This window comes from Canis aureus, chromosome 14 (assembly GCF_053574225.1).
Source record: "Canis aureus isolate CA01 chromosome 14, VMU_Caureus_v.1.0, whole genome shotgun sequence".
Classification (NCBI taxonomy): Eukaryota; Metazoa; Chordata; class Mammalia; order Carnivora; family Canidae; genus Canis; species Canis aureus.
In genome coordinates, this window is record NC_135624.1 from 5,222,776 (window position 1) to 5,440,582 (window position 217,807).

General features: G+C 41.6%; 2 protein-coding genes, 4 long non-coding RNA genes and 1 pseudogene across 17 annotated transcripts; 3 read left to right on the forward strand and 4 right to left on the reverse strand.

The window, feature by feature from the left end:
- Nucleotides 1–1,942: 1,942 nt before the first annotated feature.
- On the reverse strand, nt 1,943–2,462 carry LOC144283815 (large ribosomal subunit protein eL20 pseudogene; annotated as a pseudogene).
- Nucleotides 2,463–17,609: 15,147 nt separating this feature from the next.
- LOC144283096 (uncharacterized) lies at nt 17,610–83,185 on the reverse strand. Of its 2 annotated transcripts, none has more exons than XR_013351428.1 (5): nt 82,964–83,183; nt 47,077–47,187; nt 46,122–46,200; nt 26,298–26,411; nt 17,610–17,872 (listed from the first exon to the last, which is right to left on the reverse strand). It is a non-coding gene; the product is annotated as an uncharacterized LOC144283096 (long non-coding RNA). The 2 variants fall into 2 exon arrangements; XR_013351429.1 differs by lacking the exon at nt 17,610–17,872 and adding an exon at nt 24,888–25,177 and having other exon boundaries at nt 82,964–83,185.
- Nucleotides 47,518–78,616, forward strand: LOC144283091 (uncharacterized). Of its 2 annotated transcripts, none has more exons than XM_077846788.1 (5): nt 47,518–47,841; nt 53,051–53,187; nt 53,276–53,402; nt 77,316–77,385; nt 78,416–78,616. In XM_077846788.1, the coding sequence occupies exons 1-5, from the start codon at nt 47,779–47,781 to the stop codon at nt 78,499–78,501; spliced, it is 483 nt and encodes a 160-aa protein (XP_077702914.1). In that variant the 5' UTR covers nt 47,518–47,778; the 3' UTR covers nt 78,502–78,616. The 2 variants fall into 2 exon arrangements, 1 of the variants encoding a protein (XP_077702914.1); XR_013351413.1 differs by having other exon boundaries at nt 47,527–47,841; nt 53,051–53,183.
- LOC144283093 (uncharacterized) lies at nt 82,735–148,326 on the forward strand. Of its 8 annotated transcripts, none has more exons than XR_013351421.1 (7): nt 82,735–82,802; nt 83,232–83,401; nt 123,936–124,023; nt 124,131–124,748; nt 125,100–125,221; nt 127,954–128,286; nt 129,543–129,840. It is a non-coding gene; the product is annotated as an uncharacterized LOC144283093 (long non-coding RNA). The 8 variants fall into 8 exon arrangements; XR_013351420.1 differs by having other exon boundaries at nt 82,751–82,877; XR_013351415.1 differs by lacking the exon at nt 82,735–82,802 and having other exon boundaries at nt 82,908–83,401; nt 124,131–124,410; nt 124,639–124,748.
- LOC144283095 (uncharacterized) lies at nt 122,978–134,704 on the reverse strand. The gene is made up of 2 exons (XR_013351427.1): nt 134,081–134,704; nt 122,978–128,016 (listed from the first exon to the last, which is right to left on the reverse strand). It is a non-coding gene; the product is annotated as an uncharacterized LOC144283095 (long non-coding RNA).
- Nucleotides 148,327–178,808: 30,482 nt separating the features above from the next.
- LOC144283099 (uncharacterized) lies at nt 178,809–194,136 on the forward strand. The gene is made up of 2 exons (XR_013351432.1): nt 178,809–179,040; nt 193,000–194,136. It is a non-coding gene; the product is annotated as an uncharacterized LOC144283099 (long non-coding RNA).
- On the reverse strand, nt 180,314–211,757 carry ANKRD46 (ankyrin repeat domain 46). Of its 3 annotated transcripts, XM_077846787.1 has the most exons (6): nt 211,638–211,757; nt 190,305–190,405; nt 188,818–188,911; nt 187,640–187,977; nt 186,326–186,484; nt 180,314–182,347 (listed from the first exon to the last, which is right to left on the reverse strand). In XM_077846787.1, the coding sequence occupies exons 4-6, from the start codon at nt 187,948–187,950 to the stop codon at nt 182,131–182,133; spliced, it is 687 nt and encodes a 228-aa protein (XP_077702913.1). In that variant the 5' UTR covers nt 187,951–187,977; nt 188,818–188,911; nt 190,305–190,405; nt 211,638–211,757; the 3' UTR covers nt 180,314–182,130. The 3 variants fall into 3 exon arrangements, with proteins under 3 accessions (XP_077702913.1, XP_077702911.1, XP_077702912.1); XM_077846785.1 differs by lacking the exon at nt 188,818–188,911; XM_077846786.1 differs by lacking the exons at nt 188,818–188,911; nt 211,638–211,757 and adding an exon at nt 210,983–211,003.
- Nucleotides 211,758–217,807: the final 6,050 nt, after the last annotated feature.

The following is a 217,807-nucleotide window of genomic DNA, read 5'->3' on the forward strand; positions in this document are numbered from 1 at the left end:
ACATGTAGTGCCTTGAATACATCAACTGATATTTGGGGCTGAGGGGAGAATTTGTTACCTTGCTGAAATTCATACTTGGGAGTTGTGTGGTTTTTTTGGCTTTTTTTTTTTTTTAATAAGACAACACACCACAGTTTGAAGCCAAAATGACTGTGCCACGCCAACATTCCTATCAGTGATCAAAAAGAATAAGATTTTTAAACAGTTGAATAACTAAGCAAGGGAGAAAATGTCTGAAGTCTCAGGGCTAGTAATCTTTTTCCAATTTCAAATTGTTTTTAGGGGTTTTATATCCTGTGATAAAATTTAAACCTTTAAACAATATATCTCAAGGACTTAAGGGGAAAACTGAATAATTACTACAATACTGTTATTTTGAGATGGTTTTGTTCAAATAAAGATCCCTACATGCTAAAGTTGTATTATAATTGATTTTTTACCAAGAATACGAGAGTGCCCAATCCAGATTTTGTACAATGCTGGTTTTGTACATCACAGGAACTCTTTTAAATGATCTTTGTATTTCAGTGTTGAATAGAAGAGAAACAATTTGGGAGTAAGTATTTGAGGATTTAGAAACAATACTTGAGACATCATTCTATTTTCAGAAGGACAAATCTGCAGCACAATCAAATTCAAGGACAGATGACTAAAGTAGATGGTCAGTTGCCAAGAAGTATTTCTTTTGTTTCCACCTTACTATTTTACTGATTTATAGACCCAATAGGAAAACAAGTGTAGTTTTTCTTTTTCTTTAAAATGAACAATGGATTCCCTTGAAATATTACATTTAGAAGACTTGCACAGGAAGTCTGGAGGAGAGAGGACATTCCTTTCATTCTCTTGTCCTTCCAGGCCCACTCCCATGTCACTCCTATCTAACCATGAGCACTGTTTTCCTTTAATTAGGCTTCTAATGTACCTTTGCACTGATTTTTCACAAGTGAAGAATTTCCAACCTGAGAAACCTAAATATATGAATATATGTATTTGCATAATGCCATAAAAATTTTTAAACAAATACAATAGAAAGAACCTTGTAAAATGACATTTCAAAGAGGTGATAAGAAAACTAATTCAAAATACTCATATTTTGAATGGAAAATCCTAGAAAAGAAAATATGTTTGCTATCAAAACAGAGAACTTAAAACTAGAGGGTCTTAGCAGTGGGTTTGATTTTCGGGTCTCCCAAAGAAGCAAACACACAATCATTCTGGATTTTGATTTCCTATATGCTATTTGCTTATTTGTCTCTCTGTTTGCTTGACAAGTTCCATGGTTTTGTTTTTTTTTTGTTTTGTTTTGCTTTGTTTTTAAGATTTTATTTATTTATTAGAGAGAGAGAGAGAGACTGAGAGAGAGAGGGGCAGAGACACAGGCAGAGGGAGAAGCAAGCTCCATGCAGGGAACCAGACGTGGGACTCGATCCCGGGTCTCCAGGATCACGCCCTGGGCTGAAGGCAGCGCTAAACCACTAAGCCACCGGGGCTGCCTGTTCCATGGTCTTTGATTCTGGTCAAAATGTGTCATCTCTAGGCCATTTCCTTTCAGTAACCCTCTGGACAAGATGCCTATACCCAGGAATTTGGTTCTACTTTGCTGCCCTCAGCAGCTCCAAATCTCCAGCCTGTCTCCGGGGTCCCCAAGCCCAGTGTTTACCAGATCTTGTCTCCATCCTACAGCACAGAAGATAGAACATAACTAACTGACAGATTTTTCCAATTGTTGTGATCAACCCCAATATCGCAGAAAATATCTGTGGCTGTTTATGATGGTGTATTTGTGAGTATTATATACACATATGCAAGTGTTTATATATATATATATATAATGATACAGAGAGAAAAGTTAGGATAGCTCATAATTAAAAATTTTTTTCTGAGCACCCTGGTTTTCCCAAGGCTTTATTTGGGGTGACCTGGGGACAGGGAGGTTCTGCATCTAATAGAGGGTATTGGACCTTTTGGTGGTGATGTTGGCTTGTACTGGTGATGCAGGACCTGGTGAGGCAGCAGGAACTTGATCTTGGAGTCCTAGAACTGCTTGACTGCTGGTAGGCAGCACTTGCTGATGCAGTCTCTTTCATTTTCATGATCTGGATTGAGTGGGCCTAGTGTGGTGCCAGTGCACACATCTCAGCAGCACTGGGTGACAGCGCCTGCAGTGGTCAGCTCCCAGTCTGTGTTGTACGAGTCCCTGTGGGAGTCATAGCGCAGCGGGATGCTGACCTTCTTAACTCACAAGGGAGATTTCTCCAATCCCTGTCCAAGGTTGACAATTTCCCCCTGAAGACTTCATCAGCTGAGACACAAAGTGCCAGAAGCAGGATGTGATGACAAAATATTAGGTGCAAAGATTTGCATTCGATAGAGGGTCAAAGTGTGGGATTTGGAGTGGGCAGACAGCTCCCCAATGCCTTGTGTGTGCCCGAGGCCTTCAGGGAGCTCTCTCTGCTCTCCATGCCACCCAAGGAAGGACTAGAATAGCTCATAATTTTAATAGACATGACACATGTCAATCATGTCTTTAATTTCCTTTCTTCTTTCCTCCCTTTTTTAGTTCATGTGATTAACATATGGAGTGACAGACATTCATTGCCAGAAGAACAGATAAAGAAAATGTGGCATATATATAAATACAATGGAATATTACTTAGCCATCCAAAAGAATGAAATCTTGCTATTTGCAATGACGTGTGGATGGAACTAGAGGATATTATGCAAAGTGAAATAAGTCAATCAGAAAAAGACAAATATCATATGATTTCACTCATATGTGGAGTTTAAGAAACAAAACTGATGGGCAGCCTGGGTGGCTCAGCGGTTTAGTGCTGCTTTCAGCCCAGGACATGATCCTGGAGACCCAGAATCGAGTCCCATGTCAGCCTCCCTGCATGGAGCCTGCTTCTCCTCCCTCTGCCTGTGTCTCTGCCTCTCTCTTTCTCTGTGTCTCTCATGAATAAATAAATAAAATCTTAAAAAAAAAAGAAACAAAACTGATGAGGATAGGAGAAGAGAAGGAAAGAAAGTAAGACAGAGAGGGAAACAAACCATAAGAAACTCTTAGCTATAGGGAAACAAACTGAGGGCCACTGGAGGAGTGATGGTGAGGAGATTAGCTAAGTAGGTGATGGGCATTAAGGAGGACACTTGATGGATGAGCACTGGGTGTTATATGCAACTGATGAATCTCTAAATTCCACCTCTGAAACTAATAATACACTATATATTAATTAAATTGAATTTATATAAAATTTTTTTAAAAAAAAACACCTTACTGGGTGATGAGGGAAAACAAATCAGACACAGTCCATGTCTAAACACTCACAGAAGTGAGAGTAAAACTTTGAGTTGGATGCTTACTTAGCCTGTGACAATTATATGCTACACTGTTTTTTTTACAAGGGCTCACTGCCTAAAGCCCTCAGAAGTGCTTGTAATCATGTGACCTTGACAGTCTATTGCTGCTTCCAGTAGGTCTTCATCTCTGATCCCATTTCCAACCTGGCTTCCATCACTCTTGCATGCATATTGAACCCTCTCATTCTTTTTCCATCCCACTCTCTTGGTCACACCAATTCCAATCTGTCTGCTTTTCCATTCTTGCTACTGAACTCTGCATACCAGCTAACCTCAAATTTGCAACCCCATTGTTCATTTCTTACTGATTTCTAACATAGCTATTCCCAGAATTTCCTGTCCTTCTAAGTTCTTAAAGTCCTTGCTCTCTCATTCATTTTATTCAAAAAATACAAATTGAGAATCAACAATATGCCACCTGCTGTGCTAGACAATGGGCAGTAAGGTAGAAGACAAAACAGATCCAATCTCTGCCCTGACAGATCCATTTAGTGAGGGAAACAAAGATAGCTTCCCACCCATTCATTCTGCTTTGCTGGAAACATTTCAGTCCTTTGGGGGGCATCAACCTCTTTGTCTTCCCTTTCTCTATATCATCCCTGTCTGCTGCTTCTTTGTTTCTATCTTTCCTCTTATTTCAGAGGAAGAGCCAATCTTATTTACTCATTCCCTTTTCCCCTCTTACAACACCTTACTCCTTATGGTTTTTAATACTTTTTATTCTGAAGTAAATGATATTATATTAAATCCTTTAGACAGTCTGTATTAAATACAAAGCTATATTTTTATTTTCTCTGATGAAAGGAATGCTGAGTACATTTGTTAATATCTTCAAATTCAGAATTGGCAGTTTCTTTGAGTGCTATCTTATGTTTTTTTCTTCTTGAAATCTGTGTTCTGTCCCAAGATAATCAACATAGGAGCCAGTAACATTCTTGGATCTGGTCTAAACATTCTAATGAATAGTTCCTCAGGAGATATGTCAGGATCCCTTCTTTTTAAATGATTTTATTTGGATTGCCTTCCAGGTACTTTCTATTTTGCTACAAAAAAAGCCCCACCCACATAGGCTTGGTTTTTCAGTTTTTAATCTTAGATTGGCTAACAAATACAAGAAAAATTATTTCCCCTTTCTTATCCACTAATTTTGGATTCGTAGGAAAAGTATTTCAGTATTTAGGAATTCATATAAAAATTTCCTGTTAGATTTAGTAATTACTTCTCATACACTGTTTACTACATCAATTCATGAAAACCTCTCTCCCGTAGGTGATGTCACTCACTACTTTACTGTGATCATAACCTGGAAAATCCTGAGTGTACAGTCTTTCAATTCCAATGCCTTATTTTTTCAGAGAGAGGGTGTCAAAGATTTCTCCTTAGGAAAATATCTGGCTTCTCTTTTTAAAATATGACTTTATTTGTGTGGGATTTTAAAAATATTTCATTTATTTATTTGACAGAGAGAGAGAGAGAGAGAACAAGCAGGGGGAATGGCAGGGAGAGGGAGAGATGGAGAAGGTGGCTCCCCATGCAGCAGGGAGCCCAATGTGGGGTCCTGACATCCTGACCTGAGTTGAAGGCAGACACCATACCAACTGAGCCAGCACCCAGGCACCCCTAAAATACTATTTTTAAAAAAGGGCATCCCACAAAACAAGTTTGGAAAGGTGATGAGAACATCATTGATGATTTTATTTCAACATTGCTGTTCAGGCCAGCATTTCTTCTTCAGGGATACAGAATATGTAGAGCAAGAAGCACTAATATATTATCTTTTTATGGCTATTGACACAATCTGACAGTGTGCTATTGTAGAAATTTGTGGGAAAACTGAGAAAAAAATCCTGCCAAAGAGGTAGGCCCTTCAAATATTTGAGGTATGAGTCCTACACTATAGAGAGCATCTCAGATCCCAGTCCTTCTTTAAGAGTGCACGTATTACAAGAGACAGGATGCAAGGGCAGTTGGTATCTACCCTTGGCACAACATACCTTCCTTTTCTGGGTCTGGGAAGAGGCTCCACTTTTGACCACATCCTCCATATCCTAGTTGCACATTTTCTTTAGTGATCATAATTGGCACTTTCCCAGAGCCTCAAGTACCTAGGACATCCTGGTATAGAAGCAGCCTCAAGCTAATAGGAGAGCAGCCTTGGGGGCTGAGAAAGCAGTGGAGATGAATTGAAGCAAAGGAGCTAGTTCCTATCAGGAGAGATCAGTAGTTAAAATCAAGTCAAAGCAACAAAGTAAATTTCAGCTCACTTTGTAGTGTGTCTATATGCAAAGGATTTAGTCCAAGGGGCCCAGGGCTATGTGTAGAAGCTTCTGGGTATGAACATCTTAAGATAGTAAGTGGGTATGCAAATCTTAGATCAGAGAGCCCCTTCCAGATTCTGGAAGCAGATGAATAGCCCCATGAAAAGGGTCTTCTGTGAACCAGATGAGGGAGTCATAAGGGAATCAAGATCCTAGATGGCATGGCTTGAAGTATGGAGGCTTTTTAGTTCCAGTAAGGATGTGGGGTGGGGGTTATCTGGAATCTGGGACTTGGGTCAAAAGCTCATCAGACCATTATCTACATGGTGAGAGTTAGAGCTCTGACAGCCCTGCTGTAAAGCACAGACTAAATTTGACCAATTCCAAATGCCTATGAAGCTGTCCTGGCTGATCTTTCATTGGCCATGGGAGAGGGGTGGAACAGCTTACTGGCACCAGTGTCTGCTCATTTGGAACAGCAGGCATGAGGCTAAAGTAGGGGCAAAGTTTGGCAGTAACTGACCTGAAACCACAGGTCAAAGCTTATCATCTGATACACACGTGCACATACATACACAACAGCCATAGTCTAGAAGGCTGCCTAGTTATTAGTAGTATGACATATGACCAAGACATTAGCAAGGAACAGAAACCGGATTATTCAGAAATAGGCCTGAGCACTGGCCCATGCAAAAGCCAAGAACCAGTTGGGTAAATGGAATACCAGAGGGCTCCCTTCTTTTGCAGCAAGATCTACAGGACTTATACCACCTGGTTATAAAAGGTCACATTTTGGCAGGGCAAGTAAGAGGATGGAGCCTAAAGGAAACAACAAGAAAAAATGTAACAGAAAAAAATTATAAAGTTCTATTTTGTTGGCTCAAAAGAGTACCACTTGCATAATTACAAAAAAACTAACTTCACAGCCATTCACGAGAATAAAGACCTGGGGATTTTGTTGGTAACAAGCTCAACATGAGTGAGTTGTAATATAACGTTGCAAAAACAAAAAACAAAAACAAAAACAAAAAACAATGAAATCTTCAATTGCATCAGCAAAATATAGTGTCCAGCTAAAGGGAAGCAATGGTCCCATTGAACTCAGCAGTGGTAAGGCTTCTTCTGGAGGCTTCTATCTAAGCACCTTCTACAGATAGACACATAGAAAGCAGCATGAATCCAGAGAGAGACAATTAGGCCATAGAAAAATCTAGAAACCATGTCATCTGATATATGATCAAAAGAACTGGTTGTGCTTGGCCAAAAGAGAAAAAACTGAGGCAGGAATGTGTCCTCCAACACGTCAAGGATTGTCTGATGGGAGGAGAAGTTTGAAGGTTTGTTAATCCAGAGGAAAGGCTGAGAATCAGGTTTCAGCTCACTGACAAGCAGACATTTTAGAGAGGTAAGCCTGTATGACAGATGATAAAACTACTTTCCGTAGTCATGAACTATCTGTTACTGAGTATGTTCAAATCGAATCCAAATGGTCCTGTTAAGGGATCCTAATTTTGTGTATGTGGAATGGGCAGAGGAGGCCACATAAGAGGAGTAAGGGGGGCTGTATTAGCCTTAGGAATTCATAATTACTCTCCACCACCAGTCTTTCCATTTGAACACCATTCCTTCCCATTTCTTCCAGAGTTTGCTCCTGTAATCTTCCCCCCTCATCTATATCTTAACATTTTCTCCTTCAAAAAATCCTTTCCAATTTTTATTTTTAAAGAAGGGAACAGTCTTCATTTGATCTTTTGTTTTTGCTTAGAGTGGAGTGCTATTATTGCTTTTACCTGTTCAGCATCTTTTTTTTTTTGAAATAGCATCCCAATTTCTTTGGATGAGCACCCCCTCCCTTCACTCTTGGGTCATAAGATTAGAGTGATGTTAACTACCACCATTCTTAGGGGTGATCATATGACCTTTGTATGGCCTATTAGTGTTTCAGATAGTGATTAATTCAGGGATGGGCATGTGACCTAAGCTGTTCAGTAAGAATCAATTCTAAGGTTTTTACTGGAACTATTAGGAACTGCTGGGACCACTTTTTTGTTCATTGTAAAACTGGAGTTGCCAGAAGCCAGCATGTGGAAAGAGTCTGCAAGAGAATGAAGCCAGCACAGAAGAGTAGATGTGGAGGTGGAAAAAGAGAAATAATATCCTGATGATATTGTCAAATCTCTGGACTTTCCAGTTACTCAAGCCAATAAACTCCCTCTTTGGTTTACATCTCTGTCCCTTGAAGCCAAAATAGTCGGAACAATATGTTTGGGCTCTCCCTTTCCTTCTCTCGTTCTTACATCCTTACGTGGTGTTAGAGGCCCATGGCAACCTGTTCTGCCTGCCTCTCCAGCTGCATCTCTCCCAGCCGGCTTTGACACTGCTGTAGATACTCAGTGCTGGTGCAGGAGGGGCAAGCTGGCTCTGTGCCAGTCTTTCTGAAGGCTGATTCCCTTGCAACATTTTTGCAGGGAATCTTCTTTTCACTCCTAAATGCTTTGAGTGCATTTGTGAAGACTCAAATGTCTCTGAGTCTTCCTTTCACATTAGTCTGCTTCTCTCTATGGCCCTTCCATTTTTCTATTCTTTAGGTTAGAATATGTCAGGTCATCTGAGACATACTTATTAAGCCCCTCCCATCTGGGCTAGAAGCTGGTGATTCAACAGGGAAGTCAATGTACATAGCTCCTGTCATCTTGCACTGACCATCCAGGGGAGAACTCTAACTGATGCAGCTGTATCCAAATCACAACTGGGAGAGAATCCAAGCAGCCGCCCTTTTGAACCCCGATTTCACACAATGTAGAAAAGTCATCATCATACACTTGAGTTAGAGTTTCCCATTGCAGATGTATGATACAGAATTCAAAAGGAACAATGTAACCTGGAGAAATGCAATATGAGTACCTACAAAGATATACTGTTCTTTTCAATAGATGTATAATATTCAACTCTATAGAGACAGCCTACATTACTTAAATGATCCCCTATTGATATGCCTTATGTTGTTTCCAATATTATACTCCTACAAACAAATTTGCAATGAGTTATTTATTATTTTATTCAGATTGTGAATTATCTGTACGATAAATTACTCAAAGTTGAATCGTTGGGTCAAAGGATAGGTCTAATTTTCCATATTTACATCTATTGTTCACTTATCTTTCAAAGTGATCTCATAAATTAAGTCTATCAACAGTGGATGAATGCCCTTTCCCAACATTCTCTTTGACAAAGTCTATTATTAAACATTTTGGTCTTTGCAAATCTGTTAAGTGAAAATGCTATCTCATTTTCATTCTAACTTACATATTTTATTGTGAGGTTGAGTATCTGTGCTAGTATTCACTTGTATTTCCTTTCCTGAAACTATTTGTTCATGTTCTTTGTCTATTTTTCTATTAGATTCTTGACCTATTGATTGGTATATGCACCTTATATTTTATGGAAACTAGCTCTTTTTCTTCCATATTCTTGCAACTTTTTTCTAGATTTAACCTTTCATTTCATTTATATGTTTCTTTTTCTGCTTTGTCATGTTTATTTTTGCGAAGAACATGACAACTTTTAACAACTTTTAATCTTCTCTTTTTCATCCTCTGTATATTGCTAAGTCTTAAAATCTGTTTCTTCTTAACATTCTGTGATGGGGGAAAATGAGCAGACCATTTATTAGTGAGGAAGTACAAGTGGCTAATGATAGCACATAAAAAGTAAATCCTCATAAAAAACAACAAAAAACCAAATTTGTTTTGTTTTTTACTTTAGCAAATTAGCAAACATAATTAGAGTGAAACCAGCATTGCTATACTCAGTTGGCAGGAGTGCAAATTAGTTCAGTACTTTTGGAAAGTAAATTCTCAGTAAGTAGAAAGAGCTTTAAATTTTTGAAAATTCTTTATTCAGAAATGGCTCATCTGGAAATTTACTCGGTAGATGTACCATCAAGATGGACAACGATTAATGCCTGAGATGTACTTCTACCCAGCACTATTTTAACACAAGGAAGAATAGAAAGCAATTCGTAAGTTGTTGTCCTACAAGTAAATCACAGTGTGTACCCATACCAGTGAAGGCCACACAGCTACAAAATTAAAGCTCAAAGCTATTAATGAAGTGGGAAAATTCCCACACTATTACATGCTTAGACATTGCTTAGACAATGAGACAACAACTGCATTAAAATACATGAAAAACTGGGAAGAAATATCAAAGCAGTGGTTACTTGTGTTTAGAGAGATTATGCATGAAATTGTTCTCCTTTTTACTTCTCTGTTCTCAAATTTTATAACATGCACGTATTGTATAGTCTAATAAAAATCAAAGTCAAAATAAGCACACATAAAAGGATGTAAACCTATTTCTAGGATTTATTCGTTTCCTTCATGTTTCCACAGTGACCACAGAGGCCTTTATTTATTTATTTGTCTTTCACATTGGGATTGTTGTAACAATCCGTATTACCCAGCCGTGCTACCTCTGGTCTTCTCCAACACTAGACTAGGTTATTGGCAAGCAATATCACTACTCAAGACCCCCACAGATCTTCCTACTCCCTACTATATGATGTTTACATTACTCAGATGAGTACATTAGCCCTCCATAATTTGGCTCTATTCTAAGTTATCCAAGTGGACTTCCTGCTGCTCCCCAGAGACATCCTGCACCCTAGCATTGTCGTGTCACTCTCCCTCCCATGCCTTTTCCTGGACTCTGCTCCTTCTGGGCACTGTTCTCATAACTGCCTTCCTCACGCTCCTGTTGTGCCCAGGCCTTACATACCCTCAGGAAGTGCCATCTCCTCCATGTCGACCCCTAGCCCACCTTGGGGGACCTCTCAGAGCATGTCCTTTTCATCTCAGCTGCAGCATAACGTTGCACAGTTCTGCTGTCATTCCTCATGGGCTAATATTGACTCCCCAGCTGTTTTGAGAGCGCTGTAAGGGCAGGCAACGCCAATCATAATCCTCTTTTTTCTTCCCACTTGGTTTGTGCAAAGTGCTGAGCAGGGGAAAAGCCCTGGCCAATGCCCAAGGAGGCTGCTATGAGGAGCAGATTCATGGACGATGTCCTCCACTTTCTCCTATTCTTTCCTGGAAGCCTTTCTTCCGAGGAGGCCCGGCCCAGTGGCAGAAGCAAATTAGAGGAAGCCCTGGAATGGGGTTGTCAACCCTAGCTACATATTATAAGCATTTGGGGAGCTTTAAAAAATATAACCGCTTGCTCTCTTCCTGCTCCTGCCCCCTGCTCAGAGGTTTAGAATTTAATTGGTCTAAGGCGGGACAACACTGATGTGTTTTCTAAAGCTCCCTAGCTGACTCTAATGGTTTCACTAACTGAGCCCTACTGCTTTCAGGCCCCAGCCCTTTTGGCATGCACCCGTTCCAGCACTTTCCTGTCTTGTTTCCAGGCAGGAAGTCATCCCAGAACTGGCCAGAGACTCCAAAGAGACTGTCTTTAGATAAATGCTCTGGCATCAGCTATAGCCTTTGTTGTTTTTCAAAGGTGTTTACTTTCAAATTGACAACTGTCTGCATTGGAACCTGCTCTGAAGATTGCCTTGTATCAGTTGCCTTTCAGTCCAGGCACCAAAAGCAGCAAATGGATAGACCAGGGTTAAAATAAACTCAGACCCTCCCTAAACAAAACACTATTGTTAGATGGTACAGCAATCTGATGGAAGCAGTTTGGTTCATATGGAAACGCAGTACATGATTTGTGTGACAGAGCTAGTATATAATATCAAAGAAAAGAGAATATATATGTGCAAAGAGGAAATCTCAATCATTATCAACTATTATAAAAATCTGATTAATGTATTAGTACACAGCCTGCTTATTTATATACTAACAAAAGCAACGATAACATTTTTTAGCACTCTCTATGCACCAACTACATGTTCTAAGGGGTTTTTTTGGGGGGATTATTTCATTAATCTGACAACCCTATGAGGCAGGTATTATTATTCTCATACAGATGAGGAAATTGAGGCACTGAATTACTAAAGAATTTTCTGGCTCATATGTATCAGAGTCGGGATTAGAAAACTTTCAGGGCTTCTGTTCCTAACAGCTTTCTAAGACTAATTTCTATTTCAAAGGAAAATGAGGGCTTTTTTTTTTTTGATATTCAAAGTTTCTCAATTATCTGAGTACGTATTAAATACCTTCCATTATTTTTCTCTTCTAATTTTCATTGTAAATGCTTCCAAAGTATACAATACACATCATTGCTCCTTAAATAGAGTAAAGTGAGCACAATTTAACCTTTCTTACAGACTCCATGCTAGCATCATAGACTTTAATTATTTGGGGGAGGCTAGATGGAGCTTAATTTTTCTCTCAGGTTTTTTAAAGCTCGCAGAGTCAGGTCATTTCGACCCACTGCACTGAACAATTGCGATGGCCACCTTTTCCCTCAGTACCTTCTAAAGGTAACTAGTTACACTGCTTACAGATCGTGCTGAGGCATTAGCTCCAGAGAGGGCTGTGTTCTGTTCTGCAAAGGCCTTGCAGCTCCTCAGCCACAGCTGATGACTTAGAGTTGGACACCTGACCTAAAGCAGCCATGCTCTAAGCTGGCCAGAATTCTACAGTATGGACCAGTGGGGAAAATCTAACCAAAAATGGGTGACATATGGGGATCCCTGGGTGGCTCAGCAGTTTAGCACCTGTCTTCGGCCCAGGGCATGGTCCTGGAGACCCAGGATCGAGTCCCACATCGGGCTCCCTGCATGGGGCCTGCTTCTCCCTCTGCCTGTGTGTCTCTGCCTCTCTCTGTGTGTCTCTCATGAATAAATAAATAAAATCTTAAAAAAAAAAAAAAGGTGACGTGGTCCAGATTCTCCCTTAGGAGTATTTTTTTTTTAAGATTTTATTTATTTATTCATGAGAAACACAGAGACATAGGCAGAGGGAGAAGCAGGCTCCCTGCAGTGAGCCCAACGCAGGACTCCATCCCAGGACCCTGGGATCATGACCTGAGCCAAAGGTAGCTGCTCAACCACTGAGCCTCTTGGGCATCCCCCCTGTTGGGAATTGGAACTGGGAATTGCTAGTTAGCAGAGAGAGCTAAAAGGATAGAGAGAGAGAATGAGAGAGAGTCGATGGGGGGAGAAAGAGCAAACGTTATGAGGAACCAGATAGGATGGTAAGCTGAAACTGTGCGGTAGAAAAGACAGCGCGGGAGTCACCAGAGCAGGTGTCACCAGCAGAGCGAGAGAAGAGGGTGTGGCGAAGGTCAGGGGGAGGGGTAAGGTTCCAGCGACTCCCAAGTTCACATCCCACCCAAAGGAATTCTCAACAACGTGTAGGCACCATGCTGGCCAAATAAACTGAGTCTGTGGGTTGAAATAGGTCAAGAACTGGTCGTTTGCACATTCCAAAGAGAGGATGAGGAAGTCAGTTAGATACGGCCAGCCGCAGCCCGAGGGGACAGCTGAGTCACATAAATAACTGATCACTGAGGTGATGATGTGCGAGCTCCTGATGCTGAAGTCCTGGGGTAACCTTGGAGTCTTGATGATGTCCTGGTTCCAGTCTTCCTGAGGTTTGGCTCTGTGACAGTGCCTGTTTTTCCAGAGGCTTGGTGATCTGGCCTTTCGTGGTTCCCACGAGGCCCTGTGGGGCTGAGATCCCTGTTTTCTTCATTCCTTATAACTCCTTCCCCTAATATTAGCTGTAACTTGAGCTGTTCTTTGGAACTAAAAGGGCCTAAGGAAAACACTCTACATGGCCCCAGATTGCTCTTTTTTCCCCCTTGGAATTATTGTTCTCCTATTTATAGTTTTTCTGTTTCTCCTATGCTGCCGGGCTGTCAACTGTCACTTTTTATTGCCACAACGTGCTTGCTTTACTAGCCATTCTATTCTGTCTTTGTTATTAAGGCTACTTGTAGACTTGGACACTAGATCTGGAGGTGTGATGGAGTGAAAAAAAATTTTTTTTAAGTAAGCTGGCAATTAGAGAAGGGTGAATTTTACAGTATGTCAATTACATCTCAATAAAGCTGTTATACAAAATTAAATAAGCAATGAAAGACTTTTAGTGTCACGTGAGCTTTAGTATATGTTTTGGAAATGCAATTTGTTCAGATGTCTTTCTTGTTTACTTTTATACTTTTGGCTCTAGTCCAATCAGTGAATGTCTTACTAAAATATCCTTTGGTTCTGGGGAACCAAACACACTGGAGCCAAGCACAAGTAAAGGAAAGAAGATTTATTTTAAGACATTATACAGAACCCAGCTGAAGGAAGTATGCATGGTTGGACAGATTCTCTCCCATTCTGTCTCTTACTTTCCCTCTCTCCCAGTAGCTGCTTGGTTTCCTATTCTCTCTTTGTCCTTGTTTCACATCTTCCATTTTCCTCTCTGCCAACTAGCTATTCTGCTTTTCTGTAAGAATTTTAGTTTTTTTCCCCTCCTGACACTGCCTAGCTCAGGACTTTGGGTTGCCATGCTGCCTGTTTTGGCAATGACTCTTCATGACCTTGCATCTTCATCGCCAACACCATCTGATTCAGTCCCGCTAACAATAACAAATCGTTGGCGGTGTTACCTGTCACTATCTAGAATTAGTCCATAGTCATTACCTTGATTTTCATTCATGTACAAATCAGAAAAATTTTGAGGGGAATAGGACAGTTCTCTTCAGTTCTTTCTTATCATCTCCTAGAATCCTACTACTCAACTATCTTTGGAAAACCTTAGTTCATGTTAAACTATATATAATGCATATTTCATTGTTAACATAGCTATGAGCTGTTACTGAGTTTCAGTGAAAAACCGCTTTACACTCCACATTGCATCTGCATGGGCATGCTTTCCTGACCAAAAGGTGGTCACTGGTGTAAGGATGTTTTGACAGTTCGTCTAAAATCACTACTTTTTTTTTTTTTATCATGTTCCTTTCCCTTCACAAATGTACAAAATAATTACAAGTCAAATACTGGTGGAAGAGTTTATTATTAGCTTTTCAAAAGATGCCAAGTGTTAGAGGAATTTTTTCTCCCAGGCCAAGGCAGGAACAGTTCTATTTCAAAAGCAGTAAAATGCAAATTAAATGTTTTTCCATTTTTAATCGAGCATTGAATGGTTTACAAAACATTTTTTTACATGTGATTGAACTTAATACTCAAAATAATGTTCTGAGGTTAGTACTGTAGTATCATTTTGTAGCTGGAAAACAGGGTCAGAGAAGTTCCATGCGCCAGATAAACACTAAAGTCTTTTTACTCTAAATCTTGTGGATTTTGCATGGCATTTTGCCTTCCCTTTACTTTATCCCTAACAGTACTTGGGGGAAGGGGCACCACTTAACTATTTCAAATCTGCAGATTCTTAATATAAACTTCTCTGTATAATCTCCTTTGGTTTCTCAAATTCCAAAGCCCATACACTTTATAACAAAACTACCACTTCATAATTCATGCTAAATTAAGAGTGTTGGATTGAAGGTTGCCACAGCCTAAAATGTTAGACGGGTCCCTCCCAATTGAAATCACACATGCTCTTTTAATTGTAAAACTAGTGTATCCCTTTCTAACTCTCTCTAACTTTGTCAGGGATATAACCCTAATTATGGAAACTAAAATAAAATGTAAATCTCTAATGGAACCATTCTTGCAATAACTGTCAATGCTATTTAAAGGAGCAGATCAGTTTCCAAGATGAGACTGTGATTGTGTGGTATTGGTGGCTAGGATGTTAGCCTACTTAAAAGAAGAAATCTTTTTTAAGGAGATACATGCATTTGCTATTTATATGTAAATAGATCCTATTAACTGCCCAAAGGGTTATTATCACTAAGGTAGGCAAACAGGGCTTCTAACTTAGAAAACCCTCCTTAGCTGTTTAAATCATTCATTCTTGGTATGCAAAAGTAGTATAACGATGCAGCTTCTTAAAATATCTAATTCAGACTTTTTGTGGATTTAGATTTGTTTTCCTCTCTATTGCTCCATTTATTATTATCCAAAAGACAGACATTAGATTGGAATTTAGGTCCTCTGTATTCATGATTCACTAAATTGTATTTGTTAATATCACATTTGGTGCTTATCACAGATTTCTCAGGACTGTGCCAAGTAGAAGAATTTTAATAGTTCTTATGGTTTACGGAGTATGAGCAAGAAATAACCCACATGTAATGAAATGCTAAGAAAAAGAGGGGCACCTGCCAACACATGAGTTATTTTTATTTCAAATCCTTACTACTCTGCATTGACTTGATTCCTAATCTGTTTGCTTAGAGACATTCAGGATTACTTGAGGAACAAAAATGATCTAGACACTTAGGCAACATTTTAGGAGAAAGGTAAGCAGAGATAGCTGAGGGAAAGTGCTGAAGGGCTGAGGGCTGCAGTTCAGAACAGAGAGGAAAGTGAGAGATAAACATAGAACAACACAGCATTAGATTTCTGTTTAGATTGGCTGTACCAGTTCACATTCCTACCAACAGTGCAAGAGGGTTCCCCTTTCTCCATATCCTCTCCAGCATTTGTTATTTCCTCAAAGAGTTAAAAATAGAGCTACCCTACAACCCAGCAATTGCATTTACCCCAAAGATACAGATGCAGTGAAAAGCCGAGACACCTGCCCCCCAATGTTTATAGCAGCAATGTCCTCAATAGACAAATATGAAGGAGTCTTGGTGTCCATCGAAAGATGAATGGAAAAAGAAGATGTGGTCTATATATACAATGGGATATTACTCAGCCATTAGAAAGGACTAATACCCACCATTTGCTTCGATGTGGATGGAACTGGAGGGTATTATGCTGAGTGAAGTAAGTCAATCAGACAAGGACAATCATTATATGGTTTCACTAATACGAGGAATATAAAAAATAGTGAAAGGGATTATAAGAGAAAGGAGAGGAAAATGAGTGGGAAAAATCAGAGAGGGTGACAAAACATGAGAGACTCCTAACTCTGGAAAACAAACAAGGGGTATTGGAAAGGGAGTTGAGTGGGGGGAATGGGGTGACTGGGTGACAGGCACTGAGGGGGGCACTTGACGGGATGAGCACTGGATGTTATACTATATGTTGGCAAATAGAATTCCAGTAAAAAAATATACATAAAAAAAAAAGATTTCTGTTTAGACTGAAAAGATTTAAGGTACGTGTTAGGAAGAAATGTGAGGCTATTTAAATAAGACCACTACATTGGAAAACTTCGAATGTAAGAAAGTAAATAGTCTCCTTTTTACATATGAGTTTGTAGAAATGTGAATTAAAATTAAATATGTCAAAGCTAGACAATAGAATTATATGTTTGAAGAGAGAATTTTATTCCAGAGTATAAATTTAAATTATGTGTCTATATCTATAACTATATCTATGTCTCTATCTATAGAGAGACATAAAATTTATATTTATACCTATATATATAACTTCGTAGATATAATCTTTGGTAATGAGGTTCTGGCATTTTACTCACATTCTTGATCTTGTATTTTTCCATAACTACCAAATAAAAATTAACCAATTGAAGTCTAAAACACATTTGGTGAACCTGAAAATTTGTAACCATTCTCATAGTTATGGTTGTATTAAGTTTATAAGACCAATGCTTATTATTCCTATTAGTAACACTTTTACTTTATACTTTTTAAATAAAATACTTTTTATTTATTGAATTTTATTAATTTATTTTTTAAATTTTATTTATTAAAAATACTTTTTAAAATAAAAAAAAGACAAAATGCAATAAATGTTCAAAAGTGTTATCCAAACACTGAAGCAGAGAAAGATGGCAGTGTGTTTGAAATAGATCTGTTGCCTACCAGCCAACTCCCCGCACTAACCACAAATAATCATTTAAAACAATGAACCTGAAATAAAAGGATTGTGGTTCACATTGTGGAGGCAATTTAGAGGCATCATCTAATATATAACTGTGGAGCGAAGTCAGGGAAATCAAGTGAAAGGTCTAATGCTGAAATTACTTTTTCAGGGATATTTCCAATGTATTTGGATATGCATTAATAAACAAAAGCCAAGAGATTAGATAGAAGGAAGATATTTTTTAAAATAAAGGGAAAACATAGTAGAAATTTAACTGTTCTGAAAAGACAAATGGTATTAGTAAAAGTTCAAAGGATTTGGGGCATTTTCATCATAATCTCCATTGGGCTAGGTGCCTTGGACTTCGGAAGTCTTGAGAGATGCCTGGCAATTCATTTCCCTCCAATGGGCTTCATTTTCCACATCTGACAAATAAGAAAATTATTCCTTACTGGATTGGTGTGAATATCTGCAGGAAAAATACACAAAACACCAGTACAATGACTGACACATAGCAGATACTTAATAAATGGTAGCTTTTTTTATTAGATGGATATTTTAAGGAATAATAGTAAATTCTGATGATCATGGACTGACCATAGCAGAAGGCTACTCTGATTGGCATTGGGGAAAAAATCACACCAATAACAGCAGGAGTTACTCCATGATTTACTTCTGCAAAGGCTGGTTTACGGGTAATATTTTGCAAAGTCAAGACTTTTATGGTAGTAATATTTTCAAAGCCCTTTCCTTTCACTGCTCTGTGAAATGGCTCTTATGTTCATCCTCTTTTTTCCCTGCATACTGCCACGACCCATACTGATGTTCATACTCTTTAGCCATCACCATGGCAAAATCTTCTAACTAATCCCTGTCTCTAAACTCTTCCCTCTACCCATAGCCTCTAGTCAGATTCTTTCAAAACTGATTTATTATTCACTTGCCTCAAGAACCTATGATAGCTCTCCATTGTGTATAGAATGAAGTCCATCTTCCTTGCTGTTTTATTCTGCCTTCTACAATGAGGCTCCCTGCCCACCTCTGCAACTCTATTGCCTCACACTTGCCTCTAAAACCCTACTGCCACATGTAAAAGGAGATGTTTCAAGAATAAATCCTGTCCTTTATGACTTCTGAACCTTCACTTTTTCTGCTTTCTGTTTTCTTAGTCTAGAATGTTCTTTTCCTGGGTGAAATTCTGATCATCTGCCAAGGGTCAACTCAAATCGTATATCCTCTGATGAGTATGTCAAGCTGGAATTAGTTGCCTCCTTCATTGCTCCTATATATGCCACCTTTAAGTTCTATCATATGCTGTATATTGTGATAATGAATTTCTGTTCCTATCTAGACTGTAAGCTCCCTAAAAGCAGGCAGCTTTTTATTCACCTTTAAAAAATTTTCCCCCTGGAAACCATTGATAGATGATTGAAACTATGTACATGGCAAGTGACTAAGGTATAGCCTCTCCAGAAGGCTAGGAACTGTATCTGAGGTCCTTTTCATGACTGTAGGTTTTTGTCCTCCTAAGGTACTTTTCTAGAAGCACGAGAGGACAGACACTACTAGTTTAATACTCAAAAGACCTTTAACCTAGTTGGCAAAACCATCACCTATTATCAAAACTGGAAACTCTGTCCTTGTCTTTCCAGCCTGACATGTAGTATGGTATATGACTCAGGCCTGGCCAATGGGCACTGAGGCAAATCTAGCAGGGGGAAAATGTCTAGGAAGGATTTTTCTCCATGATAAGAGAGAGACATGTGAGGGTAAACACTTTTCTTCCTTCTTAACCTTTTAATGTGGCCATGAAAAGATGCAATGCTTGGAGCTCTGGTAGTCATTTTGCAATCATGAGGGTAAGCCAAGACATGGCAGAACTATCGCCCTGGAATTCTAATATTGTTGTGCCCCTTACCTAAACATTCCTAGAGCTTCCTACCTTTAGGCTTCTTGTTACGTGAGAAATTGGAGGGGAGGAGGAATCTATACTTCCATTATTCAAGTAATTTTCATTTGGGTCAGATTTACTTACAATAAGATGCATCATAACTGATATACAGGATATTGTAATTTGATCCCACAAACAAAAAGCACAACATCATTATTGGGTTTGAGGTCTTCTCTTCAACCTCACGCAGACCTCTAGTTCCTGCAACCTTTCCTTTTCGTCTCATTCCATCAGTCTCTGGTGGACTCATTTCCTTTTCTGTCTAACCAGAACTCCAACTTCTCATCAGTTTCTCAGGGAATTCCTCCTCTTTCTTCTGCAATTCCTTCCTTGTGCTGACCTTCAGCACTCTTAACCTGTTAACAATGGTTCTCTTATTTGTCACTGGTTAGGTCTCTTCTCCATTCTTCATAACGTATGTTGCAGATCTTAGCTGTTCTTCTCCAACCTATTATGGAGCCCCATGTCTCTCCTTTAAACAGATGATCTTGTCTCTTTCTCCAAGAAAATGGAAATTAAGAGGTAGACAACTTCTCAACTTCCCATGCTTTCACTTACAAACTTTGTTTTAACTTTCTTCCTTTCTGTTTTAGCGGGAGAATGGATTCATTTCTGACATTGTAAACTCCTTTTTCTAATCTCTGACCTCTCTTTGCCATCTTTCTGGTATATTACATACCTCCCACCACTCCCTCTCCCTCGTTATATATATGTTTAAATCTTCTGTCCTCTCCACAGACATAAAATCTTCCTCTAAGTGTATCATAGACCTAACTACAAAATACAAAACTATAAACTTTCTGAAAGAAAACATAGACTTTGAATTAGAAAAAGATTTCTTAGATAGGAAACAAAAGCATGAACCGTAAAAGAAAAAGTTGATAAATAAGGACTTTGTTAAAATCTAAAACTTTTGCTTTTCAAAAACACTTAAGAAAATGAAAAGGCAAACCACAGATTTGGAAAAAATATTTGAAAAACATATATCTGTTAACATATTTGAATCCAGAACATATACTTTCATAACACAAAGGAAAAAAAAAAAACAACCAACATGCAACCTAATTTTTAAAATTAGCAAAATGTTACAAGAAAAGAAAACTATAGGCCAATATCTCTGATGAACATAAATGCAAAAATTCTCAACAGATATCTGCAAACTGAATCCAACAGCAGTCCCAACTCACAAAACTTAACTCAAAATGAATTTAAGACTTAAACACAAAACCTGAAGCCATAAAACTTCTACAAGAAAACATAGGGGAACAGCTCCTTGACATTGGTCTAGGCAATGATTTTTTTGGATAGGACACCAAAATTTGCAGAAGCAACAAAAGCAAAAATTAACAAATGAGACTACCTCAAACTAAAAACCTTCTGCACAGCAAAATAAATAATTAACAAAATGAAAAGGCAACCTACTGAATGGGAAAAATATTTTCAAATCATATATCTGATAAGGGGTTAATATCACATACATATAAGAGGAACTCATACAACTCAATAACAAACAACAACAACAATAAACAAAAACAACAACTGAACCAAACCAAAAAACAAAGCCAAAAAATCCAATTAAAAAATGGGCAGAGGAAACAATTAGATGATTTTCCAAAGAGAGTGTACAAATGGCCAATGGGTACATGAAGAAAACAATAATGCTGTGATGAACATGAAAAGGTGCTCAGCATTACTATTCATCAGGAAAAGGCAAATCAAAACCACAATGATACATTATCTCATACCTGTTATACTGGATATTATCAAAAAGATAAGAGATAACAAGTGTTGGTGAGAATGCAGAGAAAAGGTAACACTTGTGCACTATTGGTGGGAATGTAAATTGGTTTAGCCACTATGGAAAACAATATAGAATCTCCTTAAACAATTAAAAATTAAATTATCATATAATTCTTACAGTCTTATCTGTGGGTATATATATATACAAAGGAAATGAAATCAGAATCCTAAAAGGACATCTGCATTCCCATGTTCATTGTAATGTTATTTACAATAGCCAAGATATGGAAACAACTGAGGTATCTATCAATGGATGAATGGATAAAGAAGATGTGGTATATATAAACAATGTGATATATTTTTTTTAATTTTTATTTATTTATGATAGTCACAGAGAGAGAGAGAGAGAGAGAGAGGCAGAGACACAGGCAGAGGGAGGAGCAGGCTCCATGCACCGGTAGCCCGACGTGGGACTCGATCCCGGGTCTCCAGGATCGCGCCCTGGGCCAAAGGCAGGCGCCAAACCGCTGCGCCACCCAGGGATCCCCAAACAATGTGATATTATTCATCGGTGAGAAAGAAGAAAATTTTTTCATTTGCAATAACATGGATGAACCTTGAGGGCATTATGATAAGTGAAATAAATCGGAGAAAGACAAACATGTATGTTATCATGTATGTATAGAATCTAAAAGGGCAGAAGTCATAGGATGAGTGAGTAGAATGGTGGTTACCAGGGGTTGGGGGAGTAGAGGATATGAGGAGATATTGTTCAAAGGGTACAAACTTCCGTTACAAGATGAACAAGTTCTGGGGATCTAACGTACAATATGGCGATTATCATTAACAATACTATATTATATATACTTAAAAATTGTTAAGGGAGTAGATCTAAAATACTCTTTTTTTTTTTTTTAAGATTTAATTTATTTATTCATGAGAAACACAGAAAGGAGAGAGACAGAGACACAGGCAGAGGGAGAAGCAGGCTCTATGCAGGGAGCCCGACGTGGGACTCGATTCCGGGTCTCCAGGATTACGCCCTGGGCTGAAGACGGCGCTAAACTGCTGAGCACCCCGAGCTGCCCGATCTAAAATATTCTTACCACAAAAAAGAAATGGTAATTATGTGAGGTGGTCGAAGTGTCAGCTAACACTATGGTGGTAATCCTTTCAAATTATGGAAGTGCATTAAATCAACATGTTGTTCCTTAAATTTACACAATATTATATGTCAGTTATATCTCAATAAAAGTTGCAAAAAAATAAAATTAGCAAAAGTTTTGAAAAGGCACTTCACCAAAGAAGAGGTATAGATGACAAATTAACATATGAAAAGATGCTCAGTGTAACTAGCAGAATACAAATGTGATGGGAAATGTAAACTAAAACCAAAATGAGATGTCAAAATTTAAAAAATTTTAAAACTTTTAAAAACTGACAATATGAAGTGCTAGGGATGATGCAAAGCAACAAGACCTCTCATATGTTGCATTTATGCAAAATGATGCCACTACTTTGGAAAAATTTGGCAGTTTCTTATAGTTAAACTTATACCTGGAAATCCCACTCCCAAGAATTTACCAAAATAAACAGAAATATATGTTCACATGAAGATCTGTACACAGATGTTTATAGCATTCTATTTATAAATGCCTTAAACTGGAATAACCTTATATCCATCAACTGAGAAATAAATGGACAAATTGTGATACATTTATAAAATGGGTTACTATTCACCAATAAAAAGGAATAAACTACTAATACATGCAAAAACATAGATGAATCTCAAAAGCTTTATATTATACTAACTGAAATAATCCAGCCCCGAAAAGCTCCTGTTTGAGTCTATTACATGATATTCTGAAAAAGTCAGTTTATGGAGTTAGAAATTAGATCAGTGGTTGCCAAAAACTGGCAGGCAGAGCAGGGGACACAGGGAACTTTAAAATTTTGTTGTGGTTAATATGTGACTCATTGTGTATGTTTTTCAAATCTCATAAAGCCATATGCCTAATACAATAAACCTGAAAAAATATGTAGCGTAAATATATATCCTAAAAAAATAAAACCCCTCTGCCATACATCTTGCTCTCAAAAGTCTCTGAGATAAGAAACTTTTTCTGTGTAGTTTGCATTCAGATAATATTTATTTATTTCTTGTTTTATGCCAAGTGTGCATGAATTGCTCGAGACGAGGGTGATCAAGGCAAATTTGTCTTGGTCTTCAGTATATTAGTTTAAGGGTTAGTTACAGCCTGGTCCTATTCCTTTTGTTTTCTAGCAAGCTTTATGGAAGATTTAACTAAAAGTAAGCTCATATTTCATCTTCCTGTTAAGTCTAGGTTTCCCTCCCTCCATTTTAATAAAATTCCTTTTGGTAGGTGACCAAAGGCTTCTTATGGCCAGTTCAATGGAGGCTCTTCAGTTTTTACTTTATTTGACATTCTTATGATATTTGAATTGTTCATTCCATTTTCTCTGCAAACTCTTTCTTTCCTTGATTTTGGAGGTACCACTCTGTCCTGGTGTTTGATTTTTCACAAACTTCTACAATGGCTACTCTTTTACTCAGTAATTTTCAGTGTTTCCCAGAGCCCTAATCTCTTAGGCTCTTCCTTTTTCTTCTTCTCCTTTTCCTTCTCCTCCTCCTCCTCCTCCTCCTCCTCCTCCTTTTCTTTGAGGTAGGCTCCACCTGGGGCCTGAACTTACAACCCTGGAATCAAGACCCAAGCTGAGATCAAGAGTCAGACACTTAACTGACTGAGCCACCCAGGTGCCCCTAGGGTCTTCTCTCTTCTTCCACCTTGTTCTTCTTAGGAAGCTGCCCATACTTTCTCAAGGATTCAACTGCTATATATGTATCTAGCTAGAAATGTTTGTTCATCTGTAACAGAGATTCCCCAAAATAGTGGCTTAAACTAGGTACAAGTCTGTACATAGACAGTCTGAGGCTGGTGCAGAAGCTTCATGGTGTCAACAGGGACACAAGTCTCTATCTTTCTGCTCTGGTATCCTTTATTTGAGAATTTTATTTGCAAGGTCCAAGATGGTCTAAACTGACAGACCTTCAACCTTGAGGCATCAGGAAGTGGAGGTGGAGTGAGCACCGGCCCCTCACCCCTGTGCTTTTAAGGATGCTTCTTGGAAGTCCCACCTACAATGAGAATTTAGTCACAAAATCACAGTTAGACTGGGATATAGGGCCTCTTATTTCTGGCAGTAATATGTCCAGCTAAAAACGGAAGTGCTGGAAAAATCACCACACTGTAGCCATCACAGTAAATATTGATCTGAACAAGTACCATCAGAGAATGTTCAGTCTGGGGAGGAAAGTTTGCTGAAGAGTAGAACATTTGTATGATCTTAAAGTATTTCCCCACAGATTGCTTATTGGCCACAGAGGGGGAAATAGTAACTACACAGTGGAGAAACCAGACTGGGTGATCAAAATGAACATAACCAGTTAGGAGCAGCCAGACGTCATGTGGCCTCCAGATGTGACCCTGTGAAGGACATGACATTGCTCATGTGGTATTCCAGCTGGAAATGCACAACCTGAATCTAATCATGAGAAAACATCAGACAAATAAAAATTAAGAAGCAATCTATTAAAGAACTGACCTGTACTTTTGAAAAAAATGTCGATATCATGAAAGATAATGAAAAGCTGATGAACTGTTCTGGATTAAAAGTGACTAAAGAGCCATAACAACCAAATGCAATTCATGATTCTGAACTGCATCTTGTACTGCAGGAAAACAAAATGCTATAAAGGACATTACTGGGACAATTTGATTAAAGGTGGAGCAATTTCAGAGGGAAAATGAACAGGATCTGATGACTAGGTGTGCTGATATATATATATATATATACATTTTTTTTTGTCTGTCTCCAGAGTCACTGTCTTAGGTCAGGTTCTCAGCATTTCTCCCCTCAGCCTTTTTATAGAATTTTCCAAGTGATATAACAAAGTCCATTGTCTTTCTCTTGAGATCTGTCCTCCATATTGCCACCAGAGTGATTTTTTTTGAAGCATAGGTCTGATCATGCCATATTCCTTGTCTTTGTCCATTTAGGCTGCTATAACAAAAGTGCTATAAACTGGATGGTTTATTATTTTTTTTAAACTGGATGGTTTATGAACAACATACATTAATTTCTCAAAGTTCTGGAGGCTGGAAGTCCAAGATCATAGTGCCAGCAGATTGAGTGTCTGGTGAGAGCCTGTTTCCTCATTGAGGACTGTCTTTTCCCCATAATTGCATATGACAGAAGAGGTGACGGAGCTTTCTTGGCCTCCTTTATAAGGGCACTAATCCCATTCATGAGGACTTGGACCACCTCCTAAAGGCACCACCTTCTGATACCATTATGTTGGGGTTTAGGATTTTCACATACAGAATTGGGGGAGAGGGGAGGAGACAAAGATTCAACCTATAACAACCTAATTAAAGAAAGCATCTGTGGTTTGTATTGCTCACTCTTAGCCTGCTGTACGAGATCCTTCTCTACATGGATACAGAACTCCTTGTGGGCTATTTCTCTCCTGCTCTTCCATCTCAAATGGCTCCAATATGATCAGTCTCTCTACCTTCAGTAGTCATGACATAGCACCCACGATGACATAATGAGGCCAAGGATGAGATAGAATAAGCCAGCAAGACAGAAAGTTATTTTGAAGCTTTTATCTAGTTTGAAATATAGGCTGGACTATCATGTGAAAGGACTCCATTAAATTTTTTTAAAGGAATTAATTTTTCAGAGAAATAAATGTCTACTGTTTGTGCCAACTCAAAGGAAAGGGCAAATGAAGATGGGCTTGTTGGCTGACTTCCATCTTAAAATTTCCTGTGAGGCTATTAGATGCAGCCAGCTAAGGATCTCATTATCTTAGTCAGAATTATTCTATCAACAGCCCTTTTTTTTCCTGTCACAGCTGGTGCTGAGAGCCATATGTCATAAAACTCCCTGTACTCCCAAAGTTTAGAACCCTTGCTGAATGGAAGATAAATCACTGTTGTTGAATCAAGTGATCCATGAGGTTCCCCAAAGAATTTTCCTTTATATTTTATAGTTACACAGTGAAAACTCATGAGTTTTCTTACCCATGAGGCTTTTCTCCCATTTCCCATCTGCTTACTCCTATAAATTTTCCAAAACATTACTCCATCAATCTGTTCAATAAACAAAGATTGCTTACCTCACTTGCTCTCAGGAATAAGAAAGCTTCACAGGAATTGCATTTAGTGATGAGTTGACACAATTCTTTTCCTTTGGACTTATCAAGTGAGATTGCCAGCGAATGAATACTTGTCTAGAATCGAAGACAGAAGATCCAGCTTTTATATATTAATATCTAGTCTATAGGCCTATGTCTATACCCAAACCTACATTTTTAAGGCATCGGCTTTAATTATTGTTAAGCATTCTCTTAAAAGTCAAGGGCATATTAATTTAATGGATAGTGAGCGAGGCTTGGGACTACAATTGTGAATTGCTGGATGAAAATTATTCTTTCTGCACCATGTAGTCTGTCAATTCAAGTAGAATTGTAATTTGTGACCAAACCTTGCTCATCTCCATATAGGAAAGATAGTCTACAGAGCTAATAGCTTTGTATTTCAGAGGGATTCTACTTTGTTATTTTACAACTAATCTGTGTGCTTGGTATGCCTCTATTTCTACTTTGCTCTGTGAATTATAAAAGTCACTTACTTTATTCTTGGAGTAAGTGAAGTAATATATTATCTGTGACAGCAGCAATTTCTAAGCTACAGATCCATTTACTATAAGTTATTATCCTCAGACTCTCACATCATCCAACATTTACAATTAGATTCCAGGAAATTGATGAAGAAAATCTGAGTTATTCTCTTACTTTCCCAGGGAACACTACCAGTTCATTAATATTTATGTTAATTTCCAAAGAATTGCCCCAAATCGCATGAGTTAGATGCTCCCAGATACAACAAATTAGTGATGACTAGTTTATTTTATTTTATTTTATTTTATTTTTTAGTGATGACTCTTTTAATGGGACAGATAAGATTGCCCTACCCATCTCAGTTGAGGCTTGTGAGAATATTATGAGGTAATTTACAGGAAAATGTATGACGTGTTATCGAACGCTAAATACTGTTTTTAAAAATAACAGTTTCTTAAGTTACACATATGATCAGAGAATTATAAACCTTGAGAAACCACATGATATTATTTTCTGATAAACAGTAGACATACATTCTGTTCACAAACCAGGAGGAGTAGGTTCCAAAGCTGGTCACTCATTGTCAAGGTGAAATCAACCGAGCTCGGAAACCTGTCTTAAGGCGAGCCTTCTCAGGACTGGACTTCAACTACCTGAATCGCCCCACTCCCAAGGCCTTATTTAAAGTTTTTAGGGAGAGGGCATCTTTTATTAAGCCCTTATTTGAGACATTCTCAAAAAAAGAACAGTCAATGGTTGCAACAGACTCAGCAATGGAAGGAGAAGGGGGTAGGAGAGGCATCCCGTATTCAGTAAAGCTGTGCACAATGTTTGAGGCTGGATTGGTCAGAGCCTGTCGTAGACATACTAGGAAGTAGAGTCATTGTTTTTATTATCATCCCTATTTTAAAATTAGGGAATTGAGAGGTTAAATAACATTCTCAGAACCATATAGCTAGAGCCAGTGTTTGAACTCAGTCTGTCTCTAGGCTCTGTGTCTTAATCTTGACAGTATCGACAAGTAGGTGTGTGCAAGGGCCTGTGGAAAAGTCATAGCCAGGATATGTGGGGGAATCAGATGAATGGAGAGGGTACAAAGAAGATATAGCAGAATCTCAGAGGCAGCTCTGTCCACCTACCCCTGGAAAGGGCTGGGCAGAATGTTGGTGACTAAATCTGTATTCAGGGGGCATTCAAACCAGATGGGACCTTGAGGAATAGCCCGATGTTTTTCTTTTGCAGATGAAGAAAATGCAGTACCAGAGAGGTTATATGAACTGCCTAGGTCACACAGCTTGTTCATAATTTAATCATTCATTTAGTCACGTATTGTACCAGGTATAGGAAAACAAACACAACTATGAAACAGCTAAAAACCCATAAAAGATATATGAGCAAAATGCATGAGAACCCAGAGACTCTCTGGGGGAGTCCTTAAAGGCTTCTTAGAGGAGCTGGCATTTGGGCTGAGTCTTGAAAAAGGAGAGGATGTTTGCCAGAGGAGAATGAGAGGAAGATCATTCCAGGCAGGTCCAGCTGGTTGGTGGCTCAATACAGTCTAAACCCCTTGGACGCTAACCCAGGCTAGCACTCATCTATCCATCCTGCAGGGAAAGAAATCTTTGGTCTTGGGAAGATTCTTGACAGGAATCTGGAGAATATGTCAGGAAAACAGATACAATTGGTGGTAATTATAAAAATCTTAAATCATTTCTACTTTCCTAATGCAAAGATTTCACATCTCTTACTACTGACTTAATTATAACTTGCATCTAAATTGTAAATTGTATCTAAATTACATATAGAAGATATTTTAATATATCTACTTTTTCCCACTTTAAAACCAAGGAGATAATTTACTGTTACAACTGTTGCAAATTACTTTCATGTTTTTTTTTTTTTGCTTAAAGATGTCACGGGAAAATTGTTTTTCTTACTATTTTTTTAAACTTCATCTATGATTGGTGGAAGTGACCCCCTATTTTTCAATTCCAATTTCTGTTTGGCAAATACTTTCTTAACATTTCTAAGAAATGTTTTGTTTTCTGCTAGGATCCTAACTCTCTTAAAAAGTATGACTGGCCAAAGCCTTCAGGATTCAGTCTCGTTGGTCTTCAATAGTTGCAAAATGTATGTAAAATTCATGGACTTTGTCATTTTTTTTTAATTAAATGACGTTTTTCTTCTAAGTTTTTTTTTTTTTTTTACACTAAAATAGTAACTGATTTGGTAACTGTGCTTTGAGTATATGTGTTAAGCTTATGCCCTGACAAGGGCTCCTGGCAAAGGTGGTGAATTGGAAGTTAAGTCCAGCCTGAGCCTTGTGAGGCTCAGAAAAGAAAGACTTCTCTTGCTTTGCACATAATGGCCAGTTGGGCTGGTAGTCCTTTTGGTTTCCCAAACAGAGGTTCGGTCTTCTGTGAGAAATTAAAAAAACATAGAATGCCAAGTTCTAGTTCAGTGTTTGCCTTTCAGAGGAAGGCTTATCACTCAGGGCTGGGTTCTAGTTACACCACCAAATTGGCTTTGACCCCATAGGTGAGCCGGGACTTGAACTCAGTCTCCCAAGACCCTTGCTCATAACTGTCAAGGTGCGTGGACTCCACCGTGCAGCTCTGCTTCCAGCCTAAATTTACAAGTCAAATCACATGATAGCCCTGGTGCCCTAAATTTCCTGTGCTGGTTGTCTGCCTCCCTCCCTAAAGAACCCTTCTTCCCTGGCTGTTTTCAGCAATTTGCTAAGTAAGGATGGGGAGGGGGTTAGTGTTCATATAATTGCCTATTCCTCCTCTTCCATTCCTATTCCCATCATCAATGTTTACTGTCTTGGGAAGGTGCTTAAAGGTACCTCATCATGGTCTCAGACCATGGTGTCTTCCAAAGAGTGTTATAATAAGCAGCAAATACTTGTATAGTATTCAACATGTTCCAGGCACTGTTCTAAGGGCTTGGCACATGTAATTCATTTGATCCTCTAAACAGCCTGGTGAGGTAGATATTGTGTTATCCCTCCCTTTTATAGATAAGGAAACTGAGGCATGGAAAGGCTAAGTGACTTGTTCAAGGTCAAGTAGCAGATAACAATGAAGCTAGTCTGACTTCAGTGCTCTTGGTCTTAAGCACATGGGTGTATTGCTCATGTTCTAAAACATGTTCCCAAGGCTTCTAATAGTTGAGGAAAATGAATGGCTCTGGGCCCCTTTCATTAGTGATCAGAAAGGCGCAAGCCCCAAGTGGACTACACTCGGTTATCTCAACCCCAGGCACCAACTGTCCTCAGATTCTCTCAAACACTTTGATGGAAACAATTCTTTGGTTTTCTTGAGTAAATGCTTCCTAAGGAATATTCATGTTTCTGTAAGCACAGGCAAGGGTTTAACCACACTTACAGGTCAGTTTCCTACACAGAAAACCCAAAAGCAAACATAAGTAAAGTCTGTAATGATGTAGCTGCTTGTTGCATACCAATAATTTCATGTTTATTTATTCCTTTTCTCCCCAAGAAATCTTGATTGAGCACGTGCTCTGCACTCTGGTGATTTGGTGGTAACCCAACAGCTCACATTCCTGCCTTCATGAAAGTCATATTGTTCAATGGAGCAGTTCAGCTCTTTGGAGTCATACCTCAACCATGTTCACGTTAGAAGAGGGACGGTGCTCCACATTTGAATGATTAAATGGCCTCATGGCCACTTTCATGGGCCTGCAACCTCAGGGTCCCATGCTTAGAAGGGATGTTTGTCTCAATGCTTTGCTGTCATCATTTTGGATGTCTTATGACTTTATGAACAATGGTCCCACATTTTTATTTTGCACTGGGCTCTACAAATTATGTAGTTGGTCCTGACTGCCCTTTACATCTCCTTGCTTATGAAATTGAAAGTTGCTTGCACTCTTGAAATGGGGTTGTTTTCCCATTCTCCTGTTAGTGATCTCTGGTTTAAATTTCCATCAAAAATCAAACTCAAGATCCCAAGATAATGGCCATAGGGTTACTTCCTCCTTCTGCATCTCTTACTCCAGAAATCATTATGTTTTGCTGTGCATCAGTTGGTTTCTGTAACTCTGACAGCAAAGATCAATTGAAGACAGGAACCCACCTTGGTTAATAACTAATAATAAAATAAGGCCAAACTGAAGGAATAGAATCTCACCTCAAACCATTGGCTTGATCTTTTTTGGCATGTGTTATCTTCCCATTTGCAGTCCATTTATTCTTTCTTCCTCCCATTTCTTAGATAGTGATGGTGTGTGCTGAACCCTTTGTCCCATATAGGACTGAGGGATGACAGAATGGAAAAGAGGAATACCCATGACCTTGCTTTTAGTCAGATTGTAATATAGGCAATTGGACTCTAGATTTTTCCATAACCTTTATACTACTCCTCAGTGTCCAGAATCCATTTGCTCTTTTTCCTTTCTTAAAATCTGCTCTATGGAAAGTGGAAAAGAGATACAATCAACTAAGTTTCATCAAAATGCAAATAACTGATAAGACTTAATGTGTACTTCCTCTAATGATATTTCGTTTTTAATTTAGTACAAATCCCATTTGATAATGTTTGAGGATAAAGAGCTGATAGGAGGATTCTATGTCATTGAGTGGGTGCTAGAGGCTGTGTGAGGAGTGATGAGAAGATGAGAGAAGAAGAGAGAAGAAATCTTTCCACTGACTCTTAGGAGTGGTCTTGAAAGACCATTCTGCCTCAAATGAAATGGATACCCCAGGCAGAAAAGGTAAACTGAAAACTACGTCATAGGCCTCAAAGCCCAAAGAAATAAGTGAATGTTTCAAATGGTGACTGGGGCATAAACATCTTTGTGAATTAGCATGGAAGGAGATTGGTCCTGTCAGTGATTGTCTAGTTAACACCCTTGTGATTGTCTGTTTTGACTCAGACTGTTTTTGAGATGGGGGTAGGTCTATCCATAGGCCTGCCTTTTTCTTCATTGCTGTGTCTTCCTTCCCCATGAGACCCTTTGTTGCTGGCTGGTAAATTATGTCCCGATGTTGCTGTTGGTCTTTGGGCAGCTATGCCTGCAATTTTTAGTAAAAAAAAACTAGTACGAAGTAGTTGCCTACGATGGTCCAGTAATCTAAGAATATACATCACAGGGAGACAGGCATATTCAGTTAATTCAACAGAGTCAGCTCCTGGGAGTGAATGAATTGGAGTATCATGACATCTTTTGCTATGATTTTTTGGTATAGGTTTAGGCAAAGTGTAACTATAATGAGAGACTCTAAAAGAGAGGGTAAATGTTACAGGACTGAATTTGTCCTTTGAGCTTTAGAAAGAGCCTCTGGAGGGAACAGAGGAAGCAGCTGGAAGGAGAGAAGAGAGAAGATGGTAGAGTATTGGAGTTGATTTTAAGAGGCAAATCATCCCCTTCAAGAGAAGTGAAGCAGGGTGCAGAGTACCAGATAACATGGCATGAGAAGCCTCACCCCGGTTCAGGCAGGTGGTAAGGGGTGGCCTGGACTTCCCATGAAGAAAGGGGGAGCATCTTGAGTGTCAGGGGTGGGGGGCATAGAGGTGGCATGACATCATCTATTGGACTCAGTATTTAGTAATAAAAAGAGGCTGAAAGTCATATGATTTAGCTTTAGGGCTAATAGAAAGAGGCAAATGTTAAAATATGGATAGCATCAAGAGACAGATGCAAAATGACAGTGTCAAGAATTCATGTACTCCTTGGGGGCATCCCTGGTTCTAGTTCCTGATGGAACTACCGGCATATTTCTTCTCACTGGTGCAGAAAGCAGAGCTTTGGTGACAGAATACTGGAAGGTGTTCTGGCAACAAAGCAGAGAAAACGAGCAGTTTGTGCGCGGCAAGGAAAAAAGAAAAGCTTCACTGGGGTTAGTATGTTCACTAGATAGGAATATAGGGGTGGCGTGGGGTAGGGTAGGGGGCTGGGCATGGGTTGTTGGGGAGTGTAGGTCCCTATACACTTAGAAGTTAAAGAGACCTCATCTTTTAGACCTAGATGTGTGGAGCCTCACTTTGAGGCACAAGTCAGTTTGGATTGAGCCGACGTTTATAAAATTGGAAAATCTGTTCCACTAATATTTTGAGAGAAATCATATCATCTCTAGTCTGTTGATCTGTAAACACCTAATATATCATCTTTTACTATATGTTTTTACTACCAGATGAGAATGATAAACTCAAACCTTCCTCCTAAGACAATGTATAAAAAATGCTTAGCAGAAATTTGTTACCTAGAAACAATTTCCGTACATTTAAAATCTCTTACTTTTTTGTAATTAAATCACAAATCAAAACTTGCCCCCTTTTGTCAAAAAGGAGAGCTCCCTACCCCCTGGGCATACAAGATGGAAAGAGGACTATTCCCATCTCTCTTTATGAAGTGACTGGGACTTGGACAAGGCATTTTGAGGGAAGAGCTACCAGAATTGGGTGATTAACCACATGTGGGGGGTGAGGGAGAGAGAAAGCAGAAAGAAGAGCCAGTTTGGGGGATAAATAATTAATTTTCTTGCAGGCATGACATAACCAAGCTTCTGTCATGTTGGAGCATCCAGCAAGCCTGGAGGAAGATGGGGATTGAAGCTACAAATGGAGGTCATTTGCTTAGAAAGTGGTCACCGAAATCATGAGGGTGGGTGAATCCATGTAGGGAGCCAAAGAGGAGGATGGAGGTCAGTCAGGACACTGGGGATGGCAGTCATTAAGAGGTGGAAGGAGAGAGAAATGGCAAAGCGTACTGGGAAGGAGGACTGAGAGTGAGAGTAAAATCCCCACACTGTTGTTGGTTATGTCTCAGGAGTGGGGAAAGAAAAATGATTGAGAGCATCAAGTAATCAGTCGACTGACAAGGAAAAAAGTCCTTAGAGTTGGCAAATTGAACTCAGAGATGAACTTTAAGGCTACAGCTTTATCATACTCCTAAGAATGGAAGCCGGATTTCAAGGGGTTGGAGCCATGACTGATTGTGGAGAAAGTCTGTGAGGATTTTCTTTTGTGAGTTTTGATTTGAAATTCTAGTGTCAAAAGGCAAAGATTAAAGGTCTGAGTCATTGAGGCAAAATTGGGTTTATTAGGAAGGCAGCAGGGGCCTTTGGAAGGCAGTAAGTGAGCCAGAGAAAGGCAGGAGAGGCTTGTGGATCCTTTTTTGCAAGCCTTTACAGTTTCCACAGCATTCTTTTATACAGTCCCTTATTTCATCCTTCCCAGAAGCCTGAGAAGGCTGGCACCAGCGTTTCCATCTTACACCCGAGGACATTGAACCTCTGCTAAGTTGTGGCTTGCCTGGGATGTCACCACTGATCTGTGTGGCCTTGATCTCCATATTCTGATGTGTTTCAATTTATAGTTCATGAAAGTCTTTCAGGCAAAGGACTCAGATTCTAGACTTCAGGGTTCCTGCTTTTGGCCAATGTTGGTTGGGATATGTGGTTCCTTTCTGGGGAGATTATTCCACGTTTGTTTTGGTGAGGAGGGTGGAGGAGGGTGAAGGGTGGGTCAAAAGTCAGCGGGATTGGTATGGCCCAGACATGTGAGATAAAGCACATTTACTTTCTCTTACTGTGGAGCATAGTGAGAACAGCTGCTCTGGGCAGCCTCAGACTCTCGGGAAGGTAACAAGAACTTACTGAGCACCAAAAAGTACCAGTAATGTAAGAGTCCAGAGTGCTTAAGGGTACAAAGAACAGGCAAGTCCTCATCAAGCAATAGGACAGAGAGTTATCATATAAATATACAATCACTATCATAATTGCCTCCAAAGAAATAGACGTTTAATAAGAGTTATTTTGTCAATATTCGGGACATGGTTATTGTTCTAAATAAGTGGATATTACTTGAAAAAATTACCAAATGAATAAATGAATGAATGCTACTGAAAATATTCTTGAATCAAGTGAGTTCAATGCAGAGTTCAAGAAGAAAAAGCATAGAACTCTGTATGTGTATGCATTGTTTAAGCCACTAAGTTTGTGCGAGACTTTAATATGCTCATCTACATTATAACTCTCCAAGAGATAGTAGTCAGCATTTCCCAGTTTTTAGCAGCAAATAGAAAACAAATATAATTTGTAAGTGTTCCATACATTCAGACTGGTACTGAATAGTCCACTTTTTCCTATTGCGTACCATTCTAGCATTCTACCTTGTGTCTGTGTGTGTGTGTGTGTGTGTGTGTTTTAAGATTTTATTTATTTATTCATGAGAGACACAGAGAGAGAGACAGAGACACAGGCCGAGGGAGAAGCAGGCTCCCTGTGGGGAGTCCGATGCGGGACTCGATCCCAGGATCCCAGGATCCCAGGATCACTACCTGAGCCAAAGACAGATGCTCAACACTGAGCCACCCAGGTGTCCCCATTCTAGCCTTTTGAATGTGAAGAAGGAATTGGCTGTTTATATCTCCCAAGGCTTATGAATCTACCTTTTGCCCCAGGGCCACAGCTGGCAATCTCTTTGATATTTATTTCTTTACCTGTCCAAATCCTGTCAGCTAATAGCCTTTTCCCAGTGTTTGATGCTGTTTTTCGCATTGGCAAATCTGTATAAACTGCACAAGGGCACCAAATGTTAAATTCTTTTAGATTTATTTGCCAAGTGTTACTTATTCTCCAAGGATGTTCCTTGGTCTCTTTTGTTAACATGGAGGACATTTTGTGATGTATTGGTGAAAGAGAAACTTCCTTAGTCCTTTTTCTGGGCAAAACTCCTTCCCCTACTGCCGTCTTGCGGTACCAGGGAATGCTTGGTCTCTTTACAGTTGATGACCCTGGTGTGGCTCAGGGGTGGACAGTAATCCAGGTCTTCCCCAGTACTTTTGAACCTGAGGACCAACAACAAGTGTTTTAGTCTCTCTGGGGGTGAAGTAGTGAAATACTAGGTATGGGAGCAGCAAGGGGGTCAACTGAGAGAATCCAGCCGAAGAGAGAAGCAGGGAAAGTGAGTGAGCAAGAGAGTACAAGGATCAGGAAACCTCACAGAGTTTGACTTCTTGACCCCACTTATACTTGAGGCCCAGCTGAATCACAGACCTTCCCAAAGTTTATTTATGTGCACAAAAGAGGTTTTTCTGGTCTTGTTTTGTTTTGCTTAACTTAGTTTGAATTGGTTGGGTTTCATTCAGCTAGGTTTTGGTCTGTAAAGGGAAAGATCCTAATAGAATACTTGGTGGAAAAGTGATAGAGTCCAGTAAACTCAAGTTTGACACATCTTCCTTCTAACTAGGAGTCAGAGGTTCCCTGTGTGCTAAAAACACCATCAAATAATTGATAAGTCACTGTTACACATTCCTTAGAAGGTTTACAAAATCCTTTCACAAGTCAGTGTTATCCTGTGTCTCATGTTTAGTGATTCTCAAAGTGTTTTATAGAACCATATTTACTAAAAATGATCTGCTAAGGAAATACAGTAAAGAAGATACAATAATGAGAAATGATGAATGTTATCTCCTGGAGAGTCATAATAATATAGAAGAACATATTAAAGGCTCTAAGAAGGGATCCCTGGGTAGCTAAGCATTTGAGTATCTGCCTTCAGCTCAGGGTGTGATCCCGGCATCTATCTGCCTCTCAGTGTCTCTCATGAATAAATAAATAAATCTTAAAAAAAAAAAAAAGGCTCTAAGAAGTCTTGCATAGTTTACAAAAATAATTAATGGAATTTGGATGTATGAAAAAAGCTCAACTTCACTTATAATAAGTTAATACAAATTTAAACACACTATTTCAACTAATTAGATTGGCAGATATAAAAAATTATGTGGCTACTCTGCTTTGGATAGGATATGAGGAAACAGGAATTTGTATGCATGGTTGATGGTGATATAAATTGCTGTATCATCTTTGGAGGACAACTGACAATATTTATGATAAAAAATGCACATATGGGGGAGCCTGGCTGGCTCAGTCGGTGGAGGATGTGACTCTTTATCTCAGGGTTGTGATTTTGACCCCACACTGGATGTAGAAATTACTTAAATAAATAGAATAAAATCTTTAAAAAATACATACATACTTTGACCCCTCCATTCTATTTATAGAATACTATTTTATAGATATGCTTCCATTCATTTAAGCTTTGTTTTTTCCTAGCAAAAGACTTGAAATAACCTAAATGACCACTGATATTGCACAGGTTATATAAATTATGATTCAACCATATAGTGGAAGAGTATGTGGCCATTAAAAAAATGAGATAGATCTAAACCAGAGTTTCTCAATGGTGGCACCACTGCTGCTTAGGGGTAGATAATCCATCATTATAGGAAGCTGTCCTGTGCATGTAGGATGTTTAGCATCATCCTTGAATTCTAGTTGCCAGTAGCACCCACAGCAAAATGTCTTCAGATACTATCCCTGGTTGACTATTACCAATCTAAATGAACTGATATTTCCCCTAAGATATATTTAAGTGAACAAAGGAAGATGCAGAAGCATGTATCGTATACTATCCTTTGTGTGACCTATTTACCTAGAGCTACCTGTATCTTGATTAAATAAGAGACATAGGGGTACCTCGGAAGTGCAGTTGGTTAGGCATTTGACTCTTGGTTTCGGCTCAAGTTGTGATCTCAGGGTGGTGAGATCAAGCCCCACATCGGGCTCTGCGCTCAGCGTAGTCTACTTGTGTTTCTCTCTTTGCCCCTCTGCTCTGCTCTCTCTCTCTTTAATATAAATAAAAAAATCTTAAAAAAATAAGGGGCTTATAAATGTATACAATGGCTCTGGAAAGATACAGAAGAAACTAGTAACAATTCTTGATTCTGTGAAGAATTGAGGGGACAGAAGGTGAAGTGAGACGAAATCTTAGTTTTCATTCTATGCTCTTTTCTACTGTCCAAATTTTATCCATGTATGTACTTTGCTTTTTAAAAGCCTAGAAATGGTTTCGCTTTAACCCAAAAGCTCCTAAAATATATAATTTCACAATTTCTTTTCTTCTGGATAACATCCAGAATGTACTTTGGGAAACATTTCCTTGGTTCACTTTCATTTTATCATTTTTGAGAATCTAATAGTTTTCTTGTTTGAGTTTAGGAAGTTTAGTTTAAGAAGACTTTGATCTGAGAATTACAGAGTAGCCCGTTCTATGAACTTGACTTAAGCAGAATGACTATAATTGAATTCAGTTATGCCAATAGGCTAAAAGTTTATTAGTCTTGCTTACCATCCAAAAAACTCTGCTGATGCAACTAAAGTTGTTCTTTCCATACAGCATTCACTTTTAGTTGGCCTAACATCTTTTTCCTTCCTCTGCCTCCTATAAATCTGGATCCCAGTCATTTTGCACTGATATTCCAGCATTTGTTTGAATCCTTGCTGTTGGAGATTAATGTTGGTACTTTCTTATTAGAATAATCATGTACTGAGTGTCCAGGACTGTGAAAGACACCTTGTGAGGTGATATTCTTGTTTATGTTTTACTGATGAGGAAGCTAAGATTCCCAAAGTGACTTGCCCAGCATTACTCAACTTTGAAGGGATGGATCTAGGATTTAAACCCACATCTGCTACCCTTCCAAAAGCCTATCCTCTTTCTAGTCGAGTCTGATCCTTACTCTATTCTGCTGTCTCAGGTCTTCTCTTTTCCTCAACAAATCTTTTTCTGCTATTTTACATGCATCTCAAGCAAAATTCTTCCAATTCCTCCGGATTGTGCTAAAAACAGTCAGAGGTTGATAAAAATGCTACTAATGTATGCCATAACAAAGCTGTGTTGTCAAGATTCAAGTCTTATCCCTTAACGTCTGCTACATTTCGAAACAAATTTGCAAGAAAACCCTGCATAGTTTGAGCCTGTTATTATTTTAAGCTCTGTTGATGAGATACAACAGCCCAAACTGATTAAATTAGAATGCAATTTAGACTTGACAAACTTGCACGTCTAAGGGAATAACATGTACAACTTTTTTTCGCTTATGAGTTCTAAATATTCCAGCTGTCCAAGATACATTTGAGTGTCTGCAGTTATTTGCAAACTGAATTGTCTTTGTTCCCCAGAATAGGGAGAATTTATTCATCTTCATCAACTAATCTCCACCACGTATTCATTGTTCACGCAAATCTGTGGAACTCTTCAAAGGGCTGAGACACAAATGCCTTTTGTTTAGCAACAAAGGAAATCAACTGAGCCTAATGTTAATAGTTTCCTCATCCAGTTACTTTTAACAAGATACACAGTCCATTAAGCTCTTGTCTAAGGCCTTGGGCATAAAATGAGAATTTTTCAGCAATTAGTTTGGCAGAATTTCTTGCCTTTCAGAGCCCTGAAGCAACCAGTTAAAAATCAGCAGTGGCTAATTGGGTAGTTTCCATTGTGTGTCTTCTCACTTTATCGGGACCTTTCTTTAGCTGTTGTCAGCTATTTTAATCCTCTTTTTAGGTTGCACAAATCAGTGTTTTCCAAAGTACCTTCAGGAGGAAGCTAGTCCCAAGAGGTGTTCTATAATAAAAGAGTTTCATAATCAACCAAGTTTGGGAAATGCTGCATTCTCCATCTCCTTTCTGGATAGTCACAACGTGCATTGCGCAAAGAAAGGTTCTAAAAGGTTCCACAGTAGAGAACATAATCTAGTTTTTCTGAAATTCATTTAACCAAAGGCCACCCTCTCCTTTTTTTCTTTCTATCCTTCTCTTTTAAAATAACACCTAGTAAATCTCACAGAGAACTTCCCTTTGGAAAACCCTGACTTAGGCCATTGCAAGGTCAAGACGATGGTTTACCCCCTAAGCTTTTCTTATAGTGAGACCATTGAGAATTTTGGGAGATGCAAAAGTATGATGGAGTTTTCACAGTTCATAAGTCAATATTGAAACATTACTATTCATCAAAGTTCATAGTCTATTCAAGTTCATATATATATATATATATATATATATATATATATATTTTTTTTTTTTTTTTTTTTTACCTAATATCCTTTTCCTGTTCCAGGAGCCCATCCAAGTAGCACATAACTTTTTTTTTTTTTTAATTTAAATTCAACTAGCCAACATATAGTACATCATTAGTTTCAGATACAGAGATCAGTAATTCACCAGTCATATATAACACCCAGTGCTCATCACATCAAGTGCCCTCCTTAATGACCGTCACCCACTTACCCTATCCCCCCACTAACCATCCCTCCAGCGACCCTCAGTTTGTTTCCTAGAATTAAGTCTCTTCGTGGTTTGTCTCCTTTTCTGATTTATTCCCATTTAGTTTTCCCTTTGATCCTCTGCACTGTTACATGCAGCTACCATGTTTTCTTAGGCTCCTCTTGGCTGTGCCAGCTTCTCAAACCAGCCTTACTTTTCATGACCTTGACTGTTTTGAGGTGTACTGATTGGAATTATTTAATTTTTCCCTGATCTGTCTTGCTATCTAATTGGTGGCAATGCATGGGGGGGGGTGCCTTTTACAGTTTGACATAAACCTGTGCACTAACTCCCCCAAACTGGGAATGTGGACTGCTGGACGTGGGCGAGCCAGGAGTCCAAGCAAATGCTTAAGTGCTCAGAGTGCAGACAGCATGACAAATGTTTTCCTCTTCTTTTTGCTTGTACTGCTTTGCTTTTTGCTTTTCTGCTTTCTCCTTTTTATCTTCTTTTGTTACTACTAAGTGCCTCGGAGGTGAGGAAATGAAAATTTTCAGCTTTTCACAGCCCTCTGTGAGTCCTGTTTAGATTAAATCTCTCCCTCTGTATCAAGTGCACACTCAGAAAGAAACAAAGCCCCGTGGGACTTGACTTTGGCGAATACTTGTGCTCTTGTGGTCTTCATCTCTGGTCTTTGTGTTACAATGGAGAAAATGCTTTGCTAGGCTTATTCTGGTATTTTAACAATCCCTATTCCTGTGCTCAGAAATCTTTCTATGAGTTCCCTAGGCACCGAGGATAAAAGCAGATCTTCTCTGGTATTTACCATCACTGGGGCTTTTCTTTCTATCTAGAAAATAAGACTTAATGTGAATCAAGTGAATGTGCTAGCTTTTTGATTTTTCAAAATAATGTCCATGTCTTGTTCCCCCAGCACTTTCCAAGTTCACTACTACAGTCTCTCAACATTAAGGTTTTAGTGCTAAAATTGCTGTTTCTTTCTTTTTCAGGGATCCAGTGATTTATTTTAGGTAGTTCTGACTTCTCCACTTATTTGCTAGGACAGCCACATTTTGCCAAGAGTTTTGAGCTCATCTCTGTCAACTGGTCAGTTTCTAATTTGAGTAAATACTAAGTATGTCAACAACAGTTGCCTGGTTAACAATTCTCTTCTCTAACTTGTGTCATTAGCTCTTGTTGCCTTCTTGTCAAAACTGTTAGGCTTTCTTGAAGAAGACATAGTATGACTGTGTCTTTTGTGGGGGAAACAGGGAAACATACATTTCCATTAAATCTCTTTCTGACTTTTAATGGATTTGCTTATTTGGAAGAAATCTATTTATGACTTTGCATATCCTTTTTTTTTTTAAGATTTTATTTATTTATTCATGAGAGACACACAGAGAGGCAGAGACACAGGCAGAGGGAGAAGCAGGCTCCCTGCAGGGAGCCTGATGCGAGACTCCATCCTGGGTCTCCAGGATCACACCCTGGGCTGAAGGCAGGCGCCAAACCGCTGAGCCACCCAGGGATCCCCGACTTTGCATATCCTTCTCACTGTTTCCTTCCTTCTTTTCTCTTGCTCCTTGCTTTTCTCCTCCTCATCTCCTTTTACCTTCTCCTTCCTCTGTACTAAGGAGCGATTAAGTCAAATAAAATAAAAGTGTGAAGTGTGGTGTGCCCGTGTAAAGTTCTCAGGGAGTATTTGCAGCTTGTTAATCCAATAGAATTTATGACTTGAGGCCCTATCTGGGGATGGGTGGAGGAGGGGGAAAGGGAAGAGGTTTGGTTGGGTATTTCTGAGTGAGGAATCTTCCGTGGTTATTTGTTTAGATTGGGGATGGGTGAACTTTTCCTGTAAAGGGCCAGATAGGAAATATTTTAGGCTGTGCAGACCATACAGCCTTTGTTGTGACTACTCAACTCTGTCTTGGAACAGGAAAGCAGCTGTAGATAATATGTAAATGAGTGAGCAGGACCGTCTTCCTATTTTTTTTTTTTTTTTTGGGCTGTCTTTCAGTAAAACTATTTATGGACAACAAAGTAACAAAGTTTGAATTGAATATACTTTTCATTTGTCATGAAATAGTATTCTTTAGGAAAATTTTTTCAACTATGTAACAATGTAAGTACCATTCTTATTTTGTGGGAGAGATGAAAACGGGGAGATGAATGCAGCCTGCAGCCAACCCACCAACAGCCACACAACAAACAGCAACAAGCCCAAAGGCAGGGTTCCAGGGTTCCAGGACATAAGGGAAGGTGCCCGGTGCGGCAGCTGGGGTGGGGTGGGGGACACAATGGACAGTGTCATCCGGATGGGGTAAGGGGGAGGGTGCTCTGGGTAGAGGGACAGGACTTTGTCTGCTGCCTTGTGTCTGCTAACGCCAGAGGATGAGGGGCGGTAGGGCCATTGATGCTGGAGCATCTCTCCTCAGGGGCATCTTCACGGGAAAAGCAGCCACCCCGGGTGCTGGGCCCTCTACCAGACATTTCTGACTTCCCCTTCACTCACCTGTGCAGTAGCTGAGATTGTCCCTCTATCAGAGATACCAAGCTGATGAACACCTTGCCAGAGTCACATAGCTGGAATGTGACAAAACCAGGATTTGAACTGTGGCCTGCCTGACCCATAGCTTCCCCCACCCCCCCCACCCCCACTCTATGCTGGCTCTTTTAGGAAAGAGTGCAGAAAACGAGGGTACTTTCTATTCCCATAACTTTCTATTCCTTACCCTGCTACAGCTGCCCCAAAACAAGCCTTACCATGCTGAGTAAGAGCTTTTCCAAATTGGTCAATACCTGTGAGGAACAACAAGCCCTCTGAGCTGCTGACTTCTACCTGCCACTTTAAGGAAGGAGGCAGAGTATTAAAGGGAAAGAACACTTGAGATGGACTCCTGGCTCAGGGGTTCACTACGTGTGTGATTTACTTAGCCACCCTGTGCCTCAGTTTCCTTATCTGAAAAACGAGGAATAAGAGAGTAACTGCCTATCAGGCTTCTATGACTTTAATGAGATGATGCCTACAAGCCACTGACATAGTGCTTATCACAGAGCAGGTACTCAATTGATGCTGATATCATTGTTCACTCAATCAGTCTCTAGACCCGTATTGCATGGCCAGTATGGACCAGGCACCATGTAAGTGAGCATGGAGATGAACAGATGAATCAGACAGTTCTGGCTTCCAAGGAGCTGAGTCTAGTAAGGGTAGCAGGCACATAAGCAAATAAGCTTGCCAAAGTGCCACAGCAGACTGTGGGGCCAGAGTGGGAGCACAAAGGAAGGAGTGGATGTTTCCAGGTGAGTGGGAGAAGGGGCACAGAACAGGGCCCAGGGAGGGGGAAGCAGAGTTTATGTCCAGGCAACTCAAGCCAATCCTGTGCAATTCCTGTGGCTGATCACTCACCCATATAAATCTTGTCTCATGGCAAAGATTAAAAAAACAAAACAAAACAAAACAAAAAAAAACGACAAACCACACTTCTCCTAAGAGCATTTAAAAAGTTATCTATGCAAATTATGGAAAGGAAAACAGGAAACCAAATTACAGGCAAGGGAAAACACTCCTTCCTTCTCTAGTCTCTTGTGCTTGTTACAGGCAACGTTGGAAGTTTCCTGCCAGGATGTTGACCAGAGAGAGGAACAGCCAGACCAAGAGTCATTTGTTCCTCATGAGTTTCTTTAAAAAGAAGCTGATTTCATTTTTCACATTCTCTGTAGCCTTGGGAGACACCTCCCATAAAAATAGGAATATCCAAAAGAAATTTGGGGAGAAATGATTCCTTCTGGGTCTTAGCTGTCCATATGTGACAATGGCAAGCTGCCTTTGTGTCTGCACAGAACTTTTATATAAAGCACATTTATAGCGTGAGGGGGCTGGGGCAGGCTGCCTGAGTTTGTGTTCTCCCTCCTCTCTTTAATAATCATGTGACCTTGTGGGTATTGGGAGAAATAAATGAGATGATGCATGGGAAGTGATGACCATGGCATCTGGCCCAAGAAATGTTAACACTTTATTATTCATTTTATCTTCCTTAGAATTAATCTACTGTGGCCCATGAGCTGAGCACAGTGCGTTCTACCTTCCTCACGTGGTTCTGCACTCCCTATCACTCTGTCCGCTTTTGTTGTTGTTCAATATGCCACCTTCTTCTTCCCTCCTAAATCTTTCCACCATTGTTCCTTTCCCACAACCAGCTCTCACTTTCCCACATCACTGCTCTAACTTCTACTTATCCTTTGCATCTCAGCTCAGGTTGCTTGATCAAGGAATTCTTCCCTGCCCTCCCCATCTAGGCTAAGTACCCTGTTGAACACATCCTTAAGTCCAGGAACTTTTCAACTGTGACACCATCACACCTGTAGTTACTTGTTCACAGCCAGTTTCAAAGTAGAATGTAAGCTACAAGAGAGCAGGGACCATACTGTCTCACTCACTGGATCCCAGTATCGAGCTTGGTACCTGGAGTATAATGGCGCTCTTCAGATATCTGCTGACCAAGAGGTAGGCAGGTAGAATTTTTTTTTTTTCTCACAGATGGAGAAACCAAGAACCCAGAGAGCATAAGAGACAGATCCATGATCTCCCAGCCAGGGGTCTCAGGAGCCAGGACTTGAATCTTGGACTTCTGGTGTGAAACACAGTGGTGCTCCCAGGGAAAAGCCCCAAAGTCATGAAATCTTTGTTCAGAGTGCCTGGACTCTCATTCATTTCATCTACAAAGGTACAGAAATGTCAAAGACCATCTACAAAGTCACAGAAGTATTGGGGAGCTGGGCCTTTCTTCAGGTGAAAACCCTCACTCCCCAGGCCCAGGCAGGGTCCTTTCTCAGCCCTTCCATCCTTACTGATAACACAAGTCCCAAACATTTCTCCTGCTTACCTCTTCTTTCCAGGCTCCCAGGGACTCTTCACCTTGAGCCCCTCTCTTGGCCTAGACTGATTTTGAGGTAGCACAGAAACTGCATCCCACCTCTGTTTCAGTTTCTACTATTCCCGAGACAAGCACACTATCTACCTTAGGTTTTTAAGGGTTTTTTTTTTTTACTGCTAAGTGGAAATAGAGTCCCCCCTCCTACACCTCCCCCCCCCCCCCCCCGGAGAGGTAACAAAACTTCAAGAAATCTCAAAAATCTCCAGTAGTAATTTTTCCTATAAGTTTCACCCTTTCCTATAAGTTTTCATTTGAGGGGGCTGTCCTGGATGCTCCCACCCCCACCCACTATGCTTATGTCATTGATGGGGGGAGGCCAGGAAGAAGGGATCCATCATGCGGCCAGTCAGGTTAACTTCATAGAAGAAGGTTTTGTAATGTAACTCAAAATCAGAAAGAAGAAACACATTTTTATAATACAATTAAGTCCCAAAATTGGATTAATAGGGAAGACATGTGATCTAGTGGGTGTTAATGGCAGAAGATTAACCAGAAAGATGATCCCTTTAGTGAGAGTCTGCAGTCGAGGCGGGGAGAGCTTGGCTATTTGGCTAGAGAAATAGTAACACAGACTCCCAGGGTGGGATTCCCCCTCTCCAGAGAAGAGTTACAGACACTTCCTCCAGGTCCAAGATAAGGAGCAAAGTCCATCAGGGGAAGGGAGAGGGGAGGAAAGGAAATACAACCTTTCATAGACCTGTGTTTTCATAGTTTCTTTCCCACCCTCCCTTCCAAGATTTCCTTGGGACGGCTGGTGTACTTTATTCCACCACTCTTGATTTCTGATGAGGCACCATCTTTACTTACCAGATTTGTTTGTAAGATACCTAGACAACCCTCTTAGGTTTAAAATAATAGGAGCCAACCAATAAGTGGTTCGACTGCCCCAGATCTCAGTTTCATTTTGTTTCAAAGCAACAAGAGTCCCTCCCTCCCAGATATCTCCTGCAGCTTCAGGAAAAGTCAATTTTGGCCATTCTAGACACAAAATTGTCACAGTAAGGGGAGAGGGAATGAGAGAAATATGTTCTCTCCCCTGATGGACATTCATCTGAACATCTTTTGCCTGCTTGATGGATAGGGCCATGTGGTATCACTCCCATCCCTGAAAAATGTAGCAATTCCCAGAAAATGTTTATTCACATGGACTGATGATGATTGGAGGAGTGCAAGATATATGAAAAGCAAAGGGGAAGCTATAAGCTCATCCTCTCCAGAGCAGGAACCATGCCTTAATCTTTATACCCCCATAACCTAGAAAGGCTTGGCATGAGAGAGTCTGTCCATAAAGACCTGTTAAACTGTACAGACCTTTGGAAATGAGGAAAGCTGACAGCACTGTGACTTGATGCAGGTTGAATGACTGCTGGAAGTGGCCTTTGGGACCTGTCTGAATAGAAGTAGAGGAAGAACAGATTAGAGCAGCTGACTAGAGGCATGTTCACAAAAGGGGCAAGTGAGTTTTGGGAAATTTTTGTGAGCAGGATATTGGTGAAGGATCACCACCTAAAATACCCAAGGCCATATAAAGTGTGAATCTGTGGACTTAACCCATACACCCAGAGAGGAGGATCATAAAGCCTGCAGAGATGAAATCCATGAAGCAAAGGACTCTTGGTTGACCTGGAAGAATGTGATTAAGAAATAAATCTAGTATCAGCTATAAAATTTAAACTGTTAAAAGCTCTATCAAAGTTATTTAAGTAATGAGATTATGTACTTCTGGGGATGCTCACCCACTGAATATGTTAATCATAGAGGACACCAATGAAGAGAGATCCCAGGGAAGGTAGATGGAGAAAGCTATGTTAGAAAAGGGTGTGGTCTTTAGGAAAGAAATCCTTCTACTTAGCAGTACCCATGGGGCATCTATTGGTGATAGACCTTTCTGTTGATGGTGCTGTTCTGAGCATGGTTCCCAATCCCGTGTCCTCTGGGAATGCCCTGCAAGCTCCAAATCAGAAAATGAACAGATCTTAATCTACTTTAATTCCAATTTGGAAAGTGGTAGGATATACTCATACAAAACCAAACAAGAACACATCTTGATTGGCTCTAAAAACATTATTTATATTGAAGTGTTGACCACATAGCATCATACCTGTTGGCATCATAGCAATTTTTGATTTAAACATATCCATGCATATTTCTTAAAAGCCTGTCTAAGTTATGATCATGCCCTTTAAAAATGTTGGTACTTCAAGCTCTTTGGTATGGTACCATCTTTTCATTATTTGGAGACTAAAAAAGTTATATTATTTCCTACCTTTGGTTGGTGGACTTCTGGGAGCTCTGGGGAGAGCTGGAAATGATCTTCGAAGAATAATATTTGGGCAGCCTAGAAGAAAGCTGGGAAGGTCAGAGCGAGTGGCAGGCCCTGAAAAGGGAAAAGAAAAAAAGAAAGATTTGGGAAAAGAAAATGTTATCAATGTCAAGGAAGAAGTAATTTGACTTCATTTATTCATTACTTCAACAAGTATTTTAAATAATTCAGTGAGTGTGACAATGAGCTCAGAACTCTTAGGCAGGGTGGGGAGGCATAAAAGAGGAAATAGAAAGTGGGCTTAGAACATGATTCTTGATATCAAGGGGCTACAGTTTATTAGATGATGACAACTAATTATGCAAGACCGTATCTAATTATTCTCCCCACTGCAAAGGGCTCTGTTTCATGATGAAGTAGAAGATAGGAGAGACTGAACAATAAAATCTAAAACAAATGGATCAGCAATGAATTCCTGTTGGTTTCTTTCTATGCCAAGAAGCCTCGGCCATTCAATTGCACAAATAACTATCAAGCATCCTTCCTAAACAAGAGTTATGCTAGCGGCAATAGAGATTGCCCAGATGAATAAACATCGTTTCTGTTTTCACAGTACTTGCTCTCTAGGATGGGGATAAAAGATAGAATAACAAGAAGGCATCACAGAGTATAGTTGCCTGATGAGAGAAATACACAGTGCTGTGGATGCGGCATAGAGACAGGGATCCCATCCTGTTGAAAAAAAAGAGGAAAACCTGCTTAGGAAAGGTAATGCTTGAGATAGGCCTTGAATGATACAGAGCACATGACAGGCAGAGATGGGGATAAACATCTCAGGAGAACAGGGGCCATTTGAGCCAAGCAGACGGAGTGGAGGGAGACAAGGCTGGCAATCTCTTTAAGAGGACATTTATCAGCTACACGTGGGACAAACCATAGGGAAGAAAAAATGAAGGAGAGAAATTTTAAAATATTTTTAAGAGGTGATTGAAAGGAGAACAGAATTTTATTTTTCATATTGCTGAGGATTAGTTTTGACTGCCAATAACAGAAAACTCTTCAAAGAAAGACTCACACAAAATATGAGATTATTTCTGTCTCAATGTGGTCCAATTAGGCAGGCCGGTAGTATGACAGCTCTGTGAAGTCTCTAAATCCCCAGACCCCTTTGGCTCCCTGCTCTGCCATCGCTAGGGGTGGCTGGCCTCCTCATTACCCAGGCTGGCCACATATGGGTCCACATCTGGGTCCCAGGAGCAAGATGGAGGAAGCGTCAAAGGAAAAGAGCAGACCCTGAGTATCTTTTAAGGAAAAATCCTGGAAAATTCATGTCCCCATCTCAGTAGTCAGAATTTAGCAACAGGGCAGCATCTAGCAAGGACACTAGATATTCCCAGCTGAAAAACCAGGGAGTCTGTCACTGAGGGAGATAAGAACGGGTATTGGGGTTTCATTGGCTTTCTGTGCCATAATGTAAAAAAAAAAAAAAAGAAAAAAAGAAAAAAAAGAAAAGAAAGAAAAGAAAAAAGGCAAGGTTAAGAGGTTGTAATTTCATAATAGTTAAAAATTATTCTCCAGATCTTAAAACAAAGAATTTTTAAAATGAAGATTCCATCCTAGAATCTTATCTTAAAGTTGATTACCCTTGAGACAAAATAATCCCTTTGTCTTCAAATAACACTGGATTGGACTTAATGGCCAAGGCCAAGCAAAGCAGTGAGAGCACTGATTTGTCCAGGTCTTCATGACTCTCTCCCAGAGTTTCTTTTTAAAAGGAAAATAAATCCATGGTGATCATTACAGTCTTAAATCCAGAAAATTGTAAATAAGTAGCATGAGCCATAAGAAAACTTCGTCCTCGATTGACAGAAGTAAAGGTTTACAGTCTTTTCCACACTGTGTTACTTGGGCTCTGAGCTCCAAAAGCCAACTCCCTTTGTTCATTTGACATTGTAGCCCATTCAAAGGCATCTCTCCCTCTCTCCAGTCTGTCTTGCCCACCAATGCCTGAAGAATCCTCTGCCGGCATTGGGGACAACATGTCACTGTGCTCAACATGTAGCTCATGGCTCTCCGATACTCCAAACCTTAAAACAACTCCTTGGCTTGGCCTCTCAGGATCTGCCCACATCTTACCCACTCCACAAGTTCAACCAGATTTTCCTTTGAGGTATTGCTATTGCATGGTATTTTGGGGAAAATGTTAAAAGTGCTTTGCGCTCTCCTCTTTCACCCTATGACTTCTGTGTCTTGTTGCTATCACTAGATGATTAGTGGTATGCTCACCTAAGTAATAAAATGGACTCTGGTTAAAACAGAAGTGAGTAGGGGGCACCTGGGTGGCTCAGTGGTTGAGCATCTGCCTTCAGCTTAGGTCATGATCCCCAGGTTCTGGGACCGAGTTCCGCATTGGGCTCCCCACAAGAAGCCTGCTTTTGCCTCTGCCTGTTTCTCTGCTTCTCTCTCTGTGTCTCTCATGAATAAATAAATAAAATCTTTAAACAAAACAAAACAAAACAAAACAAAACAAAAAACAGAAGTGGGTTTCTGTTGGGAATGTTAAGAATTCCAGAGAAAATAATACATTTGTATTTAAATGTATTAAAAATACATTTAAAATGGTAAACATAAATTCATTATTAACATGAGGAAATAAGCCAATATACCAACTAGAAAAATTTTAAATTTAAGTATAATAAACCATTCTTTCTCTTTCTTAAACTGTGGTAAGAACACTTAATATGAGATCTATACTCCTCTTTTATTTTTTTATTTTTAAGTAGGCTCCACACCAAGCGTGGAGCCCAAGAGTGGGGATTTGAACTTTCAATGGTGAGCTCAAGACCTGAGCCTCGACCAGAAGTTGGACACTCAACCAACTGAGCCACCCAGGTGCCCTGAGACCTATCCTCCTAACAAATTTTTAAGTGTACAACACAGGATTGTTAGCTATAGACCCTATGTTGCACAAGAGATCTGTAGAATTTATTCATCTAGCATAACTACAACTTAATATAACTGTTGAAGAGCAACTGTCCTTCCCTATTCCCCCAGCACTCACAACCATTCTATTCACTGCTTCTGTATGACTATGTTAGGCACCTCATATAAGCGGAATCATGCAGTATTTGTCCTTCTGTGACTGGTTCATTTCACTTCACATAATGTCCTCAAGGAACGTTCATGTTGTCATATATGACAGGATTGCTTTCTTTTTTAAGGCTGAATAATATCCCATTTAACATATCACCATTACTTCTTTCTTTATTGGGATAAATCTCTTTTGACTCTCTCTTATGTGAATCAGTTTTCACCTGTTTTCATCCAGGAAGGTTTGGGAATTTTATTGTCATATCATCACTACATTTCTACTGCTATGACACTACCTATAAGCCATTCATTCATTTAACAAATTCTGACTAGTGCCACTTGTGGGTGCTGGGAATGCAGAAGGAAAAGTTCTAGTTTTCATGGAGCTTACATCCTAGAACAATGGTTCTTAGATAAAGGTGATTTTGTTCCCTGGGGGGACATTTGGCTAGGTCTGCAGACATTTTTTTTTGTTGTTGTCAGAGCTTAAGGGGCATTACTGTCATGTAGAGGTTAGAGTCCTGGGATGTGGTTAATACAGCTCCATTTCTTGGCCTCTTCCTTTCCCACACCATCTACCTGAGCTTTGCACAGCACAACGCTCTCATGCCCACCCCTCAGAACTTCACATATGCAGCTCCCTTCCTGCCTCATCTGGTTCAGTTAAGATGATAATTATTAGTACAGATGTTAAGGCATCAGGACACCAACAGTCTATTTCATCTGTTCTTTAAGAGCCTCTACTTCCCTGTAGGCCTCTCCTAACCTTCTCCTGTCCCTTGGCTGGTGGGAGTGTTGGTTATATTTAGTCTCTGTTCTGCTCTAAATCTCAGTGCCATGTGGCCAGATCTTTCCATTGCAGTTGTAGCCACTGCCACAAGACCCTCCTTTGTCCTCTTACTTGCTTCCAGAGTTACTGTCAACACAAAGGCCATCTTGAATGCTGGTCAGACCCATTCCCTGGGGCCAGGACCGGCCCCTGCTCTGGTCAGAATTCCTAGAATGGCCCTTATTCTCCTGGCACCCCACATAAGCCTCAATAGAGCTCAACCTTCAGGTCTCTAGACCCTCCCAGTTTTCTCCCTATTCTCCCCACCTCAGCCTCTCTAGTGTTCCCTATGGAGGCTCAGCTGAACCACTTCCCTTTGATGGACAAAAGGCAGCACCAGCAAGGAGGCTCAGGTCAGGTGGTCATCTGGGCAGGATATTGCCTGACTTCTCTAGAATCTACAGTTAATCTGTAAGGCAACATGGCTCTTGAAAATTCCTGTAATCTTTAGGAGACCCTAAGGACTGAGACAAAACTTCTTTTGTCATAACTAAGCTCATGTAGCTGACTTCGTAAAAATATAATGTATATATAATATAGCAACCTGTTGTACCTTTTTGATTTCCAAGTTGTGGTACTGTGATGTGTAGAGATCATATTTTGGCTTGTTTGTTTTGTTTTGTTTGTGCTGGAAATACCATGGACCAATTTCTAGCCTCATACCACATTTTGAAAGAGATGAATTTAAGTGTTTTTGACCCTGTGTTTTATTAAATGCCCACCACTCCCTCTGTCTTTCTCTTCTTTCTTACTCCTATCGGTTGAATATTTGTGAGAGATTTGTGAGTAAAATGAACTACTTATATCTATTCTAATTAATTAATATTCAGTTTGTTAAAGTTGGATATTTCAGTTTACCTTAAGTCTTCAAAATTAGCCTATAAATCTAATCTATAAATTTATAAATTTATTCTATTAGTAAATATAGACATTTTATGTAAAAATAATTGCTTGTTGATTAGTATTCAATTAGCTTATAAATTTATTATTTTATTTTATTATTTTAAAAATATTTTATTTATTCATGAGAGACACAGAGAAAGAGGCAGAGACACAGGCAGAGGGAGAAGCAGGCTCCATGCAAAGAGCCCAATGTGGGACTCCATCCTGGGTCTCCAGGATCATGCCGTGGGCTGAAGGCAAGTGCTAAGCCACTGAGTCACCCAGGCTGCCCCTCAATTAGCTTATAAATTTAAAAAGATTAAGCTTCCTCAAACAGTTGGTCATGTAATTAAGTTTCCTGAAATGTTTTTGACTACCCTTACAAACTTAATATATTTGATATTCTGAGACATATCACATGCCTGCGGGCAACACAAACCTAGAAAGTAAAATCTTCCTACATCTCAATTAACTTTTACGAATCTGATAAAACTAATTTATACATGTGGTTAATTGGGGTTCCCTTAAACATACATTTTGCACAAACATATTCAATTATTTACAATTTTCAAATGAAAAAAATCACAAATTGAGTACTAATTTATCTTTTGAAAATAAAACCATAAGGGTAAATTGTTAGAGTCTCTTAAACATTTCAAACTCCCTAAATAACAAACAAACTGATGTTTGCAATGGTTATAAAATTCACTCCTTAAACTTAACATGAGAGTAATCATACTATGAGTTTGATTGGCTTCACTATCTGCACACTTTTTCTGCATCTTCTCAAGAGAAGCAAAGTCACTTTCATCAGCCAAAAGGAGCAGGGAAGCATTCTGGGCAGGCTGGAGTTATTTGGAACTACAATACTGATTATCAGCAAGGTATATGAACCTGGGAGCTTTTCCAGGAGAAGTCTACCTGAACAACGGGTTAACACACTGAGCCGCTTTTTTATAGTTGGATTGGTTCTGCCTGCCGTGTCACCAGAGAAGGAACGTGTCCATGTGTCCTCAGAGTTTCTTTCAAATTTCACCCTTATCTTATTTTTATCATAGCCTCTTTCACTTTTTAACACATGATTTGGGTAGATAGAATTCTACAGTCCCCCTTGGGGTGTTAGCCTATCTTCTCACCAAGTGATTAGAGTTAATTGAATTTTCTATCCCCCTTCAGATTATAGAACTCTCTGTGCCTTTGATTTTATCATCATTTTCATTGTGGCAGAGACCGGCTTGGGCTTCGTCTACCCTGTTTGCTCTTCTTCCTGGACACAGAGCTACATTGCCTTTCACAGCTTCCCTGGCATGTAGGTATGGCCATGGCGCTGACTCTTGGCCAGTGAAACATGAGTGGCCTGGCCCATCAACCTCCATCCTCATGATCTTTCCTCTTCTGCAGGCTTGACGGCAGAGCAGCAGGGCAATTTTGGAAGCTACATGGTCAAGGTAGTGGAGTTATAAGTTGGAAGGAGTCTGGGGTAGAGAAGAATTCTGTGCTGATCAGGAACATGCATTTCAGACTCAATGTGAGTGAAAACTAGACTTCAATGGTGATGTGAAAGCAATTATATATTTTTGGAATTGTTTGTTCTCTTAATTACAATGCCCACTTATCTCTATTTACTGTGATTATAATGAGAATCCTTAAGGTTGGTAATAGCAATAAATAAATTGTTGAAAATTCACATAATGTTAGTTAATACTTCATATCCTGAGTTTGTGCTGGGAAACGTCAAATGGAGGGATTGGGTCCATTATTGGTCAGAGTCAGTCTTGGCTGTTTCATGAAAATCTGGCCTGATTAGCTCATTCTTTGCTAATAGGAACTAAAGTTGTGAGACTTGTGTACCTTTTTGGATAACTTTTATTTTTATTTATTTTTTAATGATTTTATTTATTTATTCATGAGACACACAGAGAGAGGCAGAGACATAGGCAGAGGGAGAAGCAGGCTCTATGCAGGGAGCCTGATGTGAGACTCAATCCTGGGACTCTGGGATCATGCCCTGAGCCAAAGGCAGACGCTCAACCACTGAGCCACCCAGGCGTCCCACCTTTTTTTTTTTTAAAGCACCCAATAAAACAAAAATCAGCAGTTCAATGACAATTAAATGAATCATAATATTCATGGGATAAAAACAAACTTGTTGCTTACCTCTAAAAATTCTTGGTTCTATAATCAGACAGAAAATTTTCCCAAAGGTCCTAATACACAGGAAGCCATATGATTCAATGGACAATATCCTTAACAGACAAAACAATAAGCTAGCCACCCAGGCTCTCCTAAACAGACCACAGGCATCCATTCAAGGGATGAATTTGAAAATGATTAAAAGTAGAGATTTTTTTCTTCTAAAAAATATAAATGTCTTTACAATTCTTAAACCTATTACTGTAGTCAATATCAATCATAAACCCCCATTATTCCTCTACACTGGTTATTTCACACTCTGCTTTTGGCATTTGAGGTTGCAAAAGGTTATGGGTTTCTAAAAGAATTGTCTTCATGCACAAATAGACCTATGGTCAGACAGCTTCATAGTCACAGCCATGGTCACAGTTTCCCCTTGTCATTTTCCCACATCAACTAGTTCTACCATGTGTTGGTTGCAACTGCCCCAGAAAACATTTGTATCTCAATGGAGCAACACACATTAGATTGTGAAAATGAAACTTACTCATGGATATATGTCTTTCAAAATGTATTTTGTAAATCTTCCCGTCCTCCCTTCCTCAATTTAAAACTTATGCCTCTATTAAGTTTCTGTGAAAATGAGTGAAACGGAATAAAATAATAAAAACAGACTGTAGACAATACTGAAATACAAAGGACAGAGAAAAAGGGTGAATATTAAGGTAAAAGTGATGTTTACTCTTAAACATTAGTAAGGCAAAAGACAGGTATGTAATAACATTCTCTCCATAAATTGTTTATGTGAGCAGTGCATTCAAGGAGCGAAAATCATACTAAAAATGACTTCAACAATTAGGGGCTTATAGGTTTTTGTTTGTTTGTTTGTTTGTTTTTTTAGGGGCTTATAGTTCTTAAGCAATTTGAAGGCTAGAAGTAGGCAGTGTTGATGTGATATCAGGGTTAACATCTCAGTAATTCTCTTGACCTTTCCTTAATTATAGCAAGATGATTGCCCAAAAAGGCTGCTGAATCTCCAGTATCACCCCACTTTCAAAGAACAAAAGGGAGAAGCGATTCCACGGTGGCAACATTTACCACCCTCATTGGAAAAACAAAAGCTTCCCCACTGTGTAACTTTGTCACATGGCCTTTCCTAGATACAGAGGAGGCTGAGAAATTGAGTGGTTAATGAGAGAAAGGAAAAGCATTTCGAAGTGTCAGTCAAATGTGCTAGCAGAGTGGGTGGCCTGGAGTGCTCATGCCTTTTTGATCTCCTGACAATGAATTCTTGAAGTCAAATAATGCTACATGACATGCTTTTCTTAATCCATGTTTATATAAGAATCACCAGTAGAATTTCATGTTTTAGAGAAGGATGATGCTAAATTCTTCCTATCATTGTGTCTTGCTATCACATAGTGACTACCATTAGCTCATCTCTTTCTTCCCCATCTAAACTCTAAGAAAACATGCCAAATAATCCATGAATTTGGATGAGGAAAAACCTCCTTGTTTCTGAGCATTTAATCTATTCCAAGGAAGAACTTTAAAAATCAGCTAGCAAGAGAATTTTTAGAAAGCAACAAACATAAAAAAGAAAAATCACAAAATGCAACCACTTGGAATGTCCAATATAACCTGTTAAAAGATATCTGGGCTTTAAAAAATAAAGCCATTTTCCCCTTTTAGACTCTAGTGGATGATAAATACATCGATGATGGCTCCAAAGGGACCACTGCTTTCTCAGTTACAGAACCTTCACGTTTGGAGATTATTTTATAATACAAGGAAAGCACAGCAACTTCCTGCAACAAAAGAGCAATAGTAGCCCATCCTCTCCACCTAACCACCGCCCCCCTTCTCCTGCTAAGCTCTGAAACAGCACAGTGACTTATATTTAGCTGTAGCTTAAATGGATCTGGTTTAGCTCTGATCTTGAGCTGGATATGTGTCAGGGTATGCTGCTAAGGGAACAAGTGAACTGTCCCTGAGAAGAGTGGGCTTAGTAATGCTGGGCTAAGTTCAGTTGCAATTAGCAGAATGTCTAACAGAATTCCTCCTGTGTGATAGCTTATATTTAAGCAAAGGAATTAATAACAAGACAGCCACTTGCCTGATTCCATCTCTGAGTTACATTATTGCTCAAGACTGGACAAGGTGGTGATAATACCCTGGCTGGGTCTGAGAGCATGGCCCCGTTACGGAGCCTCTGAGGCTGAAAAACGGAAAGAGGGTATGTGCACATACATAAGGAGAAGGAGAAAGTTGCATCCACATGATGAGTTGTACATAATGAAATTGCCTTCTAGAAAATGGCTGCGTGCTTCTCAGGTCAGATACATCAGTGCTAACTCCAAGAAAAATCTTCAAAGGAAAAGACTTTTACTTATCTGTCAGTCTAGGACCCACTTTGTAAAGCCCATCTATGTAGCCATAGAAAGGAACAAAGTCCTGACACATGCTACAGTGTGGATGAACCTTGAAAACACTGCTAAATCAAAAGAGCCAGACTTAGAAGGCTGCGTATCATATGAGTCCATTGATATAAAATGCCCAGAAGAAGCAAATCCATAGAAACAAGAAGCAGGTTAATGGTTGCCAGAGCCTGGGGGAAGGGGCCAATGGGGAATAATTGCTAAGCGGTACAGCGTTTTTGGAGTGAGGAAAATGTTCTGGAATTAGAAAGTGGTGGTGGCTGTACAGCATAACGAATATACTAAAAAACCACTTAAGTATACACTTGAAAATGATGAACTGTACGTTATGTGACATTTATTTCAGTGATTAAAAATGCTAACAAAAAAGCACCTACATATGAGAGGAAAATACTTGAAAAAATAAATAATGACTATACTCTTCTATTGCACAAGCAAGATAGCACAAGACATAACTCATGAGGCGGAATAGTGTGGTAGGAAAGCAGTGGACTGGAAATCAGGACTCAAGTAACTTGAAAAGTCACTCTCTGGGCTTCAATTTTCTTTTCTGTATGTGGGTTAGAGAAACCCTATTGGATGATTCAATATTTCCTTTTAGTGCCTCCCCCACCCCACCCCCATGCCCTGCCAACTGTACTTGAACCTGGAGGCCTTGGTCTGTGCAGAAATCACAGAAAACAAGGTGGGAAAGGAGGGAGGCGGGGGGCGGATCCTCCTCCAGGAAAAAGTCCCTTGTTGGAATTTGCATTCCTTTTTGTGTTCCCTGAAGGGGGTATTTGATTTGTACCCGGGAAGGCAAAAGACACTGCTGCTTCCTGGAGGCCTATCGCCTTTAGGCTGGATCTGCTGATTACTAATGATCCAGTGACTGCTTGATCAATGCTGTATTATCTAACACAGGGACACGTGGAAATGGAAATCTGTCAGAGTTTGCATGGGGGAAGTTGGTTGACATTTTTGCTCATGATCTTGCCCTGATTTGGGTAAACTACCTAATGATGCCTTATAGTTTAAGCTTTATCTTAGTAGAAGGTCTATAGAGATTTTAGTTATAAATGGAAAAATGAAGAATGTCTAGAAAAAAGGAGAAACATGAATTTTTTACTTTTGGATTATATATGTGTGTGTTTTTCTGTTTTATTTTGCACTTTCATCCAAACATTCCTTTGGATACCACACTAGAGATCTTTGAAGAGATCCAATGTAATAAAAACCAGGGAGGTAAGTTTCTAGGCTGAGTGTCTAGAGTAGGCTTTAGATTTGTACCGGGCATAGGCTCTTAAAAAACTCATCTGTTGTGTGATTCATTCACTTTATGTTAGAAAAATGTACTTTTCAGAGAGGCCTTTGTGAATATACAAGAATATACCTGAAACAGAGTGAGCCCCAATGAAAGTATGCTTAATATCCAACTTATTATTATTTTCATTAGTCACACTATTTCTCAGGGACCCTTTAAATCCTTTTAAAAAATCCTCAAGGGCTTCTCATTGGCTACAGGATAAAGCCTAGACTCTGCGGGGTGGGGTAGGGGTGACATTCAAGACTCTCAAGAGTGAAATCCCACTAACTCGTAGGGGTCTTTGTGTAAGTTAGAAAAGATATCTCTAAAAAACATTTTAAAGACTTTTGATAGATGTCACTATATCAGCCTCCAAAAATGCTGTGTGCTGTGCTTTTATGTAGCTCAGAGATATCAATGGACTTTTTTTTTTTTTTTTTTTTAAGATTTGATTTATTCATGAGACACACAGAGAGAAAGACACAGGCAGAGAGAGAAGCAGGCTCCATGTAGGGAGCCTGACTGGGGACTCCATCCGGGGACTCGATCAGGGGACTCCAGGATCAGGCCCTGGGCCAGAGGCAGGCGCTTAACCGCTGAGCCACCCGGGCGTCCCTCAAAAGACGCTCTTTGTCCCTTTTTATACCTAATTATCCATTTTAACAACTTGCACAGTAAAATACTTAAAGCTCTGTAAAAATAATAGTAACAATAATAATAAAAATAAAAGAAAGGAAAGACATGCCTTCCTTCCGATGGTTGCTGCATAGCTGATGAGTGGGCAGAGGGCGGGATCTCACCCCCCAGCAGCCCACATGGCAGGATGCCTCCGTGCCTGGTGTCACTGCACAACTACATATGGTTAAGCTTTGGTTCCACGTTCCTCTTTGTTCTTGTCACCTACTGTGTCCTTTTACCTACTCTTCCCTGTACAATTTAGGACTTTCCTGTCTCTGGGACTTCCCACAGACACAAAACAACTTCCTTATTCTCTATCAAATTCCTTCTCATTCTTCAAGACTTACCTCATCCTCTTCTCTGCAGCCTGATTATCCCTGCAGCCAGAGCTCCCAGCATGATATTTATCCCTCTATTTTTGTTTGTTTGTTTTTGTTAGAGAAAGAGAGAGCACAAGAGAGCTCAGGGAGGGAAGGAACAGAGGGAGAGGGAAAGAGAATCTTAAGCAGGCTCCACACCCAGTGCAGAGCTCAATCTCACAACCCTGAGATCATGACCTGAGCTGAAATCAAGAGTCTGCCACTTAACTGATTGAACCATCCAGGTGCCTCTATCCCTCTATTTTTAAATCGTCATATTCTAGTTTTCATTATTGACTGACGTTTGCACATACTTCTTTCTTTCTCACCAAAGTATAAAATCAGTTTTTTCAGGATTTATATTTAATTCGTATTGTTAATCTTTACATGCCCTAATAGAGGGCTAATCCTTATTAAGTGCTTCATATTTGTTGGTTGAGTAGAAATGAATGGACAATATTTCAAGGCAAAATATGGAAACCAGGGACACCTGGGTGGCTCAGCAATTAAGCATCTGCCTTCAAGCTCAGGGCGTGATCCTGGAGTCTCGGGATCGAGTCCCACATCAGGCTCCCTGCATGGAGCCTGCTTCTCCCTCTGCCTGTCTCTCTCTCTCTCTCTCTCTGTGTCTCTCATGAAAAAATAAATAAAATATTTTAAAAAAATATGGAAACCAAATAAAACACAGTAGAAGCTCTGTGATACTTACCTTCATTTCTCCTGGGCAGGAACCTCAGCTTCTTTTGCTGAGACTACAGACACACAATTCCAACAAAGTGTGGTTCTAACATGCCAGGTGTAACAATTAGAAAGACTGACTTTCACTAACAGTGATTATAAGAGAGAGCCTCCAAATGTTGGCATTGGTAGTATTGATGGAATAAGTGTGTAATAGTTACGCATTGTTCCCTAGCACTATAGAAGGAAGCGTCATGCTCTTTAAATTTTCAAGATCAAATGAAATTGGACTCATCACCGATCCCCCAGGGTTGGCAGGCATGGTGAACTGACCGAAACCAGTTTGGATGTTCACAATTATTGGTCCTTATGGGTAGCTATCACAGTCTTCAATAGTTCAGGTAGATGACAGCTATAACCATACGCTTTATTTACAATGAATGTGAGTTTCAGGCTGGATTCGGCCACACATACCTTTAATATCAAGTTGTTACAAAAACTCATGAAGTTATTTTGCAGGGTGAAATCCCAGTTTCTGATTTTTAAGATCTTTGAGAGTATCTTGTTTGAAAGTTTCACCAAAGGTGGATGTGACAGTATTTTATGGCCAGAGTCAGCTAGCCTTCTGCGTGATCTCCAGTAAACATTACAGGACCAGTGCCATATTGAAGGGTGTAGGTACAGACTACTGGGCTCACTTGATCCTCAGTCCTTGTTTGTGCAAGGGCAAGTGTGCCTGTACAGATTTCTAGCTGGTCCACACATCCTGTTCACCATTCACTTCTCCAATGAATAATCCTTTCGATATCCATTTTACCAATTAAGAAGCCTCCAGTGTTCTGAGACATAGACTATGGGGATGTGGATTTCTAATTAGAGTCTTTCAAATGCTAACAAACCATCCCTGAGTTTATATTCTGGTTCAGATATTTCAAATGCCAGCTAACTGCCCTAGGGTTTAGAATAAATCTAATGCACACAGTCTGTGCAAAATTATTTTGAAGCAATTTACAGACAATATGACAGCAGATTACATGGGAAATCCAATCTCAGTCATGTGGCGGAGGTGAGCGGGGAGGGGTCCCCACTTTTCTCTTGACATATACTAGAACATTGAAGCTCATGGGACCCAGGAAAGTTGAAAAAAGATCTCTGGTCTTGAGTCCATCTTGGTCATCACTGACATCAAGGTGTTCATTAGCCAAGATGACTTTGCCCATTTGAAGGTCAGTGATCAATGGAATCTGTACGATCTGCACCAAACTTGGCCACACAGAAGCGTCTTGTTCCCAGTCATCATGTAGACACTCTGGAAGAGACTTACTACCTTTAAGATACTATGTGAGAGGGACTAGACCCCACCTTTCCAGAATAAAGGGTCAAGTGCTTTTGGGAGCCAGACCATCTCCTTCTTTCCCTTACAGCTTCTATCCCCTTCCCTCAGAGCAATCCAGTTCTATGCTTCTGACTGGGGTAGCAGATCTGAGGCTGGCAGTCAGGCACAAGATTCACATCCAGGTTTTTAAATGTTTTGAATTAATTGACAATGTGAGAAAGTTTGGAAGATTTCACAATCAAAAAGAAAATCTTTATTGTTAAGAGTCTCTTATGGTTTGCTTGCTTCCCTCTCTCTTTTCCCCCTCTTTCCATAGGTTCATCTGTTTTGTTTCCTAAATTCCACATGTGAGTGAAATCATATAGTATTTGTCTTTCTCTGACTTATTTTGCTTAGCACAACACACTGTAGCTCCATCTACAGCATTGCAAATGGCAAGATTTCATTCTTTTTGATGGCTGAGTAATATTCTATTTTATTTATATTATACATATATAATATATACCACATCCTCTTTATCCATTCATCAGTCGAAGGACACTTGGGCTCTTTCTGTAGTTTGGCTATTGTTGATAATGAGGGTTATGTTCCCTTTTGAATCTGTATTTTCGTATCCTTTGAATAAATACCTAGTAGTGTACTTGCTAGGTCATAAGGTAGTTCTATTTTCAATTTTTTGAAGAACCTCCATACTGTTTTCCAGAATGGCTGCACCAGTTTGCATTCCCACCAACTGTGTAAGAGGGTTCACTTTTTCTGCATCCTGGCCAACACCGGTTGGTTCCTATGTTGCAAATTTTAGCCATTCTGACAGATGTGTGGTGGTATCTCCATCGTGGTTTAGATTTGCCTTTCCCTGATAATGACTGATGTTGAGCATCCTTTCATGTGTCTGTTAACCATCTGGATGTCTTCTTTGGAAAAATTTCTATTCATGTCTTCTGCCTGTACCTTAACTGGATTATTTGTTCAAAAAGAAAATCTTAACTCCTGGCTTTTTTCTTCCAAAATGCAAAGTTCTGAAACATTAGACCATACGCCCACATTGCAGTGACTAGCTAGAGCTAAACACTGGCTGCCTCCATTTAGATGGAACACAAGCTCTTCCACTCACCACAGTCTTCACTAAGCCATATTGCTTCTTGGTGCTGGGATTGATCACTCAATGGCATTATTAATCACACTTGTTTTAATTCTTATGCTGAAGAAGAGAGTGAAATATTTCTTGCACTTATATCTGTATTGAAATTGTTTTACATCTGGTCCACCTCACTAATACAAATGATCTGCCTGTCCCTGGAAGTGTTCAAACTTGAGATTTTTGGCCTAGGGGCACCTGGGTGACTCAGTCAGTTAAGCATCTGCCTTTGCTCACATCATGATCTCAGGATCCTGAGATCGAGCCCCTGCTCAGTGGGGAACCTGCTTCCCTCTCCTTCTGCCCTCTCCTCCACCTCATGCTCTCTGTGTGTGTGTGTGTGTGTGCGCGCGCGTGTGTCTTTCTCTCAAATAAATAAATAAATAAATAAATAAATAAATAAATAAAATATTTAAAGAAAAAAAGATTTTTGGCCTAGACTTTTGACAGTAAAAAAGCTTATCCTTTAGAGCAAGGGAAGCCCAAACCTGTAGGACAAAAAGCTCTGGCCACCATCTTGGACAGTGGTTTTCAACTAGAGGCGATTTTTCCTTCTAGAGTACTTTTGGCATTGACATCTCGTGGATAGATTTAAGGATAAGGGATGCTGCTAAACATCCCACAGTGCACAGAATAGCCCTAACAATAAGGCATTACTTGGCTCCAAATGTCAATAATGACAAAATTGAAAAACTATGTTCTAAGGAGGGGTTGGGGTAAGAAAGGAGGAGCAAAAAATGCTTCTCACTCATAGCTGGAAATAATACCTTATTATTTTCAGTTGTCATATCACAAGTAGATAAGCTGCTCAGACCAGGGACTTCTTTGTAGGGCAACTCATTTAAACACAAATTTTGACATATTAATTAAAGAAAATTATTACTTAGTAGTAATACTTCAGTTTTGAAAAATTAAAGCATTATCCAAACTGATCACTGCCTTCACCCAGCCATCAGACTGGGCTCCCAGTGACTTCTGATCGTTTCAAGCAATCAAATTTGCATTCAAAAATGGTGATTTGTAATGATTTGTTACCACTGAGGATAAGCAAGTAATGAGATGTATATTGTAATGAAATCTTTGACTTTAATGGGATTCTAAGTATGAGTGGCTAATATAAAATTACAATATCTTTAATTCACTGAGATTGTTAGATCAGGAAAACATTTGTATTATTATAGGAATTATATAATTATTTCTAGCTCTTATTAATCACAGAGTTTCCTGTTTTCTAAACAAGTATATAAAATCAGATGTAGGGGATCCCTGGGTGGCTCAGCCGTTTAGCGCCTGCCTTTGGCCCAGGGCGCGATCCTGGAGTCCCGGTATCGAGTCCCACGTCAGGCTCCTGGCATGGAGCCTGCTTCTCCCTCCTCCTGTGTCTCTGCCTATCTCTCTCTCCCTCTTTCTCTCTCTCCCCCCTCTCTGTGTCTATCATAAATAAATAAATAAATAAATAAATAAATAAATAAATAAATAAATAAATCTTAAAAAAAAATCAGATGTATTTTGATATATAAATTTGGTCCTTATAAATATGTATTATGTATTAAATTTAGGTAAGTATGTTCAGTTAAGTAAAATATTACTAAGTTAAAAAAGGAGAAATGTGAACAATAACTGAAAGAGATATTTCAAGCAAATGTAGCAATATCAAAATAAATGTATAGTCTCTCAAGATGACCAGCCTGAAAGGGATCATAAATATTTGTTTCAATGTACAAATTTTGAATCCCTTGTCAGTTTATAAGTACAGTTTCCAAATTCCATAAAAAATTCAACTGAAAGAATGAATTAATTACTTCCTACAGAAATAGATTTAACGACACCTCTGCTTTTCACAATACTTTATAGCTCTCACAGTGCTTTCACATAGATTGCTTCACTTAATTATTTGGCAATCTGAGGTAGGCACCATTTTTCTGTTAGGAGGTGGAAGTAAGAGTCAGCTCAGAGAGGCCCAAAGCCATGCTGACTTCAAGAGATAGAGCCTGGAGGTAGGGGTTGGGGGACTTGCTACCTTTTTAGTTTGCTAACTTAAAAATATATTTTGTGATGCCTGGATGCCTCAGTCAGTTGAGCTTTCGACTCTTGATTGCAGCTCAGTTCATGATCTCAGGGTCTTGAGATGGAGCCCTGTGTCAATACCCTCAAACTGGTCTATTGGTTCAAAGCAATCCCTTTTCAAAATTCTAGCTGTCTTTTTGCAGATATTGGCAAGCTGAGCCTAAAATTCATATGGCAATTCAAGGGACATGGAATAGCCAAAGTAATCTTGGAAAAGAGTTAGAGGAGCCACACTACCTGATTTCAAAACTTACAAAACTATAGTCTTCAAGACAGCATAGGATCGATATACTAATCATTGGAATAGAAGTGAGAGTTAGAAGTCTCTCATGTTCTGTCTCCTAACTCTGGGAAACAAACAAGGGAGAAGGGGAGGTGGGCGGGGGGTGGGGGTGACTGGGTGACGGGCACTGAGGGGGGCACTTGATGGGATGAGCACTGGGTGTTATGCTATATGTTGGCAAATTGAACTCCAATAATAAACAAACAAACAAACAAACAAACAAACAAACAAACAAATAAAAAGGAATAGAAGTGAGATTCTGGAAATAAATTTTCACATTTGCAGTCAATTGGTTAAAATTCTTTTATTGTAGTAAAATACATATAGCACAAGATTTACCACCTTAACCATTTTTTAATTTCAGTAATACTAAATACATTCACATTGGTGGGCAAACATCACCATCACCCATAACTCTTGTCACCTTGCATACCTCAAACTTCTATAGCCATTTAATAATAATTCACCACTCTCCCCTTCTCCAGCCTCTGGCAACCATCATCATACTTTCTGTCTTCATGATTTTGACTACTATAAGTATGTCCTAGAAGTGGAATCCTACAGTATTTTTTTTGGTGACTGCTTATTTTACTTAATGAAATGTCCTCAGGGTTCATCCACGTTGTTGTATATCCCTCTTTTAAGGCCGAATAATATTCCACTGTATGTGTGTACCACATTTTGTATATCCATTCCTCTGTTACTATTAACACTTGGGTTGCTTCCTCATTTTAGCTATTGTGAATAACACTGCTGTGAATGTGAGCATACACATGAGCCTATTTTCAATTTTGGAGGGTATATACTCAAAAGAGGAATTGCTAGATCATGTGGTAATTCTATTTTTAATTTTTTGAGAACTATCATATTGTTTTCTATAGTAGCTATATCATTTTACATTCCCACCAACAATACACATGGGTTCTAATTTCTCCACATCCCTGTCAATGCTTGTTTTCTTTCTTTTTTTAAATAGAACCCATCCTAATGGGTTTGAGGTAGTATTTCACAATTTTGATTGGCATGTCACTAATTATTAGTGATATTGAGCATCTCTTTATGTGCTTATTGGCCATTCATAGATTTTCTTTGGATAAATGTTTATTCAAGCCCTTTGCCCATTTCTGTATTGGGTTTATTGTTTTGTTGTTGAGTTTTGGCTTTTTGTATATTCTGTGTATTAATCCCTTATCAGGTATATTATTTACAAAGGTTTTCTCCTAATTCAGTGGATTGCCTTTTTTTTTTTTTTCTGGTGGATTGCCTTTTTACTCTGTTGACAGTGTCTCTTGATGCACAAAAATTTTAATTTTCATGAAGTTCAATTGGTCTATTTTTTGTTTTGTTACCTGTGCCCTTAGTGTCATATTCAATAAATCATTGCCAAATCCAATGAGGTGAAGTTTTTGTCCTCTGCTTTCTTCTAAGAGTTTTATTGTTTTAGATCTTACATTTAGGTCTTTGATCCATTTTGAGTTAATTTTTGCATGTGATATAAGGTAAAGGTTAAACCTTATTTTTTTCATGTAGATATATAGTTTTCCTGCCACCATTTGTTGAAAAGACCTTTTTTCCCATTGAATGGTCTTGGCACCCTTGTTGAAAATCATTTGACCATGTATCTGAGGTTTGTTCTGCTTTTTTATTTTATTCCATTAATTTATATGTTCTATTTATATGTTCTGCCAGTATCAGTGTTTTGATTACTGTAGCTTTATAGTAAGTTTTGAAGTCAGGAAGTGGGTCTTTCAGTTTTGTCCTTCTTCAAGATTGTTTTGGCTATTCAGGGTCTTTTTTTTTTTTTTTTTTTTTTTTTTTTTGAGAGAGAAAGATGGAGAGAGTGGGGGGAAGGGGGCAGAGGGAGAGAGAATCTTAAGCAGGATCCATGCCCAGTGCAGACTCAATCTCACTACCCTGAGATCATGACCTGAGCTGAAAATTAAGAGTTAGATGCTTAACTGACTGAACAACCCAGGTGCCCCATTCAGGATCTTTTGAGAGTCTATATGAACTTTTCATTTTTATAGAAAATGAAAAATAGAAAAAAGGGTGCATTTTTCTATTTTTGCAAAAACATCATTGGTATTTTGATAGAAGTTACATTGAATCTGTAGATTATTTTGAGTAATATTGACATTTTAACAATATGAAGTCTTTTAATCCATGATCATGGATGTGTCTCCATTTGTTTATGTCTTTTTACATTTCTTTTATCATTGTTTTGTAGTTTTCACTGTACAAATCCTTTATTTTCTTGGTTAAATTAATTCCTAAGATTTTATTTTTTGATGCTATGGTAAATGAAATTATTTTTATAATCCTTTTCAGATTATTCATTGTTCATGTATAGAGATGCAACGGATTTTTGTATGTTGACTTTGTGTCCTGCTACTTTGCTAAATTCATTTCAATTAAATTCATTATTTCTAACACACTTTTTTTGTGGAATATTTAGGGTTTTATCCACATAAGATGATACCATCTATGAATAGAGATAATTTTATTTCTTCTTTCCCAATTTGGATGCCTTTTATTATTTTTTCTTGACTAATTTCTCTGGCTAGAGTTTCTAGTACTGTGTTGAATAGAAGTGGTAAAAGGAAATATCCTTGCTTCGTTCCTGATTTTAGAGGAAAAGTTTTCAGTCTTCCACCAATGAGTATGATGTTCATTGTGGGTTTTTCAAATTTGACTTTTATTATGTTGAGGTAGTTTCCTTGATCCTTAGTTTGTTGGAATGCAAGGATGGGTCAACATATAGAAATCAATTGATGTAATATGCTCCACTAACAGAATGAAGAAAAAAATCCATGTGATCAACTCAATGCAGAAAAGGCATTTGGTAAAATTCAACACCCTTCATGATAAAACCACTCAACAAGCTAGAAATAGTTTGTAACTACTCTAGAACTCTGGAGTATGTCCTTTTCCAAGTAAGAACATTAAAACAAACTATACTATATATTATTATCATTATTTTATAAGTGGGCATTTTTGCATAAAAGTCATTTGGGTAGACATATTCTTATTCATGCATTCAAGAGGTAGTTAATCAATAGATAACACCTACTATGTGCCAGGAACTGTGCTAGATGCTGAGAATACAATGGTGAATGAAATAAGATGGATATGTTTCCTGCTCACTTGGATCATTAATCTGGTAGGAAATATGGACCTGTCTGAAAAAAGTCACATAAAGCAAAGAAATTTATGAAATAAACTCAAGCCATTTAAGTGCTATGATGGAAATGAGCCAAGAACAGAGAGTTGATTTACCATACACCATTGCTAGGGAAGCAAGTCAATGGAATGAATGAAAAATGGAGTCGGTGGCTACACAAGTGTCTCTCATTATGTTTTGTACTTTTCCATATGTTTCAAATATTTCTCGATTAGGTAAATTTTTTTTTAATTAAAGTAAAATGAAGAGGTATTCTCAGCTTGTCTATTTGCCTTTTTCCTTTTGGCCCCAAGCTCTGATTATGCAACACTTTAGAAATTTATTGTGTAAGAAGTGGTTTTCAACTCTACCTGCGCATCAGAATCACTTGGAGTGCTTGTTTAAAATATAAATACCCCAGCCGCATGTCCAGAGATTCTGATTCGGAAGATTTGAAGAAGGGCTCAGGAATCTTTTGTTGAATAAACGCCCAGATGATTCTCACATAGCCAAGGGAGAATTGTCAATTGAGAATCACTGGATCAAAGCAAGGAGCATTGGTAGTTGTGTACCTAGAAAGATGCACATATTTTTAAAAGAGCTTGCTATTTAAGGGAAGGCAAGAAGATAATTTTGTGACAAGGGGAAATCTTTGTAACATGAAAAGTTAATCAGGTTTTTTTTTTTTTTAAGATTTTATCTATTTATTCATGAGAGACACACAGAGAGAGAGGGAGAGTCACAGGCAGAGGGAGAAGCAGGCTCCATGCAGGGAGCCCGATGTGGGACTCAATCCCAGGACCCCAGAATCCTGCCCCGAGCCAAAGGCAGACGCTCAACCACTGAGCTACTCAGGCGTCCCAAGCTAATCAGTTCTATGCATCCAAATATGTATGCACTGTATTTGCTTCACAAAGGGCATGTGTAAAAAGAAATTTTCTAGGAGCATTTCTCCAACAATATGAGTTAGTCTCTTCTGCCTATCCATTGTTTCCATCTTAAAACCAGTTCGAATGTGTTAAAGTAATGTTTGAGCTAGTATCTTTGGTCAGGTCACAGAGACCTATGAAATTAAGGTCACAAGCTCATCTCTGGATGTACCAATAAGCTATGTCGTTTCTCTGGTCGTGTCCAGTCCAAGTGTCCTACAGACACTAAGCCCTTGCAACTCTCTCTCTGATGGTGGCATCTTGGTGTCCTCTCTCCTGGGTTTTCTAGATATTACCTTTCTGGGATCCAGGAATACACATGCTCTTTTGCCCCACACCCCCAAATCTGTTGTCCCTCCACTCCCATGCCTTGACAACCAGAAGGAACCTAGAGAAGCTTCCAAAGGACTTTACCAATATTTGGTGGATCAAAAGGGTAAATGTCAAGCAGGGCTATATTTCTTATAAACTCAAGTTTTAAATGTGCTATTTTAACACTGTCACTTGCTGTTTTGTTTTGTTTCTAATCAGTGTTTTTCTGTTGCCTTTTCTTCCCTCTCCTTCTAGATCAGGAAGCTAAACAGGGCAGCCTGTCAGGAAGGGCTGCTTCCTGCTTTAATGTTCTTGACTAGGAAAGCCCTGTTCCCAAATTTCTGAGTGCTTTTCGGCCCCCAAAGGATAGCCCATATGAGAATGACTGCCTGGTAATTTAGTTAGCAGATGCTCCCCAGCTCAGGAAAAAAGGCTGCCCTGGGCTTTGTCACTTTGTTGAGAGGCAGCTGTATGTTTGCTGGCCCTTCCTGTCTGGTGAGGGAGGGAAGGAAGCAAGGAGCAGCTGTTCTTTTTCCCTCCAATTACACCAAAACCTGTAACACTGGGGCTTTCTCCTAGAGGGACTCAATTTCAGGTGTCAAATACATTTATAATATATAATTATATAATACATAATATATATAATATATAATTAATACTGTCCATTAATTTTAGTGAGTTAGACAAGTGATGATGGAGAGACACATAATTCTCTAATCAATAAAACTGATTAAAAATGTGATAGTCTAGACTATAAAGTAGGTGTTTATGAAATAGCAGCTAAAGTGAGCTGCAGCAGCAATGGTGTTTGATATTATGCTGGAGCAGAAATATCTGGATTGGATGCCTTTTACTTGGGCCACTTAACTGTGGACACGAGTAATTTTCTTGACTTCTTTGAGCTTCAGTGTCTATATCTGCAAAATGGAAATATTACTTGCCTTCTAAGTTCATTATAAAGGTTAAATAAAAAAAAAAAAAGGTTAAATAAAACATCATACAAAAGCATCTAACACAGTGTCTGGCACCTATTAGGTATTCAGTAAATAATAACACATGCATAATGCCCCCTATTAGACAGCGCTTTATACATATCACTTTATTTAGTTCTTTTTTTAAAGATTTTTAAAATTTATTTATTCATGAGAGACACAGAGAGAGACAGAGACATAGGCAGAGGGAGAAGCAGGAACCCCACGGGGACCCCGATGTGGGACTCCATCCTGGACCCTGGGATCACATCCTGAGCTGAAGGCAGACACTCAACCACTGAGCCACCCATGTGTTCCTATTTAATCTTTATAAGACCTCTATGAGGCAGGTAGTGTTAAGATCCCCATTTTGCAGATGAGGAAACTAAGGCACAAAGAGGTTAAAGAAGTTGGGGGGTAGGAGGGGAAGAGGGAGAGGGAGAAAGAGAATCTTAAGCAGACCCCACACCTAGCATGGAATCCAATGTGGGGCTCAATCCCACAACCCCGAGATCATGACCTGAGCCAAAATAAGAAGAATTGGATGCTTAAATGACTGAGTCCCCCAGATGCCCCACCTTTGCACTTTTGATACATGTTTTCTTTCTAACCTTCATCCCTGCCCATGATTACAAAAAACACATTTTTAGGCTCTTTCAGGACACAAAAAGCAGATGCTTTCTCAGACATCATGGCCTTTCACGTTATCTATAAACTGAGTAATATGTCACAGAGACATCAAGGACTAGAGTTATTCTCGCCAATGTGTATCTTGTTGAGTCAAATGGCCAAGGTCAGGAAGATGTGTGGCAATTGTTTTCCTTTATTAGACTTCAGATTCTGTACCTTTCTTTTCCCATTCCCCTCTGCCATCTTGGTTTCAGGCAGCCACCTTGCAAAAACATATCCTTTAGTCACAAAAAATAGAGGATCAGAATCGTGGATGGATCCATTCAGACTCATCACTGCTAGAGACATCTTTATAGACAAAGAATACATTATAGTAAAAAATGGGATGCCTTCCTGACCCCCACCTCTGTTTATAAAAAAGGGTTTCAGAAAAATCTGCTCTGCTCACACAGTCTTTTGGTTCCCTTGGGGTTTTTTGTTTTTCCTGTGCCTGCCCTTCTATCCTAACTTTTGTTTAGGGGATTTGGCATTTGTCTATGATTTATGAGACACTGAAGAAAACTCTGGCACTTATTTCAGGGATACTTAATAACTATTAGAATCAAGTGGAGTTAAAACAGGATTTAGGAACTCAAAGATAAAGCACAACATCTGGGTATTGCCTATTTCCAAAATTATGTCTCATGAAAACTTGCACTCTCATAAAATGTCATTATAGCAAATTATTCTAATAAAGATCCACTCTGGGGAGGGAGCTGAAATAAGGCATGCCATATTTTGGCACGGCTGGATCTTTATCAGGCAACTATACACTTCTAAAATTTTATTGTGAAAATAAAGTCCCATATTTAATGGTATAAAATAATAACAAACATGCAGTTCTCATAACAACTGGTTAATGTCTAAGCACGTTGAGTGTTGCATAGAAAAGAAAGTGGATCTAAAGGAAAATTCTGATTAATGCTAATTTTCAGTCTCATAAATTTCCTTTGCTAGCTGTCTAAATTACTAAAACTTAAACTTAACCTATGAGACTTTGGCTTTGGAAAAAACACTCATATAAGGACATCTTAAAAACTCTCAATTGCTGCTTTTGGAAGTCTTTTACCTCTCCCCAAAGTCTTAGTTTACTAGCCTGTGCTGTGGTGGCCATTTGTCCTAATTCCCTGTTGGCTCTTGAAGCTGTATTGTGGTATGCTTTCTCTTCACCATTGTGATGAGACTGGATTTTCTTTCTTTCTTCTTTCTTTCTTTCTTTCTTTCTTTCTTTCTTTCTTTCTTTCTCTCTTTCTCTCTTTCTCTCTTTCTTTCTTCTTTCTTTCTTTCTTTCTTTCTTTTCTTTCTTTCTTTCTTTCTTTCTTTCTTTCTTTCTTTCTTCTTTCTTTCTTTCTTTCTTTCTCTTTTCTTTCTTTCTTTTTTTTTCCTGGATTTTCTAAGTGCTCAAACCCATCCACTCTGAAATGGCCTACTGGATGTTATGAGGAATGACTTCATTACTTCAAAATGCTTTAAAAAGTATTTCCCTTGCAGGATCTAGCAAAACTCCTAATGACCATGTCTTACTGTTGATCAGTAAGTAAGAAGTAAGCAAGAGTAACACAAAGCTCTGTGAAAGTAAAGAAGCTAAAGTAAGCCCAGATTTAAAATTTTAAAACCCATTATGTGTCATTGATCTCATACCAAATTGAATTGCCATAAATTCTTTTAAGAATGGAAAAGAAAATATTTTTACTTTTAAATCATGTTGGTGGGTTTTTCAAAGAACTTCTTCCCAGGTGGGAAGCAAGAAGAACCTTTTCTCTTGTATCCCTAGATCTCAAAAACTATCCTCTCTGTGTAAGATCCTAACTCTCAATGACGTGGTGGGTTGGGGTGTGGAGGAGACCATGACAAAATGGGATCTAAGTGGTCCAACAGGCATATCTAAACTGAACCCTTATCAGGAAGCATCACTGGGGAGTCAATGGGATTTACTTACATCTTGCAAGAAACTCAACATTTCTCCTGCTTTATTCAGGAAAAAACTTCTCTGAGCAAGGCCCCAGGAAATTGCTATGGACAAAATGTACATAAAGCCAATGTTGTGTACTTTAGCATCCTTTTAAAGGACTCCCTGGTTCTTGGCACTGCTCTGGATCATTCAAACTATGGTGTAAGTGTTGGGAAAATCGTCTTTGGTGTTAGTTAGATAAGGATTCAGCCCCATCTCAGAATTGCTAACTGTGGGCTGGGGCAAATCTCTCTTCCTATCAACAAGCACAGTGTCCTCCTCTGTATGGTCAAGGTGATAATATTATAGCTATAGACCTCACAGGATGGCTGGGTCAATTCCATGAGAAACCATGTGAAGGTGACTCACACAGTGTCCAGAGGAAGCACAAAAAAATAATCAATTCTCCTCCTGATACTCTTCCATCTGAACAGTGAGGTGATAGTGTGTTTGGAGTCCAGGTGGCATTATGTTAGTTAACAAAAGGGTTAAATTGACATTATTAATGCCCTTGGCAATATTTGCTGTGCCGCTCTATGGCAGTATTACCTCCTCTTGCCAAATTTACAACAGAGGCAAAAGCCAGGCCCCGGCTGTGTCTAATCCTGAACCCACAATAGGCAGACATGTTCAAAACCATATCCCATCTGCCTCCATCTCTGTCACCCACCCTGGCTAAGCACAGTTGGGGAAACAGGTTAGAGTTCTACAATCCATCTACTTCGTCTTTTAGCTAACCTGCTTGGGTTGTCAGGTTGAGTCCCCAGAGCCTTCCTCTTCACTTCCAAGTCCTCATCCCTGGGGACTGGAGATGGTGTCAGTTTGGGATCCAAGAGAGGGAAGCTGGTGGGATAAAGCTGCAGGAAGGGGGGCCTGGTGGTCCTGCCAGGACCTCTAGGGTGCTCATCATGTGCTGCACACTGGGCCAAAGGCTTTAGTGACAAATCTCAAGTCACTCTCTTACAAACCCTATGAGGAAGGTGGGATCAGTCCCTCCTGGCTCAGAAAGCAATACCAGTTCTTTTTTTCACTGTCACATAGCAAGTAAATGGCAGAACTGGGCTCTGATCTACATTGGCTGATTCCAGGAGTCAGTTCTTAAGAACTCAACAATTGGAGAAATCCAGAAGCACCATGTGAAAGATTTTCCTAGGTTTTCCCTCTGCTATGCTCTTGGCGGCAGTCTCAGTATACATCTAACAAAGTACCCTGAATGTTGTATTTTTATTATTTGTTCATACTTTGTCTCAAAACCTTCCTATTGCTCTTTGTACAACCAGGTTCTAGACACAATACCAGAGTTCAAGCTTTATACAAATAATGTCTTTTCTTTTGGGTGAAAGACAACCGGACTGGAAGACAAAATCATGCAGTCCCATTGCGGTCCTCCTGATGTTCAGAGACAGAGTGATATTCAAGGTCCTATCTGGAAAGGACAACTGGAAAAAAAATCTCCCAAGGCTTGCATTCCTGAATTATGTCCTGGGCAACTTTTAGTATCAGTTCAGGGGAAGAAGAGAGATATACCAAAGTGCCAGCTATTGGTCATCTCTTTGATAATAAGTATGTCTTAAAACCAATTAAGCAAAAGCATGCATAAAAGTAAAATTTTAAAAATTAAGTTATTGGGGCAGCCCAGGTGGCTCAGTGGTTTAGTGCTGCCTTTAGTCCAAGGCGTGATCCTGGGGACCCCGGATCAAGTCCCGCATCGGGCTCCCTGAATGGAGTCTGCTTCTTCCTCTGCCTCTCTTTCTTTGTGTCTCTCATGAATAAATAAATCAAGTCTTTAAAAAAAATTAAGTTATTGATTAGGGTTCCCATCATTTTCTGCTGGTTCCATCCTAATTAGGGGGAGAGTTTGAAAATTCTACCAGCGTTTCCTAAGTTGTCTCCACAATTGACGTGAAGTAAGAATTTGATAATCTTTCTAGGTAACTGGAAGATAGAGGCAAAGAATGTCTTCTAGGAAATAAAACCTAGGTTTGGAAGCCTGAGCTCTCTAGAAAACAAAGTCTATGTTGGTATGGCATTATAGCCACATGACAACACACACACACACACACACACACACACCCTTTTTTCCTATAAACAATAGTGTAGGGCAGCCCAGGTGGCTCAGCAGTTTAGCGCTTACTTCAGCCCAGGGCGCGATCCTGGAGTCACAGGATCAAGTCCCACATCAGGCTCCCTTCATGGAGACTGCTTCTCCTCCCTCTGCCTGTGTCTCTGCCTCTCTCTCCTTCTATGTGTCTCATGAATAAATAAATAAAATCTTTACAAAAAACAAAAAAAACAATAGTGTATAGTACTATGTACATATGGTAATTATTATTATGTATAGTAATATCCCTATAAGAGTAATATAGTAATATATAGTAATATAGTAAGAGTGTTATAGAGTAATATCTGTTCAATACAGAAATTTTGAAAAATACAGAAGATAAAGAAAGAAAAAGAATCATCTAGATTTTCACCTTCCTAAGAAAGACACTGTCATCAACTGGGGAATTTCCTTCCAGTTTTAGCATATATATTATAACCAATATGGATCATACTGTAGACATTGCCTTTAGACAGACTACGCAGTATTTAAAGGATGCCACTCTGGGTGTCCAGAGCTCATCTTTAGTAGACATGATGCAGATGTTGTACAGTACTAACTGGCAAGCTTGGGAACTTGGACAAAGGGAAGAGAAAGCTCAAGTAATCCAGTCAAGGGCCTTAATTCCAGCCAAAACAAGAGCTTTCCCCGGGTGACTTCACAGCAATGGTGTAACTCAAGCTCCCTGACGATGATCTCAGGCTACTGCCAGAAGGGACAAGAGCTGCCTAATAAAGTATAGAGAACTCCAGGGAATATATAATGGCAAACATTTTAGCTAATACTGATCCACTGGAAAATCAGATTCCTTCCTGACAGATGCTCATATGAAGGCTACTATGCTCTTCACAGAGACACAGTCCTTGAGCACAGATGGCTGTATTGAGAAAAATGAAATGTCATGTGGTTTGGAACTTATCTATAAAATGCACACTGTTGACAATGGTTTCTCCCCACACTCTAAAGAAGTAAAATTGTACAAAGAAACGGCTGGACTCGTTTATTAAGTGCAAGATTGGAAGCCAGAAGCTTAGATCAGGCCTCTTCTGCTGACTTAGTATGTAGTCCCCGTGGTCATTTCTCAATGTGTTTTCCAGAAAAGCTGTCAGGGTCGACAAAGTGATCAATTGTGGGTGGCTTGTCTCTGGGAGAATAAAGTTTTGGGGTTCGGTCTCTTACTGTATGAGTTTCTCAAGGCTATTTCCAGATGGAATGTGGTTTTGCACTAACTCAAGATGAAGTTTGTGGCTGAGCACTTATGGAGGTAGTTTTGGCCAAGGCATCAGTTATAAGACTGCTAAGGCTCAGCTCAGCAATGCTCAGCTTTCTGGAACCTTTCTCTGAGAAATGTATACTTAGTGTTATCTCGGGGATGCTTTGTATAAACAAAAAGGCCTTTGTAGCACCAGCCCCAAAGCAGTTCCTATAAGTAAGGGAGAGGAATACTCTGCAGTCCCACCATCTCCTGGATACTTGCCAGTGGAGACCTCAGGTTCTTCTTTCCCAACTAGGGCATGAAGCGATATTCACAAATGAGCAAAGAAAAGCATCTGCTCTGAGCCAGTGTTTCAGTCTATTACAGATGATGAAAAATGTGCTTGAGGTTTGGAGTTGGGGAAATGTGTTTCTGTTCACTCAGCTCCCATTATAACCACATCTGTTATCAGTAGGGCGGGCTGTGTTCATAGTAATAGGTATGATTTCCTGAAGCCTGCAGTTCTCTGTGATGTTTTGGCTGAAAGAATGAAACAGAAAAGGGCTGAGAAAATCCAACTCTTTTTGCTGGTGATATTGCCCCTTGGATTCTTCTGGAAGGCCTTATTCTGGGCCTAGCCTGATTTATATTCTCTTCGTTGAAGAACCTAATCTAAAAATGAGTCAGAATAAAAAGGCTGTGCTGTCTTTTGCTCCTGGCTTCTCAGACATGCTACTAGGTTTGATCAATTAAAAAATATCCCAGTTTTCCACCTTCTTTCTCCACAGATGGGCTTATGTTTTCTTCAACATTCTCTCAAGTAAGTATTGTATGGCTAATGGTTTACAATAAGAGGGTCATCCACTGTTAGAGTGGGAAATGACCTAAGGAATCCCTCAGACCAGCAGCTCTCAGAAACTGTGCTCACTGCAAGAGGTGACTCTGAAATCACGGGGGAGGGGAACATGAGAAGAAATTAAGAGAACACCCTGGACATATGACACACACACACACACACACACACACACACGCATGTGCATGCACCTCTACCTAAAGCCACTCCTCAACACTTCATTGGAACAAAGGGTGATGTGGCTAAATAAGGTTTGAAACCCCAGTAAAATTTTACCTCCCTAATTTTACTAGTTAAGAAATAAATTCCCAGAGAGTTTAGTTGACCTACCTAGGACACTTGGTTACTCTGTGACAAAGCCAAGATTAGAACCCAAGTGTTCTTACAACTTTCACTCATCCCACCATTCCATTCATTCACAAATATTTCCTGCCCTACCATTTCGTGAATTGCTATATCCAAAAAGAATTATTTAACAATTTCAATATATCATGTTTATTTGAAAAAGTTTTCTGTGAATTTGAGCATCAGGTTATATAATAACTAATCTTGCAGTGACTTCCTTAAAGGCCTTTCCTCATGAAATACTACATTTCTTCTGATTACACTGAGGAATTTGTGGTAAAGTCAGATTACCATTTAAAGTATCTGGAATATATTAACATTTGCAAATTCCATTTGTTTTAAAAGCATCTTTGTAGTTTGTGTTAACAGGGTTATAGTTGGCACATATTCAACTATATAATACCACTCTATTAAGTTTCTTTCAATGAAGGCAACATTTTCAAAATGAGCCATTTTTTATGAATATGCTTTGTATGGTCATGATATGTTGTGTATAGCTCTGTCAGTACACTAACCACATTATTTTATAAACTATCTATTCAACTGTCTGCTTCTCCCAGGGGACTATGAGCTGCTTGAGGGCCATGACTATCTCACTAATCTCTGTATTCTCAGAAGAACTCGGAACAGGTACTTGATAAATGTTGGAGGTGGGAGATGAATCATGTACATAAAGCTTAAACAAAAACCAGCGCCACGTCGGTTTCCACGTTCAGAGTGGAGTCTGCTTGTCCATCCCTCTGCCCCTCCTCCTACTCTCTCTCTCTCTCTCAAATCAATCAATTAATCAATCAATCTAAAAAAATAAAAATAAATTGAGGTCTACCTTCTGAATGAAATTTGTTTAAGCTTCAAGGGAAGATGGAAGAAATTCCAAGAGGGTTCTCCACTGTCTTTTCTCTTTCCTCTGAGTATTTTGATTACAAAAAGAAAATCTAGCAGTCTATTCTCTTCTTTCAACACTTGTCTTCTCTAGAGAAACTATGGTACATATGTAAACCCTTTTATGATGGGCATTTTCAAGCAGGCATAGAAATTGAGATGATAGAACAATGGACATCCTGTACCATCAAGCAAACTCAATAATTATCAACATTTTACCACCCTCATTTCATCTATCCTGCATGCACATTTTAAAACTATGTTTAATTAACATGAAAGGATATCAAATGGATATTAAAGCTACAAATATGTGAATTATAACCATCTTGGCAGTGTTTATATGAAATAACATTTAATTACAACCACTCACTATATAATATGATAAATTTAACAAAGATAGGAAGAAAACTTGGAATGTTACAAATTGTTCACGTTTGGTATCTTTGTTCAAAGTCTTATTTTAAAATCTCTCTTGTAAAAAAAAAAACATTCTAATGTTTCTTACTCATTATTATATGAAAAGTTTTCCAATTGTCCGTGGCTCCAGGATTTCTATTTGCCGCTAATGGCCATTCTCTCTCTCAGTAATAGAACTACCAATTTTCAGCTGGGGAAAAGGCCATCTGGAATAATGACTGCATTTCCCTGCTCCTTTATTGATAGATGTGGACATGTGATTAAGTTCTGGCCAATGGGATGTAAGTGAAGGTGTCATATATAAATTCAAGATGTCCTTAAATGCTCTGTCCCTTTATCCTTCCTGTTGGCTGTAATGCAGGTATGAGAGATACTCAAGCAGCCATCTTGGATCATGAGGTACACTACGCCAAGAACAGAAGAGCAGTGAGAGGGCTAGATCCCTGATACCTTTGTGAAGATATCTGTTCTGGACTACTGTCTCCAGACTTCTTTCACATGAAGGAGAAATAAACTTTTGTTTTATTTCTTAGGCCTTTGGAAACTTTCATAATTAAAGAAAAATATGGTTAATATACTTATTGGTGATTCATTTCCTCATTTAGTTCTGCACACAGAATCTTTATTGTAGTAATTCCTAGTCTCCTATATTTGATTTTTAAAAGAAACAATCCTTTAAACTGTATCATTAAAAAATACTTAACAAAAAAAAAATTTAACAAATCTGAAGCAGTCTCTTAAAATGTAAATTGATGTTAAACATTAAAAGCATCCTAAACCGTTTGTCCTTGCAAACAGATACACAAAAAAGCCATCTGGTAGATCATGTCTTTCTGGGTCATTTGACATCCTGAAAAACCTTTTCCATTAGTAGCATTATGTGAAAATATAGCTGCCCTTCTGAGATTCAGCCAGAGTCCTGTGTTAGTTGGCTTGGGCTGCCATAACAGAATACCAACAGTCATGGTGGCTTAAACAGTAGACATCCCCGCCCCTGCCAGTTATAAAGGCTAGAAGTCCATGATCAAGGTATCAGAAAAGTCAGTTTCTGGTGAGAACTCTCTTCCTGGCTTTATAGACAGTTGTCTTTGTGCTGTGTGCTGGGGTCAAGAAGTGAGCATGGGTGGGAGGCAGCTCTCTGGTGTCTCTTCTGAAAAGGACACTAATCCTATTAGATTAGGACCTCATCCTATGATCTCATTTAATATTCATTACTTCCTTGGAGGCCCATTTCTAAATACAGCCACATGGGAATCAGGATTTTATTTTTTTATTTTTTAAAAGATTTTATGTATTTATTCATAGAGACACAGAGAGAGAGAGAGAGAGAGAGGCAGAGACACAGGCAGAGGGAGAAGCAGGCTCCATGCAGTGAACCCGAAGCGGGACTCGATCCTAGGTCTCCAGGATCACACCCCGGGCTGCAGGCAGCGCTAAACTGCTGCGCCACAGGGGCTGCTGGGAATCAGGATTTTAACATATAAATGAGGCGGGGGGTGGGGAGAGGAAAACACAAACATTCAGTCCAGAACACTTTTTTTTTTCTTTTAGATTTATTTGACAGAGAGTGCCCATGTGGGTATGACAGCAGAGAGGGGGAGAGGGAGAATTTCAAGCAGACTTTGCATCTAGCATCAGCCAGAGGTGGGGCTCGATCCCAGGACCCTGAGATCATGACTGGAGCTGAAATCAAGAGTCAGCTGCTTAACCGACTGAGCCACCCAGGTGCTCCTGTCCAGTGTCGCTTCCATCTTAACTGTCTCAGGTGCCGCCTCCATCAAGACAAATTGAGGAACAGCTGGGACTCCGGAAGAGGAGTGAGAGAGGAAGTGACCAGTGGCAGCAGGTTGCTACACTGCCCTAGGCTCCCCCTGCATTCCTTCTCTCCAGGCCTTGGCAAGCTGCTGCAGAAGATGAAGAGCATGGCCCAGTGTGGCTCTGATTGGATATGCAGGGATGATTCGTACTGTTTGCCTTCCCAGTGTCCTTTTCTCCTTCAGCAGCGACAGCTTGCTCTCTCCACCCATATGGTCTGGGAGGATGTGCAGGCCAGGGGTGACTGGCCCTAGCCTGAGCTAATCAGTGTGTCTCATTTTCTTGACCACAAAGATGGGATTAGTAGTGGATAGGTGACCTCATCTGACCCAATTGGGATGAATCTTAGTAGTTTTGGGGGAACCTTTGGAAAAATAATTTTTCCCTTTTTGCCAACTCAGAATATTAAGAATATGAGACTGGCAAACAGCAGGTATTTTGCCAGCACAAGGACAGACCCTTACCTGAGAATACAAGCAGTGTAGTGGAGGGTGGTCTGGATGGTGGGGAAAGAGCAAGTCACCATCTTGGTGACACCTGTTTGGCCCCAGCACCAGGTTGTGCCAAAGCCAGGCCAGCCTCTAAACATCTCAGCTAGCTAAGCCAGTAAGTTCCAGTTTGTAACTCTTGCAGGACTTGTAGCTAGAGTTGCCCAATAAAATATAGGCCATCCACTTAGCCTTGGAAGTCAAATAAATGAGACAATTTTTTTTATTATAAACAGGTTCTGAGTATTCCATAGGACATACCTATACTAAAAAATGATTTTTTAAAAATCTAAAATTGACATTTAACTAGATGTTTTTTTTTTTTTAATTTGCTAAATCTGGCAACCCTACTTAAAACCAAAACCTATTAGTTACAGATGGTAAAACACAGTGTACATGAGGGGATCTTCAAGTTGTTTTGGTGAAGGGGAGATAGGAGTCCCTTCCCGGGTCTAGATGTTGCAGAATAACAAAGCCTGAGGATGTTGCTACTAGCATTGTTTCCAAAATAGCATATCCTGTATTGGTGTTAACAAAGCTGATATAGGTGGGTTGGTGGCAAGCAGACAGGGTCTGAAGGGAGCCAAGTATTAGCAGCCAGCAGAAAGGGGAGACCTAGATGTACACAGGAATAAAGATCAAGGTGAAACACAGTTGAAGCATATCAAAACCGCATTTAATTCACTTTGTGTTAAACAGTATAGGCAAGGAAGAGAAAGAGAGGGACAAAGAGAAAAAGAACAGTTGAAATGATGCGGACTATGAGGGTAATCCTGAAGACAAGTGGGGAGGCAGGTGAGGACCTGGTCTCTCAGCTGGCCTTCTGCAGTGCCAGCATCTTCTCAGGCTGAGTGTGATTCAAGGGTCACTGCTCTGACAGGGGTGATGGTCAAGGTGTTTAACAGCAGGTACTCCAGACTGCTGTGCACCTGCTAAGTGTCAGCCAGGCTCACTTTGAGCAATTTCCCCTTGAACCACTGACCTGAGCCCTTAACTTCTACGTAAGAGGTCTCAGGAATCTAGAAAGTGATCAATGAGGCAAGCCAGCAGAAAGCAGGCACTGCCAGAGACAAGGTCCTTGAATCAGAGGCATGAGAGGGATGGGAAGGTCAGTTATCAAAGTACAAGGTAAAGCATGTTTGAGGAGCTGTGCCAGCAGACCCTGTTTTCAGTGCCGGGTCCCCCCCCAAGTTGCCTTCCCCATCACACCCTGTGTCCCCCTCGAGTGGGGTTCCTGGGAGTCCAGGGGCCTTCTCCTCGGCCAGACTGCTCTTGCCCTCCAGAGTGGCCCCAGCCTAGCCCTGATTCCTGACTACCTGTGGCTGTCACCTGGCAGCAGGTGGTTCCTTCCCTTCCTTTGCTCATAATGGCCAAAGTGTACTATTGGGTATGATAAACTCTTTCATGTCAGTCGTACATTTCCCAGACCCAAAACCTTTCTAAGCCCTCAATGTGGTGCTGCCTGAAAAAATCAATTTCACTCTTCAAAAATAAAAAGAAAAATTAAAAATATAAAAACAAGCAAGGGGAGCATGACTGGCTCAGTCAGGGAAGCATGTGACTCTTGACCTTGGGGTTGTGAGTTTGAGCCCCACATTAGGTGTAGAGATGACTTAAAAAGAAAATCTTTAAAAAACAACAAACAAAGAAGTCATGTTATTTATGCCTAAAGTACAACTATCGTGTAGATCCGTAGTTGCCTGCTCACCGTTAAATGGCAAGGGGTGGAAAGCACTGAGCTACAATGACAACACTGAATGTGGCCAGCTGGCCATGGGGGCCCACAAAGCAGAGGGTCATATCACTAAACACAAGGGCCAAGGAGGAGCTTTGTACCAACCCGAGTGAGACCCACTTCTCTTTGCTCTTCCACCTCTAGCCTCTCTCCACTTAGGAGAGAGGAAAAATCCCTCCTCACACTGCCTCTAGCTGGTGGCAAATCTATGAAAATAATATTCTTTGCTCTCTGGTTTGAGGTTTGGTCCAGGCTGTCGTCGCTAGCTCTGGTTTTAGTTTCTGGCCTAAGGCTGTTTCCTCCCCTGAGCCCATCACTCACACTCCCCTCCTCTGTGCGGCCTTTATCGCCAGGGCAACGTGATTCCTCCCGAAGCTTCCAGGCACGGGCCACCGGGATTGGGGTCTGGCCTGGACCCCCAGCGCGGTCCCCGCCTGCGCAGAGCAAGGGGAGCCCCCGGGGAAGGGGAAGCCGCAGGCCGCTGCCTTCTCTGCGCGAAACGGGACGGCAGCTGTTGGTCTGCCCCGGTCGGCGCCTCTCCCTCTCCCTCTCCCTCTCCCTCTCCCTCTCCCTCTCCCTCCTCTCCCTCCTCTCCCTCCTCTCCCTCCTCTCCCTCCTCTCCCTCCTCTCCCTCCTCTCCCTCCTCTCCCTCTCCCTCCTCCCTCTCCCTCTCCCGGGAAAGCGGCCGCGGCCGCGGCACCAACGCGGAGGTGAGCGCTGCAAACGGTGCGTCTCCGTCAGAGGAGAGCAGGAGGGAGCCTGGGCCCCGTGGCTCCCCGCGGAAGGTGTGCGACCCACCGTGCGCCCCTCTGATCCCCGGCGCCCTCCCAGGCCTTGCCCCCCCTCGCCTGCCCAGCACGCGGGCGCGCACCTTCATTCCAGTTTCTTCCCCGGACTCCGCAGGTCTCCGGAGTAGCCCCGTCGCGGTCTGAGTGCAGCCCGGCCCCTGGCTCTCGCTGTGTCCCCTCCTGTCAGCACGTCACAAACGCACCTTCACAGTTTCAAGAGTCTGCAGGAGCACAGGGGCCACGCGCACCCTGGCGCGTTGTGAGGCCGGAGCTTTCGGAGACAGCTCCCAGCCGGGTGCCTCAAAGCCCAGCTCTTGCGGTGGGTTTCATGGAGCTTTCTCCGTTCCCAAGGTAATCACCGGACGTGCAGAGCTCCTGGACATACGCTAAGAGGGGCTGAGTGCGCAGAGAGAGGAGAGCCCGCTCTGACCCCCAGCCCCGCAGCCGAGCAACTCTGCGGAAGCTATTTGGAGCCGTCCGAGCCCGCGCCGGCGATTCACGCTGCATCAGCGTTGCTCAAGGTACAGGCCTCGGGTCACCCGCATCAAAATCAATGGGTACGATTTTATAAAGTGCATAGAATCAGGCCCCTCTGAGAACTGGGGGATCAGAATCTCTAGGTAGGGAGGCCAAGAATCCCATTAACAAGATCCTCACCGGGTTCTTAAACACCTGATATCTGAGACTCATGGGCCTTATTCACATAGACCACGGTCTGATTGCTTTGGACCCAAAGCATCAGCACAGAATGAGCAGCACCGAGCAGACTAGGTTCTTCAGAATATTCTTTCATTAATGTACTTTTACCCAGCACTTTCCAAGTGTCAGGCGCTATTCTTGGGATCTGTCAATCAAAAGAGATTAGAGTGCCTTTCCTCATGGAGCCTCCATTCTAGTGTATGAGAGCAGAGGTAATAAGCTACTAGTAAATATAAAGATGGGTGAATCTCATAGCATGTTGGATGGTCATAAATGTGGTGGGGGGAAAAGAGGGCGAGACGAAGAGGGTTCCAGATGAAAGGTTATTGAAATTTCTTCTAATCAACTTGTATATTACACCTTGGATGTGAGTTACGTGGTAGATGCTGATGCCCCATCCAGATCCCCTTTAAGGCCCACATACCTCATTTCCCCACTCTCCAAACTCCTCTCCTCGTAACCCACCCTTTCTGCTACCCTGTCCATGACTCACTGACTATTGACGGCCCCTGCCTCAATGTGGGGTCCACTTGGTGGTTGGTATTATTTCGGCTCCCTGAGCTTTCTCAGGGAGGCCGCATCCTTCTAGTTGACCCCTGCCCTATCCTGTTTCCCTCACTCCCCTTGCCCTGGGAGCATCTTCTGTATATCACCTGCTCAAGAATCCCTGTTTCAATTTCTGCTGTGCTAAGGAGGCTGGCCTAAGGCAGGCTCTGGTCCATAGAATAGGATAGTGACTTGAGTGGACCAGGAGGGCTGATGGTTGTTATGGCTCACTCTCCCTCAAATCACATTGGTGCCTTTTCATCCCCAAGTTATAGGTCACATTCAGAGTCTTTTGGGTGCCTGAGACTGCCCTGCAAAAAAAAGCAGGTGAGGAGCTCTGAGATGCATTGCCTGGTGTCTGTTCTCCATTTCTCTCATTTCTTTACTCCAACAGCCACAGACATTCCCTGAGTGCTGACAGTGTGGCAGGGCTGCGCTGGCCTTGGGGACAGAGCCTGGCATTGGGTCTGTGGCCAGCATCCTACACTAGGACACGAGTGTCCATCTTCTGTCAAATACCTAATACTTAAAAATGACCACACATTTTGTACTATGGCCTAAAGATGGCTCAAAGATGATGCTCATATAACTTTCTCATCAGCAATGTTTTTTTTTTAATCCACCTTTGACACATCTCTGCTCCAATAAATAAGCATTCCTTTTTTTTTTTTTTTTGAAATAAGCATTCCTATTTTGAGTGCCTCTTTGAAGCTCAGCAAAGGGAGGGCAGGGGCAGAAGGGCCCAGTGCCAGAGTCATGTTCTGATGTAAGAAGATAGCAACACATGCATTCCAGTGGTTTTTATCACAAAAAGAAAAGCCCTACTTCTCCTTAATAGATTCTACTTCTCACACTTACCACATCAGAGATTGATTTTCTTAAAGGTCATTGATGGATGCTGAAGCAGACATTCTTCACAGTCTTGACAGCACAGATATTCCTCAAATATTTGCAAGATTAAAAAAATCATGGGAGGTTTTCCTTTAAAATACATTTGGTAATATAACTTGTCTTTGCTCCTGGCATTTGGCGGGGTGGCGTGGGTGGGGGGCAACATGGAATAAATTAAAGGGGTCTCATTCGTGGAAATTTGCCAGGGGCCTGGGTCGTGAAGGTCAACCTGCCTGCAGGTCTCAGACAGCAGAGGATGTGAGGCTGTACCCAGAAAGAGGGGGTGAGGTGGTGGTGGTGAGTGCTGCAGAGCTCCTCCAGAGGGTGAGCTGAGCCCCCTCGCTCTGATGCACTCAGAGGCCCCATGAAGGCTTTATGAACATGGTTTCCAACAGATGGAAGAGAAGAAATAGTTTTGCATAAATAAAGGGCTTAGGTCGTAGGGCAGGTCTATTTTTAACTCTTTGAGGAACCTCCACACAGTTTTCCAGAGTGGCTGCACCAGTTCACATTCCCACCAACAGTGCAGGAGGGTTCCCTTTTCTCCGCATCCTCTCCAACATTTGTGGTTTCCTGCCTTGTTAATTTTCCCCATTCTCACTGGTGTGAGGTGGGATCTCATTGTCGTTTTGATTTGTATTTCCCTGATGGCAAGTGATGCGGAGCATTTTCTCATGTGCGTGTTGGCCATGTCTATGTCTTCCTCTGTGAGATTTCTCTTCATGTCTTTTGCCCATTTCATGATTGGATTGTTTGTTTCTTTGGTGCTGAGTTTAATAAGTTCTTTATAGATCTTGGAAACTAGCCCTTTATCGGATACGTCATTTGCAAATATCTTCTCCCATTCTGTAGGTTGTCTTTGAGTTTTGTTGACTGTATCCTTTGCTGTGCAAAAGCTTCTTATCTTGATGAAGTCCCAATAGTTCATTTTTGCTTTTGTTTCTTTTGCCTTCGTGGATGTATCTTGCAAGAAGTTACTGTGGCCGAGTTCAAAAAGGGGGTTGCCTGTGTTCTCTAGGATTTTGATGGAATCTTGTCTCACATTTAGATCTTTCATCCATTTTAAGTTTATCTGCAATGAAAAGCTGGGGCACCTGCACCCCGATGTTTCTAGCAGCAATGTCCACAATAGCCAAACTGTGGAAGGAGCCTCGGTGTCCATCGAAAGATGAATGGATAAAGAAGATGTGGTCTGTGTTTACAATGGGATGTTACTCAGCCATTAGAAATGACAAATACCCACCATTTGCTTCCACGTGGATGGAACTGGAGGGTATTATGCTGCGTGAAATAAGTCAGTCGGAGAAGGACAAACATTATATGGTCTCATTCATTTGGGGAATATAAATAATAGTGAAAGGGAATAGAAGGGAAGGGAGAAGAAATGTGTGGGAAATATCAGAAAGGGAGACAGAACATGAAGACTTCTAACTCTGGGAAACGAACTAGGGGTGGTGGAAGGGGAGGAGGGCGGGGGTGGGGGTGAATGGGTGACGGGCACTGAGGGGGGCACATGACGGGATGAGCACTGGGTGTTATTTTGTATGTTGGCAAATTGAACACCAATAAAAAATAAATTTATTATAAAAAAAATAAAAATAAAGGGCTTAAGTCATTGTACTCCGATGTGGGGAGAGGAGGCACTCCAGGAGAAGTGGGAAGGGAGAGCCTGCCGTGACTCACTGCTGAGGTGTCATGATTTCAACTGGGTTCCTGCAGGTTGAAAAGGCTGCTGTGTTACTCACAGGCCCCTTTCTCCTGCAGAGGAAAGTGCCTTCTCAGCTCATCTCTTCCCCTCCAACCCCACTGGGCTCCTCACAATAGAGGGGGTGCTAGAGAGGGCCGCTCAACTCTTGCGGGGCATCTTCTTGTTGAGTCACAAATTTTGATCCAGTAGCTCTGGGCGGGACCCTACAGCCTGCATTTCTAACAAGCTGGCAAGTGGTTCTAATGCTGCCCTGGTCTCTGAGCCACACTGGACGGCAGTAACCAGCCGGTTCAAAACTTAGGCACAGAAGAGGGAGGAAAGTTGCCTCTTGTGGCCCTTATGTTGATGAAGGGTTTTTTGGATGACAGTGGGTCCCCACTCTTATCCTTGGAAATGATCCCAGTGATCGCAAGCTCCCACCAGTGCCTCTTCTTGTCCCTCTTTATCCATCACACAGTCAGGGAGTCCTTAAGGCTCTGGTCGCAGTCCTTCCTGCCTCACTGTCAACTGCACCCAGAGTCGGCCCCCTGGAACACAATATTCACGAGACACGAAAGCGTACAGTGAAATCTTGCATCCGCCAGGCGATTTTCTGCTCCATCTCCACCTCCCGCTGCTTTAGGAGCCAGGATCAGCACAGCAGCCTCTCCTCCTCTGCATTGAGGGGCCTCCCGCTGGAGCTCGCTCCTCCTCTCTGGTGGCATGCGCTTTGCATTGAACGGCCACTTCAGATGAAAGGGCCATTTGCTTCTAAATGGCATAAACTGCTATTTCTTTATTGCTCTCATAACAGGAGCTGCCCTAAAATTGGTGTGAAGGGCTCTGGGCCTGCAGTTTCTCTTGTTTTTCAAAGCTTGCTCATTTTTACAGCTCTTGAGCTCTCCCTCTTACTTCCTGCGTGCCCGAGTGGGCGAGCGAGGATGGGGTGGGGGCGAGGGGGTGCTAAGTAGCCCAGGCTCAGAGCAGCCCTGGAGCACGGCCAGGCTGGGAGGCCGAGGCAGGTGGAGCCGCCCGGGCTGGCTGTCGTGGTGAGTTAGGGATCACAAGAGAGCCTGAAGGAGGCTCAGTTTGGGTAGCGACCAATATCTGGCTTGAGGCCCTGATGGATGTTTACTATATTATTAGAAAGGAGGCCGAAGGCATGACGATTCCTAAATGGGGCAAGACAGATTGACACAGACATGAAAGCTGTCAGAATGAGGCACACCCTCCAGCTTGGTCTCCCGTGTTCGTGGTCTTTGATTAACATCGCAGAGGATGAAGCAGTAGGTAGACAGCTGTTCAGAAGAATCACAGCATTAATCAGGGTGCCCTCCTGGGCGGGGAGGGCAGTGGGTGAATGGCTTCAGGGACAGGAAAAGACATCCACTTTCTCAGAGGTCACCTCAGCTCACCAAGAGGTCCTTGAGACTGTACGCTCTGGGACTGACATCTGTGAGACAGGGCTGGGCTGAGAGGTCCTTCCAGAAACTGGATCAGAACAACTTCCCTGCCTGGACCCCACAGGACCTCCTGGGGGTATTCCCAAGGGTATGGGTTTGGACCTCCTATGCTGGGGGGAAAACACCCTTTAAGTAGATGAGGGGGTTAATATGTTTAAAGAGCTTATATCAGCATCTGGCCTTATATAAACACTAGCTATTATTATTAGACAATCAGATTCACTCAGGAGATACCCCCAACCTAGAACTGAATGGCATCAGCCTGTTCTGATCAGAAGTAGCTGTCTTCTCTGAACTGTAAATCAGAGCCTCTACCAGTCTGTCGTGATCAATGTAATCTATGTCACGTGAGTTCTTCATTGATCAAGGAGGAAATATTTTCGGCTGATTTAGGTCTTTTAAAAAATAATTAAATCAGAATGGATTTGAAGTTGTTCTCTGAATAGTAGAGAAATCTAGCTATAGCTGTCTGGGAATTACACATAATCACGTGCGTCTCTCAGCTATGCCATGGTGTAATGTGGTTATGAGCACACACACTGAAGCCGGGCTGCCGGGGTTTATCCTGGCTCCTCCAACTTACTAGCTGTGTGATCTTGCACAACTCTCTACTTTCTTTACCTCAGTTTTCTCATCTGTGGGATGGGGGGAATGATAAGAGTATCAATCTTAGTGGGTTACAATGAGGATTACATGCACTTATATAGAGCACTTAGCACAGTGCCTGGCATATAATTAATGCTACTGTATTGTCACTGCTTTGGAGGTACTGGGTGTCTTTGACTACGTGTCTACCAGGAGAAAGAAGATGGGGGGACCACTACACGAGATTATGTATTAGTTACTCCATCAGTAAATTGGTCAATATTTATCCAGGGCTTTCCTGTTTGAAAACTCTATGCTCCATTTATGAAAAACCAATACATCAGGGATTAAATGAATACCAAAGCATTATCTATTTATTTTACAAAGATTCAATGCAGATGTCCTTTCAGAATTCAGTTTCTTTAGTGCATTCTAAATGTAACTCAATTAAAACACTGATTTCCTGGACTGTTCCGGAATATCCCCAGAACTTCTGATGTTTCAGTACAATCCAAACTTCAGAGTAACCAAACAGCCCTCGTGGGTGAAGGAAAGTTCTTCTATATCACAATTATAGAGGAATTGAATTATGGAAGAAATGGCGCAGTTAAAACTATTACCATTCTGTGATGGTCATTAGTAGAGGATAGAATAGAGGCTAATGAGGAACTTTATAACAGAGAGCTCAGGCTTTTTCCAGCCTAGATCGCCACCGATTCATCTCGGCAACACTTCAAATGCAATTGGACATTATGAACCTCCAAATAGGACATACAAACAGTATCACCAGTGAAGTATACCTGAAAAAAAGTTGAACTTGAGTCAAATCCAGCCATTAATTCTAATTCCTCATCTATAGAAAATATAGTGGGGAGAAGGACATGTTAAATGGCATCTTGAAAAAGGAATCAATGAAAGCTAGGATGTAAGACACTAGAGAATCTGATTTGGTTAGCAAGTCAGTTACTTGTAAAGAAAAATGTGGGGAGGACTCTTCTAGATTAAAAGTGACTTCAAGAACACTTAAGAGATAAAACCACCAATAAATAAATAAATAGCTAAATAAATAACTAAATAAATAAATAAATAGACTATTTGGAGTCTGATTTGAGCAGACAACTGCAAAAATAATTTTGATAATTGAGAGCATTGAAATGTGGCCCTGGTATGATATTAAGGACTTATTGTTAATTTTGGTAGATGCGGGGCAGCCTGGGTGGCTCAGCAGTTTAGCGCCGCCTTCGGTCCAGAGTGTGATCTTGGAGACCCTGGATCGAGTCCCGCAACAGGCTCCCTGCATGGAGCCTGCTTCCCCCTCTGCCTGTGTCTCTGCCTCTCTCTCTCTCTCTGTGTCTCTCATGAGTAAACAAATAAAATTTTTAAAAAACATTTTTTGGTAGATGGGGTGATGGCATTATAGTTATAGAAGAACATACCTTCAAGGGAGGATTCATGTTGAAGTTTTGAATGATGAAATGACATGATGTCTGGAATCTCTTTAAAATATTCCAGTAACAAAGTAAAACAAAACAAAACAAAACCAACAAACAAAAAACTACCCCCAAACAAGGGGAAAGCGTAGATGAAATAAATACAGCAAAACGTGTTGCTTGTTGAAGCAGGTGATTACTACATGGTTTTGTGAATGTTTATGTGCGTGTGAATCTTTTACTTTTGAGTAGGCTTGGAATTTTTCACTATAAAAATTTTCAGATAAACCCCAAAATGAATATTATCAAAAATAAATAAATTGTGATATCTAATCCTCTCGCATTCCTTCTCTTCCTGTTATCGGCTGGATTGTGTGCCCTCAAGATTTAAGTCCTAGTATCTCGGAGTGTGACTATATTTTTGGCAGGGTCTTGAAAGAAGTAATTAAGTAAAATGAGTTCTGGTACCTAATCCTGTATGACGTATCCTGATAAATGAGATTAGGACACAGGCATATGTGGAGGGGAGATCATGTGAAGACAGATGGACAAGATGGACAACTACAAGCCAAGGAACGAGTCTTTAGAAGAAACCAACTCTGCCAATACCTTGATTTTGGACTTCCAGCCTCCAGAACTGGGAGAAGATAAACTTCTGTGGGTTAAGCCACCCCATCTGTTATGGCAGTGCTAGCAAACTAATGCACCCCCTTTCCTGCTTGGTTCTCTTTACAGTATTTACCACTCTCCTAATGTATTATATGTTTATTTCCTTGATGTCAATCTTCCCCTACTGGATACACATGAGGGCAGTACCTTTTGTCAGCTGCTGAATCCCTAGCATCTATAACAGGGCCTGGCCTGGTGAGCAGAGAAGGTGCCCAATAAATACGTGTTGGAGATACTCCATGAGTACCTGCTAGGTTGACAATATTTTTTCAAGGGAAGAATGGTCATCTTCCCCTAAGAGTGAAAAGTTGCTCAGTATACCTCTGTGGACTTCATCCTATGGTCTGTCCCAAATCTCTGAACTTTGTCTGGAAACTAAGCATGTGGGGAGTTTGGCTTGCAGAGAACTTTCTCTGTATTCTGATTCTCTTCCAGCATACGGTGAGCCCAAGACTCACTGTGCATCTGTACACAGCAAAATGTGGGGAAGGCTCCAAACTATTCTAGTGTTCGCTCTCTAAGGATCTGAAGGAGCCGGGTGTAAATGAAGCTTTGGAGAAGTGAAAATGTGGCGGGAGGAAAAAAGGACAGCAAAACAAGGGCCTATCTATAGGGGACATTTGTCACATTTCCTCGCTGCATGGCATCTACTGAAAATTCTTCCTGTGTTTGAAGAAAATCCAGCCTCATGCACCCTGGCTCCCGAAGCAGAACGTTTTCCTAGGCTCTCTTGCGGCTACAGCAGACATGGGGCCTGGGCTCCACCAATCAGACAGCATGGCCGCATAAAACTTCTCTTTGAAACTGGGTCATGTAAGGGTGCTAGCACCATCTAGAATCTATTTTTTGGTCAAGCTGGTAGAGGGGATTTTTTGGCGGCAGCAGTAACCCAAAGGTTGTTTTTGATGCAGAAGTGCTACTGGTGCAGCAAAAGGCAGAGGACGTGGCAGTAAAGGAATACCCGGTCTCAGTTGTGATGTTGTCACTTGCAGCACCAGCACCCGGGCCCGTGACAGCACCGCTCTGCTGCGTGGCTGGGCCGCTGCTCCCAAAACACAGCCCCAGCGTGTTTCTCCAGTCCTCCTCCTAATTCTGTCAGTCACTCAATACCCCTCCAGCAAACTCCTTTTCTACCTGATTGAAGAAATTTAAGTGAAAGGAGTGCAGATTTGTGAACCACAAAACATGGTGGAAGGAAAGAATGGAAGGAAAGAATGAAAAAAATTTTTTTATGGTAAAATATATAGATACCATAAAAGTTCCCACTTTAATCATTTTTAACTATACAATTACTAGCATTAAATACATTTGCCCTGTTGTGCAAGCACCACCACTGTCCATTTCCAGAACTTTGAGAGTGAAAAATTTTAACATGGATTCCTCGTTTTTGAAGATCCTAGGTTTCTAGGTCACCTTTAATTCAAGTTAATGAGCACTCACTAATTTCTACAATTTAACATCCACAGCTCTGTTGTTTGTGGCTGTGCTGCCAGGACCTAGTAGGAACCTGAAAAATGGTCAGAGAGGATATTTAGTCCAGGCCTGTGTAGAATGAATGGTGCATTGACAGGTGCACCCACACACTGTGTGTGGACCGATGTTCTTTTAGTAGGAAGGAGTGGTATTACCAAAGGTGTGAGGCAGCAGTTCCCAGCCTAAGCACTCTTGTCTCCTGGGGGTGGGGAGATGGAAAAGTGAATTTAAAATTTTACTTTTAACCTGGGATGAAGCTAAGAAGGTCCACTGAAGACCTACATGGCTAGAATTAAAACTGAGGACATGTTGGTTTCTGCCTCTTAGAAGCTCTGACAGGCTTTCAGTGATGGGATAAGAATTTCTAAGATTTCTGGGAGTAAAATTAGTAATCAAACAGTATTTGGTGGTGAAAAAAATTAGGGGAGTCATTCATTCAACAGTATTTATTGAGAACCTGCTTGGTGCCACGTTCTTCTCTGGGTACAGAGATCTTGGCCACAAACAAAACAGACACATGGCTCATATCTGGAGCTTATATACTAATGAAAAGGGACAGAAATAAAATAAATGTTAGATATGTCTGGTGGGGCAAGTACTAGAAAGAAAAATAAGGCTGGGTAAGGTTGGAGACAGTGACTAGAGGTGTATGTTATTTTTGATACAGTCATCATGGAGGATCTCTGAGGAGATGACATTTGAGCAGGGGCCTGAGAAAGTGAGAGGAGGTGTTACACAGACAGCTAGAGTGTTCCAGAGAAAGAGAACAGGAGGTACAGAGCTCTGAGGTAGGAATGTGCTTGGCAGATCCTGGGGGCCACAAGAAGGTCAGTGTGTCCAGAGCAGAGCCAGAGGAGATTAGAGCTGTAGGCAAGAGGGGTCAAGAGGCTGCAGAGAAGATATTTTGTTCTGAATCTCCTGTAAGAGTATTGCAAGACATGGCTCACACACCTTGGTCTCAAATGAGAGGTTTTCCTGACCGAGTTTACCGCTCTGTAGGGCACGGGGGACAAAGGGAACACCTGCTCTTTCCTCACAGGCTCTTTGAGAGCCACCTCCCTCAATCCTAGCTATCAGGGAGAATCACGTTTTTATTCTCTGGCTTCCTGGGCCTTAGCTGGCTTTTCTGCAGTGAGATGGCAGCTATTTGTCTGTCTTCCACAAGCCCTGGGCAGCATCTGTCCTCGGTGCCTGACATGGGGCCAACCGTGTTGCCAGGGAGTGGGATCCAAGCCTTATTAACAAGGTAAAGATATAAGAGTGAGAAGAAAAGGAAAGATCTAGCAAGGAAGGACGAAGGGAGAAGTTCAGGACAGAAGCCTGAGAAAATGTGGAGTGATGAGGGTATAGACTCTTCCCCCTACCCCAGCAATGTTTGCTTGGGCCTCGGGAAAATGGTTGCTTGTATTTCTGCCTCATAGTTTAATTTTCTTGATATCGAGAGAAAGACCAGCCTGCTGGAGCTGGGCAGAGTCTAATAAACGTAGCGGGTACCCGTGCTCCTCCCTGGGATGCTCACGGCCAGGGAATGTGGCAGATTGAACCTCCTGGTCTGGAGCCTGGCCATCGCCACACATTATCCCACCACCCCCTGCACAGCCAAACAGCTGATTAAATACAGGGGGAGGGGATCCCTGGGTGGCTCAGCAGTTTGGCGCCTGCCTTCAGCCCAGGGCGTGATCCTGGAGACCCAGGATCGAGTCCCACGTCAGGCTCCCTGCATGGAGCCTGCTTCTCCCTCTGCCTGTGTCTCTGCCTCTCTCTCTCTCTCTGGGTCTCTCGTGAATAAATAAATAAATCTTAAAAAAAAGAAAAGAATAAATAAATAAAATCTTTAAAAAAAATACAGGGGGAATTATACTGTCTTCTTTCAGCCTCTTCTTTGCTGACACAAACTATTCTTTGATATAAAATTGAAACTATCAGAATTAGCATGGGAAGGGCCATTCTTCCGGTCTGAAATGTGGGCTCAGTATCCCCCAGTTTCCCAGACTTCTGTAAGCTCCTTGTCTTTAATACACAAATTTTATACGTTGAATGTTTGCTCTGACTGCAGGAAACTGGACCCTGCTAGATATTTCTGGAGAGATCTGGCCACGGCTTGTGTGCCCTGAATGTTGCCTGTCACATACCCCCACCTCCTACCTCATGGCACCTCCTGTTCTTCTACCTTCCAGAGTCTTCTCACTCCTTCTCACATGACTACTCCTGCCCTGCTTCAGTCCAGCTGTGGGCACAGCCCCTCCTTTGTTCCCTGCTCACCTCCAGAGCTGAGCTGGTGAGTGAGGATGCAGGGGTGAGAGTCAAAATCTGTAACAACTGCTGCGGCCTATGAAATGGCCAATCAGCCCTAAGAGGTCCCTGCTGTGTCTGGATCACTGGCGAGGTTAAGGGGTCATGGGTTCGGGGTCAAGGGGGCTTAAGGGATCCTGGCTGTGGTGGGACCTGCGGGTGAAGATACAAGAGGCTATTTATCAGTATGTTCACTAGTATTGTGCAAGACTTGCTGAAGGATGGGCATATTGCTGGGGCAACTTAAAATTAGGTCTCAGGCATCACTGCAAGCCTATGAGTCAAGCCACATTAAAAAGAGCCCTACAGGGACGCCCATGTGGCTCAGCAGTTGAGCATCTACCTTTGGCTCAGGGTGTGATCCCGGGGTCCCGGGATTGAGTTCCACATCGGGCTCCCTGCATGGAGCCTGCGTCTCCCTGTGCCTGTGTCTCTGCCTCTCTCTCTCTCTCTGTGTCTCTCATGAATAAATAAATAAAATCTTAAAAAAATTAAAAAGAGCTTTACACATTGGTGGTCTCCCTTGTCGAATATCAGCTGTCCGGTATGATTCTGGGGTCTCTCTTCCCTCAACCAAGTTCCTTCTCAAATCTGCATTTGCTCTCAAGTCCAGAATTCCTTCCGCACCTAGATCAAACATTTGTGAGGGGAAATTGAAAATCCCTTCACAAAAATGACCAAAAACACTTCTCCAAGGAAGTCACAGTCATGATTGAACTTCATCTACGAAGATCCCCTCATTTTTGCACATCTGAAGTGCCCCTTGATTGTTTTCTTGGCAGCAGATGGGTTTTGTCCTGAGGATGAATTCCGCCCCCACCCCCAGAGCAGGGGGTACAACTTGCGGCCATCTTTTAAAATGGCACTTTGGGTTTTCTGCCTAAGACATGGTACAGCTCTTAGCCAGTGTCTGGTTGATAACAGAGGCTGATGACTTATCTTTTAGTGACAAAATAGGTGATATTTTTGTCCATCACCCTTTAGTCACACATCTTCAGAGTTTCTCAGTGACCTTACTGAAGAAATGGATTTATGACTTCACTTCTCTGTTCAATGATTGTATCAACTATGTGCTAGGCACTGTGCTCAAAATTTGGGGAAACAGAAGAAAACAAAAACAAAACAAAAACAAACAAACAAACAAAAAACAAAGGAAGATCTCTGCTTTCATGGAGCTTAAATTTTAGTGAGGGAGAAAACCATCATAATAATCTAAATATCAACAGAATAACACAACCAACATAAGTAAAACATAGAGGGTATGAAATAGTAATAAATGCTAAGAAGCTAAAAAGCAGGAAGGACGAAAAGTAGTGCTGAGGAGATTTTAGAGATTTTGTGCAATTTTAGAGAGCTAGGGAGATCCTCTCCGAGGAGGTGACTTTTGAGTCACCTGAAGGAGGGGAAGGGTGAGCTGATATTTGGGGGTGGGATGGGGAAGAGAAAACACAATGTGATGTGATAAGCAAAAGCAAGGACACTGAGAAACCCCAGTTTGTCATAATGATTGAATTGAAATACAGACCAGCACTCTAGATGGTCCTTGGTTTTCTCTTTCATTGACTAAGGGTGAGCTACTTTTCCCTCCTTTAGTGCTTCTGGCAACCCATCACTTTCCTTCCAACTCCCTAAGCTAGAGGAGGATATCTCCAGCACAGTAGTGTCACACTGTTCTACTTATTGTTCGTGGCAGGAAATAAAAACAAACATGACATTTATTCTCTTGGTGCCCTGCATTTTTCCCAGTAAATCAGTCATGGATGGTAAATTAATAATGGGCTGCTGTTATGTGCCTGAACCAGGTACAGCTGATCCAAATAAGTTCGCATTGGAATAACCCAATAACAAATGCTCGTTATCACATTTCCAGAGCGTATCTGCATTGGGCAGTTTTGTTAGCCACCAACTCTGTTGCCAAGGCAACAAGTGTTTGGATTTAGGTTGATAGGAGCCTGTAAGAAATGATCAATTTTTAGAGGATTTCAAGTTTTAAAAACAGTTCTCTTTTAATGGCTCATGTTCCTGTTATATCTTGTATCCTCTGAGTTTCGAGATGGCATTCTTTTTTTTTTTTTTTTTTTAAGATTTTCTTTATGAGAGAGTGAAATAAGAGGGCACAAGCTGGGGGAGGAGGAGGAGTACACAGAGAGGGAGAAGCAGCTCGATGTGGGCTCGATCCCAGGACCCCAGAATCATGACTGAACCCATGGCAGACACTTAACCGACTGAACCACCCAGGTACCACTTTGGAGATGGGGTTCTTAATGATTTGGTCCACAAGTGTGGCTCTGACCAAACAGCCCCATACCTGTTTGGTGATCTATGGTTATGGGCACAGTTATTTGTGGAGAATGTTGTTGTGTGAAGCTCCACCTCTGTCCTGTACGTCCTTCAAAGGGGTCATCTTTGGAAGGAGTGGATGGCCTCTTCTCAGTAGCCATGAGCCTGACCTGGCCAGCTAGTCTGTCTCCCTTCTTTTCAGCCATGCTCTTCAATTGTTTAAATTACCGGCCAGAGGAAAGTATTGTCTGAATGGTTAATCCTGGAAAACATCCTGGTAAAGCTCACACAAAAGAATGGAGTTCTAATTCCAACTTCCTCATTCACTTGGGCAAATCCTTTCATTTCTCTGAGCCACAGTTTTCCCATCTGTAAAATGGGAATACCAATCTCATAGGGCTGTAGTGTCAATGAAATGAAATGAAAACTTGATTATGTCACTTGGCTGCTAAGATCTGTCAGTGACTTGCCATTGCCTTCAGAATGAGATCTAAATTCTATGGCATGGCAGCTTATAACTATGAAACATGGGAAACATACATGTCCCCTAATGAGGAAACAAGAAGAAGTCAAACTATAATAACTCAGTAGTTAGAATATTATTCACAAGTTAAAATAATGTTGCCAAGACTAAGTAACCACATTGAAAATGCTTGCAATGAAAGGACTTAAAAATGGAGGCAAAAATATTTTATACATAGAATTATAACTATGCCAAAATATATAAAAATGGTTTACTTTTCAAAGACTGAATTTCCAAAACTCAAAATGTGAATATAATTGATCTATTTTTTCCTCCCTTGTAATTCTACTATATTTTGCAATTTTTTCTTTAATGAGAACACACTGTTTTGTCAAAAAATCATTTTCATTATTCTAGAAATAAAGCATGTTCATTTTAGAAACTTCAGAAAATTAAGAAAAAAATCCCAAAACTACCTATACTCCTGAACTCTTCAGAGATAATCACTGTTAAATTCTCTTATTTTTGTATACATGTACGTATATCTATAAGAATACATACATATGTATGTGTATATACAACACATATACATACTCTCTATATAAGAATGAGAATATACAAGAGGATTTAATAGTGACCATATATATGCAGTCCCATATATATATATATATATATATATATATATATATAGTCATGAACATATTTTTAATTATAAAAATTCTGGTACCCAGCGTGGGCAAAAACAGGTGAGCAGTAGACTCTTTGTAGATTCCCTTAAAGAGACTCACCCTTTGGGGTAGAACATATCTTACATGAAGATTACTCATATTTTCTACCCGGGATGGTAACCCGCTTTCTACCTTTAGGATACACAGGGTGGAAAGTGTTTCTGGGTTGCAGGAGAGAAAAATTACTTTCTATCTGAGAAGTTTAGTTGCCTTCTTTTTCTCATTTCACTCCTGATGCTCAGAATTTAATTCAGAACTCTCAGTATCACAGGGACATCAGCCAGGATATCAAATCAACTGTAACCCTCAGATCCTGACTATCTTCATGATCTCTCTTTCCAAAGGTTTCTAACTTGGTGGCACTGTTGTTCCCATGGCTGCAGGCAATGAAAAGTGAGTGGTGGGGTGGGGTGACGTGGTCCTCATGGGCCCGGCTGGATAACTGGAGACGTGAATTAGGAGTGGCAAGCACACTCATTTGTGCCCACAAAGATAGATAGTTTCGCCCAAATTGGAACCTGGTAGGGAGACTATTATAGAAACTCAGCCCACTCACCAAGCCCGATCCTACCGGGAACTGAGCCGTGGGGGCTTGCCCAACCAAACCATGAAACGAATGTACTCATTCAACAACTACTTGAATGGGGACTATACAGATGATCCAGGTGCCAAGGGTACAACAGTAATCAAGAGAGTAAGATCCCTTCTGGTGGTGGAAATGCCCCCTCTTCTCAAGAAAAGAGAACAAACCTCTGAAGAGTATGTTCTCTGATGGGCAGCAGAAAGGGTTTCCCAGTCAGGGGCTAAGATACATGGAAAGTTGACAAAAGAGCTTGGTACATTCAAGAAACTGAAATGAGGCCAGCAAAGGTTCAGGGCAGTGAATAGGAAGTGGCAAAGAAAGAGGATGGGAATTCACAGGGGATTGAAGCCGGGGTGAGCAGTGTGGATTTCCTGCTCTGGGCAGGAGGATGTCGTAAGAGGAGTTTAAACGAGACAAGAGGTTGGGCTTGGGCCACTCTGGCTTCCCCTTGCTTCTCTCCAAAGAGTTCATTTCCCTGTACCCACCTCAGCACCCACCAGAATCCCCATCCCTCTCCCCAGATCCCTCAGTTCCTAAGGTAACCTTCAATCATAAAAGGTAAATGCCAGAAGATGTTCCAGGAGCCTGCACTGTAATAGTAGTCAAAGCCTTCAGAGAAGGGTGAATTCTCAGATCACAGGGTGATAGGCATTGCCAGGAGGTGGAGAATGTGTGAAAAGTTCTTCGATCATGGACTGCTCTTCTAACTGGGATCACACACCTCACAAAGGGTCAGACTGGTCTCAAAGGGAGCCAAGCAAGCGCATGGGGCTCCCTTTCCTGGTGGAGGGACCACAGCATGTGGAGGGCAGGATTCAAATCCTGGGGTCTTAGCAATGGAAGGGATCCTGGATTTCCTTGGAGGCTTAGCCCACCTCACCTGGGCTCCAAACATGTCCTTCATTTTAATCAGATTTAAGTAATTGGCATCTCATGTTTTCCATCTTTTGATCACTTTCTGAGAGGGGCTCATGAATGGAGGAAGAGCCAGTTAAGCCCAGGTAATCTACAGATTAGATGCCTAGGCTTAGTGTCCTCAGAAGTGGTCTGTGCTCTGTTTTCAGGAGAGATGCGCCTAAGCCTGGAATGACTGAACTGAAATTTGTGGTGTTATCTCTCTCGGTCTTATCATGCAAGGTTTTCCCTAATAGATCTACAAGTCCCTTCACATCTTTGACCTCTAATCATGCAGCTGCTGCAATGTAGCTTCTGAATTATGGAAATTTTAGTGCAGGAAAGCAGCCACCAGTGGCCTGGAGACACGTCAAGTATTATCTGGTGGATCTCAGATACCCCAGGTGTATCTCTGTCTCTCGCACACCCCCTCATTCCCTCTTCAAAACATCAGCCTCGCCTTGGCACCGTGGGACTCTTAAGTCACCTGTGTTTGGCGATGAGTGACCCATTTCCTGCCCCAGCCTGCACAGGGCGAGAATGATGATGTTCCATTTGCTCTGTGAAAAGTTAAATGTCACCCTCTGATGTTTACTGGCTTTGAAGTTTCCTAGCCAGGGTATGTGGGGAAACTTTTCTCCATCAGACTCCTCTTTGCCCTGTTCCGTGTGCAAACAGTCCCTTCTTGTGATTGCACACTTCTGCCCTCACATCCTTCCAGGTGTAGAGTTTCTTGTCTTACTAACAAAAATAGCAACAATATTTACCCTGGGCTCACTGAGTCAGAGGCTCCTCTGAGCCCCGCAACCAGCATGTGAAGTGTTTGCGCTCGGGGACCCGATTTTACAAAAAGGAAACTGTCCAAGGTCGCCCAGCGACTGTGAGGCAGGGCCTGCGCTCTTTAGCCCTGGAAGTTTTACTTCTCCGTCGCATTTTCTGCCCCCGTGCGACGACACTCACCTGACACCCATCACCCTGTGCCGAGCACCCCGGCAGACCCTTGGAATCCGGGGAGGGCGACACGGAAAGCCGTGCCTACCGTGGAGTGACACACGACACACAAGCAAGTGGCACGGCGGTGGGGCAGGGAGGCCTGGCCGCGGGCCCAGGACTGAGGCTGACAAAGCTGGAAACCCTCAACCTCTCCTCCACGGTCAGATATTGTTTCCTTCTGCCTCTTCAGTTTGTTGAGACTTCAAGTTTGCCTTTTGCCCCAGGAGAGCAGTCCTTGAACCCAGCTGTGGCAGCAGCTGGCCGACTCTCCTCGTGGCTACGTGGTTGACCCAGTTTTCAGCCCCCCTCACACTCAGAGGCAGTGTGTGCCCGAGTGTGGCCCACGAAAGGGTGGGTGAGAGCAGTGCAGGACACCTCCCAGCCTGGATCATAAAGCCCCCCCGTAGCCCTCCTTCCCCCCTCGCTCCCAGCACCCAGTGACAGACCCTGGGGCTCTTCCAACCTACGTGTGGGTTTTGAGAATCACTCTCCCAATACATTTGTTTTAATCGCCAGGTCCTGATCCTTAATGTTTCTTGGGGTTGGGGATGGGGAGGGTGGGGTGGTAAGCTACCCCAAGTACAAATTGTCCTTTTCTTCTTTTAACTTTTCTTAGAAAATCTTTCCTCAGGGCGCCTGGGTGGCTCAGATGGTTGAACATCTGCCTTCGGTTCAGGTCATGATCTCAGGGTCCTGGGATCGAGCCCCACATCCGGCTCCCTGCTTCAGTGGGGAACCTCTTCTCCCTCTCCCTCTACTGCTTTCCCTGCCCCTGCTCTCTGTCAAATAACTAAATATTAAAAAAAAAAAAAAAGAAGAAGAAGAAAAGAAAAAAAGAATCTTTCCTTGGCATTTGCTGCTGCATTTACCTGTAAGCAGTAAGAGCTGTGGGTGTCTGAGGGACTAAACATGCACTGGAGCAATCAGGAAAAAAAGCCTTTTCTTCTTCCTTAGGACCAGAGTCTCATATCATATGAGGGCAGAGACACTGAGAGTGACTCCACCCACAATAATATAAATAAAATAGCTACAATTTGATAAAATTCAACATACATGCATATGAGTGTATAATATTCGAGCATCTAGTATATACCTAAGGCTATGCTAAGCAGTCTACAGACAGTATCTCAATTCCAGCAACAGCTCTAGGAGGTAGACATTATCATCATCATCTTATTCTACAGATGAATCTAAGGCACAGAGAAGTGAAGTGATTTGCCCAGGGTCACACAACAAAGGGGAACATGAGCCAGGGCTGAAAGGCCATGTGATGCCCAAGTCTACAGGACTGGCCCCATATATAGGGCTTTCCCGTAGCTGCCCCAGCTCCGAGGCCCCATCGCACTGCAACCCTGTCCCATGCCCTCTCTTGGAGGCCCTTCTCGTCCAGACTGGACCACATCGCCCCTGCCCCCTACTCTCTACACTTTCTGTGATTAAAATGTGTTTAATTTGAACAAAGCCCCTGGACCTGATGATTCTCTCTAGGATTCTCCACACAGTTGGAGATTTCCCTAGCACCATGGCAACCAGATTCTTGGAGGAAGGGGACCCCAGGAGGTAGGGAAGTGCAGGAACTAAGCAAAATGTGAAGATTCATAGTGCTGGTGAGTGGTTCCCTCAGGCAGCATCCACCCTTTGCCCAAATTCTCACTAGGCCCCCCTTCCTCATCCAGGGCTATTTCAACCACTAAATAACATCAGGAGCCTACAGAAGTGTTTAAGACTCAAAAAAAAAAAAAAAAAAAAAAAAAATTGCAGGGAACTGCAAAGTAGGAAAAGAAAGTGGCAAAAATTGAAATTAACAAAGGTTTGATGAAATGCCTACCAAACATCATGCTAAACTTCCTAAATAGTTAAATTTGGAATTCATAAAAAATTCATGGTGTTCAAAAACAATAAGGCTTGCTTTCCTTACTCTACAAAAAATTTTTCTAGTTTGCAATAACAGTTGTTGAGAAATCATGACCAGTTGTAAATTAGATGTATTCCTTGTAGGCTACTCGTTTGAAAAGCAGAATTATAAGAGTCATATCATACTTTTAACAGCCAAAATAGTCACTTGTTCAAACTGGCCAAATGTTGAATACACGAGATGTGGAAGCTAATTAGGTTTGATAGGATGTGGGGTGCAGCCTCCAAAAGAAAGAATCCCTTAAATCCCTTGGAATCCTACCTCCTTCCTAAATCTTGAGAAAGTTCAGTGTAGGCCAGAAATAGTCAGAGGACAAGAGATAAATCGTGATCCATGGTGCAGGCATTCCTCAGCCCTGGGGGGAGAGGCCCCCAAGGGGAAAGAGTGGTCCTGAATGAAATGCAGCCTTCACCCAGTCAGCCCATCTCAGGAAAGAGGGACTGAATGTGTCCAATAGATTCCAGCTGCCCCAACTGGAAACAAGCCAAGAAAAGCCTGCGCCCCATTTTCACTTTGCTATAGGAAGGAGATTGGGAGGCTTTTGTTTTTAAAAGTCAGGGAGTGAGAGGGGCTGCAGAGCTCCAGTGTTACTCTTTCACCCTGGGCGACTGGAGAGCTGTCTTCCCTGGCCCAAGAGCACATTGTCACTGGGGAGGCGTCACAGATTCACATCTGTTTGCTTACCAAAGTCCTGGACGGGAGGGAGAGCGAGCAGCTCTCTCCCTCACATTAGGACCGGTGCAGGGTGAGCTCTGTAGTTTGGTGATAAAGCCCGAGGGCTGCCCTTAATCAGGGAGTGGGCCTTTGTCCTTTATCTTCATTGCCAGCACCTCTTGATGATGGGCAGAGGCCTGAGGAGCTCCTGGGTGCTAGGCTGCAAGCCCTTGACTCAGCATAGTCTCAGGACTGTGGTTTCCTGGCCTGAGAATGAGGATCTAATTCCTGCCATCTTTTCTCATCAGAGCATCTGTGGGCCAGAATGGGACAAGGGATGTGAAATTGCCTTAGGAGACTTAAAGCCCCTTTAAAGCCTTGCTACTCAAAAGTGCAGCCCCCAGGGCCACCTCAGAGAGCTGGTAAGAAACGCAGGCTCCCAGGCCTACCGCAGACTACCAAAGCGGGATCTGCAGCTTAACAAGATCCCAGGTGACCTGTTTGCACATTAAAGTTTGAGAAGCCTGGGTTTAAAAAAACAAACAAAAAACCCCAGTTCTGCAAATCGTACCTTGTGAGGTGTAGGGAATGATTTACTGAATGTCTTCTCTGTTAGCTCCATGAAAGTCAGGCCCCAGGCTGGCTTGTTCCTCACTGCACCCCACTTCTTAGCTCAAATGCTTGGCACATATACAGTGGGCACCCAATATTTGTTGCTTTAATTGATAAGCCTTTAATCCTTTATGACTGAACCCAGGGGGTGATAGGAACAGACTGGAATGTGAAAGGTACATCCCCATGGGACATGCAATCCACCTGGCAGGGTGGTACCTTGCACTTGGCATCTGGGACAATTGCCAGCATTGCGGCCACCGTCCTCCAACCTTCCACGGATCAGGACTGCCCAGGCCTCCTAAACACAGATTGCTAAACCGCACCCCAAGAGTTTGTAATTCCATAGGTCTGGGATGGGAAGAAGAATTTGCATTTCCAACAATTTCCAGGTGACGCTGCTGCTGCTGCTGGTCCAGGACCCCACCTTGAGAAGATGGGCTAGGATACGGGTGTTGCCTGCAAAAGTGTCTGTAAACGCAGAATAGAAAGCATTCACAGCTGACCAAAACACCAAATTGACAGAAGTGCATTTTCAGACTGAGGGATGTGGCTGCTATTTCTGGCTCTGGCTATACCCCTTTTTGGGGTATGGGGGCAGGGAGGCCACCCTGGTCTAGAGCAAGGACAGGGGTGCCGACGGTCAGATGATGGGCAGTGGTGGCGGCTACGAGGCTATCATTCATTGGGGCTCAAAGGCATGGTCCCAGGTCCTGGATGTATATCAGCATTGCTTGTGTATCTCTTAAAGGACTACAGTTTTCCTCCCGAATTGCCAGGGGTGGCACTCGGGTGTCTCCTCGATGACCATTCCATGTCGTAGACAGATGCTCCAGGGCTATTTGTCAGCAAACAATGACAGCAGTTATAGTGTTTCCTCTGCACCAGCCTTGAGCCAAGTACTTTGCACACATCAGCTCATAAAACAGCAGCCTGTGAAGTAAGTGTATTCCTCTTCTATTTGCCGTGGTAACAAATCACTGCAAACTTAGTGCCTTAACTGACGTAAATGTATTAATTTATAGCTTTGAAAGGCTAGGAGGCTGACACGCGTCTCGCTGGGCTAAAATGAGAGTGGCGGCAGGGCTGCATCCCCTTCCCGGGGCCGCAGGGGAGGCCCGTTTCCGCGCCCCGCCCAGCTTCTGGAGGCTGCCCGCATTCCTGGCTCAGGGCCCCTCCTGCCATCCCCAGAGCTCACCGCAGAGCACCTCCGGGCCTCAGAGGCCGCCTCTCTCCTGTGATTACATTGGGTCCACCTGGATTATCCAGGGTTATCTTCCTGTTTTTGGGTCAGCTGGTTAACAGCCTTAATTCCATCTGCAACTTTATCTTCCCTTTGCCACAACCTAATATGCCAACATATTTCCAGGCTCCGGGGACCAGGATGCAAGCGGCATTAACCTGCTCACCCCAGGAAGCATAGGAGTGCCTTCCCCTTTTGGAGCTAAGGTCCTTAGATTAGTGGGATTGAGGCACTCTCCCAAGGTCCCACATCTGGAAGTGGCCATCTGAGCCTGAGTTTGACCCCAGTGCAGACCCTAACACAAGACTTAAAGGCAAGTCTTTCCTGGGGAGTGAGATCAGGGCTAGGGACAAGCGGAGAAAGCAGGGGAGGAGGGAGCAGGGCAGAGGTGTGCTAGCCAGTGGCCCACGGCCTGAGGCCAGAGAGGAGGAGATGTGCAGGTGGGCACTGCCTCCCTGGGGGTTGCCTGTGCTGAGCACCAGGGCAAGTTCCCGCGTTCTCTATCCGGGTGCTGCAGGCTGTGCCTGCATGAGGCCGGGAGCCCGAAGGAAGGCATGAGGGCTGCGGATGAGACCAGGGTCTCTCTCTGACCCTGGACACCTGACTTCAACCATCAGCACAAGCAACATTGGCCCTCCCCTGACACACAGTCGTGTGGATTCTGTTCAGCTGGTGGCCCTGAGCCTCTTGCAGGGCCTGCCTCTGACCCTGACATCACTCTTGGCACTCAGGAGGATCACTCCTTTCGGGAACATTCAGTGCCTGAAAGCTCATGCAATCATGTGCTCTGGAGCATTTCCCTGAGACTACAAGCTTCCACCCATTGGACTTGCTCATCCCTGTGGGTAGTGGTGGGAGATGGGGAGGGAACCTGCCCCGTCTGTGCTGCTTGTGGTCAGACCACACCTATAACCTCATAACCAGACGCAGCTGTTTTAGAGGGCAGTGCAGTGGCAGTGATCAAAAACCAGAGAAAACATGAACCTGTTTTGATTCTTCAAGGTCATTTATCCTATAAAAATAATGGAAGGAGGGACGCCTGGGTGCCTCAGTGGTTGAGCATTTGCCTTTGACTCAGGGCATGATCCCGGAGTCTCAGGATCGAGTCCCACATCAGGATCCCTGCATGGAGCCTGCTTCTCCCTCTGCCTATGTCTCTGCCTCTCTCTTTCCCTGTCTCTCATGAATAAATAAATAAAATCTTAAAAAAAAAATAATGGAAGGAGAGACATAAAGACTGCAAGGGTGTTCATTGCAGTATTGTTTATCATGGGAGACTACCCATGTCCTGCCATGTGACCCCCCAGCGGGCACTGCTCTGTGGTGGGATATAGACTGACACGTAGACACGCTTGCAGCACGCTGTTTGGGTTCCTCTTTCACCCTCTTACTGCTGGTCCGCATGTCCAACATTTTACAATGAATATGTTTTGCTTTTGTAATTAGGGAAAATGTTTACTTTTTTAAATTAAAAATGAAAGCTACGATTCTCTCCTTTCTGTCGCACAGCTGACCTGGATGTCATTGACTCTCCTGCAGTAACTCCCACAGTTATGCATTAGGTCTTCAGCCTGATTTCTCGCTGAGCTCAGACCCAGCCATTTATCTGCCTTCTTGGGGCTTCCACATGACCATGTAGAAGCATTCTCAAACTCCACATGGCCCCAGATTAATGCTCCATACCCTCCTGCCCAAACCTGCTCCTCCTACTTCCACTTCTGAGTCATTCTTGATGCTTCTTTTTCTTATCTAGACCCCTGACACCCTCTCCCCCACTCGCCATCATCCCATCACCCAGTCCTGTGGATTTTACCTCCAAATTCCTTTCAGGGATTTTCCACGCCTGTGGCTCCAGTACCTGCCTCCCTCTACAACCACTTAGTGTCTCTCTCTCTCTCTTGCTTGCTTGCTTTTGATGCTGAGGGCCTTTTGATCCAGAAGACTGAGAGTACCTAGCTCTTTCCCTCCTTGGGACCCACACACCAGCTATTCCCTCTGCCAGAAAAGTCTCCAGCCCTGTGTCTCTGCCTGTGCTAACTTCTTTCCATCCTTGTGTTCTATCCTAGAGGTCACTTCTTCAGAGAGCTCCTCTCAGGCCCCACTTGAAAGGCAGCCCCTTTGTTATTCGTGCCAGTGCACCTGTTCCATTCCTATCACCCTCTGCAATTACAGAGACAGCAGTGGTGTGTCTACCATCCCCACGGAGATGTCCAAGTCTCCTCCCTTTGATTTAGAGGGACTTACAAGTGCCTGGGACTCTTGATGAGGTGGAGAGTTGTGTGTGTGTGTCACACTCAAGAACGGCTCAGCCACACCCTTCCCTGGTCCTCCCCACAGAAGGTGCCCCTTCCTCTCCCAGGCTGAAGACCTGCCACCCGTCAGTCTCCCACCCACCTCCCTGTTCCTGCTGCCAGGCTGTCTTCTCACTCTCCTTTCTCTGGGCCCTGCCTTATCTGGGCTCTTCGCTGGGAAAGGAAACAGACTCTATAGGCTGCGTGTATCCACGAATCTCCCTGTGGCACGCAGTGCTCTCTCCTTTTGCTGTTGTTGCTGCTTTGGTGTCTGCTGACAGGGTGTGCCTGTAAGAAGGAGGTGGGATGGAAACACACAGGAAACAACTAGATTTAGCACCTGCCATCTGATCCTGCCTCTTGTTTGTGTTCATTGGTTTATCATTGGACACCTGGTTCAGCAGGTGCCCTCCCCCCACAAGTTCATGTCCACCTGGAACCTCAGCATGTAACCTTTTTTGGGGGGAAATAGTGTCTTTAAAAAGGTAATTCTTTAAGAAGAAATCATACTGGGTTTAGGGTGGGCTTTACATCCAATACGACTGTTGTCTTTAATGGAAGAAGGAAGTTTGGACACAGATGCACAGACACATGGGGAGAAGCCATGCGAAGGCAGAGGCAGCCACACACCAAGGAATGCCGGGGATTGCCAGGGATTGCCAACAGCCACCAGAAGCTGAAAGAGACAAGGAAGGATTCTTCACTAGAACCTTTGGAAGGAGCATGGACCCGCCCACACCTTGCTTTTGGGCTGCTGGCCTCCCAAACTGGGAGACAATAAAGTTCTGTTGTTTTAAGTCCCCTCCTTTGGGGTACTTTGTCAGGGCAGCCCCAGGCAACTCCTACACACCCAACAAGACTTTCAGGCCTTTGAGGGCAGGGGCCACATCTCCTTTGTTCACTGTTGTCTCCCCAGGGTTTAGCACAGTGTCTGGTGCATGAATGGTTCTCAATAAACTTTTGTTGAGTGAAGGTAACGAAGCCTGAGCAGGTGTGATTGAACCAAGAAGGAAGAACAAGGACTGCGGTGATTTGTTTGGTCTCATGGAGAAAAATAGCAGCTAGAGAGTGAGAAATTGAGCTTGGCTCTTCCTTCTTGATCTCACTCTCAGATGCTGAAATGACTATTTTTGGTGAATGCAAATCATACCGCGGCCCGTGTCTTCAGTCCAAGGCCACAAATGTGTGCGCTGAGCCAGGGTTATAGTCACAAGAGTTTATTTTTATTGTAACCACGCCTGACCTTCCGCCTCAGAGGCCTGTACACTCAGACTTTCCTGAGGGCCACCCCAGTGCAGTGGCCAGGTCTCCTGGGCAAGAAAAGCCACAGGTTTCAAGTGTAGGCTCCCAGCCTGCCCCGCCACCACTGCTAAGGAATACCACCCTCTCCCATCTGTCGCCTACACGCTGACCACTTTCTGGCATGTTTGACACCCACAAATCACAATCTGTTGCTCTTGGCTTGATCCAGTTTCTTAAATTAAATGGTAAATGTGAGCGTGCTATGTAGTCCACAGGGTGCAGCTGCCGGGGCCGAATACTCTCCACAGAGGTGGGAAGCTCCTTCGCAACCTCTGGTCTTTCCTGAGAAGAGACAGGAAAACACTTCAGAACTACTGGGTGTTTTTTTTTTTTTTTTTTTTCCTGTTGACTGAGCCACAAGTAAGCAGCAGTCAGCTGTCCGTGGATATAACATAAGTTGCCAGAGATGGGAAGCCTCCTTTGTCTCAGAGGTGTACTTGGGGTTTGGGTTAAGAACACATTTCTCAAAGGTTCAATGAGGGTTTCAAAAAAATAAGGAAAAATAGTATAAATCTCATGAGATTCAGGGTACTTTTTTTGTTTCTCATTTTCTTAAATTGTATTTTTCTTATTTAGTCTTTATACCAATAAAGAATGACTCTGACACTCGAAAGAAAGAAAGAAAGAAAGAAAAAGAAAGAAAGAAAGAAAGAAAAAGAAAGAAAGAAAGAAAAAGAAAAAAGAAGGAAAGGAGGAAGGAAGGAAAGAAGAATGAGAACATGTTACCCATCTGTCCCCAAGCTGGGCTTCCTTGGGCTTCTGTGCATTCCCCCTGCATCCACTGTGAAAACTGTGATACCTGTTGCCTTATTGAAAAAATGAGCTGAACACTCCACACATGTGATTCTGAAAACATCAGGGAGCGATGTTGATATTTACTGCAGGTTTCTGATGGAGGGAAGAAGGAGGCTATATGTCACATGGCACAGCTCTTCAAAATTGTCTTTAAACATGTCTTTCTCTACCCCAAAGCTTCACTCCTCATGATGGCTGCTCTATCTCTCCTTCATCTTCATCTTCCTGGCCCTCTCCCTGTTTTTGTACTTGCAGCCATACAGGCTGTCCTTCCAACAATCTCTTTGAAGTTTCTTCTGATATATATGATTCCTTCAGCTGGGCATCTCCCTCAGCTTCTCTTATGCAGAGTAATTTGGCCTTCTCTTAGCCTCTCTGATTGTCTTCTCAACCTGTCACCCCACACAACCATAGCTGAGCTTGCTGCTCTAATAAGATGTCCTCCTTTCTAAAAAGCATGTGGTTCCCCCACACTAGAAGAAACCTAGTGGATATAAATATCCATACCTTCTGTTGACATCTATAATCCCGGGGTGTTCTGGGCTAGCCCCTTACATTCTCCCCATGTTCTGTGAGGTTAAAGGGCTGGAGCATATGTGGTAAAGATGGCCAGGGCTTCAGTTCCAATTCCACAAAAGGATCAGGGATTTGTGAGTACTAATATGAGCCCCCCCTCCCACCATCCCTGCTCTGGAGGTGCCCCAGGCATGGCCACTGCCCTTGAGGAGTTTACAATGTGATTTGGAAAAATATATATGAGACAATTGTAGAACAAGTGGAGATAGCGACATGTGCTAAGTGCCCCCCAAGAGTTCAGAAGGGCAAGTGGGTACATCCTGGAGACATTTTCAGGAAGCTTCAAGGATGGACCTAGAAGATGGGCTGAGTCTAACTAGGTGGAGGGAAAGGGAGAAGGCATCCCATTCAAGAGAATTAGTGTGAACAAAGACTTGGGGTGGATGTGCAGCATTGTGGAAGGCAAAAGGAGGTCTACTTGGTGAGTGATCGATTTCCCCAAGCACATACCTAAACTGGTCTTATTACTTCAAAGACTGAACATATCCTTCCTGGAATTTCTCATGTTCTTATCTGTAAAGAGGCTTATAGTCTGGTACTCAGGCAGGCAACCCTCTACTCACCAAGGATTGAGGTTCCAAGGACTGTTACTTAGATTGGTTGATTGGACGTGGGCATGCATTTTCCCATAGAAATGAAGGTATACATGGGAATTAGCATAGATGTAGGAAGACTAAAATATGTGTGTGTTGAGCAGGAGTATGGTTGGCACATGGATTACTTTAATGGTTATAGTAGATAAACCCTAAGCCAGTAAGACATTTCATGAAAAATTAGTATTTTTCAAATGAGTTATTTGAAAAATTTATAGAAATGTCATGTTTCTATGATATTCCATGGAAAGTTGGTGAGAAATGACCCTAGGATGTCACACTGAATTAGGCTGCTCGACTACCCTAGAAGTCCTAATGGTGACCATGAGCCCTGTCTCCCCTGGAGTCCAGAACCAGAAGCCTGAGGCCTGCAAAGCCTTCAGCCACACCTAGGGTTTCACTGGGTGGTGTCTGGAAGCATATCTAATGTCTTTATGGCATGGGAATTTAGCTGAGGTCCAGGCAGCCTTCATGGAGAGGTGGCTAATCAGGGAACATGGCTCCACGGCGAGGACCCAGGTGAGAGGGAATATGCAAAGGTAGGCAGGTGGCCTGAATATTTTTCAAGAAGTTAAGCTTATGCCCTGCATGACCTCAGACACTGCCTGCTGAGTTTAGAAGTAGCATCTATTCCTCCAAGGAAGGGTCTAGAAAATCTTGGTTTGGTGTTAGGCCTCACAAGGTTGGCTGAGATCCAGAAGAAGACTAATCTTGTGAGCTGAACCAGTGTGGCCAGGATCTAGAATCTAGGTACAATTTGAATGGTACATATTGTAGCTAAGAATATTCCTTTTTTCCCCAATCCCCACACCCCTGCTCCCCCACCCTGCTTTTTTCTTTCTCTTATTCATTCACACTACCTGCCAAGCCATTTCCTAGGTGATAAGGACACCATGATTCCTTGACACAATTCCATGACACAATTCCTACCCTATGGAAATTGTAGTTTATGGTGGAGGGGGGATAGACACATAATAATACTTAAATTCATAATGATGTAATTCTAATTATGGATAGTGTTCCAAAGAGGTATAGCATTTAACAGCATTAAGAGGGAACCTAACCATGTCTGGTGGGGGAGACTGGGAATGCTTAGCAAGGCTTTCCTAGGAAGTGGCATCTAGGCTGAGACCTGACAGATGAGGAGTCATCTAGGCAAAAGACAAGACAAGAATAAGAATAGGAAGAGTGGGCAGTCTGGGTGAATCAGCAGTTTGGCGCTGTCTTCGGCCCAGGGTGTGATCCTGGACACCCGGGATCAAGTCCCACGTCAGGCTCTCTGCATGGAGCCTGCTTCTCCCTCTGCCTGTGTCTCTGCCTCTCTCTCTCTCTCTCTCTGTGTCTCTCATGAATAAGTAAATAAAATCTTAAAAAAAAAAAAAAGAAAAGAATAGGACGAGTATTCTAGACAGAGAGAAGCACCAGTGCCATGTCACCAAGCCATGTCACCAAGGAGGATGAAATATTCTGGGAATGTACTGGAGAGAGTGAACAAATGGGATGGGGTATGAGACAGGGGAACAGATCATTGGGCACAAGTCTGGGGCGTTCATGGTGGGCTGTATTATTAATGCCTCTGAGTGGAGCTGAGTCTTCAAGTATTTTTAATGGTGATAATAATGATAATAATAGCTAGCTCTTGAGAGAGCACTTTCTATGTGCTACATGCTTTCTATGCTACATATTCGACACTCACAATCCCCTTAAGAGATTTGTAGTGTTATCTCTCCATTTTATAGATGAGGAAAACAAGGACTAGAGAAATAAATAAATGTATCTATGGCCATGAAGCCAACACGTGAAAGAATTCAAACTTGATCAGTGCCCTGCCTGATTCCAAGACTCTTCTTCCTCAAACTTTCCCCAACTGCCTTTTGGCATCAGCGACTCTTGCTGAGAGGCGCTGGGGAGGCTCCAATGTTGCAGCTCCTGAGCCCTGAGAAGGGGACAGGATGGTGCTGGTGGCTCTGGTTGTGGTAGAGAAATGCTGAGGAGAACTCCAGTGGCGGAGGTGGTGAGATGTAATGAACTTGTTCCTATCTATGAATCATTCGTAAGTTGGGGATTAGTCAGAGACTAGCTGCATTGTTGCGGAAGTAGTGGGCAGGTTGTGTACTCAACATGAGGCTGTGAGGGCTGGAGTTTTTCTCATGGTGACACTGAACCTGGGAAGGCGAGTCAACTTTTGGGGATGACTTTTAAGGGGACAGCATGCTCTCTAATGCTTCCAGGTGAACTTTGAGGATTGTGGGAAGAAAAGCACACTGTAGAGAATTTATGACATCCTTGACCAGATACAGCCAAAATGGGGCTGTCTCACCAGCAGAAGGAACCTAGCACTCACATTTTCCAGGGTGTTCATGCAATCACTAAGCAGTACCTGGAGAAGATTTCAAATTAGTTGAGAAAGAAATTTATCACAAAGACAATTCAGGGACTTCCTAGCAGGTCTTTATGCCTGTGATTCATAGAGAACTCCCAAGCCCCTTGAGTGCAGGAGAGCAGGAAAAGACTTAAAACTGGCTTTGGAGAGATAGACATCAAAACGGCAAAACTAAGAACCATTGCAGGATTTAGGAGAAGCAAAATAACTACTCCTCTTGGAGCTAACACTCCTACCCTAACTATGGCCCTGGTGGTGTATTTCCCTGTAATTTTCAGGTGCCTGACTATGCGGATGGGATGCTTCCCACTTCAGCTTGACCCTAATGTTAGTGATCCAGGTTTAATTGCTATTCAAACACCAAAATGTAGCAGTCCTGGAATGTTTGGCCTGTAAGGGACATCCCTTTATTCCTGCAACTAAAATTTCTAAGAATGTATTAATACCATGTATTTCTTCAGGTATATTACATGTTATCTCTAATGGTCCTTAGACTAGTCTAACACTTACAGTTAAGATTAGAAAATCCTCCTTAATAACACTGTATTATATATGTGAAAGTTGCTAAGAGAGTAGATCTTAAGTGTTCTTACCACAGAAAAGAAATAGTAATTACATGAAATTATGGAGGTGTTAGCTAACACTATGGGGGTAATCATTTTGCAATAAATAAAAAAAAAAAAAAAGGAAGTCAATCTTGCCCAAGGTCCACAGTTGTTAGCAGCCGTTTCTGTGGCTAGTAACAGCTGGGGTCTCCTTCCTTCATTTTGGGATCAACAGTTCAGCAAGATATCGGTTTAGGATATTGAAAAAGATATCTCTGAGCTTCAAGGAAGCTCTGCAGTAACTTATGCAGCTGCAGTCTCAGCTTGAGGAGGCAGTGTGTTTTATGAGAAAGAACTCTGGCTCTCCTAGTGCAAATCCATTTCCTAGATGTGACCTTGGGCAGCATCCATAACCTCTCTTTGAGCCTAGGTTTCCTTGCCTTGAACAACAGAAACAACTAGATACCACCCCCCTCATTATTGTGAAGATTAAATGAAATAAAAAGCAATAAGGTAGAGGGCAAGTTTTAATTTTCTTACACGTAATTTTTGGTACATTGCACATTTTCCCAAACATGCAGATACCATATACATCATCAGATTTTTTTAATTAAAAAAAATAAGGAGATTAGCATATCTACAGCTTTTACACCTATGCCTGGCACACAGGAACCCAACATGAGTCTTAATAATTAATTATACACGAGATGCCCCCCTAGGATGTAGGCCTGTCCAAGCAAGTCAGGGAGACTGGGGCCGGTGGGGGGGGGGGGGGAGAGGGAATCCACTATGGCTATGTATGCACAAGTATCTGAAGCTTCTCGTGGGAGAGAATTTGTGTGAAAGTTAGAGAAATGAAGTTCCCAAGTTAGATCAAGGGGAGTAGGTCAAAACTGGAGGAGACAAGTATCTTCAAGCACAGCCCTGCATCTGTCATATAGACTGACTCCCTCCCTTGCACCAGGGCCCTCTATCCTACTCCCCATGGACTCTTGCCTGAGCTGCAGGGGATGGAATGACAAAACAGAAACAAAGAAACTTCCTAAAATCTCTGCTAGTCTTTGAGAGCTTATTAGGTGGTCAGATTTGTAACTTTTTAACCTACCATACATAGGGGAACATAGGGGACTTCTTCTCCCCCACCAACCCCCACCCACCCTTGGGTGCCTACTGGAGTCTGGGGAATTGGGAACCAGGAACTGAGCCAATATCTTGGTGCAGTAGCCTACAAGGCAGACTTTACTGTAGGGAGAGAACTGGAAGACAGCAGCCATATGGTATCTGAGGTGATCACCTAGGCACACTTGAGACATTTTTCTAGAGATGTTAGATTTAGGAAAAATTTGAAGACCTCACAGTGTTATCGAATGGTCACCTGATCCATGGCCTTGGGTGAGCCATGTAAGGGTGCGGTCTCCTGAGGAAGTGAGACCTGTCCTCTTGGTTGGGGGATAAGCAAGCAGATCTGTTTTGTTTTCTTCTATTGGGTTTTCCTTGTGGCCTAATAATCACTATATCAACATTACCTTTAATAAAATGCTGACAAGGCAATGCTTTAGGAGACTATGCTCAGGGAGAGGAAAAGAGCCACTTCCTCTAACTCAGCTATAGTTTTTAAATTTTATTTTTAAAAAATCTTGTAGAGGGATCCCTGGGTGGCGCAGCGGTTTGGCGCCTGCCTTTGGCCCAGGGCGCGATCCTGGAGACCCGGGATCGGATCCCACGTCGGGCTCCCGGTGCATGGAGCCTGCTTCTCCCTCTGCCTGTGTCTCTGCCTCTCTCTCTCTCTCTCTCTGTGACTATCATAAATAAATAAAAATTAAAAAAAAAATCTTGTAGATATATATATAAAATACAATTTGCCATTTCAACCACTTTTTAGTGTTCACTTCAGTGACATTAAATCATAATGATTTTCCCTGTTTTCTCCCAAGAGTGCTATAGTTTTAGCTCCTAAGCATAGGTCTTCAATCCATTTTGAGTTAATTTTAATTTTTGTATATGGTGTAAGGCAAGGGTCCAACTTTTTTGTGTGTTGATTTTGTCTGCTACAACTTTGCCCAATTTGTCTATTAGATTAGTTCTAGTAGCTTTCTTCTTTGCAGATTCCTTGGAATTTTCTATATATAGGATCATGTCATTTAAAAATAGAGGTAGTTTGTACCTCCTCCTTTCCAATTTGGATGACTTTTATTTCTTTGTTTGCCTAGTTTCTCTAGGTAGAACTTCCAATACAATGTTGAATAACAGTAGTGAAAACAGGCCTCCTGGTCTTGTTCCTGATCTTAGGGAGAAAGCTTTCAGTTCTCATTAGTGACTATATTGTTTGCTGTGGGGTCTTAATAAATGCCCTTTATTATATTGATAACTCTACTTTTTATCTGAGATTGTCTTAACTTCTACTTCATTTTAGGGATGCTTGGGTGGCTCAGTGGTTGAGTGTCTGCCTTTGGCTCAGGTCATGATCCTGGGGTCCTGGGGTCGAGTCCTGTATCAGGTTCCCCACAGGGAGCCTTCTTCTCACTCTGCCTGTGTCTCTGCCTCTCTCTGTGTGTCTCTCATGGATAAATAAATCTTAAAAAAAAAAAAAAAAAAAAACTCTGGGAAGCCCGGGTGGTTCAGCAGTTTAGCACTGCCTTCAGTCCAGGGTGTGATCCTGGAGACCTGGCATCAAGTCCCATATCAGGCTCCTTGCATGGAGCCTACTTCTCCCTCTGCTTGTGTCTCTGCCTCTGTCTCTCATGAGTAAATAAATGAAACCTTTTACAAAATATATTCTATTTCAGTTTTTGAAAACAGTTTTGCGGGATATAGAATTCTCAGTTGACAGGTTTTTTTTTCCCTTCAGTGCTTTAAATATATCTCCATGATTTCTGATGAGAAACCAACTATTTATCTTATTAAGGGTCCCTTGTGTATGATAGGTCACTTCTGCTGCTCTTGGGATTCTCTTTTTCTCTTAGGTATAGTAGATTCATGTCTTTAATCAAATTTGAGAATCTATAAATATTCTTTTTACTCCTTTCTCTCTCTCTTCTCTTTATGGGACTCCCATAAAGCATATGTTGGTCCACTTAATGGTGTCCCACACATCCCTTAGGTTCTATTCACTTTTTCTTTTTTCTTTCTGCTTCTCAACTGGATACTTTCAATTGTCCTATCTTCAAGTTTGCTTATTCTTTTTTCTGCATCCTCAAATCTTTTGAAATTCTTTAGTGAATTTTTTAGGCCCAGGATATCTGGTTCCATTTTACAGTAGTATTGTTTTTTTCATGCATTGTTTTCCTGGTTCTTTTTATTTCTGTGTCCATTTTTTCTTTTAGTTCTTTCTGCATATTAAGAGAGTTGTTTTAAAGTCTTTGTCTAGTAAGTCTGACACCTGGGCTTCTTCAGGGATGGTTTCTATCCATTTGTTTGGATCCTTTGAATTTGCCAAACTTTCCTATTTTTTAATATGCCTTGTGATTTTTTGTTGTTATTGAAAACTGGATGTTTGAACAGTATATCATGACACTAAAAATTAGCATTTCCCCCTCCCCAAGATTTTCTGTTATTTTTTAACTGATTGTGGAAATCTATAATTGCCTACTTGTTTAATGACTTTTCAAATTATTTTTGGAGAGCTTATTCCTGGTTGTATGTGTGGTCACTGAAGTCTCTGTTCCATTTGCTTATGTTTAGCTAATGTTTGATAGAGATTTTGTTGAATGCCAGAAGCTACCATAAAAATAAACAAAACAAAACTGCCAAAAAGAAAGAAAGAAAAGAAAGAAAGAAAAACAAAAACACAGGGCTCACACAACATGCATAGGAGAAACCCTGAAGTGCCCAGTTCTGGTGAACAGGAGACATTGCACTGCAGAGAACTGCAGGGCACTCCAGGGACCTCTTCTTCATAAAGCCACTACTTTCAAGAGAGGAGAGATAGCTGACCTCCCTAAAAAATAGAAACAGACACAGAGAGTTAGACAAAATGAGGAGACAGGGGAGTATGTCCCAAGTGAAAGACCAGGGCAAAGTCACAGCAAGAGATTTAAACAAAAGAGAGATAAACAAAATACCTGATAAGGTATTAAAGAGAGATAAACAAAATTCTGATAAGGAATTTAAAGAAATGATCATAAAGATACTCAATGGGTTTGAGAAAAGAGTGGAGGACTTCAGTGAGTGAGACCCTTAACAAAGAGATAGAAAACAAAAAAAGAACAAATCAGAGATGAATAACTCAATAACTGAAATTAAAAATACACTAGAGGGAATAAATAGTAGACTAGAGGAGTCAGAATGAATCAGTGATCTGGAGGATAGGGTGACAAAAAGCAATCAAGCTGAACAAGAGAGGAAAAAAGAATAATAAAAAATGAGGCTAGATTAAGTGACACCATTGAGTATAATAGTCACATTAAAGGGGTCCAGAAAGAGGAGAGAAGGGGGGGTGGTAGTGCAGAAAATGTATTTGAAGAAATAATAGCTGAAAAATTTCTGAATCTGAGAAGGAAATCAGAAATCTAGATCCAGGAGACACAGAGAGTCCTCCAAGTAGGTCTACAACCAAGACACATGGTGATTAAAATGGCAAAAACTATGGATAAAGAAAGAGCAATCCAAGAGAGAGCGGGGCATAAAGAAAGCAGCAAGCAAAAAGAAAAAGAGTCACGTACAAGGGAACCACCCACAGAGATATTTGCTAATTTTTCAGCAGAAACTTTACTGGCTAGAAGGGAATTGCTGAAAGGAAAAACATATATATATACCCAAGAATACTCTATGCAGCAAGACTATCATTCAGAATAGAAGGAGAGATCAAGAGTTTGCCACACAAACAAAAGTTAAAGGAATTCATGACCACTAAACTATCCCTAAAAGAAAAGTTAAAGGGGACTCTGAGTGGAAAAGAAAGTCCACAAGTAGGAGTAAGAAAAATAGGAAACACAAAAGCAATAAAAATAAGTATATCTACAACAATCAGTCAAGGGATTCACAAAATAAAAGGATGTAAAGTATGACACCATTTACCTAAAACCTGAGGGGGAAAAGAGTAAGAATGGGCTCAAACTTAAGTGGCCATTAACTTAATATACACTGCTATATGCCTAAAATATTATATACAGATCTAATGGTAACCCTAAATCAAAAACCAGTGATAGATATGCAAAAAAGAAAAAGAAAGGAATCCAAATAACAAAACAAATGAACAAAGAAAAAAAGAGACAAATAAAAAAACAGACTCTTAACTCTTAACTTGGTAAACTGATGGTTACCAGAGGGTAGGTGGGTGGGGGGTTAGTGAAATAGGTGATGGGGATTAAAGAGGACACTTATGATGAGCACTGAATAATGTATAGAATTGTTGAATCACTATATTGTACACCTGAATCTAATATAACACTGTGTGTTAACTCTACTGGAATTAAAATTTAAAAATCAAACAACAATGAGCATTTGCTATCTCTCAGAATTACTATAGGTCAGAAATTTGGGAGTAGTTTGCTTGGGTGGTGTTGGTTCAAGATCTCTTATGAGGTTACAGTCAAGATTGTCAGCCAGGATGGAAATCATCTGAAGGCTCGCCAGGCTGAAGGATCCACTTTCAGGAAAGCTCACTCACAGAGCTGACAAATTGATACCAACTATTGGCACCAGGTTCAGCTCCTTTCTTCCTGGATCTCTCAAAAGGGCCACTTAAGTGTCCTTAAAACATGGTGGTTGAGGGGATCCTTGGGTGGCTCGGTAGTTTGGTGCCTGCCTTTGGCCCAGGGCATGATCCTGGAGTACCCAGATCAAGTCCCACGTCAGGCTCCTTGCCTGGAGCCTGCTTCCCCCTCTGCCTGTGTCTCTGTCTCTCTCTCTGTGTCTCTCATGAATAAATGAATAAAAACCCCCAAAAAACACTGTGGTTGATTTTCAGCAAAGAAAGCAATCCAAGAGAGAGCAGGGCAGAAGCTATTGCTTTTATAACCTAAAGTCAGAGTCCCACATAGCATCATTTCTACCATGTCATAATCCTTTGAAGCAAGTCACTAAATCTGGCCCATACTCAAGAGGAATTAGGATTTATCTTTTGAAGCAGGATATGTCAAAGAATTTGTGAACATATTTTAACACCACCACACAACACTATGCCAGGTTTTACTGACCCACCCAAATACCCACTAAACTGTCACACAATCTGAGCAACATAAAATACTAACTTATTTTATGAAAAAATATTGATTAAAAAATGCAGAGTCAGAAGTAGAGAGTACATACATATTGGGTGTGTGTGCCTGTATGTGTGTGTTAGAAAAAGAAAAACTGAGAGCTTTCTGGGTTACTCACATCAACACTATAACAAACTATTATCTTAAGATGTGCTTCATCTAGAAACTATCTCTTAGGATCCTGGCAGAAAGAGCAGGCATGAACGTGGTCTGATTTTGCCCCCCTTACTGTCTTCTCTTCAGAAGGTTTTGCCCCAAGATTAGGATTTCAAGCCCTAGGGCAGACTCTAAGTTAAAAGCAGGCCATTTGAGCAGAGCATCCCAGTTAGGTCCAGTCAATGCAAACAGTTCTTGCTTAGCAGAAATTGCCCAACAGAACAAGGCAACCGACAAACAGAATTATAATGTGAGAGGAACATATACAAATATGGACACCTGCATTCAGTACTCCTCACTTGGGCTCAGCAGAAAAAAAGGTGATCTTGTTTTCTGAACATTTGGCCCTACTAAGTGTTATATGGTCTGTGACTTCTTGTTTTTTTTTTTTTTTTAATTAATTAATTTATTTACTCATGAGAGACACACACACACAGAGGCAGAGACACAGGCAGAGGGAGAAGCAGGCCCCGTGCAGGGAGCCCGATGTGGGACTTGATCCTGGGACTCCAGGATCACACCCTGGGCCAAGGGTGGCGCTAAACCTCTGAGCCACCAGGGCTGCCCTGACTTCTTGGTTTTTAAGCATGTTTCCTCTGACTTTAAGCAGCAGATTCCTCTTAGCAAGAGAGCACTGTGTACTAAGATTGGAAATGGTAGGTTTTTGGAGCAGAGTGAAAATATTGTGTTGACAGCCCTTTGCCTGCTTTAGGCAGCAGAGTTGTTTACTTGGGCTGGAGCACAGCTTTGTTGAGGCAGAGAGTTGTGGTCCTATCATCAGGGCTGCCTAGCAACAGGTCTCTGCCATACCACAAAATTTCAAACTGGGCTGGGTCACAAGTACCCATTTTGGGGGATTTCCGCATGACAGTCTCGCCTTCACTTTGTCATAGTGCTCCTAAAATCTGAGTCACATTGTAAGATGCAAGAGTAATTATTCAACGTTCCTCCAAATTCTCTTCTTGGGAAAGTTAAAAAGAATATTTGTTCTTTGAGTACATTTCTTTAGATACTACAGAGAGTTGGTCACTGTAGTTTACTGAAAATACTTAACTTCAGTTTGAATCTTATTCTGACAAGTCAGTTTAATATTTAGCAGAGTAGCTGTGTACTGTGATCATACTATGAACAAAAATAATGCGTTTTAAAGACATATTTTGTCATTAGAAATGTTATTACCATGGAAATAAATAATATGTGGGCATATACATCCCACATCAGATTACAGGGATTGTGCATGGTTTAGAACGAGACTAATTTATAACTCATTCATTTATTAAACAAGAATTTCTGGAATGACTACTCTACTAGACTTTTAACTAGGAAAGTTAAAACATTTGCCACCTGCCTGTCTAGAGCTCACAATTATGGTAAGAGGGAAATAGTAGAGGGGAATTTAATGAGTGTTTGAGAATTATAATGTGTAGCAGGAGAAGTTCAAGTAAGGGTGAAAGATCTGGAGATTAGGATGTGCTTGAGGAGGGGGGTCCTCCATGCTGGAGAGTAAATGAGATCTATGCACGACGCCTCCCAGGTACTCCTGACAATAGAGCCAACAACAACGTACCTCTTGCCCCACCAATAGAAACTGGACATACGATGGTGTTTTTGCTGTGTAAAATTGTGAACCTGTGTATCTTCGGGTAAATTACTGTTGACATTGGCCCTGCTTTGCATTATTTATGATTTTAAAAAGCAAATTGATTTTATTACAAAAGAACTATTTTTCCTCAGAGGGTTTGTTGATTAATGTCTGTTGCAGTTAAAGTCTCAATATAGCCACTATGGACGTTGGTCACTTAATCCCTCTATCAAATGTTTTTATTAGCTACTGTGCATTATGTATTCAGAAACTCAACATTAAGTGGATTTATGCTTGGATCAGGTTGAAGGCTTGAGTTAGCAATCAGTGTTTTTTTCTCTATTTCAGTTTTTGGATACTCTTTGTGGATAAATTCAAGGTGAGCAGGTTAATATCAATTTATGCCAGTTTGAATCTTTCACCAGAATGTATACAAAGTAGACTATTGATCTTAAACTATTGCCTCTCTTGACTCTTTAAAAGCATAAAACTAAATCTTTCCATCTTTTTATAGTAACTTTGGCAAAATAATGTACGGGAGATGTTGGATATATACCTTTTTTTTTGACAATGATAATGGCATATTCATTCATTGCTACTAATTACAGAACTATGGTAAATATTAACTGGTTAAGTCAAATATCAGCCACATTTGCTAACTAGTGCTAACATTTTGGAGGAGGCTAATTTAGGTTTATCTGGAATGTTTGAAGTATTTAGTTCAAGAATCATTTCAGATCATAGGTACTCATTTCTTGTTAAGATTAAGTAGCTAATATCAAACTAGAATGGATTACATAGCAGGGCAGAAAGGAAAAAAATAGTTAAAATAGATATGATGTTAAAAATGACATAGTTGGATCATTGATAAGCACTTTAAAATAAATAATGATGAATAGGAATCTTGAGATTGATAAGGATAATGAAGGAGTTAGACCAGATAATAGTGAGATAGGTATAGAGATAGATGTGATTTAATATTTCAAATAGAGAAAAGTAAGCATAGATGTTTCTTACCTATTTGATCTAGCTCTTGTTCTTGTCTTTGTATAAGGTTCAAATTTCATAGTACAAAATGTGTTTTTGAGATCTGGGTTTTTCTCCAAAATGGATTTGTTTTTGAATGCCAAGAACATCAACAAATAAAGTTTAATTATTCATTGCTCCCGTCCCCCTGCCCCCCCCCCCCGCCTCACCCTTTAGCTTAGTCTTTAAAATATTTCTCAATTGTGAAACCAGTTATCATCCAGAAATGGCATATATTATATGCTTCCTTCACAATTTGAAATACTCAATACATTATTTTTCTTCTACAGATATTTCACCTTATTCTCTTCAATATATATATGTGCGAAGGGTTACTAAATTATTCCCATTAATTTTCCGGAAAGGGAAATAGTTGCAGGATCCTCTGAGACTTGGATTTCTTTGGAGTTGGCAGGCTTGAGTTCACATTATGTTTTACTTCATACTTCTGATTCTATACTTCTTAGTAATGTAACATTGGGGAAGTTACTCAATCTCTTAAAGCCTTTGTCACTAATCTGTAAAATGAGAACAGTGATGACACCTACTACATAAAACTGTTTTTTTAAGGATTAGATTCAAGTTGAGTGGTTAGTATAGTTCCAAACACTACAGAAAATGTTAGCTATAACCGCAATTATCGTTTCAAGTATTTGTCATGGGCTGAATTGTGTCTGCCCACCACCGGATTCATAGGTTGACATCCTAGCCCCCCGCATCTGAGAATGTGAGCATACTTTTAGATAGGGTCTTCAAAGAGGTAACGAAAATAAAAGGAGGCCATGTGGGTGGGCCCTAGTCCAACAAGACTGGAATCTTTACAAGAAGAGGAGACTGATTAGCTTCTAAACACACAGAGGAAACGTCACATGAAGACATAGGGAGGAGGTGGCCGTTTGCGAGACAGAGAAACCGCAGTAGAAATCAACCCCGCTAACACCTTGATCTTGGACTATTAGCCTCCAGGACTGTGAACATTTAACTTCTGTTGTTTAAATCACCTCACCTGTGGTACCTGCTACAGCTGCCCTAGTGAACTAATACTGCCAAAAAGAGCACATTCCTCAATAACAAGTGTAAGGCAAGGAAACTTTCTGAAAGCTACTATGTTCGGTCTGTTTCTATCATTTTCTTGCATGGAAAATCATCCACTGCGTGTTCTACTCTCTGGCCCCCTATGTTGCTGGCTGTGGGGTTTGGCTAGCCGGTGTGCTTAGGCCTCTGATGAAGACAAACATGAAGATCATGTGGCTGTTGTAACCCAGATGCCCCAGGGCATAATATCAACAGCTTAATGATTTGGCATTTGCTAAGTCAATACTGGTTAGAGCAATAGGTCTGGGGTAAGGGAGGCAGAGGTGAATCAGAGTGAGTTTCATAGTTAAACATCACTCCATGAGAATGGCTTGTATTTTTCTACAGGCAGAGCTAAAGATGTTTGCTCATTTAGTGTTATTATGGGAGCAAAATCATGAAACATTATAGATTTTGTTTTCCTTAAACCAGATGGAACCATGGTTTCATTGGAACCGGGAATAATAATGCCCACATGGACGGCTGATTGCTCTTGGCAGACGACTCCTCTGAACTCCAGGTGACTCTTTTTTTGTTTATAGCAATTTGGACTTCCTTTCCATTCCTTCTTCCAAGCCCATCCTTGCTGACGGCTTGTCACTCTACTTTTTCCCTCTGGCATACCAGTGTAGGCCAGATGCGGGCAACTGGGTGGAACTGACAGCAAGAGAATCCAGGTTACTTGAATTGTCTTGCCCTCTTTTGATGAAGCCAAGGCTCAACTCTTCTGGGGACAGGAAGCAACGACTTGCCCCTCGCCACCACCCTCAGGAATTTCTGTGGCCACACCGTACCCCTGAATGCTCCCTCGGTGACTGAAAGCAACTTGTGTTTTGCCGTCAGAGATGGGGAATAAAACCTAAGTCATTAACACGAATGCTAGGGGAGTCCAGGAGGTTGGCTCTCCGTAAGTGAGTGTGTGTTTGTAAATTGCAGGTGGTGGGGAGAGCCTCTGGTCTGGGTCTCGGCAGGCCTTTGCGGAGGGTAGGGCAAGTGCGGAGTCCACAGCAGAGTAAGTGCCTGCTTACACTCCTGCTTACACTCGGGGCCTGACTTTTCCCCCCTGGGCCTGTTGCTGCTACTCCTGGGAGCATCTAGCCAGGAGCAGCTGGCAAAGGAGAGTCGTGGTTTACAGAGTCCCCAGCATCACAAAGCAGATGGGCATTTGGAGCGAAGAGACAACAGCTGAGGAGACATCACAGTCACTCGGCTTAAACCTTGTGACCACCCTGAGAGGCAGAGCAGGTACGGTCATCTCTGCTTCCTCAGGTCAGTGACCTGTTGAGGTGTTGGGAGTAGAACCGGGCTGGGGCTCTGAGTCTGAGTGGTGTGGTGATGCTCTATCTGCCCTTGGGTCTTGCCTGGGAGCCCGGCAGCCCTGCCTGGCTGGATCCAAGCCTGGCCTGATCCCCGCTTGGTCAAGGGCGCTCTGGAGACGTGTCACACTTTCACCCACCAGGCCTGCAGCGTCAGCTTCAGTCAGTCCCTGACCACATTGTTTCTTGTATCTCACAACAATTTCATTTACTGAGAACTTTCATTGTTGTGGGCTATCGGGAGGGCTGCCTGGAATGTTCCCTGCACTGTGTTTTCCAGAGAATACATGATCAGGAAGCCCTTTATCTCTGCCAACAAGAGAGATCCAGAGATGGAGCCCAATGGATCACAATGACTTTTTGACCTGTGTTTCCTGTTACATGGTGCATCCAGAGAATGAGGTACAAGAGTATAAGTTGGAGATAGAAGTCCCAAGTCCAGATTTTTCCCAGCTGGGAAAGGTCAAAGTCCAGAAGCTGTGCCCTAGCAACTCTGTGCTCTAGCAACTCCAGTTTTGCCTGCCTTGCTCTGTAGAAATAGCATGTCTTGGTGGAAGCTGCAAAGTCAAACTGCACAAATTGAACTCGGGCCTGTTAGGTGATTATACACTGAGTTTACACTCTGCACCCAAACCTGCTACATCTTGGCCTGCCTGCCTGCTGCTTATACAAAAAGGCGTTCTGAGTACGGGGGTTTGGCCCAGGCAACACTGCCAGGAAAGAAAACCAAGGGTTTCGTGCTGCCTCCCAATCAGTGTGCCAGCGTGCTTGAGCAACTGTGAGAGAGGCCAAGTTCAGATGACAGGCGATCCGTGGGCCTGGAATTCCCCTAGAGGTTCCCATGGAGACTCCCCTGCGAGAGCTGCTCCCACAAGCCCTGGGCTTGAAAGGGGCAGGAGGCGCCTGTGTTAGTGAGGAAGGAGGGTCCAGAGTGTCTGGGTTGGAAGTGGGTGGGTGCCTGGTTGAGGATGGGTTTTGGTAAGAAAAGCAGCTCCTTAAAAAGTCTGCTGAGATGAACATTTCAGATTGGGGATCCTAAGAGGGTAAAGGACTCAGAAGGGTGACTTCCCAGTACCATTCCAGGTGCTCTGGTCACTCTCCCAAGACACCGTTGTCTGAGCCAGAGGTGGCGGAGAAGACGACGGTAGGTCTGCTCATAGGTCCTCCCTCAGGCCCCGAGGCAGCCTAGCTGTTAACAGCTCCCTGCTGCCTCCCAGCAAGGTCCAGCCACAGACTCACAGATCCCACAGACCCCACAGACGTGTCCCCTGCCCTCTCCAGGCCTGGAGTGGGAACGAAGGCTGAGGGGGTCCTCAGTGAGACTCACTGTTGTGCGAATCGGAATGCTTGGACAAGAGACCAGAATATTGTCGGTCTGCTTGCCCAGATACCCTTTGTGCCTACCTGTCCCTTCCTTCATTTATCTAAGTAGAGCTCTCAAGACTGGCTCTGTGTCAGGCTAGATACCAGGCCCTTGGGGTGCAGAGCTGAGCAGGCCAAAGTCACTGCTGAGCCCCCAGTGTGGAGAAGAAGCAGGCTTGAGCGATTACAGTGCAGTACAGTGCAGCACCCCTGGAGCCTGGTCGCCGTGCTGAAGGATATGCCGGAGAGGAAGGACACTCGACTCAATCATGTGAGATCAGGGAAGACCTCCCCGAAGAGGTGGCAGCTAAGCTGAGACCTTAGGCCTAGTTCAAACCCAGCCCCCACGCCCCCTCCCCTTGGTCTGTCTGGGATGCTTACCTCTAGTTTTTCAGTCCAGCTTGTCTTTCCACATATACCACTCAGCTTCCTCCCTTTGCTGGTCTTATCCTGAACCTCAGATTCCTGCCCCCCCCCCCCCCCACATCAAGCCTCTTTTCTCTCTAAATCTTTGTTGGTGTTTACTCTCTGTGCCAGGCACTGGGCTAGGAACCTTATGAAGGTTGCCTCATAGTCACTCTATGAGATAGTGGCATCTGCAAGGGTTCAAATCCCAGCTCAGCCTCCGTGTGGCTCCATTGCCATGACTACACAGTAAGCCTCATGACAGTACACACCCCAGAGTGTCAGTGTCAGGAATAAGTATATTCATATGTGTAAAGTGCTCAGGGTGACATCAGGGGCACCTGAGGAGCTCCATAAGTATTTGCTAATGTGGTGGTAGCTTCCATTTTACAGTTGAGGAAGTCAAGGTTCGGAGACTTTTGTCCCAGAGTTACACAGACGAAAATTGTCAGGGGGCAGGATTTGGAGGCAGGCTTCCTGACTGTATGTCCAGAGTGCCCTTTTCCATGACACATGGCCACATCTGCTCTACGGCTGACTGACACCAACTGTGGTTCAGAGTCCTATCTGCTCCCGGGTCCGAGGCCATGACCTCCTGCCCTGCTGGAGCAGCTGGGCTCCTTCTGGCCCAGCACAGCCTATACCCAGACACTGGCCCACACAAGAGTTGGGGCCCCAAGGCCACTCTTTGCCTGAGCCCATCCACTCGGACTGGCTGTGTTTGTGCAGAGGGAAAGAGGCAGCAGGAGGACAGCCAAGGATGCTGGAGGGCCAGAACAGAGGAAGGTGGAGGGAGGGCCATCGTGGAGGGACAGTGGGGCCAGAGGACAGGGAGGCAGGTGGAGCGAGGCTGGTGGGTAAAGAAGGGTTGCAAGTGAAGGAAAAATGTAGCCTCGTGGAGGCTTTATGCAATAGCTCGTAGACACTGACGATAAACACGGATGAAGATGCTAAGTTTAAGTGGAAATTTCTACAGTTGTTCTAACAGGTAGGTCTCAGAGCCACTCTCTTGGTCTATGTGAGCCCACTCTTCACTCCTGTGGGCCATCTGGTAGGAAGAGTGGTCTCAAGATGGTGAGATTGACCCGACTGGGAGATTGGGTGAGAAGGCGGGGTCTGTGATCTCCGAGTTCGTGCCCTTTCTGCGACCTTGGGGGAGATGACTTATCTTTCCGGAGCCTGTTTCCTCATTGGAAACTAAGGGAAATTTTGCAGTGTCCCTCTGAGAGATATTTTGAAGCGTAGTTACAGACCATTTTCCAAATACAAAGTGTCAGATGTACAGCAAGAGTGCTGGCGTTTTGGCAAATCTGCAACTCAAGTTTTCAACTATTTTCAACTATATTTTCACTATTATTTCCATCCAGGAGCATTTTCCTAAAGAGAGGCCAGGTTCATCCCAGTGGATCCAATACTGTATTCATCTGCTCCTGAAAAACAAATATCAGAGTTATTTATTTATTCAAGTTTTGTTTGAGACATTTCACCCTATTATCCTCTGGCTGGGCCACTGGACCTGCACTCAGAAATGGGAACCAGCTGACTAAATAAACACTTGCCTATGGAAAAAGAAGCAGGAAACACGTTTCCAAAACGAGTAATATTAACAAACTTCCAAGGGATATACAATCCATAATTAATGACAATTTGGAGGAAAAAAGACATAAAAACTTGGAATTGAAATATGACTCTGAGAACAGGTTGGTGAGAGTTTTTTTTTCTCTCAGTATCTGTCCACCCTTTTTTCTGGCCCCTTTCCCTTCTGACAGCCACATTTATTCAAATTCTTTCTGTAAATGTCTTTAGTCTGAGGATTTAGATCTTGGGGTTCAATATTTCTTGCCTGGACTCCCAGAGTGACCTGTTGATAGGAGCTTATTAAAAAAAAATCTCAGTATGTCATGTGACCCAATGTAACTGATTCTAGCTAAACTCACAGGAGGGTTGGTCTTCTGGCAAGGCTGCCTTTGGGGTCGGATTCAGTGACAATGGACCACATACTAGGGCAGACTCCAGTCTAAGAGCCTAGGCCAAGATTCAGCAGGCCTCGGGTGCCTCGAGAATGGGTTTGACCTCCTGGATCTGCTCCTTGAGAGAAGCACTCCATCTAAGTCCCCCGCACCAGCCCCTACAATGCCAAAATTCAGGAGCCATTCACCCGCATGCGCCAGGCTATCATATCACTCTCCAGTCTTTCTCTCAAGTGTGTTTGAGACAGAAATGGCTAGTGACCCCTGAAGAGTCATGGTCTCCTTGCAAGTGAACAGTTGCTGTTGAAAAGCAGCTGACCATAAAGCACTGCATTTCTGAGACTACCCCCACCTTCCCACTACCCACAGTCCTCCCTGGGTGATTCATTCTAGCCAGTGAAATACGAGCCTGAGTGATGTGACATTTTCCAGCTGAGGTGGTTAGGTAGCCAGTGTTTCCCCTCACTTTCTTCCCTCCTTGTAGCACTAAGGTAGCAGCCCGCATCCCTGAGTCACTGTATGGATGAGAAGCCCAGGAGAGCTGCCTGGCCAGGACCATCTGATTAGAGTTTTTATGAGCAGGAAACAAACTTTTGTGTTTGGCTGTTAGTATATTGAGATGTTTATTCCCCCACTAGCCTATACTGACCAAGATCATGCCCGTGCAGCATTGCCCAAATATGCCTTAGGATAAGTGGGATTTCCCCAACTCCTAACTTTCTCTGTGCAGAAGAGTCCAGTCCAGTCCTTCCTATGTCCCTGTGGCCTTGTTGTGAGTCTCTCTCTCTGTCTCTCTCTCTCTCTCTATGCTCCCAAATGGAGCCTCTCTGTGAGGAAACAGTAAAGCGCATGTAGAAGTTAAAAGCATGGTCTATGAGTCAGACTGCTCAGGTTTAACTCCAAACTCCACCACTCACTAACAGGTGAGACCTTGAGCAAATAGTTTAACGTCTCTGGCTTCAAATCCTCTCTCTACAACTTTGCAGAGTCATCATGAAGAACAAACGGAACATTTTGGGTAAAGTACCTGGCACACAATCAACACAGCAAATATTACCCCTACTGGTACTACTTACTGAGCCTGCCTCAGCGTCACAGACTGTGCAAACTGAGCAATCCCATTGCTACTCTGGCCTCTCCTGCTTTCTCTTCACACGGATAATTCACACTAAGGACTCATACTTTTCCTTCATGGGTATTTGTATTTTTTCTACCTCTGTCCCCCAGATGTCACCCCTCCTTCTAGTCTACCTGAGATGCTATAATAAATTTACAAACTTATAAGCATTTTGCAAAATAAGTAGGTGGATCCAAAGGAAGTGTCCCCATGTGTGTGTTGAATGAACATTTACCTGCTTCCATAGACGGTGGGTCCCAAGAACTATGGTCCTCATGCATAAGCACTGCCCTCCCTGCCCTCTCCCCACGGTTCAATGTTGCCAGAAGCTTTTAGGGCTTTTGTAATGCAGAAAGTGAAAAGGGGAGATGGATCAGAAGTACCCAGACTAGTACTGGAAAGAGTTTCCTCCAACATTTCAGAGGAAAGAGAAGCTAGAGCATGTCTGGGGTAAGAAGGAAATGGAAGAGGACTGTGAGCAGTGCTGCCCAGACATCTCTCTCACGATGGTCAAGAAACACAAATAAAGCCCTGAAATTAAATAGAGTTGCTCTTCGGGGGCTGGACTGTCTCTTGTGTGTCATGGTCTTACTCTGTGACTGGACCGTAGGGGCCTCAGGGTCATTAGAATAATGACACACTTTTGCATAGCTTGACATTGGTCTTTCAATCAGATCAAGGAGCTTATTTGAAAATTTAAGTCAACACTTGCAGCATTCGTTCAGCTGAGTAACAGGATCAAGGGGGTATATCTGGGGCAACAGGTATAGAAAAGCCATGAGAGAAGCTGGCAGGTTCTTGAGGTGAGGCGGCACCTGTGCTTTGTCCTTAGCTCTGTAAATGCTGAACAGACCAAAAGGAGGGCAGACTGCATGAAGGCAGACTTCCCCAAGCCCAGACTCTCAGGGCGCTCTCCTCCTATTACGATGCATCAAGCAGGGGGTCATCTGAACACGTCAGAGCCTTGACTGTTGGTCTCATTTTAGGTTCTGGTTGGAATTCAGACTCATTCACAGCCTCCACGCCTCTGAGCTCTGACTGAACCTTTCCTCATGGCCTCTGTCGGCATTCTCCCAGGTTGCAGAACCTGGCCTAGAAGAGCTTTAAAGATCATGTAGTACAACTCCCTCGTTTCGGACAGTATGAAACTTGAAATCCCATAGATTTCCTCCTCTAGCGCCTGCTTTGCTAAGCTCAGATGGTCACAGAATCTGAACTTGGCTGGTGGGTCAGAGGGCCAGCATTTCCCTGGAGGCGAAAGAGAAGCATCCTTCACAGCCACAGGGTGGGAAGACCTGGAACGTGAAGTTCCTAAAGAATGTGCACAGGGCCCCCTTCCTCCTGCAGCCCTGGGAGCGGAGGGCAGCAGGCACTCAGGCAGGTAGAGACGCCACGGGCTGCCTGCCCTGCTCACTGCGGCTTGGCGTCCGGTCCAGGTGGCTTCCTGGGGGCGCGGACCCTTACTCAGCAGTCCTTAGCACGAGGGCTCAAAGGTGAGCGGCATGGCACAAGAGCAACCTCAACCCTTTGGCTTAAGTCCCTGTCCTCTATTAAACGCAAATAGCCTTGAGCAAGAGGTGCCGTCCTGGGAGAATAGAGACCTGAGTTCTAGGACCTATTCCCCTGCCAGTCCTGAGAGACTGTGGGCAGCAGCTTTTCCAGAGGGCAGCTTAGGGGGAAATGGGTGTGGAGAGAAGCTGGGAGATTGTGTGCCCTGATGGGGAGCTCTGCTATCCGGCTAGCTTGGGCTGCCCAACACAGAGAGGTCCGCGCTTATACTTAGAGCCCACATGCGACACCCTGGACAACTGCATCCCGAGCCCTTGTTAGGAGGCAGCCCTGCTCCCAGAGACATAAACCATGGATCCAAAGCCTCTATCTCTTGAGAGGAAGCTGGAGAGAGGATTCTGGGATTGCTCCTCTGGCCTGCATGAGACTACGGGATAAGCTAGCCAGAAGGTAGAGGTACCCATTGCGTCCATGGAAATCCCTTGATTACCAAACTAATGCCCCCTGAAGATTTTATACCTTAAACACTGCTTGCCAGTTTTCTCCAGTGGAAGAGGAGATGGCTACAGTTATTTTTGTGGGTTTTTTGTTGCTGTTAATGTTTTTTTACTTCTGAGGGCCCACTCATTTTGGAGTTTTGAGTTTGAGTTTTAGCCATTTCAGGCAGAGGAGTCATTTTAGCTTGCTTGAGGGAGAGCTGAATTGTGTTAGCCAGAGAATTGTGTTGTAGCTAATACAGTGACTGGTGTATGTTGGCTTTGGGTTAGCTAAGGGGTTGAAGGAAATAGACAATTGCAATGTTTCCTGGCTATCTGCCAACTTTTAAACCCATCTTTGCTTTATTTTGGAAATTCCAGCTTTATGAGTCCTCCTTTCATCAGGAAGAATGCAGAAAATCAGTTCCCAAACTCCTTTGCAATTAGAGCACAGGCATCGGAATCAGAATTACATTGGACTTACAAGTGAGAACTTTAAAGGAAAAGGCTCTGGGTGAAACCCATCTTGCTGTCAAGGAGGCCAGCAGAGGTTTCTTTCAGAAGAAGTGGGACAGAAATTACATCAGTGCAGTGGCGTGCTGGTAGCCTTTTTCCTTGGTGGGGCAGCCACCAAGCAGCAACGTCTTAACCAGGGCAGTTCTGTAGTGTGGATTCAAATGTTGTTCTATGAGATTGGTTCTTCAGGCTAATTCTGTGAGCTAGCCAATTTCATTTTCATAAATTCCTTTCTGCTTATCAGATCAGCCTCTGTGGTTTGCAGTGGAGGGTCCTGAAGGATTCAGCAACCAATTGCTAACTCCACCATCCCTTCTTATGGACACTCTGAGCCCCGACATTGCTAGCCATAGCAGCAGCAAGAGTCTCTTGTCTCAAACCTCCACCCTCCACACATGTTATTTCTGCCTGTAAGATCCAGGCTTCCCACACCTTCCTCTTGGACCTATCCCCTCACATTGCCAAGCCAACAGCCACTTTGCAGCAAATGGATTGGTGAAGAGGTGGTTTGTAAACCCCATGTGACCACATGAGTCACCCTCAGCCTGGTTTCAAAGAGTCAGTCCATCATGAGAGAAGACAAGTCCTTGCTCCTGGAGAGAGAGGCCAAGTGCTCCTCTAGGATGGCTCCCCACAAGGAAGCCACCTTGGGGGTTTCCATTTAGGTTCCAAATGCCTGGCCATCATTCCATTCACAGAGCCTTTGACATCTTCTTGCTTAGATTATTCACCACTAGTCCATGATAGAATCCAAAGAAACGCCCAGTTAGCTAATTTCTGCTTGTTTCCAACCTGAAGTATTTATAGAATGTAAACTCCACAAGGATAGGAATATGTTCAGTGACAGAATAATCCTAGTGGCTAAAACCATTCTTGGCACATAGTGGGGTTCTCTATAAATCACCGTTGAACAAATTGTGAATAAGTGGTTACATTTGTTTATTCTGCAAACTTTCTACCAGATAATGGCCTAAAATATACTCTGGTAGGATTAACAATACAACTTTGGAAATTTGGTATGTCTTCAGAGTTTCACACACACAAAATATTTATATCTGCCTATTCTAGAAACCTATAGCTATGATAGGGGATACCCAGTGTGAAACCATAGTGGAGAAGACTGGTTTACCGCCATGATATTTTTGATACCACCCACTAATTAAAATTTTTTGGCACTTGAAATATTTTTATTTGAGGCAGCCTGCTAACCCCCTAAATCTCTACTATCTGAAAAGCATCTCATCTTTAAAGACAATGAAGGGGCAACTGTGCATATTGACAACTTTGGTTTTCAGCCTCATCTTTAATGCCTAAATAAACTAAACATAAGCCTCCCAGTGATGCCACCTTCCTGTACGTGGTCTCTAGGAGATTGTATAGAGTCTCACATTAGAGACATTTTTAGCTGTGGCTGACATCATGCTAAACTATTTGCATGCAACACCACATTTCTCTTTCAAGGTCTTTGAAAGATGTAAGTCACATAATAATCTTCAGTTGACAAAAGAAGAAAGTGATACATTAAATTATTTGCTAGTGGATGGTGGTACCAAGATTCCAATGTAGTCCAGCTGACACTAGAGCCTATAGCCCTAATCATTGAGTATTCTGTATCTGATCCCCTAGAGGGTTTCTGGGGCTCCTCAGTGTCTGTATTTGGAAACAAATAGTCAAAGATGATTTTCACCCATAAATATCCAGTTCCCCCTCTAAGTCACAGCACCTACTTAAGGCTCAATGGGAGGCATTATGAGAACTTAGACAACCCAGTGAGAGTCACTGTTTCTAGGATATTATTCTCTAGTCTTACACTCTGATATGCCCCATCTGCACAAATGCAATTTTTAAAACCAAGTATCTCTAGAAAATGTTCTGTGCACTCATTCAGCAGAATGCAAAGACTCACCCTTCTATCTTATCTTTTTGGTCAAATATTCTGTTCTCTTGTGTCACTCCAAGTGGATCCAATTTTGCAATTTCTCTGACGGAAAAGTTCTGGATTGCCAAGTGACTTCAGTGGTAAAGTCTTGACAGCAAAACCTTTTGTTTCAATTTGCCATAAGGAAAAACTTGGTCACATTACATCAGCTGTTTCAGACTTATCTTCTGTTTGCTGCAGAAAGTTTGCTTGAATAGTTTAAACACTGGTGAAAAGTGGAGGGGGGTGAGCAGTGAGATGGAACACCGCCTAGTTTCCAATCCTTCACCTCTTATCCATCAAAGGAAGAAAGAAATTCAGAGACTATTTTAAAGATAACAGACTCTCAGTCATAGAGCTCTGTTATAGTGAGCTGTGAATAAACGATTTTTCAGATGCTTCAAACATACTACTGTTTGTGGAGAAAGATTTTCTTCCTTAAAATTTGTTTTTATCATGATAGTAATGCTTGTGTGAAAAGGCAGTTAAAGAAAGTCATCAGGAAAAAGAAAAAGAAAAAAGACATCTAGTAAAATCTAAATTACCCTCTCCATTTCATGAATCCATTCTCTAGAAATAACAGTATTAAAAATGTTCTATTTAATTTTCTATTAACATATAAGCACATATATTTTATATATTATATAAATATATATATTATATAAATATATAATATATTATTTTATAGTATTTGTATATATGACAAGCTTTATGTCATTGTTCTAAGGCCCAAATGTAAGATAGAATTTTTTTAGATTAAGTTAGCTGATAGAAGTCCCTATCTAAAAGTCTCTTACCTACACCTCCTTTTTTTTTTTTTTTTACAAGTATGATATTTATGGACATTTCCCTTCTTTGGACAGTGCACTGAGAATCCAGAGATGAAGTGAATGTTGGCCTAAGCTATTTCTGTAACTAGAACTTGTGGAGAGATCTAATTGTGTTCTATCCTGCTACCTAAAGTCAAACCTGAAAATCCAAACCTGAGTTTATAGCCAACACTGGTGTAAATAAAATGAAACCAAAAAATTTTCAACCCAGAAAACAAACAAAAAGCCCATTAACACAATTTCCATTTCTGGGGTGCTTGGTGGCTCAGTCAGTTAAGCAACCTACTCTTGGTTTCAGCTCAGGACATGATTTCAGGGTCGTGAAATCCGGCTCTGTGCTTAGCTCAGAGTTTGCTTGCGACCTTCTATCCCTCTCTGTCTGCCCTTTCCTCTGTTCTCTCTCTCTCTTTCCCTCCCTCTAAAAAAATAAATAAATCTTAAAAAACACACACACAACAATTTACACTTCTTTGCCATAACAGAAAGTCATTGTCAAATAAAGGATATTAATGCTTAAGTTTGGTAGACAAGCAAAGTAACCAAGAAGAAGAAACCAAGCCCAGCTGAGCCATTTGTAGAGGGGTGAACCATTCACTTCCCACCCGCACAGGGAGGTTGCTAAGTGGAATCTATCATTCAATGCCCAGCAATGGAACGGAGCCAAATGTTCCCAGGGAGGGGGCTTTCTCACTATCTTGGGCTCACCTAGGAAACCAGATCTTAATAAAGTTCCTGATTACTTTGCCATGTCCACAATTTAGCCTTTTTCCTGGAATGGGAGAACAGCTGAGAATGTCGGGCAAGTCCTCCTTGCTCATATGATTCCCCTCTTTTGGTTTCTTGTCCACTCTTTTTGAAACCTGTTTCAAAGACAGTTCCAGTCCTTATTTATAAGGGTGAGACCAGCAATTTAGTTTCAGTTTGATTTATCCCAGTACCTAACCCAGGATGGAGTTCAAATAAGAATTTTATAAACACTTTCTCATGCTAACATATGTGTCTTGCAATCGAGATATCTGGACATGATATTAAACAAACATTACCCACCACAAAAACTAGTTGGATCCATTTGTGGTTCCCTTGGCCCTGGGTAGTTCCTTCTTTAAAGGTTCTGGCCTGATACCTGTGGGAAGTAGCTTTTGACCTCAATAGGCTGCTGGCACGGTGAGTTAAAGCATCCCTGAATCATTTTCTGTTTTTCTCAGACCTGTAATATGACGCTGGAAGGCCCAGCCCCTCCCTAGTGGGTAGTTCAACATTCTTCCTCTGGCACTAAACTTACTTTATGACAGTTTCTGTTGAAATTCTTTTGGTTGGCGTGGGGAGGAAGCAGATTCTCCACAAAACAATGCAGGATCAGGATGTTGATTTTCCTCATTCGCTTAGAGGTCCTGGATGTATTTGGGAGTGGGCTTTCTGAATGCCATCCTACAGGACCTTACTGCCCATGACCTCTTGGAAAAGTTTTCCACCCTCCATAATACTTCCAGCTACCCTGAACATAAGACAGAGAGGATGCAGTGGTTGATTCTCTAGCATTCTCTCACCAAAGGTTCTATACATTGTTCTTATGTTACCCACAATCCTATCATTGCCAATAGTAGCAATAGCTAATGTTTACCAATCACTCGCTACATATACAAGGAATTTTAAGCCTTTTCCATGCATAGTCTCATTTAGTTCCCGTAACCCAGTGAGGTGACTGGTGTGTATCACTGTTACTCTGTTTTGTAGACAGGGAAACAAAGGAGCATTTGGGCAAACAAACTTGCTCAAGGCCATTCAGCTTATAATGGGCAGCACCACCACTAATCCTGGTCTGTCTGGCTTCAAAATCCATGCTTTTAGTCATGACCCTAAACTATCTGTCAAGTCAGAGTTGATGCTAAGGAAAAGGAGTCCCAGTTTTATAATTGGCACTAGGCATGGTGCTAGGTCAGAATCAAGTGCACAGTTCTTACTCCATTCTAACGCCCCTTTCTTATGCTCATCATCTCCCAGGCAGGATGTTGATAAGCACAGGACTCCAGATGGACAAGGTGAAAGAGTAAAGGAGTAGTTTAAAGATGCAGAGCAGGAGGCAGGGAGAGAGGACAGGCAAGGGTGGGAAGGATCCTCCTGTGGGCATAAAGAGAGAGAAAGTCCTCTGAACTCTCTAGAAGGAGTCAGACAGGGCCTACCCACTGAGGGAATGAAGATTTTAGTGTTTCCAATAGGATCAGTGTTTTGACTGTGGGTTCAAGGAAGTCCAGCCACCAGCCCCAGACACCTAAGGCGATGGGAGGAGCAGAAATGGCCTGGTGGCCTCCACGGAGGGGGTAGCCAGTCCTCCTAATGTATCTCAGCCTTTGCAGTCTTAAAGAGGTGTGCTTTTTGAAAGTCGACCAGACTCCCCAGCCCTGTGTCCAACCTTAACCATCCAAAAGAAACTCACAGAAGCCTCTCCCACCCACACTACCTCAATCACGTGTCAAAAGAGTGCACCAGTAAATAGCCTCAGCTTGCTGCCCATAGGTGGTAAGGGCAGGGTGCCTGCCCCAGCAAGGTCTCAGGTTACCAAGACTTTCCCTCTGCACCCCCATTCAGCGGGACATTTTTCATGCCTTACAAGTTTTGGTATAAATAATTAAAACTAGGTTAGCCTTGTCAGAACTAAACACATGCAGCTGCAATATGATACAGCTTTTCGAGGGCGGGGGTAGGGAGGGGCTGTGTGTTTGTTTCTTGCTGATACATAACCCTTGCCCAGTGTATAAGTCCACATTCCAGGGGTCATGTTCCCGTATCTGTTGGCAGAAATTAAAAGCACATAACTATCAGCTTCACCCCCTTCGACCAAACAGCTACCTGGACCTTGGGGCAAGCTGGCACCGCCAACGTGCAGCTGTGGGCAGTAAACTGTGTGTCTAGGTTAATATTGGCTTATGTTTATATCTTCCCTGATAGGTGGATGGAATTTGCCTAATGATTGTGTTTCCCTGAAAAGTTAATCAATGTCTAAACAAGCCAGTCACAGACCATCACAGAGGTGTGGTGAGATTGGACTCTGAGCACTTGTTCCCAAGGGACCATGTCCCTGGGGTCAGAGCAACAGGAAAGCTGCAGTGAGCCATGCATGTGACCTGACAAGGCCCTGGGCCTCCATTGCTGCTGGGCTCTTGTACGCATTATGCAAAGCTCTAGAATCTCAACACAAGAGATGCACCTCCTGGGCATCACGTGACCGGTCTGACCAAGGTGCCTGGCTGTAGCTTTCTTTAGGCCTCTTCATCACCGTGACCAGGGGACCTTTTTGCCAGCTTCATCAGGGCCGTTCATCTCAGAGTTGTCAGCCAGAGGGGCACTTGCATCCATGCAAACATGTACTGAGCATACATCATGTGCCACATTTGGATGATACTGAAAGGAAAAAAGTGACTGAAATCCCAGCCCTAGAGCAGCTGACAGTTGAGAGAAAGGAAACAAAAAAGGCAATTACAATTTGGTATATGACACGCTTCATGAGGGAGTCTGCCTCCCTGAACACAGCCTGGGGGATCAGGGATGCTTCCTCAAGGAGAAGAATAAAATAGCAGAACCCAGACGGCAGATGAGGGTTTGCCAGGTTGGTGGGTCCTCAAACACATCCACATCCTAATCACTAAAACCTGTGAATATTACCTCATCTGGCAAAGGGCACTTTGCAGATGTGATTAAGTTAGGTATCTTGAGATGAGAGATTATCCTGGGTTATCTAGGTGGCCCCAAATGATTTTTTTTTTAAGATTTTATTTATTTATTCATGAGAGACACACAGAGAGAGAGAAAGAGAGGCAGAGACACAGGCAGAGGGAGAAGCAGGCTCCATGCAGGGAGCCCGATGTGGGACCTGATCACGGGATTCCAGGATCACGCCCTGAGTTGAAGGCAGGCACCAAACCTCAGAGCCACCCAGGTGTTCCAGTGGTCCCAAGTGTAATCACAAGTGTCTTTATAAGAGGGAGACAAAAGGAGATCTGACCTTAGCCAAGGAGAAAGCAAGCTGACCACAGAGCAGACTGGAGTGATGTGCTTTGAAGATGATAGGAGCTGAAAAAAACAAAACAAAACAAAACAAAACAAAACAAAACAAAACAAACAATGAAATGGATTCTCTCTTCAGAGCCTCCAGAAGGAACCAGCCCAACCAATACCTTGACTTTAGCCCAGTGACACAGATTTTAGACGTCTGGCCTACTAAAGATTAAGAGAATAAACTTGTTTTGAGCCACTATGTTTGTGGAAATTTGTTACAGCTGCGATGGGAAACTAATACAGCAGGGGTGGGGTTTAGAGAAGCAAATGGCCCAAGCAGAGGACACAGTATGGCAAAGGATGGGTATGACAAATCTTAGGACTGTAGCTGGAGGACTGTGTTGGTGTCAGGGAGTGGAGAGAATGGTGTGGTGAGAGTTCAGATTGCAGAGGTGCTTAAGGTCAAGACTCTGACCCTATAAGTCACATCACTGAACTAGGGTTTCTTCTGAGGGTGCTGGGAGTCATTAAGAGCATTTTGAACAGGAATGAGATCAAATGGTGACAAAGGAAGATAACTCTGGGTAGCAAGGTAGAGTCCCAATTGAGGAGGGTGGTGTGGCCTAAGACCAGAAGGGAGGCTGCAGGCTACATTCAGTCCTGGGTCTGTGGCTCTAGTAGCTCCCATTGGATTTCCAAGCTCTCCTCCAAAGTTCCAAGGGACCAGATCAACTTAATTTCATTCAATTAAATACTGAATCATTCCTGTCTTGTACAGAAGTGTCCAGGTTTGTCCTTTATAGTAATTGCCTACAAATAACACTGTGTTAGGCTTGAGTTTTTGAGATATAAAATTAGGCTATGCAGGTGGATTGTTCCAAATAGATCTTATGTAACTATAATGAGGAACCTACATAACTTGTGATAGCAGCTGGGCCTGGAACTGGTGGGCTAAGATTTGAGGCCCGTGTTTTTATGTCTTTAGCAGATTATATCGGCTACTGTTGATTGATGCTGTCTGGTCTCTGGACCCTCCTAAGGTGCCATTTTGGTGTCTGCACCAAAATCCAGATTTTCTTACACTCTCCTAGATGCCTCTAGACAGAACTTGATACAAACCTAAATCCCTGCAGGAGCCAGTCAAAAGATAAACAGAGAATGGTGAACCCTGTTCTGCCTAAAAGCATTTGAATTCAGATGATTAAAAAAATACATCCCATGCAGCCCAAGGCCAACTTTGCAACCTTAATGAAACTAAGCCCCTTTCAAAATCAGCCTTCTCTCACAGCTTTATCAAGGCCCCTTTTAATTAATTAATTAATTAATTAATTTTTATTTTTTTTTAAAGATTTTATTTAGTTATTCATGAGAGACACACACACAGAGAGGCAGAGACACAGGCAGAGGGAGAAGCAGGTTCCATGCAGGGAGCCCGATGTGGGACTCGATCCCGGGACCCCAGGATCACGCCCTGGGCCCAAGACGGCACTAAACCGCTGAGCCACCTGGGCTGCCCTCAGGGTCCCTTTAATAAAGGGAAACCCACTGCTGTGGCTTTTCAAAAATTTGATTTTTAGTATGGGAGGAGCTAGAGAGAGACAATCTGAGTGAAGCAGGTGCCAGAATCTTCTTGATGTATAGGCTTGAGCAATTGAGAATACCAGCCCACCTCCTCCTGGCTACCCCAGCTGCAGCAGCCAAGGTTAAGATAAAGTTTAAAGGACATTGTTAATAATAAATCCAATCACTTAGGAGAAGTCATTGGTTCAGAATATGAACTCAAGACTGGGGTGTATGACCAAGGAGAAGAGCATTTGAGAGAACCGGCTCTTCTTCCTGGGCAACGGGCAAGGCAAGCTCTCATTTCATTGAAGGATTCAGGGTAGTGAATGAGGGAAATGGACAACTGAGTAAATTAGCAAAGAATAAGAGGCCTAGAGCTGTAATTTTCTGACTTTGTTTATAGTTTTGAGATCTTCAGTCTGCATAACTATAAAATGGTACTCATTAACTTTGCCCCAAACTCGGTGCACCAAAAAGTTTACTGAAATGAGAAGTGAAATAATATCAGTAAAACCTGGCAGGGTTGGCTTATTTATTATTTGCCATGAAAGAGGCATTCCTCCAAGATCTTCACATATGAATTTATTTAAAACTCACACCAAATCTAGGAGATACTTTGGGATGATACCAATTTTAAAGGTGAGTAAGCTGAGGCATAGCGAAGACAAGTACTTTGCACAAAGTCACAGTAGCCAGAGCAGGGATTCAAACCCAAGAAGTTGAGCTACATAGTCCGGGATCTTAACTACTATTGTGTTTTACAACCTTGCTAGAAAAGAAAATCCAAATGACTGCCCAGTAACTGCCTCCAAAAAGTAGTAAAAGTAATCGAGATAGAGTTCTGTATTCCAAAAAAGGTGTAACAGTTTATATTAGACCGAGCCTAAACAGATGTCTCTCTGATGACAGTGACAAACTCTGGACAAAGCATAAAAAACAAGGAGCCACTAGAGCATGTGTGAAGCCACTAGAGAATGACCATAATTAAGCAGAAACCAGAGGGGAGTTGACACATGCAAGAAAAAAATGAGTATAGGTGAGCTTCCTTTTTAACATTTTTTAAAATGGATTTTTAGCTAGCGGTAACCCTGATAAGTCAGGTGTGCAAGGTAACTATAATTTGGAAATTAACTGGAAACCATACTGGCTTGAAGAATCAGATAACTGAATTTGGGGCTGCCAAAGCATCTATAAAGTAAGGGGGAAACCCTGGAAAGGAAAGAGCCAAAGAGAGGGAACCCCAAATTCTGTATATAAACTCTGCTCAAATCTGGCTGACCTCTTAACTACACACATATATAGGGCAAACTCCAAGCAGTTAAGCTAAGGCTAAAAGATCCAAACAAAGAATGCAGCTGCTGTCCAATGGAGGGGAGATAGAGTTTGAAGTTTGAGTTCAAACAAGTTAGGAACCTATTAAAACAACAATGACAATAAAAGAATGTAAAGAAAATAAGTTCACAATCAGTGAAAATATTTGAAATTCTAGCAAATAAGTAAAAAGTATTAAAAAATAACTTGAAATTCTGGAACTGAAAAAATACAATTTTTTTTTTAGATTTTTAATTTATTTATTTATGAGACACAGAGAGAGAGAGAGGTAGAGACACAAGCAGAGGGAGAATCAGGCTCCTCGCAGGGAGCCCGATGTGGGACTGGATCCCAGGACCCTGGGATCATGCCCTGAGCCAAATGCAGATGTTCAATCGCTGAGCCACCTACGCGTCCCAAAAAAACACAATTTTAAACTACACTGAATAGGCTCAAGAGAAGATTGGAGATGACAGAAGAAAGTGTCAGTGAATTAAATGATATACCAACAGGAATTAAGCAATCTGAAGAACAGAGTGAACTGGGGTTAAAAAAATAAGCAGGTGATCAGAGAACTGTGGGACAGTATCAAAAGATCTATTTTATGTTACTGGAGTTCTAGAAGGAGAGGAGAAAATGAGACATGAAGAAAATGTTTGAAGAAATAATTTCCAAAATTAATTCAAATTTGATGAAAGACATAATATTATAGATGCAAAAATATAAGCAAACCCCAAGTGATGGGGTTAAATAAAAGGAAAACCACATGTAGGTATGTACTCTATCTTAGCTAAAAACCAAACATAAAGAGAAAATCAGCTAGAGAAAAATGGCACGGTACAGGTAGAGACTAACAATATAAATGATAGCTGATTCATTCATGAAGGACAGAAACAGTGGAGATCAGAAGTCAGTAGGTCCTCTCTATAGGGCTGGAAGAAAAAAACCCTGTCAACCCAGAATTCCATATTCAGAAAAATACACTTGAAGAAATGAAGGTGAAATAAAGGCATTTCCATATAAATGAGAACTAAGAGAATTAGTCATCAGCAGACCCAAACTACAAGAAATGATAAAGTTCTTTCATGCTGAAGGGAAATGATACCAGATAGAAACTCAAATCATCAGTAAGGAATGCTATAAATGCTAAATATGTGGATACATGTAAGAATATGTTTTTCTCTTAATATCTTTAAAATACATACAAGTATTTAGAGCAAAATCTGTAACATTGTATATCTTGTAAAGTACATAACATATGAAAATGTAATACATATGACACCTGGAGCATACAGATGAAGGCAGTGAATAAAACTATATGGTTGCAAAATTCTTACATTTTTGTGAAGTGGTACAATATTGACTCTAAGTAAATTGTAGTAAGTTGAGGATATTTATTATTATCTGTAGAGCACTTACTAAAAAAACAAAAAACAAAAAACAAAAACTAAACCTAATGCAAATAGGGATAGCTAAAAAGTCAGTAGATAAATTAAAATGTAATTCTAAAAAAAAACAAAACAAGCCTCCACCTCCAACCACAACTACCTCCAAAGAGAAAAAAGAAAAAAAAAAAAAAAAAAGATTGGATAACCTAAAAGCAACGAACACCCACATCAGTACATTAATTACATTAAATATAAATTGACCAAAATGCTCCACTTAAAATTTAAAAATTATTAGACTGGAAAGAAAAAAGGAAGAATCCAATTTTTTTAAAAAGCTTCTCTGCTTTTATTTTTCTTTTTAAGATTTTATTTATTTATTCATGAGAGACACAGAGAGAGAAAGAGAAGCAGAGACACAGGCAGAGGGAGAGGGAGAAGCAGGCTCCATGCAGGGAGCCTGATGTGGGACTCGATCCTCAGACTCCAGGATCACGCCCTGGGCTAAAGGCAGGTGCTAAACTGCTGAGCCACCCAGGTATCCTGGGAGAACCCAATTTTGTGTTGTCTATAAGCACAATGTAAGTGTAAATTCAGAGGCAGTTTATAAGAAACATGGAAAAAGGTATATTAACACTATTTATAAAATGAACTTATTCTATGAGATCATCATAACCCAGATACCAAGACCAGGGAAAGCTATTACAATAAAAGTAAAACACATACCGATATTCGCCGTGAACGTGGGTACAAAAACCCTTAATTAAATATCAGCAAGCTGAATCTCAAAAATAGAAGAACTTCATTAAACACAGGCAAAAGATGTGAACAGATACTTCACAAATATACAACCACCAACCAATAAGCATATGAAAAAGTACTCAACATCGTTAATCATCAAGGAAATGTAAATTTTTTAAAAAAGATTTTATTTATTTATTCATATGAGATACAGAGAGAGGCAGAGACACAGGCAGAGGCAGAAGCAGGCTCCATGCAGGAGGCCAATGTGGGACTCGATCCCAAGACCCCAGGTTCATGCCCTGAGCCAAAGGCAGACACTCAACCGCTGAGCCACCCAGGTGTCCCGGAAATGTAAATTTTTAAAAAGATTTATTTATTTATTTGTTTGTTTATTTATTTATTTATTTATTTATTTATTTATTTATTTATGAGAGAGAGAGAGAGATAGCATAAGTCCAGGAGGTGAGGGGGAGAGGGAGAGGGAGTAGCAGGCTCTCCACTGAACAGGAAGCTGGTTGTGGGGCTCCATCCCAGGGCCCTAGGATCATGACCTGAGCCAAAGCAGATGGTTAACTTACTGAGCCCAGGTGCCCGCATGGAAATGTAAATTAAAATCACAATGATATACCACCACATATCCACCAAAATGGCTTAAAGTAAGATGACTGAAAACACTAAATGTAAGGATGTTAAGAAGCAACTAGAACTCTCCTACAGTATTAGCAGATGTAAAATAGTTCAAATACTTTAGAAAAAAGATCTGACCAGTTTCTTATAAAATTAAACGTATGCCTGCCCTACATCTCAGCGATCTACTCCTAAGTATTTACCTGAAAGAAATGAAAATATATATATATCCATAAATGCCTTATAAAAGAATATTCATAGCAGCTTTATTTATAGTTGCTGAAAGTGAGAAACAGCCAAAATGTCCATCATCAAGAAAATGGGTGAACAAACTATGATATATTCATACAAATGGAATAATATCAATAAGATAAAAGAGTTTAGTAATAAATGCAAAAAGGATGAATCTTTAGCTTAGTGACAAAAGCATTACGCAAAAAAAGTATGTGCTGTATAATTTCATTTATATGAAGTTCTAGAGCAGGCAAAACTAAGGTTTTTAAAAAATCAGAATAACACTTGTTCTGGAAGTGGAGATAGAGATTGAGTAGGAAGAGGTATTTGGAATTCTTTAGGTAATGGAAATATTGTATATCTTCATACGGGTGTGAGTTACACAGGGAGATGCATCTGTCAAAACAAGTTGATTGGTACACTTATGATTTGTGCATTTTGGTTTTTGTAAATTCTACGTGAAAAAAAGATCTACAATAATAAGCTTTAGCTGATGATATGCAATCTAAAATGTTTATTGGTGAGGAATGCTGAGGTCCACAACTCACTAGAAATGTATCAAAAATAAGATGGAGGGTTCTTTGGATGGATGGATAGATGGATAGATACATGATAAAGCAAATATTGCAAAATGTTAACAAATGTAGAATCTAGATAGAGGGTATACGACTGACCACTGTATAGTTCTTTCAACTTTTCTGGATTTTGAAATGTTTTACAGGTTGATAAAAAAAAAAAAAGAGTAGAAATAAAGTAGGGGGAGAAAAGTGAAGAGAGGGTCTTGGATTCATAGACAATCAAAGGCATAGATGAGGGAATGTTGAGGTATATTGAAATGTCTGGGGGCACTGTTTCCAAATTGGATAATCATGAAAATATCATGGAGAGCCTTAAGAAATATGGATTTCTCAGCTCCTCTCCTAGAAGTCCTACTTTTGGACTGATCTGGGAATATTTTCTTTTTTTTTTTTGATCTGGGAATATTTTCTAAAAGCTCATCGGGTGATCCCTGATAACCACCCATCTTAGGAACCATTGGACTAAGAGGCCAAAGTTACTTTTAGCTGCAAGAAGTACCGTGAAAGATACCGTGTAAAAGCAAAATCAAGTAATAATTTCATTTTTGGCCATCTCTGTTCATCTGTTAAGCTTGTACTTTGAAAACAGTTTTATACTGAGAAATAATTAGCAGCAGGTTTCAGCTCATTGTTAGCCCACGTATAATGTCATCAGGTGTCAAATGTGGGCGCTCCTCATTTACCTACTCGAAGGAGTAGTGATGATGTCACTCTCAGCTGAAGATAAACTGGACTTCTAGGTGGTGCTGAAGACTGCAACAGATGTGAGTGGTGACAGGGGGTTCATCATGTGGGATCTTGAGCCTAGAGAGGGCTGGCTTGGTAGGGAGGTATCATCTCCCTGCCCCCATCCCCACAGCAAGCTCACTTTGACTTCTAGGTAGTTTCCCAGCCTGGAGATCCGCACCCCCCACCTCTTCTCCCTTTATCCCAATCCCTCAAAGTCATCAAGATTCCCCTCTCTACTAAGACTTCCCCAACTCCCATGGAGCAGAGTCTTATTGCATTGATAACCTGCACAATTCCTAACCTGTAGTGTTCCTTTTTTTTTTTTTTAATCAGAGTGATTATTCTTTCACATCCCTACTTTCTGTTTCCGTACTAGATATGGAAGGTGTGGTGAACATTTGCTATTTGTTTTGGCTGTCCTGGAATTCCCCACCTCATGAATGAATGCTTACCTCCTGCTAAAAATCAGAATCTTCCAGACACTCTGTTTTTCAGCCTCCCTTGCAGTTAGGATGTGGGCATGTGGCTTAGGACTCCTGCCTCTGACTTCAGAATTGAGAGCTTCTTAATCCTAGGCCTTGCCATGGTGACAGTGGCGTCCTCATCAACTTGTTCCTATGAAGTTACCCACTGGTTCTTCTGTTCTCAGCCTCTTGTGGTTTCTGCCCATTTTCTGAGCCTGGGTCCCCAGCTCAGCCTCCCAAGCGATACTTTTCTACATTTCTTCTTAAGCCAGGCCAGGGTTTGTTTCTGTTGCTTGCAATGAGGCAAACAGATTTGATCTTTATACGCATTTAAGATACTGAAAATTTAAGAATTTATGATTCAAGGTAAGACTCAGAATTTATTCATCCCTTCAAAAAGTTTCCTAGCTTGGGGCAGCCCAGGTGGCTCAGGGTTTAGCGCTATCTTCAGCCCAGGGCGTGATCCTGGAGACCTGGGATCAAGTCCCATGTCGGGCTCCCTACATGGAACAATGTTTCTCCCTCTGCCTGTGTCTCTGCCTCTCTCTCTCTCTCTCTCTCTCTCTCTCTCTCTGTGTGTGTGTGTGTGCCTCTCATGAATAAATAAATAAAATCTTTAAAAAAAGAAAAGAATTTTCCTAGCCACCTAGGTAGGTGTGCTTACTTTCGAGATATTCTGTGTGGTTCTCTTTTTCTAGAGGGCTTGTCTTAGCTCTCCATCTAGATTGTAAACCCTTGAGATAGGGCTTGTTCTGAATTATCTTGTAGCCCAGCTGAGAGGGTAGCTTGTAGTATTGCTCTGTAAATACTTACTGATTGATTAAGACACTCATGAAGGTAATTGCCTTCTTCAAGCATGAACAATCCTTATGAGATGGTAATTCCCACTCACTCCCATGTGCGTGTATGTGCAGCCTCTAGCTGCAAGAGTTCATTCCTTTTTGGTTATCTCTTAGTTCACTGAGCTCACGTAAGCCTCCTCCAATTTCCTTTTGGTCTTTGGCTTAAAATTGTTTACTCATAAAAGGTTTAAGTATTCTCTCGGCCATATTCTGATCTCTCCCACCATGGCTGGTGGGCCCAACCCTGCATATCTCAAGGGCTCTATGACCTTTAAGCTGAGAAACCCAGGAGGCACACCAGAGATTGTCAACATGGCTTTTATCCCAGAGAACAAAAACCAAAACTGCACACAGAAGTTCTGTCTGGCCAAGCCATTGCCAAGGCACTCAAGGCCAATTTCAGTCACTGACCAGCATTAGCTCTTTCTTAGAAAGGGCACTGGCATTCACATCTCCTTTCCTGAGTCATACCAGGAGTCTCTACCCAGCTGAGAATCTGAGGCTCTATGGATTTTGAACATGAACAAAACAGCTTCTTCCTGTAGAAATATCCTGAGGAGCAGGAAGGTTGGTGTTAACTAAAGCTCTTCTCCTTTCCAGTCTTTTTGCAGATATGACCTGGATCTGTGACCTCATTGATCAACCTACTGTCAGAGATAAAAGCGAGTACTTACTATGTGCCAGGAGGTGGCCCAAAGAAAGAAAGAAGTGAAGCCCTGCCCTTAAGGGCACTAGTTCAGTTCAAGAAATATTTATAGGGCAGCCCTGGTGGCCCAGCAGTTTAGCATTGCCTTCAGCCTGGGGTGCGATCCTAGAGACCCGGGATCGAGTCCCACGTCAGGCTCCCTGCATGGAGCCTGCTTCTCCCTTTGCCTGTGTCTCTGTTTCTGTCTCTGTGTGTGTGTGTGTGTGTGTCTGTTATGAATAAATAAATAAAATCTTTAAAAAAAAAGAAGTATTTATAAACTGCCCACTTAGGCAAATGGTATAGGACAGTGTGCCAAAACCAGGGGTTCACTGTGGCTTAGAGTTATGATGTGGGTCCACCAAGTCTCTGCTACCGAGGCAGGAGGACCAGGATCTTCAGGGCATGCCACAAGGCCCTTAGGGTGGAAGGGCCGAGGTGAGAACATCCTGTCCCAGACAGCCGACCATGGTCAAGCCACCGACAGAGCCCGATAGAGATGCAGATTCCTGGGCCCTACCTTCAGAGGTTCTGGTTCACTAGGTCTTGGGGAAGGAGACCAGGGATCTGCATTTTGATTAGTGCCACTGGTGGTTCTGATGCAGGTGTTCCAAGGACCAAACATGGAGAGGCATCTGGGGTAAAAATCCCACCCAAACCTCCTACAGCTGCACCATATCCACAAAACAAAGGAAGTGATCACTCGTTTTTAACCACAGCCATGAGAGAGTAGCCACGCCTGGTATTTGTACATTCTCCCCAACTGCAAAAACAAAGTGTGCCTCCCACTCCTTTGTGGCTTAAAGCTTCTATTAACGAACAGGGGAGAGCAGTTTCTTGCCTCACAATTCCAATAGTTTCATCCTACAGGAAATCTAGAGTTTGGCCCAAGTAGAGGATTCTGCTTAAGGCCCGCTCATATGGGCCTGATAATAGCTACCCTGACCTGAGAATCCTATAGGATATAGAGCTCAAGAAATCTACTGCGGGCTCATCAGAGGAGGCTCCACAGGGGGAGCTGGATCACCCATGGGGACAAGATGAGCCCCGATGGAAAGGGACAGATCAGGACTTCTGGGCTGGGAAAGCAACAGGAAGGAAGGTTGTGAGGTGGGGGATGACCCTACTTACCTGGTGAGGGCTCCAGCCTCAGGCAGCACATGGGAGCCCTTGGCTCTTGGGTGGAGGATGTGGACAGGAATGGGGTTCCTGAGCTAGAAGAACTAACCCACTGCAGACTGCAGGGGCCAAGGAGGAGGAGGATGGCACCTAGAAGTACCCAAAGCCTCAGGTCTCAGCCTGTAGAAAGCCGTCAAGCACGGGCTCCTCTGAGCATCAGCCTGGGGAAAGGGCAGCAGCAGGAGCTTCTCACCGGGAACTGGGCCAGAGATTTAGGCAGGGAACTGGCAAGGTAAATGGGGTGGACCCTGGAATGGGCGGCTTACCAAAGTCACCACCAAGGAGTACCAGCCAGATATTAATTCCTGAGACAGAGGAAGGGTGTCAGGACTAGCTGAGGTCAGTCGGCGGATTAATGGTAGAAGGCAGGCCCTGGCTGGGATGCACTCACAGAACAATTAAGAAGAGGAAAGGAAATCTGGGCGATAAAAAATTGGGGATTCTCTCACCATCAGTTGGACAAATACCTATGGGCCACTACATATGCCACATTGGAACCTCCCTCCCCACTTGGCCCCTCTTCTATCTCCAAGCCAGAAGTTCACATTATTCCACAGGGCACCCAGTAAATGTCTAAATTGACCTGGCTTCTTTTGTTCCTTGATAGATGAGAGGAACCAGCCTCAGCTGGGGTGGGGGTGGAGGCTCCAGGATCCTTGTGTCAAGGTCTGTAACCCCAAGCCTGGTCCTCTTTTCCATTAATAATATATTAAGGCCGACGCATCTGAATGGGATCCTAAGAATTTATCTGAAGATCAATATCACAAAACTGATATTGAGCGTGAAGCTCTGCAATGTATCTGTGCTCAGGGGAGATATTTGCTAATGTTTGGTTTTTATTTCCCTTGGAGCTGGTATACATCAGTGAGGCCTGGGGATAATGAATAACAGCATGGACAATAAATTTTAAAACAAACAAAATAAAAACTCAAAGAATGCTAATGCAGACCAGTGCTGGGATATGGCATGTGTTGCTAAGTGTGTGGTGATTAGACCTTAGTGAGCAGATTGTATTATCTGGTCCTTAGAAGCAATAGGTAGTTGCCTCTTGATTGTATTAGTTCCTGAGTAAATTCTCAACAAGTCATGTTACAAGTGTGATAAATGGGGTGAAAGCAAGAAGGCAAAGGAAGGAGGACCTGTGAGGAGAAGATGGATGGGGTCTGTGGTAGGGGCCACAGACTTCCCACTAAAACCCATCTCCCCTTCTTGCTGGGTGAGAACTAGGCTATATTATCCAGCTTCTCTTGCAGGTAAGAGTGGTCAAGGACTGGCCAACTGACTTCTAGCCAATGGAATGGGAGGAACTTTTGGGACAGCAGTATGGTTCCTTATGGTCTTGTTCTCCTTCCACTGGGTGAAAGCCCTTGGGGATCATGGGCCACAGCTGAAAGGAGCCTGGGTCCCTGAATCACCCTGCAGCATAGAGCCACCTGCTGATCTGGAACATCCACCCTGGAATGTTACATGATCTGGATACAGACTTCTAATGTATTTGAGTTCATGCACTTTGGGGTCTAATTGATTCAGTGGTTTAACCTGTCCTAAGTAAAGCAGGGCCAATTCAGCATATCCACCACAAGAATTCTGGGATGGGAAGGAAGGCCACAGAAACTTTGTTTTTGTGAGAGCTCACTCCTAGGGCTTCTGGGGAAAAGATGTAGAGGACACTGGACCTGATGGTCAAGGTCTGGGACACAGAAACAGGACCTTTGGACGAAGCATGGAGTGTGGTGGGGGCTGACCCTTCCCTGGGGTGGGAGGAGAGTCTCAAGGCTCTTCCTGGGCCACACCTAGGTAAACAGGAGGAAAGACTTTAAGAATGACAATCATTCAAAATGCTCTCTGGAAATTAGGGCCCATTTCTTCAGTAGAAGGAACCAGAAGTTAGTCAAACCAACCAAACAAACCCAACACCACAGGCTTCCTCTGAGGCACTTGGTACGAACACAAACCTGAGGAGGAGCTGTCAGCTTACAGGTGAGTGTAGTACTGGTTGCCCAAGGCACCAGGGGCTCCTCTGTAATTTGGTCCTGGAAAGGTACCACTGGTGTGTGAATGCAGAGACCCTCAGTGGGATCAAGAGCAGCCAGCCTCAATGAGGTCAAGGGACAGTGTGTAAAAGATCCTGACAGTAGTAGCAAGAGGCTGATCCAGGACCTCAGGAGAAAGAGCTGAGACTGAGATTCCGGTATTGGAACTTCAAGGACGTGCCCTTGAGGTTGAACTCAAGCCCTTGATGATCCCCTCCCAGAATCTACCACCCCTGGAAGAAAACAGGACATTTAAATATGTGTTAAGTCACTATGTTAATGACATTCCAGCGATGCTCTTGGGTACACACTTGTGAAGATTGACTCAGTGCGAAAGACATTTTCAAACCGGAGGGAAAAAAACAAGATACTTTTCTCCAAAACATTCATTCAATAAATATTTACTTAGGTGTTACAAAGAGAAATAAGGCCTGCCTCCTGCCCTGTTGAGCTAATAAAATATGTGTGTGATTTTCCAAAGCAGAGGTATGTATGTCAAGAAGAGGAAGGCGCAATTCAATAAGAAAAAAGGCATTCAGGGAGAGAAAGAAATGAGATATTTAAGAATCTGATAATGTGTGTACAATGTGTTTGATTATATTCCAGAATTATTCCACATTTTACTTTTAAATTCTGTCGACATTCTAAACTATTTAGCTTGACATGAATTACATCTTTGTGTAAAATTCAGCAGGAACTGAATTTTAACTAGTTGTAAAAAGCCATACAATTACCTCCCTGCCCTGGAGAATGTGTGAACCGGTCCTTTTGCATTGCATTTCAGCCTGGTGGTTTTGAGAGCAGATATGTCCTGTGGGACATATCCCCGAGTGGGAAAGGACGGACATGCTAGGGGAGAGGCAGGGACAAGAGGTGAGGCTGGCTAGACTATTAGATCTTTGCACTCTCAAGGTCTCTTGCTCTTCTTGGGAGAGCCACAAATTCCCAGAATAACTTAAGCAGTCACATTAAAACACAAACATCCAAAGTAAAACTAAGTTTAAAGTATTCTTTACCAAACTAAACATACTCTTACCATACAATATAGCAATTGCACTCCTTGAAAACTTAACTTCGTACGAAAACCTGCACATGGATGTTTATAGCAGCTGGATTCATAATTGCCGAAACCTGGAAGCAGCCAAGATGTCACAGGTAAATGGACACACTGCAATACGTCCGAACAGCAGAACAGTATTCAGCAATACTAAGAAATGAGCTACGTAGCCGTGAAAAGACTTGAGAGGAACCGCAAATGAATATTACTAAGTGAAAGAAGCCAATCGGGAAAGGCTACAGTGTGTAATCCTGACTTCGATGTTCTAGAAAAGGTAGAAACAATGGAGACAGTTCATAGTGGTTGCTGGGGGGTTGGGGCAGGAGGTGAGCAGTGGGGCACTGTAGAGGAGGGAGGGATGAAGGGGCACAGCACAGAGGAGGGAGGCAGGGAGTCTAGTCTGTGAGATACTGTTTTGATGGATGCATTTCTTTCCACAATTGTCAGAACCTAGAGAATGTAAACCAAGAGTGAACCTCAGTGTACACTAGGGACTGTGGTTAATAATAATAATAATAAGTAGTAATTGGTTCGTCACAGATATCACACTAATGCAGGGTGTTAGTATCAGGGAGAGTATATAGGAACTCTGTACTTCCTGCTAATCTGCCCTGCGTACTCTGATGTCTCCCCCACCACCTGAATCAAACAGCTGAGTAGCTCATCTAGAGCTGCTAGCACAGCTTCAGAAGTCATCTAGAGGGGCATCTGGGTGGCTCAGTCAGTTTGGCTCAGGTCATGATCCCAGGATCCTGGGATGGAGCCCTACACTGGGCTCTCTGCTCAGTAAAGAGCCTGCTTCTCCCTCTCCTTCTCACCTCCTCCCTGCTCGTGCTCTCTCTCTATCTCTCTCACCTGCTCTCTATCTTAAATAAATAAATACATAAATACATAAATAAATAAATACAATCTTAAAAAGAAAAGAAAAGAAGTCATCTGGACTAGTCTGTCTGTGCTGATGGAAGTTATCACAGGCTGTTGTTGACTGCTGGGAAAGCCAGGTGGGTTGCATCCTGGAGTGTGGCGAATTCAGCTGCCCATGCAAGGGCCATAGGTTTCTCAGCCCCAAGACTCTTCCGCCTCTGCTGGCCAGAGAGGAGTAAGAAGCAGTAGGGCTGAGAAGGGAGGTGGGTCGGTGCAGTGGAAGTTCATAGGCACTGGAGGCAGCAGCTCTGGGCTGGGGTGCCAGGTCTCCCTGAACTCCTCTGGAAGGGTAATTATCGTACATACCTTATGAGGCTCTGGAGGGAACAAATGAGACGTTCGTTATTATAAGACAATGACTGCAATACCTCGTATGTTGAAAAGCTTAATAAATGTTATATTTATGAAAATAAAATTCATTTTATTAATATAATAAATTATAATTAAAAGTATAATAATAATTGTTACTATAACTCCTTTCTCATGGGTTTTTGGCAAAGAATAGCTCAAAGGAGAGAACATGTATAAGTACCTGCTCAAGACAGAAGTGGTTTACAGACAAGAAATGATAGCTTTGTGATTACAGTGTTATATTGTTTGTAGTCATGACATAGCAAAGGATAGATACACACAGATATAGATGCTCGAAAAACCCATGGAGAACTCACAAAGGTTGCAGTTCAAAAAAAAAAAAAAGGAAAGAAAGAAAGAAAAATTCTGCTGATAAAACAGTTACCAGAAAAATCCCATTTAGGGTGGCATTGTTATCTGGCTTTGATGGGCAGCCATTACGTAGGTGACATCTTGAGAGTCAGTGCTCTGAGGTGCAGTCACCTCCCTCCCTGGTCGGCTTCCACACTCCTCCAGCAGGGGCATCTTTTATGAGATGACAAGAGAGGACTTCATAGATACGAAACCCATTACATAGTGGGACTGATGGGTCTGCAGGAAAGTGATGGCCACTTTTAATCCTCACAACGGGACCCAGAAAGCCATCAAAGCCCAGGCAGGGGATCACAGGCCCCCAGGGTGACCAGCTGTCCTGGCCCTTAGCAGACATGGCTCCAGTGGGGCTTCCCCTGGAGGCAAAGATGACCTCCAGACTCTAGTCAGCTGGGCCCAATGTCCTTGATATTTCTGGCTCTGTATTGTTGGGGCACAGGAAGCAGAACTGGGGATGCCTGAGTTCTAACTCCTGCTGCTGTGGAGGGCTGCCTACACACTCCAAATGTCCTGAGAACTCTTTTTTAAAAGCTTGTCCAAAGCATGAAGAAAAGTGACTCTGGCCTCTGACACAGATCCTGTGTAATGCTACGTGCACAATAAACATCTCTGGAGTTTTTCTTTCAGATAGTGCAAGAGACTCCAGTGTGTGCTATGTTAGCCACATGCTGGCTTGGCTGTACTATAAATATATGCTCCGTGACTGGACCACTAGCCATTTGGCTCTTTTGTTGCTGTGATAAAGATTTGCAAAGAGTGTTCATGGGGAAAAGAGCCCCTGCCATGGGCAACATAGGGATGCACCATGATTCACATTAGGCGGATAAGATCAAGGTCCTGTCCCATCCCCAGCACTACTGTGACCTCCTTTTCTTTTCTTTTTTCTTTTCTGTTTTTTTCTTTTCTTTTCTTTTTTCTTTTCTTTCTTTTCTTCTTTTCTTTTCTTTTCTTTTCTTTTCTTTCTTTCTTTCTTTTTCTTTTCTTTCTTTCTTTCTTTTCTTTTCTTTTTTCTCTTTTCTTTTTTTTCTCCTTTTCTTTTTTCTTTTCTTTTCTTTTTTCTTTTCTTCTTTCTTTCTTTCCTTTTTTTTTTTTAAAGATCTTATTTATTTGAGAGAGAGAAGGAAGGCACAAGTACTGGAAGGAGCAGAGGGGAAGGGAAAGAGAGAAATCTCAAGCAGACTCCACACTCAGCATGGCCCTAAGATCGTGACCTGAGCCGGAATCAAGGGTTGGATGCTTTACTGACTGAGTCACCCGGGCCCCCCCCACTCTTGTGACTTGGTGAACAATGAGAGGCAGGAGGGTCTTAGTCAACCTGGGACAGGGCAAAGACCAGGTCTGTCTAGAGCCACCACTCCTCTGAATGTCCCTCCACTGGGAACTGTGTGACATGAGCTAAACATAAAAATAGTGAAAGCAGAGGCTAATGTTTAGAGTGTTTGCAGTGTGCCGGGGGGCCAGAACAACCTCTGCAGTAGAAACCAGTGGAGCTAATATTTAGCAGGTCTAACCTGGTACTGGCTAGGATTCACTTTGTGCATTAGGGCTGAGGCTAGTTATTGTATGTTTTCACCATCAGCCATGGGCTCTAGCACTGGTCTCCATTTTACAGATTAGGAAATTGAAGTTGAGAGAGGTAGCAGCCTCGCCTGAGATCAGACAGCTTGTCTGTGCAGAGTCTGGACACAAAGCCAGGTTGTCTGACTCCAGACCTTGGCGCGTGGCCTGCGCATCCGCGGCATCCTGGACTCACTCTTGGAGGATGGCCAGTGAGCACTACTCTGGCACAGGAGACAGGAGGGGAGAGAGGAACAGCCGTGCCCGAGAGTGAACGCCGGGCTGAGTGTGCTGTCCTCCTGCAGGGACAAGCCCCTTGCACCCCTACGGGCTGGGTAAGTCCCTGGGGTGTGGTCACTGCCCTCCACAAGGCTCCTAGGAGCCGGCGGGGCTTCAGTGGCACCAGCTCTTCAATGAGAAAAAACCGTTAGGCTGAAGGGGGGAACCAAGAGAAATGAAGCAACAGAAATGCCAGTTGCAAGGTGTGTCCCCTTGAAAAGAAAGTCAAGTCGTTGAATCATCTTCCCAGGTCGTGAAGCTGGGGCTTGGTGGACACATTCCCCCACGCCTCTCCATATTTCATGCAGAGTGCAAAGTAAAAGCACCGGCCAGACTTGACTCCGTCTCAGCCCAGGATGTTTGTCATCACTATTGTCTACTGCCCCACTTTGAGGAATTTCAAGCATGGAGAGGGCATGATTTGGTCTGTGGCTTTTGTATACATTTACTTTATACAGATATATTTCCTCAGCACCTGCTTTGAACCAGGAACACCCATTCATCATTCTTTCAGCTGATTTATTAAGGACCAAGCCAGCTGGGCACTTGGTGGTGAAGCTCCGCAGTGGTCTCCAGCTCAGGGATCTTGCATCTCTGGGCGGGGCGGGAGGAAGGAGGAGTGGGGGAGGTGGTGGCAAAACTGGTTCACGTTGTTGAGAGTTTCCTGTGAGCCAGGAGATTACATCATTTAATCCTCTCAGTAGACCATCAGGTAGATAAGGTTTTCATTCTCTCCATTTTACAAATGGGCAAGTTAAGTAAGATTTGGCAAAGTCAGGCAATTTGCCCAGAGTGTCATGGCCAGTACACTGTGGAGCTGGGTTTTGAACTCAGATAATCGAGTCCACAGCCTGGGCTTTTATTAGCTGCCTTATATTCCTCGCCTTTCACATGTATTATTGCCCCAAACCTGCAGGGAGTCACTCTCAGTCTCACGTAACTGGTAAGGAAACCAAAGCTCGGAGGGAAAAGCAACTTGCCCAAGGTCTCTCCGGCTAGAGCAGAGATCTGAGTCCAGGTACTCTGGTGCCATGTCCAGGGCGTGCTTGTTACTCCACAGGGTGTCTCGGGCCATGAGCTAAGACACGGAAAGTCCTGCTACAGCCTGGTTGGCCCTCATCCAAAGTATTGGTGTAACACAGGTTGTGTGGCTGAAGAATGTTCTGCTAATGTGTTTAGGGCGCATCCAAACATCTCTTGAAGTACTCTAGGAAGCTGGGTAGGTGGGAGGGGGTGGCCGAGGAATGCAGGTAGGGGTGGGTGTCCAGGGGAGCCCCCCACCAAAGAAGGTAACTCTGGAGGCTTGGATGCTCTTCTCTTGTACTTCGTCTTCCAGCGCCGTGCCCTATGATTTTCATCACCTTTGGGTGAGAAGAAAGAGGCTGCTGATTCACAGTGAAAGGAAATGGCATAGGCTCTGAAACTTCCTGTTTGTCTGGTATCTGCAAAGATATCTGTGTTATGCAAATATCCTCACTCCTGAAAAATGCAGGCATGTGTATACACACACACACACACACACACACACACACACACACACATCGCACGCATCCTCTGCCTGGCCCTGTGCACTGGGCCTCCTCTGTACCTAGTACATTGAAAAATGATTCCACTAACATGGCAGCCAAGGTACTGGGGGAACCTGCTGCAGGAATTTATGATCATTAAAATGCAGTGTTTGCATTCGATTTGAATTGCTTAGCAGATGTCGCTTCCAGGTAAACCCTTGCTCTGGCTCCTGGCCCAGGGCTGGTTTGGTTTCCACCTAGCAGATCCCTTATGAGGGAAGCAGATGTGTGAGAGGGCTGCATCCGGCCTCGGGCTTCTGTCCAGCCCGGGTGCTCCATTTCCTTGTGGCTGTTTTCCCTCAAGGCGCTCTTAGAATGTGCCACATCCCATCCTCAAGCCCCCAGGAGGTTGAGATAATGACAGAGGTTGAATATTTCCTGTTGGTTCACTGTGACCTATTCGTAGATCTTTCTTTCATGATTAGTTGGGGTTTGAGCCCAAGCCTGTGGCTTGCTGAGCTGGTCTGTGCTCCCAGAGAGTGATAACCTCTAGCAAGGGCCAGAGACCCAGCCTGTACCACCAGCTGCTGGCTTCCTGCACACTGAGGAACTTCTTAAAAAGCTGAACGTAAGCTTCGATTTTAATAGGTGAAAGTGAAATGACATGTGACTTCCAGAAAATTCTCATAGATTCAAAAGAATTGCTCTTTGTCATGAGTTGAATAGCATTCTTCAAACAGCTGAATGCTTTTCTCATATTCAGAGTTGCCTGACTTAGGGGAAATGGACATAAACTGTTGCAAGAGAGAAATCTGGTTAGCCATAAATTAATATAATTTTTTGTGTTTTTTTTTTTTTACTCTTTACTTTCTTCCTGCCCACACCCAAAAGCCCTCATCTGGGCAGTAATAGGGTAGCTGTTCCTTCCAGTCTAGAAAGGGATAAGCCTGAGGGTCCAGCAGGAAAGTCCATCACCTGGCCTAGAACTGAGCACACAAGTGCCCCAGAGGTGGGAGTGGGCACACCTTCTGCTCTTTGTGGCACCAGCATCACCCGGGCTCCCCAAGGACTGGCTGCCTCAGCAGGGGTCAGGACCCAACTCCGCAGGGCCATCGGCCTTGCTGGTGTCACTGTCCTAGCAGCAGTGCTTGGACCCTCTGCAAGCTGCTTCAGGACTACAGAGGTCCACAGTGGGGGCAGGGCAAGAGAGGGAAATGCTTGACTTCCTCCACACCTGTTCTTCTTCCCACCTGCCCCATCTCAAGCAGCGTAGGCCAGCACCCTGGGACTCGGGGGGCACAACTCAAAGTCTTATCCCATCCACCTCCAAAATGGCCCTTGACTGCCCACTTTCCTGCAGGGCCCCATCCAGCGGATTTCTCTGCCTCGGCCACTGCAGGGGCCACCTACCTTGTCTGCCTCTCCACTGCCACACTTAGTTCTAAGCCATTCTGCCCCAAAAAGCCCAAGGACTGGTGATAAAACAGAAATCAAATCACCATCTCACGTGCTTTTCAGCTTCCCGGTCAGCAGGGCGCGAGGAACCCTCCTGGACTGCCCCATTCTTATGCTGACTCATTCATTCACTCACTCTTTCATTCAATGTACCTTCACCATAGCCTGGTCACATACTGTTTATGGACATGGGGGACAGCGACAAAACAGACAAAACCCCCGAACTCATGGAACAAATTGTTAGTGGAGGGGAGGGGAGGCAGTCAGTAAACCAATATATAAGACGGTAGTGGCAAAACTGTGGAGAAAACAGAGTAAGGCCATGAAGTAGGGAGAGCAGGGGATGGGGTAGGCATCGGGGAAGGCGTCTTTGAGAAGGTGACATTTGAACAAAAACCTGGAGGAAGCGAGGGGGTGAGTCATGGGGATTGTAGGGGAAAACTTGTTCCTGCAGAAACAATAGCAGCTGTGCCCTGGCGTGGGAACATCCCCAGCTGCTCGGGGTGTTTTTAAGGAATACCCTATCTCCTATTGGTCATTATCATGTTTTCTCCTATAACACAGTGTTTGCACAATTTGTAGTTTATGTCTATTAAATTCTTGTGTGTTTTCCGCAATGAGTTGTCAGCTGTCTATGGTAACAATGGTCTCTCACTGACACCTGAGTCATTTGTGTCTAGCACGGGGCCTGGGGTCTCCAAGGTGCTCAGCAAATGTGTGTTAAATGATGTGATGAAGTGAGCAGCTGGCACGCCGCCAGGTTTGCATGTGAGGGGTCCCTGTGGGGCTTCTGAGAAATGACTGGGGCCACACTGAAGGGAGCAAAATTCTACTTTGATGGTAGTTCTGTATGTAGTGAGCTGGGTAGGGTGGGGCCTGGGCATCAGTGTGAACCTACTGTGTGTACAGGCTGCTGAACTTTGGGGGTCCTGGCCATTGGACTAGTTTACAGAATAAAAGCAAAGGCACACCTCCATCTTATTAGCTCTGGTAACTTGTTTTAAGTAGTCCTCCTCCCCTCCTCCCACTGTTCATCTCTCTAGGGATGGGATCAAACCTAACACAGCAGACTGACTTCTCACAGATGTCATTCTCCTTCCAACAGCTCTCCCACCTGGGGCTGTGGGGACAGTTCTGGCTTGTATACTGAGATCACTCTTGCTCTCCCAGCCAGTGGTATGGAAATCTTGAGAGGCAAATTCTACCTTTAATAAGAATTTCTTGCAGACACTGGGGACACACAGATTCTTTTTTCACTATGACTGGTCAGCTCTGGTGGCTGGAATGTTAACTACTGATAAAGAGGAGAAGATAAAATCTTGCTACCCTCTCGGGCCCAGAATTTCCCCATTCCTGAGCCCAGTCTTCCTTGTCTGAGAGAGAGAGACTGCCAGTAGCTTACTCTGTACCCAATTTCCCCTTCTGCCTTACCAAAAAGTACCTAATTTGGGGAGGGGCAGCAACACAGCCAGCTAACAGTCTGTATTTCCCAATGTTCTTGAAACTAGAGATAGCCAATGAGGTATAAATGCAAGGAGCTAGATGAGGCTTCCTAAAAGTTTCTTAAAGGGAGCTGGGAAATGTGCTCTCAATTCTCCCCTCCCTGTCCCTGGAACACTAATATGATTGCTGATGCTCTAGCAACCATATTGGACCATGAGACAACCTTGAAAAAGAAAGCCACATTCTAAAACATTGACTCTCTGTCTTTAATGACAAGAAAGGAGAAAGCAGCTCCTGACATGTGGGAACTAGCCTGACACTTTCAGCTAAGCCTTACTCTTGTCTGAAGCTGGCCTAGATGTTTTCTTGTTGGACATAAATGATCAGTCAAGGTCTCTCTGCAACTATGAAGTGGAGTCAAAATGGACTATCTCATAATTTTATTTAAGGACAGACAGAAACAACCACAAAATATATCTTCCTTGCCTTGCTAATAGGTGTGATGGCTGCTTCTTTGCCAACTACACATTTAGCTTGGATCTGGTCTACCTTCCTTATGGGTAAGATTTACTAAGATACTTGGCCATAGAATTGTCCCATTTCCTGAAAAAACCCAATACTGGGCCTGAAAAAATGCCTACTTTTTTGGGTCCTCCCTGAATTTGCCCAACCAAAGCCCAAGTCTTGCAAGTTCCTACTGAGGTGGTCCACCACTGACCAAAGTGTGCTATCTCCCTCACCGCAGTGAGGATAAGCCCAGCTTGTTCAACTACAGGTATTTATATCACTTGGAGCTTGATTATAAGGCAGGCTGTGGTTTGGCAGGTCTGGAGTAGGCCCTTTCCTGTATTTCTTTTTTTTTTTTTTCCTTTCCTGTATTTCTAACAAGTCCTCACACTCTGAATAGCAAGGCAGTCAAGGATGATGGATTCAAATGTCAGAAGTGCTTGAGTTTGACCACAGGGCCCCCATATGAATCTTGGACTGTTTTCTAGAGAAAATATGACTGGTTTTCAATTAATTCACTACTATTTGGTTCTTTATTATCAGCAACCCAACCCAACCCATTGTCCTCATCCTTAGACAGAAATGTGGCTTCAGCTGTAGGAGCCATTGGTGAGGCCTTGTGGTGGCTAAGGTATGTGAAGGCCTCAATGACACTTGGGCAATTATTGATCAAACTTGCTACCTTTGAGGTAAAATTATAAGCAGTAAGAGTAACCAAGTCATTCCACTCAGTGGATTGGTTGAAAATACTCCAATAGTTTTATTTTTTATTTTATTTTATTTTTAAAAGATTTTACTTATTTATTCATGAGAGAGAGAGAGAGAGAGGCAGAGACACAGGCAGAGGGAGAAGCAGACTCCATGCTGGGAGCCCGACGCGGGACTCGATCCTGGGACTCCAGGATCGCACCCTGGGCCAAAGGCAGGTGCCAAACTGCTAAGCCACCAATAGTTTTATGCTGGCTCCATGTGAGGCTCTTGGGCTGGAGGACCAGAGATCTGGGAGGTTCTGAAGTGTCCTTTCAGCTTAGGTGGTCTACACCTCACCCACCTCCTTCCCCAGCTCCATTTCTCACCATTCCACATCCCACATCTGGGCTTTCACTGCTCCTTTGGCTATGGATGCCCTTCCCACATTCCTTCACTGGCTAACTGCAAAGTTCTACTTGGCTCAGCTTCCCTATCCCGTAAGGCCAGCTGAGTGCCCCTTCTCTGTGCTTCCAGGGAACACTGCCTTCCTCTGCCCTGCATTTTATCAGCTTATGAGCATTTATTTATTTTGTGTTCACTCTTCATTATCCATCAGCTCCTAGAGGAGAGGACCATGCTTCATTTATTTTTGTATCCCCTGACAAAGCCCCCAACACTCACTAAATATGAAACTGACCTGAGGGTTCTAATGCCCCACAGCCTACCCCTTCATCTCTAAGCAACTGGAGGAAGATTATAAGAGATCAGTGAAAGAAACCCTCACATAACCCTCCCTTTTTAGGTTATGTGACATTGGGGGTTTCCAGGGGCTTTAGGTGTGAAGCTGTAGGTCAGGTCCTACCCCACTCGGATACTTGGCCCCCAAGAAAAAGGTAAGCTTCTGAAAAGCCACAGAGGCATGAGTTAGTGTTTAGTAAGTGACTATTAAGTTGAATGTTAGGGCTCACCTCTATTTGGGTTTCTCAAACTTGAATGGGCCTACGAGTCATCTGAATAGCAAGTGCACTTTAGCTCCCAAGTGAGTCCTGTATATGGAGATCTGCAGCATTGGTATCATCTGGCAACTGCTCAGAAATGCAAATTCTTGGAGTCCACCCCAGAGCTACTGAAGCAGACTGTCTAGGGGTGCGACCCAGGTGTCAGTGTCAAACTCTGGGTGATGATAGCCAGATTCCCAGAAAGAGTTACAGCAATAGCTCCCACCTGAACAAGTGGGTTCAACTTGTTCTAGATGAGTTCCTTACTTTTCAGTCTCACAACTGGACCTTTGAAGAGAGAAGCTGTTGAAAACAGAGGTGGCGAAAAGCCACAGAAAGAGAAATGCTACTGATGATGCCAGCTGCTGCTGCTGGCGGTGTGCATTTTATGTGCACCGTGGCTACAATTCTGTGTATGTGGATTGGGGAAACATTTGTAAGGAAATAAGCTAAAGTCCTCATGGCAGCTGGATTATGAATAATTTCCCTCTTTTCTCTAATTAAAACAATAAGTCCTTGTATAATAGAAAGATACATGTATTCAGTTTTAAAAATACATTCTCATGTATTCTCACGTAGGAGACAAAAGGAGATATGGGTCGGGCGGTGGGATGGTTCCCACAGCAGTCCTGTGGCACCTGAGAAGCAGCAGAGCTTAAGCACTTCTCAGTGTGGGGCGGGGGGTAGGAGGTGGCATGGGCAGGCGTGTGAGGTGGCAATGCCATTAGGGTATTTGTTGGAACAATTTTAGTGCAAGAGAGAAAACCACAAAATGGACTGAGTGAAAATAAAGGTGGGGGGTGGGGAGAGAGAGAGAGTGGAAGGAGGAAGAGAAGGAGGAGGACGAACGGAGGAAAGAAATTTTGCCTGATTTGAAAGACCAGGTGGAGCCGGATGCTCCGAGGAGGTTGCGGTCAGGAGTCTGTCCACCCGTAGGCTTTCCCTCTCTCTGACCTGGACACCAGTCTGCCTGCCCAAGGCTCTGGCCGGCTCAGCCTGTGCCCACCCCTGCAGCCTGGGTCTGTGGAAGCACGTGAACAGACAGGAGAGAAGAGCTGCTGCCCTAAAGGAAAACTCAAGTGCAGCCGTCAGAAGAAGTAGATGCTGGGAAGGAAGAACCTTATCATATTTGCTCCTATTGATCCAGTTATCAGTGCTTTTAAACTTACTTCCAGGTCTGCCCTGGGCATTTTTCAGACTTGCACAAAGGGTCTGGATAAGACCTAGGGTGGCTGCAGCCTTCCAAAGAGGAAAGTTGCCACTGGGGCTGTGGGGGGCAGGGAGATTCTTACCCACCAAGGTTAGCACTGGGCACCCTGTTCTTGGGAGGAAGCGGGAATTTCCACGCGGTAAGTTCCCTTCCCTGTACAATGAATTACTATCTTGATGAGAAACCCGTGGGCAGCTGGTTGAGAAGAGAGAGGCATTCTCTGAATGAGAGGGAATTTACCACCTTCTTTTATGGTGGCAGTGCTTCTGGTGTCACAGCAGGGTATGGATTGATTCATCTGCAAATATATACATCTGTGTAGACACTATACTGCTAGCCTCTGCAAAATACATACCCAGAGACATTTCTGCAGCTCAGAATACGTCACCTCTGTCACAACCACTCTCTCTCCACCACCCCCACACCCTGTGGGCCCAGGCATGTGGGCCTGGGGTTCCCCGGTTGGAGGCCAGATGAGAGTCTCTGTGTGTAGAGATTGGGGAGTGGGGGTGGGGAAGTGGGGGCCAGTAAGCTGGCTGGCAGTGGCCCAAGTTCCTTCCAGGGCCCATTGGGCCTCTCTCTCCTGGGATGTCTCTTCCACCACTGAGTTTCTAACCTGAACAACCAAGGTCATTCATATCTCATCCCTCCTGCCCTGGGGTGCTCAGACTTGGCTCTCTTGGAGCCCCCCCCACCCTCCCAGGGCTCAGAGGCATGGCTATTGTCCTCAGAGCTCCATCCTCCCAATGAGGGGACAGAAAAAACAGAGCCCACTGCTGAGGATTCTGATTCGGAGCCACACAGTTCCATCTGCTTCCTCCTTCTCCTAGAATTGTCCCCCTCCATCATCATTGGCTCCCAGGGTCCCCTTGAGAGGACTCCAGCTGCCACAGCGCCCCATGACAGAGGTCTGACTCCTTCCCACCCAAGGGAAACAGAGGCTCTTCCTCAGCTCTGGAGTTCCCCATCCTGCCTGGGCTCCCGTGGGCTGAGGACAGAGGTGTGGAGAGTGGCCATCCTTCCTACAAGCACAGAGGAGTTCTGCTTGATGAACAGAGCTGACTCCTGGGCCATCTCTATAAAAACCCTGCCCTGACCTCCACAGGTCCTCTAACCTTCAGTGAGGCCCATGGAAACTGAATTATGGGTAAAAGTGATGTTTAAAATGACATGAGAAAAGGCCCAGTGGAAACTCTTAACAGTGAACAAAATTTTCAACAGTTGCTAAACAAAATAAACTCTTGTAATATTTTGCTCTCTGTTGGATCATTTCCATCAACCTACAAATGTGCTGCTATTTTCCCATCTTTTAAAAAAGAAAGTGTTTTTCTGTGATAAATGATTCAACAAAGTATCCTTATCCTTATCCTTCAAATAAAGGAGAAGGAGAAATCTCCCCGAGAGGCAAATTCCAAATAACACATGTAGATACTACCCTGATCCAGGAGGTAGAATATACAAAGGGGAAAACAGTAATTTTATAGGGAAGATGCCTGGCAGACACCATGTTAACCAAGTGATGAGGGTTAACATCACCAGTGATAAGACTTGTTGCTGTCACGTGTCTCTGATATGACCTAATGAGAAGGGCACTTCATCTCTGGGGCATTCTTCCCTCAAACCCTTTACCTCAGTCGAATCATAAGAAAATCTCAGATAAACTCAAACTGATGGACATTCCACAAAATACTTGACCAGTACTCTTCAAAACTCTCAAGGTCACGAAAACCAAGGAAAGACAGAAAGGGTCACAGACTGGAGAGACTAAGCCTGATCCAATGGGGTCTCTAGTGTGGTCTCCTGGGCCAGAGAAAGGTCATTAGTGTGAAAACTGGTGAGATGCGGGTAGCAGGGCTACTCGTACTGTACCAATGTCAGTCTCTTCTGACAGATATACTATGGCTTCGTAAGAAGGTAACAGTGGGTAAAGGGGGGAAAGGGTGTAACAGAGTGATCTGTTCTGTCTCTGCAACTTGTTTATGAACTGAAAGCTATTCCAAAATCAAGTCTATTCCAAAAACAAAGGCAAAAACAAAAACAAATTTCATCTACAATTTAAAGACTGATGATACCAAATGCCGATAGATTCCTGAAGCAACTGGAACTCACACATTGCTGATGAGATGTAAAATTATACAGTCATTCTAGAAAACATTTTTGTTGTTTTTGATAAAGTTAAACATACAGTACTGTATGACCCAGCAATATCTACCCAAATTTATGCCTGCACAAAGACCTGTGTACAAATGTTCTTGGCATCTTGAATCATAATGGCCCCAAACTAGAAACAACTTAAATGTCTAACAAGTGAATGGGTAATCAATTGTGGTATATCTGTACCACAGGATACCACTCAATGATACAAAGGAAGAAACTACTGATACATGCTGAACAAAAGAAGCCAGGCATAGGAGTACATCCTGTATGATTCAAGTTATATGAAATTCCAGAAAAGGTGAAACAAAGCTCAGCAACAAAAAGCAGAACAGTGGTTGCCTGGGGCTGGGGATTGGAAGGAGGAGGTGGGAGAGATTGACTATAAAGGGGCACAAGGGAATTTCTGGGGTGTGGAAGTGTTGCATATCTTGATTGTTGTGGTGGTTACAGGGGTGTATACATTTGTGAAAACACATTGAACTGTATACTTCAGATGTAAATTTAAAGTATACCTCAATAAGGCTGATTTTTAAAAAAGCTTTCACTTGTTCTCACTTACCCTGCCAGCTGTTTTGTAAGGCTCCTAAGTTGTGTGCAGTTCTGCCCCACAGATTCTGTCTTAAGTCCACACCAGTTTTGTGCCATCACACATGGAACTCCTCTCACCAGGACTGCAGTGACCTCCGTGCTGCTAGATCCAATGATCGATTCTTATTTCTCACCCCTGGCCTGACCTGTCGGGACATCCCATACAGTTCACCATTTCCTTCTTGAAGCTCTTTTTTTCCTTTGGTTTCCAGGACACAATAGTCTCTTGGTTTTCCTTCCATCTCTGATTACTCTTAGTATCCTTCACTGGTTCGCCTGACTTTCCCAACCATCTACTGTTGGGAGTTCCTCAGGGTGCTCTTCCCGCACTTAGATGATTCAATTTCATCAAATCTCAGGGCCTTAAATTACATGCATATGCTGAGAACTCCCAAATCTGTTTCTCAAGCCCAGGACTCTCTCCTAAATTCTAGCTTTATAATTCCAACTGCCTACTTGACATTTCTATTTGGATGTCGAACAGATATCTCACACTAAACATGTTCAAAACCAAACTCCTGATCGTCCATAAACCTGCCCATCTGCAGTCTTTTGTAACTCCCAGATGGCCCTGACAGATTACCATTTATGCAAATCAAAACCCTAGGAGTCACCCTGGACTATTCTTTTTCTCACATTCTGCTGGCTCTACCTTGAAAATATAACCGTAAGGCGCATATTCTTTGTCATTTTCACTACTGCTACCTTGGTCCAACTGCTCTCATCTTGGACTAAACTCCTAAATGGTCCTCCTATTTCCACTCTTGCCCTCCTACACTCTATCCTCAACACAGCAACCAGAGTGACCCTGTTAAAATGAAAATAAGCTCATGTCATTCAAAATTCTATAGTGGGGGGATCCCTGGGTGGCGCAGCGGTTGAGCACCTGCCTTTGGCCCAGGGCGCGATCCTGGAGACCCGGGATCGAATCCCACATCGGGCTCCCGGTGCATGGAGCCTGCTTCTCCCTCTGCCTGTGTCTCTGCCTCTCTCTCTCTCTCTCTGTGTGACTATCATAAAAAAATAAAAAATAAAAAAAAAATTCTATAGTGGTTCTCTCTCAGAATAAAAGCCCTATGTGGTCTAGCCCCCCCACAACCTTACCTCTGTGATTTCATCTCCTAATATACCACTCTTTCTTACTCATTCTTCTCGAGACATACTGTTTTTTGTTTTGTTTTGTTTTTGCTATTTCACAAACATGGCAGTTGTATGCCTGTTCACCTAATCACCTGTTCACCTGATCATCTATTCTGCTTTTGCTCTAGCTGTCCTGTCAGGATGCTCTACTGGCCAACTTCTTCATCTCCTTCAACTCTTAGCATATAGACTTGCTCAAATCTCACCCCTTCAGAGAATTACTCTTTTTAATACTACCACCTGACCCACTTCAACACTTACTTCTTTACCTTGCTCTATTTTTCCTTTGTTCCCATAGCACTTACTTTCTAATGGACTCTTGCATTGCTATGATTTCTAACAGATGTGAGCCTCTGGTTTGCTGGGCTGCAGCTGTTTTCCTTGGAGCCACTGCCCACTTGCCAGGATCATCTCTCACGGGGAGCCTTCCCAGGACAGATGACAGTTGCCTGTTACTCTATGATCCAGCACAGTAGCCACTAGGCCCACGTGGCTACTGAGTGCTTGAAACATGGCCAGTCCAAAATGAGCTATGTTGGAAGGGTAAAGTTTCAAGGCCTTAGTACCAAAAAGAATAAATAATATCTCGTTAATAATTTTTAATATTGACTCCATGTTACAAAATGTATATATTGGGTTAAATAAAATATACTAAAAAAATTAAGTTCACTTGTTTCTTTCTGTCTTTTAAAACTGTGGCTACTAGATGACTTAAAATTACTCAATTGGCTTGGATTATATTTCTACCGGGCCACTATGAGGTAAAACTACTCATGTCTAGAAATCAATGAGGTAAAACTACTCACGTCTAGAAATCAAATCCCAGGAGCTTGAAATCCACATTTCCTAAATGTGAATCGATGTTTTTTTTGTTTGTTTTTAATTTCAAGTACTATTGAGATACAGTCAAATTCCACTAAGACAAAAGCCCCTTCAGGATTTGATTGTGTTAATGGGGACTTTTAAAGAAGCTTTGGCTTTCTTTTTATTCTTCTATCATCTGGTGATGTTGTGCCTGATGGGCTGAATGTGTCCGAGGAGGTTCGGGAGCTCGTGGGCAAGACCGGCTTCTCGTCAGACCAGATCGAGCAACTCCACTGGAGGTTTAAACAGCTGAGTGGAGACCAGCCCACCATTCGGACCCCAAAACCTGAGTCCACTCTGACCACAAAGCACGGAGCTCAGAGTCTTCTTGGAGAAATGCTTGAAGAGAAAACAATCATCTAACACACTGATGGAGTCCCTATGCTGTGCAGACTTGTCTCCAGGCCTCAAGAGCTTCTGTTCTAGCCGGGAAGCCCCCTCCCTAAGTAAACCCATGAATAGATATGAATTTTAGATCATGAGGGAAATACAGTAATTGCTTCTGGCAAAAAAAAAAAAAAAAAAAAAGGTCTCCTCCCAAGGTCCCTCTGACACTGTATTTGCACTTGTTCCAGGAACTGGGCTCTCCTCCCAAGAGCCTGAACCTGCACCCTGGCAGGTCACTGAGGCACTGATCGGTTCCTGCCCTGCCTGGGGATGGCACCCCGATGGCCCAGCTCAGATCCGCAGGTGGACAGCTGGTGGGGCTGGGGGTAATAAGACAGATTGTGTGGGAGGCACCCCGGCTAAGGGCCAAAGGGAAAGGGATTCCTCTGCTCAGGACTAAACACAAGGAGCTATTGTCTCTAGAAACCAATTTTGGGATGGAAATCAGAGGCTGTGGGTGAGTTTCAGGAAAAACCAGCTCCCACAGTTTGGGAACACCATGGAGTTCTTAGAGGCTGGGTCCAAAGAGAACGGTGCCCCAAAGCTGGGGGTTGCAGGAACAGGGAAGACAGAATGAGGGGATCAGTGACCTAGGGACCTGGTACCAGGAAGATACAATGATGGAAGGAAGGGCTGGATTGGGAAAACTCTCTGATCTCCCCAAATTCTATAATCTTGCCATACTGCTTTTATATTATTGGGGTGGGGGAGGCAGGAGGATGCAACTTCTCTTGAAAACTTGCCCCCAGTTCTAAGCTCTCTGTATCTGGTCTTTCCTGGCAGTGCTTATTCCTTCCTGACTGAGGGCTGAGGATCTGGACTAGGAAATATACTCGTAAATTTCTTATGAAAAGCAAAATAGGATTTCATCCTCTGTTTTCTCCCCTCTTTTTCACTATGCCAACTGTAGGAAAAAGAAAAGAATATGCAAAGTGAAAAAGATTGAAGAAAGATTGCAAGACTAGTAGAAATGAAAACAACAAAACAAAATGTTATTTTTATTTGCTTTCAGAACTCAGAAATGCAGGTCAACCATTTAGGACAAGGATGTAGACACAACTGTGCCAGACGCTCCAGGGATGAACTGGGGAGGAGGCAATTTAGGATGAGAACCAGGGAAAATCTGTCCCTAGCCAACTTGCCACCAGGGTATAGAGAGTCTCCTGGGCAGACAGAGGGATGGCTCTCAGTCCTGCCAAAAGCCCGAGAGAAGCAGGGCCACTGGTGGCAGGGGGTGGGAATAAAGGACTTGGCCTCTCGAGGGCACTTCTTCCCTCCCAAAGCCATTGTCTGCCTGCAAATGTGCTTTCATCAGATGCAAACTGTATTTATGGCTTCTTGGAATTTTCCGAATGAAGTAACTTTTCTCCCCAGACCATTTTTCTTCACAACTGAAATCGGATCCCCACAGTTCATGGAGACAAAACAGCATGACATCACCCGATGGGGAGTTGTCATCTCAGACATGGTCACAGCCTTTTGTTCAAGATCAAATAGATGTGATTTGCCTCGTGGAGGTCGCATCCTGCCCCCTCAGAGGGGATGGTCCTCTGGGCTCAGCTGGAGGAACTGGGAGGGTGGCAGGTGTGCCAGGCAGGATGGACAGGAGAGGGCTGGTGGCGAGGTCTCTCCGCTTCTTCTCTAACTGCAGAGCTTCAGAGATGCCGCTCTGGGGCATCACTGGCACAGAGGACATGGGCACAGGGGTATGACTGTCTGGGTCCCTCCTTTCTTAGCCTCCAGTGCTCAGGCGATAACAGCCAGGTACAGAGAGCGCTGACCTGGAGGTTAGTCCGGCTACCATCTTGCAAAGCTTCCAGGCCTCAGTTTCCTGCTCTGTAGAAGTGAGGACGGCTAAAAAAAAAAAAAAATCCCAATTCTGCGACCCTATAGAGATGCACCGGGACCAAGTAGGAGAATAAATGTTGGGAACTGGCAAGCACAGGCCCTGCTTCACCAGTTCTTGCCCTTAGATCTCTCAACATTCAGAGGGAAGGGTTCTGTAGCTCTTCAAACATCCTGGGCTTCCTGCAGGGAAGGTTCAGGGAGACAGGCAGACTGTAGTCAATCTCCTCTTGAGCTAATAATTAAAGTATTATTTAAAGAAACCTCAAAGAAGAGAGGAAGCCATCCAGCCACCAGGGAATCCAATCAGCCAATGCCTGAGGGCCTGACCAATTATAGGAGAACAGAAGTCCTTTCTGCAAGTAAATGCTTCCTAAAGTGTAGCATTGTGGACTGGCACAGTTCTAGGTAGTGGTTGGCCTAAAGGAAAGCAATCATAAATATACTAATAATTGAGAGTTACCAGACCCTGCATCCAGCATTTTATATACTCTATCTCATCTGAGCCTCTGGTTAGTGTTACTGTTTTCATCTAGTGGATGGTGAAGCTGAGGCCACGGAAGAAGAGTAGATGACCTGCCCAAGGCCACTCCACTAGAGTGGCAGGCTTGGGATCCAAAGCCAGGTCTTATTCCAAGACCCATGTGCTTACCCACTAAGCTGCTCTGTCTCCCAATCACAAATAGAGGGTGTCTGTGGAAAGGTGTGTCTTGTTTATTTTGTATTCATGTAAACCTGGCAAATAATGAGGTAGAGAGACGAAGTTGTGTGTTTGTGTGTGCTTGGAATGCTGGAGGTGGGGCATCCTATCTCATTCCTTCATATCTATTCTTGCAACTCAGGTGCCCCAGAGGCAACAGTCTGTTAACAACTAAAATAAAAATTAAATTATCAAGAAACATCATACATCTATACATACTTTAAAAGGCTGACATGTGAAATGAGTTGACCGCCTATATTTATTCCACAGCTGGAAATATTATTTGAACAGTTGTAAGCCAGTGAACCAAAGTTAGGCCACAGTCTGAGTAATTGGGGCTCTATTAACAACTACAAAGAATCTCAATCAGCAGGAGAAAAGGGGAATTTCAATTCCAGTTAAGTTTGGAATTGAAATTTTTTTTTTCTAGTAAGATTTCTGATTAAATAGAAGTTGTATTCTGAGGAGGGTCAGAATACATGCTTAGTCTGTCCAAAGAGAATCGTAATTTTGCAGGATGGGAGCTCCAGGCCCATTCTATTTATAGCACTCTTTGAATGAGGATCAAAAGAACAAGAACTCCTTGCTTTTCAAACCTCTCTCTCTTCCAAATGCAGCTCAAGACTAGGGCAGGGCAGGCCTTGGAAAGGTGTGAGGTTTGTCAAAGAGGAAATAAGATAGGGTAGAGCTCCTTTGTGTTGGGGCCAGGGACTGCCAATTTCCAGAACCGGAATTCCAGTATTGCAGAAGGTTTAATTGAAGATCTAGTGATTCCCAGTTCATGTGACCAACACATACTTTTTGAAGTTCATAAGAATTATAGTGGGTTTCTAAGCTCAGCCATTAAAACATTTTTGTAATTAGGCAAGATGATGTCACCACATCTCTGGGGATCTGACACTGCCAACATAATCGCAGATACAAAAATCATGAGAGAAAATATCATGCTTCTCAAACAGAAAAAAGAACTCTATAAAGAAAATATAAGCTTCCATAATTCTCATTTACTCTGTTATCTTCAAAGGTAGTTCCATGAGAAGAATCCCTTTTAAAAGAATATAGTCAGTGTGGCTACCCACATCCAGCTCTTTTTTCATGCAACTCAATGGAAATCATCCCCTTCAGTCTTACACGGTGTTGTGCATTTGGCATTCTACAACTTCACAGTTGGTCTAAAAGGTACACTTCCCTTCTCAATGTAAACTTGAGATTGGACAGTCTAGCAGTCATGAGCCTGAGCATTTTCCTCTTCCCTGTCACTGGGGAGATCTCTGGGATTTCTCTTTGTGGCTGAGAAGTTCCTTTATTGAAAAGGGGCAGCCAGAACAATTGAGATGATGCCTGGAAGGTTCTATGAGCTCTTATAAGGCTGCCGGTATGAAAAATCATGGACAGGAGTTTTAATTAACAAAGCAGTTATTAAAGCTTCCTCAGTGAATCCGAAATTGTGTGATAATGTGTAGATCATTCACACATAAAAAGCAAGAGTTCAGTCAATAAACTATACAATTTATTCTGCCAAGAGAGAAGAACTTATATTGAGTCCCTATATTGAGTATCAAGTACTTTCGGATGTGGGGACTCACTTAATGGGAGAAGCACTGTGTTCTAATGGCCACACACAAAATTGCCAGAATTAGACAGACTCTTGGTTTGGTCTACTCAATGACTTCAGGAAACATACTAAATTTTTTAAAGCCTTGTTTTCTTTATAGGAATAACAACACCATCAACCTTTATAGGGCCAGCCACACATACACACAGCACCCAAATACATTATTTTTTTTTTCATTGTTAAGTCTGTGGGGTAGGTTTGTTGTTTTACAGATGACGACAGAGGCTTAGAAAGCTTACATTATTTGATCAAGGTCAGTCCACACTAAGTACAGCTGAGATCTATCACCTCCCAAGTCTGCATGTTTTTTAGTATAACCACTGCCTCCTCTATCATCATGATCCAGAACTGGAATAGAAGGTAAAATAATAGATGAATGTGAATAGTTCAATAAGGTGAAATACAGAACTGACATTTGATTAAATAGATCTCCCTTTCCCCAAGTCAGGGGCTCTACTAAAATATAGAAGAATCCAAGCCTAAGTGTTTACTACACGGTAAAAATGTGGGGATCCCTACATTTTATTTTCTCTTAAACTTGAGTCACAGGCTAAAAGAACAGCCTGTACTAATGGAATTGTACTAACTAGGACTATCCAGAGTAAGTTATAGCTTTTTGCCAGCTTTCTGTGCCAGTGACCTAGAAACTATTCCAAAACCTATTTTTGTTTCTTAGGGGCTGAAATTTCAGTGAAACAGCCCAGCCAACTCTGACCCAGACTCTTCAAATTTAGAAATTAGTCCCCAAAGAAAGGGAATATTAATTTTTATTGTGACAGAGAATAACCTTCTCTTAGCCCAATTATAGGAAAAAATAACTAACTCTGCAATGCCACACTTCTAAATACTTGCAATTTATACCATGAAGATACAAGAGAAGTAGGCTTTCTTTAGTTATTCTTTAATCTCCAAAAAGGTTTTTTGGCTTATGGACACATACAAAATACATTAAGTATTTTGTAGAGCTAACATTGTATGCCATACAATTTAAAAAACACATAAAATAATACTGTAAAAAAGAGAAATTTGTTGAAATACATTTGTTCGTAAAATAATATATGCACACATTAACTTGTGAGGATTCCTAAAAACAAAAAATTATCTACTTAGTATTTTTTTTCTTCTCAAGAGTAGATTAACTACTGTACATCTCAAGTTGGAAGTACCCTAAGTCAGAGCTTATTATTAACTTGATCCTTAGACTAATTTAAACGTGAAAAAATAACCCAGATTAAAAACAAAACAAAACCTTTAAGGAAAAAAAAAAGGGGGGGCAAGAAGACTCTACTGACCATCCCTAAGTGAGTGATTCCTAAGCAGATAAAATGACGGCTTTATTCTGATTGTGGGTTATTCTATCTTCCCTCATTTCTCACTGCTTTTTAAAAAATACTACCAAAGATGTGGGAAAGGACACATGGGAACATGTACCAAAGGGCTCACTTGACACGCACAAGACACGTCTGACATGTGACAGAAGTAAGCAGTAAAAGGCCGTGTAGGTGCCGTCAGGCGGGCATTTTATAAGTTGGGGCTCATGTTCATAATCCTGCTGCCATCAACTCCCTACCTTGAATTAAAAGTATACAGCGGGCAGCCCCAGTGGCGCAGCGGGTTAGCGCCGCCTGCAGCCCGGGGTGTGATCCTGGAGACCCGGGATCGAGTCCCACTTCAGGCTCCCTGCATGGAGCCTGCTTCTCCCTCTGCCTGTGTCTCTGCCTCTCTCTCTCTCTCTCTCCCTGTGTCTCTCATGAATAAATAAAATCTTTAAAAAAAATAAAAGTATGCAGCAGACAATGGGATTGAAGAAACAGTTATTCTAATAAGAAAAAGTGCTGTGGCTGACCAGTGAAAATTTGGCAACAACTGTGCCTCTGATGGAAATTCTGAGGCCTTCTGCTTTGCTTCCCCACAGCATTTCCACGGTGTAAGGTGCTTTTACAGAGAACGTGCATTATCTGATGTGGATTTTTTTTTTTTTTGAGAAGTGAAAAATTTCTCAAAGTGTTTATCATGAGAAGATAATAGGTTTACGGTGATTCTCCCATAAACAGACTGGGGTTACAGAAAAATACATTCTTGGGTTAGAACATGATCAACTTACTGATTAGATCAGTATTTTGGTTAACTATAAAAGTATACAAAACACAATGGCAAGAAAGTTTATATTTATGTACCTAACACCAGATCCTTGTATTTTTGAATAACATTTCTGATAGCCTATGGGGAGGCTGGAGATGTGAAAAAAGGGAAGGTTGGTTAAGAGTAATAATATAATATCTGGATCCACGTAACTGTGCCAACATCATCCTTTTTTTTTTTTTAAAAGATTTTATTTTTATTTATTCACGAGAATACACAGAGAGGAGAGAGAGGCAGAGACACAGGCAGAGGGAGAGCAGGGAGCCCGACGTGGGACCCGATCCCGAGTCTCCAGGATCACGCCCCGAGCCGAAGGCAACGCTAAACCGCTGAGCCACCCGGGCTGCCCAACAGCATCCTTTCTCTCTTGTGGGATCCTCTTGGTCTTTTCCCCCCTTCCTAGATGACTCCTAATGTCCCTTCATCTCTCAAACTCTGTGATTATAGTGACTTGTTATAATGTTCATTTTTCAGGCTTCATTCCCACATGATTCATCAGAATGCTAGAAGAGAACCAGGACATTCGATTTCCACAGTTTGGAATAATACCTGCTTATTCAGCAGAACTTAAATCCTTTTTTGGAACAGAGAGACATATGAATAAAGTAAACTGACAACTGCAGCTATACCAGAAACCATAACTGCATTTTGTGTGTGTGTTTTAAGATTTTATTCATTTATTCATGAGAGACAGAGAGAGAGAGACAGGCAGAGGGACACAGGCAGAGGGAGAAGCAGGCTCCATGCTAAAAGCTGGACGTGTGACTTGATCCCGGGTCTCCAGGATCACACCCTGGGCTGAAGGCAGGCGCCAAACCCCTGAGCCACCCAGGGATCCCCTAGAACTGTATTTTGAATAGGAGGCAACAACCTATTGTTTCTGTTTGCAAAAGGTCAGTGCATTTTCTGTTGTTTCCAGAAACAATTTTGTTGTAGTCCTATCATTCATACTAATAAAAATAACTATCTATCATCCCCTATCAGGATCCAAAAATAAATTAAGGGGGCTTACATAATATGGAATTGCATAAATAAAAAGTGAACATTGAGAACAGGAAAATGAAACTAAAGAGCACACAAAATAAACCTGAAAGGCGGTCCTAGTAAATCACCATAAGATCCTGCATTATACCTGCTTCTAAGGCGAACCCAAGTGCGGCATCAGACCTTCCAGTGACCAATGTGAATGAGGGTGTCTACCTGACAATTACATAATCCATAGAGAAAATAAGATGAAAGCAAAAGCTCAGAAATGCAGTCACTTGCAGTTGGAAGAAGCAAAATCTTCTGTTCAGGGGTCTTCATAAAGAACTGTGCCAATAGTAACTTTAGTAACTTTCCTTACACAGATGCAGTGGGTGGGTACACAGGGCTGGTCCTCAAGATGATTCTTACTCGAAAATGATGGCATCCTAGCTAAGCAGAGGGAAGCATTGTAGCGTGATGTTTAGGAGAGACTCCAGTCCTATACTGCCGGAGTACAAATCCCAGCTCTGCTGTGTGACCTTGGGCAGGTTACTCTGACCTAGCTCAAATACCTACTTCTTTAACTGTGAGGTGGGGATGACAACAGCAATTTGCAAAGATCAAGCAAGTTAATAAGCATTGTATAATGTTAGCAATTATTAATGAAGAGCTTAGTAAAAGTAATTGGGGTGTGCACTGTCATAACACAATTCAGTATGTAGCTCTACACTGCTCTGACTCGATCCCATAGATTTTAGAACAGTGCTGTCTTTAGCACAGTGTTTAGCAAAAATCTGTGCTATTCAATACAATATCTCCTTGTGGCTACTAGAAACGTGGCTAGTTTTGCTTTAAAATGTAAAATAGGGATCCCTGGGTGGCACAGAGGTTTGGCGCCTGCCTTTGGCCCAGGGCGCGATCCTGGAGATCCGGGATCGAATCCCACGTCGGGCTCCCGGTGCATGGAGCCTGCTTCTCCCTCTGCCTGTGTCTCTGCCTCTCTCTCTCTCTGTGACTATCATAAATAAATAAAAATTAAAAAAAATAAAAAAATAAAAAAATAAAATGTAAAATAGAGTTGGGTTTTAGGCTCAGATAACTGTGCTAATAAAGAATTTCTAATTTAATTTAAATAACCAGGGGATCCCTGGGTGGCTCAGTAGTTTAGTCCTGCCTTTGGCCTAGGGTGTGATACTGGAGACCCAGGAACAAGTCCCACATCGGGCTCCCTGCATGGATCCTGCTTCTCCCTCTACCCGTGTCTCTGCCTCTCTCTCTCTCTCTCTCTGTCTCTCGTTAATAAATAAATAAAATCTTTAAAAAAATTTAAATAACCACAATAAGTGGTTACTGCACTGGACAGCATAGATACAGAAATTCCAGAAAGTTTGAATAGTACTGATCTATAAACATTTTCTAAGCAATATTCTGTAAATACCATCATAAGTTTTTTTTTTTTTTTTTTTTTTAAGATTTTATTTATTTTTTCACGAGAGAGAGAGGCAGAGACACAGGCAGAGGGAGAAACAGGCTCTATGCAAGGAGCCCAATGTGGGATTCGATCCCGGGACTCCAGGATCATGCCCTGGGCCAAAGGCAGGCACTAAACCCATGAGCCACTCAGGGATCCCCCCATTGTAAGTTTTTGATGAGTATTTGGCAACAAGAACTCTGGATTGTATTCCTTGACATCTAACTGGAGTGTGACCACCTCTATTGCCCGGTAAATACAGCCCCTATGCCTTGGGCTGTGGACTTGTCTGTTTTTGATGTGCAAAGTCCAAGGTGACTGAATAGAATACCAGCCTATCTGTGCTGTGAGGGAAGGCAAGGAGGTATTTGTGGCAAGGCCAAGATCACCCCTAGAAAACTGCTTTGAAGCTACTTCAGAGTGCAAAGGAATGGCTTGACCCAAAGTTCTACTTTGCTCAGCACAGTTGGAATTGTTTGGACCTGAAAAATTTTAAAGGGTATTTTAACCAGATGCTGGCCTCTTCCCCCCACCCCCAGTGTTCTATTAACTTTGAGAAATGCTATTTCTTGGTGTATCCCCTAAAATAAATGATTTGGAAAAGGTATACCAAGACAACTAAATAAGAGAAGCTGTAGTATGAATGTTAAGTCCCAGATAAAAGTAACAATTGCTAAAATCAAAAAAATGATTTCATGTAAGTCATGTAACATAAAGGCAAAATAAAGGGAAAGTAATTGATAAAACTGTATTTCAATATATAAATGCTTAGGAATAGACATACAAGAAGAAGCAATAAAGTCATCAGTACCATAATATACAGAGAATTATATTGGTGACTCAATTATTACCAGTAACTGCTGTTGTTAACATGGTTTTTTGAAACAGGTACAGTTCTTTGTCAAGTTTTAACAAAATAAAGTAGAATCCTCCCTCACCAATCTCATGGTTGTATTCTTAGAAAATACAGTGTATGTTAAAATGCTACTAAAAAATGAAAAATGGAGTTGGGTTTAAGGCTCAGGTAACGAAGTTTTGTGTTTTTTTTTTTGTTTTTTTTTAATGTTCAACAGAACATTTAAGAATCGTGACATATGGAGCAATTCTTTGTTGTGCTAAAACTTCGTATGTGCTGGAGGACATAAAACTTCTATGGTCCCTGCCCACTAATTGCCAGCAGTACCTCCAATCATTTCTAAACCATTGCTCCAAGCCAATCAGTGAATTCAGTCACTCCCACCCCCACCAACAACTGGTTCATCAATCTAGGCTCCACTGTCCAGGCATGGCCTCGGTTGGCATGAGAATAGGTAACATGATATAATGTCAGCCAATGAAATGTAGAGGAAGGTTGCTGGGGGCCTGGCAGGAAGTTTCCTAAGAGAAAAACACAGGAAAGAGTTTCTTTTTCTCTTCATGGTTACAAATGGATGTGAGGCCTGGAAATGCTAAACTCATCTCAGAACCAGCTGGAGGATGAGGTCAACAAGCAGAAGGGCAGAGCCAGAAGCACAGGAGAACTGAGGTAAATCTGGATTGTCACTCTTGGGGTCTACTCTACCTCTAGACTTCCAGTTATATAAATCAGTAATTTCCTATGGTTTAAACCATTTTCAATTTGGATTTGGTTTCCAGCAGCCGAAAGCACTTTAATACATACATGAACAACTTCATAAGACAAAGAATAAGGGCTGGTTGGGAAAAAAAAAAAAAAAGCTGAACCAAAACAACAGTAACAGGTGAATATTGTTCCTGGACTTCTATATCAAGTATATACCAGTTATGCTTTTTTTTTTTTTAACCTGTGGTAAACGAGCCTGCATGCTCTTATGTAAAGGAGCTACAGCAGCTACTACCAGTCAGCTACTGACTGGTTCTCCTGTCAGTGGCAGGCATACTGTGGAAGAATGACCAACATGGTTCACACACACAGCCTGTTAGAAATGTGAAAGGTAAAAAGCTGTTTCATGGGAAAAGAAAAAATATAGCTACAGGTGAAAAAGTAATGCTGTCACCATGTGTATTAAAGAGTTCTATACAACACAGGAGGCACTGTGGACAGACAGGATAGTAACATGGGTTAAGCTCCTGCTTTCGTGAAGCTTGTAATCAGAGACAAAAAAAAAAAGTATGGTAACTGATGAGGAAATAAGAGGCAGAGCAGTGGACTGTCAAGGTTAACCAGGGAAGGTCTTCTGAACATGCCCCAGTTAGACCTTTAATTTTAAAGGTTGGTAATACTGAGAGGATGTGGGAAATGGTGCATAACACGAGGAGGAAAAGTTACATATTTAGGAACGTGGGTGGAAAATTTAGTAATGTATAGCTATGATGGCAGCAGGCAGGGTTCTAGATGACTCCACTGTCAAGGGCATGACAGACAGTGGGGCAGATGAAAAAAAGAAACTTGTATTTGGGGATACAGCTTCAGCTTGGAATCCCTGTTCCATTCTGTCTTCTCTGTCGACTTTGGACCAGTTAACAACCCCCCATGTGTCAGTTTTCTCACTTTAGAAAATGGGATAATATAGCTTGGCTTGGGGTACCTACTTATGGCATGAGATGAGACATGTCACGTAAAATATGCAATAGGTACCTGATCATGGTAGTTATTATCACTCTTGAATCCACAAGCAATTCACCCAATTTAGTTTCAGAGCACTTACAAGGCAAACATATGTGAGATTCTATATACCTGTTATATCAGGTTTGAAAAAAACTTTTTTTAAACAGGCAATTGCAACCTATTAAAAAGAGCCCTAAACTGAAAGAGAATAATGACACACTAAGAAAATGGGTTGTGATTAAGAGACTTATAAATACATTTATTGGTAGTATTACTGAATGCTGAATGCAAAGATTAAAATACAAAGAAACCAGCACTTAAAATCTTTAAAAAATGCAGTATCTTTACATAAATGTTAACCAATTCTGCTTCTCAATCTAGATTTACAAACAGGAAACGAATTCCAAAGCTTTCATTCTGAATATACTGATTTTGGGTTCTAGTGTTCTCCATTCTAACACTGTCTTTTATTTTGCTGTGTTTTACCAAGTATGACTTACTTTGTTTCTATCCTAAAAACAAGACTCTGTAAGCTGATCCTGAAGCAGTCAGTTAAATCAGGAATTTTTAAACAGCTCTTTAAGAGAGGATAAAGCTACATGAAAGAAAATGCCTCAATTCTACATATATAAATACAAGAGAAAATATCAAGAAGCACAAGAATCACAGAAATGCCAATCCTATTCTAAACTATAGTTTCTACTTCTAGCAACAATTCAATTAACAGTAGCTTAGATGACTTTGTTCTAAAAAATAAAACCATTAGTTCTTTCACTACGATTTTATGACTATACTCCATGAATAATTATCAACTCTTCATATACTTTTCAAAAACTCAAGAATATGATTTACACATAACAGAATCATTAACAAAGGAGGCCTTCAAACACACTGTTGAAAGCTGCAATATAGTTTCAGGACCAGATTTCAATTTACATAATATTACCATTTGTAAAGAGTTTATGGCACCCAGTACAGTAGTGCTCAGCACTGTTACCTCAAAAATGCTCCATCCGTTCTTGCATCAGAGAATTACTGACACAGATGGGACTGTTATGACAATTCTAACAGGGCCTCTAAACAGGGCTGCATGTAAAATAATTATGAACTGTGATACAATTGTGACAATACAGCTAGCCTATAGAACTGAATTTTTCACTATAATAATAGACTACAGAATTACAGTGACAATGACAGATGTCAGAATTATCTTTCCCTGATAACTATTGAGTAGAAAGAGTTTTCTGACTGTATTTTTGAGAAACAGGAGACCTTTGACATAAACACTAGGGGAAACTGAAAAGTGAACAAAATGAACTCAAGTTCTTTTTTCACAGATATTAACAACAGGCAAAGCAGTTTACAAAAAAGAAAACCAAAATTATCCTATAAACAAATAAATACAAGATCAAATCAATCATTTTTGAAGAAAATATAGCTCATTTTCAAAAGTTCTGTTTGGTTTGTAACTAGACTCGAAAATATTAAAATCAACCAGATTCCCACAATATTGATTTGCTATACAGGACATGAAAAAAGCACTTCAAGTTTTAAGCTTCATGTTTCATTCTTTCCCCTATTCCCAGAAAAGAAAAAGGAAAAGAAAAAAGGGGCTCTTGCAAAAATAAACAAAACCCAAAACCGGCCAACTAACAAAAAGTAAAATCATATAAGAAAACCTTTCTCATTTTGAACACTTCACTTTAGTTGGTCCCACATTAGGGGAAAGTTTCCATAGTAAGGACTCTCCTCATCTCTTCCTTTATCTATCATTCTTCAGTTACCTCCACGTTGTCATCAAACAAGGCTTTATGAAGGCTTTCCTAACAAGTTGGGCTGAGTCAGAGGTAGCTTTAGGATGAAGTATACTTGACTATGATATGTGGTTAGTTCAAATGAACATGTTGTTTGAAAAGGATTTCAATACATAAAAATGCACAAAGAAAAACATATAGCCCTCACTGCCTTGCACTAAGAGAAAACTTGAGAAACTCAGAGCAAACAGTAGAAGCCAGGAAAGAGGCATTGACCTCACCCCCATGAGCTTGTTTAATGCACCAGTTCAGGTTGGTTCTCCACGAAGGGGAGCACCCCGCTCACATAGTAGGCAATGCCAAGAGACAGCAAAGCGATGACAAAGATCAAGAGCAACACCCTCCAGAAGCCCAGATCCTCGACAAACTCCTGCCATGTGGTTCGGAAGCTGGACAGGACTCCTTCCCCTTGCTGCAGGTTGGGGTTGAGGAGAGAATGGCTTTCCATGGCGCTGTGAATGGAGCAGAGAAAAAGGAAAGGGGCATGAACAACACATTCCACCCATTTCAGAAAGATGCAACAGCAACAGACTTACTCAGAAAAGACAAGCCGCAATACTTATAAGAAGAAAACTGATCTATGTGCCCTCCCATACATTCACGTACTGAAGTATGCATCTGTGTGTATCTGGACAATCTACTTTCAACTATAAATTCAGCCCTGATGATTATGTTTCTTGGTTTATATCCAGCAGAGTCAGAGTTAAACATCCTCTTCTAATGAAAAAGTCTGAAGCAGAAGTCTTGACTGTAGGTCAAATGAGTGGTTTCAAACTCATAGTACCTAAGTAACCAAATTTTGGTTACTTTAAATTTAGAAGAATTTGAAACAAAGATTCATAATTTGAGAATGCATATTGATGAAAATAAGCAAAAATGGGTAAATCTAAAATAGATTTTTAGATTCACTTTTATACAGTGTGTGAATCTTAAGGTTTAAAGGAATTTTCACTTAGTTCAGTTACTTGACCAATGAAGGAATTCCTTCTTTTAACTGTAATCCTCTAAAAATGGACACTTAGCTCAGTCTGTTGCACATATGAACAGGCCTAGTCATTAGGAATTCTTCCTAATAGCTTCCTCCAGCTGGTTGTAGTTATATCTTGTACAAAAATACAAAATAAGTTTATTTTGCTTCTGCATAAAGGCTGAATCTAGTTGAAAATAAGGCAATACAAGTTCCATAAAAACAATGATTCTTGATTCTGGTTTTCAGAACTCTATCAACGAGAAATATGACCCCTACAAGTAGAAACCACGATATCTGACTTTGGTATTTGGAAGGCCACATTTTGATGAATTCAAAGCTCTGAGGGATTAGCACCCACAATTATGTCACAACACACAGGTCCAATAACGGGTTCATTTAGATGAAAGCCACAATGACCATAATCATATGCATCAACTATCTATTGCTTATAAAAGGTCATTTACCACCCTTCCTAAATCACTTCTCTTCATATTCTTCCAACCATCTGGCATAGAACAATAAAAACAGAATAAAACACTCTCTTACAGTCTGGTTCACCATGCAAAAACTAGCATTTTTATTTAACCTACAACTTAACTTTACTTCTTGACACTTAACCAGAGGTCCTTCAGCATTTACTGGTATTAGAGGTCTTCTCTAGTCATAGGAAGTGGACTTCCTAATGTGGCACTCTCCTTGACATCCAAACTTTTCTTTGTATATTAAAATATATAATGTGTGTGTGCAATATTTTTTTGTACATGTGTCATCTACACTGCTTTGACATCCTATAGCCACAAATTTAAAAATAATTAAATTTAGGATATATGGGGGAGTGGGAAAATATTTTTCATCATCTTGATTTATAGGACCTTAAGTTATGCTATATCTCAGAGAATCCTAAGGGTGATAGAAAATACTAAGTATACTCAAAACTTGCTTTATGTTCTGCTAATCATCACATAGCTTTGCCACAATGCCACGTGCTAGCCAATCCCACTAAACTTTATTCCTCTTTTCTATTAGTATAATTCACATATAAAATTCATGTTGTACAATTCAGTGGTTTCTATATTGACAAAGTTATACAACCATCTCCACTGATTTTAGAACATTTTAATCACATCTATAATAAACTCTGTACCTTTTAGCCATCACTTCCCGTTGCCCCTTCCACAAGCCCCTGGCAAACACTAATCTACTTTCTTTTTGCTGATTCTGAACATTTCGTATAAACAGAATTATACAATATGTGGCTTTTTTGACCAGCTTCTTTTATGGAGCATGCTTTTAAAGCTCATCCATAGCACATATATGTCATAGCACATATCAGTAGTTCATTCCTTTTTATGGTGGAATATTCCACTAGATGCACAGATGACATTTTGTTTATCCACTTATCAGGTGATGGACTGGACTTTTGGGTAGTTTCCACCTTTGGGCTATTATAAATAATACTTCCATGAACATTCATGTACAAGTTTTTGCATGAACCCATGTTTTCAATTTTCTTGGGTACATACCTAAAGTGGAATTATTGGGTCATATAGTAACTGTGTAGCTTTTTGAGAACTGCCAGACTGTTTTCCAAAGCAGCTACTCTATGTTCCCACCAGCAATGTATGAGGGTTCCAGTTTCTTCACATCTTCCCCAATACTTGTTGTTGCTCCATCTTTTTGATTATAGCCATTCTACTGGTATGACGTGGTAACTTGCTATGGCTTTGCTCTGCATTTGCCTAATGACCAATGATGTTGTCTGTAAGTTTTTTAATTTAAACTTCAACCACCACATATCTACCATGATACTGAGCGGCAGGAGTAAGATACGGCAACTAGGTAGTATGAGTATTAGTAGTTCAATTTTTTTAAGAACTGAATTTACACAATGCTATAAATAATACAAATCTGTGAAAGAAGCAGGAGTAAATATTTCATATAGAGCAGCTCAGATGACTATTTCTATTGCTTAGTAACTAATCACAACCTAGGCAAAAGAAAGTTAAAAGTATATTTCTGATAAGGAGGTGCCAAGAAACTGGCTATTAACAAAATATAGCAAGAGAGGTGCTAAAAACATACTAAGCAAAAACACGTTCTTGGACGTTTTTCATGATAAAGAAGCTTAAAGTATTCATGAAAATAAATTTCAAGTAGTCTTGGAAGAATATGATCTTTTACAAATAATAGAAAACTCAATGCTGTCATATTGCTTCTGGCATCTGTCAATCCAGAGTACATGGATGACAGCAAGGGGCTTGTCAATGTATCTTAGACATCTTGATTATTTTATCTACTTGTCAGCTCTCAATCATACGTCACAAGCAGCATGCACTGTTCTACAAGTAAAACTCTAATTTCTTTGGACAGTAGTAAGTTCTTGAAAGTATCTAAACAGACAGTCCTAAGTGTGAGAGTGGAGTTCACGGTTCCCAAAGAGTACGCCAGCCAGCACATGAAGAGGAAGGAAAGCAATCACTGGTACAATGGAATCAAATTAAGGGTCAACTATAAAAAATAGAGAGGATTTCAATTAGAGCTCACAGAAACCAGGATCCCAACAGTCGGAATGGACTATATGATCTTATTTCTAAGTCCTGATCAGTCAAGCTCCTGGGTCAACAGCTGATGAAGGCCCTTGAAATATATTCCACTGAAAATTTTGAGAGGAAACAATAGTAGGTTGATCATCCTTCCTACCTTGTAGTTTGTGGAAGGCTGAAACTCCATGGCAGCCAACAGACTCCATGCTAGCACAACTCAGTCTGACCTATGCACTTGACCTGGTGAGCCAGTGGGGCCAGGAGGAAAGACAGTTTGTCACCTTTTCAGAGCTCCCTGAACTGTGTTGTAAACTGCTCCTACATGAGAAATGAGATACTGAAGGCCCTATCCATTGCTACATCTTAGCTTCAGTTACTGATAGGAGCCCAAATGTCATTTGTTCCAACTCATGGGAAAGTTACTTTCACTTTCACATTACTGAACTGTGTGTTTAGTCTTCATTTCTCTTCTTGTTTTACTTTTCCCCAGCACTCCACTTGCCTGCCTTTCAAATGGCCTTTCTGGTCTTCTAATGTTGTCCAAGTTCCTAGCCTTACTTATCTTTCTCCTTCTTTTCTGAAGTCCATTCTGTTTGTGACCTGCACTTAAAATTCTCAAACTTTTGTGTCCTTCCCTCATATTCAGCTCTTAACCACCTCTTGTCCCTGGTGCTGACAATACTGCAGGCTTCCTTGCACAAGGGAAGACAGAACAGTACATGCATGTGGGCACGTAGTACTTTCTGTTAATAGCCTCTCAATTGTAATCTGGAGCCATACGGGCCTATATAAAGTTCAAAGAAAGTGTATCAAAGCTCCGTACTTGAAAGCAAATAAATAGAAAGCTCACAGAGTTGTCATAAAAGATCCAAGGACTTAAAGTGACTTGCCCCTTAAAAAATTAAATTGTTAAGTACCTTTCACTCTCAGCTGTCTGCATGGTCTCCAGTTTTGAGTGAGCTCCTCTGTTAAATCCTTTCACCTCCTGTTCTTCCAAAGATTCTAGCAATCGGATGACATCTTTATTCACTCCTCTGCGCTTTGCCAGAACCAAGGGTGTAGCACCTTGATGGTTGCTAAAAAAGTTCATAAATATAAAGAGGTCATTATACACCTGGATTATATTGTTAGTACCCATTTGTGTAGATCTCAGTGATAAAGGCATGGGCTGAATTGACTCAAAGCCCAGAGCAGAACCAATGACTGAATTGGAACTTGAATTCTGAATTAACCTATTTTTTTCCTTATAGGGAAAAAGGAAAGAAAACACAGAGGCAAAAGAGTAAATTGCTGAGAATAAATAGAAGAAAAAGAGGGCAATTTCTTAAAAATTGGAAAATTCTAGATTCTAGATTCATTCTTATCTGACATTTACATTTTATGGCAATAGAGCATACATATTTTTAAGGATTAAAAATAAATAAAAGCCCAAAGCAACTAAATAAGCTACTTTGATTCACCTAGCTATTTAACACTAATAAGAGAAGATAGCCAAACAGCAGTGAGTCCCATAGCCAATTCCCACCACATCTATCCATTACATCTGCTGTCTTTTTCAGATTTAGGTACAGTATAGAACCAATAATCAAGGCAACATATAAGTGCAGTTTAAAGGTCAAGCTCAGTTTTAAAGATGGTCTGAAACCTTTTCCACTCTAGAGACAAGGTATCACTAAAACACTACTTCTTGAAACTACTCACTATAAAAAGGACTCTGAGACCCAGAGAGGTTACGAAGCTAGCATGGTATATTACATGATAGAAGACTAACAATTTGGAATCAGACAGAATGAGGTTCAAATTCCAGCTGTGTGGCCTCTTTGTTTAAACCCTTGTCTCAACTACTACATCTGTAAAATGAAGATAACACCAACCTCAAGAGCTATTCATTCTAAGGATTAAATGAGCGAATGTAAGTAAACACAGCACAGATTTTCAAAAAAATGTTAGTTCCTTTCCTCTTTTTCCCTTGTCTGACAATACATGATTAATTAGTAGCAGAACTTCACCACTGTCTTCATAGAAAAACTTGTGCTGCTTCAGCATAAATCTAGAAGTCAGCCTCTTGTTTCCTCACTCCTCTAATGAGATTACCTTGTCCTCCATTCCTTGTTGAACTTGTCACTGCAGCTGATCAATGAGAAAGCAGAATTGATCGACTCAGATTGGACCACTGGTTGACAAACTAATGTGAGGAAATGACTAGACTTCAGAAACCACAGAGAACTTACCAAATATCAATTTTGAGTCCATTGGAAACTAAGAATTGAATAGTATCCACGTGGCCACAGAGATGGAGAGCTGTGTTTCCTTGATAATCTGTGGCCAGAAGATCAGCACCAAATTTATGCAACAGCTGGCAGATGTCTACATTCCCTCTGGCTGCTGCGAGGTGAAGGCCTGTTCTGCCCCTGCTGTCACGAATATTTGGGTCAAAGCCGCTTTCCAAAAGCCGCTTGGAATAGTTAAAGTCTCCATCAATACAGGCTTGTAGCAAGGGCACATTAGTCTGAGACGAATCATTTACAAAAACGTAGGACATTATTCTGGTGAAGTGGATGGAATATGCCTGTAATGAAGCATAAGGTGAGTGAGATTTGGGAAAGCCAAACTAAATCACCACAATGAAGTCATTTAGAGAAGCACTATTTCTCTTCCTTCTTAGCCTCCTGCCTCTAATAAATTACCTCACCAAAAGAAACAACAAAGTTATCAATTGTATTTTATTTCCCATTACAATGTCTTATTTTCTTCATATCTGCTTGATCAAAATTGCAATTAAATTACTATAAAGCTCTATTTTGCTTTTCATTATGTAAAAAGATTAAGAGAGATCGTTAATGGTAAGCAAGATATAATTGCTTAAGTTTAAGTTTACTGCATTATCAGAAGACATATAGAACATGATCCTTAAATTTCAAACACATGCTATTGCTGGTAGAGATTCTAACTCAAAACAAAGCATATTTTTCACATATTTGCCTTTCATTATATTTGAGATATTCTACATGGTAAAGAGAACTACCTGCTCAAAAGTTAACTAAATCAGCATGAAAAAAACAATGAAATAACTTAATTCATATTCAATAAAGACCTGCTGAATGTTCTGTCTATAGCACAAACTTCCAATTTTCATAAAGAAAAGCTAAGAAAAGCAACAAACTGAATTTTAAAATTGGAAATACCATGAAATCAACTCAGACTGTCTTCTTTACAGTATTGATTCTATTCTGCTATTCTGTGATTATCTAAATATCAGATTTTGCCAAACCCCCATTGTCTAAAGCCGGAGACATGAAGAAAAACAGGTCTGTCTGGGAATACAGAGGCAGCACAAAGGCAGCAATCTGAAATGTGCCCACTCCAAATTTCATACATCTGAGTAACCTAGCTTCACCAGTGTCCATACCTCTTTCTCTGATTCCTCCCTGCCCCAGCAGTCTCTTGGTTTGTGTGTATGTCTCCCTGACACCCTCTTGGTCCATTTAAGGAAAAATTAAAGCCTGCAAAACAAACCTAAAAAACTGAAGAGAAAACAAACCAAAAGAAGAAAACACAAAAGCAGAGACCAATATGTTTATAGAGATGACTCCCTGACTCTACAGTTACAAAAGCTGAGTCACAGACAGGGTTGGCTTGTAATCTGTCAGCAAAGCCTTTCTTTCTGGAACACTGATGGAACCGGATGTTAGACTAATCTATTCTTGTGTCTAACCTCAAGGGGATTCAGGAAAGCATGGTTATGGAGTTTGGTGAGATTCTTGGCCACCACTCCTTTTAGCCTGGTTTTCCCAGCAGAGCCACAGGCCCTCTAGAGGTGGGCTACTTTCCATGAGAGCTCTGCTGCCTCCAAGGGTTCTCTGTGCAAAGGAGAAACATTAACACACACTAGGCCTGTTCTAAGACCGGCATCGCACCCAGGGCACCAAATGACTTTTACTTAATCTTCCTAACAACTCTATGATAAGGGTTATTATACTGAATTTTAGTAAGGAGACACTGAAAGATGTCAAGCCAAGGAAATGGCATGGTCTTATTAGGTTAGTCTTTCAGAAAGATTACTCTGTCGGCAATAGGGAAAGGTTAGATTAGAGTGGGTCAAGGCTAGAGACTGGGAGATGGAGGTCACTGTTGAAATCCAGGCAAGAAATGATGACAGTCTGATCTAAAGCAGTGGCAGAGAGAAGGGAGTAAACTGGAGAGGGACAAAGAAGATAGAATTAGCGTAACTTAATGACATGCTGCATATAATGGGTGAGAAGGAGTTATTAAGGATAATTCCAAAATTGGGAAATCTGCTAATGATTAAGAATTACAGAGATCAAGATAAAAGACTTCAGATTATGACACTATATAATGCTTTTTAAAGAAATTAACCCATTGAGGAGAAATTACTCATTAAAATAGTTAAGAATTCTCTTTCGAGGGTAACCTCCCAATTTTCCCCTACAGTAGTCACAGGATTCAGTCATTTAAAAAAGGACAAAGTTATCAGAAGCATTTTAAAAAATAAAATGCCACATATCAAGTGCTTTTCAAGAGATAACATGTTTTGTTAAATTCTCTTAAGAATAGATAATGAAAAACAAGCTACTTGATAGTTTTGGTTCTAACACAGAAAGAATTCTTGTGGTTTGAGGATTTGGGATTCTTCCGAATGTTGGCTCAGTGGAAGAAAAAAACGCCTTTCTTGCTTATTTATTTTTTTAAGTGAGAATAAGTGTGGTGTATTTTGTGATTTTCATTGTGTCCTTGAGAAACTAACTTTACATTAAAATTTAATAAGGCCAATGATAGATAACATTTTTATCTTGATCACAGAACTGAATGTGCCATAAAACAAAGCATCTAAGGTTTCACATAGTGTGAGGAAGTTGAAAGTAGAAAAATACTCACGTAAGCGTGAAGATTAGATCTTTCTTTCCGTGGTCACCCAGCAGTTTCTCTGAATTCTTAAGTAGGTTCAACAGAATATCCAGAAATGTGATGGCAAGGATCTATAGTAAAAAGAAACTTGAGTTATAGCAAGGGTGTAACATGAAGAAAGTCTAGCTATTCTATTAAAACGTAGAGAAGCTGGTGGGGCCTGTGAATATTCTCCAGAAAATCTATGAGTAAGGCACCAATTTGTGAGGCTAGTAGTAACTGACAAATAATGAGGCAGTGAAAAGGGAGAACAGAACTAAGGAGTGGTTCTGTTATCCACAAACAAGAAAGCATGGTCAGAAAGACAAAAGAAAAAGAATCAAATTATGTGCCATCGGTAGAAGACAAACTGGACTCTGAAAATAGATTCTAAATGACTGGGATTCAGAATGCATACTTTTCACATTATAAATGGTGGCTAGGTCTCAGAGTAGCCCACAAAAGCATTTTTAGAATTAAAATGCTATCTGCATGGGAGGAAAAGTAAAAACAACCAATATTTATATTTAAACCAAGCAGGATACATTTAAGGAAAAGTATTTCTAATCCATCTTGAATGCTAGAACTTAAATCTCCTTATGAGACTGTTCTTCTGCCCCTTTTGCTCTTCAATGTGAAAGAAAAATCAGCTCAAGTCTATTTGCCATCTTTTCCACATGCCAGTCTTGCTCCTCCTGAAACGTGCTGCTGCCCCACCTTTATGCTCTTGCTGGGACCCCTTCAAAACTCCCCTCTGCACTCAGAGACACCTCAAGGACCTTGTCTGCCCCACCATACTCTTCTTGTGAGGAATCATGGAAGTAGGGTCATGCACAGGCAGCAGGGGACCACCAAAAAAAATCAGTATTAATTCATAAAACAGTTACTATGTGCTCAAAATGTGACAGATACTATGTGAAGTGGTAGGATATAAAGATTACAACCTGAATTTGTAGCTCAGGATGAGATTTAGGTTAAACTTTTACTGGTCATTCATGCTCAATATTATCAAATCCCTTTTTAAAAAACCTTGTATGGGAAATAATGTTATTTTATGAGGTTCCATTTAAATATGTAAGTCAAGTTGAATCATAAGGGTTATCAGTGCTAAACTGAAAGATGAGGGCTGACAAATTATATGTACCAATTTAGACACACTTCAAATTACTGAGCCACTTAATCCATTTCCTTGCATAAATATTCTTAGTTCACCCAAAGCATAGTACCTTTATACTGACCACTTGGGGTTGAATCTCCATAACTAAGGCCTACCTCTGATATATGATTTTCAATCTTAAAATGGTGCAAGTGTTACTCTGAAGAGAGTACAGTTCACATTATGAAAAGGACAAGCTTTGCTTCTCATTTGGAGATAGAATTATAGATTACATAGTTACCTTTTCAAATGACCTGTTAAATTCGTAAGATAGTTCCTCAACTGATGGTTCCCAGAAGGTCAGTTGTTGGGGGAATGGATTACACAGGTGATGAGGATTAAGGAGTGCACTTGTGATAAGCACTGGGTGTTGGATGGAATTGCTGAATCACTATAGTGTACACCTGAAATTAGTATTATACTGTATGTTAACTAACTGGAATTTAAATAAAAACTTAAAAAAATTCACAAGAAATATAATGCTTCTGCCATTCTCTTTTGAATCTTTTTTTTTTAATTAATTTATTTATTTATGATAGTCACAGAGAGAGAGAGAGAGAGAGAGAGAGAGAGAGGCAGAGACACAGGCAGAGGGAGAAGCAGGCTCCATGCACCGGGAGCCCGACGTGGGACTCAATCCCGGGTCTCCAGGATTGTGCCCTGGGCCAAAGGCAGGCGCTAAACCACTGCGCCACCCAGGGATCCCTGCCATTCTCTTTTGATGACAAGCCCCATATGAAAGTACATTTGATCAAATTACAGATTTATTTATGTGATTTCAAACTTAATATTATACAAATGCATTAGACCTAATTATACTTGAAACCTGCCAAGAAAGCGTCTAAAGACCCAAATTAGAACTTAATCACTAGAAATCTATTAATAGCTTCTCAAGAAGTTATGAAAGTAACTCAGAACACATAAGTATGGTTCAAGGGGTGAAGAAGACTAAAGATTTTTTAATTAAACTTTTTGAGATAATTGGAGATTCACATGAAGTTGAAAGAAATAGTACAAAGAGATCCTGTGTACTTTTACCCAGTTTCCCCTGATGTTAATATCTTACAAAACTAGAGTATCACAACTAGGATACTGACATTGATTGTCAAGATACAGAACATTTCCATCACCACAAAGCTCTCTCATATTGCCCTTTTACAGCCACACCTACTTCCCTCCCACCTCCACCCCACTTCATCTCCTGGAAACCACTAATCCTGTCTTCCATTTCTAGACCTGTCATTTCAAGAATGTTATATAAATGGAACCATACAGTATGCAGCCTTTTGGGGTTGGTTTTCTTTTTTTCACTCAACGTAATTCTCTGAAGATTCAGGTTGTTATGTATATCAATAGTATGACTCTTTTCTATTGCTGAGTAGTATTGTATGGTATGGGTCTACCACAGCTTGTTAAGCCATTCACCTTTTGAAGGACATCTGGTTGTCTCCAGTTTGGGGGTGTTATGTTAAAGCTTCTAAAACATTCTGGTACATATTTTTAAGTGAACAAACATCTTCATTTCTCTAGGACAAATGGCCAGGAGTGCAACTGCTGGTATGGAGGCTTAAAGATTTGGACTAAAAGACAGTCAAGTCTGAAGATGCCTAATGTTTCCATTAAAAAAAAAAAAAAATAAGATCTTCCTTGGGATCATCTGTCTGGGTGGCTCAGGCAATCAGGACAGTGAGAAGTTATTTACAGAAGAGTTTGTTGGACCATGCATTAATAAGGGCCCCGAGCATTTACCAAAGGTACTGTGTAGTAAGAACCATTCCACAAGCAGAGTTATAAACACTAATGTATGAGTATGAACACTGAACTAGTATCTTTCAAGATTCACAGAGGGCTGAGTCTGTTCCCCTGTAAATGAACATAAAAGCTTCACATAGTGAAGACTGCTTTTCAAGGTAGAAAAAACAGGAAGGAAAAAGATAAAATGTGGTCTGATTTTCCTGAGGGACTATTTTTAGGAGTGTATAATACTCTAGAAAGGCAGTTTTTCTAGTGTCAGAGGTTGTTAAAAGAGCTTGGCTACCTCACCCAGAATGTATCTGGAGCTAGACTGCCAGAACCCTGGTTCAGGTACTTACTAGTTGAGTGACTTAAAGACTCAAAAAACAATAGTTACACCTTCCTGAGGATGGGCACAGCTCTGGGGGGGACAGCTCTCTACTGTACTGAAGATAGCCTGCATGGAACATTGAGCTTTGAGCCCCTGGTAAACAGAGCAGCATCTAGCAATGGAGTGACCTCTAGTGGGGAGTAAAGACCTCCAAGAAAGGAAAAGAGAACTGGTTCCTGACAGAAGAAAATCCACAAATTGTGGAACTGTTGAGTCCCAGAAAATCCTCTCCTTGTTCACCATAGCCTGCCTGGTTCCTAAGGGACAGTGTCCATGAGGCGCAGCGACTATTTTGGAGGCCAATTCCCTGGGACTGTTAAAAGGAAGACTCTGAGGGTCATGTCTTGAAGGGCTGGCACAGCTTAGCATTTAAAACTCCTCACTCCATGCCCTGTGGCACTGCCTGAGACTTCATGAGGATGAAGCCACTCATCCTTTAGGATGAAGCAGTCACCTTGTTAGGAACGAGAGGTCCTAACACCACACGGCACTTGTCTCAATCCGAATAACAAAACAATAAAAAGGTTTTAGTGGAAGCATGATTGATGGAAAGTTCCAGTTAATATTTTTTTTTTATATTTTTCTTTTATGTTAATATTGGGTCATATCTACATAACTTTAAGATAGTATCCCCTTGATGGTTAAGAACTAATGGAGAAAACCTGTTGTATTTTAATATATACTCATTAAACCTAACTTTAAATTGGTCTACTAGGGCAGCCTACTAGTAGCCTGTGCTACTAGCGCAGCGGTTTAGTGCTGCCTTCAGCCCAGGGCATGATCCTGGAGACCCGGGATAGAGTCCCAAGTCAGGCTCCTTGCATGGAGCCTGCTTCTTCCTCTGCCTGTGTCTTGACCTCTCTCTCTCTCCATCTCTCATGAATAAATAAAATCTTAAAAAAAAAATTGGTCTTCTATATTGAATATTACCAACCATACATAATGTATTCATTTATTTTTCATTTTGAAAGGCCAATGGGAAAGGTAAAACTAAGGGCTAAATTCTTGGTTCAAGTGGACTGACATCATGCCTGCATAGCAACTTTGATCAAACACACTTCAGCAAAATGCAAGGGAAAAATGGCACACCTGGAGAGACAGATTATCAGATCAGACTGCCTACATTTTCTAATGTCACAGAGAAGTATTAAAACAGAGTGCTATATAGTAAATGGAAGCCCAAATCTGGATTCTTATACCTCATGTGGTTATTCTTAAACTTTTAAAAGGATACAGTTGTTTTAAAATACAAAAATAACCTCAAAGAACCATAAAATAAGAACTTCCAATGAAGTCATTATAAGCAGGGTTACTGAAGGATCACCCTGGAGAACTGTTAATGAGCAGTAGAGATTCTTGAAAGATTGGTTTGATAGTTTGATGTCAAATCTTGAATGCTAAATTAAGGAATCTGTACTTGATCATGATAGTAATCAGGCCTTTTGGGAGCAGCAGGTCCAATTATGTGGACTAACTGCTAGCACTTGAGAGTTAATGTTCTTAAAATCCAAGTGCTGCACAGATCTACAGATATTAGGCAAAGAAAAAAGCTGTATCTAAAAGAAATCTAGCTCTGCACAATTTAATTCCTTCGAAACATTAATATTTCTTCAGGCTGCTTATCTTCAATAACCGTATTTCTCTAATAAAGTCTCCTAAAAATTATCAAGGCTCAGAGAAGTTAATGAACCTAAGGCCACACTGCTTTAAGTGGCAGAGCGGGCTTCAAATTTAGTTCACAATATTTCTAATATGCCATGCCACCTCTATACAGTTATCAAGATGATCAGTAGGAAATGGTTCATACAAAGCTCGGTTGCTTGTTTATAACTGTTTGCGAAAATTCCTGCCAGACCTTGTCTCTAAAATGCCAAGAGATGGGTCTGAGATGTCTGTGTATCCTTGCAGATTATATACTGCCTGGCACATTTTTTTTTTTTGAAATCTATTCATGAGAGAACCCAATAATTCTTTGTGGATTATATACTCAAATTCATCTTATTAACAGGATTTTAACATAATATTTTTACTACTAATTCTATAACTTATTGTAAATTTATTAATAAATAGGAACAAAGAGAAGAAAATAAAAGTTACCCATTATCCTACCAACTAAAAATAACTTATTACTATTTTGGTGCTATAGTCCTCCAGCTTTTTTTCTCTGTATGAATGTATTTTTAATTCATACTATTAATACAAATATTAAACTTTTTACTTACTGTATCATGAACATCCATGTTATCAGTCTTTCAAAATAATTTTTAATGGTTGTATTCTATAATATTCTATAATTTTTCAAAATTTTCTTGTTAAATTCCTTAGCACATTAAAAAAATTTGCTTTGCATTTTTCTTATTACATGAATTTAAATTCATTAACATTTTAAGTCAATTATAATCTAAGAGGGGCACCTGCGTGGCTCTGTTGGTTAAGCAACAGATTCTTGGTTTTGGCTCAGGTCATGATCTCAAGGTCCTGGGACTGAGCCCTGCCTGGGGCTCTCCACTCAGCAGGGAGTCTGCTTGTCTCCTCCTCTCTCTGCCCCCTACCCTCCATTACCCCCCCCCGCAAGAAAATAAATAAATCTTTAAAAAAACAAAACAAAACAAAACATAGTCCACGAGAGTTTTAAAATAACATTTTTGGTCAAAATCTATCATAATTAATTTTCAGGCAATATATTTAAAAGATACGACACAGATGGATCCCACTATAATGTGGAAGTAGTCCCCCCCCCCTCCTTTTTTTAAAGATTTACTTATTTATTTGAGAGAGGGTGTGCATGAGCCCTTGTGTGCATGGGGGGAGGGACAGAGGGAGAGGAGAGAATCTCCAGCAGACTCCCTGCTGAACCTGGAGCCCCATATGGGGCTCAATCCCAGAATCCTGAGATTATGACTTGACTTGAGTGGAAACCAAGATGAAAGCTCAATCAACTGAGCCACCCAGGTACCCCTTGTCTTATTTCTTTATGGACAAATAATTTTACTTTGACAGCAATTCTAATACAACACTTGCTTTGCTCACAATAAAACTTCAAAGATTCTGGTGTATCATTCATCTTAAACTATACAGTTTACTTTTATTAGAATCTCTTTAAGAGATAAAAAAAAAAAAAAAAAAAAGAATCTCTTTAAGAATCCCTATATACCCATTTTTTGGAAGATTGTTTTGGAAGGCCCTGGGAAATAAATTCTCATAGATCATACAGCTAGGATCTCAGTTCTTAACCTTTGAGATATCTGCCCAAAATAAAGCCAAAATATGTGGATATTTATTTTGAGTTCCTAAGAAAGAAAAAGGGTAGCCCCCTTTTTGAAAGTACGCAAGTAAATTTAAAAAATTGAAAATATTATCCTTTCAGGATATTCCAGCATCATGAAGAGCATGTGAAGCAGGAAGTTTTTAAGTAGAACCTTCTGAATTTTACTTCCAAGTCTCAAGAATAATTAAGAGAAGTTCAAAAAGTAATTTTTAGATAGATCTGGATCTACTACAGATACATTTTTACTTTATATCTAATTTTGTGGTATTTTCAAGTCTGATTTGTTTAAAATTCTTAATTTTGTGATTTCTTCAATGATATGTTATCAATTATTTCATAATTACAACTTTATTAAAGCAATAAAGGTGAGGTTAATTTGAAATGTATGAATTACAAAATGCCACTAAAGGCCAGTTCAATATGTTTAAGTTCATAATATTGAAAGTGGGCTAATCAAGTATTACTTAGCAGATGTCCTCAGGAAACAAAGCTTAGTGGAAAAAGAAACAAGGATTTATTTATGTCTGCTATTACTATGCAACAACTGCTTAGCAACATGGGATACATAATATTTAACATTTATTAAGTTATTATATTCCAGGCACTATTTATGTGGTTTTCCTGGAATGGCTGATGTAATCCTCTTATAAACCCCTATAAGGTTAAGCATTATCATTATCCTCATATTATAGGAAAAAAAAAAAAAAGGATGGCGCTAACTTTGGTTTGTTAAGATTCTTTTTCATATAATGAATTAGTTTAGGAAACTTTTCATCAAAGATTACATAAAGGGAAACATTAGTCTACCCACACACTCCAAATTAACTCCTTATAATCATTTCAACCAGAGTAAAATTTTCAAACTGCAGGAAAAAAAACAACAAATATCTGGAAATGTTTCTTACTTTACCGGAAACATCAGTCACATGGTTACAGGAAACATTCAGCCATATATTCTGAATTAACTCTTTGCAATCTTCTCAAAGTGGTCTTTTTTTAAGTGTGAGAAAACAACAATAAAATATTTGGAAATATTTTCTACTTTATTGAAAGTGACTAAATTCCTGGACTCATTATTCTCAAGTATTTCTTACTCCTTGGGATAGTGAGAAAACACTTGTCTAAATTTTTCTTTCTCCATCAGAAAATCAAATAACCCCAACCAAGGATTTCTGACATATACTTCCTCCAATGTTTGTACTACTTATATTTTTGCATTATTGAAATTTAGTTCAATTCAACTTTTGGAAAAATATTGGCTTAAAATAAAAATTAATTGTTCACAAATGGATTACTGGAATCATGGATATTTTACTTTATTCTAATATTTTTCAGTATTTTCCAAAATCTTTACAATGTAATTTTAACATGTTTAAAATTCTTAGCAGGGGACTTTCCCCCACAGGAAGTCTTCAGTTTATAGTTTGTAATTATATAATAAATAAGCATTGGAAGGTCAATCTGAAGTCTTTCATGAGCATGGATTATTTTTGTAATAGTGATTTAAAAAAAATTTTTTTTTTTTAAAACAGCAGTACTTTATTGATGACCTAATGGTGCCACCTTGTGGCCTACCTGGGCTTCAAGTGCAACTTTACCATCTAGGACAAGAATAGAGCAAAAGGAGGGAGCGCCTTTGAGATTTGTTTTGTTTTTGTTTTTAAAGTTTGTTTATGTATGTGTGTATGTATGTGTATAACCTCCACACTCAATGTGGGGCTTGAACTCACTATCCTGGTAACAACAGTCCCGTGATCTACTGACTAGCCAGGCACTCCCTCTTCTCTTTATTTTACCTTACACTTACTTATTATTATAATTCTCAATAATTTTTATAATCAGTGAAAATTCAGAGTTGAGATGAAACTCACTTTTCCTTAAAAAAAAAAAAAAAGTTTACCTAACATAATGTTGTATGCCAATTACACCTCAGTTCAAAAAAAATTTACCAAGCAAATTAATGGCATAAATATGATTCCAGGATTATCTGGAAATCCAAATCTCATTAAACCCACCTTAGCAGACTTCATTTATACAAAATTAAAGTGCTAAAAAAAAGACATTCCTGGGGGCACCTGGGTGCTGAGTTAAGCATCTGACTCTTGATTTCGGCTCAGGTCATGATTTCAGGGTTGTGAAATGGAGATTCTCTTCCTCCATCTCCCTCTCCCTATGCCTCTCCCCCCCTCAAAAAAAATGACATCCCTACTTATTTGGTGTTATTTAAAAATAGAGGAACTATAATATTTGTAAATTATTCCTCATTTTCTAAATAGTTCAGAAAATGTAAACCAGATTCACCTCAAATAGTCTGAAGGCACAAGACTCTGTTCTAGGAGAAACTGGAACACTTCCATGAAGTTTATACAGCCAGGAGGGCCATTCAGGATCATCCAACCCAATCTCCTTATCTTACATATAAAGATACTGAGAGGGGTGCCTGGGTGGCTCAGTGGTTGAGCATCTGCCTTCAGTCAGGGTGTGATCCTGGGGTCCTAGGATCCAGTCCCACATTAGGCTCCCCACAGGGAGTCTGCTTCTCACTCTGCCTGTGTCTCTGCCTCTCTCTCATGAATAAATAAATACAATTTAAAAAAGAAAAAAAAAAGGATAGTGAGAACCAAAAAAGCTGTAACTTTACATGCTATTTTACAAGCAAACTACCCCTTACCCCCAAGATTCTAGCTCCATTCATGATTCACCATACATCATCTTCAACATAAGTCTGTCACAATTCTATTGTAATCTGTCCCCATCTAATGCTTTAAATTGTGCACCAGATGAGTGTTAGCATGTACTGCATCCTTCACGCAGAACATCCATTCTAGTGACATAGGGTGGACAAGGGCCCTCCCTAGGCTAAACAAGCCTGCAGAGGATCTAGTAGACTTGAGATGTGCTCTGATTGCATGTGAAGCTATGTGAATCACTGTGGTCTAGAGCTCCACATTGCTTACAGTGATGGCCTATGTAGACCCTTAAAATTCAAGAATTCCTGAAACATCATTATTAGACCCACATCCTACCTCACACATTCCAACCTCTAGGGGCCTAAATAAGGACATACCATGAAAAAAAAAAAAAAACAACTAAACAGAGGACTAAAGAATGAATTTAACAAAACAGCCTCTAAAAATGGCATGGTTATATATAGCTACAGAAGGACCACCATTGGAGACATTTCCTCTTTTTCCCTACTGGAAGTAAGAATTAAGGATAAGCCCTTTGGTAGGAAGGGAGTAAAGGATGGTCTGAGACTTTAAAGGGAGACTTTGTTTCCTTTCCTGCGCCCCGCCCCCCCTTGGACTGGGGAGGCATCTTCTGATATCCAGAGAAAAGAAAATAGAGATTGACATACTTAGAAATGACTCTACGTTCAAGGAAAGAGAAATAGCGATTTTTTTACCCTAAATTTCTTAGTCCATTTTAGGAGGATAAAAATAAGGATTACAGGGAAAAGCTGTATATTTTGACTTGAGCTTTCCTCATGCTGCCACTTAGGAACCTAAGATGTGGGGCACAAAGTGGGAAACACCAGTGTTCTAAGGCAGAGCTGAATTGGCAGTCCTGATAGCTTTGTCTATGAACAGTAATGGAGTTAAAGGACAATAAGTATGGCAATCTTCTTTCCAACTGAAACGTGGCCCCTACAAACCTCTCCTGTTAAAATGGCAGATCTAAGAGTTGGCTCAATTTGAGCCTATGTACTCAGAGTTCTAGGGAATTTTTTAGAAATGGGAATAGGGCTGGCAAATCCCTCTTACCAGTTTTCCAAGTAACTATTTTATGCTCAGAGACCTACCAGGTCATTGTGACCAATGAGAAAAAGTGGTTAGTGACTAAGGATCTTATGTTTTTAGCTACCTGGATCTGCATATAATTCCCTTGGTATGTCCCAAGACATAAATACTTAAAAAGTTTTTTTCACTCTGGCTCCACACTCAGTGAGGAGTCTGCTTGAGGGTTCTCTCTCCTTCTTCCAGGACCCTGGGATCATGATGTGAGCCAAAGACAGCCACTGAGCCACACAGGCACCTCTCTTTTACTCACCTTTAATCTATCTTTTAAAAAATGTACTTATATCTCTAAATTAAAAAAAAAATCTATACATTTACATTTAATTGTCAACTGGCAACTGGACCCCATTGGTTTTCATATTGTTGTTTAAATATTATATAATTTCTGTGACATCCTCTTTAAACCTATTAATTATATAGAAATGCACTTTAAATACTCAAACATGGGGGGCACCTGGGTGACTCAGTGGTTGAGGATGTACCTTTGGCTCAGGTTGTGATCTTGGGATCCTGGGATTGAGTCCTGCATCAGGCTCCCCTCAGGGAGCTTGCTTCTCCCTCTACCTATGTCTCTGCCTCTCTCTGTGTGTCTCTCTATTTAAAAAAAAAATATTCAAGCGTGGGATTTGAAAACCTTTTTGTTAATTTCTAATTTATTTGCATTGTGGTAAAAGAAAATGGTCTTTGGGGTAAGAATTTATTAAAATTTATAAGACTTTTCTTTTGGTTAATGTGCCATGTGTAACTAAAAAGAATGTATGAAGTATTGGTTGAAGACAGGATTCTACTCTTGATATACATACATTTTATCAATCTTGTTAATGTAGTTATGGAAATATTCTATATTTTTCCAATTTTTTCTATCTGATATACTGGTTTCTGAAAGTAGTGTTACAATTTTTCCCCATGACAATGGATTTATCAATTCTTTCTGTAATCCCATCTAATCTGGGGTTACATTTTGAGACTATGTTTAATTACATGCATCACTGCTCTATCTTCCTGGAAGATTGTTTTGTTTGTTTGTTTGTTTTGTTTTTTTTAGTGTGCTTCTTTATTCCTATTAATGTTTCTTCAACATTTGATATTAATGATATTAACATTATTACATCAGCTTTCTATGGTTATAACTTTGGGAGGATTATTTTCTTATGTCAACCTTTATGTATAGTTTTGTTTTTGGTGTATGTCTGGTAAACAGGAAACTAGATTGTTTTTTAAAGATTTTTTTCCCCATAGGTGAATTTAACCAACTTATATTTTTTATGATTTCTAACCTGTTTGAACTGATTTCCACCTATTTTGTATGCTTTCTGTTTATCATCTTTTTAAAAAAATTGCTTCTTTCCTACCATCTCTTGCATTATTATCCCCCCCCACATATTCTCTTAGAAACCACTGAATATATTTCTTTTCTTCAACCAGTTATTTAAAAATTTTGACATACAGGTTAATAATGTTTCTTGAAGTCTAAAAATATCTAGAATTTTATTCTGAACACAATGACCAGAATATACTTTAACCACCATAGACCACTCCATGATTGCAAAGTTTTAGCTTTATGTTTAAAAAAACCTCTCCCAAACCCCACCTCCCCCCCCCCAAAAAAAAGGTTAAATTTGTCAACTTTTTATCAATCAGATCATTCTTTTTCAAAAAATCCCACTGCCTCCCTCTGGATTCACTCTTCTGAAGTTCACTCTCCACTTCTTTTAGTGAGGATCTATGAGAAGTACCCTCTTTTCAGTCTTCACAAATTTGGTTTAACTTGACTTTATTCTTAATTCAGGTGATCATGAGGTTATTAAAGCGGTCAGTTACTTTCCCTCACTACCTTGAAGCTCTCGCTGATGATTCTAGGCATCTATTACTGCCTCAGTTTGGTTGTTGTTCTTGTGTAGGAATGTATTCTTCCTTGTCTGGTTTAAAATGTTTCACTTTATCCTTACTGTACTACAGTTTTACTGGGATTCTCTATTTAGGAGGATTTATTTAGCCAGCTTAGATTACAAATACATTCTGAATTCCAAGGACTCATGCCTTTCTTGAATTCTGGCAAATTCTCTTCAAAAAGTGCTTTTCAACCAATATCTTCCTTTTAGATAGATGTTGGAAACTCAATGATCAATTTATCCTTTTCTTAAAAAACAAACAAACAAAAAAGGTTTTCTGTGCTACATTCTAGGTGCAGTTTTAGCACCATCTTCTAGTTCACTTATGCTCAGGCTGGTTTGAGCCTAAACGTTTACTACACTTAAAAAAAACAAAACAAAACAAAACAAAAAACTCATACTCTAAGTTTTCATTCCTAAGAGTTCTAATTAATTCTTCACATTCACCTGTTGTTCCTTTTTGTTTCATAATTTACTATTCATTTTTAATAAATGTGAGTCCTTTTTCTCTTTGAGCATATAGACACTTAATTAAAAGTCTTTGCTGGATGGTGCTCTAAAATTGTTTACTTCAGGACTGAATTTGTGTGCCAGTGCTAATATTACTGGATGAGGTCTCAGCACTTAGCATCTTTATTCCTTTTGGAATTTGTGCAGCAAGCTTATTTTGAGAAAGGTTTATTTGTTTGTTTTGTTCTCCATTCCTTCTCCCCCATGCTGACTCCTTCGGATAGCTGCCTCCATCCAACCTGCCACCTGGGAATGTAGTTCAGAGCCAGGTCTTATACAAGGTAAGTTGAACTTCTGTCTCTCAGTAATAGTGGGCTATTACAGATTTAATCACTGAGCCAAAGTCTGGTTCAGTTCCTGGCTGTTAAGACTGTCATGTCCTTCTGCCTTGCTAGGTCCAGCTTCTTTAAGCCCTCTGATTCCAGCAGCAGTCAAGAACAGTTTTATTTAGACTCCTTTCATGCTTAGGGAATCTTTACCCAAAGCCTTGACTTTAAGCCATAACCTTACTCCACTCCTGTCTGTGGAGCACTTTTAATCCTCACCACCCAGCAGAAGCCAAATATTTGCCCGCCACTATCCACTTCCAGAACAGCTAGCTGCAGCTCCACTCACCACACTGTGCTTCTACTCTATAGAGATGTTTATTTATTGTTCTGACTACATCTTCCTTTTTATGTTTGATCAATTATTGCCATGTACTGAAACATGAACTTAATGTACTATTTTGATCTAAAACCAACTATATATATTTTTCTATCCTCAGAAGCCTACTGCCACTGTAGTGGACACATCGGCTGCCTACCTAGTATCTAGTCCTATGTTTTTCTGCCCCACAGGACCCAACAGCCTACTTCTTCACTGCTGATATGCTCTGAAGGGGTCAGCACTGATTATATTAAGCCATGTAATAATTACATTCCCCTGGCTGTAGTGGTTTATTTAGAGGTAGATATGTGACCAATCCAATAAGACTCTGCTTGGAATGCTAGAGTGATATATTCTCCTTTTATCCTGAAAATATGGTATGTAAACAGCACCTAAAATTGCTTTGGTCATCTTGACATATATTTTATATACGTGTGCACACATACACACACATATGCATGCATGCACACACACATACTACAGGAAGCATACAAAGTAAACAGAAAAATAGAATCAAGCCTTGATTAAACCTCGTTTGAGGCACATATTAACTCTGGACTCTTAAAATACAGGCATAAGTAAAGTTTCTTTACTGACAGTTTAAGTTTGTTACTTAGAGCCAGATGCTTAAATAACACAGAACCTAAAGTGGTCATTACTACTGATACCTAACCTACTGCTATATGCCCTGTCACTGTTTTCTAAAAAGGAAAAGATATTTTTTTGTATTACATGTTTCAGCAAAAGACTCAGGTCAAAGGAAGGGTGGAGTGTTAAGGATATATTACTTGCTTCAAAAAGGAGATGAATGAAGCCTAGAAATCCCACATCTAAACAGGATAAGGAATTGGATGCTGACTGAAAGCTGGGTAAATTCTAGGAATTGACCAAGGAGATAACCCAGAGAACAAGCTGAAAAGATACTCTGAGTAAACAACTAAGATAAAAATAAGCTCACTGTGGGAAAAGCCTTTTTATAGACATTACGAGTTTTTGTTTTTTAAGACAAAATCAACGTAACAGCAGGCAAAACACAGGCAATGTGAGGTGGTTTTTTGTTTTGTTTTGTTTTGTTTTTTGTTTTTTAAGACAAAGTAATAGGCAAAACACAGCCAAAAGATCAGGAAAGGGTAGAGAAAGATTTAAATGAAAGAAGCAGTGCCATTTGGTAATTGGGGAAAAAGTGACTGACTTTAGAACTAAAAATGCCACCAAAGTTACAAATGCCTAAACTCTTCCAACAATGTCACACTCAGGACATTTTATTTTAAAATTAAACTTAGGTTGGGGCACCTGTGTGGCTCAGTGGGAAGTGTCTGACTCGACTTCAGCTCAGGTCTTAATCTCAGGGTTGTGAATTTTAGCCCCACACTGGGCTCCACACTAGGTGTGGAGCCTACTCAATAAATAAATAAATAAATAAATAAACAAACAAACAAACAAACCTGGGTTAAAGGAAAAAAAGACATAATTAGTAAGAGAAAATACATATGTTATTTGATTAGTTTTAATCAAAGTATCTAGTCTCATAAAGACCTACTGTGGAAAAGACAGCTAAGTAAACTATGTTTTCTTGCAGTTATTTCTGACTGACTTGCTACCATCCCTACGTAACACTATCACATATCTTTTCATTGATTATATTCAGAAATTTGTGAAAAGTACTACTTATTAGTACCTCGCAACATATTTATGGATATGTCTCCTCAGGCAAGGAAAACAAAACCAAAACCAAACTATTGGGATTACACCAAAATATAAAGCTTTTGCACAAGAAACCATCAACAAAACAAAAGGCAACCTACTGAATGGGAGAGGATATCTGTAAATGATATATCTGATAAGGGGTTAATATACAGAATATATGTAAACTTACAGAACTCAACACCAAAAAAGACAAATAATCCAACTTAAAAATGGGCAAAGAAGCTGATTAGAGATTTTTCCAAAGACATACAGATGGCCAAAGAAAAATACTGAAAAAGCTGTTCAATATCATTAATCATCAGGGAAATGTAAATCAAAACAATGAGATATTACCTCACACCAGTCAGAATGGCTAGTCACAAAAAATAAGAAATAACAAGGGTCGTCAAGGATATAGAGAAAAGAGAACACTCCTGTACTGTTGGTAGGACTGTAAACTGGTGCAGCCACTATGGAAAATAGTATGGAGGTTCCTCAAAATATTAGAAATAGGAAAACTATACGAACAAGTAATTCCACTACTGGTATTGACTCAAAGAAAATAAAAACACTAATTTGTAAAGAGAATATATGCCCCTATGCTTATGACAGCATTATATACAATGTCAAGTTATGGAAGCAACCCAAGTATTTATCCATAGATGAATGGATAAAGATGATATGGAGTGTGTGTGTGTGTGTGTGTATATACACACACACACACACACACATACATATACACACAATGGAGTATCACTCAGCTATTAAAAAGAATGAGATCTTGTCATTTGTGACAACATGGATGGACCTAGAAGGTATTATGCAAAGTGAAATAAATCAAATAAAGACAAATACCATATGATTTCACTTTTATGTGGAATCTAAAACAAACAGAAACAGACTCATAAATACAGAAAACAAACTGCAAATTGCCTGTCGGAGAGGAGGGTAAAATAGGTGAAGGAGATTAAGAGGCACAAACTTCTTGGGGGAAAAAAGTACTACTTACTGGATAGCTTATCAAATACACACAAATGTCAGAATTCCTTTGGTATATATGTGTTTATGGTTGCATGAAAGAGAGCTGTTTACAATACCATGATTAAACATGGAGGGCATTATGCTAAGTGAAATAAGCCAGACACAGAAAGATAAATACTGTATGCTCTTATTTATATGTGGAATTTTAAAAAAGCCTAACTCATAGAACCAGAAAATATTAATAGTAGTTACCGGGGATCCCTGGGTGGCGCAGTGGTTTAGCGCCTGCCTTTGGCCCAGGGCGCGATCCTGGAGACCTGGGATCGAGTCCCACGTCAGGCTCCCGGTGCATGGAGCCTGCTTCTCCCTCTGCCTGTGTCTCTGCCTCTCTCTCTCTCTCTCTGTGACTATCATAAATAAATAAAAATTAAAAAAAAAAAAATAGTAGTTACCTCGGACTGAAGGGTGGAGGAAAAGATGTTGGTCAAAATGTACAAACTTTCAATCAGAAGATGGCTAAGTTCTGAAGTTCTAACGTACAGTATGGTGATTATACTTAGTATTACTTTATTGTACACCTGAAATTTGCTGAGTAGATCTTAAGTATTTACACACTCACACACACACACACACAAAGGTAACTATGTGAGGTAATGGATGTGTTATAATAACCTGACTGCGGTAATCATTTACAGTGTAGAAGAATACTAAGTCAACACATTGTACCCCTTAAAAAAAAAATCATGTCATGTAACCTAAATAAGTACAATTTTATTTGTCACTAATACCTTAATAAAGCTGGAAGAAAAAGGAACAAGCATCTTTTTAATCTGGAAATTAGCTGTTCCTTTTTCACTGATTTTATTTTTATATTTTAAGTTAAGTTGATCATTCTTAAGTCTACTTACTGGTTTGGGAAAAAGGACTTTATTACAAAGCTCTAACTATAAACTTGAGTTTTAATAATAGTGAAAATTATTTTAAATAGGTAAATCTTTTACAAACACCACAACGGAGTTCTTTATAAAATGCCTACACACAATCCAATTCCATAATTATTTTCCTTATAAGAAATCTAGCAAAAGTCTTTAGTAGAATGGTACTAAACAAATTTGGCATGACATTTCACAGTATAGTGACAATCTCAAAAGTTCTTCCATTTTTAAAGGACGAATAACAAAAGAAAGTCAACATGGAGTAAATGAAAAATTCTGAACCAGAAGAGGTTCGTTAGATCTACATGAAGAAAAGCATACCACTGAAAGTTATTTATAATAAGAAATTGAGAAAAAATCCAAGAAAAAAATGTGTTCTTAGGAATATGCAAAAAAATTAAGAATGCAGGTTGGGGAAAAATAGTATTAGGAGACTGGGATAAAACAAAACTGTTAGGTAAATAAAAACATAAATTTAAAATCCAAATGGTGAGCAGTAAGAAACAGAATATATATCACAGAAAATCAAATCCAGACAGAAAGGCCTACTTACAAAGTGATGCAAAAGAGAAGAAAAAAGAATGTGTGACACAATTAATACAACTAGAAACCAGAGCCAACCCATGAAAAATTCTCACAGAAAAAAAATGAAAACACAAAACAATAGGTATAAAATTAAGAAAATACTTCCCTCAACTGAAAAAAAAGGGACTGAAGGACCTGAAATCTTCCAGATAAGATTAAAGGATTGAAAAAAATCAGTAGCTATAACCCTAACCTTTGAAATATTTTAATCACTTCAAATCTTTACAATGCAACAAATGCGGTACCTACTATGGAAATAGTACATGAGATCAAAGAAAGAGTTTATATCCACAGCTAAGATCCTGTAAATCTGCTATATGTTGTATATCTTACTGATTACTCTGTATTTTGGGCATTAACTAACTCAGGGCAAACATAAGAACCTGAACTCATGACTTCAAATAAAAATTGCACTGCTTTTCTACATTTACTTCCTTTTTAAACCATGCTGCCTTATATTATTATTTAGTTGCAATGAAGTATTAGTCTTCACACTTTTCAAGTAAACAGAAGTGTAGTTTTATTTTGTTACTTATGAATTAATTTTTATAACAGAATGGATGTATATCGGCACAGTCAGTTCTTACTACTATTGAGATAGCACACTTCAAAATAAATCCAATTTCTGGATGCATGTATTTTTATTTTTAAATGCACAGCCTATAACACTTGTAAGTTAATTATTTTTTAACATAAGGTAAGAACAAAGTGGCAAAAGAACACACTCCACCTAAGCATTTTCATGAGTCCTGAAATGTGTTATATACGAAGGATAAGCTTCTAGGTGTATTGATTTTGAAGGTTAATAATACGTTATTATCAGTAGTAGTATAGTTATTTAATTCTACCAGTCATTAACAAAATAATCCAAGTCCAGCTGCTAAGCAGATGAAGCTGGAAGTAAAATTATTTACCACGGAAATGACTACAGTGCTTTCTAATAATTTATATATGAGAAACTTATAGCTAACTTCTTCTAAAGAGTTGTCTATTACTTATAGACTCCAATTCCTCTCCCAATTCCTCTCCCATTCTCTCTATAAACCAGGTTTTAGCCCAGGGTTTCTCCCCCACTATTCTGAAAATGCTCTTGCGTGGTCACCAAGGACCTTTGCATTGCTAAATCCATCGGCTGTTTCACAGTCCTCATCTTACATAACTTGTCCACTGAGCAAGAGGAGACACAGATGATCACTTTCTCCTTCCTGGAACACTCTCTTCACTTGGCTTCCGGCACTCCACATTCCTACCTTCAAAGGCTTTCTTTGAGGTTCTTAATCTCCCCAACCACTGAATATGGAAAGCCCAGAGCTCAATCTTCATTTCTTTAGAACGGATCTCATACAATCTCGTTTTGTTTTGTCTTGTTTTTCAATCTCATGGTTTTAAATAAAATTTCTATTTCGAGTCCCAATCTTTCCATAAACTCCAGCCTCATATAATCCCATGTGAACAGGCATCTCAAACCTGACAGACACATCTAAAACTCTTAATTCCCACTCTATCCACCTCCCCTTATCTCTTCTGCCCTTAAATTTTCCCCATCTCGGTAAACAGCAACTCCATCCTTCCAACAGCAGGCCAAAGGCCTTAGAGTTAGGTTTCATTCTTTTACCTCTACACTGCACCTCCAATCCATCAATAGTAAATCCTGGCAACTAGCACCTGGTCTAAGCCCCGATCACCTTTCGTTTAGATTCCTGAACCAACTTCCAACCAGTCTCCCCTCTCCCATCCTTGCCCACCACCCCCTGCCCCCGTCAATTCTGAACACAGCAGGCAGAGCGACGACTCTTTAAAAACATTAAGTCAGATCCTCCAACTCCTCTGCTCAAAACCTTCCACCCACTCCCCTCCTTATTCAGAGAAAAAGCCAAGATCTTTATAGGACCAGTTAGCTCTCAGACCCCATCCTGCCCTCCCTTACTCCATTCAAATGCACCCGCCTTCTTGCTGGTCCTCCAGTAAGGCTGGAAATCTCTGGTATACTCCTCCCCTAGGCAGCCCCATGGTTGTTGTGTTTGTTTTGTTCAAGAATCTTCCTCATTTTTAAATTGTATCTGCTTCTTATTTTAAAACTGCACCTGCTTCTTCCTATCCCCCTCAGCTGCTTTATTTTTCTTCTTAGCAACAGTTACCTTCTGACTGGATATATTTTAATTTTCTCAAATTATTTTGTTTATTGTACCCACTCTCACTTCCTCCAGTGGAAAGTAAGCTCCATGAAGACAAAGACACGTTTTTTGTTTTTTTTGTTTTGTTTTGTTTTTTTCAGGCTTCCATCCCCAGTGTGTAGAACAATGTCCAGCCATGGAAGGCACTCAATATACATTTGCTACAAGAATACTGAATATGCAAACTTTTAAATCCTGATAAGGCTAAGAGATTTGAGAGACTACAGTATCCAATCTCCCTCCTTAAGGGAAATAGGACTTCACTTCTGACGTTCATGGAACTGTGGAAATTCTTTATCCTTCCTAGTAAGTGACTCCATATGCTCTAAGCAACATGCCAAAAATCTTCAGGCTCTCCAATATCCTTCCTATATCCAGGGAGGTATTAACTTAGGGTCATCAAAAAATCTTCATTTTCCTTCAGCACTACTGTCCTAACATTGCAAAGGCAAAGTGAACTCACTAAAAACGGTATCAAAGCACAAGTAATGAAGAAAAGTAATGAAGCTTGTAAACAGCCAAATGAACCCACGTCTATTTCACATCAAAGTGCATGGATAGCGGTGAGGGCTTCGACCAAGCTTAACTTATTATCCACTACAATCTTCAAAGAGCAAACATTTTTCTCATTAAACTCCTTAAAAACCAAAAAGGAGTTGGGATAGGGCTTTTGCAGATAGCCACGAAAATTAAGGCTGCGAGAAGTCCGTTCAGGCTACCAATCAAATTAAACAAACACGCAAGCAAATCCCTCTGGAACATGCTTGGACAGGGAACAGAAGCAAGGACGCTGGAGAACGGCAGAGGCGGCTCGGCTCAACCCAGCTCTCCCTCTGCTGGCTGCCCGACCCTCGGCAAGTTTGCTCAGACTCTCCGGGCTCAGTTTCCTCATCTGTAAAATGGAAACGGTACCTCACGGGGCTGCTGCGAGGATTGATCAGAGGGATTAGGTATTCCCAACACTGAGCACCAGGCCGGACGCTTAGTGAGCACGGAGATGGGGACGACCGGCATTCCCGTACCACCGCTCCTACGGTGCTGAAGCGGGGCGCTCCTCCCTAGCGCCTCACCGTCTTAAACACCGCGCACCAGCACTAGCAGCAGTGCGTCTTTTACCTACGGTCAGCAGCCAAGTTTAAAGAATACGCGTCCCTTTCCCTCCAGGCAGAGCACGGACCGGAAACCCGGAGGGTAAACACCCGCCTCCCGGCCCCGCACGCGACCAGGCCAACGCCGCCTCCACACGCCGAGCCGCGCACCCTCCGCACCCTCCTCTCGCCCGCCGCCTGCTGCCGCGTTCCCGCCGCGCCCCGGGCCCGCGACGCCCGCAGCCTCTCCCCGCGACAGCACGAGAGCCCTGGCCGGCCTCGCCCCGGCCCTCACGAGCGGCACAGCCCGGGCCGCCCGCCGGACCCGCGACGCCCGCTCGGGCTCCCTCAGGGCCGCCGCGTAGGGGCGAGGGCACCCGGGCACCCGGGCAGCCTCGCGCCCGCCCCCGGCCCGGGGCTCTCCGGGGAGGTGTCGCCGGCTCGGCCCTGGGGCCGCCCACGGGCCCCGGCCCACGTACCTGCGACCCCGCGGAGCGGCGGCGGCGGCGGCTGCAGGTGGAGAGGAGGAGAGGGGCGGGCCATAGAGACAGGCCGGGCTGCCCCGGGGCTAGAGCGGCCTCACGCCGCGCCGGACGGTGCGCCCCCTGCAGGCGGGAGGCCCGCGCGGCGACTCGGCTTCCCCAGAACCGGACGCTCCGCTCCGAAGGCGCCTGCTCGAATTCGGGAAAGGACGGAGCCTGCGCGTGGGCAGAAGACAATGACAGCCCAGGAAGAAGTTTTTCCAGCCTGAGTTCAGGAGCATTTTGCACTATTCACGTCCTTTTTCTAAATATTTAACATCCCAACCCCTCAGCTAAATGAAGGCTTCAAAGCAAGGATACTTTTATTAAAAGCTGTGAGCATCCATAGTCACCGACCTCTAGGTAAGGCTAATAACTCAGATGGATATATTCATAATAGCAACTGACTGCCATAATCCTAAAAATATGACGCTTTTTTTTTGTCAAAAATGGTTTGAATATTTACATCCTACTTTTTAGGATTCCTGGACTAAATGCAAGATGTATACAGCCAAATCTCACTGAAAATGTGGTGGATAGCAGGGTGGTGGAAGTTCATTTATACATATACAACATTTAAGTTTCCCAGCTCTGTTCCTACAGACTTCCTCTGCAAAGTGATTATCCCTTCTCTGAATTCTAGCACCACTTGCCCAACCAGGCCACCTTCTGGGATGTCTCATGTCCATCCACTCAAGAGCTATTATTATTCAGTCTAACAGTGTGTTCTTGGTAAAGTCATGTAAATGTTTAGGATCATTGTCAAATTTGAGAGAATCTCTTTCAAATTTCTTTCATATAAGAATTATGATTTCAGGGGGTGCCTGGGTGGCTCAGTCAATAGAGCATCTGACTCTTGACCTCAGGGTCATGAGTTAAAGCCCCACATTGGGCATGGAGCCCACTTTTTAAAAAATTATGGGGGATCCCTGGATGGCTCAGCGGTTTAGTGCCTGCCTTGGGCCCAGGGTGTGGTCCTGGAGTCCTGGGATGGAGTCCCACATTGGGCTCCCTGAATGGAGCCTGCTTCTCTCTCTGCCTATGTCTCTGCCTCTCTCTCTCTCTCTCTCCTCTCTCTCTCTCTCTGTGTCTCTCATGAATAAATAAAATCTTAAAACAAAAATAAAAAAATTATGACTTCAGGGCATTTCACATTTTCATGTGCAGTCACTAATCATAAGTATTAATTACTATTTGAATGGATGACATTTATTAACCAATTTGTCATGGATGTCTTCCTTGTGGTTTGGGTTGAGTTTATAATATCTTCATTGATGCCCATAAATTTTGTCAAATCTACAAAGAATTTAAACCTTTTCCCAATATGTTCATAGGATGCACTTCTCTTCATTAATTGGCTTACTGAACAATCTGAGAGCGTATTTATTACTTCTATTCAAATATATTTCTTCCCCTCTATGAGTTATGCTTTTGTTTGATCTGAAAAAATGCAGGGACTGTGCAGACAGCTTTTTTCCTCAGGTGAGATTAAGGGAGTGAAATGCGCACTATTCATGTCCTGTGAATCCTCCACGGCACCACATGTGGGGACTATAGCACATCACTCTGGTCACTAGGAGTGTTCAGAGAAGCCTTTCCTCCACTTTGACAATAACTTAATGCTGCATGTGACCATGAACCACATGGACAATCCCATTAAATGCAAAACAGAGTATCCCCAACTGCATTTCTGCTTAGCAAGAGCCCCAAAATATCTATATTCACTCCAGTGCTACTCAAGAGAGAAGAGAGCCTTGGGAAGTCCGGGTAGAAATAGACAGCAGTCTTCATTGTAATTAAACTATATTAATTTTGCAAACTTTACAGAAACTTTTGACTGTGTGAACCTATTTCCAGAGTTCCTTCCAGGGTCTTGGAAGGAACCTGTACAAGGGAGGGTGGGGCTGTATTAGTTCTCTATTGTCACTGTAACAAATTATCACAAACTTAATGACTAATTCATCATCTTACAGTTCAGGAGGTCAGAAGTCCAAAATCAGTTTCACTGGGCCAAAATCAAAGTGTAGGCAGGGCTGCATTCCTTCTGGAGGCTCTAGAGAGGATCCATTTCCTTACCCTCTCCAGCTTCTAGAGGCTGCCCATATTCTGTGGCTCGTGGCCCCTTCCTCCATCCTCAAAACCAGCCATGTAGCATCATTTCTCCTTCTGACCTCTGCTTCTACTCTTGTATCTTCTCTAACTTTGACCTTCCTGCCTCATTATTAGGACTTATTATTAGGACTTATTATTAGGCTTACACTGGGCACACCCTGATAATCCAAAATTTCTCCACCTCAAGGTCTTTAACTTAATCACATCTACAAAGTCTTTTTTTCCCATTGCAAGGTAACATGGTTTCTGGGGATTAGGTCATGGACATCTTTGAGGATGTTATTCAGACCCCTACAGGGTCCTGAAGCTCAAATTCTATTCCCTTCATGTAAATCTGCCTGTTCTTCCTCAATGCCAGAATCTATTTGGTCCTGAGTTCTGATTGTGAGACTTCCATTGGGGAAGAGTACCTGTAATTACAACTGGACCAAGTGTTATGAAGGAAGAGAGAAGAGATGCTATATACAGGCAAATAATATGGGACCTAATTTACGTGGAAAGGCAGCACAATGCCTTTGAAGAAGTGATAATGCATTTGAGACACAAAAGATGAGAAAGAGTTAATTATGCAATGAACAAGGGGAGTGTTTTAGAACAGAGGATAGTATGTATAGCCTGGGAATGGTGATGTCAGAAGGTCAACATGAAGGTGCCTGGCTGGTTAAATCAGCAGAGCATGCGACTCTTGATCTCAAGGTCATGAATTCAAGGACCACATTGGGCTTGGAGCCTACTTAAGAAGGAGAAGGAGGAGGGGGAGGGGGAGGAAGGGGAAGAGGTGGTGAGCATGGCCCAGTTGTGTCCCACCATTGAATCCTTAACACTACCACAATGAATGGCATGTAGTAGGTGCTCAAGAATATAGCTTAGTGGTTGTCAGTCCTGGCCACACGTTATAGTCACCACAGGGGCCTAAAAATACCAACACCCAGGTCCCAGTCAAAACCAAATAAGAATTGTTTTGAAGTATGGCCCCAGCATCCATACTTTTAAAAGCTGCTCTGGGACAGCCTGGGTGGCTCAGCAGTTTAGCGCTGCCTTCGGCCCTGGGTGTGGTCCTGGAGGCCCTGGATCAAGTCCCACATCAAGCTCCCTGCATGGAATGGAGCCTGCTTCTAGCTCCGCCTGTGTCTCTGCCTCTCTCTCTGTCTCTCATGAATAAATAAATAAAATCTTAAAAAAAAAAAAAAAAAGCTGCTTGGAGAATTCCAATATGTAGCCAAAGTGCAAGGCTGAGAATCACTGTGTCAGATACAACTGAGCAAGTGAATGGATGAATGCATGATAGAAAACACTAGCTTGGGATAGGATTTTCCTTTAGGCGGTTTTCTTCTGGATAGGGGAAAAAGAGTTTGGGCTAGGCTGATTAGACATTACTATACCATCTTAGAAAATGCAGAAAGGGCTTTCAAAGGCAGAATTGAATACTTATCAGAAGGGACTCAGAGTGACCTAGCAATCATCCCATTATAACCAACTGTCCCTGCAGAAAAGAGATGTGTTGAAATGGGAAAATGATTTTAAAATATACCATACTAGAATGCCTGGGTGGCTCAGTTGGTTAAGTGACTCTTGATTTTGGCTCAGGTCATGATCTCAGGGTAGGCCATGGAGCCTACTTAAGATTCTCTCTCTCCCTCTTCCTCTCCTTCTTCCTCTCCCTCTCTAAACAACAACAGGGCAGCCCTGGTGGCTCAGCGGTTTAGTGCCGCCTTCAGCCCAGGGCCTGATCCTAGAAACCTGGGATTGAGACCGACGTTGGGCTCCCTGCATGGAGCCTGCTTCTCCCTCTGCCTGTGTCTCTGCCTCTCTCTCTCTGTCTCTCATGAATAAATAAATAAAATCTTTAAAAAAAAAAAAACAACAATAAAAAAAAAACCAACAAAACCAAAAAATACCATACCTACAAAGGAAGAGGAATTTCTACTTGTTTTTGAGCTTAACTACTAGGTTAGTTTTTTGTAGTTCTAAAGAATGACCATCAGAGGGAGACATGCTCCTGAAAGTGTTGCTTTCAGGAGCGTCCCATCTCTCACACCAGGCAAAGAAGAGTCAGGTGTTTTTAACAGCATTGTGGATTCCCAAGCCTTAACCAACAAACGAGTAAGTCGCAGGATATAAGACAAGTAGAGCATATATATGTACACTAGAGTTAGATTTATTTCAGTTCCCCAACAGTTTAAACATTTAAACCACCAGAAAAAAAGTGAAGTGTGTACGTGTGCCAGGCATTGTATGTGCAACGCTGAGGGAAAAAAATGGAGTCTAGGAGGATAATCTGTTCAGCAACCAACACAACTAGAAATTAAGTATGCCAGCAAAAGCTTCAGAAAGAGATCTCTCTCCCTTTATTAAACTGCAAAGTAAACATTTAGGTCTTGAATTTCCGGACCTATGTTAAGAGTCAGATCCCTGGAAAGAAAAAAAGAACTTGGCTCCTCGCTGCAACACCCATTTGTTGTTTTCCTTTGCACTTATCCATGCATGCCAGAAACACACGGATTTTCACACATACGTGTTAGACTACTGTATGTGATGGGAACGTATATAGTGCTTACTCTGATTAAGCTTCCCTTCCAAAAGTTAAGGAACTGATCATGAGTAAGGGAATACCTTTTGCAAAGGTTTAAGCAAATGCATTGCTTTGCAAAGCCTTTAAACGTGACTGGTGAGATTATGCCCATGACCACCAGATCTCAGTCACTGAGTAATGAGTTATGAGCTCTTAGGGATGTGAAAGTCATATCTTACTTGGCATATAGGGATTATGTGCGAACCTGAGAAATGATCTCCCAAAAAGCACTGTTGTATGTCATTGAGAAAAGCCCATAAAACTCTCCAGAGTCCATAAGAAATGATGATGTCCACATATTTGATCATTTATTTTATACTTCAAAACAAGCACTAGAAACTCAGAAGTCAAAAGGTTTGTAAATGTTTTCCGAAGCGGACAAAGAAAGCCAATAGGAGATAATATGGAAAAGCTGGTAGCCCAGGTTGGCCCAGCCTTTTCAACTTTCTTTTCTGGCCCTAAATTTCCTTCCTAACCTTCTAATATTCCCACTCCTTAGAGACTACACAAGTTCAGGGTTTGTTAGGTGTGGACAAAGGAGAAAATAGGGTGGGGTTCATGCTGGGGCCAGAGGGCTCTGGAATGTCTGCTCATTCCAGAAAATGAGCAGCTGGTTCCAGCAATCTGTGTTGTTAAAGGGTCCGCTCCAACCCTGGAACAGTGCTTAGCTCACTCTGGGGGCTCAAACCAAACTGACATTTTAGGCTTCAAGGGATCTTAACTCTCATATTCATCTCAAAATAAGCTGCTAGTGATCAAACAGAAGCAAAGCTCTTCTCCTTCTATCTAGATCCTGAAACATACTCCAGGGAATGAGCTTTATCAGAACTTGCCTTAGATTGGCTCTCTTCCTCTCAAAACACAGAGCTTGTGCTTTCATTTCTACCTTTACAAAACTGCAATGCCAAAGTTAGGAGGAAGCCTGAGGCTATTTTGCTCTGACAATTCTTTTCTGCCAATACAACTGGACTAATACATCGTTTGAACTTAAACACCTGACCAACAAGAAAGGAGACATTTTTACAGGGTGAAGAAAAGGGGAGGTGAATAAGTAATGTGAATTGCTCTTAGCCTATGCATTTGTTTTGAGGCAAATAGAATCAGAAAAGACAAATTATTTTTTTTATAAACCTCAAAAATGTATTTTGTGTGTCTATCTTCCAAACTCGTGGTACATTAAAAAATAAATGGAGTTCGCTGACTTCTGTGTTTTTGTCATGTTATCCAGCAGGATTTTTTTAAAAAAATTATTCATTTATTTATTCATGAGAGAGAGAGGCAGAGACACAGGCAGAGGGAGAAGCAGGCTCCATGCAGGGAGCCCGATGCGGAACTCGATCTCAGGTCCCCAGGATCACACCCCAGGCCAAAGGTGGCGCTAAACCACTGAGCCACCTGGGCTTCCCCAGCAGGATTTTTTTAAACAAGTCCCCAGGTAAGGGAG

Bases quoted from the DNA above. Each gene is read 5' to 3' on its own strand.
- LOC144283091 (XM_077846788.1), top strand. From the start codon at position 47,779: ATGCGGCATAGAGACAGGGATCCCATCCTGTTGAAAAAAAAGAGGAAA. The intron at 47,842-53,050 runs GTAATGCTTGAG...ATCCCCCTTCAG, and splicing joins GGAAAACCTGCTTAGGAAAG to ATTATAGAACTCTCTGTGCC. The intron at 53,403-77,315 runs GTGAGTGAAAAC...TGCTTCTCCCAG, and splicing joins ACATGCATTTCAGACTCAAT to GGGACTATGAGCTGCTTGAG.
- ANKRD46 (XM_077846785.1), bottom strand. From the start codon at position 187,950: ATGTCCTACGTTTTTGTAAATGATTCGTCTCAGACTAATGTGCCCTTG. The intron at 186,485-187,639 runs GTAAGTTCTCTG...GAACTTTTTTAG, and splicing joins GGACTCAAAATTGATATTTG to CAACCATCAAGGTGCTACAC. The intron at 182,348-186,325 runs GTACTTAACAAT...CTCCATTCACAG, and splicing joins CAGACAGCTGAGAGTGAAAG to CGCCATGGAAAGCCATTCTC.